Source organism: Pinus tabuliformis, chromosome 3_2 (assembly GCF_031772625.1).
Source record: "Pinus tabuliformis cultivar Carrire ecotype Pingquan chromosome 3_2, CPIR1, whole genome shotgun sequence".
NCBI classification, from domain to species: domain Eukaryota; kingdom Viridiplantae; phylum Streptophyta; class Pinopsida; order Pinales; family Pinaceae; genus Pinus; species Pinus tabuliformis.
Window position 1 is genome coordinate 688,598,411 of NC_142302.1, and position 288,358 is coordinate 688,886,768.

Below are 288,358 nucleotides of genomic sequence, written 5' to 3' on the forward strand. Positions count from 1 at the left end.
AGAAAAATTTACACAGAAATGATGTAAAACTTTTGTTTATTACTTCTCCAAAGGTTATAGACTCGACCTGCCCTACGCACTCAGCTACGGGGGTCCACGCACTCAGCTATGGACTAATAGGCCTCTGCGCACTCAACTGCAGAGCCTTCTACTACTCTACAACCCAAAGAATGGACTCTACACTTAGATAAGACTCAATTCTCCAACCTTCATCCTTGACTATCATTCAGTGATTTACAACATAGAGCCTCACTCTATTTATACAATCCCATGGTCCGCGAACCATGGGTATATTTCTAAATCCTACATTACCTTACAAAAATGAGGGTAGACAACCCTATGACTCATTTACAATCTTCGTGCTTTGTGCCGACAAAACGCGGATTCTTTACATTAGATTTAGACTTCAAAATCTAGGCTTTAAACCCCAAAACTTCCCTTGGGGGATACCACACCCAACAGGATGCCAACACAAACATCATGACTCGACGTCGAGTGATTCTGTCGGTGTGGAGATCTTTGCGTGGAGACCTCCCAACTCTATCCGAACTACTGCAAGATCAGAAACACATTGAGTAGCTGCCTATTGTATCTCATGCACATGCTGTTGAGAGACTGTTGTATCTAAACTACTTCCTTATATCTACTCTTGCATTCCTTTCCTCTATTTATAGTCCCACACCTCCTTTATGCTACATGGAGAGCTAAGACTATGCTTCGGTGGGCTAGTTAGATAGTTGAGCCACCCGTGTATGGCTTCAACCTGCCATTCACTCTTCCTGGGAAAGGTTCTCCATTTAACTTTACCAACTACATCATGCCTCCATCTATGAATTATTTAATAACATACAGTCCCAGCCAATGCATTCTGAATTTTCCCAGGAATTTATCCAACTTACTATCATACAGTAACACCAAATCGTTCATCTTGAAGGTGCACCACTTAATATGTCAATCGTGCCAAGCCTTTTCATACTTCTTTTGTACCTGTTGGTGAAAGTCAGTTAGAAATCATTCTTCCTTGAGTTCCCCCAACTACGCAAGTCTTTCCTCTAAGGCTCCACAGCCTGTCATACCTGTGAGAACTACTATGTGTAGACTAGGCACAATGTATTCTGTCGGCATTATGACTTCCACTCCATAGACCAACTGGAAAGGTGTTTGTCCTATTAGTTTCTTACATGTCATCCTATAAGCCCATAATACTGTAGGTATGCGCAGGTCCCAATCACTTCACTGCAAGTTGCATACCTTGTTCAGTGCTTTGCATGCCTCGTTAAATGCTTCCACATGGATAACCTTCTGCACACTCGTTCTTTCCACACTCTGTCATTCCAACTTGAGGAACCATTCACACAATTGCCCTAGCAACACATGCATATTGACCATATTTTCCAATGTGAAGCTCATGTGCCTGTACCCACCTGGATAGATGCACACACAGACCATCCTGTTCATTGTATGTATTTGCTAATCGCACTATAGGTTTCCTAAATCGTGTGCGTATCATCCTCCTACATGTGTGCCAGTCTTCGAAGCTTCCTTTGTGCATATGCCACCACCTTGCAGGCGTAGCGCACAATACCTAATTCAAGGCCTGGAAACATTGCTTTTTTGGCACCTCCCTTTGAAATTTGTCCAAAAAAGCATCTACCTCACCTAAGCCATCATACGTAGGAAAATCTCTCGCTTCTATCGATACACAACATAGTGACATTGTCATCATGTTACAATTAAGCGTGGTTACCTTGTGCAACCAGTTTTGCCATTGTTCTATCTCCTCACCCTAATCTGAAGTACAAGAGCTTTCGCACTCCCATGAGATCTATCCAGCCATGCTGGGATTACCCAATCTTCCTCTCACATGGTTATTTTGTAGATGCGGTCCAAGTCATTGTCACTTTCATAGTTGTGCACCGGCTTTGTATAGTGCGATCCTTCCACAGGGTCCAAGGGTATAACTACGCACAAAGAATTCTCCTCAAAAATCGTCTTGCACTTCTTCAGATTAATCACCTTATTCATGTGAGTGCCCAATCAATTCCTAAGAGCACAGGGTAGGGGTTTCTGTCATCAACAATCTCTATTACTTCAAATTCTGCTAGCGCGCTCGCTACCTCAATATCCACGGTGATTCCCTGCAATCTCCCCATAGGTATTATCTTTTGTTGGTTCGCCATTCATAGCTTGTTGGGCAGCAGATACCCCCATAGCTAGTTTTTGGGGCTTGTAGCCTGAACTTTGGTCAAATGTAGTGTATGACCCTGCAAAATGCGGGCACAAAGCGCGAGAGTCTAGGGTTGTCTACCCTAAAATATTGTAAACTAATATAGAATTTGTTAGCCTACCCATGGTCCGTGGACCATGGGAATGTATAAATAGTGCAAGGCTATAAGTGTAGAAGTCATTTTTTTAGTATTGATTTGAAGTAATATGGATTTTTAGATAAGGAATTTGCTGTGAGTCTATAAGTCCGAGTCTTGGGTTGTAGTAAGGAGAGGCTCTGCAGCTGTGTGCGCAGAGGCCTGGTAGAGTCTACAACTATTTGCGCAGACCCCTACAGCTGAGTGTGTAGGGTGGAGTTGGGATTGTAACTGAACAGAGGTTTAATAAAATTTAATTAGATTTTGAAACATTTTGCATCTACTCGTAGATTTGTGTGTTTATGCTCTTGTTATATATTTGCATCTCTTTACAGTTTATGGTTGCGTGCACTGATTATGAATGTTGAATGATTGATGAGAATATTGGGACCACATAACGAAGTTAAGATCTATAATAATAACAAATTAAGGGTAAAGGATCTAGACAGTGCCTCTTCGCACTCTTTACGGAGCTACACGAATGTCGGACAGCTGCGTGGAACAGCACAAGTGCACAGGATTGGTTCACGAAGTTCCTAGACCTGATCAAGACATTCCTACGGTGCGGAAACCTAGTTCTAGCACCCTCCCATACTACCTAAGTTGAGACCTCAATCCGCGCTCCACGAACTGTTGCTGAAAGGGCTGGTAGTTTCGGGATTTGTTTGGCTAAATCACTTTGAACCCGGGTTAGGCCCCAACAAGCCAACAAACGGTTCCATTGTGGAGACTGGGATTTGTCTAAGGGATGTCTAATGTTGGAGCACTAGAATCCCATGAAGAACGAAATTGAAGGTTGGTTCGATCAGAAGTTTCACGAGTTCGTGACACAGGAAAATAGAACTCCACAGATATCTGAGAAGAGGTGGTTGGATCGCTACATATATACAGAAATCCACTAGGTTTTCTTCGTGTCTTTCTCCTCTGAACTATATGAGTGGATTGAGAGGTTAGACAATAGCAAGGGAAGGTACATGCTTGATCAACTGATAGTGTGGAATCTGGAGTTAGTGCATAGACTAGAGGCATGAGAAGATAAGATCGCATGAGCGGTGGACCATTGGCTCAACCTGATAATAGGGGAATTTATCAATGAGTTTGTGGTAGACACAAAAGTGAGCTATAGTGAAGCAGAACAATGTTTTCTCAAGGGACTATGAGGTAGGTACATAAAATCCCTAAATACCTGGATTAAGATGCTCTTAAGTGAAAAGCGGGTTATGCGAATACATTAATGTTTGGAATGACACATAGTGGAAAGATCTACAAAGTTATCGAAGGATTATGAAATTGTCCCTTAATTTTGCCTTCGCAAGAGAGTGAGGAAGAGCGCAGTTGGGTTTCTCTAAGAAGTGAGGTCAGCTTGATCAGGAAGGGTATTCCGCAGTTATCACGTCCACTTATGCCATCACCTGCTTCACCTAATTCACCTCCATCTTCACCCACCCCACCTCCACCAAACCCACAGTTCAGCATGGAAAGCATGATTAAGCTACCCGTATTCAGAGGAGTAGGGAATGAGGATCCAGACCAATTCTGGATCATGGTAAGAGTAGTATGGGAAGCACAAGGGGTTACGAATGACAACATTAAGAAGGCCACATTGGTGAGCGTGTTATAGAATCACGCATTGACATCGTATACCAAGCACTCTAATAATCACCTAAATGCAAGAATAATGGAGATCCAGAATGCGCTGAACAAAGAATTTTGCTGGCCAAAATAAGAGACACAGTCAATCATCAAATTTAAAGAAATCGCATTGCTTCCTGGTGAGACCCCCAGGTATCTAGATCAGAGGTTGAAGAGTATGATCCGCGAGGCTAATATGATGCTAACGGATGTGCAGCACCGCACATTGTTTGTGGCATCTTTGACACCACACCTAAGGATGGCGCTATCACAACAAAAGCTTTCAACCCAAGCCGAAGCGTTGGAAATGGCGATGAGATTGCATGAAACACTGGTATAGGATTTGGAATTGGGAGTCCAACAAATACATGCACAACCACAGAATCTATGTTTGGATATGCAGAGTTTGAATCAGGAGAGGGCACCACGACCAGAGGCACACGAAGAAATGTGGTGCGTAAAATGAAAAGGCCAGGGCCATGACAAATATCACTATCCAATATTCGCTAACTACTTGGTAGGAGGGGGGCCAATGCCATTGAGACTAGAGGCACAGGAAGGGCCAAGCGCCGCATCTACGCTATGGTGCGTGATCTATTTGATAGGAGGAAAGAGCATGATGGATAACTATCACTTGTTGCAGAAGTATATGCAGACTACCCAACAGCTATTTTGTAATTATTGTAGATCAGTGGGCCATGATGAGCGTACTTGTCGCAGCTACAAGTTAATGATGGAGGGGACCCCAACATATAGAATACAGACAGAAACATGAGGGCTCAACCCAGCCGCGGGGTTGGCACGCACTGGATTTTAGGGCCAAGGTCGAGGATGAGGAGGAATGGGACAATAAAGGGGCTGTGAACAATTAATTTGTTACAATTACAGACAACCAGGGCACTACGCTCACAATTGTACCAACCCAATAAGAATATCTTGTTCATACTATGATTAGTTTGATCATGAAATGCTAGATTGTCCTACGCTGATCGCACAGATGCCCGAGAAAGGGGTACTCCATCCCACCCAAACTCAAAATATTCAAATGATGTGATCTGAACCACGTGAGGAGGATGCAAATGTGAATATAATGCTTAGAAGTGGCATGACCACAGGGGAAGATAAGGGGAAGCAACCCGAGGAAGATACATGGGTTCACAACGTTCCTACAAAGGAACCTAAGTTTGACTTGGAACGTGCAAAGGGGACGTTTATGGAAGCTAAGAAGAGCTTCGAGGAGGCCTCTACTTTAGGTAGTAAGGATCAACCAGAGACAGGGATGGATTCTTCTATGCTAACTACCTTTTTAGAGACATGCATGAAATTGCTGTGTGACAATAAGGCTGTAAAAGGACTACAGGAATTGATAACGAAGTGCACAAGGCTAGGGGAACGGCCCATAGCCGGAAACTAGGAAAGCATGCATTGTGCACTGGGAGGGAGATGAGATTGATGACACAGATTACGAGTATGAAATGGATCAGGTAATACTAGACCTGGGTTTGGATGTGACTGTGTTACCAATGTAGACATGGGAATGCCTGGACAGGCCCACATTGTAGTGGTCCCCTACTCAGTTATCAATGGCGAACCAACAGAATATTTTGCCCATATGGAGATTGCAAGGAGTAACAGTGGATATCAAAGGCGCAAGCACACAGACAAACTTTGAAGTGATAGAGATTGTTGATGACAGAAATCCTTATCCTATATTGCTAGGAATAGACTGAGCCACTGATATGAATGGAGTCATCAAACTGAAAAAGCGGAAGATGATATTCGAGAAAATGTCCCTATGCTTAGTAGTTCCACTAGACCTAGCCGAAGGAGCACACTACACTGAACCCGTGCATGACAATGGAAGTGACGATGAGCTGGACTCTATATACAAGGTAACTGCACGAGATCAGGATTGGGTGAATCTGACTGCAAATGGAAGGATCTCGTGGAAAAGCACAGGTTCCTGCACCTTGGATTTAGACGAAGAAGATGATCACTGGCACAATCGGTTGAATGAAGTGATAATGCTGAATTGCAACATGATGACTAGATCACTGCATTGCATAACAACCCAGGTTCAATATCTACCAAAATATGATGGATTGACAGCGGTGGAGGAATTCTTGAGAAAGTTTGAGAGTGTAGTATCGGAACAACAATGGTTCGATGCATTGAAGTGGGTGTTGCGTGCGACACCTGCGCATTGGTGGGGAACACATCAAGGAAATTTTCAAAACTACTGTGGATGCAAGAGGATGATGCGGCTATGATTTGGGAAACCAGAACTATGGCTAGCAGATAAATACGATGAACGCGATGACTTGCACGTGCACCTCGCAAAATGGACCAAGGTCTATGGAGAAGAAACTCAGCCTGAATGCGTACACTTATTCTATCATACCCTGGATGTCATACCCATGAATTGGTATACTGAGACGGAACTCTGACATGGTACGGGCGAATGGGATATCTTACATGAGGGATTTTTGTTAACATTCACATTTGAAGACCGATGGTCGGATACTGTTGACCACACGCTACAAGCTATAAAAGTCGCTATCTCCAAAATACCATAGGAACCACGTGAAGTAGTTCAACCAACATGGGCAACCAATTCAACAGTGCACTAGAATGTTATAATGTACAAGCAGAGAAGGATGATGACGACCCTTGAAATATTAATGTTCTAGAATTTTAAGGGTGTCGTGGAGTTTGAAGACCATCAATTGAGGACCCTGACATAACTGCGCTATTAAAAAAAAAGTAGGTAAACATTGCTACAGACGCGGAGATGAAGTACATGACGCTTGGGGACTAATGGGACGATGCTATGATAGATAAGGTCGTCGAGTTACTCCACGAATATCAAGATTTGTTCCCGACCAAAATCACAGACTTAAAGGGGATCATCAGCATTTTAGGGATGATGAAGATCACTCTGAAACCGGATGCAAAGCTAGTTAAGCAGTGACTTCACCATTTGAATCTAAAGTATAAAGAAAAGGTCTACGAAGAATTAGACAAAATGCTTGTAGCCAGAATTATTGAACCAATGAAAGAATCGGATTAGGTGAGTCCTATGGTAGTACAGGAGAAAAAACAGAAGGGTGAAATTAGAATATGCATGGACCTCAGGAAGCTTAACAACACCTGTGTTCACGATCCATTCTGGACATCGTTTACAGATGAAGTATTGGAGAATGTTGGCAGATAGGAAGCTTACTCAGTCACAGATGGCTTCTCAGGGTACCATTAGATCAAGATTGCGCCAGAAGATAGGAGTAAGACAACCTTCACAACTGAATGGGGTTGTTTTCAATACACCGTTATGCCCTTTGGACTCAAGAACACACCAAAGATATTTTCATGCGTAGTAGTGGCCACATTCAAGGAATACATCCACAAGTTCTTAGAGGTCTATCTAGATGATTGGACTGTATTTGGGTTAGTTAGACACCATATAGTGAGCTTACAGTTGATTTTGGATACTTGCCATCGACACTAGATTGCACTAAATCTTAAGAAGTGCACCTTCCTTGTTCCCTTTGGAAACTTTCTTGGCCATGTGGTCTGCAAACAAGGCTTGATGGTGGACCCTACGAAGATTGTCATTATTCTCAATCTGGAAGTACTGCGAAGTTTCAAACAACTACGCGCCATGTTGGGGCACACTGGTTACTATAGAAAGTTTATTAAGATCTATGCACAAATCACAACACCAATCGAACAGTTGCTGAAAAAGGATGCTACATATTGTTGGAATGATGATTGTAAGAAAAGTTTGGATGTTCTCAAGGAAAAAATGGCATCCACTCCCATCTTGGTCTTCCCAAAATGGGACACCGAATCTCATGTACCTGTTGATGCGTCGTGTATCGTGATGGGCACTGTAATTATGCAAGAAGACATGGAAGGCGTGAATCACCCGATTGCGTTCACGAGTCAGCGGTTGTCCAAAGCTGAAAATAAATATTCTACTACTAAGCACAAAGGATTGGCAATGGTATACGCGTTCCAAGAATACCACCATTATTTACTTGGGGGGAACTTCAAGATGTATACCAATCATTCCGCGTTGAAATAATTGGTGAACAAGCCTGTGTTGGGGGGGCACATATGCAGAAGGCTGTTACTATTTCAAGAATATGACTTCAAGGTCATCATAAAGCTGGGATGCCTAAATCCAGGACCAGATCACCTATCACGAATTGAGACCGGCGAGGAGCCAACGAATTTGGAGGAAGGACTACCTGATGCACAACTCTATGTAGTGTGTGTCGCAGATGGCCACTTTGAAGACATAATCCATTTCTTAACCACAAGGACTACGGCGCAGGAATATTCATTCCAGGAGAAGAAGGAATTGGTGGTACGTGCAACGAACTTTTCTGTCATCACGAGGAACCTCTACAAAATGGGAAATGGTGAGATATTATGAAGATATGTACTTGAATTTCAACAAGGACATATCCTCACGGAAGCACATGGTGGGGTTGCAGGAGGACACTATGCAGGATGGGCGATGACACAGAAGCTTCTTCGCGCTGGGCTATGGTGGCCAAACCTACATCAAGATTTGAAGGCATACTGTCGGGCTTGCGACGTATGTCAATAGACTAGGAAACCATCACGAAGGGATGAGGTTCCACTCAATCCACAGATGATGCTACAGCCATTCAAAAAATGGTCAATAGACTTTGTGGGGCCAATCAAACCTTAGGGGAAGATGGGTGCACACTACATCATCACCACGATACAGTACGTAACCCGATGGGTAGAAGCACAACAATTTAAGGACTGCATGACCACCATAGCTGTGAAATTTTTGTTCGACAACGTGGTTACACAGTTTGGATGCCCGAAAATTTTAATGAGTGACCGCAAAACGCACTTCCTCAATGAAACTATTAGCGCACCCACTGAGGAGTTATAGGTGTATCATCAGGAAAGCACATACCATCCACAAGCTAATGGGACAATAGAAGCGTTCAACAAGATTATGGATATTGCGTTGACCAAAGTATGTAACGTGTAGTGAAATCACTGGGATTTCCACATACCTGCTACATTATGGGCATGCAAAACAACATGCAAGAAATTGATGGGTCAAACACCTTTTAGGTTAGTCTATGTCACGGAAGCAGTCATGCCAATGGAATACATCATACCCAATTTGCAGATATCAGCGATGACAGGCATGTCAGACCGTGAAGCCTTGGAAGAGAGGCTCGCACAACTAGAATAACTTGAGGAAGAACAATTTCTAGCAGGATTCCATCAGTAGGTACGGAAACTGTGCGAGAAAGCTTGGCACGATCACCATATTAAGTTGCGCATATTCAAGGTAAATGATTTAGTGTTGTTGTATGACAGCAAGTTCAAAAAATTTCTTGGAAAACTCAGAATGCAATAGCAGGGACCATATGTGGTAAAAGAGGTCACAAACGGAGGTGCGGTCCAACTAGTCAAACTTAATGGAGAGCCCTTCCTAGGAAGAGTAAATGACAGTCACCTAAAGCCCTACATGGGTGGGCTGGCTATCTGGCTAATCGACCGAAGCACATTCTTCATGACCTGACAAGCTGGACAGAGGTGCGGGACTATAAACACAGGTACTAGAAGCTAGCATCGAAGTAGAGAATCAAGTCAGATGAAGATGAGTCTGAAGCAGAAAGGAAGCTGATGCAGACAATGACAGCATGGGGAGTTGCAGACCTTCATGACATAGGAAAAGTTGGATGGACTTCGTGCAAGGATCTCCACACCAGCTGAGTGACTCGAGACGAGTCACGTGATGGTGTTGGGGGCCTGTTGGGTAGCGGATCCCCCCATAGCGGGTTTTTGGGGCTTGTAGCCCAAACTTTGGTCAAACGTAATGTAATACCACACGAAATGTGAGCACGGAGCATGAGAGTCGAGGGTTTTCGCCCTAAAATATTGTAATTTAATATAGAATGTGTTGGCCTACAGACCATGGGAATGTATAAATAGAGCAAGACTCTAAGTGTAGAAGTCAGTTTCTTAGTCTTGATCTAAAGTAATGTGGGTTTTTGAATAAGGAATTCACTCTGAGTCTGTAAGTCTGAGTCTTGGGTAGTAGTAGTAAGGAGAGGCTCTACAGTTGTGTGCCCAGAGGCCCAGTAGAGTCCGTAGCTATGTACGCAAACCCCTGTAGCTGAGTGCATAAGGAGGAGTTAGGATTGTAACTAAACATAGGCTTAATAAAAGCTAAGTGAATTTTGAAACATTGTGCATCTGCTCGTAGATCTGTGTGTTTATGCTTCTGTTATATCTTTGCATCTATTTATAGTTTATGATTGCGTGCACTAGTTATGAATGTTGAATGATTGATGAGAATATTGGGCCCACATAATTAAGTTAAGATCTATAATAATAACACAGTAAGGGTAAAGGATCTAGACAACACCTCTTTGCACTCTTTACAGAGCTATGCGGAGGTCGAATGGCTATGTGAAATAGCACAAGCGCACAAGATTGGTTCACGAACTTCCTAGACCTCATCAAGACATCCCTAAGGTGCCAAAACTTGGTTCTAGCACGCTCCCATACTACCTAGGGTGAGACCTCAGTCTGCGCTTCACGGACTGTTGCCGAAAGGGCCGATAGTTTCGGGATTTGTTGGCTAAATCACATCTGAACCTGGGTCAGGCCCCAACAAGCCAACACAACTAAATAGGAGACCATTGTAGCGTAGGCCTCTGTGTGCACTCCCATGTCTTCTTCGGCAGAACATTCGTGTTTGATCCTCAATCTAGAATTACTTGCTCCATCTCATATTCTCCAATCTGCACGATTAGCCTCATTTCTCTCCCTATCTTAGTCTTGTGTTTTCCAATCTTCCAGACTATGTGCGGTTCTCTTGGCACGATCCCAGCGCATTTGTTAATGAGTTCCTGCAATCCTTTTACAGCCTTATTGTCACGTAGTAGCTTCATGCATGTTTCCAAGAATCTCATAAGCATAGATGGGTCCATTTCTAGTTCCGTTCTATCTTTGCTTTGTGAAGTGAGGCATTAACGAAGCCCTTCTCAACTTCCATCAAGGTTTCCTTAGTGTGCTCCAAAGCAAACTCTGCTTCTTTCGTCGAAGCCTTGCGAACCCAAGTACTATCTTCGGGTTGTTTGCCTTTATCATCTCCTATCTCGATTCCACTTCGGAGCATAATCTTCACATTTGGATCTTCCTCACACAACTCAAACCTCATCATCTGCAAGTTCTAAGTCAGGGGAGGCGGTAGCGCTCCCTTGTCATGTATCATAGCTATTAGCATAGGAAAATCTTCTATCACATGATCAAATAAGGTACAATACAGATATGATGGACGCATTGGGTTCATACAATCATGGGCATAATGTCCCGGCCCTCTACAATTGTGGCATATTAGCTGTTCGTGACATCATCTACGTCCTCTTCCACCTCAGCTTCGTTCGTGCCCCTAAAATCCTGTTTGTGCCACTCCTGTGTTCTAGTCTAGGGGCCGCATTTTGACCTGAACTCTATAGGTGGGAGTTCCATCCATCATTAGTTCATAGCTTCTACAAGTGCACTCATCGTGCCCAACTGATCTACAAAAATTACAAAACAATTGTTGTGAATTCTACATGTACTTCTGTAACAAATGGAAGTTTTCGATAGAATGCTTTCCTCCTATTTGACAGATCACGCACCATAAAGTAGGTGTCGCACTAGGTCCTGCTTGCACTTTTGGCCTTAACAACATTAGTCCTCCTCCCATGAGGTAATTCATGAATATAGGGAAGTGGTCCTTATCATGACCCTGACCCTTGCATTTTACACACCACACCTCTTCGCGCACTTCTGGTCTGGCTGTCCTGTACTATTTCAAACTCTACATCTCAAGGCATAAGTTCTTCCACTACACATGTATTTGCTGAACTCCCAATTTAGGATCCTGCATTGGGGTTTCATGCAGGCTCATCATGGTCTCCAAGGCCTCTGCCTAAGTCATTAACCTCTATTGTGATAGTGCGTTCCTCAAATGAGGTGTTAGCAATGCTACAAACCATTTTCGGTGTTGTCCATCCATCAAAGTCATATTAGCTTCATGAATCGTACAATTCAGTCTTTGATCCAGATCCCGAGGAGTCTCGCCTAGTAGCATTGTGATATCTTTGAATCCAATGATCAACTGTGCTTCTAACTTCGGCCTGCTAAATTCTCTGTTTAGTGCAATTTGGATATCCGCGATTCTTGCATTTAGATTATCATTAGAATGATTAAATACCAAGTCAACATGCAATCTCGCAGAGCACTGACTAGTGTTGCTTTCTTTATATTATCATCTATAACTCCCTGCACTTTCCATACAGCTCTTATCACGAACCAAAATAGTTTGGATCTTTATTTCCTACTCCGTTGAACATAGGCAACTTTATTGCACTTGCCATACTGAATCGCAGTGGTGGAGGAGGTGGTATGGGTGAAGATGGAAGTGATGGGGGTGAAATTGGTGGTGGTGTGGGTGGGGGTGGTATGCGCGGAATCCTCTGTCTTATCAAATTGATCATACTTCGCGACAAGACCTTCTCAAGCTCTTCCTCGTCCCCTCATTTCTGTAGGTGTTTCCACTTCGCATAACTATGAACATCAATGTAATTGCATAACCCTATTTTCACACAATATAATTTTAATTTAAGTATTCAGAGACTTTACGTACTTACCTCGTGGTCCTTTGAGAAACCATCGCTCTAGTTCACTATAGCTAGCTGAAGTATCTATCATGAAGTCAATAATGAATCCTCCTATAATTCAATCGAGCCAGTGATCAAAAACACATGCGATCTTATCCTCCGATGCTTCCAAATTGCACACCAACTTTGGGGTTCACACAATAGGATTGTTGAGCTTCCACCTTCCTTAGCTATCTCCTAGCTTTGCGATCCACTCATACAACTAAGTAGGGAAAGATGCAAAGAAGATTTTGTGGATCTCTATGTATACGTAGCAGTCTAACAACTCTTCTTTCGTCAGTTGTGGATTCTTGTTCTCCTGCGTCACGAACTTGTGAACTCTCCTGTCCAACCAACCTTCAATTTCCTTCTTAGTTGGATTCCAGTGATACGACATCAAACATCTCTATGCAGATTCTGGTCCCAGCAATGGAACCATTTGTTGGCTTGAGGGGGCCTGACCCAGGTTCGGAGTTAATTAGCCAACCAAATCCCTGTACTACTGGCCCTTTCAGTAACATCCTGCGAAGCGTGGACTGAGGTCTCACCTGAAGCAGTATGGGGGGTGCTGGAACCAAGTTTCTACACCCTTGATATGTCTGAGGGGTCATTTTAGTCCAACTGTGAATACCTTCATGTAGGCCACTTCGCGCACTATCCTGACCTGTGAGGCCTTCGCGATCTGTTATAATCACCTTCACACAGCCCTCACCAGGGGCTGTGATGAGTTCACGCTGCACTAGCAGCAATCTGTGCTACTTCCCCAAGTTACGTCGTGTAGCTTACTTATCTTCCTATAACAGTTAGTTATCTTCATGTAAACAGATACTTTATCTTATATTCACTTTATCAACACATTCATATAAGTTCGTGCATCATATAGACAATATAAATGCAATTTATATCTATTACATTAAGTGCAAAAAATAGTAAAAAGATACATAGAAATGATGTAAAATTTCTCTTTATTACCTCTCTAAAGGTTATAGACTCGACCCACCTTGCATACTCAATTGTAAGGGTCTGGACACTTAGCTACAGACTACTAGGCCTCTGCCCACTCAGCTGCAGAGCCTTCTCCTACTCTACGACCCAAAGACTTGACTCTACACTTAGATAAGACTCAATTCTCCATCCTTCATCCTTGAATATCATTCGATGATTTACAGCTTAAAGCCTCACTCTATTTATACAATCCCATGGTCCGCGGAACATGGGTAGATTTCTAAATTTGACATTACCTTACAAAAAGGAGGGTGGAAAACCTTATGACTCATTTAGAATCTTTTCATAATGGGCCCACAAACGCGGAGTCTTTACATTGAATTTGCTCAAAATCTGGGCTTCAAGCCCTAAAAATTCCCTTGGGGGATCCCACACCCAATAACTTTCATGGTGAGCGCCATATTTATACCCCAAATGTTAAACACGTGTCTATATAGCCGCATCAACTCACAAAAAACTGTAGGAAAACCTCCTGCAACCTCAGTAAGGGGTTCTAAACATACTTCACTAACCCGCATGCTAACAATTGCACTTGCGCCTGAGCGTTGGCTGCTACCACCACACTTAGAGTAGGAAAATCCCTACATTTCCAAGCAACCATCATGCCCAAAAAAGTAAAACAAAAACAATAAAAATCAACCCTAGTTCCCAAAAATATAACATCTGGTGGCTCATGCACCTATTTCCCAAACATGCACGTGGTTTTCATGAGAAGAAGTGTGTAGATACCACTCATTGGTTTCCCAAACATTCACACCATTCACACGACTATGTAACCTGTTCCTGTGACATCCTCATCTTTGAGTACTTATGGTTGTCTCCAACAGAGTCATGCATATCACACCATTATTTTTCTTACGGTCATGTGCATCATGTGATTATTCGACCTTTACGCACAACACCATTATCCTAGCATTTTGTGTATGTCTTCCCTATAGTTGTGCCACTCACATGAATATGATCCACCTAACTGCATGTCTGATGCATCTGTGAGGTACAAACATACACGACCTCACATGACTATCACATAGTCTCTCATGCAATTTTCTACCATTTTTCCTAAAATGGCTATTACTTGCCACCTTGTATGACCAACTTGTCCTAGACTATCGCATTCACAAAGGGGGGTTTAAGACCTCTAACCCATCTCTCCTCATCCACTACCTGCGTGCGTCAGCTAACTGCTACAACTAAAATAGCTCATGGGCTCCACTCTAGAGTCCACATCAACGAGTATAAATGAGGTGGAAATATGGGACCCATACCCTTATCTATTTCCCCTTCCATCATTCTTCTAGAGGCCTGTTCAGGGGCTCAGAACCTCCTTTCACAAAACCATTAGGGTTGTTGGGATCAAGACATCCTCACCTACATCGTGGTGTGCTCTATTTTATTTCATGAATGTACTCATTTTTGGACCCATTCCACATTTAAGAGTACCGATCAGGTGTTCCTTTCGATGTTTATTGCTACATCTTATTCAACACATTTTAGTTTTCATATTATTTCATCAAGATGCTTTCACTTGCGGTATTTTATTTTGACGTTGCAAGTTCTCAACAGCTTCACAACAAAATCATTTCCCTGGTGCCAATCGACAGTTAACGTATCATTCTTCACTCAACATGATAGTCTCTCTCAGAAACTTTTCATATCCTGGCATCATTTCGATGAAATAAACCATATGGTCCACCATCTCGACCATGTTTACCATCACCTTCCACCTCTACATGGTAAATGTCTCTGTCAGCCGATAGCACTTCCCTACATGGATTACCCAATTTCATAGTTCCCCTCACACTATTGGTATCCATGACCATTTCCCCAGGCCTAGGAGGCATTTCATATGCATGCCTAGAAGATCATCCTCATAATTCTCTTATTTTCTATTTTCTTACCAACCCCACTGTTGGGTTGTGTTATATTCTTTCCACGAATAACCTACATAGTGTACGAGTGGGTTAGAGGGGGGACAGAGCCCCCCCCCTTCGTTGCACCAATTATGCATTGGGGGTGTCACAAGGGGGTTTGGGGGTGGCAGGTAGGCCCCCTCTACGGGGTCTAGGGCAGTGCCCCCAAGAAAATTTTTTTGGACCCTATATTAGGTTGGGCGGACCTACCTATGGTTTTCAGTCAATTGTTTTGGATGCGATGGTTTTCGATCCATGGTATTGGATGCTTCGGAATGTATAAATGTGTATTGTAACATTGAAAGGAATATAATGGAAAATCAAGCTGGTAGTCCTAGTTTTAGGATCCAGGGGAAATCCCTATGTATATGTGTTTTATGTATTATGCTCTCGCATTGTTTATTTTCTGTGTTTTAGAATTTGTATGTAGGTAATTTCTGTATGGGCTTAAAACCAACATTTGGTATCAGAGTTGTTTTAGCTTCAATGGGACACCTTTGTTGCTGAGGGGTTTTGCTTGGGCCTGTGGTAGACCCTGTTCAGTGGGAGATCTACGGGATCGATTCTGGTGGTGAAAGAAGATGGAGAGCAATCAAAAGATGAAGATCGATAAATTTAATGGTCAGAGTTTTTAGTTATGGAAACTCAAGATGGAGGATCTGTTGGTGGATAAAGATTAGTGGATCATGGTAGATCCAGGTACTAAACCAACAGGAGTGTCCGATGAAGAATGGAAGAAGTTGGATTGGAAGGTAAAGAGCACAATAGGATTGTGCATCTCAGATTCAGTATTGTTGAATGTATTAGGGGAAGCTACGTTGAAGGCTTTGTGGGACAGGTTGTGGACTTTGTACCAATCTATGTCTTTGGTGAATAAACTGTTCCTACGAAAAAAGCTGAATAACTTGAGTATGAAAGATGGAGACTCGGTGACAAAGCATCTAAATGCACTTAATATTGTGGTAAGTTAGTTATTATCTGTTGATATTAAAATTTCAGGTGAAGATAAGTGCATATGTTTGTTGTGTTCTCTACTAGATTCGTGAGATAGTCTAGTTATTGCAATAGGTAGCAATGAAACTACCTTGCAGTTTGATGAAATAGTCTCATCCTTGCTGATGGAGGAGATGAGACAGAAAAATATGGAGAGCCAGAATGGTGATGCCTTGTCTGTACGAGGACGGTCCCAGAATAGAAACAAAAAAAAGTCATCGAGTGGGAGATTTAAATCTATAGGGAGATCTAAATCTCCAGGAAAACCTGTAAAGGTCGTGTGCTAGAAATGCGTAAAGGAAGGGCACTACAAAAGGGACTGTAAATCTAAAGCTCCTGACAAAGGAAAGGGATCCGATGATGCTTCTTCTGCAGAAGCGATAACCACCTTAGATGATGGTGGGGATGTGTACTTGGATTCTTCAAATACACATGTAGATCATGAGGCATGGTTGATTGACTCAGGTGCATCCTTTCACTTCACTCCCCATAGAGAGTGGTTCTGCGAGTATGATAAATATGATGGTGGTGATGTCTTCTTAGGGGATGATAGGAAGGCTCAAATCATTGTTTGCGGAAAAGTGAAGTTGAAGTTGCAAGGTGGAAGGGTTAGAAAACTTCCGGGTGTTCTGCATATTCCTACATTAGCCAAAAATCTAATTTTCGTAAGTAAGCTGGATGATGTAGGTGTAAAAATAGTGTTCGAGAAGGATACATGTAATATGGTTCGAGGAACACTGGTATTGATGCAGGGAGTTCAGACTATAACTCTGTACAAGCTGCAAGGTAACACTATTGCTGATGGGTGCAATAGTTTTATGGTTCCTGAAAGTGGAGCAAAAAATCTTGTGGTCTCTGGAGAGAAGACCATGTTGTGGCTTTAAAGGCTTGGAAATATTGGAGAGAAGGGCCTTCGAATACTTCATGGTAAAGGTATGGTAGAAGGTATGAGTAATATCTCTCTAGATTTTGATTTCTGTGATAATTATGTATATGGGAAGCAGAATCAGGTGAGTTTTCCCTCTGGTGGTAAGAGGGTGAAATTGATTTTAGAGCTTGTGCACAGTGATGTGTTTGGACCTATGAAGGTTCCATGACTGGGTAATTCTGTGCACTATGTATCATTTATAGATGACTTCTCAAGGAATACATGGATATATTTCCTTAATAAGAAATCTGAAGTCTTTGATAGGTTTAAACTGTTTAAGGCTCTGGTGGAAAACCAAAAGAGAAGAAGATAAAGTTGTTGAGGATAGATAACGAAGGAGAGTTTTGTAGTAAGGAATTTGAAGAATTCTGTAAGAAGTGTGGTATAGCACAACAAAAAACTACTCCATATACATCTTAGCAAAATGGAGTTGCAAAAAGAATGAACAAGATGTTGATGGAAAGGGCAAGAAGCATGCTTAGTGGTGTCAGGTTAGGACATGAATTCTGGGTAGAGGTGGTGGAGAGAGCATGTTACCTGGTCAATAGATCACCTTCATCAACATTGGAGGATAAGACTCAACAAGAGGTATGGACTAGTAAGAAATCCTCTCTTTCACATCTGAGGGTATTTGGATTTGATGCATATGTACATGTTCCAAAGTAGAAACGAACCAAGTTGGATAGTAAATATGAAAAGTGCATCTTTATTGGGTATAAGTATGGTTTAAAGGGTTATAAGCTTTGGAACCCAACAACAAGGAAGGTTGTGTATAGCCGAGAGGTGGTTTTCAGAGCAGTGAAAGATGTTATGAAACATGAAGTACAACCAAAGGAACCTGAGAAAATAGAGTTTGAACTAAAGGAGGAAGAATCAGGCTCTACAGCAGAGGAGGAATCAAAAGATGAAGAGCCACAAACTCGGGGTGTAAGAAAATCAATTCGAGAAAAAAGGTAGCCAGAAAGGTATATTCCATCTGCTTTTTGTTCAAATTTTGATTTATATATTACTGATGATGATCGCAGAACCATGAAGGAAGCAATAGATTCATAGGATGGAAGTCTCTGGAAAGAGGCCATGGTTGATGAAATGGCATCTTTGCACAAAAATGAGGCTTGGGATCTGGTGGAGTTGTTGGCTAGAAGGAAACCCATTGGCGACAAATGGGTGTTCAAGAAGAAGACAAATGCAAAAGGAAAGGTGGAGAAATATAAAGCTCGATTGGTTGCACAAGGTTATTCCCAGGTGCCAGGAATTGATTTTGGTGATATTTTTTCTCCTGTTGCCAAGGTAAATTCTATTAGGTTACTTTTATCTGTTGCTACTTCTTTTGATTTTGAGGTAGAACAGATGGATGTGAAAACATCATTTCTTCACGTGGATCTAGAAGAGGAGATCTACATGAAGCAACCTGAAGGATTTGCGGTGAAGGGTAAGAAAAAACTGGTATGCAAGTTAAAGAAGTCTTTGTATGGGTTAAAACAGTCACTAAGGATGTGGTATTAGAAATTTGATACATTTATACGAGGACCTAGCTTCACCTTAAGCAAAGCAGATCACTGTGTGTATTTTAAATTAATTGATGACCATGTTATTTATCAGGTCTTGTATGTGGATGATATGCTGCTAGTTGGAAATGACAAAGAAATTATCGAGGATTTGAAGACCCAATTGTCCTCCAAATTCGACATGAAAGATATTGGTGCTGCAAACTATATTTGGGGCATGGAAATTAAAGGATATCGGGCAAAGAGGAAGCTCTGGTTAAACCAAAGGAAGTATGTCGACATAATACTACAGAGGTTTAATATGGAAGATAATAAACCGGTGAAGGTTCCTATTCCTTTAGGTGTAAAGCTATCTGCTGAACAGTGTCCCAAGACACAAGAAGAGGAAGAGGATATGTCCTGTGTTCCATATGCAAGTGCAGTCGGTAGCCTGATGTATGCAATGGTATGTACTGGACCAGACATTGCACACACAGTGAGAGTATTGAGCAGGTTTATGAAAAAACCAGGGAAGGAGCATTGGACAGTAGTGAAGCGGGTTTTCAGGTATTTGCGTGGCACTAGTGATTATGGTTTGTGCTACCAAGGGACTAGGATTAGACAGAGTCTTGGATATCCATGGCTTTGTTGATGCATACTGGGCTGGAGATTTAGATCAGAGAAGATGTACAAGTGGGTATGTGTTTAACCTATTTGGAGGTGGAGTCAGTTGGATGAGTAAGAAATAATCTGTAGTGGCACTATCAACCACAGAGGCAGAATACATGGCAACCACTGATGCAAGAAAGGAAGCAGTTTGGTTGCAAAGATTATGTTCAAGTATGGGGTTAGTACAGGGAGCTATAAGGATAGACTGTGACAGCCAAAGTGCAATTTTCTTGGCAAAGAACCCTGCTTATCATTCAAAGACAAAGAAAATTGATGTTTAGTATCACTTTGTGAGGGATATGATAGAAGACAAAAAGGTGTTGATAGTAAAGGTGGACACTTTGAAGAATATTGCAGGTGCGTTGACAAAATCTATGAGCTCTGAGAAGTTCTCTTGCTGTAGAGAAACAATGGGCATTTCAAGGCTGGAAAAATGACTAAGATCTCCTGTGGCCCCCTATGGAAAGAAAACAACAAGTGGGAGAATTTTGGGTTGTGTTATATTCTTTCCACAAATAACCTACATAGTGTACCGAGGGGTTAGAGGTGGGGTGGCAACCCCTCCTGTCCGGGGGGTTTGAGGGGGATGAGTAGCCCCCCTCTACGGGGTCCGAGGTAGTGCCCAGGGAAATTTTAATCTGGACCCTATATTAGGTTGGGCGGACCTACCTATGGTTTTCGGTCCATGGTTTTGGACACGATGGTTTTCGGTCCATAGTATTGGATGCTTCGGCATGTATAAATATGTATTGTAACATTGAAAGGAATATAATGGAAAATCAAGCTTGTAGTCTCGGTTCTGGGATCTAGGGGAAAATCTCTGTGTATTTGTGTTTTATGTGTTATGCTCTCGCGTTGTTTATTTTGTGTGTTTTAGAATTCGTATGTAGGTAATTTTTGTACGGGGTTAAAACCTACACCCACTCCTAAGCCAATATTCTTACTCATTGTCAGATTGAACTGAATGGACACCCACATTCCACATTTGACCTAACACTCTTCCATATGGTAACAACCCATCTACATCACTTCATCTTCCTCATTAACCTCACACCAATACCAACCAATGGGGCCCCTACCTTCAACGAAAAATCCACCTGTATCATCACGTAGGACACCATTTAATTGGGGAACCTATCTCCATTTTTGTACATCTCAAGCCGCCTTTACATTCTTTTGATAAGTGTATAAAGAATTTTTAAGGAAAAGGATTCTCACCTATATTTTTGTGTCAGTTACCCAATGATAGTCCCTATTTTCCCTTGGTTGTAGCTTTCTTTTGCTTGCCACACCATTCCTCACCATTCACTCATTACCTACCATGTCAATCCAAACATACTCATACCCACCTTGGACATCCTACCGACTCCAAGGGTATTTACGCCAAAAAAATTGTTCTGACTATCGCCACTAGTATTACAACTCCAACCTTCAAAAATTTTCCATATCCACTCATATTGTGAGCTCTCACTATTATGTCTTTTCGACCCATCATATTACAACCATCTACTTCAAGTGCCACATAGATTCCCTAAACAAGTTTGTTGGGAGATTGATGTTATTTTCCTATCAACATCAACGCTCATCTTCCAAGATCAAAGAAATACATTCGTTTCTCCCCCCTTTAAGTGACAAACTTGGGTGGCACAATAGGAATCATTATCACCTATTGATGTCATTTGTCTCAATGACATTCGACACCAACATAACTTTTTCATGTCGTAATAGTATCTTACTTTGTGACCAATGCATTTCTCTCAGTTATTCAAAGACCCGTGCATCCCATAGCACCTCATTCAACAATGATTTACATTTGATGCATGGGAGCACCCAGTCCAGTCTATTTGTTAGAGACACCCATGAAGGAAAAATAAGTTATCTTCTTCAACAATCAGAATGCCAACCACGTCAACGTTGACTTTACATGACCATTTCCTGCATAATTTTAATACTTAGTCATAGTCATCATAATGAGCATGGGATATGCCCACCTCGGACAAACACTTTTTTATTATCATTTCTTCATAGCATGGTTTTGTTTGGTTCTCAATCAAGGATCATTCACTAATCATCTCCATAGAAAGTTTCTCTATCTCTCAAGAAGTTAGAAAGACTCTCAGTAAAATCAACAAAAATGTGATGTATTTTGGCTATATGATTGCTCCTAACCTCACACATCATGGGGTAACTATTATCATGATAAAATTGTGCATTCATATGTATGCGCCACAAGACACTCAAAGCCAGTGATAAACACATGCAAAGGTTACATTTTCAGCTGAAAGCAACATGAAGACCAAAAATTAAAAAGATTTCCTAAGGTTCAAGTAAAAAATTGACTCATGTAGGTGTACCATTGCTGAAAATTAATATCCGGATGACTTTTTCTTCGATAGCCATGTTGGTCATGAAAATCCCAGTCAACATCTCAGTCTGTGAACTTTCTTAAGAAACACTCCAACTCTTAACATGATGGGCTGACCAGTCAAGCCTTAAGCCCCAAGAAGTATTAATTTCAAGAAGATGGTAGATATTGTCTCATTTATGAGGTAAACAACCACATTGATGGGCCAAAGGAAGGAAGTAGTGCCCAAAAATTCTATAAATACAAGTTGATAGAGAGCCAAAAACAAGAAGAAGTAGTGCATTGTTATGCTACCAAAATTTCTCGCAAGAAATCTAGCATACCATTGTGAGGAGAATTCCATATTGTATAGAGTTTTCTATGCTTGTTTAAGAGAGGAAGAGCTCACAAAAGAGATTGAGAAAAAGAAATTATTGTTGAGATACTTTGAGCACCATTCATCATGCAACTCTCCTCAAGTGTCTTTGATACATCTATTATAACTCTTCCACCACTACCAACCAATAAGGAGGATCCTTTTCCTATACCTTTGTTCATTTTTTTTTCTTCACAAGCTTATTTGTGTGTTATTTAGTGTAGTTTTATTAGTTTTGTTCATGCATTGTTTCCATTACTTTAAATTCTTTTCTGGTTGTTGTTTAAGCACTAACATCATCTAATTGTTCGCATGCTCCTTGTAGGTAACAACCAAATAAAAGGAAGGTGTTTTTGGGACCCATAGTCAACAAACACACCAATACACCATTGGTTCCATTTGACTCCTAAAACTAAGTTACAGCTAGGAAAACCACTATCTAGGAATTCATAGTTAAAAATTTATTTATTTGAGGATATTCAGAGCCAGGGTTTTCTTCTATAAAGATCATTGCAAAATTTTGGACAAGGGATTGTATTTTCTAAAATTCTCACTCGAGTGATCCTAGTCAGTGTGCTCACATGGACCTTTTCAAACATAGTTTCCAAAGTGTACAAAATTCATTTTCACGACTCGGTATGGTTTGCATACCCATGGAAAAAATTCAAATATGTCCTTAATTAGCTCTTGCCAGTGAGATGAAACTGGACATCAAATACATATTTTCACTTGGATGGGAAAAATGTTGTTTGTGTTGGATTCTTCACACCAATTTATAGCTAGGAGTATGCCTCCCCTAGAATTTGATAGGCTAGAAAATCATTGAACAAGATCTTCAAAGTTATGATTTTGTTTAAAAACTAATGCAAATGTTAAACAAGGGGATGGATTTTACAAAACACTCACTCAAGTGATCATTAGTACTATGCTCACATGGGCCTTGGTGAAACATAATTTGAAATATTAGGAAGTTGGATTTTCTATTTCAATTGGTTTGTATACCCATGGAAAAAATTCACAATATGTCCCTGAATTGCTCGAGCATGTGAGATGAAAATGGCCATAAGATAGAGAATATGACTCAGATTGGTAAATTCCCAATTTTTTTTCACCCTTGGCATTGGGTTAAATCTATGGGAAACCCCCTTATAGGATTTCATAGGAGAAAAAATTATTTATTAAGGATCATTGGATTGACGGTTTTGTTTAATAAACACTAATGATATTTTTTCACAAGGGAGTGGGCTTTTCATAACACTTGGAGAGTATTATTTATACAAATTTATTGGTTTTATTTTTATAAAGATGGAGAAAAGGTGCCAAATATTAGACACGAATGGGAAACGATGACTAAGGAACCTACCTAGGTACTAGAAATCCCAATGAGGTCCCATATATAGGTTAAGGTGAAAGTGGCTCAAGGGATACATTCCATGACATTGCAATAGTAGTTGAATAGTATGGTATCATAATTAGAGCATTCATGCATGAATGTGACATACGAGTGGAATGTGGATGACACTTGCATGGGTAGGAATGTCTATGTACCCAAGATAAAATCTTATATGGTATAAATACCACTAATAAAAAGTGGGAAATTTGTTACACATATAAGATAACAACAACAATTTCCTTCTTTCAAATGCATAAAATCGTGTAATTTTTTGTAACTTCTTATCAAGTGATTTATGAATATACACTAATGATGATACTTGAGACATAATAAGAAGGGATTAACTATTAGAGAAGAGAAACGACAAATGTAACAATCCATATCTCCAACCCCAAGGGTTTCACTTAAAATGTATTTGGGAAGATATTGGAAATATAATGAGTGCAGGATAACATAATTTTACGTTGTAAACAAGAAATGCAATATGTGAAAAGGCAATCATATAGTAAAATAATTTAGCTTCTCAATACAATGGGGGGAATCTTAATGTGTTCAAGTGTGATTCTAAATCTATTAACCAAATGAAAAATAAAACCAGGGACATGTGACACATATCTAGAGGAGAATCATTTTACATGAGGACACTTCGATAGTAAACCATCGAATAGGAAGCATTTTAGTAGCATATTGTTAGAGATTGCACCATCTTAGAAGATGGGTGTTGATCCCAAGGAGGATTATACTTGGAGGGTGTTTCATCTCTATGGAATTATTTCCTTATTATGTTCTCTACCCTCACTTATTACATATATAAGGGAGGATGTAGTTTTTGTATATTTTGTTATCATTGTACTCTATTCATTTTATTGTCTAAGAGAAGTATTGTAGGGACAAAGATGTTAGGATCATGAGGAAAGCCTAGTAATATGAAATTAGGGTGCATGAGAAAACCGTAAAATAAGAAAAGGGTAGAGATAAATGTTTTGTATGTTTTTGTATGTTGTATGGTCTTGTTGTTTATGCTATGCATGTAGATCCTAGAGAAGACCATGGATTTGGTGTAATTTATGATGATGCCTATGATGTATATTGTTGTACTATTAGATTTTATAACCTAGAAGAAGAAATGGACAATGGATCTAAATACTTGAATTATTTTAAAACCTTGTTCTTATGGGAAGTGACACTAGGGAAAGATCACGTTGAGAAGAAACTAATGGGTATTGAGCATGGTGTGATGCATTTATTAGAAATCTAGTTGATTATTACATATTTCATGATATTCTAAGGAGTTGTTGTTTTTTATGTTGAATTAAAAGTGGAAAGACAATGATTTGAATACAAAAACAATAGGATGGATAAGTATATATGGGTACTAGGAATAGAGTTGTCTTTCCTTGCACTTGTGTGATGCAACATGGCTAGGATTGATATATCCAATGGAATAAAACAATGCTAGTGTCAAGAGCATATGTCTTAAAATCTTGTTGTGGCAAACGGATATTTTTTCAGTGTTGATGCTAGTTTGGTGTGCATCAATGATGGTGGCTAGGGTTTTCATGATTTTTCCTTTATAGACTTTAGGGAGATAGATATTTTATCAATTTTCTGATAATTTTTTTAATATGTATTTCATTTCATCTATATATGCACAAAGTATCTTGCTATCCAAAATTGTGTGATTTAAAAGTTGATTTTTCTTCTTGCATGGTCTTCAGGATTAAATAATTTCCAATATTGATCATTCATATGGGTTTTATATAACATTAGGTTGAATGTATTAAGTTATATAATATCGAAATGGAAATGAAAACATATTTATATTACATAAATTATTTAATAAAGTGATTTTCAAACTTGGTATATGGTTGGAGAAGTGTGCCCTAAGGGATAAAACTTGTTGCAATTTGTTTGCGATCATAGACTAAATGTATCACTATGAATATCCCTGAATGACATGTCCTTAAAAACCAAATCGAAACACCCTTAGCATACAACATGTCAGAGTGATCACTTCACCATAGGTGATATTGCATCATCACCACATAGATGGAAATCCAACATAGAAATCTAACAATTCAACATCAAATAAAACAAAGATTTGATTCATATATTATGTGTCATGAAATAAAGGCATATCTACACACACGCAAACACAGTCAAAATAATTTCAATTGTACATTTTTAAAAAAATTGCAGTCTTCCGAATATACAAAATGACACTTCATGTCTAAACAACGAAGTACCGAATATGGTTACCTATATAGAAAATGAAGCTAATATACAAATGAAATCTCATACCCAAATATCACCATATCACATGATGTTATAAATACAAAATGGGTCTCATTGGTCACTTATTGATCACTTCCATCCTCGCCACCATCATTTCCATCCCAAAAGTCGATCATTCTCCTCTTATTAGAAGAAGGAGATCAACTTTTCTTCTTTTGGTACGTGTTCCATCTCTCCGAGCACTACAAAAAGAAAGAATATCATTATTGTTTTTTCTACAACAAATAACATTGTTATAAAATAACAATTTATAATTTATTTCTAGAAAACTCATTGAAGATTATATAATTAGTCACAAGGGTGTCATTATCATCCATGCCCCCAACCTGTTTTTTATACCACCTTATAATAGTTACAAGAGTCAAAGCATGTAACTTAAGCAAATAATCCTAGAATCAATTCAACTTATCATAAAGAAAGGGATCATCAATGAATGGTATAACTAGGAATTCCTTACCCAATGATGGAGATTCACTAGTGGGTGGAGAGGTCAACTGCACAATCTTCTCCAAGAAACATTTAATATTTCGTTTACTAAATTTTCCTCATGGGTTGATAGTTGGGTGACTGCATGCGGGCTATTTCGAGGAACCATTAGGGCTGGAACAACAATATTTAAAATTTGGGGCATGTTATTAAATGGTCAATGGATGCAAATTCTATGGGTGGAAACGATGACGAAGGTAGTGAAAGCTGATGATAATCAACACCCATGGGTTGTGCTAGTGGTGTAAGTTTCCAAATTAAAGCAAGTTAGATACCAATAATTGGGGTATTGGGACAATAATTATCAACGATGGATTGGTGAACAATGGATGGTGCTGAATGACATGTGGGAGTAAGAGTGGAGAACTAAGTAATGAAGGAAATTGTATGCATAATTATAATACTCTAATTAGTAAAGAAAACTAAGATAATGAAATAAAATTTTAAACAAAATCTAATTTTACATATCATATATAGGAAGGGGAGCATATAATCTCCCCAGGTGGTCTTCATTCCTCACTTAGTGTCACTATAATCTGTAAATACATGAAGTGAATACTAAAATTATACTCAAACTCAAAGAACCTATTTTACAAACTAAAACATATGAAAATATTTGCAAATATGGATAGTTTTAATTCACAGTACCTAACTATGTGGTACAACAAATGACAAAACAACATTGATTGCAACATCAGAGACCAAAACTAGCATCACTATATATATAGGGATGGGGTGAGCATTATTAGGGTGTAGAACAACTGAAAAATACATATAATTAGATATACAAATGAAAGACACAATCTACATACATACATGTACACACGCGCGCACACACATACACACACACATAGATGGTGAAGATAATAACCTCCTCCATAATATTTTGTTGCTTCCTGCACTCCGTTTACCCATTAAATTTTTGTGTACAACTATGAGGCTCAAGTGAGTCACCATGTGGCCTCTACTTTTCCAGTTATAATGTAGTATCAAATCTTCCAACTCCCCCCCACAACATACATTTTTGGTTGATCCTTGTGTGAAGATGCTCCCAAGCTACAATGTTGCACTAAGGTGCAAGCTAATGTCATTATTTTAGTTTTGGTTTCCATAATTCTATCCATTACTATAGGATGATGGGTAGTGGGGTTAGGCCATTGCTTAATTCGACAAGGACCTAGTTCTTAGTTTTGCATATCAATTTGTGTATCTTACATTTTCCCAAAACCCATCATTGAAATTCACCCATGTCAAAGCAATTGACTTGGATTCATAGCTAAAACTTTGTCCATAACTTCCCTAAGAGATATAAAGGTACCTCCCTATTATTATTGGGGGATTTATCAAATATCATAAACTAGTTATCCATACAATTGCATCGAAATGGTTTATAAGTGCACTGGTCTAAAGAGATGTATTTTTGGTTAACTTGTATAGGTTGGTTGTTTCTTGGGTTAATAATAAAAGACAAAAAATATTTTTTAGTAATGTTGAGGTCTGTGATTCAATGTATATTAAGATTGGTCATATATTACTAATACAATCTAGCCTGATAATCGAAATATTTGTTACCTAACTCTGGGAATAGATGGAAGAAAAAATGAGTTTCATGAACTTGTATGAGACATTCCTCACTGCTCTCTAGGGTTTCAGAGATGATGTATTAATGACCTCAAAGTAGCCAAGGATGCATTAGTTTCATCATTTGAATTTCTTAGTTCTCCTTTTGTGTTTGCTTGTTCTAAATTTTGGTTTGGTGATGGTGGGTTTGGGTTCTGATTAGGCTCCATATAACCAATTTCCATATAATTCAATAAAGTTATTATGTTTAGGGTATTATTTTATGTTTTTCAAATTGTAAACCAAATTAAAAAGAAAAAAAAAACAAAAACAAAAAAAAAAACAAAATACTCAATAGAAAACCATTATAATACTTAACTTGGCTTTAAAGACAAGGTATGGTATTGATGTGGCACTTGACGTTGCTTGGGAATCAACAAATTTTCTTAATGAGTCCCAAAAGCATGTTATGTTGTACTAATATGGTAAAAAATGGGGTTGCGGGCACACAAAAGATATATCTCACTATGAAGGCACCTGTCCAACTAAGAGTGCATGCACATTCCTAAGAGTGTGCACATATCCCTGAGGCCTACTGGTCTAACAACATGATTGACATCCTAGATAGCACTTGGGCATTATAAATCCTAGATCCTTAGGAATGTGTGTTCTCTTGGGAACACACATGTGTTTCTATAGGCACGTGTTCCAGATGACCTTGTTTCCACTTTTTGGGCCATGATCCTCTCGCGAGTTCCCTACATCTTGCATTGGGATGAAGATTCTATATCTCAAGATTAGTGAGATGTATATTTGGCTTTTGATAGGTAGTTTATGTATAATTTATACACAAAGAACATGGAACTTTGTAAAAAAATATAGACAAGACATATTGTTTTCGCATTTCCATGGCCGCTTCTTAGAAAAAAACCTTCTAGCTCTATGATAATTTTTGTTCTACAAAGTCTTAAATATGTAATGGTGCATTGCTAGTGTAGTTTTAAATAAAAAAATTATGTATTTATGGTTTAGGAAAAAAAATCAAGTATGAAGGAGATTTGGAATCAATTATGTGGTTAAGATAGAGTTGACATGTAGTATTTTAAAGAAATATCAACAACAAAAATGATGTTTTACTCACAACCATAAATAAAATATTTCAATGCTCATATTAAGTAACATAATCTTATATCCACATTATATAGAAAGATAAAGTAATTGAAAGTTAAAAATAAATAAATAAAATATATATTCACTTTCTAATGTGAGATGCATCATTATTTGAATATTCATGTTAACTGGTATATTTCAATAATAAATTCATATATATTTTTAGAGACAGGATAAAACTATATCAATATATGAGTTTTTTTTTTGTGACCCGGAGGAACCTAGCAACCCTCCTGACAATAACTATCAGTAAACCTTTGGGGCGCAATGATATTTCCTCCTCCCCATTGGAAAAATCACAACATGGGTGATTCAAACCTAGGTCTTTCAACTTTCAACGATTTCATATTTCTCGGATTAACCAATTGAGGCCTTCCCCCAGGACATCAATATATGAGTTATAAAGAAAACAATTAATGTTACTTTTTAGAAACTTATTTTAATGTCAACTATGTACATATTATATTTAAACTTTGAAAATAAAAAAAATCTTATGGTTAAAACATGTGATTAGTGTGTTGCTCAAAATGAAGTAGATGTGTAATTCCCACATAATTCCTTATATATTAAGCATGGAGTTGATACATGGTTTGTCTATGTGTAGATGCATTTCATCCCCATGTCTATCAAGTGCATGAAAATGTTTCTTCAAGTTTTGCATTCGACAAGATGTTTTCACCTTGAGATATTTGATCATTGTTGATGATTGATAAATCCATGGTTAAGATGGGTCTATGTTGGTGTATGATAGAATAATAATAAAAAACTAATTTATAGGTCACAACTAAGTGATATAATCAAAGCAGACAACAACAAAAAATTACACACACATTAATGAAGCAAGTGATACCAAGAAATACTTCAATCCTTTTCAGGGAAAATTATATTAATTAAATAATTATCCTATATGTTACATTTATTCCACAATATCTCCATGATTCTCTCAAAAAATATTCATCCCTACTTTCATTCATAGTTTTCCATATCTCACTCCTACATAGACTTGTATAATTGGTCTACATTATTACATTATCATTTTATTCATTAAACATTACAAATAGGAATTGTTCCTGCATGTCCCGTCTTTAATGATAAATCTTCATTAAATTTTTCCATTCTTTATATTTTCATTTCTCATCCTTTGTCTTCATTTTTTATTTTCCCCAAACTTTGGTATTCCTTATTCTTCATCCGCGATCTTCTTTTGTATCTACAATTCATAGACATTTTTTAAGTCCATATAGAACAAGATCCCTCCACTAAAGTACATGGGTAACTAGTCATTGTATCTATAGGTTCTCTATGTACCTCCATCTCATGCATGCTTCATCACCCATTCATCCATCATAACTCTATATACATCTACTCATTTCTCCCCTTCCATCACATCCATCATCATCATCATCTTCATTCTCATAGGTTATTGGCTAAACCATAACCCTATTGTGAATTCTCCTCTATTGAACTCTTGAGGAACAAAAACTCTTCATGAACTATTATGCATGTGTCCTTTGTATCTCAAAAACTTGTCCCTGATAGTTTTCTCTACTCCATTAGGGACCATTCTTGTCCTACCCAAACTCCTTTTTCATGACTTTAAATATGACTGACCACCTCCTCAATAAGTTCATCAATTCTTCCAAATATGCCTATCTAAAATTGGTGTTTCTAGCCATATTTAGCTTCTATGAATTACCCTCCATCATCAAGTGGTTTATGCTTACCTCAAATAATAGAAGATGGCAAGTGGCTTTTGTTGGATTGCAAAACTTCATTGCGAAGTGGATATTAGATTACCATGAACTTTACATGGTTACACCTTCCCTCATCATACCTATATCACCATTTGACTCATGCACATATAATCTCAACTTTCATCTCGTTATACAAATACATTATAAGGACCCTTTTTTGTATTAATAAAAGTGTTATTAAGGGGACGAATAAAATTCTAGAGATGTTATGGTTCATGCATTTATTATATCTACATATCAAATATCGCATGATAGTTTTATTTATACATTTCCTAGGTTATCTATTCCTCCTTTATCATGCTTATATTTCTTATTTATTGTTGCTTTACTATGTTTTTCTTCTACCACTTCATTCTTTTTCTTTCTTCGCATTCTTGTCCTTATCTTTTTTTTTTTTCTCACCACTTAATCCTTTTATTAAAGCACAAGAGGCGATATTGTTTAAATATCCATGTCTTCGTCTTATCTCATGGGTTTTGTGTATTCTTTCATTTTGTTATAGCTTACTTCTAAGCCCTTTCCATAACTATCCATAGTCATGACTCAATTAGCTTTGTTCCTATATGGGCATCTCCATGTTCATTATGAATAGTGAATAGCCTCTGTAGTAATGAGACTTCCACCCTTGTTATCTCGCAGATTGTTCATCATGATAAAAAATAACCCTGAAGGAATCGAATCAGTATCTAGTGATCCTCCCGCTTCAGGTTGGAGATTGACCTTCTCAAATCACAGGGGCTATTCCTTCTTTTTGATGTTAGTTATAAAGAATGACAAATATTACAATAATAATATCCTTTAATTAATGATAGGCTAGAATAACTCCAAAATTTATAAAAGAAAGAAAATGTGGTGAGGTTTATATAATGAGCAGAATGTTGAATTGAAACTCATAAATAACTACTGTTATTTTCAACCGGCTTAAATATGAAACTGTTATAATGAGAAAAAATGCATAAAACATGTTAAATACTAAGTAATACCATGAATTTTGCTTAGTAGATTAATATGAGAAAGAACACAAAGAAACATTTAAATACTATATAATTGCGTATATTTTCCTTAATATTTAAAAGTATGAAAACACAATAAATAGGCAATAAAACAAAAATAAATGAAATACATTAACCTAAAATAATAATTTGTTTGATATTTCAAACATACTCATTTAACGAACTCAATAAACCACATAATATCATATATGAAAATATGATTGAAAATAAATACAATAAATGAATGTGTACCCAATTATTTTCTTGTAAATAACATGTATATAAGAATAATTCTATTGGGTATTAAAACAATGAAAATCTAAGTAGTTAATTGCATGAGCATTATGAAGAGTCCATCGATACAAAATTTCGCATAAATTAGAAAATGAATGAAACGTAAAAAAAATCATTACAAAAATACAGACGTGCAATAATTATAACACTACTAATGATGAAAAGGATGAAAAAGCTAGGATCATCGCATAATCTTTCTTTAAATTAAAAGATCATTCTTGAAAATAGAATTCCCTCGCAAAAAAACCCTCTTTTGATGGTTTTTACAGTCTTCTTATATTATTAGGAGGAGTTTGCTGTGATTAAGTTTTAATAACCTCCTATAAATAAAAAAAAAAAATCATGATTAATACTAAATTATATTAATATCATCTCCTTTAACAAAATTCATTATTCGTTTGTTGAATTAATTTGGCCCAAATCTTTAATCCATTTGCAATTTATTTCCGTGCATCACATAAATAATTATTATTCATTAATAAATCACATAATAACTTATAAACAAAATTACAGTAAACATATTTTTATCATATCATTTCATTAAGGTCTTCATAAAATTATTTAACATAAAATTATTCACGTACCTTATATTTCATGTATTTCATGCAAATCTTGATTTGATCCACTTTGGTAAACATTGGTAAAATTACCCAATTTATGGAAAAACCGGATATTATTTCATGCGAATGAGCTTTATTTTTCAAATAACAAAACAATTCACAACGAGAAATTAAAAGGCTCTTCAATAAATTCGTCACAGAGGTAAATAAATTTTCTCAGTTTTAAATGGAGGTTGATGACCTAAGGGTTCATGTTTACCTTGTTTAACGTATAGAATAGATATTTTGTTTAACCGTTTCCTTTGACCTAATGAGATTATATTACCCACATTCCCTTTGGCGTGGGGTTTCACTTGTACTTTTCAAAGAATATTTTATAAGGTCCATGAGCCGATTTTTTAAACTTTGTTTGGTTCACGATTTACAATGTACAAAACACTATGCATGTTAGAACATAGAGAGACCCAAAGGGATCCAAGAGACAAATGCTATTAGATTGGAGACATATGCGTGCCATAACCTCTTTCTCAAATCAAATGGGGTTCACTAAACTTCGATTTCTAGTTGGAGTTTAGGAAGTTGTCACTAAGGAGATAAACTCTAGTGCCTCTTTCCCTCTCCTATTGTGTCATATTTGTAAATCCTTCAATCCTATTCCAAGTTGTTCTTAAGGGGGGATGTTAGGATATTCCGACACATAGGAAATAGTTAAGTACAACTTGGTCTAGTGTAGAGTTAGGTATAGAGTTAGATAAAGTGTGTTTCTTTACCGTTGTACATTTTGTAACTTACAATCTGACGGTCACGATATGTAGTGATCCGACGGTTCATTCTCTCCTCGGTATCACCGACACTTGATCTGTGGCTTGACACCCGATTGATCCATGAATTCTATTTAAAGCGCATGGAGGGTCATTTGTAGGGTAATCCGTGCATGAGAGAAACATATGTAAATTTTCATTCTTTTATTAATAAATTGCCTGAAGTGGCCGCGTTGGCTCAGGCCGTGGACTGTTTCCCTCTTTGAGGGTTTTAATCACGTCAAAATACTAGTGTATTGATCTTTGATCTGGTTGTGAGCGGTGTCCTTTTGGTGTTCTGTCTGAGGAACTTACCCTGTAAATTCCTACAAAGTTAGGTTTTGTGTGTACTTAAATAATATTTTAAAAGTTTATTTTAAACTTTATTTGATTTACACGTATTGAAATAATATTTTATTAAACTTAATAAGGCTTTAAATTAATATTTTTTTTAATTTTATACTATATATTAATATTGTTATGTCGAGAAGTTTGAAGGTGAGGGTTGAATTATATATAATGCTCTTGATGAAATTGAAAGGTGAAAGATTATTGAGATTAATGGTAAGAAATCGTGTAGGTGATTTTAATCATTTATTTTTCTACATATGATTTAAATATTGGCGTACCTTGTATTAAGTTTAGTATGTGCATACATTTTGTTTATAAAAAATGACATGATTTTGATCCGTACCTACCTCGGTAAGATTATGTTATAAAGTGCATATATATATTATTTTATTTTAAAGAAACGTCAATATGTTTAGACAACGTGTTTACCATGACCATCTTTTCATTAGGTTTATAAGCAACGTTTGATTATATATTTCCCATTTTTATGGACATTTTCCCTCTTTTATGATCATCATTAGTTATTGATATTTATTATTATTATTAATGATTTTTTAGATATATGTTATGCATATACCTGTGTTAATATTAATATGTCATTAATAATATTTTTATATAATGAAATAATTATATAATAATATACATATAGATTTCTATTGATATGTGACATTATTCAATATAGTTAAAAGGCCTTTTATATTATTAATGTCTGTCATTATTCCCTAAAAATTATCTATCAAGTAACCTTTGAATTATTCAAATGTGGTTAGTTTTTTTTGTATCATTGTTGTATTCAAATGTTTCGAAATGGGTGTGATTTTAATTAGTAATTTTAAAAGGTTAAGGTAGAGATTAAATGTAGCGAGTAGTTTAGGATAGTGAAAATGAGTTTGAGAGATAGAACAAGGCTAGCGGTATTAGGATAAAGGTTCATGTGAGTTACAATTTAAAAATGTAGCCCAATTTTTAAATAGGGTCATATTGGGATACAACACCCCTACTACACAATACCTCATAGACTTCTCTTTTGAACCTAATATTTTTGTACTCTTTATTCTTTCAACTAGAACGTGATGAAATTCCTCTGGTCCTCTAGGCTTCTACATCAACTCTGTTCTTTTAAGAACTCTATGCATAGTCACAACTATGGAGTTATATCAAGAACCTCTACCTAACCATAGTTGTAAGGTTCTTTCCTTCTCTATTACAACTGTAAGGATTTTCCCACATTTTTTCTTAGAAATTGTCGTGAAGTTTGCATCATTTTTATCTATCATATGGAGTCAGCATATTATTTTGTTATATTCCATACAATGCCTACAAGAATTATTTCTTGTAGGATGGAATCCTTCATCCAACAAGTCATCTGCAATATTCTTGATACATTTGGATTTTCATAAAATATATTTCTTACTAGATTTTATCATAATTGAACAAGAAATGTATGACATTAGATGAGAAAATTTAACCGTTGTAGTAATGACATGATTTGGTATGACTGAAACTTTCACTTAATTATACATTTTATTTAGGGTTTCTTATCAGCAAACATGCACCATATATGACAAATTACATAATGGTGACTTCATGCCTATCAATTTTTATGTGACTCCAATTTCCATAAAGTATGGGTTTAACTCTTTTCGTCATCACACAAACTTTTGACATGTACTATTGCCTCCATTCACTCGATATGACTCATTACATATCCTTAGCATTGGACTCACATATTAGGTTAAGATAAACGTTTCTCACAATATGCACATCAACAAATTATTTAATATTTCACGACTCGAATTCAACATTACTCTAATTCAATGTCCCATTTATAGCTCCTAACATTAATCTACTTTGAATTTTGTCTCCTTATCATCAAATTTATGTTAACTTACAAGAGGATAATATCTCTAGACTGTTAATTTAATTTTTGGCTCATTAGGTTACTAAAAATACTTCTTTGAATTTTGTTGCTTGTAGAAAATATTTGAAATATTGCAAATGCAAATGAGAGCAAATTTATCTACAAAAGTTACAATATTTCTCTACCAAAATTTTGTGGAAAGAATAAAACAAATAGAAACACAGTCACACATAGAAGAAAAAATATATCTAGGGAACCAAATTGGGAAAAAACCCTCTTTCTTGTATTAACAACCTAGAAATATAATCTATTACAAATAATTTGCTTCAATCCTTAAGCCCTTGCAATGTTGATCAACTCTTCACAAAACTTGTCCAACACATAGGTAAATAAGGCCTCCTAGGAGCTCCTATTTCCTACTGTAATTCTATCCATAAAAATACGAAATTGTCTTATTTATTTCTGTAATGTCTAAGAGAAATTTCTCCTCTTGATCCTTAAGCCTCTTTCTCTGCTTGCTTCTAAAGGTCCCCACAAAAACCAATGTACAGTGAATGAATAGATTTGTGTCTTCATCTTGTCTCAATAAGAAATTCAAATTGCATCACATACTAGGGATAAATGTAGTGGCTGTAACTCGTTAATTGAGACTCAGTTAAGTTCACAAAAGTCAAACTACTCAACAAAACATAAGAAATCAATTATACCTCTATTATAGAACTAGAGATTAGTTAACTGGAAAACACTAGAGTTTAAATCTACTAGATAGCTATATTTTAGCTATCAACTAGTACACAACTCACTAAAAGGCATCTAAATCGAACTAACTAACAATAAACTAGTGATAGGCCACATCACACATGTTAACTGAAAACTAACTCAAGTATCGATGAGACTAAATTCGAATTACCATCTTTGACTAAGGCACAAACCAAAGAAGCCATTCCTTGCTTTAATTTCAAAACTCCCTCTTAGTGAGGATATGATTCTTTAAAGAACCTTGTCCACTTGGATCAGTCATCAACTTTGCCAAGTTTTCTTCTACAGTAACTACTCCCTCTAAAATAGAAAGAGCCATGTACCCTATGCATTTGGGTGTTTGAGTCTTGGTGCTGGGAGACTCAACTCTCTTCTGAGCTCCCTTAACAAAATCCTTCGCCCACTTGGCTCAAAATTTCCCTATATTGGAAGTCTCTAACTAAGTGGATTCCTTGATTCATCCTATTCTATGGTCCTCGTCATCACCATCTTCCTGGTCAACCTAACTACCAACTAGATTCGACTCAAACTAAGATACTCATTGAGGCTCCATCTTGATAGCTCTATCTTGCTCTCTCTCTCGACCACCACTTCTCAATTATGAGAAATATCGTCCTTATTTCTCAAGGAAAATGTTCCCACTAGTTTCTCTCTTGCTCGTCCAAGGTCAGTAGCTTCTATGGTGTTAAAAAAAGTGCCCAATACCATTGATATGGTTTCCCGATCATCACTACTCTTAGGAACTTCTGGAACTGGCCACTTATCAACCATATGGCTCCTTTCATTAGTTGAACTAGGGCTCCAATTTGAATATGCCTGCTAGCAAGCCATGCTTCCTTCCATGTAAATTTTACTTGAGGCCTTCAGTAAGGTTGGATCCTAAGTATATCTACCCACTTCATAATCACCGATTAAAAAAAATCACAACTTTGTTTGTGAATAGTAATTCGCTACCTAAAAAAACTTTAGCATTGCATTTTCTGTGTGCTGGTCTAGATTTTGTTCACTACTCTGATACCATGTAGAAAATCCTTGAAATCTTGCAGTTGCTAATGAGAGAAAAATGATCTGCAAAATACACAAGATTTATCTACCAAAATTATGTGGAAGGAAAACAACGAATAGAAACACAATCTCACATAGACCACAAAATTTATGTGGGGAACCCAACTGGGAAAAACCACTCTTGCTTAAATGATTAATAGAGTAACTTGATCTATTGCAAAGAATCTTCTTCAATCCTGAATCCCTTGCAATATTGATAAACTCTCCATAAGACTTGCCCAATACTAGGTAAATAAGGCCTCTTGGGAGCTCCTATTTTCTAGCAGAATTTTACCCTTAAAAAATTGGAATTTATCCTATTTCCTTTGGAAATTCCCAAGATAAATTTCTCTACATGATCGTCAAGCTTATTTCTCTACTTTCTTCTCAAGCTCCCCATAAAAAGTTGTGTACAATGAATAAATATATATGTGCCTTCATTAAGTTTCAATAGGCAATTCGAATTGCATGACCTCTTAGGGCTAAATATATTAGCTGCAACAAGTTAACTGAGAGTGAGTTGAGTTTAAAAAAGTCAAAATACTAAACCAAAATCAAGAAATCAAGTCGATCTCTATTCTATAACTACAGATGAGTTAACTGACATACAATAGAGTTTAACTCCACTAGGTAGTTTAATTTTAGTTACCAACTAGTACAAAGCTCACTAAATGTCATTTAGCTCAGATTAACTAATAATGAACTAGTGATAGGCCACATCACCACAGGGGCTTCCCTTAATGATCCTTTTACATATCACGTGCATTCGTGGCATACTAAACGCTACCCTTAATTTGACTACATATTGAAAAATCTCTCCAAAAATCACATTTTCGAACACCCCTACAAGACAAACCCAGTACACCTTCCCAATTTCAAAAGACCCCTACTTTCACTGGACATTGTACGTATCAATTTTTTTATTAACATTTTTTTATACCTCTTTATATTTTTCAATAACTTTGAGCTCCATTTTTTATACCATCCAATATAAAAACCCTTTAACTCTTATATATCCATGAATATATTATATCATTTTTTCCTCAATATATATCCCCCAATATCAATGCACGTGGTATGGTATTTCTCCCCTAGTGAAGCCCCCATGCACATCACATATGTTCACAGACAACTAACTTAAGTATCTATGAGATTGAATTCGAATTAAAGTCTTCAACTAAGGAACATGTCAAATAAACCATTCCTTGCTACACTTTAAACACTCACTCTTAGAGAGGAAGGGCTTCCTGGAAGAACCTCATCCACTTGGATTTTTCTTCATCTCTACCAAGTTATTTGTTGCTAAAGTTTCTCCCTCTGAACTAGCAAGTGCCATATACACTGTATAGTTGGGTGCCTACTTCTTAGTGTTTCTAGAATCAACTCTCTTATGAGATCCCTTAACCAAATCCTCTATTGACATTGCTCGAACTCTCTTTATACTGGAATTATTTAACTGGTCCTCATCATCATCCTATTGGTCATCTCAAATACCAATTAGCTTAGACTGAAGCTAAGATACTGGCTAAGGCTCCATCCTTAGAGATCTATCATGCTCTCGCTCAACCACCACATCTCTATTCTAAGAACTCTTTTCCTTGCTGATCGAGGATGCACATGCATCAACATCCAATTTTTAGAGGCTCTCAATCATGACACAAATATGCTCGACTTGACATGAAGAACAATGATTTAGGTAGGCCTACCCATTATTGAATGATACATCATACCTTTTTTCTTCAATCTTGTTCATAAAAGCAAGCTTTCTAACATCATTGTTTCTTTCAAACATGTCATTAAGGTCCTTCCACATTCAGAATGGTGTATCCCTTCCATAGATATTTGGAATCTAACTCCTTCAAAGATCATCCTCTTAGCTTCGGTAGTATCCTTCCTCGAATGAGTTAGTTGTTGTGCATCTAATGAAGGATGTTTAGTAATATCAATACTAATGTATTTCAAAACCCCATTATCATCTAGCACTTCCTCCATCATGTCCTTCCATGCACAAAAGTTTGAGGTCCCTTCTAGGGAATGCTCTGTCCTCAAACGATATGATGACATAATTCTTGCGCTTGTAGAGTTCTTGCGCCAACTGATATCCTCTTCAATGTACTTTGAATATGATCAAGGAACTCAATTTATATCTTGTTTTCCACTCTAATAGAATGTAGAAAATCCTTGAAATCTTGCAACTGCTAATGAGAGCAAACTGATATGCAAAAGACAAATTTTTTTTCTACCAAAATTCTATGGAAATAAAACAATGAATAGAAATGCAATGACACATAGAACAAAAAATTTATATAGGGAACCTAACTGGAAAAAAACCCTTTTGCATATATTATCAATAGAGAAATTTGATATATTACAAAGAATCTGCCTCAAGGCGAAAGTCGTTGCAACACTGACGAACTCCCCACAAGACTTTCCTAACACTTAGGAAAATAAGGCCTTCTAGAAGCTTTTATTTCGTAGCGCAATTCTGCCCATAAAAATTAGGAATTTCTCCTATATCTTCGCACAATTTCCAAGATAAATTACTCTACTTGATCCTGAAGCCTCTTTCTCTACTTTTTTCTAAAGCTCTCAATAAAAAGTTGTGTACAATGAATAAATATATTTGTGCCTTCATCGAGTCTCAATAGGAATATTGAATTGCATGACCTACTAGGGCTAAATTTACTAATGGAAACTAGTTAACTAAGAGTTAGTTGAGTTAACAAAAGTCAAAATGCTCAACTAAACTAAGAACTCAAGACTATCTCTATTCTATAACTAGAGATTAGTTAAGTGAGAGATACTAGAGTTTAACTCCACTAGATAGCTACACTTTTAGCTATCAACTAGTAGATAACTCACTGAAAGTCATCTAAATTGAATTAACTTACAATAAACTAGTGATAGGATACATCATACATGTTAATTGAAATTTAATTCAAGTATCTATGAATTTGAATTTGAATTGGCATCTTTGACTAAGGCAGAAGTCAAATAAGTCGTTTCTTTTTAGAATTTCAACATTTCTTACCTGAACCTTATCTTATTCATGTTTGTTTACACTTTGTTACTTGGAAAGCATATAAGAAAATTATGTCATTCTTGTAATATAGCTCTTTCAAATTAGCATCGATAAAATTGATAACATACCTTTTCCTCCTTTTAATCAAAGTTGCACTCTCTTCCAAATGAAAAATTCTACCGCCATTTATTTGAAACATTGTGTTCGATGGGAATAGAGCCTTCATGCTACACTTTTATCTTCTCCTTTTTCTATGATCTCTTTCTTCTTGTGGAGAGTAAACCAACTTTTTGTATTATATTATCTTCATACTATTTCGAATTGTATTGGTCTTATAGATGTCACTGTCACTAAATTATGTCCATGAAAGACTTCATGCGCATATGCTTGATAAAATGTCTAAACACATATCAAAAATATCCACTGAAATATTTAAGATATCAAGCAATATATAAATATAAAGGCTGTACGATGGGGGCCCACATTTAATGCAATCAACTGAAGAAATAGGTGTTTGCATGTCACTCCAATGAATGGGACTTTCGGAAGTCATTGTAGGTTTTACGAGATATATTGGAGCTCTTGATATGCACCACAATTTGATTTTCCAATCATGAAGAGAACAACAGCATTGAAGTAGATACAAAATGACTTTGAGTAGGTCTAAAATTGACTCTGGTCAATACCTTTATGTTCCCGTTTCTTTTGGTTTTTGTCATATTCGTTTTCTGCAATAGTCAGCTGGCCGAGCTCTGATTCACTTCTACCACCGAGCACCATGTCCAAGCACTTACCAAGATAGCGAAAATTTAGAATGCCAAAGTTTTAATAAATTGCATCTTTGATTTTGGCCCAATAAGATGGAGCACAATTGAGAGACATATCTCCATTACTCAACGCCGACGAAGAGAAAACAAGAAAGAATATCAAAATATCACACACAGAAAATTCTGGTATGCCTTTGTCGAGGTGTGATGTGTTATCACTGGACGAAAATATCTCTCTTACCTAGTGCATCAGATAAAAACACGCACACACTAAAGTACCAATGAATTGTAAAATGGCTTCTACTGTCAATTCCTCGTAGACGGACTGTCGATTGACATTAACCTTTTTTTTGTAAACTCCGATTCGGACTGTCGATTGACATTAACCTTTTTTGTAAACTCCGATTATTTGTTGGCACTAGAACACTGGATACTAGAAATTTTCACTTGCACACACCATATTTTTTCCTGGTATGGAAAACATTCAATGGCACCCCTTTATACTAGAATTCTTACGTGCGATGTAGGAACTTTTCTTTGGAACCTCATTGTCGGAAGGAAAGTATGGTATGGAACTTCTACACAAGCCTTGATACCAAGAGATTTGGACATGTCTTTGATCTATGATTAATCTATTATGGAGCCTAAGCCTTGATACCAAGAGATTTGGACATGTCTTTGATCTATGATTAATCTATTATGGAGCCTAACTTCAGAACTATTACTAGTTAATATATTCAAGATGTAAATTGCTCCAAGTATAAAAGGGACCTATTCTAGTTGGATAAAATTTGGTAGCCTTCCAGACTTCAGAACTATTACTAGTTAATATATTCAAGATGTAAATTGCTCCAAGTATAAAAGGGACCTATTCTAGTTGGATAAAATTTGGTAGCCTTCCAGTGTTACTCTCTTTAATCTCGCTTGAGTCTCTTTCGCTCTCTCACACCATTGCCCACCATCACATAATGAACCTTTGAATGATCAGAAGCTCTAACCACATCACCAACTACAACCTTCGATCAACTGAGCTCGTCAGCCATTTATGCTTGTGTTTCCTTATCCAATTCTTCATATTTTGTCATATTTCTTCACACAATTAAAAAGATAACAAACAGGACTTAGCCAAAAATGAAATCACGTGAGGGAATTTAAAATCAGAAACTAATTCCCTCATTTGCCCTCCATCTTCAAATAGGCGGCATCCCAATGAGAAGACCATATCATCTTAGATTTGTCAAACACAACCTCATAACTAAAAGAGATATATTCATGCTCCTTAATCATCTATTGTATTACTTTCTTGCATTGAGAAATTGGGGTTTTATCACACCTATTATTATTTGACATCCAAGAAGATCACATTTAACAATGCATAGAACGACCTTGAATCGAGCAACTTCAAAACCAAATTTTTGCACGCATTCTCCCCTCGTCATTTCTCTACTCACAGGTGATAAACATGACCTTTCCAAGGTATATCCTCTAGAAATATTTACTAGTCCCTATCCGGGAAACGTTTTCCTATAGTAGTTGGAATGCCTGTATCGAGAATAATTTAATCAGGTCGCAAGCATTGGGAAACAACAAAAAATGCTCCCAACAACAATGCTATTGATAACAAAATGATGTAATCAGAAAACGTAACAGGAAAAATACACACACATCACGGACTTTAAGAGCATACTTCATAAGAAATTATATTAATTAAATCATTCTCCAACATATTTAGTGTATAAAAGGTCTATTTATATGATTATAATAATGGCTAACAGCATACTTCTTAAAAAATTATATTTATTAATAATTCTCTCATATGTTATATTTAGTGTAAAAAAGTCTATTTACAAAGTTGTAGGTGACAACAATGACTAATTCATAGTTTTAGCTATTTCCTCAACAATCTCCTTTAATATAACCCTAACTATCCCTTATGCTCTCTCCACACTATCTCCATGATTCCCTCAATAAATATTCATCCTTATTTTCACTCATTTTTATCTATATCTCATCCTTTCTAGACTTCTAGAATGGCCTACATTATTACATCATTCATCATATTGTCCATCGAACTTTACAAATAGGAATTGTTACTTCACATTCCTTTCTAATCAGAAATTTTCATTAAATTAATCTCTTTTTTCATTTTTGTTTTTTTAATTCTTCATCCCTAATATTTGGCCTTGTTCATTCTTCATGCTCTATTTTCTTGTTGTACCTACAAATCATAGACATTGTTGAAGTCCATACAAAAGAGTATCCACTCACTTGAGTACATCACTAACCAACTATTGTATTTATTGCTTCTCTAGGAAACTCCTTCTCGTACATGGTTAATGAAGCATTCATCCATGGAAAATTTATATACATGTACCCATTACTCCCCTTCCATCATCTCCTTCAAGTCATCATCTTCATTCTCTCCCATTTTCAGGTTACCATAAAATGATTCTACTACACCACTAAACTAGATAACAACTTGGTGTATGCCAAAAGTGTGTATTAAGTTGATTAGTAAAAAATACTGCACAATTTTTTTTTGTTAATCTTTCAATATATATATAATGGTCCAACATTTTTTTGGCAGGTTTTATCATTTTTTATGTGACTTCCTAGCATAAATAATTGATGGAGAAGTTTATAAATAATTGACAAAGAAGTTTATTCTTCAACTCGGTATAAGAAAGATGTGTAATTCATTTAATTTTTAATATTAATAATTAAAAAATCAAATATATTCAATAAATTAAATAGTTCACAACGAAACACTAACTAATATTGACATGTATTTGAAAATATATTAATAATATAAAAGCAATTTTAAAATATGGACAATATTCATGAATAAAATATTTCAATGAATATATGAATATTAAGTAAAATCCTTTAATTTTAAAATATGAATATATGTATGTATTATATAACGTAACTGAAAGCCCACGGGGCTTTGGATTGACAGTGAATGGGTGCGCTGTTAAGGCACTCCTTGCGATAGGTCACCGGTTCAAATCCCCGTGGGTGCGTAGGTTAGTCTTAACAAGCAAAAAAAAAAAAAAAAAAAAAAAAAAAAAAAAAAAAAAAAAAAATATAACGTAACTGAAAAATATATATATATCTATATATATATATATATATATATATATATATATATATATATATATATAGATATTGGTGGCTAAAACATTTTAAAACATTTGAAGTACTCTTATTATTTTATAGTTTGGTCGTTTTTCATCTATCCTTTCTTTTCATTTTTGTTTAAAACCTAGCAAAGATTTGTTGGAATTACAAGTTTAACTTGTGCACTCTTACATGTAAAGATGACTTTCAAAGCAATATTTCGACTTACCTATTCAAAAATAAAATTTAAATAATGAAACATTACACATGGTATATATATTACCAATATAGATCCATTTTAATCATTGATTTATTAAGCACAAAGAGATTAAATATGTTGAGGTGCAAACCTTTTTCAAGCTTTGCACTCATATGATTTCACTTGAAGAGATTTGATCACTCTTCACCCTTGATAGATTAAGATGTTTTTCTACAGATGTCGTATTTAAAGATTCATTATTGATTACTAATTGTCGTAATGAGAATGGCTTTATACAATATAATATAAATGAGATCTATTAATTTTTTTATGTACTAAATATAACATTGATAGTTAACATTGAAAAAATCATTATAAAAAACATTTCAATATTAGGATAGCTCAATTGGAATGGACGAGAGTACTTTAGTTTAAAAAAAAAGAAAATTTGATTATAAATAATATAATTGAATTTTTATTTTGAAAATTTATTTTTATTTCAATTTTATTAGAGTATTATTGGGCAATCCTTCACACATCCTTTTAAAAAAAAGATATTTTCTAAATTACAAAAATAGTGTGGTAACCTTGTATAAAGGAGATGTGGTAAAATTATTTCCCTCTCATTCTCTACCATAAACAAAATATTTCAATGTACATGATAAGTGACTTAAATTTATATCAATTTTAGAGGAAAGATAAGTAATTAGAGTAATAAGATAAAAAGTTTATATTTTCACTTTTTGTTGTGAGGAAGTTGTTAACTGGTTTATTTCAATATCAAACTTAAATATATGTTGATATAGAAATGGTTTATCATATATATATATATATATATATATAACATGATTTAGTACTTATATGTATTAATTTTGTGTACGAATGACAAATACCCAAGGGAATTACATGACCAATCTCATCATAATTTGTTGATAAATCAAAACTGCTACTAACTACCCTACCTAAAATACATCACAGATGACGTCTACAAGGAGTACCCTTATTAAACTAGTAGTATATATCCGACAAAATTGGAACAAAATCCAAATAAAATTAAATCCTTTGATATCCAAACTACTCAGAAGGGTTTGTAGGTCGATAGAGATCGAAGTCCCACACTGGCTCCATTGTTGGACGGTATGGCTTTGCTATCTAGAGCCTAAGATTTTCCATTATGTTGTATAGGGTATCCACCTCATCTCCCAAACATGTAATTATTTGCTACTGAGATTCATTCAGGTTCACAGACACTCTCAGAAGCACATTGTTGATATGCCATGACATGCAAATCATAAATTTCTTTCATAACCATGTATGTTACTTCATGCATCGAGTACACACTGACGTGGAAGAGGAGTCACAATTAGATTAACTTGGCTCCATTTGAGGGACACTTAGAATTCAGCAACAGGAATAATACAGAGGGTCAATTGAAATATTTGATTTGAGTGGGAATTTTCCAAACTGTAGAGGGTGGTTTCCAGAGACCCTAAACCCCCATAGAGACACTTTTAACCTTGTTAATAAAATTAGGTCCCAAACACACTATCCATTGGCCTTTGTGTGTGAATCCCTATCATTTCCACTACAGAGAAATACACTTACAATTTGAACTAAACTGAGGAAAACACTCGAATCGAGAAAACTTGAAACTTTTACCTCCACGCCAAAAAGACAAAGGCACCAAGATATCCAACTGCATTGATCTTTTAGCCATGGATTCAACTCTGCACCAGAAGGGAAACAGACTACATGAAGCTAATCACTGAGCATCCAAGAATTTCTTCTACTCGACGCCACTCTTAGTCCAAAAAATCATCCAATAATTCCTCAGTGAGCGATTGAACCCAAGTTCTAGATGAACACAACCTATGAAGGCTTGAGTGAGTTCAACACTCAATTGAACTCCATAGACGACCAAATACCACACAAGGGCCTTTAATTGTCCATGATTTATTTTGGCATCCTAAGGTGCCATCATCATCTCTATAATAACTGAACTGACACCTACCGCATCATACATCAGCTCAATACCACTCTACAATTGAATTCCAGTGATGGCAAAATTCCACACAAGGGCCATCAGATGTTTTTTCAATATTTCACCATGTCGGGATACCATCGTCATCATTGATCCGTCTGAACATGCACCTATAACATATTTCATTTTCTCAAACTCGCATGCATGTATGATCCCTACACGTGCCATTAATGGAAGCATGCTAGAAGAGAGAGGTTCGAGGCTTGAAATGTGAAATTGCATATGGGGAAGGATGACGAAATCAAAAGAATGCATGGGAGGATCAACTACATGTAGACTGGGCTGATATGCTGCCATGATTGGAAGGCAAGTGAATTTCCACGATGTCATTGGTTTGAGGGAAGGGAGGTGGCATGACATCATGGTGCATGACGGAGCGAAGGGAAAATTGAGAAGGGGCGGGTAAGGGAGTGAACACAATAAATAGGGAATGGGAGGGATAGGAGTAGGACCATATAGATCATTAGGCACAAAAATATTAGGGGGGAAGCGAGGGCCAATATGGGGTTGCAAGAAAACCATGAACATCCTACGGAATATATGCAAAACAACCCATGGTATTTATTTTAGTTTTCCCTCCATCCAATAGACAAGCCTTGTTGGGAAGGAATTCCTCTTCCGAGTTTAGAGATCGAAGAATGTGGAAGGGAAAGAAGGATGAGAAGGTATGAAAAATACTGTTTATTTTGCAAAACAATAATTTTAGCACATTGTCTTTAGGAGGACAACACATTTTCAAATATCAGATAATGAAGGATTCTCCATCTATTCCTCCTCTTTAGAGAGCTATTATCAGAGCCATGAGAAAATCATACATTTAAACCTAGTTATTGGATTTTCCACCTAAAACCCACGAGAATTTATCCATAATTATTCGTTTGGGATTTTTAATGCATAATTGTTCCTTTGGGATTTACAAGAATCCCTCTCCCTCCTGCCACCCCTAAAATAATATATAATTTAATGTTAGCAATAATAAAACATTTTAATGCCCAAAGAGAAGAAGTAATTGGAAGTAAAATAATTCAATTAGCATGTAATAAGAATAATATAATGCATTTAATTATTAATATAAAACTAATGTGGCATTTAAAAATATTACTAAAAATCAATGTGAATTGTAAGTAACATATTTTAATATGTACAATTGAGTAATATTGAGGTGTTCTTTAAAATATATTAATAAAAAAATAATTAACATGACCCAAGTTTATAAATAAATTATTTCAATGCCCATATGTGTGTGTCCATCTTAATCATGAATCTATCAAAGATCAAATCTCTTGAAGTACAAATGTATCTTTTGTAATGCAAATGTTTCTTTAAGTTTCACACTTAAAAGAGGTTTACACATTAAGAAGTTTTATCCCTCCTTGTATTCTTCAAAATGGATACAATTTTTTAATACTCTAGATACAAAAAAATATTGATTACTAGTGGATGGCATATTTACTTTTCTCATAGAACTTCAAAAAATTTGATTTCAGTTATCAATAATTATTAAGTGGATGATATGGATTTAACATCCATGAAATATTGTAGAATATTATACACAAATCAAAGGTTGAGATTTATCTCCAAACTAGTGAGGCTATTTTTTCTCTTTTAATTAAATTTATTAATTAAAAAAATTTGTCCTATGAACAAGTATTATATGAATAAATTATGGTTTTTTGGGTGTTATTGATAACCATGGTATTGTCCCATGTTACTATAACAAAGCATATTTACACATTAAGACTCTTCATCGTAAAGGGATAAATGTCGAGGGATAAGAATCATATTCCATATTACGTTTAAATTATACATTAATTATTTTTATAATTATTAATAAGAATAATTATAATTATAATTTTCTCAATTTTAAGATGTTTCTAATATTAATAAAGTGAGATTTATTATGAATTAAATGTTTTGATCTTTATTAAGAATTGATACCTATGAATGTTTACCAATCATTTAGTCTATATGACTGCCTACTAAATAACATATTTCAATTTTTATTTAAAAAAAAAAAAATTATTAACTTTATTTATATAAAAATAATGAAAAAAGTAAAAAAATAAAAAAAAATCTTTATATATATTTTATTATGATGAAGATATTTTAATATTTACTATAAATAAGACATTAAAATCTATAATATTAAAATATAATTGATGTATATAAAATATTAAGGAAGAATAAAGCATAAAATATTTTAATAGTCCATGATTTTTATAATATAATGTAGATGTGTACATGTTTTACTAATCAACATCAAATTACTATATACCAGTGTGACCACTACACCAAAATTCCAGAGGCCGGAGTTGGTGATGAGACTTGCTTTCATATTGCTTATATCCTCTTACACTACTGGTGTCACACCCCTACACTGGCATTACTCTTCCAACCGCACTATAGGAGGTGCGGCACCACCGACCACTTTCTTTTTAACAATACTTGTGATCGTGGACTACGCCTACTTTCTATACTTAGATTATTTTTCAACTTTCCTAAGTATACTTTCATTAACACAGTGGAAACTTTCTTACATCATTCATCATTATTATCTTTTACACATATATGCATAATGAATAATAAACCGGGAGGGGAAACTCCCTAAAATATGAGTCTTCCCGATAATATCAGTACTTCACAAATATTCAATTTTACACTCTTTGCAGGAAACCCCAAGTTTCCTTGGTACAATATCTGCCAAATAATTCAAGTCATCCTGCACCATTCACAGTCCCCGAACCAACTTTCAAAGTGCCCAAGGATACCTCTGCCCATTGCACCTCATTCATCGTTGTATTGTTCAGCACGTCATTCACCCTCGGCTCATTCAACAAAACGCCCTCAACTCGTTCAGGCGGACGCCCTGGCACGCCCTCGCCTGTTCAGTCGTTCAGCCCAGTGCCCTCTCACACCCTCGATTGTTCACTCATTTGGCTCGATGCCCTCACACGCTCTCATCCATTCGCTTGTTCAACCTGGAACCCTCGCACGCACTCGCCCGTTCACTCGTTCAACCCGGCACCCTCGCACGCCCTCACCTGAATGCCTTCGAATGACTTTTCCCGAACGTCCTCGAACGACTTTTCCTAAACGTTCACTCATTTAGTTGTTCAGCCCGACGTCCTCACACGCCCTCATCCGAACGAATTTGCACGACCTTGCCCGGTCATTCAGACAAATGCCCTCAAACACCCTTGCCCAGTCGTTCGGCCTGACACCCTCGCGTGCGCTCGCACGAACTGCAGCTCTATTTTCTGCTTTTTCCCCGACTCATTGTTTCGACCCAAGACTCCGCCTACACCTTGCCAAATTTTAGTCCTCTCCAAGTTAGATCACCCTCCAACTCACATGAACACTTGGAAACTTCCTTGAATGATTTTGCCAGCATTCCAACGCTTTACATATATGGTGGTTGGCCCATCGTTTGGGGTGTCGACTTACCAAGCTGACCCATTGTTTCATCCAACTCCCCCCAACTTCACATCGACCCATGGTGTGGGCGCCATGTGCGGGACCTCCCCCAGATATAAACTTTCCACCACCCAACACTTAGTCATTTTCACAAGATGACCTTGCGTCACACATTTCCTTCATTCGGTAATCTCGTCACACCATTCGCACGCACCCTCAACTAGTCGTTGAATCGCCCAGCTCGTCGCTCGCTTGTCATGCGCTTGTGCCAACTCTCTTTGACCCATAGGTTAAACTCACCCACCCAACACGCCTGACTCGTGGGCTTAACATACTCCCCCACTCTAAATGGTTGTCGTCCTCGACAACACCATCATATGACATCGCGAAGTGTCACCAACTCCAAGATCCAAAAATTCCCATGCTGCCTGTGTCTGCTCTGCCATCACACAAACCATAAAGGCTTACGTCTCCATGAATCAGAAAGTATTCTCAATCCATGATCATCAACCACATCTATCACATTCCCCACATGCTGCTCCCACTATGGAAGGTTGGTCCCTCCAACTCAAGCTACATGCTCACCGCAACATATCGTGTCAACCTCATCATGTATCGCCATCATGTGAACTAATGCCATGATACTCCAACACAATGCTAACACATTTCTGTACACTTTCAGACCCCATGATTTGAACTAGTCGGATAGCTAGTCCAACTGTCACGCTCAAACAATGAGAGTGTGCATCCTCATGCCATCATCAGTCATTTCTTCTAGCCTCCTGTCACAACATCAACTCGATCAAGAATCCATCTCAATAAAAATAAGCCATGCTCAGGTCCATGAAGTAAACTTTATCTCATCTACAACATGTTGTCGATGATGTTTGGTATCAATGCGTTGCATGAAATCAGTCGCATTTATCCCAACATCATCAACCATATGTGTAAAATCCATCTCCTCAAAATGAAGAGATCCTTTCATCAAAGCCGACTCTCGATGTGCCACATCTAGGTCCATGAAGCAACCTCCATCATATCTGTAATATGCCATCCCTCAAGTCTGACAAGGAAACAAGTATACACTTGTCTCATCTCCCATGTGTTGCCCAAGATCATAGACCAATCAGCTCCCATGTATTAAAATTGGTTAAGTCTCAGCTCAACCCATGCCCAAGTGTTGCCACCAAGGCATCATCATCGCTGCAACTCCATCACTCCAAAGTGTCTCATATCGATGCTCCTCATCAAGTCACTCTCTCAAGCACACCCATACATGTACTCAAAAGTATGCATCCCTTACTGTATCAAAGTCCCTGACCTCAACTCCTCAATGAATCAGATCCTCCAAGTCCACCATAATATGAAGTCCCTAAAAGTCACAACCTCATGTCATCATGAGCTCCATGAGTCATCTCCAACCAACATCCTAGCAAGCATACATGTCTTGGCATAAAGGTCTCTGCAAGATGCCTCATCTCTCCATAAGTGATACCTCTACAAGTGCTCCTACATAATGTCCTTGCATAAGACTGCCATGCTCCATGTCTCCAGCTCGATGTCCATGACTCAAGTTGCCCATGTTGTCCAACTAAGTAGACCCATCACAAAAAAGGGTCTTCCTCATCCAAGTCTGCAATTCGGTCTGGTGATCTCGGTCACCCAAACAATATCATCATAACATGAGTCTCTTCCACCATGACTCCCCCACTGAAGGTTCCACCAAGACTTCCTCTTGGTCTCAGCCATGAGAATTCCACCCAAGTATCATCAAACCCAAGTGTGTTCCCTTCTCCAATCTGTCCATGAGTCATGCCAGGAACTTAGCCAATTTCTCCGTATGGCTAAAGCATGACCCATTCCTCCATAATGATCATCATGTTCCTCCCTTGTCACGGGCATTTGCACCTTCTTCTATAAGTTCACAAACATCCCCAACAAGCTCTGCAACAGTCAATGGTCCTTGCCCCTCCATACAAGCTCTCATCGTAGACATCCATGGTACGATCCCTCATTGCATTGGCAAACTGATTTTGCACTTCTTGCATATGCCCATCTATCAAAAGCTTTAATGAGACAAAAGTATCAGTAGTACTTACTTCATCTTGAGGCTCCTCCATGTGAGTATCCTCATCCACCAATGTCTCAAACTGTACAATCCTGGTCCAACTTGAATAATTTCAATCTCGTCTTCTATCGTTGTCATGCCTGCAACATCCTCAAACATCACAACTTCCTCTTCTTTGTCATCACAATCTGCAGTTGCAACCTGCTCCATTGCACAATGAATTCGAAGAAGTTCTTCTTCAGCATTCCTTTCCAAGACTTCAAGTTCGTCTCAAATCTATGGGTTCTCTTCGTTCATCCGCTTCAACATGTATAAGGTCAGCAAGAGCCTCCCTTCACATTCTTCCAAACCTTCCATGTCTTATCGTTCAGCTTGGCCCAAGCATGAAGCTTCACCCTTGCTAAACTTGTCACGAAGTATAACACTTCCTTCTACAAATCTGAATCACCAAAGCTTGCGGAATACGAAGCTCCAATACCAACTATCACGAAGTGCAGTGAGATCAACTTTTCTTCAAATACGATTCTATGAATCACCTCTAATACCAACTGTCATGCCCCTACACTGGCAGTACTCTTCCAACCGCACTATAGGAGGTGCAGCACCACCAACCACTTTCTTTTTAACAATACTTGTGATCATGGACTACACGTACTTTCTATACCTAGATTATTCTTTAACTTTCCTAAGTATACTTTCATTGACATAGAGGAAACTTTCTTAAATAATTCATGATTATTATCTTTTACACATATATGCACAACGGATAATAATCCGGGAGGGGCAACACCCTGAAATATGAGTCTGCCCAATAATATCAATACTTCACAAATATTCAGTTTTACAGTCTTTGCAGGAAACCCCAAGTTTCCTTGGTACAATATCTGCCAAATCATGCAAGTCGGCCTACACCGTTCGCACTCCCCGAACCACCGTTCAGAGTGCCCAAGGATACTTCCACCCTTCACACCTCTTTCACCGTCGCACTGTTTAGCACGTCGTTCACCCTCGACTCGTTCAGTCGAACACCCTCAACTCGTTCAAGTGGATGCCCTTGCACACCCTCGCCCATTTAGTCGTTCATCCCAACGCCCTCGCATGCCCTCACCCATTCACTCATTTGGACCGGCGCCCTCGCATGCCCTCGCCCGAACATCTTTGAACAACTTTCCCGAACATCCTCGAACGACTTCGCTCGAACGATCACTCATTCAGTCGTTCAACCCAGCGCCCTCGCACACCCTCGCCCGAATGCCTTCGCACGACCTGGCCCGGTTATTTAGACAAATACCCTCAGACGCTCTCGCTTGGTCGTTCGGCCTGACACCCTTGCACGACCTGCGGCTCCGTTCTCTACGTTTGCCCCAGCACAGTGTTTCGGCCCAAGACTCTGCCTACACCTTGCCAAATTTCAGTCCTCTCCAAGTTAGCTCGCCCTCCAGATCACATGAACACTTGGAAACTTCCTTGAATGATTTTGCCACAATTGCAATGCTTTACTTATAAGGCGGTTGTCCCATCGTTTGGGGTGTCAACTAACTAAGCCGACCCATCGTTTCGTCCAACTTGCCCCAACTTCGCGTTGGCCCATGTTGTGGGCACCCATGTGCAGAACCGCCCTCACAAATAAACTTTCCACCGCCCAACACTTAGTAATTTTCACAAGATGACTTTGTGTCGCACGTTTCCTTCGTTCGGTCACCTCGTCACACTATTCGCACGCCCCCTCAACTCGTCGTTCAACCACCCAGCTCGTCGCTCGCCCGTCGTGCACCCATGCCAACTCTCTTCGACTCGTCGGTTAAACGCGCCAACCCGGCATGCCTGACTCGTGGGCCTGACAATTGGGGTATGGGTGACGCCTCGAGAGATTTGAATATGGGTGGGACCACTAGAAATCGATTCGAAACACCAAAACTCCAGAGACCTTTATGTTATAATATATAAAATGAGAAGATTTTATGGAGAATTTTAATTTAAAACATAAAAATAAAAGTAAATAAATATAAAGTTAAATAAATTTATTAATGTTGGATTACAGAAATCTTTAACAATAAATTTACACCACCATAAATCTGTTAACTGCCTTGATAGCTGCTAGAACATACCTTCTTGCCAAGGGCATCATATTGAAGTCCACCATAAATGATAGCATTGAACTTTACCATAAGAGATAGCTATGTCCATAGGTGGGTTTTTTGGTCAAATTTCTCTAAAATCCGGTAGGAATTTATTGAAATCACATGTTTGATGGGTAATCCTGTGCAATGGAAGTGCCCTAGAGGTTTTCTAAGGTGTTGAATCCATATGTACAGTAAAAAAACTAGTTTAAATAACACAAATCAAGATTTTACCTCAAATATTTCCACTGGATTGAAAGTCCAAAAAGTTGCATTAAAGACAGCTCCTTATTGTAAGGAGTTGTCTTTAGTGTGATTTTTTGAAATCTTTTACAGTGGGTTTTCCGATCAAATTTCTCTAAAATTCTGTAGGAATTTATTGAAATCATAAATTTGATGGGTAATCCTGTGCAATGGAAGTGCCCTAGAGGTTTTCCAAATCCATATGTACAATAAAAAAACTAGTTTAATAACAGAAATCAAGATTTCGCCTTAAATATTTCCACTTGATTCCTGCATCGGAAAGTCCAAAAAATCGCATAAAAAATTGGAGTCGTTTGAGATTAATACCTTCCGGCGGCTTAACATTAGTATTAAACGTCTTGATACCATGAACGCGTGTTTTGAGGTTAATCCTTTCCAGCCGCTTAACATTACTATTAAACGTCTTGATACCATGAACCCTTAGGTTCACTTTTTCCACATAGAAAAGCGGACATACCTCGAGGGACCTTAGATTCTCTTTGACGGGAAAATATTTGATACCTCTCGTACGACTTGGCGTTAGATTCTCTCCGACGGGAAAATATTTGATACCTCTCGTACGACTTGGCTTTTCCAGGCAAGGTTGCTTTCGGCGATGGACAGCGATTAGATTTTGATTGTTCGTACGGAAGGCCAGGTTGTAACTCGAGATTTCAGCAGAGCAGCTTACATGCAATGAACAAATCCACCGTGGAGTTACAATAAAAAGATTCAAACTGACATACCAACTCATTCAACGCAGAAAGTAGTGGAAATGAGAAAGAAAAAGGTTTTTGATGAAACGCATTCAAAACCCTAGAAGCTGCAAACGCAAGAACCAATCGCTGAGGAATGCATTTGAGCTTTTTGTTCTCTGTGATGCTGAAGTCGTGGTTATCGTCTTCTCTCAAACCCGCGAGTTTCACGAATTTGCAAGCCACAACGAGTAAGTCGTTCGTCCCTTTCGATCACTTTCACTCATCGACTAGTCAGTATTTGCTTTCGATGAAACACTTGTTAGCAGACAAATTACACCGCCGAAAGCATATTAAAATGGTTAGATCTAGAGATCTGTTTTATCACCACAGTTGAGCATATCGGACCATGTCACAAAAAGTATGAGAAATGGGTAAATTCGTTACGGTTTGCTGATAAAGTTAAGGGTAGCTAGAGTTCAGATACTTTTAGCAATTTTGGTAAAAGAATAACCCTAAATTGAAGCGTAAATAAATTGGGCGATTTGTGTGCTGTTACTCTTAGTATTCAGCGTTTTAGATAGAATGAGTTGTGAATAACAAAATGGGATTCACAAATAAAATGGGAATATCTGCGAATTGACTTCCATAGGACACTACTCGTTCTATGTATCTAGCCTATGTGATAGAACCAGTTACAAATAGCAAAACATCGTGCAGAAGTGATTACTATCTCCATTTTATCTTCCATTTCATCTGAGAGCATAAAGAAGACAGCTCAATCCTAAACTACCATTTCCTTTGACATCATCGAATAGCTAATTAAACGTTAAGCCATCACATGGGAAAGCAAGGGCGATAAAATTTGTTCCTTTAAATGTTTGAAAACACCAGATATTGAATTATTACCAGAAATTCAGAAAAAACATCCATTAGGGTGCCATGGGTTGTGTGGAATGACAAAATTAGGTATTTTAACCCTTCCTCTGCAGGTTTTATAACATTGATTAGAAAAGGTCACCTGTGCATTCTGCACAAAAGTTGTAACCTTGCTATTAGAAGTTCTTGGCATTACTTCATAATATTTTTATAAAATCTTTCCTTTAACATAGTTGTCATATGAATTGCAGCATTGTTATAGTTATCATATGAACCTCAGCATTGTTATTATAGGTTCCTTTAATATAGTTGTAATAAGAATGGAAACATTGTTAAAATATTTTGTTCACGGTAACTGAGAATATTTGTATCTTTCATTCCCTTAACATGGTTGTCATTTTCTCTTGTGATATCTTAAATTAGTTATTTTTCCTTCAAAAATTTGCGACACGAGCTTGTTATTCCTTTGCAAACTTGTTATTATGCTTCGGAAGCTTTTTATTATCTCTTACAAAATATCATCAATTTTTTTTCAAACAAATTGACAATTTCATCTTTCTATCATTGATATTATAATGATATTATTTTAGTATTGGGAATCTGGGATGGGTGAATTTCTCGGAAGTCCTGGTCACTGGGTGCAAGCCTTGGAAGTGATAGCTGACGCTATTGTGATTCATTTCACTAGTTTCAATCCCACTTCTTCACCCGTGTTAAAATCACCCAATGCAATGAGTGCTAAGTGGACTATTAAAAAATCATGAGAAATTAGTTAGTTACGATACCCCTCATGGAAATAGTCATAGATGAATGAGTTACTTAATTCAGCTCAATCCCACAAAATGATATGTCATATTATTTTACTTTAAATAAGTCTTTTTGAAATTCATATATTTATTTTAATATATTTATATTTTAATTTATAAATTTAAATTAACTATTATTATTTTTTAAATAAGACCTGATTTTTTATGGACAAAAAGTGTAAATAATAATATTAGAGAAAAGTGTGGCGAATGGATTTGAACGTAATGTTAAAGTAACAATGGATTTTACATTATAATAATAAGAAATATGTTATAAATAATTATAAAAATTATAATTATAATTTTATTTTATATATATATATATATATAATATAATATATCACTAGATTAATTTATATAAGTTAATTATTCTATATTAATATTAGAATGAAAATAAGGATAATAGTTATTTTAATTTTTCAATTATATAATGATATTAATTTTATTAATTATTTATTATATTTAATTATAATTAAAAAACTTATCATAATTAACAATAAATAGAAAATAATATTAATTCTTAAATGAATTTATATTTATATGTTAATAAGTTGTTATATCTGAAAATAAAATGCAAATAAAACTAATTTTAAAAAGAAAAACTTGTTTAGTTAGAAATATTAATCTTGAACTCTAATTGTAATAGTTTCCTTAAACATATTTAATTATAAATTAAATTTATAGGTTATATTTTTAAAAATTTTGGGATTTTTGCGTGAGAATTAATCTTGTAAAATTAATTATAATAATTCAGTTGTTTGATAATTTAGTATAATTTATTTATGATAATTAGAATTGATAATCCAAATAGAAAACATAATTTTGAAAATTTAAATAATATTTATTAAATAAATGTTTGATTTTTTGTTGAATTTCTTTGATAAGAGCCACTAACCAAAAAAAAATAATGTACAATAACCCATTATAGTACCTTATTAGGTAAAAAAACAAACAATAACTCATTGTAATTCTATGATAAGTAGAGAAACACCTATTTGCAATCAAACTTCCATTAGAAAATTCAAAAAAGAAAATTCAAAAAATGAACTCTGACTATATTGCCTATTAAGAATTGTCAATTAAAAGCGAGATGGGAAAGGCACAGATAAATAAATGTGTTTCATTTAACGTATTTATTATTAAAATTGACAGATACCTTTTCACATTGCTTCATGAATTAAATAGCTATGAATTTATTTCAAATTATTATATAAATCCTTTCTATTTATAAAAAATATTTTGTAGAAATTATATAATTTTTGAAGAGGATTTTCTTTTTAGTGGTTGATATTAGATAGTTTAATATAATTTATTCATGATGATGATGGTGGTTAACGTCCCCTAAGACCAAACATTGGTCTATCAGACCTAAAAACAAATTATTTAATTTGATTTAATATTTTATTCCTATGCTTAAAAAGCTTGGAGAGAAGCCTTCCTAGCTCACTATAATTTTGACATTGTAAAAGGCTAGGAAGGTCAGTATTGTAACAAAGATTGTGAAACTGAGATCTAATGTGGTTGTAGGTGGGGCACTCTAAGAGGAAGTGCTTTTCATCCTTGATGTTCCTATTCTCACATATATGGCAGATCCTAGATACATAGTATTGATAAGTTAAATGAAAAACATAATTTTCGTTTTTATATTTTTCAAATAATTCAGTGGATAGGAGCTTCCATTTCAATATGGGAGAGATGTTGTCATGTGAAGTTAGAATTAAAAGAAATAAAAAAAATAGTTACTTACAAAAATAAAAAAAAATTGTCAAGAAGAAGAAAAATGAAATAAAATACATCAAAGTTCATTATAAATAACGTAATTTTATATAAAAAGATAAAAATTAATTAATAACATAGGAGAGATTTGTAATTTTTTCACTATTCAACATGGAGTTTACATAGACATCCAAAATACTACAACCTAGTATGAAAGAGATATAAAAATCATTCCATGCATATTTGGTATTTAGAAAATAAATATTAATAAGAAAAACTTCATTCAAACCCATCAATAAAATATCCCTATGCTCACCTTATTAGTATTTGGAGAGCTTTCATCACTTACAACACTTTCATTCTTTTAGGATATTTGTTTTTGTCAATGTCCATCAACACTTTTAGATACAATTTTATATATTTTAAAAAAATTATTAATTTTGGTCTTAAAAGATTTAGAGAGATATTCTTTGCACTTCCCAATATAATTGATACCTATATTTAAATATATAGTGTCGAAATTGAAAGGAATGTTATCGAATCTCGATATGCAACTGCTGGCATTGGATCTGATGGATATGAAACAACCCGGTAAACTACTGGGGTTCAATCTTGATCAACCGGCATAAAAAAAAAATATAAAAATTTAATAACAAAACAATATAAATCAAGGAATCTCAAAATTATTGATTTTGGTCTTTAAAATATGTAGAGATCATTTCTACTAATACTATATTAAAATATGTATTAATAAAAAAAATTAACAATAAAAAATATGTAGTGAAAATTATTTTTAAATAAGTGAATTGTTACTGAAGGGGACAAAAGCACATTGTCAAAAAACAACATATGATAGAACAACATATTCATTAAGGCTTGCATTATCTAAAAACAACATATGCATTAAGGCCTCAAGGGATACACTCTGAACCCCTTAAGGATCCCTTTATTTTTGGCCTATGTCATCAATTTGCTAATCTCTTCTCCTAGTAAAAGAAACATGAATGGGGAGATTGGTTAACCTAGTGTGAGTCGTTCAAAGGATTAGAAAAATGCAGATGGGGATCCATTGATCAATATAGAAAAACATGTAGTTCAAATACAATCTATGATACAATTTACAATTGGGATTCATATACCCATTTATGTTAAAACCAAACAAAGGAAGGCTTACCTAACCTTGTGATTTGCCTTCAGGAGGTCTATTTTTAATATAATGGAGGGTGACTTTTGAAGCCTTATTTTATGCATGACTTCATTAGCCATAGATGTAACATCATGGATTTTTCTCTTTAAAATAAAATAATTTTTATCTTCAAATATAAAAATCATTAAACATTGGCTTGAGTATAGTGGCAATGATATTGGAAATTATCTTGTAGATAATATTACAATAGGGGAAACACAAAATTATTTAAAGGAAGAAGTATCTAGCTTCTCAGGAATGAGAGTCGAATGTGTCAAGTTGAATTCTCTAAGGATCTCATTCAATTGTTTGGATTTAACAGGTACTCTAAAATGATCATCCTTAATGAGTTCATAAAATCATTAATAGAATTCCACTGTAATGCCATACTCCCTAGAAATTTGTCTTCCTACATTGAAAAGATAGTAGAGTGAATCTCTTCTTTTGAAACATCTTTTGATAGTTCCTCATTCATTTCTATAGAAAAAATATGGGAAAGATATTTAGAACTCAAAATATTTCCCAGATAGGATACCTAGGAGTATTTGAAGATAATTCACTGAAATAATCCTTACTAACCTCTACTTTATCAACAAAAAAGGAAACCTAAGATCCCTCCCAAATCTTATCTACCAAATAATATTAAGCTTTCATACCTCCCTAGTAGATTTGGAAAATAATTTATTGTTGTTATCTCATTTTGTGTTCCAAATTAACTTAGTTTATAAATTCCACGAAACTTTTATTTTTCTAGGAGACCCATTCTTTAATCTAAAAGGGAATTTAGTGAAACCTCATAAACATTCAAAGGGGTAACTAAAAAAATTCCCAAGGATATTCTTTAGCTTTTGCTTCATTTCTAGAAAGAGCATATATGACTTGATTTTAAATTAATGGGCCCATAGAGAAGAGATTGCTTTCATCCACTTTAAATTTGTTGCAAATTGTTTTATTTTGAAAACATTAGAAGAATGATTCAAGGTGACCTAGTTTGAAGAAACCAAATTATGATAGACCTCCTCCATGTTCTGTGTTTGAGAAAATTTAAAAAGAGATAGATGTCAAATTTCTATAGAAGCCAATTTCAAAATAATTACAAGATGATCTAAAATATTAGCTATTTCTACCCAAGATTTCTAAATTCAAGGCCCATAAGAAATTCCTTTTAAGATAAGGAATCGATATAATTTTTTTCCACACATGATTCGCCACTGCAACCATTCATTTAGGTGTGGTGAAAATTTCATGGGGAAATTTCCACAAGATGAAGTGATATTGTTATAGACATATTTGGGAACTGCAGCCCCAATCACATATGTCCATAAACCAAGGGCTTCTAAACCCATAAAAGTGTTGTTTCATACCCTAAAGGAACAATATCAGCTGATTACATCATTTCCCAGAAGTTCTCCCTGAAAAACTACTGATAACTAGTCAAAACTTGACCATACAGACTGCTCCATGCTAAGGGTGCGATGCATCTCACTTGCAGCACACAAAGGGTGTGATGCACACTGAAAAGCCCTTCTATAGGGTACGATGGGTAAGAGTAGACAAATGGCAAAGGCAGTTTGCTAAGTGGAAACCTAGGGAATCTTCTAGAAACTTCCCCTATGACACTTTCCTCTCTGAATTCGCCCAGGGATGAGTAAGAGATCATGAAATCTCCAAGTGGAACCAAGAACTATCAGTGAAATGACACTAATCAAAATCCCAGAAGCTGACTCACCCACCTGCAAATATCTATATATGGATCCCTCATCCTAGAGATCCAGAGGCTAGAATTTTGTATTTTGTAAGGAAGTGTTGTTGATTTCTCTGTGCAACATTATATTACTGGGTGATCTAGCTTTTCATGAGGTGAAGAGTGCTTTCATGCTAGGAGGATGGCGCTGGATCAAACATCTTGGTTGTAATCCTCTCTTCTACTACTTCTATCAATAAAGCTATTTGAGTTTTCCTCCATATACTTGTATTTCTCTGAATCTTGTATTTATGTATGCATTTGTATGGTTAATGTACATCTGATCCTATATTGTTTATGGTTATAGATCTCTATGCTTTGATGGTATTTTGCTGCTTTGACTCTACAGGTGTTCTTTGAAGCGAGACAAGTGAGGAAGAAGTAGCAGAAGCTCTATCAAGGGAGAAAGGAAACAAGCAAGGAGCCAAGTGAAAGACTGAGGTTGGTACTCTCTACTTCTCTCTCATCCATCTCTCATAAAGGAAAACACAAGTGACTTTAAGTTGTTTGTTTCTAAGATAGCTACCTGTCTTAGTGGGACTAGTAGCTCTGAATGGACACTAGTTTTCTTGATAACAAAATGGCGACTCCACTGGGAAGCGAATAATTTTTTTGTTTATTTCCATTTGTTTGCTTTATAAACTACAGATGGAGCCTGAACTTAAGCCAGCTAGCCTTCGAACCGCATTTGCTATGCAAGTGCAAAGTAGATCAACGTTGCTTCAATTAATATCCGAGTTTGTTTATGAACTGAACATTTGACTTGCAAACATCCTAGGTGCCCTGGTGGTAGCTCAAATAACCTCATTAGATCAGCCCCTATACTTTGTGTTTACTATCTATCATTAGCTCAGCCTAAATCCCCAAACTTAGCTACAAACTTTGAGTGAAAACCAAGCTCAGTCTCGTCACTTGACCATCGCATTGTCTCTCATTGGCAATCTAGATGCATCACACCTCTCGTGTGCTACAGGTGAGATGCATCCCTGTTTCCCTGTGTTACAGGTGCAATGATTGAGTGAGACTATTTCTGCTTCCAGATTTTGGTTTTTCCTTCATTGTTTTCAGCTCTATTCAGTAGTTTTGCTATCTGTGATCAATATATCACTGTTGAAACTCTCTTCCTTTGCATTATTCAACCTCCATTGATAAAGAATTGTGAATATTTTTTTATGTATTTTTCATCATTTACAATTCTCCTTTGCAAAAAGTAGCTTAATCAAACTATCGTCTTTTGATTTGAAAGTGTCACAAGTGTTGTTTTCAGTCAAAGAAAAGAGTGTCGTAAAGTCTTCCTCTCTTAGATAGTCGATTACACTTTTGCCCTTGTATTTTATTTGAATCAACAATTCTTTGAAGTGTCAAAAGTAGTTTTCAAGTCAAAATTGAAAGTGTCATCTTAGTATTCCTTTCTTTTTGAAAAGAAATGGCTAAAGTGTCGCTTTGAGGAAAGATAGTTCAGATGTGTACTTAGTTTCTTTTTGCCATTCACACATTAAGGAAACTGAAAAACAAATATATGCATGTGCATTTGCGTTTAGACTGCATGCGGAAATTGATTTAGGAAAAGTGCATTTAGTGTGTGTTCTCTACGCTATGTTGAAATAATTTTACTTCTCTTTCCTTAGTAGCTAGGATTTTCATTGCTAAAAGAAAGTAAACGATTGTTTATCATCTTAGATTGCATATTTAGGAATTGTATATCTACATCATGCAGTGAACCTTAAAGGAAAACTTCTTAAGAAATATCAACTGTAAAATAAATCTCAATGAACATAAAAATGCTTTGGAACCTAACACACAACATCTAGAAGTCTAGGCTAGAGACGTATTCTAGCATCATAAAGCTTGGTAACTATCATTTCCATCATAGGTTGGGTGATTCCTCCTCTTTGATACGACAAGTGCCAGTACGGACTTGTGCTCCCATATACCATCAAGTATATATTGGGAGACCACAATAGGCTATATCCTTTATCCTTAGGAAGTCGTCTCTACCGCCCTATCAATCGCAATGCACTGAACGCAACATTTAGGAAGATTGACTACCGTACGTAAAAAGTATTCTGTAGTTTTGTGATTGGTTTGGTAATCCCTCTGTCTAGATTTCCAGAGTAGTCACTTCTGTTCGTTTTCAAACTCCTTAAAAGAAAAGGTCCATCTGAGCAATTGTCACTTCAAGCTCATTAAAAATCGAAGGCGACTAGAGTCATCTTTAGCTTTTTCTCGATTATTAAAAATTGAAAAATCAAGTTGTGTCAAAGCGTCATAAAATTTATTTTAATCGGAATAACATCACTGTTCCCTCGTTGGTCTTAGCTTGACGAAATAGAGTCCACCAATCAAGGATTTCCCCTTGGGGGGAATCCTAGTCCTTTCTCTTCTTGGGGAGATGTTGGTGCTCCACACATGGCTACATTGTCCCTTCCAGGGCTCACAATTGGCCTGCTAGTATGGCTTTTCTCGACCTCTGTCGTTCAAGACACCGTAATTCCTGAGCAATCAAATCAGCAACCAGATGATATTAGAGCTACCCCCCAACCTTCTACTTCATTTGTTTCTCCCTCTCCTTCTTCCTCTTCGCTTCGTGAAGCTAGTAACACTAAAAAACAAGTAACTAAGAAGAAGAAGAAAGGCAAGGAGAAGAAGAAGAAGAAGCCAACAGTGAAAGGGGGAAACCATGCATCGTCTGGCGAAAATCCACACACTACACCATCCAAACCTAAATCTCCATGTGTCATTTTCAGGGGATACCACTATCATCGAGATTGTCCCTACATCCCACAGATTCTGAGGGACTAGTCTCCCCGCTTGCACAATCTGGTGTCTGCAACCGTTGACTATCATGTTGAGAGTAAAACATCAACAAGTGAAAATGAAGTCAATGGATAGAAAGGAAGATCTAAATTATATGTAGACTGTGTAAAGGCGATCATGCCCTCGACTGTTGTCCCTTCCTGGACGAAGCTAAAAGAGTCTTGGACAACCGTCTTGCTTCACCGCAGTGACTTCCTCCTGGATTCAAGAAACTCTTTACAAGTCCATCGCTAGTTGAAAATCCGACTAACACGCCTCCATTGTCGGTCGAAGCATCTATCATTGAAGATAAACCCTCTGAGTCCACACCAGACCAAATTCAACAGGTCGAGACAGTAGTCAACCCATTCTTGTCTTTAGAAGGTCCATCTTCAGATGATACAGTCACCAAAGAGAATGAGAAGGACACCGTTCAACTTCTTTTTGTTAACACGGAATCTGATGAACAAGGGGGCAATCTACCCGTTCCTTTACCGCAGGAAGGAAGTTCGTCAAAGATTCATCCGGCCGTCTATTTGGTCCCTCCTCCAAGCAATCTAGTCATTTCCTTTGATTGGAGTCTACTAGGGAGACCCTGCCTACCATCTAATGTACCATTCCGAATCATAGTACAAGCTTATAGAATGATCATGGCTGGTACTATCATAGATGAAGGGGCTTCTATGAGTATCCTTTCCTCAACTGCTTGGAAAGTGCTTGGTTCGCCATCGCTTCTGCCTGGGGTTCAAAATCTGTTAGGCTTGAACCAGTCGACCATTAGGGATCCTTCCAAATTTGCCTATAACTTTGAGAAGGAAAACCGTTTATTTGAACGTGATGGTAGTCCAAGGGCCATTAGATTACAATCTACTCCTTGGCTGTGACTACATTTATAGCATGGGAGCTATTGTTTCCTCACTCTTTCAAGTGATGTGTTTCCCGCATGAAGGCAGAATGGTCAAGCTCGTAGACCAGCTTTAATTCCCCGGTTCAAACATGACTGCTAGTCAAATGCCATCCCTAACTAGTTTTTTTGCATAAGGAATGTCTCATCAACCTCTAGTCAATCCACCTTATGAGCGTGAGTGATTAAGTGAATATGACTAAAACCAGGGGGCATGCGCCCTGGTTTGCTTTGGCAAGAAGACCCTAGATATAAAGTAGGTTTCCACATAGGGTATATGACTAGTTTGACACACTCGTTCATTTAGGAAAATGGGATTTGACTGAAAAAGGATTCCCTCGTCAAAGGTTATGTGATTGGAAGTGGATTCTGCCCCTTCACCTTTGTCTATTTCGTTGGGCAAAGGCAAGGAAGTGTTTTGTCTACAAATGCGGATAAAACAACCTTGCTTTAATGCAGGAACTTCCATATGGTAACCTGGAAACTATACCTTTCTTTATACCTGGGGGCATGCAAACCTTTTGCTTGCAAGTGAAAATCAACCTTTTATTTCCTTAGATTGTAGGCTCTCAACCTTTTAACCTTGTAGGTAGGACATTTCTAGCTTGCATACAAAAGAATCTGGAGCAAAGTTTTTCATGGGGCAAGCTCCCTAAAAAATTAACCTACTAATGAGAGACATCCTTATTATATGACTGGCACGAGTAGGTTTACGCAAAGTTTAAGCTCGTTAAAAAATAAACCTAGCTATGAGCATATGTTCCCCTAGAGTTTAAGCTCATTAAAAAATGAACCCATCTTTCGGTAAATAACCCTTGTGATTGCATCACTATCAGCTTTTGAGCCTTGGTCGTGTTCTTACCATCACCTCCACTTTTTAGCCTATCATATGCCTCCACTTGATTGTTTACCCCTTTTGAGGAACAGTTGCGACGAGTGATTCTGTTAGCCACCTTCTTTACACTGCCATGATTGAAAAGTTACAAACCTTACCTGGAACCAGCTGCTACCTAAAAATATCACTCGTTCCTCAAGGACGAGTCTCTTTTAAGCTCTTTTTAGACTCATAAAATATAAAAAAATTGTCGAGCAATTGGCCTCTCCAGCTCATTAAAGTGATTGGGAGTGCCATCCCTCCTCTAGATTTTAACCTTTTTGGACTTGAGGGATCATTACACAAAGAGATCGAGCGCTTGTCTTTTTCAGCTCGTTAAAATGATAGGAAAAGTCATCCCTTTCATGTTATTTTATACTTTTTTGGACTTAAGGGATTATACTATGAAAAAGGATTACTAGAGTTTCCTTTTCGTCTCTTTTCAGACTCTCTAAAACTGAAAAGGACCGAGTTATCTTTGTCATTAAACTCGTTAAAACAATAGAAAAACTTGTCCATTACAGACAAGAGCGAGCTTCACTGTCGTTAGGCTCGCTAAAACATAGCGACAGGTTTGCCCGAAGGGAAAATTATAGAACAAGCATATGTTATCCTCCTCAAGCTTGACAAAACTAAAGAGGTATTGGTCAACAATGACTGGGGAAAAAGGGAAGAAAACTTGAATAACTTCATTGGTAGTAGGTCGCTCTTGAACATGACACTTTCACTCCGTCACCATGATTGAGTCGGGTTGGGTTATTCCATTCACCGGTCATATCACCATTGGTCCTCCGTATCATCCATTTTCGGGGTTAACACCACCAATCCATTTCAGTGTCACCAATATGTTCAAGAGAAGTCGCTTAGAGAATTCACCAACACATCTAACATCTCATCCGTTGCAATACCTTCACGCTTCATTCCTTCATGACCGCCACCCTGAACGTTGTATCATTAGATCATTTTCACCTCCACAAAATCATTTGCTCTGTTTTGTGTTGTAGATGTGGGATTCATTAAGGCCCTCCTACGATTGGTCACTTCTTGTCGACATCAGCTCATTGTCCAAGAAGTTGACTTGGGAACAACCCTTTTGATACTTTGAAGCTTGCATGCCTCAATGGCAAGTTTCTCACTTCTGACGACAGGTTTACATCAATGGCCTTCAACCAAAAGATTTTGCGTGGTGTTCGACATCAACTCATGTATTCACACCACGTGAATTGTACTGCAGTACCTTGAGGTTCATTATCATTATCAGTGATTCCTCTCATGCCTATTAACAGCTTACATTATCGGCTGGTAATCAGGCGATGTCTTTCCATGTTTGACACCAGAACATCTTTTCACAAGGATTGACTTGTACTTCAGGCGAAGATTGAATGAGTTTGAAGACCTCGGATTTAGTTTCATCCATCCATGCTGTGATATATTCAGGAAAATAAAGACATCAAATGTACATCATAGCTGCATAGATAATCATCCAAGCCAAGGGATGATGGCTCTACTAAAATCATCAGTCTTCCACACAGACGATTGTTTGTCCTATGTACATGAAAATGAATTTATAACGCTGAGCATGGGAATTCTCGCCTCAGCTAGATTATGAAAATATTATGAAGATAATGTATTGTATTGTATCTTATTACAAGTCACCTTCCAGTTCAAAAAACCTAGGATCCTCATGATAAAGCATTTCACTCGACATCAGAAGATTTACAACCTCATGCTTTAGGGGGAAATTGTTATAGACATATTTGGATACTGCAACCCCAATCACATATGTCCATAAACCAAGGGCTTCTAAACCACTAAAAGTGTTGTTTCATACCCTAAAGGAACAAGTTCGGCTGATTACATCATTTCCCAGAAGTTCTCCCTGAAAAACTGCTCAGAATTGGTCAAAACTAGACCATACAGACTGCTCCATGCTAAGGGTGCGATGCATCTCACTTGCAGCACACAAAGGGTGCGATGCATACTGAAAGGCCCTTCTGTAGGGTGCGATGGGTGAGAGTAGACAAATGGAAGAGGTAGTTTGCTAAGTGGAAACCAAAGGAATCTTCTAGAAACTTCCCCTTTGACACTTGCCTCTCTGAATTCGCCTAGGGATGAGTAAGAGATCATGAAATCTCCAAGTGGAACCAAGAACTATCAGTGAAATGACATTAATCAAAATCCCAGAAGCTGACTCACCCACCTACAAATATCTATATCTGGATCCCTCATCCTATAGATCCAAAGGCTGGAATTTTGTATTTTGTAAGGAAGTGTTGTTGGTTTCTATGTGCAACATTGTATTACTGGGTGATCTAGCTTTTCATGAGGTGAAGAGGGCTTTCATGCTGGGAGGATGGCACTGGATCAAACAGCTTGGTTGTAATCCTCTTTTCTTCTACTTCTATCAATAAATCTATTTGAGCTTTCCTCCATATACTTGTATATCTCTGAATCTTGTATTTATGTATGCATTTGTATGGTTAATGTATATCTGATCCCATATTGTTTATGGTTATAGATCTCTATGCTTTGATGGTATTTTTCTGCTTTGACTCTACAGGTGTTCTTTGAAGCGAGGCAAGCGAGGAAGAAGTAGCGAAAGCTCTATCAAGGGAGAGAGGAAACAAGCAAGGAGCCAAGAGAAAGATTGAGGTCGGTACTCTCTGCTTCTCTCTCATCTATATCTCATAAAGGAAAACACAAGTGACCTTAAATTGTTTGTTTCTAAGATAGCTACTCGTCTTAGTGGGACTAGCAGCTCTGATTGGACACTAGTTTTCTCGATAACAGATATGAACAAATATTAAAAAAGGACATCAAGACGATATTTATGGGGATGAGATCCCAACATAAATTTAAGGGAAAGTTTAACATTGAGATCTCCCCAAAACACCACATTTGCAACTAAGAGGACACAAAATGGAGAAAATTCTCCCATAAATGATTTCACTCTTGATTCAAAGAATAAATTTTAATAAAATGAATAGTTTATCCCAATTCTTGATCTACCCAAGGCATGAAGATCTTGTGAGGGTGAAGAGAGACAAAAATGTTTGTGAGAGGGAGATTCCAAGAAATCACTAATTCTTGTAACATTCCTTCTGAATCTAAAGCCACAAAGTGTTGATATTTGAGTAAAAGGGAGATATTTTCCTCGAATTTTCTACTCGGACACATAGCTTTTGTGTTAAATTACATCAAAATAAATTGAATATACCAATCCTTTAGGTATGGGAGTTTTCTCAAGCTCCCCAACCCTTTGACATTTAGTGAAATACAAACCATTTAGGAACTTATGAAAATGAGCATTGCTTACTCTAACTGCCCAAGTTATTGTTAGTTTCTTAGACTATGAATCTCATGCTCCACCTTCAAAGTTTCCAAGGATAGGTGGTACTTACTACCCACTTGGTAACAATGGATATTTTCTAGTTCAAGACCCACCTCTAAGGAAAAACCATACAAACCGTTTTTTCTTGAACATAACATGAATTTAGAAATATTTTTTCCTTATTTAATTAAGAATGTGAGGAAACATTTTGAGAGAAAAAAACCATAACCTTAGGGCAGAAGAAATTCAAGGAAAAGGATTCATGGTGACTATTAGGATCAATAACTTTTAAGTGATTCAAGATGTTGAGAGAAAGGGTTGATGAGAAGGGGGGAGTTAAATTTGACCTAGGGACCTAGGGAATATCACATGGAATAGACAATAATGGAGCCATAATATTGTAGTATACCTAGGGGGGATATTATGGGGTACAGAGGGAGGTATGCAAGGGAATAATGCAATAATGTGAAGGGCCATAGTTAATAAATAAAGTGGTTAATCTGCATCATGTAAGGGACCACGAGTAGTTAAGAATAATGGTATAACCCATTATATTAGATATATGTTATTGGGAGACCCATGGTAATAACTCATGATATTGTATGTATGAAGCCTATATAGAGGCTGGAGACTCTCGATTTAGAGATGTCAAGTATTGGCTTTGTATTGGCAAGCGATGCCTTGTAGAGTGATCTCCTTCCTTAAGCAGTAATTGTATGGTGTTACCCCACCTCAAGGGTTTTATCAATAAAGAAGCATTTTCATTTCATATTATTGGATTGATACTGTTATTTCTGGGTATATTTTCTATTTAATCTATTTTCAGGTCAGATCTACTACAAGTGGTATCAGATCATTTTCTTGGGAAAAGAGGGGAGCTTTTTTTTTTGCAAGAATTATTTGGGGAAAAATGTTTGCAGATTAGATCTAAAAATTTTGGTAATAAATTTGCAAAAACAAATAGTAGATATGGATTATTTGTAGAAAATAATACAAATTCAAAAAAAAAAATCGGCCAAATCAAGGTCAGGATGAGGGAGATATCGTTGACTTAAAATCAGTTGTGTTGCAGAAAATTTTCTGACGGTAATTCATGGATGATGGATCTCTAGTAAATTTTTACATTTTTATGGGGAATTTTTGGAAAATAATTGCAGATATAAGATCCTCATGAAAAATCACCCAATTTCAAAAAAAAAATTGGTCGAATCAGAGTCTGAATGAGGTAGATATTGTTGATTTAAAATTAGATATTTTTCAAAAAATATTATGACGATGAAACAGTTGTAGTGTGAATCTTAAATTCTAGAATTTCCATATCAGGATTTCTATCACACAAAAAGATGCAGAAAAATCATTCCATTTTAAAAACAAGCTATAATAAGGATTTTGAGCCATATTTATTGAGTTGTGGCCATTCTACTTCATGGCTTCTACTGATATTATTTTTATAGGGCGTGATAATGGTCTTACTATTGAAGAATTTCTAAAAAGTCTTAAGTCAACATGGCCAACACTTTGGAAAGATATATCACAACTTTATTTTAAAGATGAGGCGGCCAAAAGGTGGGACTCACTTGACAACAAGAAGATGGTAAGCCTTCTTAATGAAGAATTTAAAAAGTCCTTTTAGACAAATGGTCTCATGCTAAAAAATAAGATACTGAGGAACATAAGGGGTTATTTTCTATTGGTATCTCCGTATTACACGTTGATGGATGTATTAAGAAGGAGAAGACCATTGTGTCTATAAATGCTAGTTGCAAACATAGTTTTATCAATGTTAATTTGGCAAAAGAATTGCAAGTTCCAACAAAACGCATTAAAAACACATAGGTTGATAATGAGGATATTCAATTTTATAAAGATTTGAGGATTTTTATGGACAAATATGTATTTCATTCTGATTTTTATGCTTCAGATATGGCTAATGAGGTGTTGTTTTGGGATACACTTGGATGGAATCTATTCTTACCATCAATATTAATGTGCAGAAGAAATTCTTGAAGCTATGGTATAAAAGGAAGAAAATTACATCACATGATATTTCCATCAATAAATTGGTAGAGTCCAAGGAGGCTAAAGCAGAAAATGTTGTAGGTACTGACACATCAAATGAGGAGTCTGTGGTTGAAGTAATGCTGGAAGATAAGCAAAAGCCCCAGGCGCCAAAACATGTACCAGATACCAATCAGGCTCCATTAGGTGGTGAATTAAAGAAAGATATACCATTGGTTAAAACTTCAGCATATCACCACCCACATCACCCAGTAAGAAAACAACCAACAAGATGGCAACAACTTAGAAACAAGGACAAAAACCCCTACACAACACATAGAGAGGTGCAACGAATCACCCACAACACATCAACACAGACGAACTGCTAGGATCAACTTCCATCTCAAGCGAGTGAGGCACCATCTAGATCGAGTAATCACCTATCTTTCTGATGGCTAGATGCATGTGCATGGTACCAGTGAACTACTCTTTTGAGTAGATCTTATTATTTGTGTTCTTCTCATGTTTTGGGGACGAAACATGTTTAAGGGGGTTGGAATGTAGTATACCTAGGGGGATATTATGGGGTACAGGGGAACGTACCCAAGGGTATAATGTAATAATGTGATAGGCCATAGTTAATAAATAAAGTGGTTGACCCGCATCATGTAAGGTACCACAAATAGTTCAGAATAATGTTATAAGGCCATTGTATTAGATATATGGTATTGAGAGACCCATGGTATTATATTTATGAAGCCTACATAGAGGCTGGAGACTCCCCATTGAGAGATGTCAAGTATTGGTTTTGTATTCGCAAGTGATGGCTTGTGGAGTGATCTCCATCCTTAAGGAGTAATTGTATAGTGTTACCCTACCTCAAGGGTTTTATTAGTAAAGAAGCATTTTCATTTCATATTATTGGATCGATATTGTTATTTCTTCGTATATTTTCTATTTTAATATATTTTTCAGGTCAGACCTACTAGAAACATCCTCCACATCACCAATTTATAACATAATTAGAGAGGATGTCATTGTAATCAAAATATGTGAGTATAAAGATGCATTCTTAGGCTAAGTTCTTCTACATTTTGTGCATTGTGGATCACTAATAGGAGGTGGACCTATAATTTGACTTGGAATTAACATCTCCTAAGAATACCACCCCCTTACTCTATCCATATTTAGCTTGAAATGACAAGACTTACGACCAGTGAGAAGTTTGTTTTGAAAATTTTGAAATGGCCTTGGGTGTGCCTCAGTATGTGACAAACAAATCACTTGAAAAGAAACCTTTAATAATTTATCCTTTGTACCCAAGAGGATTTTGCATAGGAAATTTCGATCTAGTTCATGAGCCCCTTAGATGTATCCAACTAAAACACTATCCACAACCACCTCTAGTCAATTTCGGCTTTCCAAAACTTTTCTACATTAATTAATTTCCTAAAATTATTTCCAATTCCTTCCGTAAACCCCTAGATATTGAACAAAAAGCAGAGGAATAGGAAAATAAACCAAACTTGCGAGATGTTAAGGGTTTATCTACATGAATCACAAGTAAACTCCCAATTATTAAGGAGGAAGGTTGAGGGGTCCTAAGACAAATTTTAACTAAGAATTCAAAATTTCTCCTCCTATCAAACAAACTAAAATAACATCCATCCGTCAAATAAAAAAAATTGACCTATAACTCATGATTGTTATCCAATTCTTCTCAATCTAGGAATGAGTCAATGGTACTACTATGGATTTTCCACAAAACATTCCCACTTCTACTTTTTCTAATATCTTTAGAATATTTATTAAATAAATATCCACACCTACCACCATTTTCACTTGGATGTCTTGCCTCCTAATGCGACTAGGCTTATAAGAAGGTGACAAGAAAGGCTTAACTAGATGGGCTTTTATTGAATCATTAGCCACCTTCTCACATAAACCATCTATAGGAGTATTAGAACAAAAAAAATAAGCATAATGAGAGGATTTATGGCCTTCCTTATTGCCATCTACTAAATAGGAGACAATCACATAAGCTTGAGCTTAGCATCATGAGGTATATTTCCCTTACTTCAACTAAGGAGGGACATCTAGTAACTTGGATGGGTACAAATCCCATTAGTACATGAATGGTCAGACTGACTATATAAATTCCTCATCCATTTAGAATATCACACTTAAGGGGAGAGGATACTCTCCAATATCCAACATATTATGAATCATGTTTGCAACGAATAATGTCCATTACCGCACATAAATGGAGGAGACAACTAACAAGGAGGGACATTGTGTGATCCTCGCACACCTAGAACAGATGTGGATGTTGATTAATCCATTCATTTGTGCTCACATAGCATGAAGTACAACTGTAGAAACCCTATGCAAACCAAAACACCTATAGAAACTCCTGTGAAAACCCATCATGTTACATCCTTGTCTTTTCGTAAAGGATTACTTCATTTACTATATATATATATATATATATATATATATATATATATATATATATATATATATATATATATATATATATATAAGTACAATAAATATTTAGTTTAAACACATTTTAAGTTATGTTCGTTATATATAATTCTATAAATATTGATTATATACAAATAAGTCTATGAAAGAGACTTTTGTTATTGATGTGAGTCATAAATAAAAATTCGAAGAGATATGAATCATAAATAAATATTATATTGTTATATTAATTAAACAAAGATATTCTAATAATGGAATTTCTAGTGCTAAGAAAAAATAGATATGACAATAGGCAATTATGTGAGTTTATGGTGAAGAATGGTTTGGCAGGAAAGTATCAATATTAATACTCTTTTTAAACAAAATATGGGTAGTGTACATGGTAAATTTGGGTCTAGGTAATCATATTTTAATAAGTAGAGAAAAAGACAAAACTTATGAGGAAATGCTTTTATTTTAAAGAGAGAAATATGTTAATTTCAAAAAAATCAATTAAGTTCAAATTATAGATTTCAAAATGATCCACTAGCTTGCAAGAAAAATAGCTTTATGGGTGCTAAAATCTCCAATCAAGAAAATGACCAAAATTTTGAAGTGGAGAACCAAGTAACCCCAATGAGCTCACTTGAACTATAAACTAAAATAGGTTTTGTTGTGGAGGAATGAGAAAAGAAAAAGTTGGTAACCACAACATTAATGCTTTAGAAAAATATATGTTGTTAACGAACAAAAACAAAACCTTCAAATAGAAGAAACTACCATCAACCATCAAACAAATATTGAGATCTACAGAAATTGAAAGATCCAACTAGGAAGTATGGAAAAATTTACAAGGACAACTAGGTATCTTTGAATTTCCAATGCCATCAAAGATTGATATAACTTATCTTAGAGGATGAAGGATGGTACAAAAACACTCTTGAAGAAGTATGAACACTATCAACACCAATGTTGATAAAAAACAAGTGATGAAATACTATCAAAATATTCATCCAATTCGTCAAAAAATTATAAAACCATTATCGAAAACACAATGGCAATTATCTAATAGGCTAGGAAACAAGGTGATATGATACATTTAATCATTGAACTACATAGAAAAAAAAAAGAAATGCTAGGCATTCTCTATCAATAAGGAAAATCTCTATAATCATTAAACATCTCCCCCCTACTAAACAAAACTAAAGTAGTAGTATGAAAACACTAGTCAAAGCCCCATGATAAACAACCTAGTCAAAAATTCCAATTGATGATTTCTTATTGACAATTTGTTGACCACTTCCAAGAAAATAAAAAAATAAGAAGAACATCATATTATTGTACACGCAATGATTCAAACTGATATGAATTCAATAAGCATCTATTAAGATTATTCACTGATCATTCAACAAGGAAAGAATAATCAATTTGATATTCAAGACTGATCCATGCTTATTTCTTTCACATTGTTCATGTAACAAGTTGAATGCATAGCTAAAAATATACCAAGAATTTTGATTTATAGGTAAATTTCCCTAATGCTTATGAGCGTGATGATATGGTATAGTTTTATAGTTGACATTCTTAAATCCTATGCACCGACATGCTTAGATATTGTGCAACAATAGGAGTACAACCCTATACCTCAACCACACTGTCATTTACAATGACATTATCAACCATCTCATTAATCTAGAAACATAGTCACTCAGGGGCTTCCCTTCAAGCAACTAAGTCTAGACTCCACCTAAAACAAAAAAAAACCTTCTAAAATCAACAAGATTGGACATTTGTAGTGAGGAAATGGCAGAAACATCATATCTAATACCTACCCTATATGTATATACCATTAATGTAATACTAATAAGGAACCAGTATCCACTCATTCCTCCTCTAATATATCCCATTTTGTTTAGTAGTCGATACCGAATAACAATAGTGCATTTTTCAAAGCTAGGAGAAATAATATCATTAGTTGCCACTAAAGCATGTGATGAACCATAAACATCAACATCAACCTCCTAAAAGACAATGAGGTAACAATCAAGATCCTGGAAGGTGGAATAGTTAATAGGTGAGCTTAGTAACACACCAACAATAGTCTTCTTCTCAACATTTTGCAATTAACTGAATCTAGCTCAAGGCTCAGTTTTTAGTCTTAGCAACACATAATGGTGTCATTCTTCTTAGTCAACAACAAAAACAAAGAGATCATAATATTTTCAAGGCATGATATCGATCAAACAATCTATTACTATCTCCCTAAAGAGGGGCAGTGTCATCACAAAACTCATCAACATAGGCTTATAAGTGGAAAACCTCATTAGTGAGATGGGGCATTACTCTCCTCCAACCTACGAATTTCCTCCTTCAAGGAAACATTTTCTGAATAGAGAGATCCTTAACTTCATCTTTCAAATCATCAACAAGGCTAGCCTTATTCTCAAATTCATCTATAAGGTTATGGAATAAGGTTTTCATGGTTCTCCCTAGGACATCAACCTTCCTAGTTTTCTTTGTCATAATAGTCCTAAATAAAATAGCCTTTGTCTTCAACTAATTCATATGTTCTTCATTCTATGTCTACAACAAAGAAACAAAATATTGAAAGGTAACAACCTCATTATAAATTCGATCAATTATCTTTTTTCATGAAACTTTTGCAATCTTTTACCTACATAATAAATTGTTCACAACACCAATTCTAATGTGCTATTCAAAACTATAGGGAAAATGAAATGACCCTCCTATCATCAAGAATAGATGCAACTTTGACATTACATCTATCACTATATTTGTGTCTACTAATTTTGCAATGATATAGAGCCACAATGACCACATTACACCCAATGATTAAGTTCAAAAGTGCTAGCTAGCGATATCGCATACCACCACTAAAAATGTATAACAAAGAGGAAGCATATGTGTCTACAAAGAAATCCTTGAGAGGATGGACTGCATTGACAATCAGCCAAAGTAATGATTATTTGTTATTTGTCGCTTCTGCGACAATGTCTATCGAAAAAAATGTTAAAAAAATATCATTGATTAGGCTCTCATACAATCAAATAGGAGAGAAACTTTCCATTCATATGCCATGAACTCACGAACTTAATTAGATCTTCAATAAATCTAATATTATCGTATTGAATACATATATAATAGGTTCTTCGTTTATTAACAATGGAATAAATCAAATCATAATAAAAGATGTTTATATAAAAAAATAAAAGGCTTAATTCGATTTTAGATAAATCTTATATTATTGTATTGAATATACAAAGATATCTTTCATATATAACAACAAATTAAACTAAATATTAACTTAATATAAGTATAATCACACAAACTACATAACCTTACATTTGATAACATCAAAATAACAACTCAAATATATTATTATGATTTATTAAATAATATTATATAATACTAAATTGTAATATAAAAAATATTTATCTCATAATTATTTATTAATTAATAATACATCATATAATTCCATATATATATATATATGAGAGTAAATTCCATTGCAAAAAATAGTTAAGGATGTTAGGCATTAAAAGGGAACCTTAACTTGAATTTTACATGGATTTTTTTTTTAATTAAATAGTAAAAGTAGTGTTTTCATTTAACTTTTTATAATTAAAATTAAAATAATATTTTTATTATTATTTTTCTAATTTTAAAGAAATCTACATTATCTAAAATGTAATTGAAAACATAGATGTGTTATTAATAAAATAAAAATTTAACTCATATTATTAAATTTTCATAATTATGATAAAGAATATTTATTATAAAGTTAGATCAGTAATGGCTTCACATCTTGCAAAGCACTCACTCAGTTTTTAAGATATCAATGTAATATGGAATGAAGGGAGCAACTGAACTAAAGTGTTCCATAAATATTACACCATTAATAGAATTAGATATCTAGAACATCCTGCGCCACTCATGTGGCCGAGAAAGATCTTAATCTGGTTTGTCTAGATACAATTTGTGATTTCAATAGCTATAAAAATCTTTGGTGGGATCTTCTATACATAAACCAATGATCAAAAATTCATTATACTTTATTAAATTTTGGTCTAGTTTTCGTTACCCAGTGCTTGATGAAACCAGATTGGTTAAAAATTTGGTGGAGTTGGTCCAAAGTTAACAAAAACTGCCATGGATCCTAAGTATTTCAAAAGAGACTTTTGACGAAATTGTCAAGTGTGTGCGGAGTCTTTTCACCAACCATGCAAAACCATATCAGATATGAAAAACTTTTCTGATGACCATATACTTGATTACTTCATGAGGGGACATCATCAATGGCTTGTTCTCACAAAGATAAAACACCAAATCATTCTTGGTAAACCAATGATTGTGAGAAGAATATATACTAAATCTTGGGATACCAACAACATATATCATCATGCAAATGGCAAATTTCCTCATACAAATCCATTAGGAACATAATAAAGGGTTTCGTTGGGCTCCAGACAAAAGCTTCCACAATGTATAAATGTTGTCTTGTCACATGACTTTGATAGTGACAGTTTTCCGTGGGATTCTCTATAAGATATCCACTATGTAAAAGCTTTTCCTTTTACTATACACCATTTTCTGGGACTCAGAGCACTTCTCTGACTTTTGCTGTGATTTGATCCATATCTCGGAATCTTTGTATGAAAAAGTATGTCTGTCTGATTGTCCAATGTTGTCCCCTTCTATTTCTATATAAAGAGAGAAGTAATGCTCATTTGGGCATTCGGAGTTGAGACTCTGAGGGTGAGGGTCTTCTAGTTTTGAGTCGGAGATAGTCTCGCTGCTTTGAATCTGTGAACGTCTATGTTCGATTTTCTTGCATCACGAAGAAACTCTCTTTCAGGGTTGACTTGGAAAAGCCTACATATCAGGGCCTAATAACCTTTGTAAGAACCTAAAGTGGCTGAACTCATTAGGTTTGAATCTATATTGTTTCAGAGAATTCAAAGGCAGAGTCTACAAAAGGCCAGGTAGCCTTTGGATTGCATCTTATTTTAAAGTGTAGCATCTAGTAAATTCCCAAGCAGTGTATCTCTAATTGAAGTTTCTCAAAGTCTTCGAGTATTGTAATCCATCATTCAAAATCAATAAAAGAGAGAAGTTTTTCAAATTGTTCCATATGAGTTTGTTTTATACCATTCTAAATATTCTGTGAGAGGAGAGGTTCATCTGAGGTTCTCCAAGGATCGAGAGACATTTTGCTCATGTTGAAAAGAGACCATTAAATAACATTGTTGCGTGAAAATCCAAAAATTCAAATTCGTATAAGAATTTGTGTATTCATCATAAAAGATATAGAATTTGCACAACAAACTTCATTTTCGCATTCAGAGAAAGCACACATCTATATTCCAAAAAGTTATACAATTTCTCACCATCATTCGTTCTACATACACCCATCCCAATAACAACTTTTTTGAAGGGCAACGGATTAACATTCATATGATAAAGATTAGCTACCATTACTCCACAATTTTAGAATTAAGGTCAACCCATTTCTTCGTATTTGTATATTTACGTTATTGACGAGAGATGTTTTACAAGCCAGATAATATATAGAACATGTAATTAAAGTAAATTTAAGACACACTAATTAATTGTTTTATGCTGATATAAATTTACTAAATATCAGGAAATATTATATTATTAAAATTATGTTTTTTTTCTAAATTTATATATATATATATATAATTAAAATTAAAATAAATATAAATTATTATATACATGAAATAAATTATAAAATTACACCATTTTACCAACAGAGGAAAATCAATCATTATGAATGGACACCATGATAATTTCGAAACGAGAAGGGGTGTCGCCATGAGTGTAGAAGGCAAGATGTCATAAATGTTCCATTCGAGCCGGTCAATTATACCATAAATGGAAGGAAATATGTCATAAATGTTCCATTCGATCCGGTGAATCATACTCTTTTAGAAAACTGGGCGCGTATAAATTGCTGAAAATAAATAATGACCTATGCTGTATATTCTTAGCATTGAATTTTGGTAAGTTAGTTATTTAAGGATGACCATATACTTAATTGAGCGGGAACTATATATTTTGGCAAACCAATAATTCAATGCAAATAAACGACACCAGGCTCATTTAAAGCACATATTTGTTGTGCAAATAAACGACAGCGATCCGGACAAAAAGATCCGATTAACGAAGCAACCTGAGCTTTAAGATTAAAATATAAATGTAGCCCTGGGGCTCTGACAAATACTGAAACTAGAGATACCTTCCTCTTATCTGGTGTGGAAGGCACCCACAATGGGAAAGAAGAAGGTGGAGGTGAAACTCATTGAAAACCCTACCAGTCGCCACTCAAGTTTCAACAAACGCAAGGGCGGTTTGCTTAAAAAAGCGTTTGAGCTTTCTGTTCTCTGTGATGTTGAAGTTGCCCTTATCATCTTCTCCGAAACCGGCAAGATTTACGAGTTTGCAAGCCATGACGAGTAAGTTGTTTTCTTCGCTTCATTTCGATTGCATTCTTTCTTCAATGCATTTTCTTGGTTGAATAAGGTTCCCATTTTATCAATACAATAAGCTTATTAAAAATGGCATCTACAGAGCTCTGTTTATCACAAATTTCATGATGGAATAGGTACTGCCCGTTGGGTCCAAATGGAGCAAAAATGTTTAAAAATTATGTGTAATTTGTGAGCACTTTACCTTCCGTAAAGGGCCTAAATTCAATCTGATGTAATGACAGAATTAGGGGTTTTTTCAGCTTTATGATAGATGAAAAAAATCGAATTTTTATAATAAACAGATAAATAAATCTATCATAAAAGTTAGTTAATATATGCAGACCAGTGTATGACGGGTAGTTGAGAGGGTCTAAGGCATCTCTGTTGCAGATGCTTGAAAGTTCGCTCTTGTGAGTCGCCGGTTTTGGAAACCGCCAAATGTTTGCTTCTCTGTCTTATTATTTTCCCCAGAGGCTATGCATCTTCCTCTGTTTTAACGTGATACAGGGATAACCCTCGTTTTCTTCTCTTGTCGGCTCCCTTACAGACGAAAATCCTATTTGAGATTGTTACAATAGAGCAGTTACTGCGTATTGCCAATAACTATTGGTATTTCATATTGGAAATGTCCAGTTTCCGGTCTCTCAGATTGCTATACCTGGAGGTTGCAGCTGATAATTTCTCGGCGACTTCAAAGTTAGAATTTCTAAAAATGAGTAGAATAAAAGAATATACATGGCGTTGTGTAGCTTACGGCTTAATGTGCAGTTTCCCTTTGTGATATTGGTAGTGTTTTAGTTGTTTTATGTCGTGCAGGATACGGAATAAAATGCTCTAATCGAATCTATTAAAGATTAGAGGTATTAAAGACATAAGCATGCTCCGACAAGTACTGTTATGAAAACAGCTAGTCCACATTTTTTTTGCGGCAATGGACCCGGGAAGACATTGGAGCGAGGGTGATTATATGTGATAATTAATATTTTCTAAACAACTAGACAATGACTAATCCTATTTATATGCAGTGAATAGAGTGAAGTAGATGAGTTGCTGAAGATGTTGACCCTGATATGTGTGAACAACTAAGTCTTGGGTTTTTCCCTTCATGGTTTAGGTTATGGTTTGCAGAAACACTCCTGTAAATCGCGATAAGCTTGGTTGAAGAACATATGTCTGCCTTAGATTTATGGTCCATGTTCAAACAGCTCTGGCCTTAAATATGGTGAATTATGATTTGCTATGATTTGCTGAACATGTCGCACTAGGGTTATCGATTAATTTGTTAAATAGGAGGGTATACAGATTAGTCTCAAGAAAATGCGTTTTCTCTATAATAATTTCAACCGCGGACATGATATAAGAAAACAGAACAAAATGGTAAAGTTGATAAAGGAGTTGTTATATATTCTCATTTTAAATTTAATTCTTAAGAATTATTATTTACGCATATTAATCGTCCTAATCATTTCTATGAAAGAGTACTTATTTGTTGTTAGCCGTTATTACTTATTAAAAAAATTATATTTAAATTTATTATAATTAATATAAATTAATTTAATTATATAAATTTTATATTAATTTATAATATTACTTACATGTATTATATGGTTACATCTAAGAATTTTGTGATCTATAATGTAGAAGAAAGTCTTTCGGATTAATCACATTTTTAGGATTTGGTCTACAGCGAAATCCTTAAAATGTGATTAATCCCAAATACTTTCTTCTATGTATTATACTCTTTTTTGTTAACTTTTTATTCGTTTTTCATATTGATTATGGTTCTTTTTATTAATGGCTAAGTAACATTCAGCCCAAACTAAATAACATTCTCCATTTTCTTGCACATTAAAAGCGGTACAAAATTAAGTTTATTGTTGTTTTTAATATATATTAAAAATATGCAATTTTCATAAAATATTATATATAATACAAAAGGTCTATTTTAAATTTTATTGGAAATGGTTTTTCTTTTTAAGATAGCGTAAAGCTAGAAAAAATAATGGAAAAATAAATATCTAAAATAAAGATAAATCATTTATAACATTTTGTACAAATATAAAGAATATGTATCTCATTTTCCAACTTAATGTGTTTAAATTCAAAATTTTAATTAAAAGGTTTATGTGACTATGTCCCATTGCACGTACTATGCCTTATTCAGGTGGTAGTGTAGGCTAGGTTTCAATGTTGGGTGTAGAATCTCCACAATACTTCTCTAGATGTTTTGGCCTTCAAAGCTTTGGTGGAGAATAGTTATCCTCGTTCTTGGCCTTCGCCTTCAAATCTTTGGTGGAGAATAGTTATCCTCGTTCTTTGCGTTGGCCTTCATAGCTTGGACATAGAACAATTATCCTCATTCATGACCTTGTGTAGCAAATTTGTGAAGAAAATAGTTGACATTATGTAGGTTAATGTTGATGCCAATCCATTGGGGGATATGGGCTAGTGTCCAGTGCTCAGTCATTCTTTTTACTTTGGCCCTCACTAACTAGGTTGAAAATAAATAGTGTCCCGAGACTAAAGGGATCATTTCTTCCTCATTGTGTGGTAACTAGGTCTTCGTCTTTTTTGTGTAGAGAGAAAGAAGATAGAGATTTTATTTATCATAATTTTACATATTTCATGGGAAATCAAGGCCCTTTATCTAAACAGGTGGAACCCTAATTTTTAACCCTGAGAATGAAATTCCTTTAATGGTTTCATTGTGGGTGAAGCTTCCATGTTTCCCTCTCCACTGCCAGAATGATAAGACCTTCAAAAGTATTAGAAAAAGAATCACCCTAGCAAAGTACATTGATTGGGCCAAGCCACATGAAGGAATGAAAGCCTATGCACGGATTTGTGTAGAAGTTAATTTGGAAAAATGACTTTTTGAACTAGTGGACTTAGACCTTGATAGTTGGTCCTTCCTGCAAAAGGTTGATTATGATGATCTTCTATTGAAATGTAAAATCTGCCATGAATGAGGACATCTTGCAAGATATTTCCCTCACATGTAGGCCCCTAGAAAACAAGAATAAGAGGGAGAAAAATGGCAATAGTGAAAGTGATGTAGAGGGATTAATAGGCAAACAATTGGTGGAAAGGCTCTCTTTAAATGCCATGAGGAATGACCCAAAGCAAATACTTCTTTTGTTCTGGAAAACCTAGAAGGAGGAGGAGAAAATAAAATAAAAAATAATGAGGGAGATCAAGTCCATACTAAAGAAGTACCAACTCCTATAGTTGTCCTCAATTGAATTCCTCTTCTAGATGAAACTCTATTTGAAGCAAAGGGGGAATCTACTAAGGATGAAAATTTTCTTTCCCCTTGAATCCTTATAAATTCTCAGGCCCCTTTCTTTGTTAATTTTATAGATGAAAGGTCTGAAAGAGATTGAGGTATGAAAAATTCCAATGAAAGTTGGTAGAAAAGTTAATAGGGAAATCTCTAGTACCAACATAAAAATGGACAAGGAGCTTTGAACACAACCCACCCTGGAAATATCCTTTAAGGGTTAGCCAAGGATGACAAGAAAAGGAAGTGGTTCCAATCTAGTTGAAGGGGGAACCGAAAAAAATACCAAAAAATTATGAAAATTGTCCATTTGAACTACAAAGGGTTAGTGCGCATTGAAAACTTATTAGAAGTTTGAAGTTTATTAATGCAAGAAAAGATCCTAATTATTCTCCTACAAGAGAAAAGGTTGGCGTAAATGAATCTCTCCAAAAGAGTAATAAAATATGGAGAACAAGTCATGCTTTGATGATATGATTTTATGGGGCAGTGAGAGGATTGTGTACTCTATGGTTAGCTGTAGTCTTCAAATTAATTTCATGGGAGTGGACACATATTCCCAATAATAGGTTGTGTTATTAATATTATAAATGTTTAAGGTCCTATATCTCATAGGAAAGGTCTCAATGTTGGAATTCCTTAATCAATAATTAGACCTCACAGTTTAGAAGTAAATGCATTAACAATGGGGATTTAAATGTCACCATTCATCCCTAAGAGATAAAAGTGTGGAGAATTGTTCGGGATTCATTTCTGAGAAGTTTGAAGATCTTTTGACTTCCCATGAACTAGTTTATTATCATTCGAAGCATGAAAAGTACACTTGTAATAGTTAGAGAATCGGGCCTAGTTACATTGTTGCTAGGATAGACATATTTTTTTAATCAACAACTACTTGACTAGACACTTTCCTTCTCTTTGGATATTTTGGTATTGGAGGGTTTCAAATTATAAGGTGATCCAACTCTTTCTCAATCCTCATTAAGGTTATGGACCCCTCCCCCTACATTTCATCCCCGAAGGAATGAGATCCTTGGGAGTATGTGATGTAGTCTCCTGGGGATGGAGAATATGGGTCTTCGGATTCCTTGTCTTCATTTAAGAACAAAAGATCAAATTTGTAAAAAATAGCATTAAAGGCTTACGTCAAGGAAAATAAAAAAGATAGAATTGTGAGAGTATGTCTCCATCAACAACATCTACAGATTCGTCACAAAAGATTGGAGAATGAACATATCGTAGATGACATCTTATTAGAAAAAACTTAAGGGTTTAGTTTGTTGCAAAAGGATCTATAGGATGAAAAACTATGATGATTAAAATATAGAGGCCTTTCAAGGGAGGATAGGTTGGCTTATATCTCTTTATTCTTTCAAAATAGTATAATGAGTTGTTGCATTTATAGGGGAATAGGTTTGTCAAGCAAATTGCTCGATGGAATTTGATAAGCCCTTTAATCAAGCAATTTCTTAGGAGGCTTTTATCATTTTTGTTGGCATATAATAAATTATATCTATTATATGTGGACTTTGTTTTTATGTATCAAGGGATGTTAGGTAGGATTAAGTCCTTCATTGTTCTTATTTCAAAAGAGTTCAATCTTTCTTTTTTCCAGACTTTTTTCTTCTGTGTTACGTTTCCTGTAAAATAATATTATTTCTAAAATCATTGCAGGTTTCCTCAAGTCCTTTCTCCCTAATCTCATCTTAGAAAACCAAAATTGTAGATAACATTAATTTAGTTCAAGAGATCTAAACAAGGAAAGGGAATTATTATAAAGTTGTACGTAGGCAATCCCTTTGAGGGAGTAAACAATCAATTCCTTTTCCATGTTACGAGGCACATTGGATTTCATGATTTTTCATAAGCTGGATTGTAGCTTGCATATCACGCCCATAGATTCTTCTTCTGGTTAATGGGAGGCCTGCTGGCTTTTTCTAAAGCATCTTTTCCCTTATATATTTATCTCAGTCCCATCTCAGTCCCAGAGATTGGAATATGAACGAGGAAATGGAGCTTGCTGAGGTATCCGATTCTCAGGGGGAGTAAGAAGCATTAGTAACTCTGACTCTGCTGGTGATACTTAGTGGGAGGTGATTTAAATAAAAAATGCTGTAAGTTAAAAACGTGGTGGACAAGTTTGTGAAAGCCTCCAATTGTATGATAAAAATGGGAGAAATTCAGTTATACACATCGAATGTAGGTAAATTAATTCAAGTCCATCTTCTCCGGGTTCATGGTCTCTATGTTTTGGAGGTTTGTTGATAATTTAAATATCTAGCTACGCCTATTTCTCTCAAACCCTTTCATCATTAGTCCTGGGAATCTTTTTTATTGAAGTTCCAGTTAAAATATCCTCAATGTGGAGCTCTCCGGCTAAACCCAGTATGGAGGGTAATCATCATCAACGACGTGCTCTCAGATTTCCCAGTTTTCAGCTTTTCTGGTCCCTATAAGGCTGATATCATAAATGGCTCAGGAGTTTCATAAATTCTTATGGCAAGGAGGCAAGTCGGGTACGAAAAAATTCCATGAAGCGAAGTTGGTAGTGGTAAAATCTGTTCGACTGTTTGTAACGGAAAATGTGTACTTGGACGAGCTGGATTTTCCATGGGAGGTCGCTTTGAGCGATTAAGGACGGCGATTTCATTTTTATTGTTGATCCGGACAAACAGTGTGTAACCCTAGGTTTTCAGTAGAGAAGCTGACATGAGATGAACGAAGCAACCGGACCGTTACGATTATAATATAAATCTAGCTCCGGGGCTACGACTAACACTGAAAATAGAGATACCTACCTCTTATCTTGTGTTGAAGGCAGCCAAAATGGGAAAGAAGATAGTGGAGCTGAAACGCATTCAGAACCCTACCAGCCGTCATTCTACTTTCTACAAACGCAAGGGTCTAGCTGTTTAAAATTTAATTTTAATTTGCGAGCACTTTACAGTCTGATGTATTTACAGAGCTAGGCAGTCTTAGGTTTTTCTGAGCTTAGGCAGTCATAGGAAAAAATCGAATATTTAGAATAAAGAGATAAAATAAATGTAGGTTAAAACTTAAAGTATATGGTGGAAAAATAAAATGTCGTGAAACCTTTCTGGCGACCTAAAAATTGAGGGTAACATTTGTTGCTGCTCACTGCAATCAGATGCTGAAATTTCTGCCAACGGCATGCTTGAATCTCTGTTGAAGATGCTTGAAAGTTCGCTGATTTTTCATTTTTATATGCAAATCACGTTACTCTTGAGAGTCATTAGTTTTGGAAACCGCCGACTGTTTGCTCCTCTGTCTTATCATTTCCCTTCTGTTTTCCGGTGATAAAGGGATAACACTCGTTTTCATCTCAGGGCTCCTCTCTTACAAAGCAACTTGTTAGACTATAACATTGATTGCGTACTGCCAATAACTGTTGGTATTACATATTGCCAATGTCCAGTTTCTCGTCTTTGATATCGGTATATCTGGAGGTTGCACGTCTTTGATATCGCTATACGTGGAGGTTGCAGCTGATAATCTCTCGTGAATATTAAAGTTAGAATTTGTAAGCAGGACTGGGTTAAGAGAATAAGTATGGCGTTGTATAGCTTAGGGATTAAGAGGTCGTTTCACTTTGTGATGTTGGTAGCGTTTTACTTGTTTTATTTCGTCCAGGATGAAGAATGTAATTCTCTAATGGAATCTGTAAAAGATGAGGTCTTAGTCCACAATTCTTTTATGGCAATGGATCGGGGAAGACATCAGAGCGATGGAGATCATATACCATAATTAATCCTTTCTGACCAACCAGAACAAAAGAGTGATCCTAGCTATCTGAACTGAATAGAGTGAAGTCGATGAGTTGCCCAAGTTTTTTACCCTGAAATTTTTGATGAAATATGTCTTTGAATTTTCCCTTCCTGATTTAGGTTATGGTTTGCAGAAATATTCTGAGAAATCGTGTTAAGCATGGTTGAACAACATACGCATGGCTAAGATTTATGGTGCAATAGGGTTAGATTATAATTGGTTGAATAAGAGGGTACAAATTCCGTGTCAAGAAATTGAATATTCTCTCTAACAAATTCAGCCACGGAAATGATACAAGGAAAACAGAACGTAAAGTTGGTCGAGTAGTTCTTGAATATTCTCTCTAACAAATTCAGGCACGGAAATGATACAAGGAAAACAGAACGGAAAGTTTGTCCAGTAGTTGTTATATATTAGCATTTTAAATTAATTGGTTCATAAGTGTATATATATGAATTTCAGAGGTTTGTTGATTTTTTGTTTAATCCAGGGTCTAGATTGATTTTTAAAGTAATGTGGTCATTACATGTTTTTTATTAATGTTTATCAATGGATGTAGTGTATTAAAGAGTTCGCTAGATTGCATTGACTTTTAATAAATTAAAAAAATTAGATCCTTCTACCAATTTCCTAGAGATTTGAGATTACTCTAATTTTAATAAGTTCCTCTATGTTGAGATTATTCCAATGGTAATAAGTTCCTCATTATTATTTATAACATTCATTTATATATAAGCAAATTTAATTTAGAAAAATGGTCATTACTTTTAATAAGTTTAAAAAATTAGATTCGTGCCAAGTGGCTCCCACCCACCAATTTCCTAGGGACTTGAAATTATTCCAATTCTATAAGTTCAATTCTAATAAGTTCTTCAATATTATTTATAACACTCATTTATAGATAAGAAAATTTTATTTAACAAAATGGTTCATTACTTTTAATAAATTTAAGAAATTAGATGCATGCCAAGTGGCTCCCCGCCCACCAATTTCCTAGGGATTTGACATTATTCCAATTCGAATAAGTTCCTCCATGTTGAGATTACTTCAATTCTAATAAGTTCCTCATTATTATTTATAACATGCATTTATATATAAGCAAAATTCATTTAGCAAAATTCTCAATTATTTTTAATAAATTAAAAAAAACATATTCGTGCCACATGGTTCCCCACCAACCAATTTATTAGGGATTTGAGACTATTCCAATTGTGATAAGTTCCTCATAATTATTTTATAACATTCATTTAAACATAACAAAATATATAAAAAGGTATTTTCCTACGTCTTCATCATGGTGCAAATAAATTCCATCCATTGTGGCTTTAAGATATCCCATTAGGGATTTGAGATTATTCCAATTGTAATAAGTTCCTACATGATAAGTTCCTCATTATTATTTATAACATTAATTTAAATACAAGAAAATATATAAAAAGGTATTTTCCTATGTCTTCCGTATGGTGCAAATAAATTTCATCCATTGTGGCGCTAAGATATCCCTCAACATGTTGGAAGATATTGCCTACTCTAATCTCTTTCTCTTGCTAGAAGAATGTGGTTTACAAGTTGTGAATGCTACGTCTTCTTTGATTAATATCAAATTTTTACATACCATATATAACAAGGTATTTTCCTATAATCATGGAAACAATTTACTTCCATGTATGCTTTACTAGTATTTGAACATACATATATTTGTACATTGCCACAAGTGCTTGATAGTGGAAAATTTAACGTTGAGAAGCTCTATTAGAAGTTTGGGCATTTGATATTGGATCATGAGGCTGACTTACGGGACCTTGACTCTCGAGAGGAATATGTATCGTCACACAAATGAGGAGTACAAGGTTTGACGAACTTATTCCATGAATCTCCAGAATATCAATTATGTATTTAGTATAAATTTAGTAACTGAGTGTGATTTATATCTTAATGATTTGAAGGAGTGTTCTATGAAAGATTGCTTTACTTTTCAAATACAAATGTATAAAAGTAGCACTATTATGGATGTGGTCAGACCTAGGTTTTTAATGTAGGTTTAGCGTAGAATTGGGTAAAGTAGTATGAATCATGACTTTGTGCTCTAAAATTAATTAGCAATAATTCAATAAGAAAATTTTAAATTGCAAGCTAATCTTATTAGTTTTTTTTTTAAATATCAATACTGATCTATTTTAATAAAAAATCTAATAAGTGTTTCAACTGATATAATTCTTCCTATCTATTTTTTTTTAAAATGAAAAATTTGAAAAAAAATGTTTGCATCCCAAAGATATAATTGAAAAAAAATATAGCCAATATATAAAATAATAACATTATTTGAAATGCTTAAAAACATTTTAACCATGAAATTGTATTTCTTTTCATTGTACATATTAGTTGTCATTGAAATATTTTACTTAATATGGTATTGAAATATTTTACTTATGAAGTACATTGTTTGTACTAATAGGATAAGTTCCTCCATGATTAATAAATTAAGAAATTTAGAAATTATGGTTGATGTTTCAAAATCTATTTTTATTTTTAAAATTTGAAATGCATTATATTGTGAATTGATTATAAGTAAAATAGATGAAGTAAAAATATAAATTTGGTTTTTTTGTTTGTTAATTTGATCAAATATATCATACATTAAAAAATTGTAAATTTATACATTTAGAATTCCATCAATAATGATTCAAATGATATATTTTTAAAAAATTTAATATATTCAAATGAGATTATAGTAATGAATTTATGAATTTACAAATTTTTGTTTCGTTTCATTTATTTTATATGAATTTATTTTTGAAAAAGTCATTATCTACTACTCTTTTGTTCTTAAGATTTTAAACTATATTTTGAATTTTTTCATTAAAAAATCCTATAAAATAAGACTTTATAGGGTTTATTAATCTAAGGCTTCATATTCCTAGTATATAATATTATTCATAGGGTTTATAATATTAATATTTAGGATTAATATAAATCCATTGGGTTTATAATCATGGTCAACCATGGTCCAATGTCATGTTGCGATAAAGATTTTCTTAATATAAAAATCAACCAATGTCGCATTATGACAAGCATTGTCTCAATATGAAAATCAACCATGGTCAACCATGTTCTAACAATGCTATGTGACAAAGGTTGTCTCAACCATGGTTAAACATGGTCAACCATGGTTAAACATGGCCAACCATGGTCAAACATCGTCAATCATGGTCAACCATGGTCAATAACCATTGTCACATTGTGACAAAGGCTGTATCTTGGTCCAATGGCACATTGTCACAACCATGGTTATCCATGGTCAACTATGGTCCAACCTCACATTGTCACACAGATTGTCTCGATATGGAGATCAACCATGGTCAACGATTATCAATGATTTTCCAACGTCGTATTTGGAAAAGCATTGTGTCAATATGAAAATCAATCATGGTCAACCATATTCCAATGTCACATTGTGACAAAGATTTATCTTAGGGTTTATATTCCTTGGGTTTATAATATTTATCCCTTGGGCTTATATTATTCCCTTAGGTTTATTATTGCCTTGGGTTTATAATATTTAAATTAGGGTTTATGTACATTGGGTTTATAATATTTATTTTATGGTTTATATACCTTGGGTTTATAATATTAATCCTTTAGGTTTAATATTATTCCCCTAGTTTTATGTTACCAATCCATTGGGTTTTTAATCCCTTGGGTTTTTGGTATTAATCCCTTGGGTTTATAATATCAATCCCTTGGGTTTAATATTATTCTCTTGGGTTTATAATACCTTTGGGTTCAATCATGGTCAAACATACTCAATAACCATGGTCAACAATGGTCACATTGTGACAAATATTATCTCTTGATCCAACGTCATATTGTCACAACCATAGTCCAAAGTCACATTGTGACAAACATTGTCTCAATATGTAGATCAAGCATAGTCAACGATGGTCAGACATTGTCCAACATCACATTTGACAAACATTGTCTCAAAAAGAAAATGGATCACAGTCAACCATATTCCAACATCAGATTGTGACAAATCACTTGGGTTTAATATTATTCCCTTGGGTTTATAACCCGTTGGGTTTATTGTTACCTTGGTTTTATAGTATTTATCTTAGGGTTTATATACCTTTGGTTTATAATATTAATACTTTAGGTTTAATATTATTCCATTGTGTTTATATTATCAATATATTAGGTTTTTAATCCCTTAGGTTTTTAGTATTAATCCCTTGGGTTTAATATTATTCCCTTGGGTTTATAATACATTTTGATTTTAGAATTAATCCCTTAGGTTTATTATTCCATTCAGTGTATAATACCAATCCCTTGGGTTTATTTTCTTCATATTCCTAGGGTATAATATTACTCGTAATATTTATAATATTAATCTTAAGGTTTAATATAAATCCTTTAGGTTTACAATCATGGTCATCTATGGTCAACAATGGTTCAATGTCACAACATGCCAAAGATTGTCTCAATATGAAAATCAACCATAATCAACCATGGTTAACTATGGTCCAACATCATATTTTGACAAACATTGTTAAGGTTTATAACATTAAACCCAATCACATTACATCATTAGGGTTTATAACATTTATCTTAGGATTTATATTCCTTGGGTTTATAACATTTATCCCTTGGGTTATCTAAATTGTTTTTCTAAATGTATTATCACCATTATAAGCCCGACATATTTTTCATTTTTCATTAATTCCACATACACACACACACATCTATATAATTTTCTATGTAAAAGCATGCTCAATTATAACTAGATTTTATGTGATTTTGATAAAACATTATATATAATAAAGAATGTCTATTTTAAATTTTAGTTTTTACCTTTTTTCACTATAGTATAAAATTGAAATAATTAATAGAAAATAAAATATTGAACATGAAAATAAATTATTTTTATTATTTTATACAAGTTTAATTGTAAAGAATATTTTTTAAATTAAAACCTTTAATAGACAGTGTTTATGCAACTCTATCACCTTGTTCTTAATCTCTTATATCCCATGCATTCATAATAACTTTTGTTCTTCCTAATTCAACTGGTAGTGCAAGCTCCTTTTGTCCTTGCTTGGAGTCAATATGGCTTCCATTGTGGGGTGGGAGATCTCTTCATGGCTTCACTAGATGCTTTGGCTCTCAAAGATTTGTTGGTGAATAGTCATCGTAGTCCATGGCGTTACCCCAACAAATTTGTGAAAGAACTAAATGACATTTTGTATTTTAATGTGAATGTCCACCCATTGGGGGATATGGGGTTGCTTATGTGAAATTGAGTTTATTGGTTCATTTTTTTTCCTTTGGCCCTCCCCCACTTAAGGACTACCCAGGTTGAATGTAACTAGTGTCCCAAGGCCAAAGAGAACATTTCTCCATCATTTTGTGGTAAGGGTTTATTTTCCTTTTGCTCTGAAGAGAAAGAATATAGAGATCTAATTTTTCGTATTGCTCCATATTTTATAGGAACTTAGGGGATTTATTTGAATAGATGGAACCTTGATGTTTGAACCTAAGAATGACATTCATTTTTTCATTTGAATGCGAGTGAAGCTTCCATATTTCCCTCTCCATCGGTAGAATGATGCAACCTCTAGAATTATTACAAACGCCCTAGAAAAGTAAATCAATTTGGACAAGGCACATGAGGGAATGCAAGACTATGCATAGATTTGTGGATATGTTGAGCTCGAAAAAGGATTTTTGGAACTAGTACAAATAAAACTTAACAATTGGTCCTTCTAGAAAAAAGGTTGCTTATGATCATGTTCTATTGAAATGAAAAATGTGCCATGAATGAGGACATTTTACAAGATATTTCCCTCATGTAAAGACCCAGAGAAGAAACAATAAGAGGGAGAAAAATAGTAGTAGCCAGAGCAACATAGATGGACTAATAAGAAATTAGTTGGTGGAAACTAATAAGTCACGAGTTACAGAGAAGTCTCTAGTTTCACCAAATGCCCTATTAAAATGTTAGGCATCTTCCTCCTCTAAATCCCACGATGAATGAACCTAAGTAAATAGTTTTTTTATGTTATAAAACCTAGAAGAGGAAGGAGAGAGAAAATGAGGAAGATGAAGTTATCACTGATGAAGTTCCAACTCCAAACAATACCATGGATGAAATGTCTCTTCTAGAGGACATTCCAATCGAAGTGGAAAGGGAATCTTAAAAGGAGGATGTTTTTATTTCCCCTTCAATCCTAAGAAAATCTGAAGGCCATTATGTTGTGGATTTTGTAGATGAAATTTCTAAAGGGAAAATTATGACAGATACTAAGGAAAGAAAAATTGCAACGAAAGTTGATAGAACCGTGACTAGAGAAATTTATAGTGCCAAAACTAAAAAGAAGAAGGAGCTTGAAACACAATCCACGACGAATGTCTATTTATAGGTTTGGTCAAGGTACAAGGAAGGGAAGTGGTTCTGGCCGAAGTGAAGGTGGAACTCAAAAAATTACTAGAAAATGATGAAATAATTTCTTGTAATGACGTGGGGTTAGAGCTCAAGAAGAAATTGTTAAAAGTTTAAATTCTATTAAAGGCATAAAAAACCCAAATTATTCTCCTCCAAGAGAAAAATTTATGGGTAAATGAATCCCTCCAAAAGAGTAATATAGTATGGAGAATAATTTAAGCTTTGATGATACAATTCCATGGGCATTGAGTGGATTGTGTACTCTTTAGTTAGGTGGAGTGTTCAAATTAATTTCAGAGATGTGGACACAACAATGGATGGTTACTTGCTCTAAGCCTAAAAAACATGAGTCCTAGGATTCATTGTGTTCATCTTGAGGCAAAAGATAAAATTTGAAAAAATAACATTAATGAGATGGATAAAGAAAACTCAAAAGGATATAAGTGAGGAGGTATATCTCCATCATCAACATCTAGAGTTTCTTCAAAAAATATTTGAGATTGAGCATATTGTAGATAACCTCCTATAAGAAGAAACTTATGAGTTTAGCTCGCTGCAAAAGGATCTATAAGATCAAGAAATATGGTGAGTAAAATATAGAGGCAAATGGTTGAAGGCAAGAGATCAAAATATTAAAAACTTCAACAATAGTCCAAGACGATGTAATGGATGAACAATATTAAGACCATTATATTATATAGGGTCATGGTGGAAACTTATGGAAAAATAAAAGTGGTGTGTCATGATTACATAACCAATTTTTATAAGGACCCTCAAATTAGAAACAATTGAAAATGGAGTATATGTTGGCTCATGTCCCTTTATTTCTTTCGAGAGAAGGTAATGAGCTCTTATTTTGATCAATGTTAGAGGAATAGGTTTGGGAAGTAGTCTTCTCAATATAATAAGTTAGATCCCTTGGCTCAAGCAGTTTCTCAGCAACATTTTCTCATTATTATAGGCATATAATAAAGTATGATCTCTATTTGATGGTGGAATATGTTTTAAAGTGTCACAAGATGAGAGTTGGGATCAACTCATCCTTCATTGGTATCATTCAAAAATAGTTCATTCCATCCTCCTTCTCAAGAATTTTTTCCATCTCTCTTTGTAATTCCTGCTATAAAATTATTCCTAAAATCATTGCATGTTTCCACAAGCCCCTTCTCTCTAACCTCATCAAATAAAAGGAAGGAGGTTTGGGTGAAAGTACCAAATTGTAGATAACATAATTTTAGTTCAGGAAATCTAAGCAAGAAAGGGGAATTATTAGAATGTTGTACATGGGTAATGCCTTGTTTGAGTCAAAGATCATTTTTTTTATTATGTTATGAAGAAATTTGGGTTTGATGGTTCTCTGATAGGTTCGATTGTAGCTTGCATATAAGGCCCATGGTTTTCTCCTCTACTTAATGGGAGGCCTTTTGGATCTTTTAAAGCATCAAGAGGCATAACATAGGGGGACCCTCTTTACACTTATATGTTTATCTTAGTCCTCGAGTGCTTAAGTGGGATATTGGAATGTGAATGAAGTATTGGAGATTTCCTAGGTATTTGATTCTCAAGGGGCATGAAAATCATTAGTAATCCCCAATTTCCTCATGATACCTTTCTACATGGAGCTACATAAGTAATAATCATTGCAAGGCTTAAAATGGTGATAGACAAGTTTGTGAAAGCCTAAAAAGGTCTACTGAAAATGGGAAAATTTCTAGTTATATGCTCATAATGTAAGTAAATTAATTCAAAGCCATCTTCTTTATGTTCATGGTATTTATGTTTTGGAGTCTTGGAAATCATATAAATATATAGCTATGGCTATTTTGATAAGACCCTTCCATAATTATTCATTGGAGATTTTTTTGTTGAAGTTTAACTTAAAATTTTCTAATGTGTAGTTATCTGACCTAACTCAATATATAGGTGTTGATGGTGCTGGACCTGCCAACATTTAGGGGATCTCCCTGGTATGAAGTCGCGACAAGGAATAATATCGTTTGGTGTAGGAGTCGCATCTGATATGATGACCTAGTTTCCATTATCTTAAATATTTCCCTTAGCTCTTCCTTTTCAACACATGAGAGTGGTTTACTTTGTCTTCGAACAACGAGGTTCACATGCGTAGTATGTGCTTAGTGTCTCTTGTGTCAAGTTTCTTTCACTACAGAGGGAGAGTGGTAGAATGAGTCTCAAGTCGAAAGGGAATAGTCCCAACTTTGTTAGAGACACACAACATAACAGGACATGCGTAGCTTTGGGCAAAGTAATCCATGTGGAAGGTACAACCAAAAAACATAAGGTGAACAAATAGCATGTACAAAACATAATAGAATAGTCCACAAGAGTGTGACAGTCATTATAACAAGTTTACGAGAATGACTATGTCGAGTGTCTGGCGGAATATTCCATATAGGCGAGACAGTGTTAAAAAATGATAGAACACATTTTCAATAACATATCTACTAGAACAACCGAAATAGTTCAACTTTCTTAATACAAGTTAAAGCAACATGCATTACAACCATCCAAAGAATAGTCTTACCAACAAATACAATACATGTGTGAAATCATCCTAGCCTGTTAATAGGCTTCTAAATTAAGCGAAAGTTCCAAGACACATCTGTATACCATTACATCACTAACCCCGATATTGGGGCGTTAAGGCCATTGCTCTCTCCTCAAAGAAAAGATTATAGACCCTTAAGGCTCTATGGGAGGAGCCAAGGTGAAAAGTCCTTTCCATGTACAAATGAGGGGTATATATAGCCAAGGGTGAAGCTGACCCTTGTGACTGCTCGATTTCTCTCATGACTGTTTGAAGTATATGACTCTTCAACTTTACATGTGGGTCTCTTGTACTTCCATGTTATGTTACATTGATTACAACATTATAGCCCATAGTAGTGATGTGATCGAGATGACTCATGACATGACTCGACACAATAGTGCTGGTATGTTCATACTGATGGTGGTGTCCATGTTGAGCTGCAATGTTGCTTAGTGATGAGTGTGCTCTTGGTGTATTATGGGTTCACCTTTGCATGGCATGGTGTGTGGAGTCTTTGATGGTCTTGGTATTTGCTTGATGTTGCATGTGCATGTATCCCCTTCGCTGGTACTTGGCTTGCTTCATGTGTTCATACATTTGCGAAAACGTCTTCAAAAATGTGCTCATTGTTCATCCTATTTGTCATCCTGCCATGTCTCATCCATGTACCTGTATCTACCATCACTCGTGATGAGATAACATCAAATCTATAAATCTCCTAGTTTACCATGATGCATCATCTTTCGTTTTCAGGTGTAGGTGATTGGGTGAGAGGACAAGGCTCTCAAATTGCGTAAAGCACATTTCAGGCTGGGATGCGGGCTCCATAGCACTATCTAGGAAAATTACGCAGAGGTCACTCCGAGGCTGGGATGAGTAGTCCAGAACATTAGTGACCTTCTGCGGGATATGGCTTAATCTGGGGGCAAGAACTACAAAATTTTTTCAGAGGCAGTGTGGGCAATAGGGAGGGCACTAGTAGTGAAAATTCTACAGATTCTCTGGGAGGCTCGTAGCGGGTTGCGGGAGCCTATTGGCCAAAATCGCACAGAGCTGGGAGGATGGTCTACAGGATATGTCTATGTAGTTTCTGGGTTGAGCGGAGTGTCAGGAAGCTAAAGGACAGTCCAAGAAAATTGCACAGTTTTGAGGAGGAGTAGCAGGTCGGCTGACAGGGGGATTGGCTAACAGAATTGTGGAAATTTTGGGGATAGTGCAGTGACAGGCACAGGGTGCCTATCCCTCATGTCTGCACAATTTATTCATTCAGTGGAGGTGAGCATGTTGAAAAATTCTACCCAATTTTTTTGGAGGAGTGAAGCCCAGGATCACTGCCCGGTGAAACTCTCTGGTTCACCAGCAGTAATATTGATAAATGGCTTATGGGCAACATCGATTGAGATGGCTTCTTAGGAAAATTCTACACTGTTCTGGGTGAAATTCAGCGAGGTCAATGCCAGAATTGCATAGTGCAGATTGCATGGGAGGCAGCCTCAATCTCTACACAATTCTGGGCAAGAGTACTTGGTCACTGAGGGTTGAGACTCCACAGTGTAGCCCAATGAAGGTCTGGCTGATGGAGGGTGGTCCAGTCAATAGGTCTTCAAAAAAATGACTAAGTGTGTGAGCGAGTGAACTCATGTATACCTGACCTTGTGAACACACGCACAACATGACCTAAAGACAAGACATCTCAAACCAACAAGACAACATATGCTCAGTGTGACTGACTGAGGGGCTGTCTAATGATGAAAGCGATAAGTGTGACCTTGGGATATACCTTTAAGTGACCATGAGGAAACTTGAATGGCATTGCTTACAACATTATGTGTGAGTGCGATAAATGTTTACATAGCGAACACAACTCATACGCAAGCCTTCAACATGATTAGAACAAGGTTGCAATCATTTCATAGAAATCAACATGCCGAAGACGTTAGTTGGTCAAATGATTAAAAAGGAAGCAAAACATGTAAAGAAAACACATGAAATGACTTTTTGTGTTTGCACACATGCATGTTACTTCGAAAGGTATTCTTTACTTACCATACTTACCTTCATGATGATCATGCATCTGACGGAGTTTGCATGCGGTCCTGATCCTTTCCCATCACTTGGTGTCTCGATACCTCTCCTAGACTCCTTGGGAGTGATCTTAGCATGTCACATCTTCCTATAGTCACTCATTGATGGATCAACGTAGTTTCAGTGGGAAGTGACTGCTGCTAGAGTGAAGCCTTGAGAGGCCCATCTGAACAGTATTTGTATGCAAGACAAACAAGACTACTTGGACAACACTGTGCAGTTTTGGGCCACAATACACTACCGCAGGATGGGGGTCCTAGGAGGACACCTCTGTGTAGTTTCTGAATGGAGGGCAGCTGGAATGCTCTACGCATTTCTCAAGAGAAGTGTTGGTTGGGGTCTCTGCATGCTGTGGGGTTTCACGAGGCAAGGAAGGAAGCTTGATGGTTGCAAAAGAAAACTGCAAAGCTCTGGGAAGTTCAATGAGGCTAGGTTGCCTGGGACATGTCTAAGTGTGAGATTAGTGACATAGATGTAAACAGTGATAGGACTCGACTATGATTGCACATGAACACTTAGTGACACAACATAAACCATCCAAAATGCATAATACATACTTTTCTTGATGCAACAACCTTCGTGAGAAGAGTGCATGAAGTGAGTGTGAAACATGTCTATGCAATGAAAACCATTCATATCCACACAATTCCCTGCAAGCAAAACAACACTCCCTTTGCATGACAAACAACAACCCCTATGCCCAAAGATGACGCATGGTGCATAAAGATGAGAACATGGACAATTATTAAGATGAAGGAGGGGAGCTTGAAATCATAAGCTTACTAAAAAGTGACCAAAGATGATTGATCGCAGGATCCAAGGTAGGCTCTGAAATTTGCATGTGAGCCAAAATTTTGGAGGGTGGTTGTAGCGGCTACAACATTGGTTACACTTTGTGAGAACTCCAACTCTTTGTATGGACCTTGTTACGTGAAAAGCGAGTCTAACCCTTCTATGAGTATTTTTCAATTCTTTGATCTTGATGGCTTTCACACTAGCTTGTGTGAAAGATGTAGTCCCTACCATTCTCTTGATTGGTCAGAACACATTCCAAGACAAATCAACTTAGTTGTTTTGATTAGGAATGAGGGGTATATTGATGCACAAGTAATATAACTGTCCAAGTTTAAGTTTCATCTCTAGTGTTGATTTGCTACGAGCAGGCCTGAACAATACCTTGAAGAGTCACACAGGAACACAAGCATCGCTCCACTGCCAGCGAGCCTGGTTAATTCCCCGATAGAGTATATTGCATCACCTCTCTGTGCAAGAAGCCTTATTTTGCCTTATTCATTTTTCATTTTTTCATTTTTTCAAATAATTGTGCATAAGCACTTATTTATTTCGGAGGTGAAAGAGGGATCTCAACTTATTGAGAGCAGAAGAGGTTGCTCCTTTAGAGAAGTATGTTATATATACCTTTGACATACTTGTTAAGTTTTTCCCCCTCGCCTTGCTCTACTTGACTGAGCTAACAAAGGTTAGTGCAAAAGAATTGATTATATTAGGCAATACTAGTTAACAGTGCAAGCATTGTGTTTTCACCAAGACTCACTCTGAACAAAACGTATTTTCCATTAAGGCATCATCGACTAAAGACAACAAGTTATTCATAAAGAGAGAGGACAAGAAATAACCAAATGTTTATAGCTATACAGGTCCTCCTAGATTTCCCTAGCTTGTCTCGAGAGCCGAACACGGTTTCACGAGAGGCTAACCTAGGGTACAAGCAAGAAAAGAGAGAAAAAACCAAAAAATAGAAGTAAAGAGAAAGAAAAACAAGTAATCCATGCAAGCAAGAAAGAAAACCAAACCAAGTTAGCAAGCAAACATACATGAAAACTAGAAAGCAAAGCAAAGCAAGAAATAAAATATTACTCCTACTCTTATGCTAAACAGTGTACGAGCCTACTCACATGAAGTGATATTTCCAATGCGGTCACTGGCACATTGGTTGGCACATGTTGGTAAAAGCATGAAAAATATGCAATTAAACCAATGAACCAAAAAGATTGATCAAAGAAGACCAATAAGCTTCGAGTTTGAAAACATCAACAAAAAAGAAAAGAGTGAATGCACAAGACAAACATTTTGTAGACTTAACATGGTGTTGTGACACACTGTGTGGAGATGATAAACATGTACACTCTGTCGACTGTGGTAGACAAGCAAACATGAGAAAGAGAGACAACTTACACCTTGCAAGTGTGCTTGTTGTGTATGATTCCTCCAGTGCATAAGCAATTAGATCATGTGATTCGAGTGGAGGAAGTGAAATCTACCCGTTTGAGTGATCTTCATTGTGAAGTAGAGAGTGATGAGGAGCCTTGGGTGTTTCAAAAATTTTCTGATCAGAAGTGGAACTACCCTCAGGACAGGGAGGGCCTTACATAGCCATCAGACCAGGCTAAAGTGCCTCGATGGCCTATGGGGTTTCCACTCCGTCAATGATAGATCATCAAAGACCAGTGACTTAGACATATTAACAATGAGTGAATCAACATCATGATCAAATGAAGAAGTATAGAGATCATGACAACCATGATCAGAAAACACGGGATGTTTGTCGACATCCTCAGGTTTTGATCAATCATGCACAGGGGTAGATGACAAACAAGGATGTTCACCCTCAGTTTTTTTAGAAATGACAGATGAAAGATGGGACAAATTTTCAAAGGAGGATGTGTCCTCTCGGTAATGCAATGACAAGCTAACATCTCGTGTGTTTGTGAATGATGGAAAGTAAAAACATTGGCAGTGGAGTTTTCACAAGAGAAATCCAAAGTCGCAGAATCACAAGGGATTTCAAGATAGAGCAGATGAGGCACGAAAGGAAGGGAGTCATCCTTCACCATGAGTTCCTCTTTAGATTCCTGCACATACTCATCATCAATGATAACACTGGTTGGTTGCACAACACCAACTGCATCAATAACTTGATCGTCATTAACAACAAGTGTCACGTCCTGAGTGGAAGAACACAAGATAGTACAATCTAGAGGATCAATGGAATGCAGGGACAAAAGTTGAGGGAACGAATTCATGTGATAGCCAGCAGGCTTACAAGCCAAATCTACGCAAATATTGAGAGCAGATGGGGTGAGAGGATGTGACAGTTCAACAGATGTGCATGCAGCCTCTCCTAACTCGCACTATGGAGTTAGAGTTATTTGATGAGAAGAGGACAGACAATCACATGTGGCAGTGACCTCATTTGTCTTAGATTTGGTAGCTCTAACACTGAGGTATGCTCAGAGGGGTTTGAATGATTCTGAGAATTGCAGATTTTTGGATGTGTAAAGAGGATAATTAAATCTTCCATCAAGAAATTCCCAATAAATTTCATCTTCACGAAATCAATATGCAATATTACAAAAGCGTGTGTTAAAATGCTCAATGGATTCATTGGGTGCTTCCCATAATTTCAGAATTTCTTTATTGGGTGAATGACAACAGGGTGGGCGCTCAATGAGGAAGCTTCAAATAATGATGAGATAGTAGTATAGGTAGTAGGAGTTTTCTCCTTCTAGACTCCTCAAAATTAATTTCTCTGAGTTAGATACATATGGGGTTTTCTTCTGAGAGGGATGAGCGAGTGTGAGGCCTTCTAAATGGTAGGATGATAAACAATAATGAGATTTGTGGAGTCGCCAAGGTGTTGGGGATGCAATCAGAATGTTTTTGCTCACATATACAAAGATTGCTTAGTTTGTCGTATCCCATGGGAATAATCCTTCAATTCGGTCCACGACCATGGCACCAAAAGATGTTTTCACTTCCAGAGATGGCTGCGGATTTCTTACAAGATCAGTTTCTCGAACATCTAGATTTTGTTTGTCTCATATGATTCTCAAGAAATTCGAGACAGCACATATATTTTTGTATATATACATTCATATAGATATATATATATATAATAATCAACACGGGTTGGTTCATTCATCTAAGGGCGTAAGCCATGTATTTCAAGTACTTCATCACATATAAAACTCATAGAAATATATCTATGAACTAGTGGAAGGTGAGTAGTTCAACGACCTACAACTTAATAAATTTTGGGAGAGAAATGAAAAAAGATAAAGAGATAGAATAACTCATCAAATAGAGCTTGAAGCTTCCAGAATTCTTCACTCATCGCATACAGTTTAAAGCCAATAGAATTCTACACTTATCGGAGTTAAAGGTAGACGTAATGTATGAAAGAGGAAGGGTGTGCTGATTCATGGAGCGCCATTTTAACGATATAATATCAAAGATCCATACAGGAACATGCATTAACGAGCTAGATCTTCGATGGGAGGTCGCTTTGATCGATTAAGGACGGCGATTGCATTTTTATTGTTGATCCGGACAAACAGTGTGTAATGCTAGGTTTTCAGTAGAGATGCTGACATGAGATGAACGAAGCAACCGGACCGTTACGATTATAATATAAATCTAGCTCCGGGGCTACGACTAACACTGAAAATAGAGATACCTACCTCTTATCTTGTGTTGAAGGCAGCCAAAATGGGAAAGAAGATAGTGGAGCTGAAACGCATTCAGAACCCTACCAGCCGTCATTCTACTTTCTACAAACGCAAGGGTCTAACTGTTTAAAATTTATTTTTAATTTGCGAGCACTTTAACATCCGGAAAGGGGCTAAATTCAGACTGATGTATTTACAGAGCTATAGGTTTTTCTCAGCTTTGGCAGTCATAGGAAAAACTCGAATATTTAGAATAAAGGGATAAAATAAATGTATGTTAAAACTGAGAAGTATATGCTGAAAAAATAAAATGTCGTGAAACATTTCTGCCGACCTAAAGATTGAGAGTAACATTTATTGCTGCTGACTGAAATCAGATGCTGAAATTTCTGCCAACGGCATGCTTGAATCTCTGTTGGAGATGCTTGAAAGTTCGCTGATTATTCGTTTTTATATGCAAATCGCGTTCCTCTTGAGAGTCATTAGTTTTGGAAACCGCCGAATGTTTGCTTCTCTGTCTTTTCATCTCAGGGCTCCTCTCTTACAAAGCAACTTGTTAGAATATAACATTTATTGCGTACTGCCAATAACTGTTGGTATTACATATTGCAAATGTCCAGTTTCTCGTCTTTGATACCGCTATATCTGGAGGTTGCAGGTGATAATCTCTCGTGAATTTTAAATTTAGAATTTGTAAGCAACACTGGATTAAGAGAATAAGCATGGCGTTGTATAGCTTAGGGATTAAGAGGTCGTTTCACTTTGTGATGTTCGTAGCGTTTTACTTGTTTTATTTCGTCCAGGATGAAGAATGTTTTTCTCTAATGGAATCTGTAAAAGATGAGGTATTAGTCCACAATTCTTTTATGGCAATGGATCGGGGAAGACATCAGAGCGATGGAGATCATATACCATAATTAATCCTTTCTGACCAACCAGAACAAAGGGTGATCCTAGCTATCTGAACTGAATAGAGTGAAGTCGATGAGTTGCCCATGTTTTTTACCCTGAAATTTGTGATGAACTATGTCTTTGAATTTTCCCTTCCTGATTTAGGTTATGGTTTAGAGAAATCGCGTTAAGCATTGTTGAACAACATACGCATGTCTAAGATTTATGGTGCAATAGGGTTATATTATAATTGGTTGAATAAGAGGGTATAAAGTTCCGTGTCAAGAAATTGAATATTCTCTCAAACAAATTCAGCCACGGAAATGATACAAGGAAAGCAGAACGTAAAGTTGGTCGAGTAGTTGTTATATATTAGCATTTTAAATTAATTGGTTCATAGGCGTATATATATGAATTTCACAGGTTTGTTTTGTTGAAATATTTTAATCTGGGTCTAGATTGATTTTCAAAGGAATGTGCTCATTATATGCTTTTTATTAATGGATGTAGTGTATTACAAGGTTTGTTACGTTGCATTGACTTTTAATAAATTAAAAAAATTAGATTCCTGCTACCAATTTTCTAGGGATTTGACATTATTCCAATTCTAATAAGTTCCTTATTATTATTTATAACATTCATTTATATATAAGCAAATTTCATTTAGAAAAATGGTCATTACTTTTAATAAGTTTAAAAAAATAGATTCGTGCCACGTGGCTCCCACCCACCAACTTTTTAGGAATTTGAAATTATTCTAATTCTATAAATTCAATTCTAAAAAGTTCATCAAGATTATTTATAACACTCATTTATACAGAAGAAAATTTTATTTAATAAAATGGTCCATTACTTATAATAATTTTAAGAAAGTAGATGCATGCCAAGTAGCTCCCCACCCACCAAATTCCTAGGGATTTGAGATTATTCCAATTCGAATAAGTTCCTCTATGTTGAGATTATTTCAATTCTAATAAGTTCCTCATTATTATTTATAATGTGCATTTATATATAAGAAAATTTTATTTAGCAAAATTGTCAATTATTTTTAATAAATTAAAAAAAAACATATTCGTGACACATGGTTCCCCACCCACCAATTACTTAGGGATTTGAGATTATTCCAATTGTAATAAGTTCCTCCATGATAAGTTCCTCATTATTATTTATAACATTCATTTAAATATAACAAAATATATAAAAATGTATTTTCCTATGTCTTCAATATGGTGCAAATAAATTCCATCCATTGTGGCTTTAAGATATCCCATTAGGGATTTGAGATTATTCAAATTTTAATAAGTTCCTCCATGATAAGTTCCTCATAATTATTTATAAAATTCATTTAAATACAAGAAAATGTATAAAAAGGTATTTTCCTAAGTCTTCCATATGGCGCAAATAAATTTCATTGATTGTGGCATTAAGATATCCCTCAACATGTTGGAAGATATTGCCTACTCCAATCTTTTGCTCTTGCTAGAAGAATGTGGTTTACAAGTTGTGAAAGCTACGTCTTCTTTGATTAATATCAAAATTTTCCATACCATATATAATAAGGTATTTTCCTTGTAATCATTGAGACAATTTACTTCCATGTATGCTTTACTAGTATTTGAACATACATATATTTGTACATTGCCACAAGTGTTTGATAGTGGAAAATTTAACGTTGACAACCTCTATTAGAAGTTTGGGCATTTGATATTGGATGATGAGGCCGAATTACGGGACCTTGACTCTTGAGAGGAATATGTATCGTCACACAAATGACGAATACAAGGTTTGACGAGCTTATGCCACGAATTTCCACGAGATCAAGTATGTATTTCGTATAAATATAGTAACTCAGTGTGGTTTAGATGCTAATTATTTGAGGGAGTGTTCTATGAAAGATTGCTTTACTTTTCAAACACAAAGGTATAAAAGTATCCCAACTATGAATTTGGTCGTCCTAGGTTTTCAATGTAGGTTTAGTGTAGAATTCGGTAAAGTAGTATAAATGAATCTGTGCTCTAAAATTAATTAGCAACATTCAATAACAAATTTTTAAATTGCAAGTTGATCTTATTTTTTTTTTTAATATCAATATTGATCTATTTTAATAAAAAATCTAATAAGTGTTCCAAGTGATATAATTTCTTCCTCTCTAATTTTTTTTAAAGTACAAAATTTGAAAAAAGAAGTTTGCATCTCAAAGATATAATTGAAAGAAAATATAGCCAAAATATAAAATAATAACATTATTTGAAATGCTTAAAAACATTTTAACCATGAAATTCTATTTCTTTTCATTGTTCATATTAGTTGCCATTGAAATATTTTACTTAATATGGTATTGAAATATTTTACTTACTAAGTACATTGTTTGTATTAATAGGATCAATTCCTCCATGATTAATAAATTAAGAAATTTAGAAATTATGGTTGATGTTTTGAAATGTATTTTTTTTTTTTTATAATTTGAAATGCATTATATTGTGAAATAATTATAAGTAAAATAGATGAAGTAAAAATATAAAATTGGTTTTTTGTTTTTTTTTGATTAAATATATCATACATTAAAAAACTATAAATTTATACATTTAAAATTCCATCAATAATGTTTCAAATGATATATTTAAAAAATTTAATAGATTAAAATGAGATTATAGTAATGAATTTATGAATTTACAAATTTCTATTATTGCCTTGGGTTTATAATATTTATTTTAGGGTTTATATAACTTGGGGTTATAATATTAATCCTTTAGGTTTAATATTATTCCCGTAGGTTAATATTACCAATCCGTTGGGCTTTTAATCCATTCGGTTTTTAGTATTAATCCCTTGGGTTTATAATATGAATCCCTTTAGGGTTTATATAGATTTCAAATTTATAATATCAATCCCTTGGGTTTAATATTATTCTCTTTGGTTTATAATACCTTTGGGTTCAATCATGGTCAACCATAGTCAATAACCATGGTCAACAATGGTCACATTGCGACAAATATTATCTCTTGGTCCAATGTCATATTGTCACAACCATGGTCCAATCTAACATTGTGACAAATATTGTTTCAATATGTAGATCAATCATAGTCAACGATGGTCAGACATTGTCCAACATCGCATTTGACAAACATTGTCTCAAAATGAAAATGGATCATGGTCAACCATATTCCAACATCACATTGTGACAAATCGTTGGGTTTAATATTATTCCCTTGGGTTAATAATCCCTTGGGTTTATTATTACGTTGGTTTTATAGTATTTATCTTAGGGTTTATATACCTTTGGTTTATAATATTAATACTTTGGGTTTAATATTATTCCATTGTGTTTATATTATCAATCTATTGGGTTTTTAATCCCTTAGGTTTTTAGTATTAATCCCTTGGGTTTAATATTATTACCTTGGGTTTTAGAATTAATACCTTTGGTGTATAATACCATTCCCTTGGGTTTATTTTCTTCATATTCCTAGGGTATAATATTACTCGTAAGGTTTATAATATTAATCTTAGGGTTTAATATAAATCCCTTAGGTTTACAATCATGGTCATCTATGCTCAACGATGGTTCAATGTCACAACATGCCAAAGATTGTCTCAATATGAAAATCAACCATAATCAACAATGGTTAACTATGGTCCAACATCATATTCTGACAAACATCATTAAGGTTTATAACATCAAATCCAATCACATTACATCATTAGGGCTTATAACATTTATCTTAGGATTTATATTCCTTGGGTTTATAATATTTATCCCTTAGGTTATCTAAATTGTTTTTATAACTGTATTATCACCATTATAAGCCCGACATATTTTTCATTTTCCATTAATTCCACACACGCACACACATAATTTTCTATGTAAAAGCATGCTCAATTATAACTAGATTTTACGTGCTTTGCATAAAACATTATATATAATAAAGAATGTCTACTTTAAATTTTAGGTTTTACATATTTTCACTATAGTATAAAGTTGAAATAATTAATAGAAAATAAAATATCAAACATGAAAATAAATTATTTTTATTATTTTATATAAGTTTAATTGTAAAGAATGTGTATATATTTTTTAGAGTTAATATGTTTAAATTCAAACCTTTAATAGACAGTGTTTATGCAACTCTATCACCTTGTTCTTAATCTCTTATATCCCATCCATTCATAATAACTTTTGTTCTGCCTACTTCAACTAGTTGTTCAAGCTCCTTTTGTCCTTGCTTGGAGTCAATATGGCTTCCATTAGGGGGTGGGAGATCTCTTCATGGCTTCACCAGATATTTTGGCTCTCAAATATTTGTTGGTGAATAGTCATTGTAGTCCTTGGGGTTGCCCCAACAAATTTGTGAAAAAACTAAATGACATTTTGTATTTTAATGTGAATGTCGATCCACTAGGGGATATGGGGTTGCTTATGTGAAATTGAGTTTATTGATTCATTTTTTTTCCTTTGGCCCTCCCCCACTTAATGACTACCTAGGTTGAATATAACTAGTTTCCCAAGGCTAAAGGCAACATTTCTCCATCATTTTTTGGTAAGGGTTTATTTTCCTTTTGCTTTTAAGAGAAAGGATATAGAGTTCTAATTTTTTGTATTGCTCCATATTTCATATGAAAATAGGAGATTTATTTGAATAGATGGAACCCTGATGTTTGATCCTAAAAATGACATTCCTTCTATCATTTTAATGTGGGTGAAGCTTCCATATTTCCCTCTCCATCGGTAGAATGATGCAACCTCTAGAATTATTATAAACACCATAGAAAAGTACATCGATTTGGACAAGGCACATGAGGGAATGCAATCCTATGCATAGATTTGTGGATATGTTGAGTTCGAGAAAGGATTTTTGGAACTAGTACAAATAAAACTTAACAATTGGTCCTTCTAGAAAAAAGGTTGGTTATGATCATCTTCTATTGAAATGAAAAATGTGCCATGAATGAGGACATTTTACAAGATATTTCCCTCATGTAAAGACCCAGAGAAGAAAGGATGAGAGGAAGAAAAATGTTAGTAGCCAAAGCAACATAGAGGTACTAATAAGAAATTAGTTGGTGGAAACTAATAAGTCACGAGTTACAGCAAAGTCTCTAGTTTCACCAAATGCCCTATTAAAATGTTAGGCATCTTACTCCTCTAAATACCATGATGAACGAACCTAAGTAAATATTTTTTTATGTTATAAAACCCAGAAGAGGAAGGAGAGAAAAAATGTGGAAGATGAAGTTATCAGTGATGAAGTTCCAACTCCCAACAATACCATGGATGAAATGTCTTTTCTAGAGGACATTCCAATCAAAGTGGAAAGGGAATCTAGAAAGGAGGATGTTTTTCTTTCTCCTTCCATCCTAAGAAAATAAGAAGGCCCTTAAGTTGTGGATTTTTTAGATGAAATTTCTAAAGGGGAAATTATGAAAGATGCTAAGGAAAGAAAAATTGCAATGAAAGTTGATAGAACCGTGAATATAGAAATTTATAGTGCCAAAACTAAATAGAAGAAGGATATCGAAACACAGTCCACAACGAATGTCTGTTTATAGGTTTTGTCAAGGTACAAGGAAGGGAAGTGGTTCTAGCCAAAGTAAAGGTGGAACCCAAAAAATTACTAGAAAATGATGAAATATTATCATGTAATGATGTGGGGTTAGAGATCAAGAAGAAATTGTTAAAAGTTTAAATTCTATTAAAGCCATAAAAAACCCAAATTAGTCTCCTCCAATAGAAAAATTTGGGGGTAAATGAATATGTTCAAAAGAGTAATATACTATGGAGAATAATTTAAGCTTTGATGATACAATTCTATGGGGCATCGAGAGGGTTGTGTACTCTTTAGTTAGGTGGAGTATTCAAATTAATTTAAGAGATGTGGACACAACAATGCATAGTTACTTGCTCTAAGCCTAGAAAACATGAGTCCTAGGATTCACTATCTTCATCTTGAAGCAAAAGATAAAATTTGAAAAAATAACATTAATGAGATGGATAAAGAAAACTCAAAAGGATAGAAGTGAGGAAGTATATCTCCATCATCAACATCTAGAGGTTCTTCACAAAATATTTGAGAATGAGCATATTGTAGATAACCTCCTATTAGAAGAAACTTATGAGTTTAGTTTGCTACAAAAGGATATACAAGATCAAGAAATATGGGGACTAAAATATAGAGGCAAATGGTTGAAGGCAAGAGATCAAAATATTAAAAAAATTCAACACTAGTCCAAGATGATCTAATGGATGAACAATATTAATACCATTATGTTAGATAGGGTAATGGTGCAAACTTTTGGAAAAATAAAAGGGGTTTCTCATGATTAAATCACCAATTTTTATAAGGACCCTCAAATTAGAAACAATTGAAAATGGAGTATATGTTGGCTCATATCCCTTTATTTATTTCGAGAGAAGGTAATGAGCTCTTACTTTATCCAATGTTAGAGGAAGAGGTTTGGGAAATAGTCTTCTCAATATAATAAGTTAGATCTCTTGGCTCAAGCAGTTTCTCAGCAAGATTTTCTCATTCTTATAGGCATATACTAAATTATGATCTGTATTAAATGGTGGAATATGTTTTAAAGTATCACAAGATGGGATTTTGGATTAACTCCTTATTCATTGGTCTGATTCGAAAATAGTTCATTCCATCCTCCTTCTCAAGAATTTTTTCCATCTCTCTTTGTAATTCCTGCTATAAAATTATTCCTAAAATCATTGCATGTTTCCACAAGCCCCTTCTCTCTAACCTCATCAAATAAAAGAAAGGAGGTTTTGGTGAAAGTACCAAATAGTAGATAACATAATTTTATTTTAGGAGATCTAATCAATAAAAGGGAATGATTAGAATGTTGTACATGGGTAATGCCTTGTTTGAGTCAAAGATCATTTTTTTTATGTTATCAAGAAATTTGGGTTTGATGGTTCTTTGACAAGTTTGATTGTAGCTTGCAGATAACGCCCATGGATTTGTCCTTTACTTAATGGGATGTCCTTTTGATCTTTTAAAGCATCCAGAGGGATAACATGGGGGACCCTCTTTACCCTTATATGTTTATCTTAGTCCTCGAGTCCTTAAATGGGAGATTGGAACATGAATGAAGTATTGGAGCTTTCCTAGGTATTTGATTATCAAGGGGCATGAAAATCATTAGTAATCCTCAATTTTCTCATGATACCTTTCTACTTGGACATACTTAAGTAATAATCATTGCAAGGATTAAAATGGTGATAGACAAGTTTGTGAAATCATAAAAAGGTCTACTAAAAATTTGAAAAATTCTAGTTATACGCTCGTAATGTAAGTAAATTAATTCAACACAATCTTCTTTATGTTCATGGTATTTATGTTTTGGAGTCTTGGAATTCATATAAATATCTAGCTATGCCTAGTTTGCTAAGACCCTTTCATAATTATTCATTGGAGTTTTTTTTGGTTGAAGTTTAACTTAAATTTTCTAATGTGGTGCTATCTGACCTAACTCAATGTATAGGTGTTGATGGTGTTGGACCCACCAACATTTAGGGGATCTTCCCGGTATGAAGTCCCAACAAGAAATAACATCATTTGGTGTAGGAGTCCCATCTCGTATGATGGCCTAGCTTCCATTATCTTAAATATTTCTCTTAGCTCTTGCTTGTCAACACATCAGAGTGGTTTACTTTGTCTTTGAAAAATGAGGTTCACATGTTTAGTGTGTGCTTAGTGTCACTTGTGTCAAGGTTCTTTCGCTACAGAGGGAGAGTGGTAGAATGAGTCTTAAGTCAAAAGGGAATAGTCCCAACTTTGTTAGAGACACACAACATAATAGGACATGCATAGCTTTAGGCGGAGTAGTCCACATGGATGCAGCAGTCACAAAACATAAGGTGAATAGATAGCATGTACACGACATAGTAGAATAGTCCACAAGAAAGTGACGGTCGTTATAACAAGTTTGCGAGAATGACTCTATCAAGTGTCCGGCGAAATAGTCCACATAGGTGAGAAAAAATTAACAAATGATAGAACACATTTCCAATAACATATGTACTAGAACAACCACAATAGTTCAACTGCCTTAATACGGTAAAATAAACATGCATTACAAGCATCCAAAGAATAGTCTTACAAATGAATACAATGCATGTGTGAAATCATGTTGGCCTGTTAACAGGCTTCTGAATTAAGAAAAAGTTCCAAGACACATCCATATACCATTACATCACTAACCTTGATAGTGGGGCATTACGGCCACTCCTCTCTCCTCAAAGAAAATATTATAGACTCTCAAGGCTCTATGGGAGGAGCCAAGGTAAAAAGTCCTTTCCATGTACAAATGAGGGGTATATATAGCCAACGGTGAATTTGACCCTTGTGACTGCTCGATTTCTCTCATGATTTTTTGATGTATATGACTCTTCAAATTTACATGTAGGTCTCTTGTACTTCCACGTTAAGTTACATGTATTACAATAGTATGGCCCATAGTAGTGATGTGGCCGCGATGACTCATGACATGACTTGACACGATAGTGTTGGTATGTTCATACTGATGGTAGCGTGCATGTTGAGCTACAATGTTTCTAAGTTATGAGTGTGCTCTAGGTGTATTATAGCTTCACCTTTGCATGGCATGGTGTGCAGAGTCTTTGATGGTCTTGGTGTTTTCTTGATGTTGCATGTGCATGTATCCCCTTTGCTAGTACTTGGCATGATTCATGTGTTCATACATTCGCGAAAACGTCTCCCAGAATGTGCTCATTGTTCATCCCATTTGTCGTCACACCATGTCTCATCCATGTGCCTGTATCTGCAGTCACTCATGATGAGATGATATCAGATCCATAAATATCCTAGTTTACCATGAAGAGTCATCTTTTATTTTCAGGTGTAGGTGATTAGGTGAGAGGACAAGGCTCTAAAACTGTGCAAATCACATTTTAGGTCGGGATGCAGGCTCCAGAGCACTATCTAGGAAAATTATGCAAAGGTCACTCCAAGGTTGGGATGAGTAGTCCAGAAAATTAGTGACCTACGGGATCTGGCTCAATTGGGAGAAAGAACTATGAAATTTTTTTAGAGAGGCAGTGTGGGCAATAGTGAGAGCACTAGTAGGGAAAATTGTGTAGATTCTATGGGGATGCTTGAAGCGGGTTGCTGGAGCTTACTAGCCAAAATCACACACAGCTGGGAGGTTGGTTTGCAGGATATGTCTATGCAGTTTCTGGGCTAAGTGGGGTGTCAGGCAGCTGGAGGAAGGTACAAGAAAACTGCACATTTTTTAGGAGGAGAAGCAAGTTGGCTGATATGGGGACTAGCTCACAGAATTGTGGAAATTTTGGGGATAGTGCAGTGATAGGCAATTGTGGAAATTTTGGGGATAGTGCAGTGACAGGCACTGGGTGCATGTCCCTCATTTCTACACAATTTATTCATTTAGTGAAGGTGGGCATGCTGACAAATTCTACACAATTTTTTGGAGAAGTTTCGGGGTCACTGCCTGGTCAAACTCTCCAGTTCACCAACAACAATATTGATATATGGCTTGTGGGAAGCATAGATTGAGATGGCTTATTGGGAAAATTCTACACTGTTTTGGGTGAAAGTCAGACAGGTCGATGCCATAATTGTGTAGTGTAGACTGCATGGGAGGCAGCATCAATCTTTGCGCAATTCTGGGCAGTAGTACTTGGTCACTGAGGGCTAAGACTGCATAGTGCATCTCAATGGAGGTACGGCTGATGGAGGGTGCTCCAGTCGACAGGTCTTCAACAAAATGACAAAGTGTGTGAGCGACTGAACTCATGTATACTAGACCTTGCGAACACACACTCAACATGACTTGACGACATGACATCTTGAGCCAACAAGATAAGATATCCTCTGTGTGACTAACTGTGGGGCTCTCTAATGATTAAAGTGATAAGTGTGACCTTTGGATATACCTTTGGGTGACCGTGATGAAACTTGCATGACATTGCTTACAACATTATGTGTGGGTGTGATAAATGTTTACATAGAGAACACAACTCATACACAGACCTTCAACATCACTAGAAAAGGTCACAATCATTACATAGAAATCAACATGTCTAAGACATCAATTGGTCAAACGATTGAAAGGGAAGCAAAACATGTAATGAAAACACATGAAATAACTTTTTGTGTTTGCACACATGCATGTTACTGAGGACAAGATGATATGACAATGACAAACATTCCTATAAACTCAACTAAGAGGTGTACCTCGAAAGTTACTCTTTACTTACCATACTTACCCTTGCGATGATCATGCGTCCGACAGAGTTTTCATGTGGTCCTGATCCTTTCCCATCACTTGGTGTCTCGGTACTTCTCCTGGACTCCTTGGGAGTGATATTAGCATGTCACATTTTCCTATAGTCATTGATTGATGGATCAATGTAGTTTCAGCGAGAAGTGATTACTGCCAGAGTGAGGCCATGAGAGGCCCATCTTCACAGTATCTGTATGCAAGACAAACAAGACTACTTGGAAAACACTGTGCAGTTTTGGGCCACAATACACTGCCCCAGGATGGGGGTTGTTATGAAACCAACTCAAGAAAAGATAGAAAAGATAGATCAACGCCTTAGAATTCAACCTCTTCGAGGGGGCAACCTCCTTTACATTACATAAATGAACAATTCTTTGATGATACAAATGACAAAACCTCCTTTCTATATATAGGAGTCTAAGGAGTCACAATATAATCCAGCCGACCTAACAATAATAATATAAAGCCACAAAAATAACAATAGAGGGATTCTATGGGGCACAAAAATAACAACATGGGGGTAATAGGGGCACAACAATATAAATAAGGGGTATAACTACAATAGTAATGGGGTAATCACTAGTATTAGAGGGACCCAACATGCCCCTCTCCTTTAAAAAAGTGTTGTCCTCAATGCTTGAGTAGTTCTGGATACTTCTGCATAAAATTCTCATCCTCCCATGTGGAATCTTCAGCCGATAAGTTCTTCCACTTGATAAGATACTCTGAAATTGCTCGATTTCGTAGCTGTCGAGTTCTTGTTTCTGTGACTGCTTCCGGTTCCAATATAATTTTTCCTTTCTCATCAAGTTCTGGCAATATTGTTTGCACTGGGAGCTTGTCGCCTATAACCTTCTTTAAACATGAAACATGGAAAACTGGGTGCAATCGAGAAGCTGCAGGAAGCTCCAATTTGTATGCCATAGTACCAATCTTTTGCAACACCTTGTACGGACCATAATACTTTGGTGATAATTTATTATCCTTCTTAGCCTGCTTTAGGGACATTTGCTTATATGGTTGTAGTCGTAGGAATACCCAATCACCTACATCAAAACTTCTTTCACTGCGATGTTGATATGCCTGTTGTTTCATTCTATTTTGTGCCAACACGAGGTTATCCTTTAAGAGTTGGAGGACTTGTTGTTGATGTTCGATGTGATGTTCCACTGCCTGAACCTTAGAATTTTCTCTTAAATATGATGTGATGGATGCTGGTTGATACCCATAAAGTGCCATAAATGGGGTCATTTTTGTTGCTGTATGGAAGGAAGTGTTATACCACCATTCAGCCAGAGGAAACCATTTAACCCATTATGTCTGTTTATCAGATACAAAGCAATGAAGATATCCTTCCAAACATTTGTTTACTATCTCAGTTTGCCCATCAAATTGAGGATGATAAGATGAGCTATGAGCTAACTGAGTACCAAGACAAGAAAATAATTCTGTCCAAAAATTTCCAGTGAAAATGGGATCTCTGTCACTTACAATAATCTTTGGGTTTCCATGTAGCTTTTGAATTGTTTCCATAAATGCAGTAGAAAATGTACTGGCTTTAAATGGATGTGATAATGCACAAAAATGTGCATACTTGGTAACTCTGTCCAATACCACCATGATGACACTCTTTCCCTCAGACTTGGGTAAACCTGTGATAAAATCCATTGAAACCTCCTCCCAACGTTGGCTTGGAATGGATAAAGGTTGTAATAGACCCGGTGTCTTAATTGTTTCAACTTTATTTTGTTGGCAAACCAAACATTCCACCACAAAATTTTGAATATCTGATTTAAGGCCATCCCAAAAAAATTCCTTCTTAACCCTGTGGTAAGTTTTTAAAAATCCCGAGTGCCCTCCTAAGGGAGAAGTGTGCAATTCCATAAGAATCTTTTGTTTTAGCTAGGAATTCTTACATAGGTATAAGCGATCTTTGTACCATAATGAATCATTTTGCCAGCTAAATGTATCAGACGTACTGGAATCTTGTTGTAGCTTTCGAATAAGTGCCCACACTTCTTCATCATTCTTCCATTCCTCCCTTGCTTCGTTTATCCAATCTGGTTGGATAATAGAAATGGCGCACAACAATGCTTCCACATCCTCATCCTTTCTTGAGAGTGCATCTGCCACCACATTTTGCTTCCCTTTTTTGTAGATGATTTCAAAGTCATAACCCAACATCTTTGTGACCCACTTTTGTTGCTCTTCAGAAGATAATCTTTGTTCTAAAAAGTATTTAAGGCTATCATGATCCGTTTTTACCTTGAAGTGTCTTCCCATTAGGTAGGGTCGCCATTTCTTAAGTGCATGGAGTATTGCCAACATTTCCTTCTCATAAATAGCTTTGCTTAAAAACTTTCCCTTGATTGGACGAATTTCAAAAGCAATGGGTCTTTCATCTTGCATTAGAACAACACCAATTCCATTTCCTGAAGCATCACATTCCATAATAAAGGTTTTTGTGAAGTCCGGTGTAGCTAAGACCGGTGCTTGGCACATTGCCTCTTTAAGATGTTCAAAGGCCTTTGTTGCTTCCGGAGTCCATGAAAATGCATCTTTCTTCAATAATGTTGTTAGAGGTGTTGCTATTCTCCCATAATTCTTAACAAACTTGCGATAATACCCTGTCAACCCAAGAAATCCTCGCAGATGCTTTATGGATGTGGGGATTTTCCATTCCTTAATGGCTTTAATTTTGCTAGGGTCTACCTTAACTCCTTCATGAGATACAATATGACCCAAATATTCCACCTCCTGGACTCCAAAGAAACATTTGGATCTTTTTGCATATAATTGTTTCTCCTCCAATAGTTGTAGCACCCTGTCAACATGTTCAACATGATCCTTCCAAGACTTGTTGTAGATTAGTATATCATCAAAAAATACTAACACAATTTTTCTAAGGAATGGTTTGAAAATTGAATTCATCAAACCTTGAAATGTTGAAGGTGCATTAGTAAGGCCAAAAGGCATGACCAAAAATTCATAATGACCCTCATGAGTTCTAAATGCCGTTTTCGGAATGTCTTCAATCTTCATTCTGATTTGATGATATCCCGAACGAAGATCCAACTTGCTGAAGTAAATTGATCCATGCAATTCATCGAGTAATTCATCAATGACAGGAATGGGGAACTTATCTTTAATAGTGAGCTTGTTGAGCTCCCTATAATCCGAACACATGCGCCATGATCCATCCTTCTTGTGCACCAATACTACTGGAGCAGAGAAAGAACATTAACTTGGTTGAATTATACCAGCCTCTAGAATTTCTGCAACCATACGTTCAATTTCACTTTTTTGGACATAGGGATATCTGTATGGCCTGATGTTTGGAGGAACACTTCCTGGAATCAGATGAATAGCATGATCATGATCACGCATAGGTGGGAGACCTTTGGGAGTCTCAAATACCTTGGAATGATTGTCCAGGACTTTTTGGAGATCTGGAGAAATAGATGATTCCGATGTGGAAACATCTAGCGAACATAATTGTGCAATTACACCTCTTTGCTCCTTTTTTAGAAGCTTTGTCATACCATTAGAGCTGATTATCTTTCCTAGTTTCCCTGCAATACCCCTTAATTCAACTTCCTTTCCTTCCGTAGAAAATTTGATGAAAAGTTCATGAAAATTAAAAGCTATTGTACCCAAGGATTGTAGCCATTGGACTCCTAGTACAACATCAGCACCTCCCATTGGAATGGAAAGCATTGGGCTAGTCAATATATATTCTCCCATGGATAGCTTGATATTATGGCACCTTCCAAAGTAATTTATTGTTCCTCCATTTGCAATCATCACTTGACACTCAGGTGCTGGATATAGGAAGCAGTTCAATTCTTTTGCTACCCTACAATGAATAAAATTATGGGTGCTTCCTGAATCAATCAACACTATTACCTTTATCTTCTTGATTTGTCCTTATATCTTGATGGTTTGAGGAGTGGTAATTCCCACCAATGCATTACAAGATATGGTCGGATTTACTTGTTCTTCATCTAGGCTTTGTTCCTGGAGTATATCTTCTTCTTTTGACCTTTCTTTCTCCTTTTATTCTTCCTCTTCACAATCTATGTAGAATAATTTCTTCTCAGCACACTTATGACCTTTAGTGTATTTGCTATCACAACTGTAACAAAGCCCTTTTGCTCTTTTTTCTTCCAATTGTTGTGGTGTCAACCTTATAGGTTGTGGAAGACTAGGGGCAACAACACTTTCGTCTTTATAATTGTGAGTGGTATGCTTCCTAGTTGCCATAATTTTGCTTTCCATTTTTCTTGCTAACCTGAATGCCTTCTCTAATGAATCAGGTTCCCAAACGCGAACATCATGTTGGATATTATCCTTTAAAGACCCTATGAACACATCAATCTTATGCTCCTCTGGAATATCTTTTACCCTTATGTTCAATTTTTGGAACTCCTCAATGTGCTCCATTACTGAACCCTTTTGTTTGAGACTTATCAATTGGCTAAAAAATGTGTTGCTTTTTGTATCTTCATAATGTGCTATCAATTCTTCCGTAAAAATTGCCCAAGTGATAAATTTCTTATGAGAGAAAAGCCATTGATACTATACAAACTGATTTGGTTCCAAATATACAGTTGCCATACGTACCTTTTGTGTGTTTTACACATTATTGAGATCGAAGAACTGCTCCATCTATAATATCCATGTGGCGGGATCCTTACCATCAAACTTCCTCATATCGATTTTTGGAATATGGTGGGTCTTCGATCCAACATTAGCGTCTATGGAATCATGATTAACATTACTTTTGTTCACATCATGAGTTTCCTTTACAACCTTTTCACCATTAGTAAGTATTTCTTGTAGAAAATTTGTCAAATCTGTCTTCAAATCTGCCATGTCTGTCTTCAAATCTGTCCTCAAATCTGTCTTCAAATCATCCATCTTAGCTTCCATGCCCTTTATCTTAGATTCCACGCCATTTATCTTAGATTCCACACCATTTATCTTAGATTCCACGCCACTTATCTTAGCTTCTGTTAGCTTTTGTGAGCGTGACATTTGTTGCTCTTGTTCTTGTACTTTTGATATATCATGTAGCATTTCTTCCTCTTCTTCATGAGTCATGCTCGAGCTTTCAGGTTCCTTACTAGGTGTTACATAGTAATTTGTCACCATTGGTCACCGTCCCTGTTACCCCTGTTTCCGTACATTGGAGGACACATTCCGGGACCTGTGAGCAGTGACATAACCTAAAAACACTTGCATTATGTTCCCCTGAGTATGTACTTCATGTTCCCTGAAGACACCTTCTGCAAAATATCCCTGAAAAGTGCCCTTTTCCCATTAGCGCGGGTCCACAATGTCTTACCCGCGCCAATCACTGAGATCCTCAAAAGGGGGTGCGACCATTGGCGCTCTGTCTTAGAACAACACTCGCGCCAACCAAGTTTGGTAATGATTTTTGACAAACGCGCACCCATATGTTTTTTCCCTTCAGATCACGAAGTCTTTTGAGGATAAAATCCATCTGATAGAGGTCGAGAGTCATCATCTATCCTTGACATCTATCCACTGCGGCATTTCGAAGATAATGCCAATCCACAATGGGTGTCCTGGTGCATTGTATCTTCCTCCCTTCTCCATCTATAAGAGTCTGTCCTCATGCATTTGACAAGCTAGTTTTTGAGTAATGCTAGTTGTGATTATGCTTGTCTTGAGTGATAGTAAGAGTCTTGAAGCATAGGGAGGTTATGCTGCCGGAAGTCTGAGAGAGAGAAGGTCTATTGCAAGACATACATAGCTGCTCGCCCAGCCAGAGGAGAGGTTCAACGTCAGAACCTTCGTTGTATCTTTCTCTGTTTATTATTCATTAATGAACGACTACTATTATGGTTCCGATATTATTGTTCATCATGATAATGTTTGATCTATTTCCTTTCTGACTGAAATATAGTTGTATTTTAGTGGATTTTATGCTTGTTCTCGTTTCGTTCTTTGCATGTGCAGGTATCCATATGTGGGGATCGCAAGGATTGTGACCTGCCAGAGCAAGGGAACGGGAGTATCAACTCTTCTTCGACATTAGCGATGGACTCCAGGTTGGTTCTCGTAATCCACTTTCTGTATGCAACTAGGAACTTGCATAGTAGCGTGATTTGATTGTTGCTAGACCCATTTTGGGCTAGTTGGATCGCCTCTGTCCGCAGAGGGGATTTACCTCTCCAACAATTTGGCGACTCCGCTGGGGAGGAGCTATTTGTTGTTTGATTTATAAACCTTGGATGGAGTCTGAAGCACGGCCAGGAAACCTTTGAAACGCTATTGCTTTGCATTAGCGGAGTAGATCAACGCCACTTTAGTCAATCTCCAGTTTGGTTTATGAAACGAACGGCTTGGAGTTTGTCTTGCATGTTAGTTTTTTCTTGCCGGCTTGCATAAATGAGCTTTCTGGGTCAGCTTTAAAGCTGTTTCTTGCTGTTAGATCTGTCTGAGTACTGTTGACCAGACCCTGGGCTGTTTTATTTATTTTTTGGGCCAGCAAACTGTGTTGGTGCGTTTTTCTCTCTGACAGTCGCGCCAGTTGGCGCATGTTGCACAATAGCAACTCGCGCCAATTCCTGAATAGCGCAAGTTGCAGGCTGACAGTCGTGCCAGCCCTGTGAATTTTGCCAGTGTGTTTGTTGGAAGCTCTTTAAACTCAGATTTTTTGTCTTTGTATATCTTTTGCAGCTTCTGGAAGTGTGTTGGACCTCTGTTTGAGTGGTTGTTACCTTTATCCTTCAGTTGTTTGCTTATTTCTATCGATTTTGTATCCCAACCCTAGAGCATCTAGTGGCTTTGCATGTCGAGCCTTCTGTGGGAAGTTTCAGTTCTTTGATTGTCCAGTCAACTTTTTGGTTGTTTTCCGCACCTGTCTAGTGGTTGTTAAAGCTTGTTATTCTGTGCCTCGAGCAATTCACCTCTAGCTTGTTTGGATTTTGCTTGACTTCATTTGAACTTAGATCACATGGTTCATTGAAGGTCTGTGCGCTTTTCCTTGTTTTGACAGTTCATCTTGGTGTTTCAGATTTGGTTCTCTTTGCATTGAGTGAATTTTGTTTGTTTATGCTTGTTAATATCTCTTGAGATTTGTTTAAATGCATTATGCCATTTTAAAAAGAGAAAAACAAAAGATCTTTTTTGCATTATATTAGTTAGCATTTATTGTTATTTGTTGCTTTTAAAAAGAAAAGAAAAGAAAAAGTTTCATTTCTTGTTATTAGCTGCATTAGGATCTTTGTTGTTTGTTTATTGTTCATTTTGTTTGTTTGAAAATCTCAACTCTCCTGTAGTTAGAATTCATTGAACGAAATGATATAATTTTGGCATGTAGTTTTCATTTAGGAAGTTTTGAGAGATCACATACGGTAGGACAAAAAACTGAAACTTAATTGAAGATCAACTGTAAAATAAACCGAATGAATCTAACAATGCATTGGAACCTAATGCACATATTCTAGACGTCTAGGCTAGAGACATGTTCCGGCGTCGTTAAACCTAGTCACTATTGTTTCACACTATGGTTGGGTGATTCCTCCTCTTGTGACTCGATAGTGGTCTAGCACGGACTGAGCTCCCACGTACCATCGCGTATATACGGGAGACCCCACTAGGTTATCATCCTTTATCCACAGGAAGCCGAGTCTGCCGCCTTACAAGCCGTAATGCACTGAACACAGCATTCGGGAAGATTGACTGCAATACGGGAAGTCCTTGGTTTTCATCTGATTCCCAAGGTGTATAAGCAGTTTTACGGATTGTTTGGTAAACCCTTTGCTTAGAGTCTCCAGAGTAGTCACTTTTGATCCTTTTCGGACTCCTTAAAAGAAAAGGTGCCTGTGAGCGTCTTGTCACTTCATGCTCATTAAACATTCGAAGGAGACTAGAGTCATCTTTTTGTCCTTTTCTCGACTCTTAAAACATGAAAAGGTCAAGTTGTGTCTTTGCGTCCTAAAATTTATTCGGCCACGATAACATTTACCCGGTTAGATTTTGTTTGCGTTAGTTTGAGTAGGGGTTTTTGTCTCGGTAGATTCCTTAGGTTTTGTGAAGTTTCATCCTGGCGGAATTACTAATTTCGTCTTCTTCCGAGATACCGGTTGTGAGTCTTCCTGTGGTTCCGAGTATACAACCACTTAGTTCTCGTGCCCCAGGCGACGAGACTTACCAGTTTCATTGGAACCCTACTTGGGAACCTTCTGACGACAGTGTCCCTTTTTGGGACTATACTTCTCCTCGTGTTTTAGTCCCGCCTTCTTCCTCTGATATGGAGGACTTGTCCCCTACAACGACTGACGAGTTCGTTGTGACGAGCGGTGAAATTCCCACTGCAACGGAACCTACACCTATCAGTAGCACTCCCACTACTGTGAACCTACCACCAGGCTATAAAGCATTAAGGGATACTATGCCCTCTGGAACTCCTTTCATGGGTTCTATTTGGTCACCACTCACTTTTCCTACCACAGAGCCTTTTACTCCGCAAAGTCGCAGTACATCTGTTACCTCAATCACAACCGCTCCAACGGTATGTGCAGCCTCTTCGACTCCTATTTTTAGTCGTCCTTCGGCTTCTTTATTCGGAGTCTTTGATCCTACGTCAAACGTCCCAACACAGGGACCATACGATCCATATTTTTCGTCTCAACCGTTTGTTGAGGTATCAGTTCCGTTGTCAATTGATTGGGGCTCCACCTCTTTTCATGGTGGTCAAGTATCATCTGCGCAATCTCCAAGACAACCTCCTCAAGACCAACAAGAGCAATCCTTTCATGGAAACCCTTTTGCCTCTGGTGGTCCATTTTTCTCTTCTTACGTTCAACCTTCTGGTAACTCAGGTCAGTCTTCTGTTCAACAAGCCCAACCTGGTATCCAGCAAGGTTATCCTACTGGACAAATTGGTCAATCATCTATTAACCCAAACCAACCCGATGTCCAGTATGGTCCAATATCTGGACAAGCTGTTCAACCACATGGTCAGCCTACCATCCAGTATAGTCAACCTTCTGGGCAAGTCGGTCAGCCTCAAATCCAATTAGGCCAACCAACTGCCCAGCCCACTCAGCCATCTGGTCCGGTAGGACAACCTTCAATTGTGCCACAACAACAACTCCCCTCCCAGCAGGTACAACCTTCTGGGCAGGGAGGTCAACCCCAATATCAACAAGGTTATCCTTCCGGCCAGATAGCCCAACCTACAGGACATCCTTCTGGCACTGCTCAACCTGGGTTTTTGCCTCAGGCTGGACCCCAGACCCCATCTGGTCTTCAAATGCAAGCTGGGGTTCAATCCCAGCCACTTTATCAACCTCCGCCAACTCCTCAAACTCAGTTTGGAGTCCAGCCACCCCATGGTTACCAGCAACCTTAAGGGCAACCTTTGTTTGCCCCGTATCAAAATTACCAACAACTGCAGACGAATCCTTATTATCCACAACCATATGGTGCTCCTGCAGGACCGATTGGTAATCCATGGAACGCTGGGGGGCAAAACCCAAATCCCTACGGACAAAACCCTATAGGGCCAAATCCGTCTGGACCAAGCCCTTGGGGGCAACCGCCAGTTGGTTGGAACCCTGGTGCTCCAACCCAACAGCAGCCCCAGATGTCCTTTAATCCTCAATTACCTTTCTTAGCAACTTTAGAATTACCGGATGTGTCTAAATTGACCAATGATCCTATTCTACATAATCCATATTGGCCTCCGGTTCCAACGAAAATTCCCGGTGACTGTCCAAAATTCGATGGTAAACCTAATGAGGATCCACAAGCTCATGTCATGACCTATCACCTATGGTGTTCATCCAATTCATGGCTTGATGATTCAATTCGACTTCGCCTTTTTCAAAGGACTCTCACCGGTTCTGCCGCTAAGTGGTATATTGAGCTCAATCGCGGATCCTTTCAGGATTTTAACTCCTTGGCTATGGCATTCCTCACTCATTTCCAGTTGCCCATTCGATATGAAATGGGTACACACCTCCTCACATCCTTAAGACAAACGACGGCTACGCATATCTCTGATCATATCCATGAATGGAGACGGCGTAGACGTATGATCAAATTTTGGATTCCCGACCAGCTTCTTACCGATTGGTTTACGACTTCGTTCGTTCCTCCAATAGCTCGGGACATTGCCATGGGGGCGTGTGTCACTGAAGAGCAAGCTATCGCACGAGCTCAGTACCTTGACTTGGTTTATTCTCAGTCAGGAACATTGTATGATTATCTGCCTGATGCCCCTAGACCAGGAACATCCAAAGCCCCGCCAACACCAACTGTTGACAGTATTATTGGTACTGTTAGTTCATCCTCAAAGAAAAATTCTGCGAACCCTGGGAAGCAAAAACCACCCGTTTCGAATGAACCCACTTCTCAGGTAATACCCACTTCGAATGTTACTTCCGAGGTCAATGTCGTCCAATCCACCACGGCAGACAAAGCCTCGAAAGCAAAGAAGAAAGGGAAAGCGAAGAATAAGCCAGATCAACCCAAGCAGGAAGCCCCTAAACCTCCGCCCGAGGACGGTGCCAAGCGCAAACCCAAGTATCCTTGTCTTATCTGTGATGAGGATCACTATACCAAGGACTGCCCGAGGCGGTCCGAAGTTAGCCGTTTGTTGAAAGGCGCTCCCGGGACTCCCACGGTGCTTAAAGAACCCTTTCCCTCACAACAAACTCAAAAAACTCAAATGGTGGCTGACCCGTCTCAGCCTCCCTCTTCCTTTGGTTCTCAAGTGTTTATGGCTGGAACGATACCTGTCAATATCAATACTCGAACAAAAGATTATCCGCCATCTGCCGGGAAGGAGCCTGAGATACCCTCTAGTGCTCCTCCGTTCAGTTCGGGTCCGCTCCACATTGAGAGACCTACTACTGAGACGCCTCTTCGACCCCCTCCAAAAGGAGTACTCCGGAAATCTTCTTACAACCCAAATGCTCGTGCTGCACAACACTACAATATCGTTGAGGACTTAGCGCAGACTCCGTCGGCTATGTCCGCTTTAGAAGTTCTCCAGAGCTGCCCTTCTCAGAGGAAGTCCTTGCTATCCGCTATTGGTGGCATAGACCCAGCCGACTCGGATTTAATTACTTTTGACTTAGAACGCCATACGTAGAGACTGCCTCCCCAAATCGCATTCCTTATACAGGTCATTATTGATTCCAAAACGATTCATCGTACAGTCATTGATGAAGGTGCTTCAACTTGCATCATGTCTGTCGCCTATTGGAAAGCTATTGGATCTCCTACGCTGAGTCAGTCTCCCACAACCTTGGAAGCTTTTGATGGAAGAGCCTCTCGTCCTTATGGTATACTCCAACATTTGCCCATCACTTTGGAAGGGAAGACGGTCGAAATGGAAGTTGAAGTCGTTGATGCTACTCTTACCTACAACCTCCTTCTCGGACGTAGCTGGATCTATGCGATGAAAGCTGTTGCTTCATCTCTGTTTCGTATCATCCGTTTCCCTCATCAGGGGAAGATTGTCACCGTAGACCAGCTATCTTTCTTCGCTTCCTCTTCTGAAGGCAACATCCCTTTTGTGGAGCATACCTCGAAGTTATCTGAGAGTCTGGGAGCCGGACTTTTCAAAGACCCCGCCCTTATGGGTGTTTTTCCGCTCCCACCTCCTAACGTTGCTTCTGTTAATATGATCACTACTTGTTCTGATCCATGGATCATTCCTCCCACCGACCAAGTAGATTCTTGGGGCGACAGGATGCCGTTGAGTCCTGCCGAACTCAACTATGTTGAAGTTATTGCTGCATCGGCTCCTTCTTCCGAACTTGCTCTTTCAAGCACGATTCTCCACTCCTTCGATCCATCCTCAGGGCTTGTAGATGAGACTTCTTCGGATCCTTTGCAAGAAACATTCTCTTCCGATGAAGCCATTATTGAGACTATGTCTCTCGAGGAACTTCCTTGGCATGATTCTCACCATCGTTCCTCGTTTCTCCCTGCCCCTCAGGATATTCTCACTTGCCTTGAGCGGTTTGCTCCTTGTCTCCCATTGCAAACACCTATTCAGATTTATCAGGTGTCTTCTGAAGGGAATATGGCAAACATTACGCAAACCCAGCCTATCGACATCTCTGTGAAACCAGGGATTGTCGAGCACCTTCATATTGGAGTCACTTGTACTCCGGAGGAGATTCAACTCTATTCTAATCTTTTTCGCGAATTTCGTGACGTTTTTGCATGGTCCTATGAAGAAATGCCTGGCATTGATCCTAGCATAGTGGTGCATGAGATAATCACGTACCCAGGTGCTAAGCCTGTTCGTCAACGTTTACGCCCTGTACACCCCCGAAAGGCTGCAGCTATTAAGGCCGAGGTAGAAAAGCTTCTTAAAGTCGGTTTTATTTATCCTATTCCGCTCACAGATTGGGTTTCAAATATCGTACCTGTGACTAAAAAACAGGGTACAATCCGTGTTTGTGTTGATTATCGTGATATAAATCGAGCCTGTCCTAAAGATAATTTTCCCACACCATTCATTGATCAAATTATTGACGAGTGTGCCGGAAGTGAAATGTATTCTTTTATGGACTGTTTTTCTGGCTATAACCAGATTAATATTGCTCCCGCTGATCAACACAAAACTGCCTTTATCTGTCCTTGGGGCACTTTTGCCTATAAGAAGCTCTCTTTCGGTCTTAAAAATGCCAGTGCTACCTTCCAGCGTGCAATGTCTTATGCGTTCCATGACATTCGACACATTGTACAGCCGTACCTGGATGATCTCCCTGCTCATTCAGCCAAACGTCAGGACCACCCAAAACACCTTCGCGAAATCTTTCTTCGCTGTCGATACTACCGAATCAGGCTTAATCCTCACAAATGTGTCTTCTGCGTTGAATCTAGCTGACTTCTCGGGTTTGTCGTTTCCCGAGAGGGCATCCGTTTGGATCCCCTTAAAGTCGAGGCTATTGTGAATCTTCCTCCCCCTGCTTCTTTACAGCAATTGCAAAGCTTGCAGGGTAAAGCCAATTTTTTACGTCGTTTCGTTCCAAACTATGCCGAGGTGGCCAAAGGTTTTACACGATTACTAAAGCGCGATGTCCCTTTTCATTGGGATACCATAGCTCAGGAATCTTTTGAGCGTCTCAAGGGCCTCCTTGTTTCTGCTCCATTGCTCCGTCCTCCGAATTATTATCGCGACTACACTCTGTATTTGGCCACCTCCGACACCACTATCGGCATGGTTCTTGTCCAAACTGACGATGATGACACTGAGCATGTTATCTATTATCTCAGCCGCAACCTTTTAGATACGGAAACTCGATATGCTTATGTCAAGAAGTTGGCATTGGCCGTTGTTTGTGCTGTCCAACGCTTCCGTCATTATATTCTGCTGCGTACTACTACTGTGATTTCTGACTACAACCCCATGACGTATATATTGTCACGCCAGTTGCTGGGGGGCAAGTACTCAAGGTGGATTGTTATCCTCCAAGAGTTTGACTTGGAATTTACCACTGCCAAGTCCAAGAAATCCCTTGTATTTGCTGAGTTAATTTGCTCTTTGCCATCTTCTTCCCCGACCTCTCACGTAGAGGATCAAATTCCAGATGAGACCTTATTCCTCATTAGCACCCTCGATCCATGGTACGGAGATATCATTATATATCTGCAAACCTCCTCCTTTCGCCCGGGCATGTCCAAAGACGCTCGGCGAAGGATTCGCCATCAATCTCAACCATATCGTATCATTGGGGATACATTATATCGTCTCGGCGCCGACTCTGTTCTCTACCGTTGTCTTACTCTCGAGGAGGCTGAGCGGGTCTTGAATGACTGCCACTCTGGTGCCTGTGGCGGTCACATGTCCGGATATGCTACTGCCCAAAAAATCCTTCGTGCTGGCTACTTTTGGCCCTCTATCTTCAAGGATTGCATCCTTGCGGTCCGCTCTTGTCATGAGTGCCAGATATACCAGCGAAAAATGCGAGCGCCTCCTGCTCCGTTGCACCCTGTTGTCACCGTCGGCCCTTTTTCCAAATGGGGCATTGATTATATGACCTATAACCCTCGCTCGGCTGGGGGGCATGGGTTTATTATCGTTGTCGTCGATTACTTTACTAAATGGGCCGAGGCGATGCCTACATTAACTGAAGACAGTCACACAGCGGCACAATTTTTATTTAATCATGTTATTTCGCGATTCGGCGTCCCTCAAGCCATCGTCACTGATCACGGGAAGCATTTCCGTAATCATATGATGTCGGAATTAACAACCCAGCTAGGCTTGCAGCATGATAGTTCAACCCCGTACTACCCTCAGTCCAATGGCCAAGTTGAAGCTATCAATAAGGTTTTGGTTACAATGCTTCAACGTACCGTTGGCATGCATAAGTCTAACTGGCATTTGATGTTGTTCCCTGCCTTGTGGGCCTACCGAACCTCTGTGAAGGATGCCACTGGTTTCACTCCATTTCAGCTAGTTTATGGACTAGAGGCTACCCTTCTGATTGAATGTGAAATCCCTTCATTAAAATTAGCTGTCGAGCTACTTCCCAACACCACTCCGTTAGAAGAACGCCCTCTTTACTTGGAACGGCTAGATGAGACTCGTCGCCTGGCCTCTTTGGCCATCGAAACACAAAAGAAGCGAGTCAAGACTCACTTCGATCAGACCGTACGTCCACGTTCTTTTGTTGAGGGAGACTTAGTCCTGCTCTATGATCAGGCAAAAGATAAGCTAGGAGCAGGAAAGCTCGAGTCTATGTGGCTAGGCCCTTATATTGTCAAGAAAGTTTTGCAGAAAGGGGCCTACGAGCTAATTGATTATGAAGGGAACCCTCTTGGGAAGCCCCGAAATGGGCTATATTTGAAAAAGTACTATGCGTGATGCTGGTACATTTTATTTTGTACATACATGTACTCTAGCTAGTGTGTTGTGTGTGTGTGTGTCAGTTTTAAAGGCGTAACTGCCACTTATTGTGTTTCTTGCTTCTTGTGCAGATGTCGGATACACCTTATGTTGGTTTCGCTGATGGTGCCTGCCGCAGTACTCGCAACTTGTCCTCTGCGGCGTGGGTGATCTACGATCCTCATGGCGAGCTGATAGATTTTCAGGGTGTGTGTTTGGGTCGTACTACTAACAATGTCGCCGAATACTGTGCTGTAATCGAGCTACTTGCTGAAGCAATTAATCTCGGCATTCGTGCATTGGTAGTGAACCTGGACTCTCAACTTGTCGTCCACCAGCTCAACGGGCAATATTCCGTCAGAGACCATCGCATTCTAAGGTTGTATTTACGTGTGAGATTGTTAGAAAGGAACTTTGATTTTATCACATATCAACATATTCCACGACAATTAAACACATTATCTGATGCATTGGCCAATCACGTATTAGATAGACATTTGCGTAATTTGTAACCAAAACATTATACAAGCAAGCACATGAAAACAAAATAATAAACCATAGGCATATGTATATATATATACGTGTGTGTCATAATGTTTGCGCCACGCGCATTACATAATCCAAAAAATAATACATGTCCGAATCTCATACAGCCGCTGACAACATGTCTCTCAAAAATGTGCAAAAATGAAACCTAGGCGTCTAATCACGGTGATGCTCATGATAGCATGTCACCGCTCGCACCAAACGTCTCAACAGACGATGGACGCGAGTAGATACTCCCACTGTGTGCCTCTGGTACGCTCTGGGCACGTCTGCCAATCTGGCATAATCTGGAATCCCTCGAGTAAGTGCCTCAAGGTTCTGTACTAGATCGTCACCCGCATCACCCTCTACCTGAGGGTCGGCTGCAGGTTGTGCCCTCCGTGCGTTGTGAGGCATGTCAGCCGGTCGCTCTGCACCAACATCTGCATACATATATATAGCTGTTGTCAGAGACAGGCATGTATTACAAAAAAACTTAAATACATAAAAACATCAAAAACACAAAGAGTTCTTACCTAGCTCCTCGTCCCAGTCTTCTCCCACAGGCAATGGGAGATCTGGATCTCCAGTAAAATCAGTGCCCGCATAGGGCCAGTCCTCTATGACGATCATCTGGTGACGGAGCCAAATGAAGAACTCGGGCCTCCAGGCCATCTGCTGGCCCCCTCCTCCTCTGGGCATGAGTTCTGCCCATCGAGTCAATCTCGGCTCCCGTGGCACTGGATCTGCCACTATACCTCCCTGTATCCGGAATATCGGCAGGCGCTCCAGGAAGAAAGATACCACGATAGATCCGTATCCGAACTGTTTGTTGCCATCGCGCTTACACTTGGTAAGCTGCCTCTTGATATTTGTCGTCACTGCCGTGGCCCAATCAAACAGTGTAGGTTTGAGACACTCAGTTGCCAACAACAAATGATTTTTGCTAGCCTCATGGGGCACCTGTACCCCAGCCGTCCGTGTGATAGTGAACAATATCACTCGTAGCACCAAGTCGGGAACCGTGATAATATCTACTTTGGCACTGTTTGATCCAAACTGTGCCCCAGGACAAACTCGTTCCATCACCTCCCCCATCTTCTCCCCGGAAGGCCTGCTACCAGTCAAGATGGGTCGTGCACCTCTCCGCGATAGTCCAGTGATAAAGTAGACATCGGAAACATCTAACTCCAATGTCTGGTCTTTCAGGCGAAATACCTGATCCTCCGTATCCCAAGCATCCACGATAAATCGCAGCAACTCAGGTTGTGCACGTAAATATGAGGTGAGGAAGAATTTCTTCAAGCCACAGTCTCTCAAAGCATCCATGCATGCATCATCCTCCATTGCCATGGCATCAATGGCATCATGCTCTCTTTCTCTCCATTCTATAGCCATTCTGACGAATCCCTGCAACCATAAAGTCGAATTTTTCATCATTAGATCATTGGTGAAACCAAAATTGAAAAAAATTTGCAAAAACAACGGCTAAATTCATGGCAAATTTAGGTCGCGCGGTTGGCGCGACTGTTTCTAAAATAGTCGCGCCAAGGTCGCGCCTCCTTTGGGCAAAAAATCCCATTGGCGCGATCCCGAGCGGGAAACTCGCGCCAATGGCGCAACCCTATGAATTTGCAAATCCTCTGGCAGGGGACTAATCTATGGATGAAAAACTGAAAAAATGGAATGAAAATGAAGCTAAGGATGAGGCCTCTTACCTGCTTTAGACGGCGGCTCGAATGCTCTCCTGGATTGATCGCAATCAGCAGTTGAAATTTGCACCCAAAACCCTCCAATGGTAAACTCACAAGGTAAAAAGTGAAAAGTAAATTTATTTTTTACCATTTCACTATTTATAGCATTTTTTTACCTAAAAATACATTAAAAATGATATTTTTTGAGTATTTTTGGAATATATTTATGTCGAAGTGGGTTTTACGCTGTTTTTTGTATGATGACAGGGGTTGGTGCAACTCAAAGCAATGAAACGAGCTCCTTTTCGACTTTTTCAAGCTCGGTAAAACATGAGAAAAGGTTACTTTAAGGTCCGCTTTTAGCTCTTTTCTGACTGTTTAAAGAAGAAAAGATTGCCGAGTTACTCCTCTTGACTCGTTAAACGTTAATAAGGGGCAGTCGTTTTAAGTTCTTTTTGTCGACCGTTAAAACATAAAAAGATTACCAGGATTTTGTCATTTCAAACTCGTTAATGGTTACGAAACGACGTGGTTTTGATCGCTTTTTTACTTTTTCAGGTCGAAATCACTATTTATGAAAAGTACTCCTCGATCGTAATGGTCGGGCGGTTCTTTCGAGCATTGTTTTATACTTTTTTGGGCTCGAGAGACACAACCTTACGAAAAAGGACACCCCTGGAGTTTCCTTTTCTGCTGTCTTTTCAAACTCTCTAAACATGAAAAGACGCCGAGTTCTTCCTTTGTCAGACTCGTTAAAACCTGATGACATCGGATTTTGTCGAAATGACGCACCACAAGCATATGCTATCCCCATCAAGCTTGCTAAAAATAATTGGGGTACTCGCCAGAAATGGCGGGGGAGAAAGGAACCTTAATTACCGTCGTGTCGGCAGTATGTCGCTCTTGAACATGGCACTTCTCTGCTTTCGTGTCTGGGTGGGGATATCTCATCTCATATTTTTCACTTGCCTCCGTGGACTTGGGTAATCCTGTTTGACCTCTCATCTGCTCATTGCCTCGTCATCATGACCTCTGATACATTGATGTCAAATACTGCCAATTCCACTGTCGTGCCGCCGATATGTTCAAGAGAAGTTGACCTCTGCAAAGAAACAACCTCCCTCTGATAGCTCGCACAATCTTGATTCACAACATTATCTCTCTGTCTCGTGACGATGATGTGGGAAACATTATGGCCCACCTTCGATTAAGGTCACTTCCTGTCGACTTCAGCTCATTATCCAGGAAGCTGATCTAGAGACTCCCTTCCGGTGCCTTGGAGCCTGCATGCCTCAATGGCAGGTTCTTCGTGTTCGACGTGAGGTTTTCATCATTGGCCTCCGATCGAATGATTCTACGGGTGTTTGACGTCAGATCACTAATTCGCACGCCGCAGATTGTACCTGTAGTACCTTGAGGGCCATTGTCATTATTAGTGGTACCTCTCGCGTCTGTTAATAGTTTTCAATATTGACTGGTAATCAGACGATGTTCATGCATGTTCGACTTCAGCTCATATATTCGCATGCTTGAACTTGTACTTTTGTTCGGGTCGAGATGGAGCGCAAGACCCTGGATTGTGTCTGTTGTAATCCAGGCGTGATTCTTGATACATGACTCATTCACTGGATGGCTGCGACCATACCTGAGTCAATTCATTGATCCTAATCAGATGGCTGCGTCCATACTATGGATCTAGATTATTATGTACTCTCTTATGGATGGTTGCGACCATACCACATACATCATGTACTTGAGCTATCAGTTGTATCTCTCAATGCAGATTCTCGGCGGCAGCTACATGTGTTCTTGTAAAGCATTTCACCCCTCTCTCTCTCTCGGGGCTCATGCTTTAGGTGGCATCTGTTACACAGTAATTTATCACCATTGGTCACCGTCCCTATTACCCCTGTTTCCGTACATTGGAGGACGCATTCCGGGACCTGTGAGCAGTGACATAACCTAAAAACACTGGCATTATGTTCCCCTGAGTATGTACTTCATGTTCCCTGAAGACACCTTCTGCAAAATATCCCTGAAAAGTGCCCTTTTCCCATTAGCGCGGGTCCACAATGTCTTACCCACACCAATCACTGAGATCCTCAAAAGGGGGTGCGACCATTGGCGCTCTGTCTTAGAACAACACTCGCACCAACCAAGTTTGGTAATGATTTTTGACAAATGCGCACCCATATGTTTTTTCCCTTCAGATCACGAAGTCTTTTGAGGATAAAATCCATCTGATAGAGGTCGAGAGTCATCATCTATCCTTGACATCTATCCACTGTGGCTTTTCGGAGATAATGCCAATCCACAATGGGTGTCCTGGTGCATTGTATCTTCCTCCCTTCTCCATCTATAAGAGTCTGTCCTCATGCATTTGACAAGCTAGTTTTTGAGTAATGCTAGTTGTGATTATGCTTGTCCTGAGTGATAGTAAGAGTCTTGAAGCATAGCGAGGTTATGCTGCCGGAAGTCTGAGAGAGAGAAGGTCTATTGCAAGACATACATAGCTGCTCGCCCAGCCAGAGGAGAGGTTCAACGTCAGAACCTTGGTTGTATCTTTCTCTGTTTATTATTCATTAATGAACGACTACTATTATGGTTCCGATCTTATTGTTCATCATGATAATGTTTGATCTATTTCCTTTCTGACTGAAATATAGTTGTATTTTAGTGGATTTTATGCTTGTTCTCGTTTCGTTCTTTGCATGTGCAGGTATCCATATGCGGGGATCGCAAGGATTGTGACCTGCCGGAGCAAGGGAATGGGAGTATCAACTCTTCTTCGACATTAGCATTGGACTCCAGGTTGGTTCTCGTAATCCACTTTCTGTATGCAACTAGGAACTTGCATAGTAGCGTGATTTGATTGTTGCTAGACCCATTTTGGGCTAGTGGGATCGCCTCTGTCCGCAGAGGGGATTCACATCTCCAACACTAGGTGTTTGCATTTTCTTTCCTCGGGGCATCAGTTACCAATAATAATGCTTTACTATGCCCTTTGAATTCCGTTAAACCAAGCTTACACAAAAATTTAAAAAAAAAACTACACACCTTTTTTCACTTTATAGAAGCCTGATACTGAATTTGATGTATATCTGTAATTTCGGATCATTCAGTTTTGAAATTGTGACCTATAGTAGCCTTTTCCGTCCTCTTTCCAATGCCACAAGTCTGACCCAAATTGGATTATCCAAGGAAGAGTTATGTGAAATCTCCCACAGTGACTTGCTTTTAGACTAGTTCAGTAGAGTGAACTTGTACGACATGCCACGAGTCACTGTTTCAACCTTTGAATCTGAAACACACATAAACGAAACTACAGTCCGTCCTCTTTCTGTACCTTCTTACGAAATTTCAATCCGATCCCCAGAGATAAAGTTATGACAATTTTCCCTAGGTCACATGTTTTGAATGTAATTCAGGAGTCTGCAAAAGACCAACTTCCTCAGATCATATCTCCGCAAATATCGTGCGAAAAGCTCTGAAATTTGGACCCAAGGTTCAGTGCAATTTCTTCTCAAATGGGTTTTTCTTGCGACTTCTGAAACATCATAGAAAAAAAGTTATAGCGAAAATTCCACGATGACCTATTTGGAGCAGCGAAACCCTAAAATCCAAAGCTCTGATACCAAATGTTATGAAACCAGCTCAAGAAAATATAGAAAAGATAGATCAACGCCTTATAATTCAGCCTCTTCGAGGGGGCAACCTCCTTTACATTACATAAATGAACAATTCTTTGATGATACAAATGACAAAACCTTCTTTCTATGTATAGGAGTCTAAGGAGTCACAATATAATCCAGCCGACCTAACAATAATAATATAAAGCCACAAAAATAACAATAGAGGGATTCTATGGGGCACAGAAATAACAACATGGGGGTAATAGGGGCACAAAAATATAAATAACGGGTATAACTACAATACTAATGGGGTAATCACTAGTATTAGAGGGACCCAACAGGGGTCTTGGGAGGACACCTCTCTGCAGTTTCTGAATGGTGGGTAGCTAGAATGCTCTACGCATTTCTTGAGAGTAGTGTTGGTTGGGGTCTCTACAAGCTATGGGGTTTCATGAGGGAAGGAAGGAAGCTTGATGGTTGCAAAAGAAAAGTGAAAAGTTCTGGGAAGCTTAATGAGGCTAGGTTGCTTGGGACATGGCTAAGTGTGAGATCAATGACACAGATGTAAACAATGATAGGACTCGACTATGATTGCACATGAACACTTAGTGACACAACGTAGACCATCCAAAATGCATAATACATATTTTTCTTGATGCAACAATTTTCGTGACAAGAGTGCATGAAGTGAGTGTGGAACATGTATATGTGATGATAACCATTCATATGCAAACAATTCCATACAAGAAAAACAACATTCCCTTTGCATGACAAACAACAAACCCTATGCCCAAAGATGACACATGGTGCTTAAAGATGAGAACATGAACAACTATTAAGATGAGGGAGGGGAGCTTGAAATCATCAACTTACTAACAAGTGACCAAAGATGATTGATCGCAGGATCCAAGGTAGGCTCTGAAATTTGAATGCGAGCCAAAATTTTGGAGAGTGGTTGTAGCTGCTACAATATTGGTTACACACTAGTAGGTGAAGAGTGATTCTAACCCTTCCATAAGTATTTTTCAATTCTTTGATCGTGATGGATTTCGCACTATCTTGTGTGAAAGATGTAGTCCCTACCATTCTCTTGATTGGTTAGTACACATTCCAAGACAAATCAAATTAGTTATTTTGATTATGGATGAGGGGTATATTGGTGCACAAGTAATATAACTTTCAGAGTTTAAGTTTCATATCTAGTGTTGCTCCATTGCCAACAGGCCTAGACAGTACCTCAAAGATTCACGCAAGAACACAAGCATCGCTCCATTGGCAGCGAGCCTGGTCAGTACCACGACGGAGTATCTTGCATCACCTCTCTGTGCGAGAAGCCTTATTTCACCTTATTCATTTTTCATTCTTTCATTTTTTCAAATAATTGTGCGTATGCACTTATTTATTTCAGAGGTGGAAGAGGGATCTCGACTTATTGACAGCAGAAGAGGTTGTTCCTTCAGAGAAGTATGTTATATATAACTTTGACATACTTGTTAAGGCTTCCCCCCTCGCCTTACTCTACTTGACTGAGTTCAGAAGGGTTAACTCAAAAGAACCGATTAGAGTTGGCAGTACTAGTTAACAATGCAAGCGTTGTGTTTTCACCAAGAATCACTCTGAAAAAAACATATTTTCCATTAAGGTATCATCGACTGATGACAACAAGTTTTTCATAAAGAGAGAGAACAACAAATAATTAGAATTTCCTAGCTTGTCTCGAAAGGCAAACACAGTTTCACAAGAGGCTAACCTAGGGTACAAGCAAGCAAAGAAAGAGAAAACCAAAAAGCAAAAGTAAAGAAAAAGAAAAACAAGTAATGAAAGCAAGAAAGCAAGAAAACCAAACCAAGTCAACAAGAAAACGTACATGAAAACCAGAAAGCAAAGCAAAGTAAGAAAAAAAAAGACTACTCCTACTATTACGCTAAATAGTGTGCAGACCTACTCACATGAAGTGATATTTCCAATGTAACGATTGGTGCATTAGCTTGGAACATTTTGGCAAAGGCATGAAAAATATGCATGTAAACCAATGAACCATAAAGATTGATCAATGGAGACCAACAGGCTCCGGGTTCTAAAACATCAACATAAAAGAAAAGAGCCAATGCACAAGACAAACATTTTGTAGACTTAACATGGTGTTGTGACACACTGTGTGAAGATTATAATCATGCATACTCTATCGACTATGATAGACAAGAAAACTTGAGAAAGAGAGACAACTTACGCCTTGCAAGTGTGCTTGTTGTGTATGATTCCTCCAATGCATAAGCGATTAGATCATGTGACTTGAGTGGGGGAAGTGAAATATATGTGTTTGATTGATCTTCAATGTGAAGCAGAGAGTGATGAGGAGCCTTGGGTGTTTCAATTCTTTTTATCAGAAGTGGAACTAACCTCAAGACAAGGAGAGCCTGACATAGCCATCAGACCAGACTAAAGTTCCTTGATGGCCTATGGGGTTTCCACTCCATCAATAGGTAGATCATCGAAGACTGTTGACATAGACAGATTAACAGCAAGTCAATCAACATCGTGATTAAATGAAGAAGTGTAGAGATCACGACAACCACAATTAGAAAACTCGGGATGTTCATCGACATCCTCAGGATTTGATGAATCGTGCACAGGGGTAGATGAAAAAAAGGATCTTCACCCTCTTTGTTTTCAGAAATGACAGATGGAAAATGGGATAAATTTTTAGAGGAATGTGTGTCCTCTTGGCAATGTAATGACAGGCTAACATCTCGTGTGTCCAGTGAATGATCGAAAGTAAAAACATTCGCAGTTGAGTTTTCACAGGAGAAATCAAAAGTGGCAGAATCACAAGGGATGTCATGATGGAAAGGATGAGGCATGGATGGAAGGGAGTCATCCTTCACCATGGGTTTCTCTTTAGATTCCCACACACACTGATCATGAATGATAACATAGGTTGGCTGCACAACACTAACTGCATCAACAACTTGATCCTCATTAATAACAAGTGTGAAGTCCAAAATGGAAGAACACAAGATAGTACAATCTAGAGGATAAATGGAATGCAGGGACAAAAGTTGAGGGAACTAATTCATGTGACAACCAGCATGCTTGTAAGCCAAATCTACACAAACATTGAGAGCAGGTGGGGTCAGAGGATGTGACAGTTCAACAGAAGTCCGTGCATCCTCTCCTAACTTGCACTATGGAGCTAGAGATGTTTGATGAGAAGAGGACGGGAAATCACATGTGGAAGTGACCTCGTTCATCTTATATTTGACATCTCTAACACTAAGGTATGCTCGGAGGGGTTTGAATGATTCTAAGAATTGTGAATTTTTGGATATGTAAAGAGGATACTTAAATCTTCCATCGAGAAATTCCCAATAAATTTCATCTTCTCGAAATAAATATGAAATATTATAAAAGCATGTGTGAAAATTCTGAACGAATTCATCAGGTGCTTTCCATAATTTCAAAATTTCTTTATTGAGTGAATGACAACAGGTTGGGAGCTCGATGAGGAAGCTTCAAATAATGATGAGACAATAGTATAGGTAGTAGGAGTTTTCTCCTTCCGGACACCTGAAAATTAATTTCTCTAGGTCGGATATAGATGGGGTTTTCTTCTAAGAGGGATGAGCGAGTGTGAGGCCTTCTAAATGCTAAGATGATAAATGATAATGAGATTTGTGGAGTTGCCAAGGTGATGGGGATGCAATCATAATGTCTTTTCTCACATATACAAAGATTTCTTAATTTGTCGTATCCTAGGGGAAAAATCCTTCAATTTGGTCCCCGACCATGGTACCAAAAGATGTTGTCGCTTCCAGAGACAGTCGTGTATCCCAAGGGAAAAATCCTTCAATTCGGTCCCTGAACATGGTACCAAAAGATGTTGTTGCTTCTAGAGACAACCGTGGATTTCTTACAACACCAGTGCCTGGAACATCTAGATTTTGCTTGTCTCATATGATTCTCATGAAATTCGAGACATCACATATATTTTTGTATATATACATTCATGTATATATAATAAACAACACAGTTTGGTTCATTCATATAAAGGTGTAAGCCATGTATTTTAGGTACTGTTTCACATATAAAACTCACATAAATATATGTATGAACTAGTGGAGGCTGAGTAGTTCAAGGACCTACAACTTAATAAACTTTGGGAGAGCAATGAGAGAAGATAAGGAGGTAGAATAACTCATCACATAGAGCTTGAAGCATTAAGAATTCTTCACTCATTGGATAGAGCTTAAAGCCTCTAGAATTCTACACTTATTGGAGTTAAAGGTAGACATAATGTATGAAAGAGGAAGGGTGTGATGATTCATGGAGCACGATTTTAAAGATATAATAGCAAAGATCCATATAGGAACATGCATTAACAAGTCAACACAAATGAATCTATAAGAACATATGAAACATTTCTAGGAGCTATGATTACATGAATTCAGAGAGGAAACATGAACATACTGGAATTTAATAGAGGGGTAACATACTGTAGTACTCAAAGTAGGAATCACCACCATTTTCTTAATATTATGAGAGATGCATATCATAAAGTCATACATTCTCAAAAATCGCATGTAGTTCTCTCTTTAGGATACTGAAACTTTGTGAAGTGTTGCTTCGCACTATTTATCAGGGGAGGGGAACATTGAATAGTAATTACAACAAAATATTTTCATCCGAGCCTCAACTATCATATCGATTAGATGTCTCAACTTGGGATAGATCTGTGGCCCAAAAATGTCTACAAAATATTAATTGATTCATTAAATGGTCGACACATTACATGATTACAAAACAGCTCAACAATTAGATGGAAACACCAACAAAATATATCCATGCCCATCCTTGTGATTGCCTTTGCTCAGGTTCTTGTTTGCCCATGCTCTGGCCTACTGTCCCACCTAGCTGATTCCTGTCGCTTCTACCTTTATTGCTTAAATCGTTCATTCTCAAGAACTAGGAGAATTCAACTATAATTTTAATGCCACAGTACAGAAGCAGAGGTCACCTGGGTGCTACTTCGTCTTCCCTCTACATGGAGCACCATGCTGGATCATCGAGTCCTCCCGAAGCTCCATGTTTTTATTTACTCTATCAATGTTGACCTTGGTTTCAGGTCACAAGGTGCCTTACTGGGTCAACCCATGTCAATTATGAAAGTTCCATCTCATTTCTTAAATGCCTCAGTTGCCAACCCACCACTCTTTTAAAGTTTTGCATTACTTTATCATAGAGTTATCACTTCGGTATTTCCCATCAAAGGTATTTGTAGAATGAGACATTCTAATCCACTTTAGTTGCTTTTGCTTCATGTGCCCAGGGGCTATGACTAGGCTTTTAGTCCTTGGGTGCTAGGACTGTTGTAGTCGCGTCTCTGAGGCTCATCCCTTTGTTAAAGAAAATCCCACATATCAAGGATTTCCGATGCTTACCTTCGGTGACACTTCCCCAATATTGCAATCTCCAATGTGTGATGCAATCTGATCCACTTTGAAAAAGTATGAGGGAGAGTTTGCGCCCTCTATTGCTTGCAATCACCAAACATCCATTGAGCCCACTTGGGATATCACATCAACCATTTCATAATATTACCTTTGTTTGCTCCCTTTGACACTTGAGATCCTTGATATGCGGGGTCCACTTCCATGCTTAGGCCCTCGTTCTTTTAGCTCTTTATGTGACCGTGTGCCAACCCCCTTATCCGAGCCCCTTTCTCAGAGTATTGCTATCAAGGTTTTAACCATGATGTAATAACACACCTTAACCTATAAACGATGATTTGCGATTTGCGACGTGACATCATCCTCTACCATGTGTCACCTTATGAGTAGTGACATGTGTCACTCGAATACGTCCCCATAGGACCCCTAAAAACACTGACTCAACATGCCACGTGTCCTCAATATTTCCATGTCATGATGACATGAGCCGCCCTGTGGGTTTATCTAGACCAATAGTATTTCGTGATGTGAACTGTTGGAGGAGAGAGAAAAGGCCCGTCCTTCTCTAGTTTTGCAACTGATTTCCTTTGTTAATCACAATCGGTCCTCCCCAATGCTTTAACACTAGAAGACTGGATCACGACGATTTTTAATTTTATCGAACTTCGGTGGTTTCATGACGTCGTATTTGGTTGTACCCTCCAGTGCTTGCGATCGTTGATATGCTGATTCACCCCGAATCTTCGATTTCTTACTCATCCATCACTGCCAAGACATCTAATCACCTATTTCCAATATTGGCAATCACTGATCGCAAGTTCGCTATGTTGTCTCCTATTGCTACTTTGTCAAAGCTTCGATTTTGATCTACAACATAACAATGACCTCTGATGTGCAAGCCCATCGATACAAAACCTATGATCATCGATAGACCGTGCCTTGAAACTCCAATTTGTGATTTGTGATATTGACGATCGTTAATCGTAGATTTCATTGCCTTCCCTAGCTACTACTTTAGTAAACTTTGATTGCGATTTGCAATGAGCCTTACCCTTCGTCCTTTTCTCATTGTTTTTTGGCATTCAAAGGGTAGCTTCAATTTGCTCTATTGTTTAATCCAGGAGTCCATTTTTGGACTTCCACATACCGTTGGAAAGCTTATTCTAAGAACTATCAAATGGAGATAGTCTAATTTAATTTTGAGATTTTATGTGGCATGGAATTTGGCTTTAAACTTCACTGCTATTTTTCACTTTAAACAAATAAAAACACATTTGGCAGTGAGTGACAATAGGTATGATCAATGATAGAGGTAGGTTGTCATTGTGGTATAGGGATGAGAAGATAGAGGATTAGAATTAGCATGTAATCGTGAATTCACTCATCATAATAAATAGAACACTAGCATGAAAATCTCATCAAAACAGAGCATAAAACTTGTGAATTATTCTTAAACACCTATGAGATGATCGCAAGAAAGCATAGATATGGTAGTAAGGAGAAATATATATTCAATTTTATAATAAAATATAGATAAAAAATGCCACATAGCATAGCACAAGAATCCGAAGATAATAAGTGAAATTTCCTGTTGTATTACTACAAAAAATGTACACTAGCTCCAAGATATGATTATTAAGCATCCAACCCTCTCTATGACTTAGATCAAGCTACATATAGACCAAAATCCACATTTCCCCTCTCAGGGGTCGCATCAACCATCATAAGTATTGTTTACAAGAATATCTCCAAACATACCTAAGATTAAGGAGGTTAGAAACCAACTCCCAATTTAGCCCAAACTGATTCACTTTAACTTTACAAGCATTAATCAGCATGAATATACACTACTTTGACATTTACAAGCTTAATTACAGCCAAATTCACTCATAAAATCCATAGAATAATTAATTACATCATTTAGAATTATATGAATACTAATTAAATCAAGAAAAATCAACTCTTGACCATGAAGACTTTGAAAATAGGTTTCTCCACAGAAGCGTAGTGTGCTCTTAGAAAAAGTGTAACGAATTTTGGAAAGATGTTTGGAGGCCTTCTTGGATGAGTTACCTTCTAAAACACGTATGGTTGTAAAGCCTTTGGTGTCTACTACGCAATAGAGTCATCAAGAACTGTAAGCACCTGCTCCAATCCCCTAAAAAACTTACTTGAATTGAAGTTGTCCATAGTGGATAAACTCTCCTTTAGGAATTGTGTTTTGGGAATTTCTCTCAAATCATAACACTTGCGAATAGGTTTTTGTTCTATGGTGTATTATTGACAAAAACCTCTATCTCTTTTGTGAAATTCATCGTCATTACTTCAGAAAATGATTTTGATGTAAGACGGCCCTTGTGTGCAACACATGACCTCAAAACCCTAAAAATCATGCCAATCACCTCTGCTGATACCAAGAAGTCCATTCCTGCTATGGTGGTATTTTGCCTCTTAAAATTGGTGTCAAATAGACTGGTCAACTTAGCATGGAAGCCTAATTCTTGAAATTTTTCAGAAAACCCTATGTAGCCAACATCTTCAAATGATCTTTTGATGAATGGTGAAGCATTGATCTCCTTCATATTGGATGGCTCAAATCTAGAGATGTTCCCTCCTTTTTTATACTTCCTCTCCTCACTTTCCATGGGGTTTGTTTTCATAATACAAACCCTCGCTTTTTTGGAGGGAAGGGAAGGTTAGGATAGGGAAAATAGGGAAAATGGGGTAGCTAGTTTAGGTAAGGGAATGGAGGGGATAGGGATTAGGGAAATTTATAGGAAAATTATAGGGGGTAGGCAAAGATGTTAGCGATACTTTGGAGGTGGAATCTCTTTAAATGTGTGGGGGGAAGTGGTGAAAAAGGCTAAAACATAGTCCTAACCCATAATTTGGAAAAAATGTAGCGTGAGCTAGGATTTTAGTGGAATGGACTCATTCAGTGAAAAATCCAACTGTAGGATCCAACACAGTAGAGAGAACATCCTCATGTAATCATCAACCATTTATCCAACAATAAAGTCACATAATATTGCATAATACACTATCATCATTATCTAAAATCCATCAAGAAACTTCATCCATAGTATCCAAGTGTTGTTCTCCTAGAACATCAAATCATCCACACAACCATCTTAAACAAATGCATCATATGCCCTAATTACTATAAAGACCTCCAAATGAGGTCCATATAAAAACTCCATTATCTCTTCCACATGCATTTCCATGAAGAGATCTAAAAATTATAATCCATAAATTACTCTTGTAGTCCTCTTATGATTTCTGTCACAAACATTTTTATATTTTTAATACTTAACTTGTGCATTGTCATTAGTAATAAAATGAACTGATTGCAGTTAACTTTCCTATTAAATCAATAATCCTTTATTACTTAATCTATATGTTATTTTCTTTTATTTTCTTATGACAAAATTTATAAAAGGATCAAGTGCTTTTCCCCATAATGAGCACAAAACTATGAAGTACTTTCCTTTTGTTTGATCACACCTGACTGATATATATATATGCTACTACTAATATCAATTATTCGTTATGACTATAAATAAGCTTCTTATAATTAGTTTATTTCATTTCCCTTGTCAACATACTCCATAACCTTGTTAGTATACTTCATGGTCTAAGGCTTTAGGCTATGGAAAGGTTGTGACTCATGTTAACTTAAAAATTCTCTTGGTGTGATGATGGTTGGAATATAGCATTTATAGAGTGAGTAATCCTCCAAAGTTTCGCACTTATACCTAACCATCTTGGTATTATTAGTCAGGAATGGTGATAGTGGGTTGTGTAATTTGAATACTCCATATGTTGGTTGATCCTTGCCATTGCACATAAACTCAAGCCTTTATGTGTGCCAATCGTATGGTATACACAACGATGCATCTGGGAAACTGATGACCAACCATTGTGATCCAACTCAACAAGTGCCATACGCCCATCACATGTGTTTGCAATCATTAATTCTCATGAATGACTAGGATGCAATGAGGTGATCCAATGGTCCACCGTGCAAATATCCAAACCATAAATCCCTAAACAATTTCTCTCTATGGATTTTTGTGTTATGCTCTGCTCTAAGCGATGCCAAGAGATTATTTATGAAGCCAACTACCTGTCCGGTAAGTCACGCTTCTATGTCACTATTAGTAGTGCTACAGGTGTGTGCACTGGTCAAATGGCATTCTTTGATGGCTCATATTTTTTCTATGAATACCCATCCCTTGATTATTATGCCATATGATATGGTGTGGTTTGGAACTGAACTCGCAACCTACAAATCCTATGGGCCTCAACAATTGACCCTTATGGAAAGATTTCACGCATGCACCTGAGGCCATCTTATTTTCTTTGTTCAATTATGTTTTCATTGTTTTAAATTTGTCCTATTCTTTTTCCATTAAGGTTCTCATGCTAAAATTGTGGTTTTGGTTTACACTGGCTATAGGGAAAGGGTGTATCAAAGGGTCTAGTATTCTGAGTTCTCTATTTTGCAATTTCTTCAGAGCTTAGACCACCAATTTCTCTATCAAGTAATAAACCTTGTTCCCACCTTATGTTGTATTCTTCTTTTGCTTGCATTGCGAAAAAATTCTTGGTTTTTGGTCGGTGGAGGCCAGTTTAAAAATTGATGTCCTTTTGTTAACCCATCCATAGATGGGAAAGGGGAAGACCTTGGAATTTACGCATGTAAAATGTAAATCTTTGGTTTCGATTAGTTCAATATATCCCCTATTGCTCTTCAGGCAACCTGTCTCATTGGTGTATAATAGATGTAATTCTCATTGTGGTCCCTTTCTATTGGGTCCCTATAATACTAGTGATTACCCCATTACTATTGTAGTTATACCCTTAGTAATATTGTTGTGCCCCTATTGCCCCCATATTGTTATTACTGTGCCCCATAGAATCCCTCTATTGTTATTTTTGTGGCTTTATATTATTATTGTTAGGTCGGCTGGATTATATTGTGACTCCTTAGACTCCTATATATAGAAAAGAGGTTTTGTCATTTGAATCATCTAAGAATTGTTCATTTATGTAGTGTAAAGGAGGTTTCCCCCTTGAAGAGGCTGAATTCTAAGGCGTTGATCTATCTTTTCTATCTTTTCTTGAGCTGGTTTCATAACATTTGGTATCAGAGCTTTGGATTCTAGCGTTTCGCTGCTCCAAACAGGTCATCATGGCATTTTCGCTATAACTTTTTTTCTGCGACGTTTCAAAAGTTGCAAAAAAAACCCATTTGAGAAGAAATCGCATTGAACCTTGGGTTTGAATTTTAGAGCTTTTCACGCCATATTTGCGGAGATATGATCTGAGGAAGTTGGTATTTTTGCAGAATCCTAAATTACATTCCAAACAGGTGACCTGGGAAAAATCGTCATAACTTTCTTTCTGAGCATCGGATTGAAATTTCGTAAGAAGGTCACTGCGGGAGATTGTGCATAACTCTTTCTTGGAGAATCCAATTTGGATCAGACTAGTGGCATTGGAAAGAGGAAACAGAAGGCTACTACAGGTCACAATTTCAGAATTGGATGAGTCAAAATTACAGAGATACATCAGATTCAATATCAGGCTTCTACAAAGTGAAAAAAGGTGTGTAGTTTTTTTTTTTTTTTTTTTTACGTAAGCTTGGTTTGAAGGAATTCAAAGGGCATAGTAAAGCATTATTATCAGTAATTGATGCCCTGAGGAAATAAAATGCAAACACCTAATAAGCAACCTGAAAGCTGTAGCATGACTTATGAAGAAGAGGAAGAAATGCAACATGATATAGCAAAATTACAAGACCAAGTGCAACAAGTGTCACTTGCACAAAAAGGAACAGAATCTAAGATGGATGGTTTAAAGAAAGATGTAGAAGCTAAAATGGATGGTTTAAAGAAAGGCGGAAAAGCTAAGATGGACGATTTGAGGATAGATTTGAAGACAGACATGGAAGAATTGAAGAAGTTGCTACAAGAAAGGGTCACTAATGGTGAAAGGGTAGTAAAGGAAACTCATGACGAGAACAAAAGAAATGTTAATCATGATTCCATAGACTCTAATGTTGGATCAAAGACCCACCATATTCCAAAAATTGATATGAGGAAGTTTGATGGCAAGGATCCCGCAACATGGATACTACAGATGGAGCAATTCTTTGATCTCAATAATGTGCAAAACACACAAAAGGTACGCATGGCAACTTTATATTTGGAACCAAATCAGTTTGTATGGTATCAATGGCTTTGCTCTCGTAAACAATTTATCACTTGGGCAATTTTTATGGAAGAATTGATAGCACATTATGAGGATACAAAAAGCAACACTTTTTTTAGCCAATTGATAAGTCTCAAACAAAAGGGTTCAATAATGGAGCACATTCAGGAGTTCCAAAAATTGAACATAAGGGTAAAAGATATTCCAGAGGAGCATAAGATTGATGGGTTCATAGGGTCTTTAAAGGATAATATCCAACATGATGTTCACCTTTGGGAACCTGATTCATTATAGAAGGCATTCAGATTAGCAAGAAAAATGGAAAGAAAAATTATGGCAACTAGGAAGCATACCACTCACAACTTTAAAGACAGAAGTGTTGTTGCCCCTAGTCTTCCACAACCTATAAGGTTGACACCACAACAATTGGAAGAAAAAAGAGCAAAAGGGCTTTGTTAGAGTTGTGATAGCAAATACACTAAAGGTCATAAGTGTGCTGAGAAGAAATTATTATACATAGATTGTGAAGAGGAAGAAGAAAAGGAGCAAGAAAGGTCAAAAGAAGAGGATATACTCCAGGAACAAAGCCTAGATGAAGAACAAATAAATCCGACCATATCTTGTAATGCATTGGTGGGAATTACCACTCCTCAAACCATCAAGATAGAAGGACAAATCAAGAAGAAAAATGTAATAGTGTTGATTGATTCAGGAAGCACCCACAATTTTATTCATTGTAAGGTAGCAAAAGAATTGAATTGCTTCCTATATCTAGCACCAGAGTGTCAAGTGATGATTGCAAATGGAGGAAAAATAAATTTCTCTGGAAAGTGCCATAATATCAAGCTATCCATGGGAGAATATGTATTTACTAGCCCAATGCTTTCCATTCCAATGGGAGGTGTTGATGTTGTACTAGGAGTCCAATGGCTACAATCCTTGGGTACAATAGCTTTTAGTTTTCAAGAACTTTTCACCAAATTTTCTACGGAAGGAAAGGATTTTGAATTAAGTGGTATTGCAGGGAAACCAGGAAAGATAATCAGCTCTCATGGTATGACAAAGCTTCTAAAAAAGGAGCAAAGAGGTGTAATTGCACAATTATGTTCGCTAGATGTTTCCACATCGGAATCATCTATTGCTCCAGATCTCCAAAAAGTCTTGGATAATCATTCCAAGGTATTTGAGACTCCCAAAGGTCTCCCACCTATGCATGATCATGATCATGCTATTCATCTGATTCCAGGAAGTGTTCCTCCAAACATCAGGCCGTACAGATATCCCTATGTCCAAAAGAGTGAAATTGAACGTATCGTTGCAGGAATGCTAGAGGCTGGTATAATTCAACCGAATCAAAGTTCTTTCTCTGCTCCAGTAGTATTGGTGCACAAGAAGGATGGATCATGGCGCATGTGTCAGGATTATAGGGAGCTCAACAATCTCACTATTAAAGATAAGTTCCCCATTCCTGTCATTGATGAATTACTGGATGAATTGCATGGATCAATTTACTTCACCAAGTTGGATCTTCGTTCAGGATATCATCAAATCAAAATGAAGACTGAAGACATTTCAAAAACAACATTTAGAACTCATGAGTGTCATTATGAATTTTTGGTCATGCCTTTTGGCCTTACCAATGCACCTTCAACACTTCAAGGTTTGATGAATTCAATTTTCAAACCATTCCTTAGAAAATTTGTGTTAGTATTTTTTTATGATATACTAATCTACAAGAAGTCTTGGAAGGATCATGTTGAACATGTTGACAGGGTGCTACAACTATTGGAGGAGAAAAAATTATATGCAAATAGATCCAAATGTTTCTTTGGAGTCTAGGAGGTGGAATATCTGGGTCATATTAGATCGCATGAAGGAGTTAAGGTAGACCCTAGCAAAATTAAAGCCAAAGAATGGAAAATCCCCACATCCATAAAGCATCTGCGATGATTTCTTGGGTTGACAGGGTATTATCGCAAGTTTGCTAAGAATTATGGGAGAATAGCAGCACCTCTAACAACATTATTGAAGAAAGATGCATTTTCATGGACTCCGGAAGCAACAAAGGCATTTGAACATCTTAAAGAGGCAATGTGCCAAGCACCAGTCTTAGCTACACCGGACTTCACAAAAACCTTTATTGTGGAATGTGATGCTTCAGGAAATGGAATTGGTGCTGTTCTAATGCAAGATGAAAGACCCATTACTTTTGAAAGTCATCCAATCAAGGGAAATTTTTTAAGCAAAGCTATTTATGAGAAGGAAATGTTGGCAATACTCCATGCACTTAAGAAATGGTGACCCTACCTAATGGGAAGACACTTCAAGGTAAAAACGGATCATGATAGCCTTAAATACTTTTTAGAACAAAGATTATCCTCTGAAGAGCAACAAAAGTGGGTCACAAAGATGTTGGGTTATAACTTTGAAATCATCTACAAAAAAGGGAAGCAAAATGTGGTGGCAGATGCACTCTCAAGAAAGGATGAGGACGTGGAAGCATTGTTGTTCGCCATTTCTATTATCCAACCAGATTGGATAAATGAAGCAAGGGAGGAATGGAAGAATGACGAAGAAGTGTGGGCACTTATTCGAAAGTTACAACAAGATTCCAGTACGTCTGATACATTTAGCTGGAAAAATGATTCGTTATGGTACAAAGACCACTTATACCTCTGTAAGAATTCCCAGCTAAAACAAAAGATTCTTACGGAATTGCACACTTCTCCCTTAGGAGGGCACTCAAGATTTCTAAAAACTTACCACAGGGTTAAGAAGGAATTTTTTTGGAATGGCCTTAAATCAGATATTCAAAAGTTTGTGGTAGAATGTTTGGTTTGCCAACAAAATAAAGTTGAAACAATTAAGACACCGGGTCTATTACAACCTTTATCCATTCCAAGCCAACGTTGGGAGGAGGTTTCAATGGATTTTATCACAGGTTTACCCAAGTTTGAGGGAAAGAGTGTCATCATGGTGGTAGTTGACAGACTTACCAAGTATGCACACTTCTGTGCATTATCACATCCATTTAAAGCCAGTACAGTTTCTACTGCATTTATGGAAACAATTCAAAAGCTACATGGAAACTCAAAGATTATTGTAAGTGATAGAGATCCCATTTTCAATGGAAATTTTGGACAAAATTATTTTCTTGTCTTGGTACTCAGTTAGCTCATAGATCATCTTATCATGCTCAATCTGATGGACAAACTGAGATAGTAAACAAATGTTTTGAAGGATATCTTTGTTTCTTTGTATCTAATAAACAGACACAATGGGTCAAATGGTTGCCTCTAGCTGAATGGTGGTGTAACACTTCCTTCCATACAACAACAAAAATGACACCATTTATGGCACTTTATGGGTATCAACCACCATCCATCACATCATATTTAATAGAAAATTCCAAGGTTTAGGCAGTGGAACATCAAATTGAACATCAAAAACAAGTCCTCCAACTCTTAAGGGATAACCTCGTGTTGGCATAGAATAGAATGAAACAACAGGCAGATCAACATCGCAGTAAAAGAAGTTTTGATGTAGGTGATTGGGTATTCATATGGAACAACCATATAAGAAAATTTCCCTCAAGCAAGATAAGAAGGATAATAAATTATCACCAAAGTATTATGGTCCATACAAGGTGTTGCAAAAGATTGGTACTATGGCATACAAATTGGAGCTTCCTGCAGCTTCTCAATTGCACCTAGTTTTCCATGTTTCATGTTTAAAGAAGGTTATAGGCGACAAGCTCCCAGTTCAAACAATATTGCCAGAACTTGACGAGGAAGGAAAAATTATATTGGAATCGGAAGTAGTCACCGAAACAAGAATTCGACAGCTACGAAATCGATCAATTTCAGAGTATCTTATCAAGTGGAAGAACTTATCTACTGAAGATTCCACACGGGAGGATGAAAATTTTATGCAGAAGTATCCAGAACTACTCAAGCATTGAGGACAAAACTTTTTTGAAGGAGAGGGGCATGTTGGGTCCCTATAATACTAGTGATTACCCCATTACTATTGTAGTTATACCCTTATTAATATTGTTGTGCCCCTATTGCCCCCATATTGTTATTACTGTGCCCCATAGAATCCCTCTATTGTTATTTTTGTGGCTTTATATTATTATTGTTAGGTCGGCTGGATTATATTGTGACTCCTTAGACTCCTATATGGAAAGGAGGTTTTGTCATTTGAATCATCCAAGAATTGTTCATTTATGTAATGTAAAGGAGGTTTCCCCCTCGAAGAGGCTGAATTCTAAGGCGTTGATCTATCTTTTCTATCTTTTCTTGAGTTGGTTTCATAACACTTTCACAGGTATGGAGGACATATTCATTCCTGACTTGTTCTTATTATCTTGCAGTTGACTGAGGTCCTTCGACTAACAATGCTCACATTTCTATAGGTTGGTTCAACGTGTCTACTCTAGTGAAGGGTTTATGTGAAATTTCCTAGATGGAAATTTTATTCTACTTGAACTTATATTCATATGGCTTAGAGTCATGCCTTGTGCCTACTTATCAAAATCTTTCCTAAAACTCCTGTTAAAGGAAAATTGTATTGTTTTATGATCTCGATTGATACCCTTGAGGGGTTTTGTTCTACTATCTTAAAATTTTATTTGAACAAGATTATTATTGTCTAACATACTTTGATCTATTTAATCTCTCATTTTGAATTTTCCACTCTAATGTTGGTTATTCTGGTTTATTAATTTTTTCCTTTTCTGGAAAATATTGTAGATCTAAGGAACAAAATCCTAATATGGCGTGAAGTCAATAAGCATAGTTATGTTATTACTAATCAATGCTTTTTCGTTTAATATGTATTCAGTACGAAGAGTGGTTTTACTTTATTTTCATTCACATAGGATATTCAATCCATGCATTACTAAAGGATGGTTAAACTTATTGTTAAATTTCAAGATCAACTTGCATCCATTGCTAAAGTTGAGAATAACTACAGATATTCCTAAGAATGTATTGACTAAACATTTCATTATCTGTGCGTTAATGCGTTTGATATTAAAGAAATTTGTTGAGTGCCAGAAAATTTATTCGTGTTCAGTTAGCATGCATCATTAAGTTTGTCTTATTCTTTGGCTGCAATTTAACCTTTTTCATTTAATGATAAAGATACAAATTCTACAGTTCTATCTATTTTCTAGGCATGTCTTTGACAAAGTCATCTATGTATGTATCTTAATTACCAAAATATGCATACGATATTAAATTATTGAATTAATTATTGTTTTCCAGATTTACTCAACTCCTGCAATAAAACTTGTTAGTTTTCTCTCTCGTTCATTAAATTGAAGTAGAGGAAATTCCTACCAATCATGTCTTCTAGTCTGCCCATCCTATTGGCTAGTCTGCATATTGTTCAGATATGGTTTCAATGTCAGTGATATTCCATTGACTATAATTATATCAATAGATTCTAGACTAACCATTTTCGATCTTTATGGAATGGAATAACTCAGTTACTGATTTCCCGCTAATTGTATACTGAGGTGTACCCTCAACAACCAATCTACATCATCGACAACCTCATGAGTCTACGATCAAAATATTTGCCTCTATCTGGAAAATATACCATGAAAGATTTCAACCACGGCGATTGAGAAGTTTGTGTCCAGATTTGGTTGAACTTAGAAATTAAGAAAAAATAGTCATGGGGATAAACATACTCTCTCCCCTGCCAAATTTGATTATGGCATTTACTCACATGAAAAATTAATTTATTTTAGTAGTTTACCCTTCCTATATATATTTTTTGGAGTATCATCATTTTCTACGACCTCTGCACTCATGATAATTTGAATGTAAGAAAATTGTTAATATAATTATCATAGGTGGATACTATAGATGCATTTCCAGATCGTGTGAGTTCCTTTCCCATAAAATGCAAAGACTTATGCGTAAAACACACCACATATATATATATATATATATATATATATATATATATATATATATATATACATACATATCCTATATAAAATTTGTTTAGGCTACTACTGGGCATCACTGTAACTATTTCCACAATTCAATATGCAATAGTGTTATCAGTTATAAATAGTAATAAAGCATACACCAACAATTTCAGTTGTAAACATAATTATAACGTGTGACAAAATATATGGTTATAAACATGAATGTAGCTTGCAACAAAATTTTTGGTTATGTACAAATAGAATAAATTTGGTATCAAAGAATGAATAAAATAAAAACAGTATTACAGATAAAACATCCATGAGAAACTGTAACAGTAAACAATTGGGTCAACTTGGGATGAAAAATTTTCCACCCAACCACTGGGTCAACTTGGGATGAAAATTTTTCCACCCAACCACGAACCTTCACCACAAGTTCTCCCCCTGAGTTGAGATCTTCTTACCCCAAAATAAACAAACTCTTGTGATTCTGAACAAGGTATTTTTATGTCTTACTTCCCTAGCAGACTTTCCTTAGCAGTGTCCCACTTTCTAGGGTCTTCCAACCCAATAGCCTAAGATTTTTTCCTATTTTTCAGAAAAATATCTTCCCTCTTCCATTAAATCTCGCTTTTTTCTCCCGTGACACTTTATTCACTCTTACTCAGTGTTCTTTCCACATTGAGTGATTTAATAGATTTTTCATTCCAATCATATTAAATCTCATGAAGAAACCTCTATGTCTTTTTAGGAGTAATTTGAGGGAAGTTTGTCATGATCTTATCCATCCACATTAGTTTCCGGATATGGGTAATGATATCACTAACTCAATTGTTTTGTCCCAAATAAATCTCCAGTTTTTTTTATTATTATTAAAATTTATTTAATACATCACCATAGTCAATTCCAAATTGAGTTCACTATGGCTTTATGGCCATCACAACTAAAAATAGCTTAATCTAAACAAACAATATTTACATAAGAATAGAGGGGTATTACATCTTCCCCCTCTTAAATATAGAACCTGTCCTTTCCAACATTCAAATCTCCTAGCAGTTTAAAATATCAAAATATGGTATGGGAGCAGATATTTCATTACTAGGTTAGGCATAATTGACTCATCAATTTTCAGTTTTGAAGTCCTAGTGAGAACCAGAGGGTGAGCAATGTAGCCCTAGATGCCGATTGATTGGACCAAGTTATGCATTTGGATATTGTCTCAAGTGAAAAATCATCTTGGAAGTTGTAGTTTCGCATACATCTCATCCTTTCAAATTGCTATTTCTTTCAAAAGGTCATAGTCCCGCCACAATTATCTTTTGGGAGCTGAACCATGTTTTGCCATTCGTCCTCTACCACCGTGAATCAAGCCAAAAAATTGGAGACAGTACAGTTATTTATTATTTTCTTGTACGCATGATCAAGATTAGTTTTTTCATAAGCCAACATCATTATGTATTGTCATGATCATGGAGAGCTATAGACATATCAAGGAAAATATTGTTGAGGCATATTCTTTGCAACCCTAAATTGAGCTTGCATGTGTAACTTGTGTGAGTTTACTATTGAAGTGCACAAACTATTATAGAGGAGTGATTCCTATATATGGTAAAAGGTGAGGACCTATGCATTGTATAGTGAACTAGTGAACTCTGTTGCCTGGAGCTTGCTAGATGAACTGTGTCTAGAAGAGTGAGTTTCTATCTAGTGTAATTTTGATATTTTTTTCATCACCTAGTATGGAGTATCGAAGAGTTGTGGAAGAGTTGTAACTTGTAACTCATTGCTTGGTGAACATTATAAATTATAAGGTGATTAAATAAATGGGAAAAGGCAAGAGGCTGAGACAGTCAAAACAACAACAAGACTTGTTTGAAGTCTATTTGTAAGAGTTGGAAGCCAAAAGGCAAAAGAATGTCTTAGCATTTGAATGCATAAAGGGATGTGTAGATTACAAAATTCTTCCCCTCATTGCAGATGTAAAGACAATAAAAGAGGCTTAGACATCCTTCAGATGACTTTTGGTGTAAAGGGGAGTAATCAAGTCAACTATAGTAGTGTTGTAAAACAAGTTGTAGGAATGCTTGATGATGAAAGGAAAGGTGGATCTGTAATAGTAAATTTACAAAAAGATGAAGAGTTTCATGAATCCCACTTGAATGTTGATGAAAATGTTGGTGTGTTAGTAGCAGGAATTGATTTTGGCATAGATAAAGATACGAGTGGGGAAAGAAGTTATTTGGTGGATCAAGCAATTGAAATTGCAGAGGGCAACTTTGATGAAGAACAATTAACTAATTATTAGTGGTTGCATATGATGCAATGCTAAGTTACCAGGAAATGGATACAGGAATGGATATGGGTACGGGGTTTGAAACGGATATGATAAAGTTTCAAAAAATATGGATATGATATGGCCGGAAACGACAAATCATATATATATATATATATATATATAGATATATATATATATATATATATATATATATATATATATATATATATATATATATATAAAATATTCATATTACCATTCATATTTCAGAATCTAGATTATCATCTATGATCTATCATGATTCATCATCATCAATTCAACATTGTCATCATCATTAATGATTATTATAACATTCATGATTCAAGTTTCAACATATCATCAAGTTTTTGTTTCAAATTTCAAACATGAAGCTATCAACATGACAAGTTACACGGACACCATCATTACCAAAATTAATAATGCATACTAATTACTACATTGTAGAAAGTACAAAATGAACTATGACTGGCAGTCTAATATCATTACTCATAATTCATATGGTTGTTCAAAATTTTAAATGTTAAAAGTTAAAACACCATCATAAATTACATTTACATATCATCAAATATGTCCTCATTCATGCCACTATAATGTTCCACTTCCACATCCTCTCTAGAAGTGGCACTAGGAACATTGCAGCCATGTCCGCTTGAAGATCCACCAATTGGTGACCTCAAATCAAACAAATTCATATGAGACATGGCATTCAATGTCATATCCAAGTCAGGAAACTCTGGTTCCACGTCCCATAATTTGGTGGGCCCAAATTTGTATTCATCTCTCTTGTGTGACAGAAGGCAAAGGTTTGAATGAACATACACTAGTTCCTCAACCTTCTTAGAGCCCAATCTATTTCGCCTCACTGAATGGATGAAGCCGTATGTACTCCAGTTCCTTTCTAATGAAGAAGAACTAGCAATCTGTGACAAGATCTTGATGGCCAATTTTTGGATATGTGGAAGTGCCCCACCATAGAAGTTCCACCACTCAATTGGACTTAATCTACTCTTGTCCCACATACACTCAATATCACAACCCCAACCCTCTAATCCCACAAACTGAGAAAACTATGCACGAATCTGAAGCCTAATTTCAGGATCTGCAAAAAGCTTTTTAAAAGCATTTTTAAATCCTTCTGCAACTTCTGGGTCTTTGTTTGGTGTGCTTCTTTCTGGATTACATAGCAACTCTGTGACATAATATTTTGGATTCACTGCATAGGCTAAATGGTGCAATGGGGTGGTCATCTTGTTCCACATTTTGGTCAATATATCTTTTACTTCTCTGTAAAAGATTTCATCTGGGTCATTCTCCTTGGCATTTATAACCAACCTTATCTTCTCTATCATGGAATCAATGCCCTCATACACCTCCCCCAGATTAGGCATATCTGTGTCAAACATACGGAGCAAATCCACAATTGGCTTAGTAAATGCCAAGAGGTACTCCACCCTATCCCACCATTCATCATCAACAACCAACTATTTCATTGCTTGTGCTCTATCATATTGGGATTGCCTCCATTGATAACAAAGAAAACTGTATACCATTTATTGTAATGTATCTTTCACTTGCATGAGCCTTGTGAAGACTATGATGTGAGAAGCAAATCGAGTCTCGCCAACCTGTAGGTGTCAAATTGCCAATGTTTAAAATTTTAATCAATTTGAAAAATCATAATCTGATTGAATAACCTATTATGATTCATGAATCATGACATCTGAGAATCCAATTTAGATATTTGAATTTAGAGTCAGAAATTAGAATTTATGAAATATTTAATAAACTTTAAACCTTAAAGTATAGGTACCTTAAGGAGCTCCAACATAGCAAATTCCCTGTAGATGCCTCGGGACATGTGGTTGTTTGTGATAAAGGCTTGAATTTATTTTGCCTCTTCAAAAATAACTCGAATCCACTCAATTTGCTTCCTCAACTTGCTCAACATGAGGTTCAATGAATGTACAGAACAAGGGGTCCAAAAAATGTGTTGATATTTGTCTTCAATAATTAGGCTTGCTGCTCTATACACCGTTGCATTGTCAATTATTACTTGGACAACATTTTCAGGCCCCACCAATTCAATTGCTTCAATAAAGATGTTAGCAATGAATTGAGAATCTTTCATCTGCCCCTCACAATCCACTGTCTTCAAAAACATTGCCCCATGTGGGTTATAAGCAATCACATTGATCAAAGGCCTATTTCTTTGATCTTTCCATCCATCAGAAATGATGGACACCCCTGAAATGAGCCATGAATCACGGATGGGGGGCTAATTTAGCCTCAAAATCTAACACTTGAGCACTCAACAATGTGTTGTGTATCTTCTCATATCCAGTGCTCTTGTACCCTCTTGGGGCTTCATTCAAATGTTTTACCATCTTTGCCCAGTAAGGAGATCGCACAAGGTTAAAGGGAAGGCCATTTGCATAAATGCATTGGGCTACATCTGCATATACTATCTCTCGAGCATCATTACTAAAACTCTTCTCAAGCGGTCCCAAATTTGACTGATTTGAACCAACAATTCCATGATAATGAAGTGGAGGCTTCGATTAAGATTCTCCCAACCTTTTTGGGTGTTTTAAATGGGAGGCGGGATTTGCCTCATTTGCTTTAGCATCTGCCTCATCTGCTTTAGCATCTGCCTCATCTTGTTCTCTCTCATATTTTGAAATTTTTACCTTACTTAAACCATTTTCATCTGTCCCATTCTCTTTAGGTGGGCCACTGCATATTCAAACCCCATTGTTTCTTAAAGCAAGAAAATGTGCTTTAACCTGTGTGTATGACCCCTTAAACTCCTTTTTACACTCACTGCAAACCCATGCCAATGATCCACCTCCTTGGATCTTCCCAACAGTAGTTACATATTTCCAAAGTGGTGACTTTGGATCAACTTTATGGGTTGATTCAATTTCATGTGCCACTTCCTCTGCCTCATGAATGGTTGAACTTGAAGTTTCCATGAATGATGATGTTGTAAATGAAAGTGAAAAAATAAAATTGACAAATATTAGATATGTATTTAAAAAAAATTATTTGGTCATTTCTGGATGTTAATAAAATTATCTCATCATTTATTTATATGCCTTTCTCTTTACTTTGTTCCATCGTTATTATTTATTATTCCAATAACTACAAAAATGAGTGAAATCTATGATAAATAGTTTGCTGTCATGGCCGGATTTAGACTCTAGAGTTTGATAAGGAAAGATCCCAATCACATTGGTGGCACTAACCAGGCTGAGAGAGCTCTTGAATACGTGAAGGTATGTAAGGATGCTTATCTGATAAGTTAGGACTTTTAAAACCTAAGGAGGTGAATCATGTTGAAACTTTGAACCAGGTGCTACTACATTACTCTTCCTAAACAGCACTATGTGTATAACTTTATATCTATTTAAACTCACACAATCAATTCAAAAATTATTGAAAATAACTTAAATAAGTTTGCATCTACTTAGTCTACAAGCATAATAAGTGGAAGTTATAATCCTAATCTTAATTTAAAAGCCTACTAGCTAGTTGATGATCTTAAAGTGATTTTGTGAGCTTAGTTTGCAGCTAAGATGTGAAAATAACTTAAATAAGTTTGCATCTACTTAGTCTACAAGCATAATAAGTGAAAGTTATAATCTTAATCTTAATTTGAAAGCCTACTAGCTAGTTGATGACTTTAAAGTGATTTTGTGAGCTTAGTTTGTAGCTAAGATGTGTGTGATTGTGTGTGTGTGACAAGTCACAACATTACATGGTCCTAAACTCTGCATTACTAATTCAAGACTGTTGGTTTCATATTTATGAAGGTGCTTAATGCATTATAAAATCTTTGTAAAATAAACAAGAGAAGGCAGGAGCAAGCAGGAGAAAATGGCATAATTCCACGTTTGATTCGTTTCATTATTACGGACTCTCCCTTGAAGTAGACTGCCTTGCCTTTGCTCTGTGATATGGCTCATGTTTGTCGATATACTAGGGAGCAACTAAGGGTGCACAATGGGCTGGATGTTTATTTGAGCTTACTGGATGATGTGGGCTGGTCAGTTACTGCTTTGGACTCTCTTGCAGTTTGCTTAGCACATGATAATGATCATCGAAAAGTTGAGCAGGTATTACTTAAGAAGGAAGTTGTGAAAAAGTTGGTCACTTTCTTTCACTGTGAAACTAAGGGTAATATTGCATATCCATCTCACTATCTTAAAGTAACAGCCTACAGGTTGCAGTTAGCACGAAAAAAGTTCAACAAAATGATAACATATATACCAGGACCAACGATGTCGACAGCTGACAACGTTCAATGGTTTAGGAATCAGAACACTGCACAGTGCAACTATGTCTCTCCGGTGTCTGTGGTGATATCACAAGTCTGGACAGTGGACAGTGAACCTCTCGAGTCTCAGCAAGTCAGTGGATAGTGCATGTAAGGTCCTTGGTTACGGACGCGTTCGGGCGCCGGGCGAAGTCACCGTGCACGGGCGGGCGCGTGCGCACAGGTAGGCGCGGGCGCACGGGCGGGCGTGGGTTGCACGACCGGCGGGCGGGTCTGCACGACAGGCAGGCGAGGCTGCAAGGCGGGCGGGCGAGGCTGCACGGCGGGCGGGTCTGCACGACAGGCGGGCGGGTCTGCACGACGGGCGAGTGAACACACACGGGCGCGCTGAATGGGCGACTTGCGACGATAGTGCAACGGACCTACGACAGAAATGCGACGATAGTGTGACAAAAGGCGAACACTTAGAATTCGACTAAGTGTTGGAACGCACACTTATACCACGACTTGGACAGCCTACAAGCCGACTTGTGAAAGAGCGTTGCGGGCGTATGTTCATGAATGTATGGGGTCGGCCATGGGGCTACACACCCCTTCATAAACCTACATTAGAGTGTGTATAAATAAATGAACTTGGAGCTCATTTGTGACAAGGATCTTCACTCACATAAGACCTTCACATAAGAGGACAAGGAAGTGCGTAGTTTTAGTAAAGGAATGCGCATATCTCATGCGCATTAGCCTTAAAAAGATTGTGCAGATTTGTCTTAGTTGATGGTTGGCAAGTGTGCCATGTGTTGAGTGGATTTTCGTACACGGGTTTATGCAGGACTTGGCTAAGGGATCTTGGGTGGCTCGGGTGAGCACCTCCCTTCGTGCAAGGGTGCAGAACATGTTGTAAAAGGCAGGTGGCCTGTCTTTTGTAAAAATTGGTTAAGTGTGAGACTTGGTTCGGCCAAGACACACCTGTTGTAAAATCTAATATTCTTGATATAATAAAATTGTCGGGCAGACTTTCTGGGAGTTGCCCCTCCCTTTGTACTTGCTTATTGTTGATGTTCTCGGTTTATTGTTCATGGTTAATAATTGAGAATGGTCTTCACTAAAGTATAAAGGATAATGCTTTATTTGGTCATAAAAACATAAACTAAGTATGTTCATGTTGAAGTAGGCGTAGTCCACGGGTGTTAGTATTGTTAAAAAGAAAGCGCTCGGTGGTGCCGCACCTCGCTACAAGCGGTTGGAAGATTACCGCAGGTGTAGGGGCGTGACAGTTGGTATCAGAGCTCGGTTGGAGCTGGTGAGCAAAGGTTGCTCGTGACAGTGACAAGGGTACTTGCAGGTGAAGGAGACCGTTTCACACGAAGTGAGACAAGGGCCGGTTCAGGTTGCAGGTGAAGATGTCTATCTTGCAGAAATTGGGTTATGCATCCTTCAAAGAATTCGAAGGGAGTCTACTTGAAGAGTCAGAAAGAGTAAAACAAGGATTTGTAGAATGGGGCAAAAGGTTTTTTGAAACAAAGGATGCTCTCCGTGCCTTGGTTAAGAAAGGGATTCCTGATAGAGGGGAAGCTCTTCGACTTGCAAAGGAAGTAGACTTGATTGAAGCAGAACTCAAGGAGCTCAAGATAAGAAAGGAATTGAACCAAAAGGAAGTGAGGCATCTCCTAGCCTTGAAGAGGAAGGTTGAAGCTGAGGAAGAACTTCTTCAACCTGGTTGGACAATAGAGCAAGATGAAGTTGCAGATTGCGCTAACAAGGAAGAGGAAGCCGTGGTAGATTAAGATGTTACAGACATGATTACGATGGAGGAAGAACTTGAGGCTGATCAAGTTGAACCAGGATCGTGCAGTTTGTCAACATGTATGGATGAGGTCACTCGCATGGAGGAACCTCATTGTGATGAAGTAAGTGATGATACTTGTGTTTCATTTGGGCATTTGGGAGATGGACCATGTGCAGGAAAGGGCAAAGCTAGTTTGCCAATGCTAGGGAGGATCTCACCATGGATGACTATGATGGAACCTTGTATGGAAGAGCAAGGATTGTCAGTTGTTGGAAAGCTTATTGGGGTTACTTGTGACCTTATGATGAAAGGTGCAAGGACTCGGGACAAGGGTGGAACTTGATGATCGTTGTGGAAGAATGAGTCATGCTTTAGCCACATGAATTGGCTAAGTGCCCGACATGACTCATGGACAGGTTGAGGAGGGCACACACTTGTGATGTTTTGGGTGGACTTGTCATGGCCGAGACCAAGAGCAAGTCTTGATGGACACTTTGGTGGAGGAGCTATGATGAAGGGACTCATGACATGATGATGAGATGGTTGGGTGACCGAGTTCACTAAACCGAAAGTTGAAGACTTGGATGGGATGGCCAGATGTTGTGATGTGTGTACTTGGTTGGACTACATGGGCAACTTAGTCATGGACATCAGGTTGGAGACTTGAAGATATGGAGCATGGCAGACCTATGCAAGGACATTGTGTGGAAGCACTTGTAGAGATGTCAAGGGACATCCAAAGAGGAGTGCTAGGGCAGGAATGTTATGCAGGAGGACTTGCTAGTATGACATGGGGACTTGAGGATGGCACATTGCAAATGATGAAGAGGACTTCATGGACCTGAATGGGGCACATCAAGAGTTGATAAGATTGGAGACTTGAGGATGGCACATTGCAGATGATGAAGAGGACTTCATGGACCTGAATGGGGCACATCGAGAGTTGATAAGATTGGAGACTTGAGGATGGCACATTGTAGATGATGAAGAGGCTTCATGGACCTGAATGGGGCACATCGAGAGTTGGTTTGAGGAGATGGTCTCTTCACATGGAGGAGACACACATATGGACAACATGTTGCAGATGAGATGGATGGAATTTCCATGGACCTGAGCATGGATTATTGAGATACATACTTTGGTATCGTGAGCTTGGTGGCAGTGGTCATTAGGTCGGAACATAGTGGAGAAAGAGTCTCTACATATGCTGCAGAGATGTTTGCCTTGTGTGGAAAGGTCGACATCGTGGATGATGATGATCTTGGTGGATGGTTACTGAGATGGTATGTTGTCGAGGACGACAACGATTTCAGGTGGAGGAGGATGTAAGGTCCTTGGATACGGACGCGTTCGGGTGCCGGGCGAAGTCACCGTGCATGGGCGCACGGGCGAGCGCGGGCGCACGGGGGAGCGCGGGCTGTACGACCGGCGGGCGGGTCTGCACGACAGGCGGGCGAAGCTGCACGGCGGGCAGGCGAGGCTGCACGGCGGGCGGGTCTGCATGACAGGCGGGCGGGTCTGCACGACGGGCGGGTGAACGCACACGGGCGCGCTGAACGGGCGACTTGCGACGATAGTGCGACGGACCTACAACAGAAATGTGACGATAGTGTGACAAAAGGCGAACACTTAGAATTCGACTAAGTGTTGGAACGCACACTTATACCACGACTTGGACAGCCTACAAGCCGACTTGTGAAAGAGCGTTGTGGGCGTATGTTCATGAATGTATGGGGTCGGCCATGGGGCTACACACCCCTTCATAAACCTACGTTAGAGTGTGTATAAATAAATGAACTTGGAGCTCATTTGTGACAAGGATCTTTGCTCACATAAGACCTTCGCATAAGAGGACAAGGAAGTGCGCAGTTTTAGTAAAGGAATGCGCATATCTCATGCGCATTAGCCTTAAAAAGATTGTGCAGATTTGTCTTAGTTGATGGTTGGCAAGTGTGCCATGTGTTGAGTGGATTTTCGTACACGGGTTTACGCAGGACTTGGCTAAGGGATCTTGGGTGGCTCGGGTGAGCACCTCCCTTCGTGCAAGGGTGCAGAACATGTTGTAAAAGGCAGGTGGCCTGTCTTTTGTAAAAATTGGTTAAGTGTGAGACCTGGTTCGGCCACGACACACTTGTTGTAAAATCTGATATTCTTGATATAATAAAATTGTCAGGCAGACTTTTTGGGAGTTGCCCCTCCCTTTGTACTTGCTTATTGTTGATGTTCTCGGTTTATTGTTCATGGTTAATAATTGAGAATGGTCTTCACTAAAGTATAAAGGATAATGCTTTATTCGGTCGTAAAAACATAAACTAAGTATGTTCATGTTGAAGTGGGCGTAGTCCACGGGTGTTAGTATTGTTAAAAAGAAAGCGCTTGGTGGTGCCGCACCTCGCTACAAGCGGTTGGAAGATCACCGCAGGTGTAGGGGCGTGATAGTGCACCTCTCAGCGGCGGCGGCAACACTCTTGTCGTTTAGGTTAGGGTGAAATGATAAATTGTAAACAGTAATTTTAACTTGTTAAAAACTTAAAATCTGAAGTGATGTGTTCACCGTTCCTGGCGAGCAAGGCGTGCAGCTAAAAAACGTTTTGAATTTTTCCAAAAACGTATGATGATTGTATGAAATGTATTTTTTTTTTTTAACGGGAGGGTTTTTCGTAAAAATGCCTGAGAAACGGCTTAAAATAACCGTAAGTTTCCGAATCCAAAAACAACACCCAATACATTTTTCCGGTCTTTTTTTCTGTTTTGACTGTGCATACGGATCCAAAATGGAAAACGACATTTTGGGTTTTCACGCAACCATTTCCGGCCACTTAGATGCAATGGAAATGTTTTATTGATATATTGTTATTTGGCAAGAGAAACCCACTTGTGCCTAGAAACCAAGTGGAAAGTGGAAAACAACTTGTTTGCATTAGAAGAGGTTAATAAAAACGTGGAAAATGAAGATTATAATGTATTGACAGAAAGGCACGACATAGGAAGAGAAGAAAGTGCAGGAGGAGAAAAGTCTCATTACAGAGCATAATGAATGGAATCAATAAGGTTTTGAAGATGTTTTTTTATATAAAATTAATATTAATTTTGAGTGTGCAGAGGTTTGCAACAACAATGAAGCAACAAATTTGAAAAAGAGTTAAAGTTCCTTAAAGCATGGCTTTCAACACCATGTGTTGATGAAGTCTGCATAGAAGTTGCAGCAATGAATGTTAAAACAACATGGACAATGTCGAAAATTAAAGTTGTCAATAAAATTTTGATGTACTGGAGTAGTGAAGAGATAAAATTTGACTACGGATTTATTTTGCAGCAAATTGATAATCAAAAAATTAATGATAAAAGTCAACCTATAGAAGATAGCTTATGGAAACAGTCCACATACAATGCAGATTTTTTTGAAGTAGAGGACATCCATGGATAGCCTTAAACACTTTTCTATGTTTTTATGATAAAAAATGATTTAACAATGGAATAGCTGCAACAACAGATGAAGAAACTGAAATTTGGAGCATAGAAAAGATAAAGCTATTGATAGGATACATGATTTGGAATAAAAGGAAAAAAATCCAACTCAAGTGTTGATGTCAATATTTTAAGTCATTGTAATCCTAGCTGATACTTGGAAGTTATGTTAAGTCATAGTTAAATTGTCAATCATAATTAAAAGAGTGTTGGAGATAATTACACCTCTCTGTCAAATAAATCAATCACTGAGACACCATCTCACCGTCACACACCACCTCACCGTGGCACACCGCCTCACCTTGATTAAATTCGAAAGAGAAACACCGCCATAACACAATTAACCGACATAGTTTTCTTGTATAAATGTAGGTGATTAAGGATAGAAGAGACGAACAACCAGTGTTGTAAGGCACCTGTAGCTGCATAGTGGTAATTGTCCTCGGGCTTTGGCATTTCAATCATTTATAAATTCATGTCTGGTTTTTGTTAGCACTGTAATTGCTTTGTCGTTGTGTCCTGTCATTCAGAAATCCACAAACCAACAGAAGTGTAACGAAACCTGCAGAACTGTAACGAAACCTGCGGACCTTTGAAGAAACAAAAGTTTATGTTATTCATGGTATCTTCCAACAGTATTGTCCTTTGCCTGTAATCCCTAAGAGGTACTAATTTTTCGTGTCAAAGTGTCAACAATAATGCCTTCTCTTACGGATAGTGTCTTACAAAGGGATTTCCCTTTTTTCTGTAACCTCTAAACAAGTACTAAGTTTTCTTGTGCATTGTCCAGAATAATTGGCCTTCTCCTGAAGTGTTCACGACACCTTGGACCATGTATTCGGTTTTCTTAATTTTATAACACAAAATTTATTACAGTATGAGAACGCTTCGTGTCCTTCTGGATTTTTATCATCTAGTATATCATCAAATTTAGATCTCATCAATTCTATCTTCATTATAACATCATGTGTCCAAGTTCACTTAAAAGTCTGACTTTGAATCCCATTACAGTGAATATTTGTTTTTATATTATTTCGAAAAGGAGAGGCTAACGTACCGTCCCTAATGTTTTGTTCCAATTAAATGGATTTTCAAAGTATAAATTGGAATATTTATTTTTTAGATATGGTTGAAGAGGAAATTTATATTTCGATGCTTTTTCATTTTACACTTACAAATTGCTTGGATGTAATTTTATTTTGTGAGAAGCGTCACCACAATTCTGGCAAAATACCGGGTACAAACGGGAACAACCACAAACTCGACGCCTTCCTCGCTTCAAAACACCGAGGTATGTGCTTCTGTTTACAATCATCGTAGAAAGCTGAAATCTCTGTTGTGTAGTATCAAGAAAGAAGCAGTTATAAGAATGATTACTTTTTATATGAAGATATTGCATTGCCGACAGATAATTAGCATATGGTATTGACGCTTATGCTATCCATATGCTTTTTCATGGATACTAATTCCAATCCGGATCTTACATATTTTACTGGGTTGCTTTTGTTGGTCTGTGTCGCTAATATGAAATAATAGATATTGAAGTTTGTTCATGTTGACAGCAAACATAGGACCAAATTTTGAATACAAATTAATTTAAAAAATAAATTAGCTTTTACATTGGAATTTGCCCAGTTGTGAGGTAAATGAGGACTTTGACCAACGTATTAAACATTTTAGTATTTAATGGACAACAATATTTGAAAATGGTCTTTTTGTTATACTTTTACTTTTCTTTAATGGCTGTACTTTCATTTTTATTTTGAATGTTTGTACTTTCATTGTTTTTATGAGATATGAATAGTAAAAAAATAAAAAAGCTAGAGGATAAAAGAAAATGATAATAATATTAGAAATCTAACTTATTTAGAATAACAAGATTATTATATTACTCGAGAGTGTAAATAGTGTATATAATGTGATAAGTTCGAGATTATTATGTGACTTGAGAGTATAAATAGTGTATATAATGTGATAAGTTCGCTTCAGAAATATATGAAATTTGATAATAAGAAAGATTAAGACATTAAAATTTGGAAAATATAATAAGGAGAATTACATATATGAATGATTGGAAAACACAAAAAAAAAAATATTTAAAAATAATTTAGGATTTGTTAAGAATGAATTTAATGTTAAATCTAATAATATTAAAATCAATCTACGAAGTATATGTATGTATAAAAATAGGAAGTGAATAAGTTACACATTTTGAAGATTTGGTCTGTCTATTTAATTCTTACCTTTCATTTATTTAGAGTTTTTGATCATTTAATGTAGTGTAGAATTGAGATTAGGGTTATGTTTTGGCAATTAATTTGTAAGTTTATTTAGACATCTATATTTAACACCATGAAATCCATCATCATAGATATTATTATAGTCTTTGAACATGAAATGTAATGTACCATGGACATTAGGGTTATGTTTTGGTAATCATTTTGCAAGCTTTTTTAAACATCTATATTTACCATCATGAAATTCATTTTTATCAATGTTGTTATAGAAAGCAAGTTCATTATATTCTGGTAACTGTAAAATTATAACTTAGGATGGACATCATCATAAATATTATTATAGTCTTTGAACATGAAATTTAGGGTTATGTTTTGGTAATCATTTCGCAAGTTTTTTTAAACATCTATATTTACCATCATGAAATTCATCTTTATCAATGTTGTTATAGAAAGCAAGTTCATTATATTTTGGTAACTGTAAAATTATAATTTAGGATGGACATTAGGGTTATGTTTTGGTAATCATTTTGCAAGCTTTTTTAAACATCTATATTTACCATCATGAAATTCATCTTTATCAATGTTGTTATAGAAAGCAAGTTCATTATATTTTGGTAACTGTAAAATTATAACTTATTTTAACTTATTCTTAAAATTTTGTTTAACAAGGAATTTGATTTCATTTATTTTTGGAAAAACCTAATTTCTATTAATTATATCATATTTTATATATATTAATATTATTATTTAGTTCGTTAGCAATCAATTTTAATTAATTATTATTTAAAAAAATATATATATATATATTTATTTAAATATAGGATAAAACTTATATCACAAACCAATTTTGTTATAATTAAAATACTACTTTAAATAAACCAATTTTGTTATAATTAAAATGCTACTTTACATAAAAATAACGCTTTTAAGTCAGTAATACCTTTTTCTTTTTTTGGTAATGACTAGTTTTTTCCGTTTATATTTTACACATCTTTGTAACATGGCAATAACCTCTTGCAAATCAAGAATAACTTCCTTAAAGTAAAATCGAGCTATGCGTAGAAGTGTACATAAAGTGAATTACAGCTCGCGTATTGTTACTTTGGGATGTTCCAAAAAATCACCAATTTTCATGAGCCCCGCATATTATTTCGTAGCACCAGAGACTTCTGAAACATTACAATAGTGTCCGTGATGTAGGTAGATTAACGATAAAACGGTTAAGTACATAACGTTGCAGTTTAATGTAACGAAAAAGCGAGAAATAAAGTCTGTACTCTCAAAATAGTAAATAGGCGGGAGGTTTTGACGCGGAATTATGTGAAGAATTCAATATGCTAAAAACGCTCAGCATAACTCTATAGTGTTGAGAAAGGGAATTGAAGAAAAAGCAAGTGGGGAGTTACCGAGGAAGAACTGTCTATCTGCAGTGTACAAGTGTGGTACAGGGGTTAAATTTGACGCCCGTATACTCGTATTTAGTTTTTTTCTCCACGTTATGTGTAATTTGCCAATAATTTGTATGGCAATAATTTTTTTTTAGCCCGTATACTCGTATTTAGTTTTTTTCTCCACGTTATGTGTAATTTGCCAATAATTTGTATGGCAATAATTTTTTTTATAACTTGCCAATAATTTGTAGAATCGCAATTTGCCAAGTGATTGCTATCCGGATTCCAGACTAAGTCCGGAATATCAATTTCTAATTTTCAACCCGTAAATGGTATCAAGTGATTGCTATCCAGATTCTGGTATCGCAATTTGCCAAGTGATTGCTATCCGGATTCCAGACTAAGTCCGGAATATCAATTTCTAATTTTCAACCCGTAAATGGTATCAAGTGATTGCTATCCGGATTCCAGACTAAGTCCGGAATATCAATTTCTAATTTTCAACGGTAAATGGTATCAGGTATGGTATTGTATGGTATTATTGGTAATTAATTCCCAGCGACCCACTGCGGAGTTATGTTACTAATTTATGGTGATTCGGAATAAGTTATAAATATCAATTTTTAATTTTCAATTCTTAATTCTCAACACTTAATTTTCAACAGGTAAATGGTATGATATTATTGGTAATTAATTCCCAACTAACACTGCCGAGTTATGTTACTAATTTACTTTCAAGTTCCAAGTCCCAATATTATTGGTAATTAATTCCCAACTAACACTGCCGAGTTATGTTACTAATTTACTTTCAAGTTCCAAGTCCCAATTCGTGTCAAATTCCAATGAAGTTATGTTACTAATTTATGGTGATTCGGAATAAGTCATAAATATCAATTCCTAATTTTCAATTCTTAATTCTCAACACTTAATTTTCAACAGGTAAATGGTATGATATTATTGGTAATTAATTCCCAACTAACACTGCCTAGTTATTTTACTAATTTACTTTCAAGTTCGAAGTCCCAATTGGTGTCAAATTCCAATGAACAGCAATTTGTGAGTTGAGTTATTCATTGTTGAATGTGGTGACTTTGGTGAGGAGCAAGGCATAAGAAAAACTCTGCAAACTCTGGAACTTCTGGGAATGCTACAAAACCAGAACTCAGTCGACCAAGTAACCAGTAAGTGATAGCCTATTAGGCATACATAGTGAGAGATGCTCTGCTCTATTCGTTTTTCTGTGCATGCTTGTTGGATATCTGTATTCGTTTTTCTATGTAGTTATTCGTTTTTAAATTTGTTCGCTGCCTTTTTCTATGCATGCTTGTTGGATATCTGTATTCGTTTTTCTATGTAGTTATTCGTTTTTAAATTTGTTCGATGCGTTTGGAATCTCCATTACCTGTAGAAAAACCAAGTTCAGTTTGTTGTTTTATCTAATGAAAAGCCAAGTTGAATTTGAATTTGCAGTTCGTTGTTTTATCTACAGAAAAACCAAGTTGAATTTGTTGTTTTATCTATAGAAAGTAAACAGTTTGGCAAGACTGTTATGAAAAACTTACCTCGTTTGGGTGCTTGTTTCCCTAGTCCACAGTTAGGGTGCTTGTTTCCCCAGTACACAGTTTGGCAAGACTGTTATGAAAAACTTACCTCGTTTGGGTGCTTGTTCCCCAGTCCACGGCAAACTGTATAGAGTCACATTTTTTATCGACTCTTATAGGCCAGTAATGGTGTTGGGGAACAAGCCCTCTGCTATAAAAGTCATAGTATTGTGGTGTTACCAAAAGAGTTGGTGAGTCACACGCCAATGACTACTATAAAATAAATTGGCTGGGTTGTAAAGTCCATGCCTGGAGACTATTACCCTATGTTGAATTGGTAAATGCATCGTTCTTCTTTGGAAGAGGTGCAAGCTTACAAATCTCGTGTGAAGTGAGGGTTTACAGGTCTGCAGAGATCAATTAAAAGCTTATTGATTAAAAAACTAAAAGTTTAATACAAAATCTCGTGTGAAGTTAGAGTTTACAGGTCCGCAGAGATCAATTAAAAGGTTATTGATTAAAAAACTAAAAGCTTGATACAGACCTTAAGAATCCTATTTTAATATACATTACCAAGAATTATTTGCAACTCTTACAGCACTTAATGTAAGTTACATATCGCCCAAAGCCACTTAATGTAAGTTACATATCGCCCACGGGGCTTTGGATTGACGGTGAATGGGTGCACTGTTAAGGCACTCCTTGCGATAGGTCACTGGTTCAATTCCCCGTGGGTACTTAGTTTAGTCTTAACCTAGAAAAAAAAAAAAAATGTAAGTTACATATCAAGGGCTGCTTGGCAGAGACCCTATATATTGTTATAAACAACCTTAGGACTTCGAAATAGATTAAATTATAGTTACATGCCAAAGCTTGAAACTTGAAAGTAGATCGCCAGATACTTCAAAAAAGCAGAGCGCACAGACATTAGTGAAATTGAATTAGCGCACAGACATTAGTGAAATTGAATTAGTGTTACATATCTTCAGAAAAAAATTCGATAGAAGCCTGTGTCAAATGGATAGTTACTCCGATAACATCTAGTTTAACAAGCAGCAAAAAATGGCTCCACCAGATTTCAGCTTTCAGATTGCACAAGTATAATACACTGGCCAAAGCAAATAGACAGAGAGGCAACAACGTGAAGGAGAATCTGAATAATTGTTACCAAAATTTTCAGGGATGGCTCTTGATCTAACTTAAATAAAAATACACATTAATACAGTACCTGTAAGCCACCCAAAATGAGGATCACAAAGAATACAAACATATTCTCCAGACAGTTCTGAGGTCCTCGCTGTGACCAAACAATCAATAATTGGTCAAACATAAAAATACACGGTTAATATTAGCATTATACAGCCCTAAGAATTATCTCATGTCCTCGGTTAAGAATTGTAACTTTTAATAGAGTATTTTTAGCCGGCTCTTTCTTCAAAGTTTGGGCATCAACAGGGCCGAATTTTCTGTCACTGGCTTTATGAATTCTGTTAATAGCCCTTTTACTTACCCCGGGAAACGATGCGTCCTGGGGTTTGGTCTTCAAGGGCCGTTTCTTCTCAGGATTTTAGCCCTAAGGAGAAATAGGCGTCCTGTCACTGCGTCCCGGCGATCTTACCATGAAAAACCTTGGAAAGGGTGAGGTGTCTCATCCCTTTTATAAAATTTAAAAAAACACGTAAAGCACTTGAAATATACCTGAAACTATACCCGAAACTACGTTTATGACAACTTTCCGTAACTGAGGACTGAGGAGATCATTCCTCAACAGTTTGTGCACTGAGCCTCCCATGAAAGTTCCAAACACAGGCAAAGAATCTAGTGGAGACACAGGAAATAAAATACAGAGGCGAACTGTTACAACAAGAAGAAATCTTTGTTCAATAGCGCTTCACAAATTCGACATGGAGTTTTACACAACGCGAAAAAGAGAAATTGCTTTTAGTTTCATTCATATACAGAAAATTGCTAGCCCAATACATTACACATGTGGCTTTGATATATAGCCAGATGGAGTCTTTATTTGAGCAGCGATTATAATCAATGACACATCCGAAAATCAATTGTCTTGTGTAAAAACTTATAGTTCATGGAATTTTCCACATGGCGGGGATACATAGCCAATGCCATATGGAGTGTTTATGTCTGACAGTGACAAATCAACATATGAGACTTTATGTTGGCAGATGGTACAGTTAGTGATGACATGTACGAAAGGCATTCACCTCGTGACAGGTGCATCATGCATGACATTTTCCACGGGTCTCGGATAGATAGGCTTCGCTCTCATATGTTTGCTCATGTAATGTAAAATAAGTAATAATGGGAGAATTTTGCAGCGATCAGTATGGTTGAGAATCGAAAAATACTAATAGTTTAATAAGTTCTAAGTGGTGGAGATATCTTTGATTTTTCTTGATATTTCTAATTTCTTCTCATTTTCAGGTCTCAAAAACAAAAACAAAGTGTAGCAATGAGATTTAAGCTGAATGGTACAACAGAGAATGGAAAATTTGCAACAATTATGAGTACAATTTAAAATTAGATGAAACTTGTACAAATAAATATTAAAAGTCATATGATGAGCAATTTAAAAATAAAAATGTCATAAAAAAATTCCTTGACAGATAGAGTCACCTGTCAAATTTAACCTCTGCCTGGGTAGTTTAAGGAAAGTAGCAGAATGGTCTGCTAGAACAAATGAGGCTATTCTGGTTGTTATGGCTATGTGTCCATGGAAGAGTAGTTGACTATGTTCGAGCGTCATATCAAAAAATAGTATCTGTAATGCTTTCTCCTCACGTGTAGATACCTTGAATTTGCATTTAGCTACGTATAAAATTATTTGTGAAAGATGTTAAAACTGTATATTAGAGTTACAAGGATGTCGTAACATATGCTAATTTAATTGTCTGTGAACAAAAATGAATTGTAGTTATCACTGCCATAGAATTTTTCGGTCCACATAGAGGATCCCACATCTCAGATCTTTTGTTCTACAAGCTGCGTGACTCATCAAAATGAAATATACATATTTTTCTTTTTGAAAATTGATGAATGAAAGAGTGAGTATTTACAACGCAACATATGAAAAGTCAAAATAATTAAGTTCATGAACATGCTCGCCATACCTTATTTGTAATCTTAGTCTTTTCATGTAATCTTAGTCTTTTCATAATATTATTACATGAGTGTATGTTTGAATACTATGCAAAATAGTTTTTAGCGATTCAAAGTTTTATAGTAGTAGAAGGTTAATCTTAGTCTTTGAATGTATGTTTGAATATTATGCAAAATATACATTATTTGTAATCTTAGTCTTTTCATAATATTATTACATGAGTGTATGTTTGAATACTATGCAAAATAGTTTTTAGCGATTCAAAGTTTTATAGTAGTAGAAGGTTAATCTTAGTCTTTGAATGTATGTTTGAATATTATGCAAAATAGTTTTTAGTTGTTTAAAGTTTTATAGTAGTAGAAGTTTTGAAGATAGGGAGGAGAAAATCATGAGCAAATTGTATCGGTGGGTGAAAACAAAATTTTATTTGTTATTATACTGTGTTACAATACAAAAACCAGAGAGCAGTCCAAGTGTGTGAAATATCCACTTTTCACTACAGTGAATAAGCCAAAGTCTAAGTTTTTAGCTTTGTTTCAAAAGTCAAAGTCTAAGTTTTTAGCTTTGTTGAAAATTGATGAATGAAAGAGTGAGTATTTACAACGCAACAAATGAAAAGTCAAAATAATTAAGTTCATGAACATGCTCGCCATACCTTATTTGTAATCTTTGTCTTTTCATATTATTATTACATGAGTGTATGTTTGAATACTATACAAAATAGTTTTTAGCTGTTCAAAGTTTTATAGTAGTAGAAGGTTAATCTTAGTCTTTTCATATTATTATTACATGAATGTATGTTTGAATATTATGCAAAATAGTTTTTAGTTGTTCAAAGTTTTATAGTAGTAGAAGGTTTGAAGATAGGGAGGAGAAAATCATGAGCAAATTGTATTGGTTGGTGAAAACAAAAGTTTATTGGTTATTATACTGTGTTACAATACAAAAACCAGAGAGCAGTTCAAGTGTGTGGAATATCCACTTTTCACTACAGTGAATAAGCCAAAGTTTAAGTTTTTAGCTTTGTAATTGTTTTTTCCAACTATGAAATATTAATACAAAGTATTTCAGTTGCATACTCAATGACAAGAGACATATTTCTAGTTTTACAGCACATTATTATGCTTGCTCTATTTTTATACATAAATTTCTGGATTTTACCTTCTGCCTCAAAATTAGACACATATTAGACTTGTAAGAAAGCCTAATACCATGGTTCAAAGGAGACCTCTGGTAGTGGAAACTAGTGGAAGAGATCGAACGATTGGTAACAATTAGGATGCAAACAACTCGGAGAAGAAATGAGGTGATTGTGAATGCTATGTCTATGTGACTAATGAAGAGTACTTGACCTTGTTTCTACACCATTTTAGAATATCATATATGTGATGCTTGCTTCCCAAGGGTAGGTATCATGAGATTGCATTTAGATTCATCTATTTTCATAAAATTGTGACTAGGGTAAAAATTGTACTTTTAAGTTACAGGTTTTTGTAACGTGTTAATTAAAATGAAGGCGCAGTGAACATAAATAAATTCTAGCTATGGTTGCCATAATTTTTTTAGGTCCGGGCAACATATCCCATATCCCAGATCCTTTGTTAAACAATTTGCACTACTGATCAAAATGAAAAAGAAGTGATTTCCTAAGAATCTTGCAACCTTGTAGATTTTGTTAGACCAGAGCATTCATAACACACAATGGATTTATACTCGGAGACTTAGACGACAATAGCAGAGAATAATTCACAGAGACAAACAAATGGAGAAAAAACAATATACTTAGTCAGAAATAGCAGAATAGATAAAACAATCACTGGAGAACAGAAATTACTTTGCATTACATAACAAGCTTGGTCCTTGGCTTGCTTTCCTTGGCCAGAGAAATTACAAATTTATAGAGGCAGAAGAAGGATCTAGAATCCTGTATGTGATTCAGATGGAGACATGGAATGATCTAGAAACTAATGGCAGTGTAGAAGAATCTAGAATCCTGCATGTGATTCATGAATTTGGCTTCGCACTTAACATTCTTCCACTTGAATCCAAACAAGAGTCATCAAGTCACACCGAGTCCTATCATGCCTCTACATAACTCATGTTTATTTCGTGGTAGAATCTTAGTGAGCATATCAGCACGGTTCCTATCTGTATGTATCTTTTCCACGGATAATTGTTCTTCCTCCAACACATGCCGAATCCAATGGTACCTTAAGTCAATGTGCTTGGTTTTTGAATGAAATGCTGGGTTTTTCACCAAGTGAATGGCACTCTGGCTATCATAATATAACACATACTTGTCCTGCTTTATTCCTATATCTCCTAGGAATTGTTGTATCCACAACATCTCTTTACAAGCTTCTGTTGTAGCTATGTACTTTGCTTCTGTTGTAGAGAGGGCTACTATTCTTTGTAGCCTTAACACCCAAGATACTGCTGCACCTGCTAATGTATACAAATAACCAGTAGTGGACTTTCTGGTATCCATATCTCCAGCCATATCCGCATTTGTAAATCCTTCAATCACAGTTTCATCATGACCAAAACATAAACGATAATGACTAGTACCCTTGAGATACCTCAAAATCCATTTTACTGCTTGATAATGTTGTTTGCCTGGATTGGCAAGGAACCTACTCACTACTCCCACTGAATATGCAACGTCTGGTTGTGTGGATACCATGGCATACATCAAACTACCAACTGTTGAAGCATAAGGAATCTTTCTCATCTCTTCTTTCTCCTTGTCATCACTAGGACATAATTCAATACTCAGCTTGAAGTGGGTTGCAAGGGGTGTACCAACTAGCTTGGCATCCTTCATATTAAACTTGTAAAGAACCTTGTTGATATATTTTTCTTGTGATAGCCACAACCTTTTTTTTTCTATCATGCATAATCCGCATGCCCAATATTTGTTGTGCTGGTCCCAAATCCTTCATTGCAAATTTGCTACCCAAATCTTTCTTCAATCTATTGATCTTATTCTTAACATGCCCAACAATCAACATGTCATCCACATATAACAATAATATGATATACTTTCCTTGATAATACCTCTTGATATAGACACAATGGTGAGCTTCCAACCTCTAAAACCCATGTTCCAACATGAATGAATCAAATTTCTTGTACCATTTTCGAGGTGCCTATTTCAACCCATAGAGACTCTTCTTCAACCTACAAACAAGGCCTTCTTTGCCTTTTTCTATGAAGCCTTCTTGCTGCTCCATATAAATTTCTTCCTCCAATTTACCATGAAGGAATGCAATTTTTACATCTAACTTTTCACATTCTAGGTCTAAAGCAGCAACTAGACCAAGAATGTCTCTAATGGATGAAATTTTAAAAATAGGTGAGAAAATCCAGTGAAGTCAATACCTTCTTTTTGGGCAAAACCTTTCACCACCAGCCTTGCTTTATACCTCTTCTTCTTTTCATCACCTTCATGCTTAATCATGTACACCCATTTGTTTTGTAGAGCCTTTCTACATTTTGGGAGGCTTACCAACTCCCAAGTTTTATTTTCCTGCAAAGAGTTCATTTCTTCTTCCATTTCTTTCTTCCATTCTTTATTGTGCTCGACTTTACAAGCTTCTTGAAAACAATTAGGTTCACCTTCATCAGTCAAAAAAATATAGTTTGAAGGAGGATACCTTTGTGAAGGCTTATGAGACCTAGAATATCTATGAACCAATTGTGGTGGTGCATTATCAAGTCGAATCTCCTTTAAAGGTTCCTACAAGATTCCTTCTTCTTGTTGTTCATCATTTTCCACTTGTTGTTCTTCATGCTCCTGAATTTGCTGTTCATTTTCTTGTATTGGTGGTATATTTTCCTGCTGCTCTTCAAACCTGTCAATAACCTTATTGACCTCCAACTCACCTACAGTCCTCTTGAACATTTTTGACTCATTAAATATAACATCCCTGCTTCTAATAACTTTATGTTTGATTGGATCCCATAGAAGATAACCAAAATATTCATCCGCATATCCCAAAAAAATGCATTTCATAGATTTATCATTTAGCTTAGTTTTATTTTCTTTGGGAATATGTACAAATGCTTCACATCCAAAGATTTTCAAGTGAGAATAATTCAAATTCTTACAAGTCCAAACTTCTTCAGGGATATCGCCATCCAAGGCTGTAGTTGGAGATCTATTTACGAGGTAGCAAGTGGTCATGGCTGCTTCAGCCCAAAAATTCTTCTCCAAACCAGAATTGGACAACATACTTCACACATTTTCCATAATGGTGTGATTCATCCTTTTTGTGACACCATTCTGTTGAGGAGTACCAGGCACAGTCTTCTCATGCTTTATGCCAAACCTATTACAATCTTCCTTAAATGCATTTGAGCAATATTCTCCACCATTATATGTTCTTAAACACTTCAGCAATTTGTTAGTCTCTCTTTCAACAACAACATGGAATTGTTGAAATATTCTATACACTTCACTTTTATTTTTAATAGGATATGCCCAAACCTTCCTGGATGCATCATTTATAAATGTTACAAAATATGATGCTCCTCCTAATGATTTGATGTTAAAAGACCCAAACACATCTGAGTGTACCAATTCTAACACATTTTTCTTTCTATCATGGCCACCTCTAAGGAATGAAACCCTTCTTTGTCTACCATATATACAATGCTCACAAAGATCAAGATTGTAGGATTTCAAACCTGGCAATAAATTTTATCAACAAAGATTTCTAAGCCCTTCTCGCTCATGTGACCCAAACGCTTATGCCATAGATCTGCTGAATTTCCTTCTTTTGTGACAGCAACCAAATCTGATTTTCTTGTCAGTGTCTTCAATGTGTATAATGTTCCTGTCTTGGGTCCTTTGGCCACGACCAATGCAGCATTGCTAATTTTCCAGCCTCCTTTTCCAAAGCTTGTCGAATAGCCTTCATCATATAGTTGTCCCATAGAGATTAAACTTATGTGCATTTCTCGTACATGCCTGACTTGTTTCAACAATATATCTTGTCCATCTTTCATCTTGATTTGTAAATCTCCCACTCCAACAATACTGCAAAAATGATTATTCCCCAAATGCACTCTACCATAATCACTAGGATTATATGAAACACAACTATCTTTGCATGGGGTTATATGGTGAGATGCCCCAGAGTCAAGGATCCAATCAAAGCTACTGCTAAATGTATATACACATGCATCCTCTACTAAAACAGTAAAAAACACATCACCATCTGTGGCTACAACAGTAGTCTCACCTTCACTTGTGCTGGATGACTTGTGATTTGTACTAGACGGTCTCTGATCGTTTTGTCCTTTCTTCAAGAATCAACATTCTTTCTTCACGTGCCTAGGTTTTCCACAATGAAAGCAGATGATTCTACCTCTCCTTGATTTTGATCGGCCTCCCAATGTTGATCGCCCTTGCCAGCCTCGATCCATTCTCATACCACAATCAGCTAGGGCTAGAGCCTCTCCTCTCTTGTTTTCCATAATTGACTTGTGTCGCAGCTCCTCATTCATTAAACTGCTATTGACATTATCAAACTTCAAGGTCCCTGTAGTTGTTGAAGTGCTCGTAGCTACAATTAATTTTTCCCATCTATCTGGCATAGAACACATCAGAAAAATAGTTCTAATTTCATCATCTAAAATGATTTTAACAGAGGGAAGATGATTAGTAATAATATTAAATTCATTCAAGTGCTCAGCAACTGTAGCACCCTCCTTCATTTTGAGATTATAAAGCTTCTTCATCAAGAACACTTTGTTTGATGCTGTGTTCTTCTCATATAGATCATGGAGCTTATTCCATAATCCTTCAGCTATCTTTTCTCTAGACACATTGAAATAAACATTCTTTGCTAAATATTGGTGGATTGTTTCAATTGCCTTTCTATCTAGCTTATTCCACTCTTCATTTGTCATAAATGAGGGTTTCAATGTTGTGCCCTCAATCGGAAAATACTGATCCTTTAAAAGTAGTATATCCTCCATCTATGATTTCCATAGGGAAAAATTAGCCCTGCTCAACCTCTCCATATCCATAACTATTGTCTCCATTTTCAATCAAATTCACGCCCCAAAACACAAAAACTCCCCTTAAAAATAAAACTTTAATTATTACTCTTTAAAATTTAGTAATAATGACCTTCCTCCTTTTAAAATACCCTTTTCAAAATTCTTGCTCCTTTTAAAATATATTTTTCAAAATTCTAGCATATAATTATATATTTTCATAATCAATATCAAAACATATATAATGTTTTAACTTTTTCACATTTCACACATATATATGTTGGTTTGAGAAAAAAACTTGACGTATACGTGTAATCTTGATGTAAAAAAAACTTACGAACACCACGTTTCAACTCCAAAATCCTCGGATCTCCACGTTTCAAACTCCAGCAACACGTTTCAACATAGATCCACGACCTTGTTTTTCTTGCAACAACAGCTTTTTTAGTTCCAGCATTCCTCATCTATTTCCTGGATAGATCCCTCAACAACTCCAGAGGTAATAGTCATCGTTTTAAAGAATGCTGCCAGAGTAAGGTGATGGCACCAAGCGGCTTGCACAGTGGATATTCGACCCTAGCTCCGACACCAGTTGTTAGACCAAAGCATTCATAACACACAATGGATTTATACTCAGAGACTCAAATGACAATAGCAGAGAATAATTCACAGAGACAAACAAATGGAGAAAAAACAAGATTACTCAGTCAAAAACAATAGAATAGATAAAACAAGCACTGGAGAATAGAAATCACTTTGCATTACATAACAGGCTTCGGCCTTGGCTTGCTTTCCTTCACCAGAGAAGTTACAAATTTATAAAGGCAGAAGAAGGATCTAGAATCCTGTATGTGATTCAGATGGAGATCTGGAATGATCTAGAAACTAATGGCAGTGTAGAAGAATCTATAATCTTGCATGTGATTCATGAATTTGGCTTCACACTTAACAGATTTAACATATGAATTTTAGAATCTCATATTAACCATTGTCACATTTTCATCATACTTTACTTTATGGAGTAAAATCCCATCAATAGGAAAAAACAAATCTTTGTTTTCTTTCCAACAAATTAGAAATATATCATCAAATTACTATAATGTAGAAAAGATATCGGTTTTCATGGCTATAAAACATGAATATCTCCTTCTTGAATGCACTAACATCCTCTAACGTTTGAAGGCTGCCATTTTCTCAATGATTATTCTTAGGCTATCACCAATAAATTTAGTTTTCCATATATCCATCAAGAAAGGTATTAGGGATAGGGAAAACTAAGAGCCTATTTTATCTTTATCCATGCATTAGTAAAATTATTAGGATGTCCATCATATTGGGAGCTAAGAGGTCATCTTAAATGCATAATTGCATTTTTTTTACATAAAGAATTTGGAAATGAAAGAGAAAGAGCTTACTCTACATACAATTAAATGTCCTCAAATTTGTAGATAAAACATAGGAATTTCCCAGGTATGAATAGAAGATTGTAAAAATTACAGATATTTTGAATTTTTTTGTTTTTCTATATTTTTTATTAATAATTAATTTGTTGGCATATTTTAACAATTGCCAACTTGACAACAATTGTATCTAATATTTTGTCCAATTTTTTTTATCACAATGCTAAATATTAATATAATTTGTAATACAACTTTTGTAACAGTGTTGTTTGCAATACAATTTTCATTAATGTGGACTTTCTAAAGATCAGTTCCATATTCATCAATGAGTTGTTTTACAAAATGGTACTTAATATCAATATGTTCAGTATTTTTATGATAAGTTGGATTTGTAGTCAAATGAAAAACACTTTGGCAGTAACATAATATATTTATATTGTTTTGTGCTCTTCCAATCATACCAAGAAGACCCTTCCACCAAATCATTTTTTTACAAGCATGTTACACAACAAAATATTCTATGAAAGTAGTGCATAGAGCAGTTTCTTCCTGAGGCTTCGACATCCAACTAATGGATCCTCTTGCAAGAGTAAAGAAATATCATGAAATAGAGCTTCTCTCGTCCAAATCACCAATAAATTCTAAATCAACGTAGTTGCATGTAGACTCACTTCTACCATTAAAGGTCATGTAGTAACTAGTTGTGCAACTTAGATATTGAAGCACCCATTTCATTATATTGCATTTTTTTTCCCTACATTTTCCATATATTTGCTAAAAACATCCATTGCATGTGAAATATCTTGTTTTGTGTATATCTTCAAATACATGAGACTTCCTAGTTCATTATCATAAAATACACAAGATATATAATATTTGTTTCCTTGATACTAGGACATAAAATTAAATAAAACTTTAAATGGGACGAGAAAGGAATATTTACAGGTTTCACATTATTCATTCTGAATTTTACATGTATCTTATCAACATATTTTTGTTGTGAAAAAATGAGCTTATTATTTCCATTGCTATGTGTATTTGAATGCCCAAGATTAATTTTTATGCCAATTGATCATTCATATCAAAGGTCCTAACAATACAAGTCATCAACTTGTTTATTGTCTACATGATTTTTCTTGCAACAACCATATGGTAAACATATAATACGGAGATAATGAATATACCATTCAAACATTTGAAATAAACACAATGGTCATTGTTAACTCTCGTGTGACTATACCTTGTCATGAAGGAGTCAAACATTGTGTACCATTGCCTAGTGATTTTTTCTGGGAATACAATGAATTCTTGAGCTTGAAAACTAATACTCTTCTATAATTTTTCACAAAACCATATGGTTGTTCCATTTATATATCATCATCTAAATATTGATGTAGAAATGTTGTTTTAACATATAATTTCCTTAAATTCAAGTCAAGCGAAAAAGCTAGTGCGAACAAAATACAAACAGATACAATTCTAATAACTGGAAAAAGTATTTTATGGAAATATATACCTTCCATTCGAGAGTAAAGGATTTCCTTGAAATATATACCTTGAGAGTCACCCTGTGTCACTAGTTCTATTTTATACCTTTCAATATTACTAACAATGCCTTTTTTCAATTTGTATATCCATTTACATCAAACAACATTTCTATATCTGCGAAGTTCTACTAGCTCCCAAGTTTTGTTTTTCTCTAAGGAATATTTTTTTTCATTTCATAACCAACTTACATTTAGAATTATTAATATCATTTATTTCTTTTTGATCATAAGAATATTCCCTACTGTTAGTAACCAAAGAAACTAATGAAGTAAAATCGACATACCTTTTAGGTGAATTTATCGTCTATGTAAATCTTCTTAGTGTTGGTTCTGTAATTCCCACATTTTTTAAAATTTGTTCATCATCTACAAGTTATTTCTCATCAAAGCCTCAAGTTTTGTTCCATTTTCTTTATCAATATGGATAAATGCTTCGCAATTAAAAATATTCAGAAATTATTCGCTTACCTTTTCACCTATCCACGCCTCCTCTAGGTTACCACCATCCAAGGAAGTTGAAGGCCCTCTATTTATTAAGTAAACAATAATATCTATAGTATCTAGTAAAAAATGGAAGGGAAATCATGCATGCAATCTTATACTCTTTGCATGCTCCATTATTATCATATTCATCATTTGTGACACACCATTTTCTTGCAGCGTTCTTGGAAAAAACTTCTATATGACTCCCATGATATCAACAATAACCCTAAAACTTCTTAATACAATATTCACGTATATTATCTCATACGACACACTTAAAAATAATTATTATCTCATTCTCAACCAAAGCCTTCCATTTCTTAAGAGCATCAAATGCATCATATTTATTTCTAAAGAAATAAAGTCATTTTTTCGTACTTGTATCATCAATAAAATAACATAATAGCAAGAGTCTCTAAAAGATGATATTTGTTTTAGCCCCCATACATTTTTCGTGCACAAGCTCTAAATTTTCAATCTTCTTTTCCTTTCAAAATCTAAAAAATATAAATCTTTTCACCCTTCCATAAAAAAGATGTTTGGAGATGTTTAAATTAACCTTCTACAAATTAGGCAATAGTTTCCCTGAGTGGAGAATCTACACCCACTTCTTATTCAAGTCCTCAAGTCTACCATGCCATAATTTTGTCTTTAATCTCATAGAAGCTAAAGCAATATAAAGTTTATCGTTAATAGTATGTGAATACAATGTATGCACCTTCTCTCATTTTTCCATTATTAAAGATCCTTTAGTGACCTTCCATGATTTTCCTGTAAATGTGACTATACAACCTTCACTTAACATCTACCCTGTTGAAATTAAACTTTTTCTTAAACCGTGAATGTTTCACAATCATTCCTTTCCATTAAATAATCCTATCCATACCTTACTCTTTCCCACAATTTTACATTTTTCATCCTAAGTAAAATAAACCATTCAACAACGACCTTGCGTGGTATGAAATTAAGCCTCTTTGTCTATCAACCAAAAATGACTAATTTGATGTACTAAAATGATTAAATAATTTCTTAACACATCACCTACTACATTTCTTCGTTATTATTCTCCCGTTGGTCATCCCCTTTTTTACTTTTAGAGACCAACAATGTTTCTTCTTGGGTCATTGATTCCCATAATGATAACCTTTCAACCTCCTCCTCTATTTGCATCTTCCCTTCATAGACTTTCCATGACTCACTAGGTTGTTTTCCCTCTCCCTTTGTCTTTCCCTTTTCTCTATAGTCAAAGTATTATGTGGCATCTCAACTATTTTTCTCCATTACATTTTTTTGAAAGGATAAACCAAAGAACATAATCAAACTTTAAATTGATTGAGCTATATACAAAACAACTCATAACCATGCCCAAACCATTACATCTTTTTGGTAATGAGGACAAAATAAAATGGCCCTTAAGCTTTTCATCATAGTTTACTCCTATAGAAATTAATTGACTGATGATTATGTTAAGCTCATTTATATGATCAGGAAAAGAAACACCTTCGAACATATTCATATAAATAAACACTTCATACGAGATTCCTTGTTGGAAGCTCGAGGTTTTTCATACAATTTATCCAATATCCTTGTCAAACCCTTTGTTGCCTTTTATTTTGAAATATTGGAAATCATCGATAGTGCCAAGCATAGCAATATTGTTCCCATTTTGTTTCATCAATAGTGCCAAGGATAGCAATATTGTTCGCAATTTGTTTCTACTAATTAGGTCCAATTCTTCAACTTTCATTATTTTTAGTGTCTTTCTTATTCCATCTAATACCATAATTTTTTTCCCTAGATATATAATTTTCCATTTCATCCTCCATAGTTGGTAGTTTGTTGCTATTAAACTTCTTGACCATAAAAGCTTCTTTCTCCATTTATCCCACTCAATCCAAGAAGCCTCCTTTCCTATGAGCTTTAGCAACCAAATAAATCTTTGTGTTTGGTATTAGTTAGGCATAAAATCACATAAGAAGAAAATATAAATGAATGAAGAAATAAAAAATAGAGCAAAGAAATACAAAAGAGACACTAGTTTATGTGCTTCACTCAATTAGGGCTACATTCATTGAGAAATTGTAAATAATTTGTTTTGTTCTATCCAAAAAGATGAAGGTATTACAGAGTACAACACATATGTTGTAACCTCCTGTTCTTTCTCTCCCATCGTATTTTATTTCTCAATTACAATGCTTTGTCATTAATATACAACTATAATTTAATTCCATCATAAAAATAGGATTTCCTTCGAGGGAGGAAGAAAAAACATAATGTAACATCTACTCCTATATATGATACCTAATAATAAACAATATAGAGTGACTATCCAATTACAATAACTTGTAAGATTATTTTTCCAAAAATTCCCTTTGGGGAAGTTACCCTCCAACCCTACCCATTGGGAGCTCCAAAGGATTTTTGTCACCCCACTAGATTTGCTAGTGACAATAGTAAGGGGGCAAGCCCCTGTACACCCCTTGTCAGGAACTAGAGACCAAACATGATTAAAAATATTACCTCTAAATGAAGAAGATAATCATCGTCCACAACTAACAAACTTCTAACAAGTGATTCAGGAATTTTATAAAAAAAAATCACAAAAGCATGCATAAATTCCTCCCATGAAGGGACAACTTCCTAACTTTTCTATAAAGTAAATTGAAATCAAATTATTATGAAATCCACATAATATGCAATTTTTTTACTCCTTTATGATGATGAAATCCAATTATAATGAAGAGCATAAAGCGTCATATTTCAAATAATTTTGAGATAATGGCTTTAGACAAAAATATTATGCTATATTGTCTTTTGGTTTATATTATTATATTTCAATGTAAATTAAATCTATTTTAAATAATAGGTAAAACCTCACTTTTTAATATATTGCATAAACTTGTTAGAGAGAAAAAAAACAGTAAATCATGGTTTATAAGGCAAATAGTTTTAAATAATTATGTAAATATAATCATTTACTTATATGTAAAATACCATTTCTTATTAAAATTCCTTTTATTTAATATAATATTTTTAAAAATATTTGAATGCTTTTTTCCTTCATTATCATTAAATAATTTTTTCCAAACTAGGAAAATTATACTCACAGATATACGAAATGTGAATTTGATGTGTTACAGCTGGAGAAGTTGCATGAGAGGATAAATATGTTGGAAAAGAGACAAAAAGTAAGACGATATATAGCGTTATACTCGTTTACTGTTTCAACATTTATACGAAAGGTTATTTAAAAATTTTAATTTATTTTCATATTTTTGTCTTCCCTTTTATGAGCAAGAACATGGTTGGTGAAAATTTGGAGTCATTAACGGTCAAAGAATTGGAACAACTTGAGAAGCAATTACGTAAAAGTATAAGAAAGATTTGTGCTACAAAGGTAAATAAATTTAAATATGATTTTGTATTTTTCATTCAATTATAATTAAAGATTAATTTAATAAGTTTTTGTTTATTGCAGATGAAAGTATTTTCTCAGAGTTCCAAATTATTACTGCACAAGGTACGTCCAATATCTCTTTATTTTTTAGTAATATAATTTAATTATTAACAGTCTATCTATAATTTTTAATTATTAATTTAAGTCAAAATAAAAACATTTCGAGTTGATTAAATATGCATGTTTCAAAGAAATTAAATTGAGTGGCATCAGCTTGACATTATGATAACCAAACTAAAGGGCGCTCTTACTCTGTAATTTAACTTGTTCATGGAATACATATATGTCAAATCCTCCAAAGTGAGTCAAATCATTTTCTTTAAATTCCTAAAATTAAGTACACATTAAATAATAAAACATCGGTTTTACGACACCTAAAAGTTTTTAAATTTGATGAGATAGGCATAAATCCTTGTTTGTAAGTGGCATTCGATAGGCATAGATATGGGAAAGACCTCAATATTAATAAAATTTAATAAAATAAAATCTATATTAGAAGCAAAAATTTAAACCTTAAAACAGGAAATAATTAAAAAAAAAAAAAAACAAAATTGTTATGTTATTAGATTTGTATTTCAGAGTAACAATTAATTAATTTTATGAAATTTAGCTATTTGGAAATTTCTAGAAAGCTCCAAGGTGGAAAATTTAATTAATGAGATATAGATATTTGGAAATTTCTAACCAGGTGTCAAAATTGAATCTTTGTACATATTTCCAAATCCAAGTATAAAATTAATATATTTCATGAGGAACATAGACACCATATAACGTGAAACCTCTAAAGTGTATGATATTTATAATTATTGTTGTCTCATGTGCATAATGATTTGTGCGATATTTCCAATTTCGGCTGAATCCTATGGGTAATGGTTTAGAAGGAAATTTTCGCCAGATTATAGTACTCATATTAGGTACGTGTAGTTTGTGTTTTTACTAGCATAAAATATGATACAAATTAAGAAATCGGTTAATAATTTATATAGTTTTTAATTTATATTTTTGAATTTTATCATCAAATTTTTATATTAAGGCTTTAGGGTATTTATGTTAATGGTTTAATAAATATTTACTATGAGTATATGTGTTAGGTTATTTAGTTCACTATAATTTTTTATTATAATTGTACCCTTTTATTTTTTATATATAAAATAAAGAGGCTAGTGTTATAAGGGGCATACCTTGTATTATGCATTGGATTCAATGTAAGCAAGGTTTCCCTCTTAAAATTGATAGATATTGATTGAGTTTTTATCATTCTCAATATATTTTATCATAACATTTTGTGAAACGGGTACATAATCTTAGCATTTTGTTGAGACAAACAAGCCATCTTAGCAATTTTTCTCTAACTTTCACTCTAAAAAGTTTTTGAATGTGACATTTTTAGGTGTTTGAGAAGAATTAGTATTATGCAAGTTGTCAAAATTTCATATCTTGATTCGTATATATGATGTGGAAGTTAGGGTTTCTACTAGTTTGTGATTAATTATGAAATTAATTTTAAATGTGTCTTCGATTTTTTGATATTATATATATATATATATTAGAGTTATAGAAAATATTTTTTTTTTAGAATATTGAGGAGATATAAAGAACTACTCATGGAATTTTTTTAAGAATTTGATGCACTATAATTTATAATATATAGCTTATGGATGTTTAAATTGTTTTATGAGATTTAGCGTAGGTTAAGAACCTCATATATATATATATATATATATATATATATATATATATATACATATACATATACATGTTCTGCCATATTCACATCAAATTATCATTCAATATGTGAAACTATGTTAGGGGAAGAAGGAAAATTAGAATTACACATGGTTTTACTATAACCTTTGTTGGTACCCCTTCATGTAGAATAAATTAAAAGTTACTTGCATACATAATCTCACTTTTATGTACCTTTACGTAAATAAAAAAATCCCTTAGTAATGCCTTAAACTTGATCTAGATAAGATCTTAGGTTTCCTTGTGGTTATATACAACATAGCAACACTGAACGAGACCACTCTCTAGAAATTAGATAGTAAGTTAGCATGGCTAAAGGCACAGTTGGGCCTCCTTAGTTATTGCACCAAGATATTAGGCTGATAACTACTAGTTGAACTTACATGTATATTGTAGAGATATAGTAGCTAATACTCCCTGTTCCTTAAGACCCAATAACTATTTCCATTGGATCCTAAGAAAGATCCAAAATTGATTGCACTAATTAAATTTTTAGAAAGATCATACATGACTCACCAAAAAGATGACGATATAAGAAATCAACTATCAAAATTAGATATTGAAACCTATGAATTAAATGATATGTCAGTGAAGATGGCTAATTTGATCAATTCTCAAACAAAAATAGAATGAAATATGGAAAATAATATGGATGAAAAAAAAATCATATGGAAGGAATGTTCAAGCAATTCGAAACCAATATTGATGAAAAATATGTTACAATTTGAGGGATCCCTAGAAAGGATTAGAGAATTTAAAGATGTGAGGCTCATGAAAAAAACAATAGTACTCATGTTGAACAATTTTCCAATAGTAAGGAAATTTCAAGGGAATTTAACTCCAAAAAATGCAGTTACTTATGGATGTTTTACAAAGGGAGTGGAATTTCCGAAGGTTGAATTAAATAAGTTGGATGGAGTAGAGAGCTTTACCTAAGTAAACTAAATAGAGCAATAATTTGAATTGGAAAATTTTTTGTTACATTAAGAGAAATAGCCTATGTATTAGATCAATTAAGGAAAGTGAATTGACCCTATTAAGAGTATTAATTAATAATAAATAGTAGATAGAATTCATACAATAATCTGAGTGAGAAAATAATGTGAAAGCATGATTTCTCTATAACCAATTTTTAAAAAGATATAAAGTATAAGAAATCATATGAAGTAGGAAGAAACATACAATATGTAAACATACATACAAACTATATGTTCAAAGTGACAACACTAAACAATAAGTAATAAATTTCTTTAAGAGAACCAAAAGTCGAAACCCCATAAGGGCAATTCAGAATTAAAAAGGAGATAGAGGGGATTTCAAGCCTAAAGGTTGTGACCATGGCTAAATCCAATGCTAGTATAATGTGACAAAACCTTAAGGTTAACGGGGAAAAACCGTAGTTCATAATGTGATTAAGACCCTATAGTGAAAATAAGGAAAAAATGTTGAGATTCAAGAGTGATAAGTATGCTTACGAAAAACCCAAGGAATCCATTGAAAAGTAATGGTGTATTGAAACCATGATCAATTCGAATTCCAATATAATGTTAGAAGGATTGTTTAATAAAAGTACCCCTAAGGACATGTATGCAAATAAACTAATGAATTGAGAATAATAAATATCGGTACCACTAGAGAGATGTGCATGAAGGAACACAAACCATGTTGCAATGCCATTAAGGAAGTATCTACCTTGTGCCAAGTTAAATCCCATTTATTTCCTACAAATTTCCATTGGAAACAATGAATAAATTAGCAGAACAATTGCAAGAGTAAAGGGAGTTTGAATATAAAGTAATGAAGTCCGAATTCCAAAACATTTGCCTTTCATCCACAAGTACGTAGGTGTTTCTCCTCTACGTAGACATGTCAACACTAGAAGAAATAAGCAAAACAACTATAAGAATGAGCGGTATTGTGGCAAGAAAATCCACCGGAACACATAACAGAGTTGATATCTTTCAAAATATCCATCGTTAGATTTCCAAACCAAATCCAAGCCATCGAAATATGAGGTAGGCATGGCAGGTAATGCCATGTGAAGGAAGTTGGGACGTTTAAATTCATGGCCTATCAAATTGCAACCCATGTGTGATGGATGGTCTCCTCAATCCAAGTCATGTAGCATGTCAGGTAAGGTTATATGGGTTTAACCCATATATGTGGACACCTTTGAAATATCTAAATTTCAAGGAGATAAAATTCTTTAGTTTTAACTTATACATCAAAACTAATGGGAATTAGTAGAAGTACTAAAATATTAATCCCAACATAATGTATCTGTTGGGTCCCTATAATACTAGTGATTACCCCATTACTATTGTAGTTATACCCCTTGTTTATATTGTTGTGCCCCTATTACTCCCATATCGTTATTTCTGTGCCCCATAGAATCCCTCTATTGTTATTTTGTGGCTTTATATTATTATTGTTAGGTCGGTTGGATTATATTGTGACTCCTTAGACTCCTATATATAGAAAGGAGGTTTTGTCATTTGTATCATCGAAGAATTGTTCATTTATGTAATGTAAAGGAGGTTTCCCCCTCGAAGAGGCTGAATTCTAAGGCGTGGATCTCTCTTTTCTATCTTTTTGTGAGCTGGTTTCATAACATTTGGTATCAGAGCTTTGGATTCTAGGGTTTCGCTGCTCCAAACAGGTCATCGTGGCATTTTCGCTATAACTTTTTTTTTGTGATGTTTCAGAAGTCGCAAAAAAAACCCATTTGAGAAGAATTGGCGCGGAACCTTGGGTCCGAATTTCAGAGCTTTTTACACGATATTTTTGGAGATATGATCTGAGGAAGTTGGCCTTTTTGCAGACTCCTGAATTACATTCAAAACAGGTGACCTGGGGAAAATCGTCATAACTCTCTCTCTGAGGATCGGATTGAAATTTCGTAAAAAGGTACAGAAAGAGGATAGACTGTAGTTTTTTGTGTGTGTGTTTCAGATTCAAAGGTTGAAACAGTGACTCGTGGCACGTCATACAAGTTCGCTCTACTGAACCAGTCTAAAAGCAAGTCACTGTGGGAGATTTCACATAACTCTTCCTTGGAGAATCCAATTTGGCTCAGACTTGTGGCATTGGAAAGAGGACGCAGAAGGCTACTACAGGTAGAAATTTCAGAACTGGATGATCCGAAATTACAGAGATACATCAGATTCAATATCAGGCTTCTATAAAGTGAAAAAAGGTGTGTAGTTTTTTTTTAAATTTTTGTGTAAGCTTGGTTTAACGGAATTCAAAGGGCATAGTAAAGCATTATTATCGGTAACTGATGCCCCGAGGAAAGAAAATGCAAACACCTAGTAAGGAACCTGAAAGCTCTAGCATGACTCATGAAGAAGAAGAAGAAATGCTACATGATATATCAAAATTACAAGAACAAGTGCAACAAATGTCACGCTCACAAAAGCTAACAGAAGCTAAGATAAGTGGCGTGGAATCTAAGATAAAGGGCATGGAAGCTAAGATGGATGATTCAAAGATAGATTTGAAGAGAGACATGGCAGATTTGAAGACAGATTTGAAGACAGACATGGCAGATTTGAAGACAGATTTGACAAATTTTCTACAAGAAATACTTACTAATGGTGAAAAGGTTGTAAAGGAAACTCATGATGTGAACAAAAGTAATGTTAATCATGATTCCATAGATGCTAATGTTGGATCGAAGACCCACCATATTCCAAAAATCGATATGAGGAAGTTTGATGGCAAGGATCCCGCCACATGGATATTACAGATGGAGCAATTCTTCGATCTCAATAATGTGCAAAACACACAAAAGGTACGTATGGCAACTGTATATTTGGAACCAAATCAGTTTGTATGGTATCAATGGCTTTGCTCTCGTAAAAAATTTATCACTTGGGCAATTTTTACGGAAGAATTGATAGCACATTATGAAGATACAAAAAGCAACACTTTTTTTAGCCAATTGATAAGTCTCAAACAAAAGGGTTCAATAATGGAGCACATTGAGGAGTTCCAAAAATTGAACATAAGGGTAAAAGATATTCCAGAGGAGCATAGGATTGATGTGTTCATAGGGTCTTTAAAGGATAATATCCAACATGATGTTCGCCTTTGGGAACCTGATTCATTAGAGAAGGCATTCAGGTTAGCAAGAAAAATGGAAAGCAAAATTATGGCAACTAGGAAGCATACCATTCACAACTATAAAGACGGAAGTGTTGTTGCCCATAGTCTTCCACAACCTACAAGGTTGACACCACAACAATTGGAAGAAAAAAGAGCAAAAGGGCTTTGTTACAATTGTGATAGCAAATACACAAAAGGTCATAAGTGTGCTGAGAAGAAATTATTCTACATAGATTGTGAAGAGGAAGAAGAAAAGGAGCAAGAAAGGTCAAAAGAAGAGGATATACTCCAGGAACAAAGCCTAGATGAAGAACAAATAAATCCGACCATATCTTGTAATGCATTGGCGGGAATTACCACTCCTCAAACCATCAAGATAGAAGGACAAATCAAGAAGAAAAAGGTAATAGTGTTGATTGATTCAGGAAGCACCCACAATTTTATTCATTGTAGGGTAGCAAAAGAATTGAATTGCTTCCTATATCCAGCACCAGAGTGTCAAGTGATGATTGCAAATGGAGGAACAATAAATTGCTCTGGAAAGTGCCATAATATCAAGCTATCCATGGGAGAATATGTATTGACTAGCCCAATGCTTTCCATTCCAATGGGAGGTGCTGATGTTGTACTAGGAGTCCAATGGCTACAATCCTTGGGTACAATAGCTTTTAATTTTCAAGAACTTTTCATGAAATTTTCTGTGGAAGGAAAGGAAGTTGAATTAAGGGGTATTGCAGGGAAACCAGGAAAGATAATCAGCTCTAATGGCATGACAAAGCTTCTAAAAAAGGAGCAAAGAGGTGTAATTGCACAATTATGTTCGCTAGATGTTTCCACATTGGAATCATCTATTTCTCCAGATCTCCAAAAAGTCTTGGACAATCATTCCAAGGTATTTGAGACTCCCAAAGGTCTCCCACCTATGCGTGATCATGATCATGCTATTCATCTGATTCCAGGAAGTGTTCCTCCAAACATCAGGCCGTACAGATATCCCTATGTCCAAAAAAGTGAAATTGAACGTATGGTTGCAGAAATGCTAGAGGCTGGTATAATTCAACCGAGTCAAAGTTCTTTCTCAGCTCCAGTAGTATTGGTGCACAAGAAGGATGGATCATGGCGCATGTGTCCAGATTATAGGGAGCTCAACAAGCTCACTATTAAAGATAAGTTCCCCATTCCTGTCATTGATGAATTACTGGATGAATTGCATGGATCAATTTACTTCACCAAGTTGGATCTTCGTTCGGGATATCATCAAATCAGAATGAAGATTGAAGACATTCCGAAAACGGCATTTAGAACTCATGAGGGTCATTATGAATTTTTGGTCATGCCTTTTGGCCTTACCAATGCACCTTCAACATTTCAAGGTTTGATGAATTCAATTTTCAAACCATTCCTTAGAAAATTTGTGTTAGTATTTTTTGATGATATACTAATCTACAACAAGTCTTGGAAGGATCATGTTGAACATGTTGACAGGGTGCTACAACTATTGGAGGAGAAACAATTATATGCAAAAAGATCCAAATGTTTCTTTGGAGTCCAGGAGGTGGAATATTTGGGTCATATTGTATCTCATGAAGGAGTTAAGGTAGACCCTAGCAAAATTAAAGCCATTAAGGAATGGAAAATCCCCACATCCATAAAGCATCTGCGAGGATTTCTTGGGTTGACAGGGTATTATCGCAAGTTTGTTAAGAATTATGGGAGAATAGCAGCACCTCTAACAACATTATTGAAGAAAGATTCATTTTCATGGACTCCGGAAGCAACAAAGGCCTTTGAACATCTTAAAGAGGCAATGTGCCAAGCACCGGTCTTAGCTACACCGGACTTCACAAAAACCTTTATTGTGGAATGTGATGCTTCAGGAAATGGAATTGGTGCTGTTCTAATGCAAGATGAAAGACCCATTGCTTTTGAAAGTCGTCCAATCAAGGGAAAGTTTTTAAGCAAAGCTATTTATGAGAAGGAAATGTTGGCAATACTCCATGCACTTAAGAAATGGCGACCCTACCTAATGGGAAGACACTTCAAGGTAAAAACGGATCATGATAGCCTTAAATACTTTTTAGAACAAAGATTATCCTCTGAAGAGCAACAAAAGTGGGTCACAAAGATGTTGGGTTATGACTTTGAAATCATCTACAAAAAAGGGAAGCAAAATGTGGTGGCAGATGCACTCTCAAGAAAGGATGAGGATGTGGAAGCATTGTTGTGTGCCATTTCTATTATCCAACCAGATTGGATAAACGAAGCAAGGGAGGAATGGAAGAATGACGAAGAAGTGTGGGCACTTATTCGAAAGCTACAACAAGATTCCAGTACTTCTGATACATTTAGCTGGCAAAATGATTCGTTATGGTACAAAGATCGCTTATACCTCTGTAAGAATTCCCAGCTAAAACAAAAGATTCTTATGGAATTGCACACTTCTCCCTTAGGAGGGCACTCAGGATTTTTAAAAACTTACCACAGGGTTAAGAAGGAATTTTTTTGGGATGGCCTTAAATCAGATATTCAAAAGTTTGTGGCGGAATGTTTGGTTTGCCAACAAAATAAAGTTGAAACAATTAAGACACCGGGTCTATTACAACCTTTATCCATTCCAAGCCAACGTTGGGAGGAGGTTTCAATGGATTTTATCACAGGTTTACCCAAGTCTGAGGGAAAGAGTGTCATCATGGTGGTAGTTGACAGACTTACCAAGTATGCACACTTTTGTGCATTATCACATCCATTTAAAGCCAGTACAGTTTCTACTGCATTTATGGAAACAGTTCAAAAGCTACATGGAAACCCAAAGATTATTGTAAGTGACAGAGATCCCATTTTCACTGGAAATTTTTGGACAGAATTATTTTCTTGTCTTGGTACTCAGTTAGCTCATAGCTCATCTTATCATCCTCAATCTGATGGGCAAACTGAGATAGTAAACAAATGTTTGGAAGGATATCTTCGTTGCTTTGTATCTGATAAACAGACACAATGGGTCAAATGGTTGCCTCTGGCTGAATGGTGGTATAACACTTCCTTCCATACAACAACAAAAATGACCCCATTTATGGCACTTTATGGGTATCAACCACCATCCATCACATCATATTTAAGAGAAAATTCTAAGGTTCAGGCAGTGGAACATCACATCGAACATCAACAACAAGTCCTCCAACTCTTAAAGGATAACCTCGTGTTGGCACAAAATAGAATGAAACAACAGGCAGATCAACATCGCAGTGAAAGAAGTTTTGATGTAGGTGATTGGGTATTCCTACGGCTACAACCATATAAGCAAATGTCCCTAAAGCAAGCTAAGAAGGATAATAAATTATCACCAAAGTATTATGGTCCGTACAAGGTGTTGCAAAAGATTGGTACTATGGCATACAAATTGGAGCTTCCTGCAGCTTCTCGATTGCACCCAGTTTTCCATGTTTCATGTTTAAAGAAGGTTATAGGCGACAAGCTCCCAGTTCAAACAATATTGCCAGAACTTGACGAGGAAGGAAAAATTATATTGGAACCGGAAGCAGTCACAGAAACAAGAACTCGACAGCTACGAAATCGATCAATTTCAGAGTATCTTATCAAGTGGAAGAACTTATCCGCTGAAGATTCCACATGGGAGGATGAGAATTTTATGCAGAAGTATCCAGAACTACTCAAGCGTTGAGGACAACACTTTTTTGAAGGAGAGGGGCATGTTGGGTCCCTATAATACTAGTGATTACCCCATTACTATTGTAGTTATACCCCTTATTTATATTGTTGTGCCCCTATTACCCCATATTGTTATTTCTGTGCCCCATAGAATCCCTCTATTGTTATTTTTGTGGCTTTATATTATTATTGTTAGGTCGGCTGGATTATATTGTGACTCCTTAGACTCCTATATATAGAAAGGAGGTTTTTTCATTTGTATCATCCAAGAATTGTTCATTTATGTAATGTAAAGGAGGTTGCCCCCTCGAAGAGGCTGAATTCTAAGGCATGGATCTCTCTTTTCTATCTTTTTGTGAGCTGGTTTCATAACAGTATCCGTTGTAACATGAGATAATGGTGATACAAGGGAGTTATTTTCAATTAAAAATATTCATAGGTAGTATTGAAACAAATACTACTTAAGTGGATAATAGAGATCATCAAAATCCCATAGTGGAGTTAATTAAGAGTTAGGGGGCTAAGTCCCCAACCCAATTTTATATAAGTCTAGTGTTTCAAACATAGGCTCTACAACTTTAGAATGAGTCATGCTATTTGACTCCTGAATGAGTTATATTTTAGCACTTTTGAAATATCTAAGACGGAATTATATATATATATATATATATATATATATATATATATATATATATATAATTCCCGTGTTTTAACTTATACATCAAAACTAATGGGAATTATTGGAAGTACTACAATATTAATCCCAACATAGTGTTTCTATTGTAACATGAGATAAGAGTGATACAAGGGAGTTATTTTCAATTAAAAATGTCCATATGTAGGATAATGGAATAGGACAAACTCACATATTGAAGAAAACACTCCTTCAAGTGGAAAATAGAGCTCATCAGCAACAAGTTTTGATTTTTGGATAGCAACAACACATTCCACAAGTTCAACTTCAAGTGACACATCAAATCCAACTTTGGCAACCTTGAGAAGATAAATATTCATAATTTTGAGTGATATTTATGAGAAAAAAAGAAGGTGAAAGTAGTGAGGGTTTGAATTCTCTTTTCGATTTATTTTAACATGTATATCATCCAATTAATTTTGATGATCCCATTAAAGAATAAATATGGGTAGCAACAATGGATGAAGAAATAGATAAATAGATTCTATAGAAAGGAATGATTCATAGGAATTAGTTAATCTTCCATAACGAAAAGAAGTCATAGGCATGGCATGGTTATATCAGACCAAAAGCAATGTGGAAGGAAGGATATAAAATCATAAAGAAAGGTAGGTCATTAAGGGATATAAACAACAACTTGGAAGAGATTATGTTGAAACATTTATCTTAGTCGCAACAATGAAAACCATGAGAATAGTTTTAGCAATGTAGTGTAACATAAATGGAAAGTATTTCAAATGGACGTGAAGTCCAACTTCTTCAATGGGGTATTGAAATAGGAAGTGTATGTAGGCAAGAAGAAAAAGTGGATAGACTAAACACAACACTTTATTTATTGAATAAAGCATTGTGCACATAGTATGGAATAATAGATTCATATTTGTCGGACAATGGCCTTAGTAAAAGTGATCGTGAACCTACTTTTTCTATTAAATAAAGTGATGGTAAGTTCTTAATTGTGGTTTTAAATTTAGATGATTTAATTTTCACAGACAATGCAGATCTTCCTATTGATTATTTGAAAGAAGTCATTAAAAATGTGTTTGAAATGTAATATTTTGGGTTGTTAAGGTACCTTCTAGGAAAAGAAGTGAAACAAATGGAAGACAAATTTTTTTTTTTTTTTTAAAAAAGCGATGCAACATACATATTAAACATATTCAAAATGCAAAACAACAAGCATGCACCAACACTAACAATGATGGGTTTAAAATTGAGTAAGGAAGATTATAGCAACAATGTAAATCTACCTCTATATAGAAGAATGGTTGGACACTTGATGTAGTCAACAACAACTAAACCTAATTTAATGTATGTAGTGATTTTAGCTTCTAGATTCATGGAGAATCCAAAGGAGACACATTGGTTAACAACTAAAAGAATTATAAGGTATGTTAATGGAACCAATGGATATGACATTTTGTGTACGACATCAAATGAATTTAGGGTAGTTGGATATACTCATAGCGGTTGGGAAGAAAGTTTAGATAATATTAAAAGAACATCAATCTATGTTTTCCATTTAGGTTTGGGAGTCATTTCATGGGTTTCCAAGAACATCAATCTATAGCGGTTGGGAAGAAAGTTTAGATAATATTAAAAGAACATCAATCTATGTTTTCCATTTAGGTTTGGGAGTCATTTCATGGGTTTCCAAAAAACAACCAATTGTTTCTCTTTCCACAACTGATGTTGAATATGTAGTAGCAACATGGGAAACTTGTCAAGAAATTTGGATAAAGACAATGTTGAAAGATTTAAGACGAACAAAAAAAAATAATGATTTATTGTGACAATAAATCTACATCTTATTTATCCAAAATTTTCATTTTCATAAAAGAAATAAACACGGTGATAGAAGGTATCATTTTATTAGGGAGCTTATCGATAATGCAGAAATTGTTTTGGAACATTATGGATCTCAAGCCCAATATATGGACATCTTCACTAAACCATTGGAAAATAAAAGTTGTGTTCATCTAAAAGATAATTTAGGCATTGTGAATATTAGTAGTTGTAATTAATGTGGAGAATTAGAAATAATCCCAACTACCCCATTTAATGAATATGATCACTCTATTCGTAGAATAGATAAAAAATAACATCTCTTCCCCATTCTTGGAGTAGAAAGCAAATCATGTCTTAGATTTTTTACTTAGAGTTGAAGTTATACGTAACTAGCTTTTGACGAGATACCACTTTTCATCTCTAGAAGTGACGGGTAACAAGCAGTCAACATTTGTAAAGTAAAACTGTGAAAATATTAATGCACAGTTGGTATGGTCTTTTAATGTATGGGTTAAGTAAGCAATGCATACTTAAATTACATGCAAGTAATATGCATATTGCTCAACGTTATGATTTACTAATAGTTAATTTGTGTATTTTCATGGTTTTATGTTTTATTATATAATTTTTTAGCTCCATGTAAAAGGTGAAATGTGTGTTTTAATATAAGTTAAGTCATAATGTTTTTTCCTATTTGAGATTTTTCATTCGTGTGTGCCTAAAATAGTTTAATTGTGTAAAAAAGCAGTTGTGATAATTCTCTATAGATTTTTTTTTTTTTTAAGTCGGTGAATGGAGCTGAAGCCCCCATATTTTTAATAAAATGTATTTTGTCTCATGAAATTAGAATTCAGAAAATATATATTGTTGCATGCTTCATTATGATAGTTAATCTTTCTTTGGTATGCATGTTACTCTATTTTACACTATTTTTTGTATCCCCTACCTTTTCTTTCATGCTATTGGAGTTATAAATAAAATATTTTACACTTTTGGAGTTATAAATAAAATATTTGGATGTATTTTATGTTGGACATTGGATAAACCACCTCTCCTCATATGTTTTTCCACATGTGCTTATCCATGTCTTGTGGACTTGTTAACTCTAGTGATGCATCTGTTTACTAACACCCACAGTTTTTGGTGTAACAAAAATTGTGATTCAAATAAGTGTTATCAGAGCCATGGGGTATTTAATCAATGAACCTATGGCATAACACATGTGTTCATGACATACTAAATAATGCCCTTAATTTCACTACATATTGGATAATACCTCTAAAAGCCACTTTATTAAACCCCCTACCAATACGAACCCAATACACCTTCCCAATTCAAAATTCCCCTATACACCTTCCCAATTTAAAAGGACCCTACTTTCACCAGATATTGTAGGTACCCAATTTTTCATTAAAATATTTTATACCACTTGATATTTATATCCCTTTATTTTCGTTAACAATGGTAAGAAAATTTTGCAGCTAGATGGAATAACCTAAATACTAGGTAGCTAAAGAGTTTATTGTTTCAATAAAAAAGAGGAAGGTATAAGTTAACTGATTTACAAATACATACTGTGGAAAATTTGAATGGAAAATACATAGATTTGAACTCTCAATTGCATCTATATTCTATTGAATACTGAAAAATATACACTACAATAGTCCAAAATGAAACATCAATAACCAACACAATGACACACATTTCATTTCACTTATAGAATAGGAAGAGGAGGGAAAGTACAATAAATATCGACACATGCAAAAACTTGTCTGTTTGGACATTGTCAAATCCTAGCCATAACCTGATCGCCTAGTGCACCATATTTGCATGGTAAGATTGCCAATTAAGTGTGTCTTTATCAAAATATGAATTGAAGCGTGCAAGCATGCCTCCCTTCCTTGAGATTTGTTTCGTCTACTTAACATGGAAATTTCTTATGCATAAGTATTCTAATTGGCTAAGGATCTACACTCTCTTAGCAAGAATAGATCATGCATGCTAAAAATGACAAAATAAAAGATTTAATAATAGAAAATATTGATCTAAAACTGAAATTGCTAAATTGAAATAACATCTAAACTAGAATTAACTAAAGGTGTGACTTGTGTGTCCTTAGCATGCATGGACTCTCTTCTATTGAAGATTTTATTTCACTATCTCTTGTGGCGTGCATGTGCCCTCTACCAAGTAATAGTCAGTATCACTGTCTCCTTCACTTTCAATGAGCATGTCCATCATAGATGTAAGGAAAGGGTGAAGGTGTCATATATGTTCTCTTCTCTACTACCCCATAATTGGGAGGATAAATAGTAGAGCAACAGGTAAAAAATCTTAACTCACCCACATTAGACATAGATAATAGGGGTATTACTAATGTGATGCATGTATGTTCTAGAGCAAGGCTTCTTGGGAGTAGGAGCAGAAGTAGGAAGTGGGAGTGAGAGTGGAAGCAAGAGTGCAAGTGGGAGCAAGGAGTGAAATTTTGAGAAGCTCCCAGGTTGAGAGTATTTTTGCGAGTGAATGTTATATAATATATATTTCTATACATTTTGATGCATATATGTGAACAAAAGCTCGAAGAATGATGCATTTTTGATTAAAAAACATAAAAACATGGATTACATCATATAACATCATTCATCTAGAAGTTATAATCTTTATCAACTAGAGGTTCACAAACTACAAGTTCTCATTTATATAGCATGTAAGCGTGCACATAACAAAAATAAAATTGAGTGCAATCCATCTCTAAACTAAAAATACACCAACAAATAGGTTTTAGATAACTTGTAGCATAAAAAAATTTATGCTACAACTAATACCTACATATCACCAAAATCATTGGCTATCGTAGGATATTTGTCATTAATATCACCCTCCAAGCAATAACACAAGATAGAAAAAATGTAGCATGTCAAGTCAAGATTCAGATTGAGTGATAGGTGCATTTGTAGTAGGGTCATGATAGAGGAGTTCGAAAACCAATGTCACCAACATCAAGGTACCTAGAGGGCTTGGTTCTCTTGATTAATTATGAGTTCCATACCTTAGTACATGACAAATTCCAATGGAAACATTGCAATCCCCCTAATCTGGAAATTTTGAAAAACTAATAAGTCTGTTGGATTTATACTTTCACCATATGAAATGTAATAAGGTCGGAATACTCTCAAATATACTAATTCATTTCATGGTAATATTAAAAATTTAAGTAAAATGATGAAAACAAAATATAAAGGAGAATGTCCCTTTACTTAAACATTGCCATGAATTGCATATCAATACTAGGGTGATAGGTTTGAATATTAGGCTATTATGGACCTAATATTATCATAGTGTTTTCTTTCTCCCTCCTACCCTAGATACTCCCATAATACTCCTAAACCTCTATTTCTCCATCCCAACTTTTTTTGTCTCCACGTCCCAATGTATTGTATAAACAATATCTTATAGTACACATATTTATATACAACATATAAAAACCCTTTACCCCCCTATTCTATGCTTAATATATTATTTCATATTTTCCTCATTTTTAATAGCTAAATATGAATGCACGTGATATAATATTGCTTTGTTATTGAAGCCCGCATGATCAAAGCCAAAGGTCCCGAGTTCTAATCACACCTGGCTGATGCTGGGGGGAGATTGTTGGACATTGGATAAACGAACGCTCCTCATGTGTTTTGCGACATCTGGTTAAATGCCTCTTGTGGATCTGTTAACTTTGGCGATGCATATATTTACCAACAACTGTGGGTTTTGATGTAACGGAAATTGTGATTCCAACATTTATATGAAAATTATAGAAATAAAATCATTATAAGCTAAAATAAATATTTCATTTCTCTTATAGGTACTTCAATATAGAGCATAAATAAAATGTTTGAATATTCATATATATAAATATATGGGCCCATATATGAAGTTAAAGTATGTGTTGGTGTATGTTAACGTTGACACTAGGAAGACGAAATTAAAAGTAAACTATTTTAGCTACTTTTTAATAAGAGGGAAATGTGTAATTTATTCATTTTTTAAACAATTCAAACAATCACACAATGAAATATGAAATATAGAAAAATATTGAAAAATACAATTTAAACAATAAAAAATTGCACACACATGTCCATCATAACAACAGATTTATCCATTTTGGGTGCGAACATGGATTTAAATTGGTAATTAACAAATTATTCAATGCATAACAAAATTATTAAAAAATGATTGGCTTTGAATACAGGTTATTTCAATTTTACAATTATTACTTATAAATAATCTTAAATAATTAAAATATATTACAATATTTTTTTTTTAATTATATATGAAAATTAAATATAAACCATTATCAATTTGAATAAAATTTATTTCAATATTTAAAATTCTAAAAAAAATTAAAATTACAGAGATTTATTCCAAAGATTTATATATATATATATGAATAATTCCATTTTTATATAAATATATTTTTGTTGTTAGTAATACAATATATAATATTTGTTTATTATATATATATAGATAGATATACACTTTAATATATATAATGTTTTTATAATGTCTATTAAATAGACTTCTAGTCGCACATAAATCAAAACAATAAACATTATATTTAAGCAAACTTGTTTATTTAAAGAAACTTCTTTATATAACCGCTAATTATTTTAGTATTATTTGTTTGTTGTTATTATTATAGTAATCTTTTGAGTTTTTATTTAGTTGTGAGAATGTGGTCTAATAATTAAGTGGAGAATTTGGTCTTTACAATTCCATGGTACAATCTCTAACAAAATTATGTAGTTCTAAAAGCTATCTCAACTCCTATATGGTATTATAAAAAATTAAAACAAAAAAATATATTTCAAAACATAAAAAGTAAATAAATTACAACATATGAAAAAATAAAAATTAAATAAACTACAACATATGAAAAAAATAAAATTTTGTTGGTGATAATAATATAATCCACCCTAATCATTTTTGTGCTTTGTCATTGGGGTTATAGGTACGCTGTTTGGAGGAGAAAACTGAACTTCTTACAAAGGTGCTCTTTTATTGAAACTCGAAATTATGTTAAGATGCATATCTTTTCTGCTTATGATCTCGATAGGCTGATCTACATAACGTGATGGTTGTGTCGCAGTTGGGTACTAGAGGACATTCCTCCACTTCAGCAGTAGAGTTGTTTATCGATGCAACCCTACCCAAATCTCACTCACTACAGGCCATTCCTCCACTTCAGGAGCAGAGTTGTCCAGCGATGTGGTATGCTAATCACCGCCTGTCTATCTTTCTATCAATCTTTATCCTATTTCAGTATTGATTAGGGAGCTGTATTGGCAGATTTCCTCATGATAGCTTGTTTAGTGGTCGCTGTGACGAGATCAGAGATGGCCACTCCTCCAGCGAGCTGTCATAATCCGATAGTACTGCTCTATATTAGTAACTAAATCTATCTTTCCTCCAGCGATATCAGAATTAAAATAGATCAGTAACGAATAAAAATTGAATGCATCATGACGATCATATATTTATTTTTACTTTTGAAACACATCATCGGCAGTTCAGCCTCTTATTGACTTGTTGCTGCGAGACCACTTCCAAACCTTTCTGAATGTATATTAATTTGTGCAGAAATGGCATGCTACGATTGCAACACCCAGTTGCCTTTTGTATTTTGTACGTGAATATAATTAAGAATGACATGGATGATTGCAACAACGAGTTGCCTTTTATGCGTGAATATAATTAATTTATTTCTGATGCTCAGTTTTGTTTGTTGCACTGTTTGAAATTATACTTCGATATTAAAATTTTAACAGCAAAATTTTTGGTTACTTAAAATGTAAGCTGATTAGATTTTAAAAGTCATAATTTATAAAAATATAAACATATGTAATATTACAATTAAATTATATGATTTTAAATTTTAATTTATATATATATATATATATATATATATATATATTTTGTAAGCTACGGCAGGATCTTTTCTATTATATACATCTAAAATAAAATATGTACAGTCGCTAGTGACCTCAACCCGCCCCGAAGGGAAACCGGGTCTGTTGGTCACCAAAGTCTGAGAATGTCAACTTATAATCTATGCGAATGCAAAAGCATGTTTAAACCATAAGCATCACCCTATCAACAAACTAATTCTATATACCTATCAGCTATTACAGGTCAAAAAACTCGCCCCCAAAACTGATTCTCTAAGGCCTAGCTGGGTATTCATTTGAAAACAGAGCAAAACAAATCAATCTACCATGAGTTCCTGTTTGATCTCCTCCTCATGCTGCGCGGTGGTTATCTCTTTCAACATAATTCAGATTTCCTCTAGTCTGCTGTCCTGCTTCAGGAGCGTGATCTGCAGGTTATTCATTTCCTTTTTTAGGTTCGGGAATCCTTGAGCTATCTTCGTCATCTCCTCGGCGACATGTTCCGTGGCTTTTGCTAGTAGGCGCTTCACAACCCAATAAACATGCAATGCCTGCTTATACAACGATAAGCGACCCCTTGTGTTCCCAGGGTCCAGAATTAGAAAGCTCCATTCCTCCATTTCTCGATCAGAGGCCTCCTCCAGGACTTTATTTTCCAAGTCATCAATAATCCTTCTTATTTCCGCGTTGGTCCCTTCGTAGTACGCTCATTCTGCTTCCTGAGCTATCGGTTCCATGGTTCGACGCCCTCTTTTCCGTTGATTTGGAGGCGGTGTCTGAGTTTCGTAGCGCTCAGCTTGCCAAATTCTCCCACGACCCCTGCGCCTTCTGCCCTTACCTCTTCTGGATGGTCTTCCTCTGGTGTTACCCCAACTTCCTTGACCAACCTCGAAAGTCCCCTTCATCATGCATTCTTCCTTCCCGGTCTCCAGTTCTCCTTCCCTGCGATTTCCTTCTTCTTCTGTCCACGTCTGCTCCATCCTCTTATTCCTAACCTCTCCTTCCTTGGACAGCTGATGTTTTTTAATCTTCTGCAAACTTTCTTTCTCCTCATTCTGCTGCTCAGCATTCTTTCTCGCATTCCGGACTTCCTGCTTGTTCTTCCCCTGCTCCATCCATCTGCCATCTTCTCCAATGTTTCCACTTTCCTTCCTTCCTCCCTCCGCCATAGCCTCCTGCCCTCTTTTGAGACGACAACCAGGGTTTCTTTGCCAAATAACTTCAACCTTCGCCACCTTTCTAATCTTCAGTTTATCATTTGTCTTACCTTCTCTTGCTCTTGTTGATTTATCGCCACCTATCCTGCCATCCACCGACTGAGCGCCGCCGTTCTTCTCCCCTGCCTTCTCCATTATTCTCTCGGTTCCTTGTCTCGGGTTTCGGCCTTTCCTGCATGCCATCGCTGCATCCCTTGATATGATTACCCTGAGATGTGGCTTGTGCTGCCGCGCACTGCCCACCATCATTTCTCTGTGCAGTTCCCTATTCCCCACCTCGATCGGGGTAAATATATATATAATTTTCATTGTAAACGATTTTTGAATCATGTTCAAATAATATTAGATTTTTGAATTATATTGAATTAATATATAATATTATTTATTAAAAATATTTTTGAAAAATAAGATGCAATATTATAAAATTTAAGATAAGTCCCACTAGTACCATTGGTTGTGAATGAGTTTTCTTAGCAAGGCGTTGTGCGTTTGCTAGGGGTGGAGACATGCTAAAAATTCTAGTTAGCTAAAAGAAATATTGTTATAAAAGAATGTAAGTGATGCTGAATCTATCAATGTTAATTAACCACATTGTACTAATAAGACTATATCCAAATAAAAAATACTACTTAGTACATAAATAATAACATAATGTTCACTCCAAGTGTCAAACAGTTCACAAAATATACATAGATACTCAAAACACATTTGTCTAGTATCATAAACCTCCTTGACCCAATATTAACAACCACCTACTATGCTCCAATCACTATCATTTTACTTCGATTAAATTTATATTCAATAGTCATCATATGCATAAGTATTCAATCATCTTATAAAAAACATGCAATTATACTTGTATGCTTAGAGTTTCGAAAATGTAAAGAGTAGAGAGCCAACATACAGAACATCCCATGCAATTGAATCGAACCAGAGTAATTAAAAGAATGTCGCTTGGAAAATCAAGCACCACCACCTAACCTAGAATTGAATTTCTTCAGTTCACCCCCGAGCCAAGAGTCCTTGCCATGGATCAACTACTTCTTATTGATCTCTTCAATGGGTATTTAATGCCCTCTTTCATGATATGGTTTCCTTTAGCAGCATCCTACTTTTAGGAGATTTTTCTATACACTTTCCTAGGCCTTTCTTAGAAAAATGCATGTTTCTCTCCCGCGAGGTTTTTCCCATAAAAGCTTGTATTTCTCTCCCACAAGGCTTTTATGTTTTTCTTAAATGTAGCATATTTCTCCAGCTAAGAAAGTTAATGGATATTTATCTCCCATTCCATTAAACTTATCTAGAATTTGATTTAGAAGTCTTATCATGAAATAATTATCCATTCCCATTCACCAATGAGATTTTATTTGGCAAGAATCTCATCTCTTGGTGTCTCGTTTTCCAAGTGATTAAATTATCTTTATTTATTTAATAAAAAAATTATTTACTTTCATTTTTACGCCTTAGACCTAGCTTTTCTGTTACAATTTAGTCTTAGTGTAGGTCCAACATGATAGCATTAATATATTACATACAATGGAAGGGTGTTACATACTCCCCCCCCTTAAATTCACACCATCCTTAGTGTGTTTATGCATCTTACAATTTATTTCATCATTCCCAGGTAGTTGTTTCTAAAATTACACGTTCCCATGGCCTTGCCACTTGAATCAGATATTTCGATATATAGGTTACAAAGGATTTCTACCAGAATGTCTCCTTCATTTGCTACCTGTAACATTTGTTTCAATCAATTTTGTGAGAGATTTCAAATGCCATAAAAGCTCAATTTGTTTACTACAGTTAATATCATAACTTAATATAACAGTACCACTATTTGAGCAATTATTGGTTAATTTTGCCTGCCATTTAACTATGATTCCTCATTTTCATTGTATTTAGACAATATAAAGAAATGCATGTTCTTCCAATGCATTTCTGTTATGATGAAGACTTGCTTCCTGCAGTCTCTTTGCATTAGTCACAACAAGTCAAACTAGCACATTTGACCAATTCACATGTATAAAAATATCACATCAGGTTAGCTCAAAACATAACCATCAAAATCATAAATCTCATGTAACCATCATAACCCAATCATAGATCACATGTAATCATCATAGACCAGAATCATAAATCACATGCATACTAAAACTAAAATAAAATACGAATACTTATCCTTTAATCAATCCTTAGCTTCCACTTATGTCTTTATTCTGCACACACTCTGGATCGGTTTCCACACCAGACAACCACCCAGTGCCTTCTCCTCAACCATGTGCACATACACATAGTGTGCATCACACACATACAACTATAAACGTCAACCAACATCATGCAATACCTGCATCCACACTAGTACCATATGTACCACATGTACATAGTACCACTTGTACAATGTGTACACCATATCAAATGTCCATAGCATCACATGCACGACATGTACCTTATCCACATGTTTTCAAACCATGTTAGTATAATTAACATAACATCAAGTTAATGCCAAAAATTCCTTTATTTATTCACACTACCTTTAGGCAAGTCCAATCAAACCATGCTCAGTTTGTCGATTGGGGAATAAGGAATCCATGGACATGTTCCACTTCTGCAACCAGAGCATAACTAAATAATTTTATGTCAAAGTATTCAAGTGCTTTTATTTAGCTAATCCTTTTCATGTATCTTGTGGTTGTAGGAAAATTTTAGCAAAATGATAACATATAGGTAATCATGCATAATACAACTTTACAATACCAAATTCTTTGAGTTTTGTAATTGAATCTATCACTAGACAAGGTCTTAATAACAATGGAATATGGCCTACGCCAAATCATAAAGAAAGATTTTGATAGATAATCTAACATGGCTTTGAATATTATTTGAATTTTAATAACAACCTTAACCTTGTTTTTAGCCAAGAAAATAATTGTTTGGTACTCAAAAGTACACTACACATAATCTAGTTATGTCATATGATTTCATGTTTGTTCTTTTTACCAATACTCTCAACACCTTGTTGGCCATGAATAATTCAGTGTATATCCAAAACCAATCAAATAATCCATATGTAAGTACATACACCTCCTATACATGAGTCTTAAATGAAGATTAAAATGTTCTCACACTCCTCAATCTCTTAATTTCTAGGGTATTATGTGCACGAGGGTCTGAACCTAGGTCATTAACATGTTGATACCCCACCTTAACACTAGCTCATGCCCTAGTAGAATATGATTCATTTCTTGTAAACAAAATCAATTATCAAATTATGTAAAATAAATTCCTGAGTAGTTTATCCAATAATTGTTATGTTTTCATGTTCAAAACCAGACAACAGTATCAATGCAATCTGATAGGTAGATTTCTCCCATATTGCTTGATAGAAAATAGTGGTACAAAATATGCATCTCAGATTGTACGATTGTCCATTAAGTTGAATATATTGTTAGATAGCATTATCTTTGTACACAAGAATCTCGATTACTAGTATCCCTCAACCCTCCAATATGGTTGAATCATCCTATTGATTTAAAGAGTGTTGCATGGTTTGTTATATTCTCTCTACATTGCCTAGAACATTTTATATGTCACACCTTACTTGATGCATGCATTATTTTATTACTAGCATAATATCCTTAGACCATCATAAGTTGTATTAATGTGAAGCCTTTTGTTTTACCAAATTTTTAAAATTAATTAGAACAAGTCATGTTCATAATCTATTGTCCAATTCTTATTAGTCAGTAGGCTTCACTAAATTGCTCTATTTCTATTTCAAATGCATCAAGCACCACAATATCTAATATGTTTGTCATTTTTGTTCTCATAAAGCATGTATACTTTGTTTATATATAGTAGAAGCAGACAAATCATTTGTAACGTACCTCTTGAGCCTACCGGGGAAATTAGCCTCTAACACCATAAATTTTGCAATTTTTTTGTCTTAGCTACAGTTTAATATTTCACAATCATCACGTGTACAGTGAACTAAGGATCTTAACTACTGTGAAATATAAAGGTAGAGAATCATATACCCTGGGCATAATATCACATGCTCTCTTGACATGCAACCCTTAGAACTTATTTAATGTCTTCATGCAATACTCCATGAAAAATTAATAGAACATTATCTTACATCTATTTCCGCTAGCATGGGCATGAATCATACTTCAAGCATAATAAAAGCTATTACTGTCTTGACTATTATGCACAGGCAAGAATAGCTACATTGTCCCCCAATTGATACCAGGATGTGGGCATTTAGATCTAATTGTTAGCTTTTATAATTCAAATCAACCATTTACAGTTTGGAGGAAAAGGACTAATCATAGCATACAACCTTTACACTCTTTGACAACCCCCTCACCAACATTAATAGGATATTGCTTTGAGTCTATTGCATCTAACATATCTATGAACCAAGATGATAGTTCTATAGGTATAAAAGTCTAATGATATAGCTCATGCATGGCATAGATAATACTACATCATTATACAACTAACAACATTACTCCATAATTGTTCGCATGCACCAAAGTCTTATGTATAAATAATATCACATAAGTTAGAGGCATACTATTTTCCTTCATCACATATAATAAGGATCAAGTTTAGATTCAACAACCATTTCATCATATGACTAATTCATAAACTCAGTTAATACCAACAATTCTACTATTGCACAATGATCATGAGCAAAGTCAATCAGGAGTAAGCTAACTACCTATTATGATTCCACCACTAACTGGGGTGCAATAAAAGTTACATGCATAATAATACAATGATTTTCATAGATACTGATAACGTAACTTCTATACTTTCGAGTTGAATGATTTTACCATTTCAAAAGTAGGAAATAAATATAGAGATAAGAAACCAACATACAATACATTCCACGCATACGCAACCAACTAAAACATCACTTGGAGAGCAAAGTACCACAACCCAACCATGAATCACGTCTGATTCCCCGCAAGCCAAGGTTCTTTCCATGGATCAATTTCCCTCAATTAATCTATGTTCAAAACCCTATTTCACGATATAGTTTCCATTAGTGGCGTCCTGCTTTTATGAATTTTTCAATTTTCCTAGGTCTTTTTCAGAAAAGCTCGCCTTTATCTCGTGTGAGGCTTTTCCTCATAAAAGCTTTCCTTTATCTCCCGTAAAGCTTTTATGTTTATTTCCTTGATGGATGTTTATCTCCAATCCATCCAAACTTATTTAGAATCTCATCGAGAAGCTTATCATGAAAGATTTATCCCTATTCCATTCCTCAATGGGATTTGCCAAGAATCCCATCTCTTGGTGTCTCGCTTTTACAAGTGATTTATTTATTAATTTATTTAATAACATATTTGTTTTCCAATATTACATATTACACCTAGCTTCTCCCAGCTTAGATTACAATAGACTAACAGACAAGCGAAGGGTGTTACATACTCCCCCCTTAAATTTTACATTGTCCTTAGTGTATCACTGGATCATGTCCTCATTCAGAGGTAGTTGGTTTTCGAATCCATAGCTCTCATGGCGTTGCCATCTGATGCAAGTCCTCTGATGTATATTGGTTACAAGGAGTTCCCCAAGCATATCTTCAACCATGACTACCTTTAACATTGTTTCTAAACAATTTGAGAGAAATTATAGATGCAAAAATTTAACTATGATCAATATCATGATTTGTTACTCAATACTACTAAAGCAACTATTGCTCATTATTCATTTTATCTGAAGAATGCATGTTCTCTCCTTGCATTCTTCCAAGCCTTTGTTCTCTTGTCGAACACTTGCTTTCTACAGCTCCTCTGCATACAACAAATCAACTGGCATATTTGCATAACATATCGTAATCATGTTAGTTTATATATAATCATAATCATATGTATGCCATACTGCAATTAACCATGGTTACTTATCCTTGAACCACTTCTTAATTTCCTTCTTCTATGCAACCTCTAGGTCAGTTTCCCTACCAGACATCTACCCAATGTCTTCATGCATACCTGCACACAACGTGTATTATACACACCGATATACATATCATATTTCAATCTTGTAACACATGTAGTCATACAGGTACCATATGTACTATTGATACGTAGTACCATCTGTGATACAACCCATCATACCATCCTCATGGCATCACCTGCATGACATAAGCTTTATCCACATGTTCTCCATTATGCTAGTATCATGCCTAACATTCCTTTATTTATTTATGGTAAATAGAATAATTGTGCTTAGTTTATAAGGAGTTTTCAAGAGCATTGTTCATTTCTGTAACCAAAGAAAATTTTATATCAGGTGCAAATAATTTTATGATTTCAGGTGGTTGTAACACAATATCAATAGTATAGTATTGTATTCATGAATATTTTCATCTTAATCATACCTTGTACTTAATGTTCTAAAGCAAACTATTAAATCATAGATTTTTGAAGTTTAATAATCACCATATCAATACTTCATTCTTAAATAATTCATCTCTGTGATCTACTATTGCCCCTTTTATGCCTCAACAACTTGTTGGCCATGCATAATTTAGTGTACATATAATCTCATATCCCCTTCATGAGTTATACATGAATGTCTTACTACTTTCAATCCTACACCCTCTTAGTTGTAGGTACCTATGATCTCAGGGTACTTACATGTTAACACCTTCAATTTATGAATTCCTACATGGTTTATGTAACATTTCTTATGTTGTCTTATTCAACCCAGATACATTATCAATGCAATATAACAAGAGAGTCTCCCAAAATTCCTTGGTACAAAATATGCATTTCCATTGGTATGATATTAGTCTATACCATTTAATTGAGCCATTGGTTCATAACATACAATTTGTGCTTCTTATTAATTACCATGGTTTTGATATTGTTGTACTCAAGGATACTTATAGGTCCGACTATGCACATCCAATGAAAGTTTCATATCTCATGGTATATAATAAACTGTTAAATTGAGGTTCCACTTAATCACACTTTCTTCCAACTGAAGAAAAAATCACATTCCAAATGCATTGTATATAGATGCATTAATCAAAGGATTAAATTGATAAACAATTTGTACAATGACATAGTCTTATACTATAACATGTTCTCACAATCATAACACTATTTCATGGAAACCTTTACCATGGTATAATACTTAGGATGGAACCAGCTTATTTAACCCCCAACCTCTCATGAGGTATATAATCTTCCTTTGGATTTTTTTTTACTTATGAACCAGTTACCTTACTGAGGTTTAATATTTCCTTCCTTTTATATAATCGTCACCTCAAGTATTAGGTGAGATTTTTATTTAGCCATGTCATTTCATAGCAACCATACCATTTATAATTTGTTTGTATAACATTACGACCATAGTTTAACCTTTGACTAGAATCAACTACCACATATTCTCTAATAAGCATGGTAAATTTCCTTTTTGGTTTTATCATAGTCTAGTTTTATGAGAATTGTGATTCTTTTACTCCTGAAGGAAACATATGTAAGTGTGCAACTCAGGTAATCATATCTTCCTCGTATATGAATTACTTGTTATCAATCTTAAACATTTTGTTAATCTGATGATCATGCTTTCCTTTGGTTATCTATTATTTATCTACCCTACTCTACGTATTTGCAAGCATAATTTTGTTTTCAAGGCTTAATTTTTGACAACTTATAACGATTTAAGTTCCTCATCTAGGAGGAAACATAACAATGAAAATCATGGTAACCCTCTACTTAGCATTATTGTATGCAACATAGTTGTTGGGGAAAAGTGATTTCCTGTCATTTACTTTGTCAACCTGGGGGTTTCGTAAACTTGTGAAGCATGCGTGCACTGTATGTGCTAGAAATTGTCTTTTAGTTTAGTTCAATATAACTACAAAATAATGAAAACAAATTCATCTAATCTATGAAATCAAATAATGAAAGTGAAATTCAACTAACCTATGAAATAAAAAACAACTAATGTATACGTAGTTACTCTAGCATTTAATTATGAAGTGTTACCTTCTTGAGATGATGTGTAAACAACTATTTATATTTTAACTTCTAATGTTCTACGAAAGCAAGTAAGGTGTGCAGAAAATAACTTAGTAATTGCATCTATTAAATATTCAACCATTCAATTTTGAAATATGATTAAATCAATTTCTTAGAATGAACTTTAGGAATACCAGTTAATGCAATTAAATGAGAATCTTAAAAGCAAATATAAAAGCACGAAAAAGTAAAACTCAATGATTGCATAGGTTGAACATTCAATCACCCAATTTGAAGTCACCTTCTTGGCCTGATCTAGGTTGATCTCAAGACACTAGGGGCATGAAAAATGATCCAAATTCAAAGTGGCAGAAAGGCAATTATCTTGACATCACATCGAAGTGCTCATCGCCTTGATTCCGATGGTGTGAACAACACTCCAATCCAAGTCCAAATGGAGGAGATAGAAGCAGTCAAATTTCTAGGTTGACTTGCAGGAAACAAAGCAAAATGAAAGTCTAACAATGCCCCTAGAAATAGTGTCGTTTTGTAGATATTTTCATTTTGAATCTACTGTAACTTGAATGGGCTAAAATGGACTTCAGATGATGAAGTTATCGCAAAAAGAAGTTTTCCCCTTATCCTTGAAAAAGGAGGCATTTCTTCTAAAAATGGCATAAAAAGCCTTATAAAGGAAAATCACAATCAGATGGATTCAAAGGGCAGACTTAAGGCCAGGTGGAAGGAACCCCTCATTAGCGATATTCGACTTATAGCAATCGGGGGCAGGTTGTATGCGATATCAGGGCTTAAGACCAGGCAAAATGCGACTGGGCGATATGTGATAGGCGATGGAGGGATTACCGATATCGACGTCAGTGATTGGCATCGGCATATGCCAAGGTATAAGGGAAGAATCCCCGGGCCGTAGCGATTGCGATATTCCAACCGCGATATTGTGATGGGGCCGATAACGATACGCCGATCGGTGATCCCTACGACAAGGGCCGTTGCGATTTCAGATAAGCGCGGACCTGACAGGAGAATAAGGGAGATTGGATATAATTTGAGTTCTAGCTTTTAAGCTTTGCTTTCGGATTTTCTTGTGTTTCCATGTATTGTTTGTTTGAACGAAAAAGGGCTATTTTCAGGTTTTTGTTGCGAATAAAGGTCAGAAAATCGGATTAATCACGCCAGCCGATCCTTTCATTTGAATAGCTTTTATTATTAAACAAACAACTTCCCTGCTTTAAGTAGCCTTGTAACAAAATATTTTATAAAGAACGATGAACGAACAAAAGTGAAGGAAGAGAGGACGGTGCATGCGTTCGAGGCAGGAGCTTGCAAGAGGGGCGAAAGCTCATTTTGTCAAAACTTGACAAATTTTATATGGTTTCAACCCTTCTCGATGCCACAAACACAATGGAGCTATCTGTTTCTCCATCTAAGTTCTGCATTTTTTGGCCATTTTCTAGAATGGAGGTATAAGACTCTTTTTTTGTAACTGATGATTGTATTCTTCTTTTTCATTCCATTTAGTGAATGAAGGCCTCCCCATTGATCGAGCAGGGGTCAAAGATGTAGTCCAAGTTGGAAAAACTCTGTTATCAAGCTTCTTGTCTTCTTTCATGCTCTATGTGTTTACTCTTCTTCTCTCATGTGCACATTAGATTTCTATGGTTAAGCTACAATTTCTACATGTGATTCTTTAGTACATCTATAAGCAAAAGATCTTGGATCAAGTGGTATCAGAGTAGGCATTTTTAGATGTGAATTGCATTTTTGTATGCTAACAAGAAACAGGCTCCGAAGAGGCAAAGAAAAACTAGAGCCTTTCGATCCCGAAGTGGGACGTGCACATCGAAAGAGAAACATGGCACATGAAGAGGCTCATCATGAAGAGGAGTGCAATTTCTGCAAAACCTTCTATTCGGTGGCAGAGAATGTCGGTCAGTTACTTTCAAGGTTGGAGAAAACAGAAGGGAGAAGTCCAGAAGAACAATGTTTAGTACATGGAAATGGTGGAGAAGAACCCCCTCCTTCTCCTTCCACGAGTGAAATTTCTTCTTCCTCTCACCACCATAATCATAGAAATTCAAGTGATGCATATAAGAAACCTTTCTTTAAATTATATGTCAAATTTTATCTCTCCATGTTTAATGGTGAATGTAATGCTTAATAATTGGATTAGGTAGATTGAGATCTACTGTAGGATTCAGTAGATCATGGAGGATGAGGCAAAGATTCAGCTGGCCTCTCTTTGGCTGAGCAACACCGCTCTCATTTGGTGGGAGAGCAAATTGCAAAACATTAAGAATGTGGTTAACCTTTTTTCCTCATGGCCTAATTCATTTCTACATTAAAGGAACAATTTTATCCCTTGCGTTACAAGAAAAAAACATTAATGAATTGGCATTATTTAAGGCAAGGCAAAGGCCATGATGTTCAAAGTTTTATAGAGGAGTTTAGAAAGAAAGCCTTTAATTTGGGTATTGCACTTGATTCACCTGAAATAGTAACTAAGTATATTGGATCATTACATAGTTACATTAGGCATTCATTATTATTGTTTGAACCAACTACTATTGACTCCACCAGTTTGAAGGCAATTCATCTTAAGAACAGGGGCAAAAATGAAAGAGATGATCATTCCAAGAAACCACCTTTGAAGCCTCCCAGTGGCAAACCTAAAGAAAAATGGAAAGGAAAGGAGAATAAGATGGCGTCAACCAAGAAAGATGAAGGAGAAAGACCTTATTTCACCCATTGCAAAAAGAAAGGTCATGATGACAATCACTATTGGAAAATACATCTAGAAATGAGACCAAAGAAGTATGGAGGAAAAGGCAAGAAGAAGACAGTGACAACTGTGCAACAAGATCTTGGATCCAATTCGGGGGATGAAGTATTAATCACAGCCGTAGGAACAAAAGGCACTCTTACACCTCATGTTAATTTTGAATCATAGGAAGGCACTAGTTCAATAGATGAGTCTCTTCCTAATGAACGAAAAAGAATTGAGCTACTTCATATTAAAGTTGTCATAAATCATTCAAAAGTGGAAACTCTATTTGATACTGGATCCCAAGCAAACTTAATTTCAGAGTCCTTGGTAAAGAAGCTAGGCTTGGAAACTACACCACATCCAAAACCTTACCCACTTGGATCGATACATGATAAAGCAAAACTGAATGTAACTAATCAGTGTAAGGTTAAATTTTTGATTGCTTCTAAGTTAGTGAATGAGGTAAAAATTGATGTGATATCATTGGATATTTGTGGCATCGCGTTAGGGAGTCCATATCTATGTGATAGAAAGGTAACTTTCCTCCGTCATGAAAACAAATACCAAATCACAAAATATGGGGTAGAATATATTGTAAGGGCTCATCAAACTAAAATCAATGCCGATCTTGTAAGTGCAGTACAAATGAAAAGGTTGATGAATTCCAGTAAGGGTTGCATGCTTATGGTAGTAAGGGGAAAAGAGGTAGAATTAGCCGACGCCTTTTAGGGTTGTGATCAGGAACATAAAAGGGAATTATGTGAATTAATTTCTAACTATGATGAGATGTTTCAGGAACCAAAGGGATTACCTCCGAAGAGGGAAATCCAACATGATATCCATTTGTAGCATTACACTCCTTTACCAAATATTGGCATGTACAGGATGTCGACCATTGAGATGGAGGAAATTAAAAATCAATTGCAGGAATTGCTGGACCAAGGGGTCATCAGGCCAAACACTTCTCCATGTGGCTCACCGATTATCTTAGTGCCAAAGAAACATGGCACATGGAGGATGTGTGTGGATTACCATGCACTAAACAAAATCACGGTGAAAAATAGTTACCCTCTTCCACGAATTAATGACTTATTAGATCAGTTAAATAATGCTATCTATTTAACCAAGTTGTATTTGCGTAGTGGTTATTACCAGGTCCGAATTATAGAGCAGGATGTGTGGAAAACCACCTTCAAGACCAAACAGGGGTTGTTTGAATGGATGGTGATGCCATTCGGACTTTGTAACGCTCTAGCCACTTTCATGAGGGTCATGAATGATCTCTTTAGGCCTTTCATTGATAAATTTGTTCTTGTGCATCTAGATGATATCCTTGTCTTTAGTAAAAGTTGGAATGAACATGTATGTCATGTGAAGAAAGTGCTTGATGTATTGGAAAAAGAAAAACTCTATGTAAAATTGTAAAAGTGTGAGTTCGGGAAAACCTCTTGGGTTTACCTATGTCATATTATTGGTCATGGTCAGTTAAAAATTGATCCTTCTAAAGTTGAAGCAATTGTAAATTGGTCTAAGCCTACTAGTGTAACCGAGGTCTGCAACATTTTAGGTGCAGTCCAGTATTGAAGGAGATTTATTGCCAATTTCTTTGTTATTGTAGCACCTCTGCAGACATTGACAAGTGTGAAATAGGTCTTTCAATGGGGAGGGAAACAACAGAAGTCCTTTGAAACATTGAAGGAAAAGATCAGGACCACACTAGTCTTAGCCTTACTAGATCTCCAACAGCATTCGGGATCAAAACAGATGCTAGTGGATATGCCATGGGAGCTATACTCATGCAAAAAAAGAAGCCAATATGTTACCATTAAGAGAAGTTCTCTCAGGCTGTGATAAACTATCCCACTTATGACAAGGAGCTTTTTTCCTTGGTTCAAAGTGTGAAAAAGTGGAAACTCTACCTAATCGGCAAGGAGACCATCATCCATATAGATCATCTACCCTTACAATACCTTCAGTCACAAACCAACTTCCAACAATCTCGTCATTTCAGGTGGATGGGTTTTCTTCAATAGTTTCATCTAGTAATAAAGTATAAGAAGGGCACTAGCAACAAGGTGGCTGATATGCTATCTCACCCTCCTATTTCTGCTTCTATTATTTTGCATAATGCTTCATTGTATTTTTAGAGTTATGCTAAACAATATGATAACGATGATGAATTTAAGGAGATCTATGCAAAACTAACCCATGGTTCACAGGTGGACAACTATCACTTGCAGGGGAAACTGTTGTATCACCTTGGCAAATTGTGCATTCCCAGAAGGGAACGAGTACATGTAATTCGAGAGGCCCACACCTCTCTTGTGTGTGGTCACTTTAGTGTCAAAAAGACTTTATGTCATGTACAAAAATTTAGCTTTTGGCCTCATATGAAGAACATTGTGAATCACTATGTAAAGGGTTGTGTGCTGTGTTCTGTTTCAAAGCCGTCTAATTGAAAACTCGAGCTCTACACACCACTCCCTATTTCGAGTCGTCCATGGGAAAGTGTGTCGATGGACTTTGTAGGAGGCTTGCCTTTGTCTAGAAAGAGTCATGACTATTTGTATGTCGTCGTTGAACATTTTAGTAAGATGTGTAGTTTAATGCCTTGTAAAAGGTAGATCACTGCAGAGTAGACTACTTATCTTTTATATTAACATGTTTGGGTCCACTTTGGGCTGCCCACATCGATTGTGTCAGATCGGGACTCTCACTTTCTTGGATAGTTTTTGACCAGCTTGTGGAATATGATGGATAACAAGTTGAAAAGAAGAACGACATTTCATCCATAGACTAACGGATAGATAGACATTGTCAATCGCACCGTGGTACATTTGTTGCAAGGCTATTGTGGGAAACATCCTAAGTTGTGGGATGAGCATCTCCCACCTTTGCAACATTCCTACAACAAAGTAGTGCACTCATCTACACATCGTTCACCAGTTGAGACATGTTTTGGCTACCTACCAAAGGACCCTTTTGATATGTTCTTTGGAAGGGAAGATGACTCCAGTGGACATAATGACAGGGACAAAGTGCAGCAGTTCATCCAGCGGATCCAATTGATTCACCAAGGAGTACAGGAGCAGCTGAAGAAAAGTGAAGCCCATTACAAGGCTTGACATGACAAACACCGATTTGACCATTAATTTCAAGTCGGCAAAAAAGTGTGGTTCCATATCAGTAAGGACAGGATGAAGGGAGAAGGGAAGAAGTTGCAACCAATCCGGTATGGTCCATTCACCAGTTTGGAGAAGATTCGAAACAATGCCTTTCATCTTGATTTGCCGATATATATGGAGATGTACGCTGTATTGAATGTGGATAAAATAAAGCTATATGAGCCACCATTGATTATGGACACCGAGGAGGTGGGCACAGTTCCTACAATTGATGATTTTGCACCAGAGTATCTTGATAAGTTACCTGAAGACATCATTCTTGACAGAAGAACCATGACTTCACGATGAGGAGATGTGGAATACCTTCGAGTTGGTTTCAAGGGGATGCACCCTAGCAAGGTAAAATGGCTGGAGAAGGAAAGAGTGAGGGAACAATTCCCTCACTTGCCAATTGACTGATAAAGCTTTTGGTGGTCCAAAATCTCCTCAATGTGGAGGATTGATCTAGGTGGATCTCAAGACACTAGGGGCATGAAAAAGGATCAAAATTCAAAGTTTTAGAAAGGAAATTATCTTGACATCAGATTGAAGTGCTCGTCACCCTGGTTCCAACGGTGTGAACGATGCTCTAATCTGAGTCCGAATGAAGGAGATAGAAGCAGTCAGAGTTCTTGGTTGACTTGAAGGAAACAAAGGAAAATGAAAGTCCAAGGATGCTCCTAGAAATAGTCCCATTGTATAGATCTTTTCATTCTAAATCTACTGCAACTTGAATGGGCTAAAATGGACTTGGATGATGAAGTTATCACAGAAAGAAGTTTTCCCCTTATCCTTGAAAAAGTAGGCATTTATTCTAAAATGGCATAAAAAGCCTTATAAACTAAAATCGCAATTGGAGGGGTTCAAAGGGTGGACTTAAGGCCAAGAAGAAGGAACCCTCGATCAACGATCTTCGACTTATCGTAATCGGGTGCAGGCAGTATGTGATATCAGGGCTTAAGACCAGGTGACATTCGACTGGGAGATATGCAATAGGCGATGGAGCAATCTATCGCATATCACTAATATTGGTGTCAGAGATCGGAGTTGGCGTATGCCAAGGTATAAGGGAAGAACCCCTAGGTCGTAGCGATTGTGATATGCTAACAGTGATATTGCGATGGGGTCGATAGCGATATGTCGATATCGGTGATATCGATGATCGGTGATCCCCGTGACAAGGGCCATTGTGATTTACAATAAGTGTGGAATCGACAGGAGAATAGGGGAGATTAGATATAATTTGAGTTTCTTCTTTTAAGCTTTGCAGTCTTGTGTTTTCGTGTATTATTTGTTTAAACAAAAAAAGGGCTATTTTTGGGGTTTTGTTGCGAAGAAAGGTCAGACGGTCGGATTAATCGCACCCACCGATCCTTTTGTTTGAACAACTTTTATTATTAAACAAACAGCTTCCTTTCTTTAAGCGGCCTTGTAACAAATTTTTTTATAAAGCACGACGAATGAAGAAAAGTGCAGGAAGAGAGTACAGTGCACATAGTTCAAGGCAAGAGCTTACAGGATGGGCAAAATCTCATTTTTTCAAAACTTGACAAATTTTATAAGGTTTCAGCCCTTCTTGATGCCACGAATGCAATGGCACTATCTGTTTCTCCATTTGAGTTCTGCATTTTTTGGCCATTTTCTAGAATGGAGGTATAAGACTCCTTTTTTTGTAACTGATGATTGTGTTATCACTTAGGTTGTCCCCAGGTTGGAGTAAGGGATACAACCGAGGTAACCACAAACCAACTTTGGATTGTAGGTTCTAGCCCACCTGCAATCAGAGAGGGCTCTCTCTTTGGGATTTAGCTTTGTTAAAAATTATCTTAGGCTAGCTATTGAGTTCAGGGGTTTTTTGTTCTGATTTTGGTGGGATAATTGATGTTTCAGGTAGAGAGGTAGAGCATAGTCTGAAAATTTCAAACCATTGGGCGTGGAGTCGAGGAGGAGGACTGCTGGTGCGTTTTCTTGGTCACCATAGGGAAAATGGAGCAAGATGGCTGTGCATGAAACAATGTTTCAGGTTTAAATGATGGAAAGAATGCTAAGTAACGAGAGGCTATTAAGAATCTCTCAATCAGCTTAACAGATGGAGGTAACAGAGCTCTACCCAGGGGCAGTGAAGAATCCCTAGATAATTGGCAAAACACAGGTGAGTCGGGGTAAATATGAGCTAGAAGGAATTCATATTCATGACCAATTCATTCAGAGGAAAACATAAAGAAACAACAAAAATTGAGCATAGAGTGTATTTAAACAAATTCTAAGCTATTCTTTCTTTCTGCTATTTAGATAGTGGTGAGAAATGATAGGGAGTTATATACTAGAGTTAGTAGTTAATGTGGAGATGGTAAGCAGGCGCTAAGGTAAGGGACCTTAGGCTGTTTTTTGGGGAAAGTGACTCATAAATGAGAAACAAAGAATCCTTGAGTGAAGCAGATCTTCACCAAGACAAATGACATGGAGAATGATGAAACTAAGAGGAATCAAGCAGATTTTGACCTCTTTGGGGAAATTAGTAAGTGACTTGGGGAATTAGAAGAAGGGGGAGTTAGTGATATCCAGCTTGAGATCCTCCAGATGAAAACTACCTGATAACTGTGATCTGAAAAGAATAAACACTTTGTAACACAAAATTGATCATAAATTATCATTCTGCAACCTCACAGCTACCTACCCGTCCTACTCACCTAACATTTTTTCTTCTTTTGATTTGGGTGCATTTAGACTTGCAGACCCAGCTTTACAATTTTTCTTTTGAATGTTTCCTATCTAAATCTACACTTATTTCTGCTAGGGCCCAGATTAAGCAGTTGGGTCCCTTTGATTCTCTACCTATCTACAAATCTGCCAAGATTAAACATTTTGGACAGATACATTCTCTATATTCTAAAACAGGAAATTGAAACCTAGGGAGACCAAGATTAGACTGTTTGGCCTTCCCTTAACTGAATGATCTCTTCAAAATGGAATGACTCATCAAAATTGGAATACAGCAGTGGCATTTGGACTAGCACACTTCATGGCTTTTTTCTTTGGTCTCTTCTGGAAATATGGAACACTGCAGCTTGCAAAGTATGACATATTTGGCCTGTAAAAATGTCAATCATGAAAAATGAACACCTGTTGCAACAGGAGGCTAACAGTGGCTCCACTTGGGGATGGCTTTTCCTTGTGAAAAGCCAAGAACAACAGGTCAGACTGCCTTGATCTTTTATGGTTGCTGTAGACTGGAAACATTTGTTCTGGCTGCTAAAAAATGTAAAACTTTGAACTATGAACAATCTCCTTCTCAACTGAATTACTATGAACTGTATAGCATCGCCTGCTTTCTTCTGCGTGCTTGATAATTATGTACAATGCTGCTGGAGCACTGCCTTTTAAATCATGGGTCTAAACTGATGTATTTGCCTTGTTTTTTGCTTTGGGCAAGTATGCTGATATGAACTGAAAATACTCCTCTGTTTCGATACTTTTGACTGCACACAGTTCTTTTCTACCATGAATTGCTTGTAGTGTGATATTTCTCTTCTTCCTGTTTTGCTGAAATTGGTGTGGAGACAGAGTTTTTAGAACTGGACTACTTGCATCGGCTGTATCTTTACAATTTACTGCTGCTCCTTAAACAATTGGCCTGTTTATAAATAAAAAACAGAGTGCTGATATATACAAATAAGACTGTACAAAGATATATACAGGGCTGCATTGTTTTCTTTAAAAGGGATCATGGTAATGTTTCAGCATACGGCCATTGACAGGGCCTTCTTCAGCAGAACTATCCTCTACAGATTTGAGAAAGTATGTGTTATTTCCTTGAACAGCAGAAACAACAAATGGACCTCTCCATAAAAAATCAAACTTTGCATGTTTTCCCTTGTCTTCTCTTCTTGAGTCCCATCTTAGAACTTTGTCACCAACATTGAAATCCTCAGCCTTAGCTCTCTTGTCAAACATCTTTTTGAGCTTTTCTTGCAAAATTTGAGCTATGTCATAAACTTGTTCTCTGGTTTGTTAAAGATGAAGGGTTTGATTGATTCTTCTTTGAATGTCATTTGGTTCAGCCTGAATCTCTTGTAACAGCTTGATAGTAGGAATGCCCAGGGATGAAGGAAATCTGGCCTCCATGCCATATACTAGCTCATAAGGACTCATCCCAATGGATCTCTTGCTCGAGAGTCTGTCTGCCCATAGGGCGTTCACCAGCTTTTTGTGCCAGTTCTTCTTGTTTTCTTCCAGCACTTTCTTTATGATGTTGATGAGGCTTTTGTTAGATGATTCGGCCAAGCCATTGCCTTGAGGGTAATAGGCTGTAGAGTGGCCCAAGGTAATATGAAATCTGTGGCAGAAATTGATCATTTTTTTGGACTTAAAGGCAGTGGCATTGTCAGTGATGATTTTCTCAGGGCAGCCAAATCTAGAAAGGATATTGCACTCAAGGAATTGGATAATGATGGTGTCATTGGCTTGTCTGCAGGGAATGGCTTCAACCCACTTGGTGAAATAGTCAGTGGCTATTAGGATCCATTTGTGCTGGCCTGAGGAAGAGGGGTGGATTTCTCCAATGAAGTCAAGACCCCATTGTTGGAAAGGTTGTTCGGTTGAGATGGGTTTCAAGGGTAGAGGTAACAGCTTTCTCTTGCCCTCAAAAATTTGGCATTTGTGACATGACATGGCAAACTTCTTTACGTCTACAAAAAGAGAGGGCCAATAGAAACCAGCCCTTAAAATTTTATCAGCGGTGGACTTCCAGTATAGATGTCCTCCACAGTCACCTGCATGGAATTCTTTCATGACATTATTAGTTTCATTCATGGTTAAACAATTAAGGAATATACCTTCATGATTTCTCCAAAATAATGCACCATCTATAACACAAAACTTTAAAGCCTTCATTTTCAAAAATCTTTTCTTGGTCCTGGACAATCCTGGGGGAGCACACATGTTTAACAATACAAAGCAAATATCAGTGTACCAAGGGCATTGCAAAAATATTTCACTGATCTGTGGAGTCGCCAGCTCCGATTCCTTGTCCAGTTGTTTAATGTCTAAGGCTTGAAAATTTGTTTCGGACATCAGTTTGGCTAAACCTTATCCCTTTATCAGCTTGGTTGGTTTTATTTCTATGTCATACTCAAGGATGCTTGCAATCCACTTGCCTCTTTTGCCTTCTAATCCTTATTGTGTCAATATGTCTTTTACAGCAGCGTGTGGGACATAGGCAATCACATGTGAATATAAAATGTACACTCTAAAATCCTTGATGGCCTTAACAAGTGCGTAGGCCTGCTTTTCCATGATTGGGTACTTCAAAGGGGTGTCTCTTAAGGCTCGGTTGAAAAAAGGGATTGGCTTTTCAGCTCCTTGTTCATCCTTTTGCAAAAGGACAGTGACTATTGTGTGATCAGATGCAAACGAAAATATGATAAAATCTTTCTCAAACTGCGGGCTGGTGAGTATAGGGGTTTGGGTTAATGCAGCTTTGATACTTTCAAATGCTTGCTTGGTTTCCAGGGACCATCTTACCTTGGCATCCTTCTTTAACATGTTGCTTAACAATCTTACCAGTTCAGCTAGATTTGGAATAAATCTTCTTAAGAAGTTAATCTTTCCAAGGAATGCTTGCAGCTCTTTTATGTTTCTTGGATATGGGATTTGGAGGATGGCTTGGATTCTTTCAGGGTCAATTCTGATCCCATCTTTTGATATGATGTGGCCAAGTAACTTGCCTTCTTCAAGGCCAAAGAGAGACTTTTTGGGGTTCAAGGAAATGCCATATTTCCTACATGTCATGAATATTTGCCTGAGGTGCTTGAGGTGTTCTTCATCAGATTTTGAGAATGGGGTTAAGTCATCAAGGTAAACAACTAGGAAATCGTGTATTTCTTTAGCGAATGCAATATCCATTGCTCATTGAAAAGTTGCACCAGCGTTTTTAAGACCGAATGGCATCTTTACATACTTGAATGTTCCCCAGGGTGTGGTAAAAGCTATTTTGTCTTGGTCATCCGGGTGAACAAGTATTTGGTTGAAACCTAAAAAACCATCTAGCAAAGAGATTCTAGATGACCCCACTACTCTCTGCAAGATGTGGTCCATTTTAGGCAAAGGGTAATGGTCTTTTAGGGAGACTTGGTTTAAATTTCTGAGATCTACACAAAGTCTGATTTCACCTGTCTTTTTTCTTGTAGGAACAAGATTGGATACCCATTCAGAAAATCTGATGGGTGCTATGATGCCTGCTTCAAACATCCTCTTTACTTCCTTCTCAATTGGTGGAAGAAGCATAGGGTTAATTCTTCTAAGTTTCTGTTTGAAGGGTTTCTGGTTTGGTTTTAAGGGGATTGTGTGTTGGATCACCGAGGTGTCATAGGATTTCAAATCCTCATAGCTCCAAGCAAATACATCTTGGAACTCTTTGAACAAGTCAATGTATTTGGGCTTTTGATCGGGTGGCAAATTTTTGGATAGTTTGATCATTTTTGGATTTTCTGCCGTCCCAATGTTGTGTTCTTCTATATCAGTGTTAATGGGTTGCAATTTTGGCTTTCTAGGAACGTCATTGGCATCAAACATGTCTTCTAATGGGGTTAGGCTAGCAGGCAGAAAGTTATCCTTTAAGTCAATGATCTCTGCCTCTGCTTTGGCAATGTCTTCCAAATGCATTTATTTCAGTTGTTCTATGTTTTCTTTGTCAAAAACAGTCGGGTTCAGGATTTGCTTGGCCATTGCAGCTGTTATAGCTTGCTGATCTTCATTTGTTTGTTGTTCCGGATCTGTCATAGTATCCAAGTCAATGTTGATATTGGAAAACTCATGCTCAAGAGCGACGAAATTATTAATCTAGGTATCATTTTTGAACACTTGCCAATCCTTAACGTTATTTGGGACAGCGGGCCTATGTTTTATCTCAGTTGTGAAGTGATGGTTTGGGTCAAAAGGAAGCTTGCATGTACTAGCAAAGGTGGCTAGGCTGTGTGCATGAATGTTATGTTCTCTTGAAATTTTGGCCAGCTTGAATTCAGTGAATGCATTGAGTATATTAGTGGCAGCAGTCCTATAGGCTCTCATTCTATTGTCATTGGTTACAAAATTACCTTTCATCTATTGTATGATTAAATCAGAGTCTCCTAAAATAGACACTTTTGCAGCTCCTAGAGCTTTGAGCAGTTTAAGGCCTAGCAGCAGAGCCTCATATTCTGCCATGTTATTTGTGCATTTAAAATTCAGTCTGTAGGCATGACCTTCTGCATGGTTGTTATATGTATTGTGAATCCAGACACCTGCCCCTGCTCCTAACTTGTTAACAGAGCCATCAAACTCTAAATACCATGTGATTTCTTGCTCAAGGTTGGCACTAAGAGTTTGAGTCATTATAGGATTGGGCAGATTTAAAGTTTCTGTTTGGGGAAGTTTTTCTAACATGCTGGTTGTGTTAACTGTTGTGACAGTTTCACTAGTGTGTGCAACTGATTCTTCATTGATGTGTGCTTGTTGTTCTAGAACCAACCGCTCATTCTTGGTTGGAGAATTTGTGTTGTCATTGAACAAAATAAAGGAATCCATATCAGAATGGATTGAGTAAATGGGAAAATTTTCTGGCTTGCTCTCACTACTTACCACATATTTCATGAGCGTTTCTCTATACAGTCTCTTTGGTTGCCCAAAGACTGAAATGGTGGCATAGGAAAGGTCTAATTGAAGGGATCCTTGAAGCTTTGCTCCCCATGATCTTGATAGGAGCATACCATATTTTGGTGGAATGTCGGCAACCACTACATCCATGAGGATGGTCTTATTTGGATATTGAACTAAGGAGACACACAAGTCTTTGATGAGGCCTAGACATTTCACTTGGCTTGATTCAAATGAGTACAAGTCTTTGTAAGGTCTTGTAATGTCAAGGTTTAGTTTTTCCATAACTGCTTTGGGCATTAGATTGTGCGATGCCCCTGAGTCAAACATAGCATTGTGCAAAACTTTGTCATGTATATGCAAACTGAAATAAAAGGGTGGGATAGGTCTGTGTGTTGACTTTCCATTGACTTCTGGGCCAAACAGTAGTTCAGGGGAATCATCCAAAACATTTACATCGTCCTTGTTTTCTGGAATTTGAAGTGACCTTTGAACTTGTTGCCTATATACATCGTGTTTGGCAAGTTCTGAGAGGGGAATGGATATTTTCAACTTAGCTATTTTTGCCTCTAAATTAAATGGCTTTTCCAATGGAGTCTTGTTGTTGATAAAGGCAGTTTTTTCCTTTTCATTTAAATTATCTGCGATTTTCTCTTGTTTATCAGCATTGTGAGGACTGATAGCTTGCGGTTTTTTAGTTTCAGGAAAGTGTTTTGGAACATTGTTCGAGTTTTCTTTCGAGGGAGAAGGTGACAAAGGCTGATCTTTGGAAGGCTGTATTTCTGTTATGTCTTCTACAGTCACTTGATGCGGGTTTGGAACATTTGTATCAGCTAGTTCTGTTATGACAGCCTTGCCTTTGGTCTTGTTGGGCTGTTTGCCCTCCTTTGTTTTACTAGGTTCTGAAATGTCAATGGTCCTAGTTCTCAGCTTATATTGTTTGTGTACTTCATACACAGCAGTATCGTAACCTTGTTTAAAATCAAAAGACTCGCCAGACTTAGTTTGAAACTGATTGTAATCGAGTTCATTTTGGTCTTCCTGGGACAGGACAATTTGGTGCTCACCCTTTAGATCCATCAGGTTCATGTGAGTGTCCTCTATGGGTTCACTAGAAGTAGATCCTTCAACATAGTTATCTTGAAAAGGGGGTCTTATGTCATGGTCTTGGTTAGACCTACCAGTATTTGTGTTCTGCGTTTTCCTAAAATTTGGATTCCTTATGTTATTGGACTATTGTCCTTCCCATGATGCTTTTCTCTCAACATTTTCTACTCTTTCTCCTAGCCTTTGTAGGCCATTGATAATAGCATCAAGCTTTTGATCAAAGGCTGAGGGTTCTTCCTTAAAGGTGGTTCTTCTTTCCATTCTAGCTCTATTTCTCTTGGCAATTAAGTTAGCTTCTACGGTCACAGCAACATTTTGTGCGTCTGCAAGGGTCTGAGGAGCTCTTTCTTTTAACTTGTATGCCATATCAGGGTCAAAACCATCCGAAAATTTGTACAAGGCCAGATCAGGGGGAGGCCTTAGGTTCTGAGGTATTGCGTTATATAGATTATTGAATCTTGCACAGTACTCCAAAACAGTCTCTTGAGGACCTCTTTTAATTGTATCATATTCTGCTAGTATGTGCAAGGGATCTTTCTTTTTCTCCCATCTGTTGGTAAAGGATTGGTACATCTCATCTGGGGTGGTTATGGAGTTAACAACAAGTGATCTGAACCAAGTTCCTACATCACCTGTTAAGCTCTGAACAAAAATTCTCATTCTCACGCTATCATCATCTATTTCGTAGTTTTCAAAATAGTCTTGCATCTTTCTAGTATGCTGAATGCCAGTAAAAGGGATAGTACTATCAAAATATGTAATTTTAGATTGGTACTCTTGAGGTAAAGCCCCAGCATTAGCAGGTAATTGCAGGGGTGCATATCTATTAGCCATATTGGCAGGGATAAGTGGAACAACGGGGATAAATGGAACAACTGGAGTAACGGGGATCACAGGAGTAACTGGAATGCTGGAAACAACAGTAGTGGTAGTATGTGCAGTGAATGAAGGTGTGGAAGGAGGAGTTTGAGGTGTAGATGATGAACTAGGGGAAATAGGGGCCGAGCGAAACAAAACCTTGACAGGAGTCGGAATACAGCTAGGGTAAGCTATTTCAGGAGTTTTATCAGCGAAATTTTCCTGTCTTTCTTGCTTCCTAAGGATTTTCGAGATTATGTTAGGGTTTTCAAAAATAGCTGGAGGGTCGGGATCTGGATTTGACCTTGTATATCGTGGATTCTTCTTGGGAGCCAGCTTCCGAATTGTTTTTTGGGTATTTTTATGGGAATATTTTTGTAATTAACAAGGGACAGATCAGATTTTGGAATGGCTGTGTATATCTTAAAACTAGCATGAAGATTGACTGAAGCAGCTTTTATTTACTTCTGCTAATGTAAAACAGAAATAGTTTCAAAGGCTTCCTGGCTGACCTTCAGGCTTCATCTGTAGTTTTAAGAAATATACAGAAATTAGAAAATCGACCTTTTTACAGGGGATCTTTCCAACCTTCTTTGTGAAATTAACTGAGGATGGTCCCCAGTGGAGTCGCCATTATGTTATCACTCAGGTTGTCCCCAGGTTGGAGTAAGGGATACGGCCGAGGTAACCACAAACCAACTTTGGATTGCAGGTTCTAACCCACCTGCAATCAAAGAGGGCTCTCTCTTCAGGATTTAGCTTTGTTAAAAATGATCTTAGGCTAGCTATTGAGTTCAGGGGTTTTTTGTTCTGATTTTGGTGGGAGAATTGATGTTTCAGGTAGAGAGGTAGAGCATAGTCTGAAAATTTCAAACCATTGGGCGTGGAGTCGAGGAGGAGGACTGTTGGTGAGTTTTCTTGGTCACCATAGGGAAGATGGAGCAAATAGCTACGCATGAAACAATGTTTTAGGTTTAAATGATGGAAAGAATGCTAAGTAACGAGAGGCAGTTAAGAATCTCTCAATCAGCTTAACAGGTGGAGGTAACAAAGCTCTACCTAGGGGCAGTGAAGAATCCCTAGATAATTGGAAAAACACAGGTGAATCGGGGTAAATATGAGCTAGAAGGAATTCATATTCATGACCAATTCATTCAGAGGAAAACATAAAGAAATAGCAGAAATTGTGCATAGAGTGTATTTAAACAAATTCTAAGCTATTCTTTCTTTTTGCTATTTAGATAGTGGTGAACAACAAAACAGAGGTAAGATGCACTTATTGTTTCAGGCTGCAGCACAAGAATTCCATCTTCATATCTTCAAAACATTCATTTACAACAGGCAGTTTGCTCTCCAAGCTTTCAACAATATTTGGTTATAGAAAAAACTCAGGTATACAATGCGAGTCTCTAGTGAAAATTCTCAATTGACCAACCCTTGAAATAATGTAGAGAGCGGTATATATAGGGAAAAACTCTCTACAACTGCTTTTATTACAAATTCTCCTAATCAGGTCCTAAAGAATAATTAATTTGACCTAATCTTATCAGAAATAAATGCGTGAAAATATCTCGGGCTGCGTTGAGGGCTGCCGTATCAAAACTGATTAAATGATGTTGTCCTCGGTGGCTTGGTGCAGTGTTTTATGAAATAAATGTGTATGGGTTTCTGCTTCTTTGGTGTTTGCCTGCATTTAAAGCTTTAACTGTGATTTGAGGGCAAGGATGGGCTTACGCCTCTTGATTTGACTTTCTGGGGGCTCATCAATGTTCAGGTGCTTCGAGCCCCTAAAAAATCTTGGCTGATACTCTTTGGCTCTTCTTCTCCATCTGATACTCTTTGACAAATGAATGGGGTCACTTTTCTCCTTTGCTGTGGGTCTAATCACAAATTAATGGCCGCTGTTCGGCCTCTGTTGCCTTTAGAACTGTCTTCTGCTCCTTTCGGTAAGCTTCACGAAGAAAAATGGGTCATTTGGCGCCTTTCGGGCTTGCTGGGGGCTGCGTAATGAAAAGATTCCCTAAATATTCCCCATTCAGGCCTAATTTATCCAGCGATGTGCGATTTGGCGCAAATCGCGCATCAAAAACTGCCTCAGAAACTGATTCCGGGGCTCCGGAGTGCGATTTTCGCCCTTTGCGCTGAAATTGCTGATGACGTCAGCATGATGACGTGGCGGGATGACGTCAACATGATGATGTCATCACATACAGAGGTGACGTGGCAGTACGGCAAGGGACATGGTGGTAGGAGACGTGGCAGGGTGACTTGGCGGTATAGTGGCAGGAGGCCACGCAGGCAGAGGATGCGGCAGGTGACGTGGGGCTTACGTCACAGGGGGAGGGCGGTAAGTGGTTTCTGGGCACACTGCCTTTGGACAGAGGTGGTTTTGGGGAAGGGGGCTCTGCCACAACCCAGGAGGTGACGCGTGGCGGGAGTACGGTGGCAATACCGCCCATCTCCCAGACGCTAACCTTCGGGCGCGTTGGGGGACAGGAAGGCCTGCCCACCGTAGATCTGTGGGGCGAGCGATCTAACAGTTGACGGTGAAAGTGAGGTGGCGGAGGGATAAGGGGCGGGGATTCCGCAGAATATTCGGATTTAAATAAAGCGCGGCGGGGGTTTAGACTTAGGTTTTGTGGGTTTGGGGGGTTAATAACGGGCGGGTTAATATATTTACGTTCGGGACTTTAGCATAAGGGGTAAAACATGGGTTTTTGAGGGTTTATGAGTGGGGTATTAACGATTTACACACAAAAGCTTAGGATAAGGGTGGAAATGTGGGTTTTTGAGGGTTTTAGGGCTAGGGGAGAGGTTGTTAGCATGACCAGGTGTCATCTAACTCCTGCTATGACACGGATGGGTTAAAAACAGCCCCAGATGGACCATTTTTTCCCTGACTTTAGAAGAAATATGGCTATATTGCCAGGGAGGGGATATTTACATGGGGGAGTTTTATATACATAGTTTTAGTAAGGGAAAGGGAAAAATGATAGGGAGTTATATACTAGAGTTAGTAGTTAATGTGGAGATGGTAAGCAGGCGCTAAGGTAAGGGACCTTAGGCTGTTTTTTGGGGAAAGTGACTCATAAATGAGAAACAAAGAATCCTTGAGTGAAGCAGATCTTCACCAAGACAAATGACATGGAGAATGATGAAACTAATAGGAATCAAGCAGATCTTGACCTCTTTGGGGAAATTAGTAAGTGACTTGTGGAATTAGAAGAAGGGGGAGTTAGTGATATCGAACTTGAGATCCTCCAGATGAAAACTGCCTGATAACTGTGATCTAAAAAGAATAAATACTTTGTAACACGAAATTGATCATAAATCATCATTCTGCAACCTCACAGCTACCTACCCAGCCTACTCACCTAACATTTTTTCTTCTTTTGATTTGGGTGCACTTAGACTTGCAGACCCAGCTTTACAATTTTTCTTTTGAATGTTTCCTATCTAAATCTACACTTATTTCTGCCAGGGCCCAGATTAAGCAGTTGGGTCCCTTTGATTCTCTACCTATCTACAAATCTACCAAGATTAAACTGTTTGGACATATACATTCTCTATATTCTAAAACAGGAAATTGAAACCTAGGGAGACCAAGATTAGACTGTTTGGCCTTCCCTTAACTGAATGAGCTCTTCAAAATGGAATGACTCATCAAAATTGGAATACAGCAGTGGCATTTGGACTAGCACACTTCATGGCTTTTTTCTTTGGTCTCTTCTGGAAATATGGAACACTGCAGCTTGCAAAGTATGACATATTTGGCCTGTAAAAATGTCAATCATGAAAAATGAACACCTGTTGCAACAGGAGGCTAACACATTGTATTCTTCTTTTTCATTCCATTTAATGAATGAAGGCCTCCTCATTGATTGAGCAGGGCGCGGAGACATAGTCCATGTTGGACGAACTCCGTTATCAAGCTTCTTCTCTTCTTTCATTCTTTATGTGTTTCTTCTTCTTTTCTCATGTGCACATTAAAATTCTATGGTTAAGCTGCAATTTTTACATGTGATTCTTTAATACATCTATAAGCAAAAGATCTTGGATCAAGTGGTATCAGAATAGGTCTTTTTAGATGTGATTTGTGTGTTTGTATGCTAACAAGAAACATGCTTCGAAGAGGCGAAGGGAAACTAAAGCCTTTCGATCCTGATGTCCACCACACTTCGGGATCAAAAGGCTCTAGTTTCCCTTCACCTCTTTGGAGCCTATTTCTTGTTAGCATAGAAACATGCAATTCACATTTAAAAAGACCTGCTCTGATACCACTTGATCCAAGATCTTTTGCTTATAGATGTATTAAACAATCACATGTACCAATTGCAGCTTAACAATAGAAATTGCAGCTTAACATCGATGATCGACGTTAGTGTATGCCAAGGTATAAGGGAAGAACCCCTGGGCCATAGTGATTGCGATATGTCGATAGTGATATTGCGATGGGGCTGATAGCGATATGCCTATATCAGTGATCGACGATCGGCGATATCAGTGATTGGGATCGGCGATAGCAGTGATCAGGATCGACGATCAATGATCCTCGCGACAAGGGTCATTGCGATTTGGTATAATAGGGGAGATTGGATATCATTTAAGTTCTAGCTTTTAAGCTTTATGGTCAGATTTTCTTATGTTTCCGTGTATTTTTTGTTTGAACAAAAAAAGCGCAATTTTCAAGGTTTTGTTGCGAAGAAAGGTCTAACGGCCGGATTAATTACGCCCACTGATCCTTTCGTTTGAACAAATTTTATTATTAAACAAACAACTTCCCCACTTTAAGTGGCCTTGTAACAAAAAATGTTATAAAGCACGATGAATGAAGAAAAGTTTAGGAAGAGAGGACAATGCATGCAGTTCGAGGCATGAGCTTGCAGTAGGGGCAAAAGCTCATTTTGTCAAAACTTGACAAATTTTATATGGTTTCTACCCTTCTCGACACGACAAATGCAATGGTGCTATCCGTTTCTCCATCTAATTTCTGCAATTTTCAGCCATTTTCCAGAATGGAGGTATAAGACTTCTTTCTTGTAACTAATGATTGTATTGTTCTTTTTCATGCCATTTAATGAATGAAGGCCTCCCCATTGATAGAGTAGGGCCCGGAGACGTAGTCCAAGTTGGACGAACTCCATTATCAAGCTTCTTGTCTTCTTTTATGCTTTATGTGTTTCTTCTTCTTCTATCATGTGCACATTAAATTTCTATGGTTAAGCTACAATTTCTACATGTGATTCTTTAATACATCTATAAGAAAAAGATCTTGGATCATGGCCTGACCTTTTATTCAATTATAGAATGAATTGATAGTTTGATCTAATAATGTAAATAATAGAACATAAAGGGAAACTAAATAACTATGAGCTCTTGCCTCAAACTAAATCCAATTTGAAATACATAAATCTTTCATATTGAGATGTTTTTAGAAAAGCAAAGATTACACAGTTAGTCTAAAAATAATACTAAGAAACCAAACAAAATTTAATCTATAAAAGAAATTAAATCTCACACATTTTAGGTCGTTGATCTAAAAGTGTGAGAGATGGTAAATCAAGATGCTCCATTTGTAAGCAAAAACAAGCCAAAATGAAGGAACATTCATGAATAAGGTGCCACAATCTAATTTTGTATTCAAATCTTGAGCATAACTCCAATTTTACACATGAAAATGATAGGAGAAAAAATCCCCTATTTATACAAACACATGAGAAGCTACCTCGCTAATGTGAGTCGTGAATCTCTCACCATATCTCTAGAGTTACAATCAAAACAAGAAATGATAAGACACATGTATTTTTAGTGTTTTAATACAAATAGGAAATGAGACATATATCCTCATGATCCCATGATCTTCTCCACTCAAATTCGAATTTGGTGTTGGGAGGCCACATAAGGGTCTTTTAGAAGCTTCCCTTTTTCCTACACATGTCAACATTCTCATCCCGCTTGTTAGGAATAAGAATATGCACATTATTTTCTAATTTTTAACCATAAGTTCACTTGAAAATGCTAAGAATTAATAATTTTTGGAAAAACATATATGTGACCCAATAATGATAATGGTAAGGTAAATGTAATGAAATAGAGGTGGAGTGAAGATGACAATATGGAAATATAAGTTAAAATGTAATGGAAGTGAATGACAATTTCAAGGCCCAACATACCCCCCAACTGAAGCTATTGCATGTCCTCATGCAATCTATTACATTAACTCTTTTTTATCCTTGAGCTTTGGCTTAATTTTGCATGATATCATTTGATAACTTCATAATTCTTGCAAAATCTTTTAGTTTAATTGCAACATGGTTGGTTCTTCTGTTACAACCATTTTTTGTTGTTGCATTCATTTTTGATATTTGAACTTTGCATAATGATAATTTGATTATTGTTGCAAAGTATATCTTTATTGGATTGCATTATAGTTGGTTCTTGTGTGACAACCATGATTGTGTTTGTATCCAACGATATTTTTAGTACTTTTGACAAGCCTTTGTATGCTAATAACAAGAATGTAATAATTAATATATTTTGAAAGTGTATCAGCTTTTGAATGTCATATGAATATGCAAAAATATAAATATGAATGTATTCCCCCCCCAACTGATAATACTGACAATTTTATGAGATGAGGAAGAAATGTTTTTTTTCCAAAAATTATCATTCTAGCTTTTCAAGGAATTTTATGGTAAAAAGTTAGAAAATTACATAACTTAACATACCGTTTAGAAATGGATGAACTGCATGTGTGGTGGTTGCAAAATTCTGATCATAATCTTCTTCAAGTGGTTGGATAAGTCATGGAGAAAAGAGTCAAGAAGACTTTTTATTTTCTTTTATTAAAACTTGTTGAATCTGCTGTGGAATAGTGTTAATTCTACTGCCACCATTTGATTCCACAATTGTTATTTGATTCTACAACTGTCATCTGACTCTACAGCTGTTGTCTAATTCTGCATCTACTATCTGGTTCTGCAGCTGTTATCTGATTCCGCAACTTCCATCTGGTTATGTAGCTACATATCTTCTACATTTGCTCCAAAATGTTGAAAATTATAGCCTTCATGTATTGAAAACTCATTGACACAATTCTTGCTATGTGAATAAATGTTCTGAGGTCAAACATAGCAGGAAATTGTTGACATAGTGGCCATTAATGGATGCCACTAGTCAACACAAGAACTCTCACCATTGATGAAAATGAGATTCAAGATGCCCAAACACATCTTACTATGTACGAATAATTTTGTTGTTGTTGAGTACCTAGAAGATCCGATGAACAAGGGACATTGATGTATTTCCATTGCTCATTAGCACGAGGACTTTCCATTAAGTCATGCAAGCCTCAAGGTGTTTTTGCAAGGATTTTATACTGAAAGAACTATGGACTCAATAATTTGCATTGAAGCAGGGTTTATTTGCGAAATGAAAAAAGATAGGAAAGGAAAAATGAAAATGGAAGATGACAATGGAAAATAATAATGACAATGGGAAATGAGAATGTAAGTGAGCTTCTTGTTTTTATATGTGGGTCAGGTGGAAGTGTATGTGAATAAAGGAAAATGAATAGCTAACTCTTGCTAAGAAAAATGATTGTGGCTTGCTTTGAATTACTTGGTTGGATTTATAATTCAAAAGGGAGGAAAGGTAATGGTTTTGGTGGATATGGACATGGACTTGTTCTTCTGTTTCTCATGGAATCAGTCCTTTGAAGACCAATTGTGTGGACAATTAGTTTTCTTCAATGATCATTCGATCATTCGAAACTTGCAAAAAAAACTTGACATAAAGAACATAAGTGTGTTAAAAAAGAAATTGCCAAATTACTTTCGGATTCTTATGAAAAATGTAAATGTCAAATAAAACAGATTAAGGAAAATCAAAAGTGTTATATTGAGTCAAATTTATGACGATGATAACAATCCATTTTTAAGAAATAACCATGAAAATTAAATTAACTCCCTGTTGTTGGATGACTTCATGCACTGTGCTCAGTAAAACAATTGGCATCACAAAGATTTGTTGTGCTTTGCAAGTTAAAACTTCATAGAAAAATACACGGCAACAATATTAATATCAAATGTTCATAAATTATCTAAATAATTTCCCAATTGTTTTGAAAACCATTAATAAATCATCATTTGTGCTACAAAAATAACATGTTGTTAAAAATATTTGAAGCGACAAAAATATGAAAAAGTACTTGTACAAAAAAATTATTTCAATCAAAATTTGCAAGTATTTTTCATTTTTTAAAATTGCTTCAAAAAAGTTGGTTGCACCATTGCAAAATAAAAAATAAAAAATTATTTATTTATTTTTATTTTTTATCTTTTTAATTATTTATTTTTAATTTTCTTTATCAAAAAGAAATTATAATAAAGAAAATGATTTTTTTTTTTTTTTTTAATCATGAGACACATATGTGTCTAAAATCAAATTTATTAAATCAGATTGGACTCTTAGACCTCATGCCATGTGGAGCAGAGTTTGTTATTCACTTGGATTCTTTTAAAATAAAATTTAGTAAATCAAATTGGACTCTTAGACAACATTCCATATGGAGCAGAGCTTGTTATTCACTTGGATTTTTCTACTTTCAACTTGCCATGTTAAAACAGTTCAAAACAAATCGTTTTTCCCTCACGCAATCTACAAAACAGATCTCTGAAGAACCCTTAATTTCTCCCAAATGATTAGATATGCAAGGAAACTGTTTCTGGGTTATTAAATTCATCTCATTCCTGAAAGCACCCATGTCCTAGTTTTTTTTAAATTCGCCCTGTTTTGCTTAGAAAATTCGTTTTAAAATCGGGTGTCAAGACAATTTACGCTTTCTAGAAATTACGTTTTCTACCAAAAATCAATTTCGGATTTCTCCTAAATGCTTGCAAAATCCAGGAAATCATTCACAGGTTACCTAATTTTCCCCGTTCTAGAGTTGCTCAGAACTTGTGTTTTAAAATCGTGTGTTTATGCTGCTGCATTTTCTAGAAATGTTCTGGTGATTTTTGATTTGTAGGTTTTGAAGGTTGGTCTTGTGGTTGCGTGGATACCTTCTAGCAAAGGAAAAGGAAAGATCTAACTATATCAATCATCCTATAGACAATTCTAGGGGACTCAAAATCTAGAATGAGATAAAAGATGCGACAATGCTTTGAAGAAATCTAACTGCATCATTTTTGTAATCCTACAAAAAACTCTTGCATTACAGATGTAAGGATTTTTGCACATGAATTTTCAAGTCTTATAGTAGCTAAATAATTTTTATGATATACTAATAAAACAATTTCTTTTTCTGATATTCTAGGTCACAAGAAGTGCAGAAGGAGAGCATACTTGAGAGATTTATTTTGTTAGCATAGTCAAGATTTTATCAATCGATTCCTATATAAATTTTGCAAAAATAAAATGAAAAGGCTTGATCTCATACCTTAAATTATCATTTGTGATCTTTGCTTGCGCTCTTTGTTCTCAACCATTTGTTTTATTGGAAATACCAAGTGTTAGTATATGGGTGGTTCTTACTGCACCATAAAACATCAAATTTATATCGAAAAGCTATAAAAAATGATTTTTATTTTTCCTTTCTATCCATTTTTTTTTTTTTTTTTTTTTTTTTAGTATGTTCATGCTTCTAGTGAAGCCATTTATGGATTAGAATTTTTTAAATGCTCATATCCCAACTTGAAAAATGTACCTGATTGTTTGTAAGAATATGCGAAATCGACTTGACCTTTTGATTTGCCACAATGATCTCTTGAAGAATTGATGAATATTGTAGCGTAACCACTTCTTGATACCATTCCTCAATGTAGTCTTTGGGCTGAATTCTAGATCCTTTGTCCATAAATGGTTAGTAAAAACAAAAACAAACAAAATACACTCTAAACTGAAAGCTATTTCCTATGCACACCTCCCCGAAAATGGCGCCAAAATGTTGGGGCAAAGTGATTGCCTGTATGTAACGTGCATTGTATGTGCTAGAAATTGTCTTTCAGTTTAGATCAATCTAACTAAAAAGTAATGAAAACCAATTCATCTAATCTATGAAATCAAATAATGAAAAAGAAATTCAACTAATCTGTGAAATAAAAAACAACTAATGTATACTTAGTTACTCCAACAATCAATTATGAAGTGTTACCTTATTGAAATGATGTGTAAGCAACTATTTATATTTTAACTTCTAATGTCCTAGAAAAACAAGTAAAGTGTGCAGAAAATAACTTAGTAATTACATGTATTAAATATTCAACCATTTAGTCTTGAAACATGATTAAATCAATTTCTTAGAATGATCTTTAGGAATATTAGTTAATGCAATTAAATGAGGATCTTAAACGAAAATATAAAAGCACGAAAAAGTAAAGCTTAATGATTGCATACGTTGAACATTCAATCACCCAATTTGAAGTCACCTTCTTGGCCCAATCTTTTATTCAATTATACAATGAATTGATAGTTTGATCTAAGAAAGTAAATAACAAAACATGAAAGGAAACTAAATAACTATGAGCTCTTGCCTCAGACTTAATCCAATTGGAAAGTACATAAATCTTTCCTATTGAAATGTTTTTAGAAAAGGAAAGATTACACATTCATTCTTAAACTAATACTAAGAAAGCAAATGAACTTTAATCTATAAAAGCAATTAAATCTCACACATTTTAGGTAGCTGATCTAAAAGTGTGAGAGATGGTAACTCGAGATGCTCCAATTGTAAGCAAAACCAAGTTAAAATAAAGAAACATTCATGAGTAGGATGCCACAATCTAATTATGTATTCAAAGCTTGAGCATAACTCCAATTTTACACATGAAAATGATAGGAGAAAACATTCCCTATTTATACAAAAAGATGAGAAGCTATCTCATTAATTAGAGTCCATGAATCTCTCCCCATATCTCTAGAGTTACAATCAAAATAGGAAATGATAAGACACATGTCTTCTTAGAGTTTCAATAAAAATAGAAAATGATACATATATCCTCATGATCCCATGATCTTCTCCACTCAAATTCGAATTTGGTTTTGGGAGGCCACATAAGGGTCTTTTAGAAGCTTCCTTTTTTCCTACACATGTCAACATTCTCATCCCGCTTGTTAGGTATAAGCATATGCACATTATTTTTTAATTTTTAACCATAAATTTACTAAAAAATGCTAAGAATTAATAAAGTTTGGAAAAACATAAATGTGACCCAATAATGATAATGGTAAGGTAAATGTAATGAAACAGAGGTAAATGTAATGAAATAGAGGCGGAGTGAAGATGACAATATGGAAATATAAGTGAAAATGTAATGGAAGTTAGTAACAATTTCAAGGCCCAACAATAGCATATCATCAAACTCCATGCAATATTTATATACCATAACCATGCTTATTTAAACAAAATCTATCATCATCATTTTTAAGTCACTTGCTCATTATGGCATATAGTTTAAGCATGTAATAATGACTTAGTTGTAAGATTTTCCACATGACAGTAAGGATTTTCCTTATCCAACCTGACTCTTAAACATAATCATAAGTTATTCATGCATACTTTGCCTATTTATCATTGGCACATAACATCCCATGCATGTATGCTAAAAAATATAACCTCAAATATAGTTCAAGCAACTCAAATCCCATACATGGATGAAAAAGTCAAATTTCTACATGCTATGCATATTTGTAAGAATCACTTTTCAAAACTTAATTTACTTTTGATAACCTATATAATAATAAAAAATTTAAATTCCTCATTTATGAGAAACTTCCATAAAAATACTTATTAGCATGTTAACTCACATTCCACTACTACTGCCACCTGTGCAGTACAACACCCATCTCATGGAGTACAAGTCTCTGCTTAACTTATTCATAGAAATTTGTGCAAAAAAGGTTATTAACACAAAGCATGGTAAGAGAACCATCACATCAAGTTAAACAACATTAGTTTATACCAAATTATCCTACTCAATTCAACCAATCTGTAATTAAATAAAAGCACCTCTTTAGATGGTGCCTTTGTACTTATTCCATGGTTATCAAGGTTTGTATCTGTATGAACTACACCACAATTACCCATTGTTTTAATGCAACAATATATTTATTATAATGTGATGCTTTTAGTTTTCTCAAATGTTCTATTGTTTTTAGAGGGGGATTTCCACCATTGAAAAATTTTCAATATGGTTTTCTACCAGTCAAAGAGAGTAATACACTTCCTTTGAGAATTCAGGGATCCACGTAAATAACAAAAATTAACCAACTTTATTATACCCATTTATCCCCATTTCAGTCCACATCACTTACTATCAGTCACAAGAGGGGAGACAGTTCAGTGAAGGCATTGTAGCAGCCCAAGAGGTTTGAATCGCCAGATAAATGGTTGGAACTTTTCTGTAAGAGGAGCATTGTATTGGGTCTTAACTGAGCCATCATGTCCACTACATGAATCTAGGTGGATGCCCTAGAGTGGAAGCAGTGCCCCATCTCTTGATAGATGGTGGATTCTGGTTGTGGATGCTACAAAAGGTTGGGTAGGCATCTAGCATTGTAAATAGTGTGCCCACATCTTGATAAATGACAGATGCTAGTCACTGTATTGTAATAAGGAGAGATTATCTGAAGAATAATTTAACAATAAAAGAAAACACCCCTACAATCTGTCTGTGTGTATGGTGTTCCCCGGTCAAGACATGATCAATTCTGTGTGTCGAATAGACTGACATCCATGTGACCCTGTAACAAGCTAAAATAGTAAACTCGAGGTCTAAGCTCATACTGTGCAGGATGTTGCCAATTTGGGGGTGACTGAGTCCTCTGTACATGAGAGAAACCATTGTTCATATTTAGAAATGAAGCCTCACTAAAAGGTTACAATCCATACATACTCTCCTTTCATTTTTACAAGCATGGTTGTAGCACACATTTTTTTTATACGTACTAATCAATTAAAAATTACAGTGAATTCTTTAATATATTTTCATGTTTTATAACTGTGATATTTCAAAGGCAGAATATGAGAATTTACATTAAAATTTTCAAGCACCACAGTCAACACACTTTTAAATTCTATAACTTAACCATGAACAGCTATACTAAAATATTGTTCTGGTATTATTTATAATAGCAACTGATGTGATCCCATATTTACAGGTCTAAGGGTCCAATCCGTCAAGTTCTCCTACCATACTATTACCAATTATTCAAAGGTATATATCTACCTCGTCAAGGATGATTCCACTTAGTGAATCCTCTGAATTTCATAGCATTAAAAACGAAAAACTTTCTGGAAATCACAAAATTCATTTATGAGTCACTTGACTTACTTGTACAGTGATAATTTTGCTTTGGAATTGGTGTCCCAAAACCACCAATGCGCCAACACTTATTAATTTCAAACCACTGATGCATGTGAGGGTGACGAGTAGAAATCTTGATGGTTTGATTGGAGGAGCTCGATATGCAGCCCATCATTGCATGATGCATAAAACATTATAAAATAGGAACACCAACTTCAATTCTACTTTTCATCAAAATTTCACAATATTTGCATGTATTTATTTAAACATCATGGTTTTTTATCTCTAGAACCTATACTACAGTTAGCTCTTTCCATGGCAAACATAGATGTATACATGAATCTCGAGAACGCAGAGTTATGGAGGGAAAACACTGGTGCCTCTCCTCTATTGTATCCATAGATAATGACTTCTTAATGAGAGTGGTTTCTTCGAAGGAAAACAATTGATGAAAATTTGGAAACAATTATCTATGCTTTTTTCGAGCACTTCTACGAAACGAGCTTTTTAAGGGTGTGCAACTTTCAGAAACAACGTTGCTTTTATAGAAGCCTTTTGATAATTTAATAGATTGCTATGAGTAGGAAATTATGGCTTTTCATAAAAAAATCCCCGCCCTCACGTCGGTAATGATTACACACCACTGACAGTTAGAACTGATTTAGAAATAATCCCCTTAATTTACCACTCATTTCATTCACCAACATGCTACTCATTATCCTTTGAGTGTTTTAGGGTACCTCCACTGGTAGTTTAGCAAACAAAAACTGTCTGAGAGAGTGGCGTTGGGAGATAACTGATAAGTCTACTCGGATTTTTGTGTTTTTAACTATTTATGACAATGTTACCAGATAACTCCCTGCTTTTGTAGATAATCATTATCCACCTATGCGTCTCTGGCTCACTAGACCAATGCTCGATTACCTTTGCATCTATGAAAAGTAGCAAAAAAACCACCATTACCCACATGATTTTCTCCTCTTAACTTTGGAAAGGGTTGTTTCCTTACTCTTCGGTGCATTCCATTCTTCAAAGCCGCAGGGAATATGTTAGCGATAAGAGTTTGCTTCACTCTCTACATTGTACTCAGATATTCACTCACAGCCTTTAGAATATGACATGTTGTGTTGTGATAAAATTAAAGAAAAAACTTAACACTTGCTCGCGGATCCTATCACCATTTTGTGGAGGGTTTGTTTTAGCAAACCTGCATCAATCATAGTTAATTTACTCAGCAAGTGTCTACAGAATCATGGTGCTGCGAGGTTGTAGCTATGTGCTTTGAATATCATAAACTTAGACCTTTCACTGCTTTATAGATAAGATTGTTCCACCTGTTATGTATCTATGTACAACAAAGCAAGAGGCCACGAAACAATGCCCCTATAACCTCAGTAGATAAATCTCTTCTCACGACTTAACATTCGGATGGCTCGGTGAATATTTTTATGATATAAGAATGGAAAAATTCAATACAGGATTAACACTTAAGAGAGAGCAATGAGGGTTTTGCAGACCCAATAATTTTTCTGCAAAGGTATACAACCGATAATCCCAACGTAGCTCGACAAGTCATAGGAAATCAAAACTCTTTGTCAAAGAAGAAATATAATAGATTTACACAGCAAGCTAACACCCTTTAGATTATCCTAGCTGCAAGAAAAGATTTCTCTTTGTTCCAATGGCCCTAAAATGATTCCAAGGAGAGACAAATCACTTGCTAGAGAGAATTGCTCACAACTAGCTCATTACCGACTTACTAACAACTAAGATGTTGCATGCATGAGAAAGGTTTCAACATAACGGATTAGGGTTTCGCTCATCCTTTTATGGTTGACTAATGGTAACTATCCCAGGTCTCGAAACCCTCCCTGGATAAGGACTGCTTTACTCATAGAACCCACTAGTATTTATGTTATTTAATATCATCATCATATTTTATATGAAGTGGTTTTAGCATATACGAATTTCAGTGTTTCTATATTTCCTTAATTTTAACTCAAACCTCATTTCTCATCCTGCACAATTATGCCATAATTTAATCAATTTAAATCCTTATTTATAATGATAGTATACATAAAACCCCCATTGGACATATAACATGTTATATAAGTTATTGATCCTTCAATAACCATGGTTATGCTTGGATTCTTCTTCGAAGAATTTTAATTTCCCTTGGTGGCAAGAAATCATTATGAATTTCATATGCTTAAATTTCCCAGATAAATTTTGGGGTTATTGTTCTTATAGGAATTTTATAATCAAACCCGTCAATGAAACTTTACGGAGGTGGATGAGTCCATAGGCCACAAGGTTTGAACTTGGGCTCTGATACCATTTGTAACGTACCTCCTAAGCCTACCTGGGAAATTAGCCTCTAGGCCCCATAAATTTTACAAATTTTTGTCTTAGTTACAGTTTAATATTTCACATTCATCACGAGTACAACGAACTAAGGATCTTAACTACTGTGAAATATCAAGGTAGAGAATCATATACCCTGGGTGTAATATGACACACTTTCTTGACATGCAACCCTTAGAACTTCTTTTATGTCGTCATGCAACACTCCATGCAATGTTAATATAAAAATATCCTACATTGATTTCCGCTATCATGGGCATGAATCATACATTAGGCATAATCAAAGCTATTACTTTCTTGACTATTATGCACAGGCAAGAATAGCTACACTATCCCCCAACTGGTACCAGGATGTGGGTGTTTAGATCCAATTGTCAGAGTTTATAATTCAAATCAACCATTTACAGTTTGGAGGAAAAGGACTAATCATAGCATACAACCTTTACACTCTTTGACAACCCTCTCACCACCCTTAATAGGGTATTTCTTTGAGTCTATCGAATCTAACATATATATGAACCATGATGATAGCTCTATAGGTATAAAAGGCTAATGATATAGCTCATCCATGACATCGATAATACTACATCATTATACGACTAACAACATTACTCCATAATTGTTCCCATGCGCCAAAGTCTTATGTATAAATAACGTCACATAAGTTAGAGGCCTACTATTTTCCTTCATCACATATAATGAGGATCAAGTTTAGATTCAACAACCATTTCATAATATGACTAATTCATAAACTTAGTTAATACCAGCAATTCTACTATTGCACAATGATCATGAGAAAAGTCGATCAGGAGTAAGCTAACTACCTATTATGATTCCACCACTAACTAGGGTGCAATAAAAGTTACATGCGTAATAATACAATCATTTTCATAGATACTGATAACACAACTTCTATACTTTCGAGTTGAATGATTTAACCATTTCAACAATAGGAAATAAATATAGAGATAAGAAACCAACATACAGTACATTCCACACATATGCAACCAACTAAAACATCACTTGGAGAGTAGAGCACCACCACACAACCATGAAGTACCTCTGATTCCCCCCCGAGCTAAGGTTCTTGCCATGGATCAACTGCCCCTAATTGATCTACGCAATGGGTATTTAATACCCTCTTTCATGATATAGTTTCCATTAGCAACGTTGTGCTTTTATGGATTTTTCCATTTTCCTAGGTCTTTTTCAGAAAATCTTGCCTTTATCTCCTGAAAAGCTTTGATGTTTTTTTTCCTGGATGGATGTTTATCTCCAATCCATCCAATGGATATTTATCTCCAATCCATCCAAGCTTATTTAGAATCAAATCTAGAATCTTATCATGATTTATCCCTATCCCATTCCTCAATGGGATTTGGCATGAATCTCATCTCTTGGTGTCTTGCTTTTCCAAATGATTTAATTATTAGTTTATTTAATAACATATTTGTTTTCAAATATTACATATTTGACCTAGCTTTTCCTATCTTAGGTTACAATATACTAACACATAAGGGAGGGGTGTTACACCATTTTAATCTTATCAATTTTCTCAAGAAGTACATTTGTAAGATCTATAATCATTCTACTGGAAGCATATTTTTCTTGATGTAGATTTTGAAAGGTCCCTATTTGTGAGAAACCCATCTATATTTGGATTGATATGCACCTCCAGGTTGTGGAGTTTGAGGTTGCATACTTTGAGTTGCAATAATTGACACATTAGAATTTGAGTGAACTTGAGAATGTGCCCTTGAGCTTGTATTTAATATTGTCTTACTGCTATTAATCGAGAAGCACTAGGAGTTGCTTTTACACTCCCATCATGTATTTACTCTAGATGTACTTTCGGGAGCCAGTCCCATTGACCTGGTTATGGAGGTCCTAAAATTATTAGTGTATGATGTATTCTCCAACAGTGAGTTGTATTGCATGTGTGCACACACTTCGCAAATTTGACCCCAATTCAGTCTATATTGGAAATATAATTTGTGCCTCTTGCATATCTTACATTTATTGGGATATGTCATAACCTATAGGTTCCGACTATGCATATATGATTAACTATGCATGTTTCTATTGAATATATGAATAATGACCTGGTAAGATTTAGTTCCCTTCAATAGTGTATATTTGGAGGATTTTCTTAGTAAGGGTGAATTAAACGGTTCAACCAGTGGCCAAACCACATCCAAAATGGATTGCATCATTACATTTAGATGCACTAATCAATACAAAAATATGAAATTGAAAGAAAAGTATAAATAATCAAAATACATAGTCTAATATCACATACAGAGTGTTGTCTTTCATGAGCTTAATGATATTTCATGGGAAAACTCCATGAGTAGATACAATTAAGGAAAAACCTTTAGAATCTGTTTTAGGATCAAAATAAATTAGTTAACCATCAATTTCTGCTACTATTGATAGAATGCCATAAATTTGTTTCCTATGATTTATATATATTCCATATATATACTTCTATTTTGATATTTCCTCACATTGGCCATGATCCATGCAAATATTCCTTGTCATTTTTTTTTATTTTTTTTGCCATCTACCTCATAAGAGTTCAACCTTTCTTCCCTTCATTTTTCATCCTTTCTTAATATCTCTATAAATTTCATTCCATTAAGCTATTTCCTTGGATTGACTATGCATAAAAATCATAAAACTCATAATTTAATTTTAATATGAGCAAAGTAATATGATGACAATATGGAAGAAGAGACGAATTGGCACATAGTTAAACATAGGATTCAAACTTTCCTTATCCACCATTACTCCTTTCAACACTTGCATTCATTTTTATGGGTCGTGATGACCATATGACTAAAATACATCATCCAAATTTTTAATACAATAATCATACTTTAAAATATTACAATTTTGTTCATTCATCAAGCTCGACTATAAGCATATAAAATTAATCAAATTTTAAATCATGGTAAATAGTAAAAAACTGAAGCTATCCATCCATGTAAACACACAAATGTAGCTCATCGAAAGCACATAAAAAGCCATACATGCATGTACGTGCACAAATGAGGCATTCATGTATGTAAGCACATTAATAATGCATGCAAGCACACAATTGAGTTTTAATATTATCCTCATTCATCCACAACACTCATCGTATACAAAATGAGAAAGGATGAACTTACAACCTTCATAGCATAATATAATTAGGCAACTTTGAGGAAAAAATAAGAGAAGGTATGCATATTCTTATGGGACGTGTTATGCATTAAAACAAATAGATCATAATTTAATTACTGCACCCTTAACCTTACCGATTTTGTGCAATTGAAGGTTGCCATGGACCTTGCCCATCCTCCAATCTCATTTTGGAGTGATTGAATAGAAATAAGAGAACCTGCTCCACTTCTGTTAGCCTACGATAGAGGCATTGAGATTCGAAACAGGGACTTGGAAGACTTGGCCGTTAATGTAGAAGTCGACGCCATCTGTTTAAAAACCTATAACGCAGCACCCAAAATCACGTCAAAGGAAGGAATGCACAATCAATGTTGTGTTTTAATAATTCTGACCCAAACTTATTCTAGTTCTGAGTACTTTACATGCATTCATTCTGCCGTTATATTTATTTATTTTTAGAGGGGAAATGCGTCTGCGTGGATTGGGATGTGCTACTTCGTGTTTGAGTGGAAACTCAACTTAGGGTTCTGAGAAGCCACTACCAAATCAGGTTTCATTTTCTACTCAGCGACCGTGGCTGTCGGATTCAATGTGTGTCCTAACACGGGGCTACCCTGCATCTCCAAAAAAATTTTCCCTACCCAAACATGCTTGATATTCCCCTTAATCATCCAATGAACTCTACAAGTGTAAATAATTTTCCCAATGAGAATAAAATTTAACGAGATTCAAGGTATCAAATAACTTCCAAAATACATACGAGAATCAACAACTGAGTCACAACTCCCATTTGATTCTGAAAACTCCCAAATTCTCACTACTGTGAAGGCATGCACAATTTTCATTCTTTCTATGATCATAAATAAAATATAACCCTCATCGAAATGGGACAAGAGAAAAACATCTCGTCTTTACCCGGAGGCTAGGGTACATTCATTCCAGATTGGCTGAAATTTCAAGAAGAAGTGGCAAAGAGAACAAAGGTTGAGGGAAATAACCCTCAGATCCATCTCTTTCCCCAATAAAACGCCCTCACCTTCTCGAGGAAAATAATTCACATGTTTCCGCACAACAAAGGGTAAACTTAGTGTCAATAACTTAGATTGAATGGATATGGGAAGTCTTTAAAATGATATGGCCTATCCCAATTATGCTTAGCCTCAGTGTTCCAAATATGCAACACATAGGAAAGATATAGCTAAGCCTACGTTGTCAATGTGAATATTGGAATAAACATTATCAGCACTGACTCCTTTTATGGGTGTGCTAATAAGGATAACCCTTATCCAACTAATTGTGTTTATGGAGGGACAACAAGGATAACGGTTATCCAATGAATACTTTATGGTGTGACAACAAGGATAACCATTATACACTGAATGATTTTATGGGGTATACTTATTCCGGAACAATTTAGGGTATGCTCATTATTTGTACAGGTGCACAACTCGAAACATCTCCAGATTAGTCGATAAGGTAAGCAGAAAATGTGATATTGTAGATTGAAAATGAAAACAACAACATGATTTTCTCTGTCGATCCAGTTGGGAAGGTATTATTTTGTTTTACATCTACCAATAATACATGATTTTTAAAGCTGCCATAACCTAGCATGCCACAAAGCTCAATGGTGTTGGGTTTGTAAAGATCTAGAGTTTAGCACCAGTGTATGATAAAGACGATTCTAACGAAATGATATTTCTTTCTCCATACAAAAGATTTATTAATCCCATCCTAATCTCAACACCTTCAAGGATATGCATGATAGTATACATGCCTGTGTTTCTGCCCTCAAAAGGCTTAGTGGATTCCCTCCCTCTGTTATAGAATGGATGCGAATCATTTTTTTTTTGTAAATAAGAAAAGGAGCGTTAAATTTGTCCTCCATGTCCCCCGCTCTTATCTTATTATTATTATTATTTTGAATCCTCAATGTACACATCATGATTAAACCCTTGATTACATTGAAGCTTGGAAATAACTAGTTATCGATTTATTCATAAGGCATATCTATCGAAAATAACACCATATGGTCTCTCTAGCACTAGCCTGGATTTATACCTAGTTTATTAGGTTTGTTAATAATGAATTACTGTCAGTGATACTATCTTCATTATTGAAATTAGCCATAAGTCTTCTGGTTGTTGCAATAATGGACGCACATGGAAACTTTCACTCTCTTGTTTAATCCCCTGACGTTCCCATAAGATGAGAAGGTTTAAATGAAATTAAAGGAATAATTTGTTGGAAATGTGTGAGAAACATTTGCTCTTCCTTGCAAGTAGTAAGGTGCATGCATTGATGGCCTATGCCGTGGACTTCAAAATATTAGATTCACGTGAAGTCTAAGGTAATAGAGACTACATTGACCTACAACCAAGAATTAATTGGGTGTTATAAAACACAATTTATAAATCATTCCATATCATAGCTAACACATAAAGATCTTATTTATGACAACAATTTTTCGTCCACATGCATAGTTCCACTTCCTCATCAGCCATGGTTTCTGAGTCTCTCTTCGTTGGTGAAATTTTCTAATAATCTCGAGAGATATCTAAAACATCTAACACTGTAGCTTAAAGTGCAAACACATTTCTGATTATATGTAAATGTGGCCATTATAATTTGAGATAAATGATAGATAATCCATACCTCAGGCTCTTAAGTGTTGATTTCTTCATACATACTTCACAATTTCAACATATTTCATTAGTGATATTATGTAATTAAATAGTTGGATCGTCTATGCAGAGCTTTAATACTTACAACTGTAGAAAAGAAATCCACAATCTTTTATCATTGTTCATTCTATACAACTACATAATCATTAGCAATTACAAGAATAAAATTTTCATTGGAATATATAAATATTTCTTCAAAAAAACCTAGTATAGGCATGTAATCTCTGAAACTGATTCTACCCTTCTTTCTTCAATATTTAGTGATTCGAATCAGGGTTTTGACCTACTTTTGTTTTCAAATGATCCTTTTGTTCAATTGGAAACACAAATAGTTACATTATTGTCAAGCCATATAGGGGATTTCACTCTTGTTATTAAAAAAATCAAACTTTAGCTATTTCAAAGTCCATAAATTAAGCAAGCTCACTTCAAAATTACCTTCAGTTTCAAATACCTCCTCCAATAAATCATTTTAAGATTTACTTTTAAACCTTATGGGTTCTAATGCCTTAGGGAACTACTCTATAACTCATTAGAATATTTTTCTTATAGCAATTTTATGACCGAACCCTTCAGTGAAACCTCTTATTTGTTTAGGACCTAGTTTAGGACCTACAACTCATTCATATCTTATAGATGTGGGTTAGCCCATATGATGCAATATTTGAACTTAGAGCTTTGATACAATTTGTCACATACCTTCTTGACCTAATATTAACAACCACCTTCTATGCTCCAATCACTATCATTTTACTTTGATTAAATTTATCTTCAGTAGTTGTCACATGCATAAGTATTCAATCATCTTATAAACAAGGATAACACATGCAATTATACTCATATGCTTAGATATTTGACAACATAAAGAGTAAGGAGCCAACATACATAACATCCCATGCAATTGAATCAAACCAGAGTAGCTAAAAGAATGTCACTTGGAAAATTGAGCACCGCCACCCAACCTAGAACTAACTTCCTCCAGTTCACCCTCGAGCTGAGATTTCTTGCCATGGATCAACTGCTTCTTGTTGATCTCTTCAACGGGTATTTAATTCCCTCTTTCATGATATGGTTTCCTTTAGCAGTGTCCTGCTTTTGCGGGATCTTTTATCCACTTTCGTAGGCTTTTCTAAGAAAAGCTCACCTTGCTCTCCCGCGAGGGCTTACCCATAAAAATTTTTCTTTCTCTCCTGTAAGCTTTTATGTTTTTCTTAAACTTAGCATCCTTCTCCAGCTAAGAAACTTAATGGATATTTTTCTCCCATTCCATTACGGTTATTTATAATTTGATATAGAATTCTCATCATGAAATAATTATCCATTTCGATTCACGAATGTGATTTCATTTAGTAAGAATCTCATCTCTTGGTGTCTTGTTTTCCAAGCGATTAAATTATCTTTATTTAATTAATAATAAAGTGTTTACTTTCACTGTTACGCCTCAGACCAAGCTTTTTTTCTTACAATTCAGTCTTAGCTTAGGTCCAACATGATAACAACAAAGTGTTACATACAATGGAGGGGTGTTACATCTAGTCTATACCCAAATCCAAAGTACTTAGTGATAATATCAATTAGTTAGTTAACATTGAAATGTCTTAAAATTTAAAGTTGGGAAGCTCTTTGGAGTTTAATGATCATGTTTTAATCACCATTTGCTAATTCATAATTATTAAATTATTTTATATAACTTAAAATTTATTTAATAGATTTAAGATTAAAATTTAAAGTTGAAAATCTTAAAAAATTATTTAATAAGGAAATATAATTAAAAGTATAATTTGTTAAATGTTAAATATTAGAAACTAAGTTATATAAAATTTTACGTAGATAAATGTGTTTATTTTGAAATAAGGTTTATTAATTAAATAAGAATTCAATGTGAATGAAAAAACTCATAAATATGATATATTCTTTCTATTATCACACATCAATGAATTATATTAAACTCTAAACTTAATCTTCATAATTAATCCATCTTTAATTTATCATTTTATTTTAATGATATAAATGATACGCTTGTTCATCATTATTGTAAAACAATAATATTAAAGAACATAAAATTAAAAAGTAGCATCGTATTTTAAGAAATAAGATCTCATTCTAGCTTGTAAGTAAAGAAAAATATATTAATGACTTAGAAAGCCAGATTTCCTCTCATATTGAGCACATTTACATGTTTGTAAATGTAAAAAAATAAGGTGTCGAATAAGCTAATAACAAATGCATTCATCAAAAATATGAAAAATTAGACTAAAGCAAATGCCAAATAAGAGAAAAAGTTTCATATGAATTTTTTGTATGGGGAGATTTTGTTATTCATCGAAAATATGCAGTACGTGGATGCTTAGGTGATCATCTGAGTAACTGGAAAGAATCATATTAAACAAAATTAACCTTGTTTAAGTTTTTTTTTTGGGGGACCATTATTATTAACATGATCAACAATGTTATGAAATCAATATACATTGATGTTAATGCTATATTTTTTTCTTAGTTTAAAGTAAAATAATATATTTTCAGTTTCTTAATTAATATGTATATAGAAAATAAGTTCAAATAAATGTTATCAAATCATGAAAAAAATGTAATACAGTTAACCATTAATAACTTGAAATTATTTAGTTTTATTATAAAATATGGTAACTTTTAATGAGAAAAGTTGATGGCACTGCAATTCATGGAAATAGAATGATTAAATGTCAATCTACTACTTTATAATATTTGAACTTTATTTTTTATTGGAAAATAAATGTGCCATATGTCCTCTCATATTCAACAAATTTATACGTTTATAAATGTAAGAGAGTCTCTAATAAGCTAATAACAAATGCATTAATGAAAACTATGAAAAATTAGAATAAAGCAAATGCCAAATAAGAGAAAAAGTTTCATATGTTTTTTTTTGGTATGGAGAGATTTTGTTATTCATTGAAAACATGAAGTAAGTGGATGCTTATGTGATCAACTGAGTAATCAACTAGGTAACTGGAAAGAATCATATTAAACAAAACTAACTTTCTTCAAGTCTTTTTTGTGTGACCATTACTATTAACATAACTAACTTTCTTTAATTTTTGTTTTGTGTGATCATTATTATTAACATGATCAACTATGTTAATAAATTAATATACATTGATGTTGATGGTATATTCTTTTAGTTTAAAGTAAAATGATATATTTTCAATTTCTTAGTTAATATGTATACAGAAAATATGTTTAAATAATTATTATCCAATTGTGATAAAAATGTAAAATAATATATTTTCAGTTTCTTAGTTAATATGTATATAGAAAATATGTTTAAATAAATATTATCAAATTGTGATAAAAATGTAACGAAATAGACAATTATTAACTTTTGTAGGAATTATTTAGTTTTATTATAAAGTAGGGAAGAATTTCATTGAAAGGGGTTGACGCTACTGCAATTCATAGAAATGAAATGATTAAATGTCAATCTACTGCTTTATAATATTTGAACTTTATTTTTCATTTGAAAGTAAATGCCTTTATAGAACAAAGGATTCAAAGGTTTACAAAAAACATTTTGAAATTTTATCAGTAATTAGTAAATAACATTTTGAAATTTTATCAGTAATTAGTAAATAACATTTTGAAATTTTATCAGTAATTAGTAAAGAGTTTTCATTCATCATAGTTTTATTTTTTATATGATTAGATATAGATCTAGAAACTTAGAAACTTACAAAGAACATTTTGAAATTTTATCAGTAATTAGTAAATAACATTTTAAAATTTTATTAGTAATTAGTAAATAGTTTTCATTCATGATAGATTTATTTTTTATATGATTAGATATAGATCTAGAAACTTAGAAACTTAATTTTAAGTGTGGAAAAAAATAATTATACACCTCAAAAGTTTTCACAAAATATTGTTAGTTTATTAGCAACGTGTTATGTTAATATATTATTTAAGCATTCCATAAAAAACCATATATTTCAATATTTAACAATAGCTTCATATTGCAATTAATTCTTTTATATAAATTTTATTTTTACCCCATTGATTTTAAATGAACTTATAATTTACTTATAAAAATAAGAATTAATGGTTAATAAGAAATATTCTAATAAAGGTATAAAGAACTAAAAATAAGACTTAATGGTTTACGAGAAACATTCTAATAATAATAGAATATTGGATCATGTTAGTAAAATTTAGTTCATATTCCATTAAGAATAAACTATTTATGTTAAACAAAATATGTTTTGTTATGAATGTTAATTTTAATTTCATCTAATTGTCCCATGATAATTGGTAGGTGCATTATAACATAGAATGCATTTTTGACTAGAATCTATTAGTTATTTTTTAGGTTAACAAAAAATATAGATTTTTTTGGGTAGTGTTAAAGTTTTTAATGTGGTGTTCATTTAGGACATTTTTATAATATTCATACATCTTAGCGAGGTAATAAAAAATATGAGTTAATAGGCTTTAGCTATTAGAGATGGTTGATACAACTAGATTTTGTGAACCTCCTAGAGATTATTTTGAGGGTTCTTTGGTGTTTTGGAGATTATGTATAGTGCCCTGAAAGTAGTTAAGAATGTATCAATTTTGGAATTGGGATTTATTTTTTGTATGTTGGGTTTGGAAATAGTGGGTCTAGGTTCTTGTTATGCTCCTATTAATCAAGTCTCCTACTATTTAATAAGATGTTTTTGTTTATTACATCATTGCGGATTTTTCTAATTTGAATCTAAATTTTCATAATAGGAAAGAAAAACAAAAAAAAGTAAATTTTGATTAAAATTATTATCTAGAGTCCAAATAAGATCGAATTTGTTAACTTGACACTCAAACTAAACCATGGAGGTGATCTATCGAATCTATGGAATTCCAAAAATATGTGACAATAAAAAATGCGGAAAAAAAGAGTTGCAAGCATTTGAAAAATATGATGCACCAAGAATGCATACACATTCCTAAGAACATATGAGCAATATTAAGCCATGTCTACCTAGCATCGTAACTAGAATTTTAATTGGTGGTTTGGGGCTTGCCTAGTATTAATGGCCAAGAACACATGCATGTTCCAAGGAACTTGAATATGTTACTGATAGCCACATTGCTATTTTTGGGGCCATCATTATCATGGAAAACCCTCGATTTCACAAGTGTGTCTCATGAAGTTTAAAAGGTTTTTGTGAGTATGGTATTCGTTTTGAAACTTAGAAATCTAGTGAATTCGATTTAAAAATTAAGAAGTATTACTTTCATTCTTGTTTTTTTAATTCAAATTGTTTAAAAGATGCTTTTATTATCATGATAAATTTAAAAGAATAAATATCCCTTAGAAGTGAAGCCTCCTTATAGATATGTTGTAACATCCCTCTAAAAACAACCAAAAATTAACTATTAGTTATAAGTGATTGGGGGCTTCCACAATTATTCATATTGTTGTTGGAGATTTTTGGAAGAAAACTATGTATTTGATTTAGTGCATCCAACATTTCATATGGTTACTCCATCCATCATCATGGAAAAAAGATCTTGTGAGTAGTGTTGAAGAGGATTTTTATAGGTGATAGAGTTGAAGTATATGTTAGAGAATAAACATAGCCAGGGCCAAAATGGTAACAAATTATTAAAAATAATTAATAAGAAAAATGATTTTTGACTTAATAGATATATAAGTGATTAGAGAAAACAAATACAAAATGATAGCTTAAGTTTGAATATGACGAAATTTCCAAATGAGAAGTAAATAATTTTAAAATTATAAAACAGGAATTAATTAAAAATATTAATTAATAATAATTAAGGAATATAATTTTTATTAATTAAATGCTTTAATATTGAATTAAGTGATCCATATTGGATCATTATATTGTTTGTCATCTATATCGATGCATTCAGAATGGAAAAAGTGGTGGAATTAGCTCATGAGATCATTTTTACCAGCAAGACACAGTTTGGCAAAATGGGGTCGGAAACATTTAAGAATATTTTTGAGGCATCAAACAATGTTTTTGGAAGATAAAATTTTGTTACTTTTTCTTCTCACAATTTCATTTTGTTATACACATAGATATTTACAACGATGTAAGAAGTTTTCAATCGGAGTCCGTATGCAAAAGTTATTACATTTATAAGTTGACCTTCCTATTTTCACACCTATAATTCGGGAGGATGTTGGGTCAACCTCCAGTGTTCATCAAAAAGGAGCTAGCCACATGTTTATGATGTAAAATATTCTAGAGGATTCTATATTGTAATTCTAGTTAAGTGTTGATGTAGTCTATTGAGTTGTGTTATAACCAGGCCACTAGGACGAAGAGGAATTTCATTCTTTCAACAACATTTTCTTCCATAGCTGAGAAAAGATAGCCAAGAGAGATAGGAGGTAGATCACATAGAGATGATATATGCATTATAGCAGCCCACAAGACACAAACAATACTTCGTTGTACCTGCAGGCTTATTTTTCTAGACAGAAAAGTGTAACAACCCTTGTGAAAATTCTATGTAATAAAGTAAATAAAGGAAAAAATAAGACCACATGTAAGAGACATGTATTCCAAGCTGAATGTTGGGAAAAGATATCCTAGTGGGCATCACTAGATGTGTGTGTTGGCTGAGGAAAACTGGCAAAGGCTAAGGCAAACGCATTAAAAGGAAAAATGATATTTTTGGCACATTTATTTATGAATACAAAGGAAATTAGGAGAAAAGTAAGGTGAAACATCGTAGGTTGCATGTGAGGAGGAAAATAATAGAAAATAAAGAAATTAAAGGCCTCATTCAAAAAAACACTTTTGAAGGTCAATTAGGAGGCTCTTGGCTTAGAGTTAGGCTTTCTAAGTGTTAAGATCATGGTTAAGTTCAAGTTTGGAGCTCTCTCGTTATTCTCTCTCACTCTCTTGGTCATTTAGAGTTTTCTTGGAGAACTCTAGTTTTGGAGGAGAGGAAGGAAATAAAGAATGGGAAAGGAAAAAAAGAATGGATCATGGAAGGAGAGAAGGATCAAGCAGCTTCATCAAGAATACTTGTAGGAAACATTTTGCATGTGTGATTTCCTAGTTGGTTTGGACATGCATGGATTTTCATGTTGGTGTATGGTTCTCTTCCTGTTAGTGGCATGGTTTTGACGGGTTATGACAAAGCTTTTTAGCCTAGCCTTGCCTTTTTCTGGATGCCATGCTATGTTGGGATGTTTATTTTGGTTTTGGAACTTTGGAATTGCCAAATGGATTTTGGAATTTGGGGTGGAGGTGGTCTCAAGGTTCATTCCCAAAGGCCTAGGAATCCATTGACCGATTCTTGCGGGATACATGGTAAAGCCTAAGGGAGAAGTATCAGTTTAGGGCCTAGCGATATAGGTTTGGATTGTGGTAAAGCTTGAGAGACAAGGAGATGGAAAATTCCTCAAGGATAATGATGGATTTTGGATGGCATTACAAGTTCTGTTTGGTTGTGATCAAAGTACTTATTTTGGTATGATCACAGTTTGGTTAGGGTGGAGATGTTTTAACCTCTAGATTCCGTTGGTTGTTCTTGGATTGGTTGTTCTACGAGATCCCACATTCATGCTTGGAATATGGCATGGGGATGATTTGATAAAAGAGTGATTTGGTTCAACCATTTCTATTGTCGGGTGGTACGTGGAAGTCTCGAATGTGGTCAGATTTGCCTATGACTAATAAAAGATAATTTCTCCTACTTTTGTGTTGATTTGTATGTGGATTTAATTATTGTTATATATTTGATATTTATATGGTTTTATGTGGGCTATAAGCATGGTTGAATGACTAGTTTATGTCATGGTTATTTCATATATTTAACTATAACTGTTAAATGGATGGATGCAAGACCTAATTGATGATGTAGTAGTTTAATGGAGAAGGATGTGATCCTTCTGGTTATGCTTCATAAGTTTATTTCAATAATTTATGCTTTGTCTTGTATCTTAGACTTGTAGGTTGCATTGATGCCAAGCATTTGATAGAATGTCAGTCCCGGTTTGGGGTGTTTAGGCCTAGTCTTGAGGGTGATTTTTGATTTATTAGCACGGTTATCATGTTTTAAATGATTTTTGAAAGTTACAACAAGTTTTTGGCAGAGGCCAGGATTCTGGGCTAGAAAATTGGCTCAAATATCGAGGTCATTGGCAAAGAACTGGTAATTTTGGACCACAATCACTAGCAGGCAGGCCTGTGAGAGAAACTCTAGGTTGTTGGTGACTCCCTTGCCCATAGAATGAGAGCGACTAAGGCCTAAGAGATGCATAATAGCAGTGGGACCTAGGGACATGTTGTCTGAGTGGCCGACTTGTTCCATGAGGGGTTTGTTGATGATGTTGGATGATTGTATGTGATGTTCTGTCAATTCCACTTCCTTAAGGTGGCATAGGAGGTCGAATTTGATCATAGTAGCCTCTCTTCTCATGTTTAGCCCAGTTGGCATGGTTACTTTGGGTAGACCTGGGAGGGGGTGTTACAAATTGGTATAAGAGTGTGGTTGCGCTCTCGTTAGGTGAATGTGTTACTCATGCATTCATGTTAGTTTCATATGTGTCTCTTACAGTTGAATTCCATGGGCTTGTTGCATTGCATAATGATTGATCATGGTTGTGGTAAGGTTTTCATGAGGAGCTTGATGTTGATTTTATGGAATGCATTGTCAGGAGTATATGATTGTTTATATGATTATATGGAACTTGATTACATCCTTTTGTATTGGGTTTAATTCTTGATTATTTGATTATAGGTATCAGTCTTCTAGGATGGTTATAAGAATTGATCGCATATGCTCTACTACATGTGGTTATGCATATGTGTAGTTGATTTAGCATTGCTTATGTAGGTTGATAGTTGCATGGGGAAATGTGTACAATGGAGTAATGGTGGTGGTCATGCATGTATGGTATTGGTTATAGTTATGCATGGATAGTAATTCAAACATGTCTTGTGAAGTCATGGTATGCAATTTAGGTCATCATGGTGCTATTGGTTGCTATGATGCGAATGTGTTCACTGAAATAGAGTAGGAGATGCAGAGCATCACAATGAGGTTGCAGCCTTGGACTTTGGGGTAAGAGAAAATCGTCATACATGTATTGTATGTTTGGCATGCATCTATGTAATTCAATGATTTTTATATGCATTAGGTTTATATATATTAGGGTTATGTACATGTATTTTGATGTTATGGTTACATTAATGATATGTGTTAATTGATTAGTGTAGTTATATGCACATGTGTTGGATAGTGAAGAATGATAGTAACCTATAGTTGTATGCATTGCTATTGTTGTTTTATATTGGATAACTCGATGATTATGTTATATGTTGTTGATGAGTATGTTATAGGTTAACTTGTTGTTATATGACAATTAGCTTGACGTTAGGTTATATGTTGTTGATGACAAAGATAGTTAGCTTGATGACTAGAGTTATAGCATTTATACCTTGATGTTATATGTATCATGCTAAATTGAATTGGCCTATGCAGATGGTTATGGTTACGACATTCATGTATGAGTTGAAATATTTGTGATATGGTGTTGTCTAATTTGGATTGACTTTTCATATGTGTGAATGATAATTGTGTATGAGTTACGTTGTAAACATGTTAGCTAGTGACTATTATGGATATCATGACCTTATTTATGTTTGATTTGATATTTTGTGAAGTTATATCGTGCTAACTAGATTGATTATGTATACAAGATAACCTCCCCTTAGACATAGTAAGGTACGAGTTTGATTATGTTGTATATTTGGTGCTTGATTCTTTGATTATGTTGTCCAGTTGATTTATTTAACATGGTATGTTGCAAGTTTCTTGAATGTTTGATGAATTGCATAATATTGGTATATTTTGAAATGACCCTGTTTTAAGACGATTGTGATAATACATATGAGTTGAGATAGTTCGCATGTGCTTGAGTATGAGAGGTGATAGTTGTAGCATTCTGTATTATGATTGATGACTATGAGCTGCCTATGGATTATGACATGATTGTTAGTCCTTGTAAAGCTTGATTTTGAATTGATAGATATGATTGTCTTGATATGTGGAACATTTGGTTGACAGGTGTGAGAAGTTGCAGGAAGCATGCTTGGTATTAACATGACAGGGTAATAACCGATGTGTTTATATAACTAATATTTGGGTGGTGCAAGACCACATAGTAAGACTTGATTGCAACAAGGAAATAGGTAAAACAAAGGAATTGGGAAAGAATTCCTTTGGTTAGGTTTGGAAACAATTCCAAAAAAATGAGTTCTTTGCATATTGGGAGTCTTATTAACCTTGATTTTGTTGACATTATGTGGATATATGTTAGATTCATGAACATGTACTTGACAAGTTGATTAGCTAGTCTCTAGTTATAGGTGGATCTGTCAAGATAATTGGAGTCCCTTGAGAGATGGCGTGCATGTGCTCAGTTGTAAGGAAGCAAGCTTGGCATGACAACGTAAGGTAACTAATGTATTGTTATGTTCATTCATGCACTAACATTGTGTGTGTATGGCAGTATAATGCAGGGAGTTGCATGGCAGGAGAGATTTCTATGAATATTGAAGAAGGATCAGGTTGAGCTTCCATTTGGAAGCACTAGGAACCATGGGGATTGACTGATGGTGTTTGTTGCTACTCTTTTTCTTTTTCTCTTTTGTAATTTTTGCACTTGATTTGTGATTTTGCGTGTGTCTGGTGCATAACTATGCCACTTTTCTACAATGTCATATTGATGTTATAGGTTTTCATGATCTTCTTCTTGTTTGTTTCTTGGATTGCCTTTTATGTGTTGAGTCTTGGCACATGGTTGGGAAAGAGGAAAGTTAGTGGAGCTCGGGGAGAGTCGTATGGTACCCAACATGTAAGGTAAGATTCAGATGTAGCTCTGTGCATGAGTAAGTGCAGTAGAAGATGAGACTATGACAGTCACTTGGACTGGTTGGTCCATTGCAGTAAATGGGCGATGGTAATATAGAGATCAAAAAGGTAATAAGAGAAGGTAAAGTAAAGGTATCTAAGGTTTCAAATGCCCTAACTAATTGGGAAACATTGGTTCTCAATGTTTTGCATGCTACACATAGATAAGGAAGTTCTCTTAACCTAGAACTTAATTTATCTGGTAATTATGTCATGATCATGATTATGCTGATGTTTATATATATATGCATGTATGTGCGTATGTCATTGTCTGAGAGGATGTTGATTGTTTTATGCTAATTATTATATATGTATGTATATATGTATCTATGTTACTATCTTGAAGGGTTAAATGGATCATTCTTGTGGAGGAATGATTTCTTATATAGGTGAATGGGATGATGGGGTTCTTGGTCCTATGAGGAATCAAGTTAGAAGAGTAGTCACGACAAATATACAAGGCCAGTATCATGTCGTTATGAATTGATATTATATGCTTGTATTATGCCTATGTTATGTTATGACAAGTAACATTTAGAGATGCACCAACGAAATGAAGTAGTGTGGTTTGCGGCGTGTTGGGACAAGCATGGATAAGACAATGGAAGCAAGGCTTCTTGGTAGGGACAATGTGCCTTCGAATGTGAGGTACTATTATTGTGCCTATGTTGTCTATGTTGTACATGTTGCATCTATAATATTGTGCACATGCGGTGATGGTACATATAGTGTTTTGTGAGTATTGCATATGTAGTTCGAGGTATAGATGGTGCTATGTTCATGATGTATATGTGGTTTTGTGCGCATATCGTGCGGTGTGAATGTTGGATATGTAGTGATGTGTACAGATGATGCTATGTAAATGTTGGATACATAGTCCTATGTACATATGGTGTTCTATGCATGTTGTACATATGGTGTTGTGTGCATGTGGTGATGTGTACACGTCATGCATGTGATTCTATGTACATGTGGTGGCATGTACGTGTCGTGCATGTGATGTTGTGTACATGTAGTATTGTGTACACATTGTACAATGGTGAATTGTACATGTGGCATTGTGTACATGTTGTGCATGTGGTGCCATCTACATGTGATGATGTGCACACATTGTGCAAGTGATTGTAGTGTACAAGTGGTACTATGTACATGTGATACATATGGTACTAGTGTAGATGAATGTCTTGCATGGTGTTGTATGATGTGTGTAGCTCTATGTGTGTGATGCACACTACGTGTATGTGCACATGGTTGAGGAGAACACAATGGGTGCTTGTCTGATGTGGCAGCTAATCGAGAGTGCATAAAGAATAAAGACAAAGGTAGAAGCTAACGGTTAATTAAAGGATAAGTATCAATATTTTATTTTTAGTTTTATTATGCATGTGATTTATGATTATGGTCTATGATCATTACATGTTATCTATGATTCTGGTTTATGATGGTTATAGGTGATTTATGATTTTGATATGTGACGATTGTGTTTTGAGCTAACAAGATGTGATACTTTTATACATGATGTTTTGATCAAACAATTATTTTGACTTATTGTGATAGGAAGCGAATAATATCACAAGTGTACATTATTAACAAACTACCAATGAGGCATGATTTGAGGTTATTTCGATTTATTTGAATCTAATGGAAAATATGTGCTTGGAATAGAAATGCATGGACATCCCCAATTGAGTGATTGAAATTGTCTACGAGAATCATCAACAATAGTGATAGAAATTGGAACATACAATAGTATGTTGGTAAAGCACTTCAGGAAGAGGGCGACTGTGGGACTATTAGGTCCCTATACTACTAGTGCAACCCCTTATTGTTATCAGAGCAACTCCCTTATTGTATTATTGTGCCCATATAGTCCCCATGTTGTTATTCTTATGCCCTATAGAAGCCCACTATTGTTATTGTTGTGCCCCTAATATATTATTGTTATGTAGGCTCTAATTGTATTGGGACCCCTTATACTCCTATATATAGAAAGGAGGTCTTATCATTTGGATCATCCAAGAATTGTTAATTTGTGTAATGTAAATGAGGTTTCCCCCTTGAAGAGGCCGATTTGTAAGTTGTTGATGTATCTTTTCTATCTTTTTGTGAGCTCGCTTCATAACATTTGGTACTAGAGCCCTGGATTCTAGGGTTTTGCTACTCAAAACACGGCATCATGGGATTTTCGAAATACATTTTTTTCTACAAAATTTCAGAAGCTAAAAAACAAACTAATTTGAGCCGAAATCATTCTAAACCTTGGGTCCGAATTTTAGATCTTGTATCGCTATATTTTCAGAGATATGATCTGAAGAGGTTAGGGTTTTTGGCAAGCTCCATAATTTCATCTGAAGCAGGGCATCATGGCATTTTCGCTATAAGATTTTTTATACAAAGGTTCAGACTCTAAAATTAAAACCCATTTGAGCCTAAATCGTGGTGAAGATTAGGCGTGAATTTCAGATCTTGTTTCCTATATTTGAGGAGATACAATCCAAGACATTTAGGGTTTCCGCAGGCTCCTGAATTACATCCCAAATAGGTGACCTGGGGGAGATCATCATAATATTCTCTCTAGGAATTAGATTGAATTTTTGTAAGAAGCTATAGAAATAGGATAGAATGTACCTTTATTTGTGTTGTCTTCAGGTCTAAAGGTAGAAACAGTAACACGTGGAACTTCGTACAATTTATCTCTACTGAAAAAGTATATAAGCAGGTCATCTTGGGAACTTGGGCATAACTCCTTCTTGGTGAATCCAATTTTGATAAGACTAGTAGCATTGGAAAGAGGACATGGAGGGCGACTGCAGGTTGTAACTTTAGAATTGGGAGATTTGATAGTACAAAGTTACATTCATTTCAAGATTGAGCTCCTAAAAGAAAGGAAAAGAGATATGAGGAAGTTTGATGGTAAGGAGCCGATAAGATGGATACTACAGATGGAGCAATGTTTTGATCTACATGATGTGCAACTATTACAAAAGGTATGCATTTCATCTTTATATTTAGAACCAAATCAGTTTGTATGGTATAGAGGGTTTTGTTCTCCTAAGCACTTGTCACCTGGTCAATTTTCACAGAGGAAATGATAGCACATTATGACGAGACAAATAGCAACACCTTCCTGAGCCAATTGATAAATCTCAAACAAAAGGGTTCAATGGCAGAGGACATTGAGGAATTCGAAAAATTAAATATAAGCGTAAATGATATTGTAGAGAAGCATAGGATTGATGTCTTCACTGGGACTTTAAAAGATAACATCCAACATGAGGTTTCCCTTTGGGAACCTGATTTATTAGATAAGGCATACAAGCTGGCAAGAAAAGTGGAAAGAAAAATTATGGCAACAAGGAAGTATACCACTCACAACTATAAAGATGGAAGTGTTATTTCTCCTAGCCTTCCAAAACCTACAAGGTTGACACCACAACAATTTGAAGAAAAAAGAGCAAAAGGGTTTTGTTACAATTGTGACAGAAAATACATTCAAGGTCATAAGTGTGTCGAGAAGAAATTATTTTACATAGATTATGAAGAGGAGGAAGAAAAGGACCAAGAAACATCAAAATAAGAGGATATACACTGGTAGACAACCCTAGAGAAATAAGAAATGAATCTGACCATATCTTGTACTACATTGGAAGGAATTACCAATCCTCAAACTCTCAAGATAGAAAAACATATAAAGAAAATTCCACGATGGCCTGGTACGCAATAATGTCCATTGATTTCCATGAGCATGATATGAAAAATATGATGGTTTTGAGGTAGGTATATGCCTTGGTTTTGTATCTTCTGATGAGAGGAAGACATGACAAGGGATGGATTTCTCGAGATAGGGGATTCCTGGGAATTTGGAAGGTGAGTGACTGCACGGAAGGGGGTGACCAGATTTCCTGAGTGACTATGTAGGGGAGAAGGGAAGGTCATAGACATATTGGTTTTGGTCATGAGCATTTCCAGATGGAATAAGATGCACAATGGGATTGAAATGTGGAAAAATAAGTTGGTAACTATTCACTGAGGGGATAAGTGGTGTAGGATTGTAGCATTGGACATTGGATACAACTTTGATAGTGACAATGGTCCTAAACTTCCAGGGAAGGAGGTGAATTGTGGTATTACTTTGAGGGTGGAGGTGTGATCCTCTAGACTCCTTTGTTGATTGATACAGGAACCATATCCTTTTATTTTTTGGTTTAGAAAATATGCATATGTATATATGTGGTTATTGTAAATACCATAATGAGCTGTGTTATAATGCTCTAGTATGTTGTATGTTGTCATGTTGTCATGATGTTTTTATTTTGAGCAAGTCTTTCATTGTAAATACTGCAATGGATCTAATTTATAAATCTCCATGGGCGGTATATTTTATTTTCAGTGGTCTTGCTGAGGTCATGGTGTGGTTTAACACTGAGGATGGTGTTCCCCAAGGGGGAGGGTTCTGTAATATCCTTGGTGAAAATTCTATGTAATAATGTAAATAAAGGAAAAAGTAAGACCACGGGTAAGGGACACATATTCCAAGCTGAATGTTGGGAAAATATATCCTTGTGGGCATCACTAGATGCGTGTTTTGGCAAAGCAAAATTGCCAAAGGCTAAGACAAAGGCATTAAAATGAAAAAGGACATTTTTAGCACATTTATTTATGAAAATAAAGGAAATGAGGAGAAAATAAAAGAGAAACGTCACAAGTTGCATGTGAGGAATAAAATGAAGCATAATAATGGAAAATGAAGAAATTAGAGGACTCATTCATAAAAAGGCTTCTGAGAATCAGTTGGAAGGCTCTTGGCTCAGTGTTAAGCTCTTGGTCATGTTCAAGTTTGGATCTCTCTCTCTCTCTCATTCTCTTCGTTACTTAGAGTTTTCTGGTAGCACTCTAGTTTTGGAGAAAAGGAAGGAAAATCAAGCAAGGGAAAGGAAAGCAAGCAAGGATCAAGGAAGGAATGTAGGATCAAGTAGCTTCAGCAAGAATACTTGTACGTAACCTTCTACATGTGTGATTTCCTTGCTGGTTTGGACATGCATGGCTTTGCATGTTGGTATATGGTTCGCTTGCTGTCAGTGGCATGGTTTTGTCGGGTTATGACAATTGTTTTTAACCTAGACTTGCCTTCTTTGAGATGCCATGGTATCTTGGGATGTTTATTTTGGTTTTGGAACTTTGGACTTGTTGGATGGATTTCAAAATCTAGAGCATAGGTCGTCTCAAAGTTCATTCACAAAGGCCTAGGAATCCCTTTACCGGTTTTGGTGGAATACATGGTAAAGCCTAAGGGATCAGTCTTAGTGTAGTGCTTAGGGATCTGGTTTTGGATTACGGTAAAGCTTGAGATATGAGGATATGAAGAAATCCTCAAGGATAGTGATGGATTCTGGATGACGTTCCAAGTTCTATTCAATTGTGATTGAAACACCAGTTTTGGTGTGATCACAGTTTGATGAGGGTGGAGATGGTTTAAACTTTAGATTTTCTTGGTTGTTCTTGGATTGGTTGTTCTATGAGATCCCACATTCATGCTTAGAATATGGCACGGGGGTGACTGGTTGAAAGACATATTTGGTTCATCCATGTCTATTGTTGGGTGGTACATGGAAGTCCCGAACCTGGTCGGATTTGGCTATGATTAATAGAATTTAAGTTCTCTTACTTTTGCACTGATTTATATCTTAATTTAAAGGCTATGATATCTCTAATATTGATATGGTTTTATGTTATTTATAAGCATGGTTGAATGACGGGTTTAGGTCATGGTTATTTCATATAGTTACTTGTAACTGTTAAATGGATGGATGCAAGAATTAAGTAATGATGTAGTAGTTCAATGCAGAAGGAGGTGATCCTTCTATTTATGTTTCATAAGTTGTTTCAGCCATTTATGCTCTATCTTCTATCCTAGACCTGTAGGTTGTATTGATGCCAAGTGTTTGACAAAATGTTAGTCTCAGTTGGGGATGCTCAGGCATAGTCCTCAGGGTGATTTTTGATTAATTAGCATGGTTTTCATGTTTTTTGAAAGTTACATCATGTCCTCGGTAGAGGGAAGGATTTTGGGCTAGAAAATTAGCTCAAATCCCAGGGTTGATGGCACAAAACTGGCAATTTTTTACCACAATTGCTGGCAGGCAGTCTTGTGAGAGTGAATTTAGGTTGTTGGTCGCTCCCTTGATCATAACATGAGCGAGACTGAGGCCTAAGAGCTGAAGAATAGTAGTGGGACCTAGGGACATGTTGTCTGGGTGGCTGACTTGTCTCCTTAGGGGTTTGTTGATGATGTTGGATGACTTTATGTGATGTTCTGTCGATTCCACTTCCTTAAGGTGACATAGGAGGCCAAATTGGATTGTAGTAGCCTCTCTTATCATGTTTATTTCAGTTTTCATGGTTATTTTGGGTAGACTTGGGAGGGGTTACAGAAAGAGAGTGAAGGGACCTCACCTTCCAGCTCGGTTTTCTCCTGAGAGAGTTTCCTAGAGCATATTTTTTGTCTTATGTGCGCACGTGATATTATTTTTTCGTTCTCTATTCTTATACATAATTTCTATTTACATGCATGCAATAATCATAGTTAAATCTACAGATCTCCAAGTTTAAATAAACTATAATAGTGTAGAATTTTTAGATTTCCAATATAATATTATCACACTATTGTGATGCACTATCCAGTGGAATATCCATGACACTTTATGGATCATTGATAATAAATAATATAATAATAATATTAAATCAGAATTGAAAATGATTCATACAAAAATAATATAAAAAGAATTGAGAAATTAAGTTAAAATTAAAATTTTAATAAATAAAAATAATAAAATAAGAACAAATCAAATTGACTAAATTCCTAAATGGGAATACAAATTAAATTAAGACTAGATTAAACAATAGAAATTAGTAATTTCACACAATATAGGTAAGAATTAAAATTTGTAAGGTAAAATTAAAGAAATTTGATACACATTCCAATAAGGGATGATTGAAAATTGGAGTAATCTAGGAAATGATTAGACTATTAATATTAATTAAAATTATGGATTAAATTTGAAAAATGATATTAGGAAGTATTTAAATTTTAAATAAAATGGCAAGAACCAAGAGAATAATTTCCAATAGGTAACTAAAGAAGGAACTAAAGATAATGAATGCTCAGACGAATCTAAAGAAGAAATTTAATAAATAGAGATTAAGAGAAGAAAGAAAGTAGCAATAAAAAACCATATTAAGGAAAGGAAGAGGATGTGATGAAAAAAACCATTTTAGGGAATGAAAGGGGAGGAGGAGGATAAAGGGTGGTGTTGGGAATATGTTGAAATTGATGGAAACATGGTATTAACAGACGCAAACAAGTGCCACATGTGTGAAATAAGGACTAAGGAGATCGAGTTCCAAACACAAGAAGAAGAATCAAGGAGCGACATTGTTGACAATGGTGCATAGACTTTAGAGCATGTCCTAGAGCAACAAGTCATATCAAATACAAATGTGACCCACCAAAATGCAAAGATCCTAGAAAACAATTTCCATTGATATGCAAAAGTTTAAAAATGGCCTCCTGGTTTGAGAGACAGAGCCAGTCAATGTTCTATGACCCCAAGTCAAATTTTAGCATAAATGAAAGGTTTAGAGACCCTTTTGGAGTGAATCCAAGTTTGGCAGAGAAGCCAAACCCAACGGCATAGATGGAGGAGCCATAATTAAGAGCATCGGGCATGCATGGCATGAGTATATAAGAAGAGAGAAGCAATGTGATTGGAAACTAGTGGAGACCCTAATTACAATGCATCTCGACAGAGTTTCCCTGGTGGGTGTACATTGACAAAGTTATAAGGATTTCTTAAAGTGTCAGAATAGGATGACACTGACAGATGACACCATCCCGATAGAGGAAACCCAGTGGGTGCACCCCAGAGGTTTACAAATTGTGAAAAAAGGTAAGTGCCAGGATGTAATTGAGGGCAATAATGAAAGATTGAGTTAAATTACAAGCAACTCCAACAATGATTGATGTGACATGTGCCACTAACAATTTATTGAAAGGAATTTGCGAGTTTGAATGTTTTGGGTGCTAACAAGTAAGGGGGGTTGTGTAATAAGTTGTTTTGACCAAACAGTTGATCAAAGATCAACAATGGAGGTCGACTGTGCACCCCTCCTAAACCCAAAATCCATATTGAGGGGGGTGAACAAATAAAGAATTGTATTATGACCATGGAGAGATGTTGGGAAACATGGCGTCAACAACACAACGTAGAAAATTGTTGGGGCCCTTGGAAATTTTTATAGGAAAAATCGCATATAGCCAAAACTTGGGACACCTTCTCTCTCCTCTTTGACAAAAGGATATGTGGCATTATATTATTTGTTACAGGTGATTTCAAAACCAAAAAAACTAGAGGTGGACATGAGGATGAGATATTTAGTGTTTTTGGGCACTCGAAGGGCCCATTTTTGAGTGACACATGGACCAATCATTGGTTGACATGTGATGCATGTGATGTCAGTGTGACATCATCCTGGTGGTAAAATATTGGAAGAATGAAAGAGCAGTAGACAAGGGAAGCATTAGGCAAGAGGAATCGGGTTGAAGAGGCGGTGTCAAAGCTGACTCAACTTGGAAGAAATTTCTATTGGATCTTGAGGTGCTAAGAGGACCCAACAAAATAACTAAGCCTGCAAGGGCCAACCTGGAAATTTATAAAGGGTCACAAGTTCAAAAGTGTTGGGATAGAAGGGCTATGGGCTAAACATGTAGAGGTTATATGTTGCAATGGAAACTAAAGGTGAGACGTTTATAAGGATAAATAAGTCCATAAAGACTTTAGAAGCAATTAAGTGCCTAAGAGGTTAGTCGATAGTCATAGGCAGCAATTATATGGGGAAAAATAGGTAAAGGTGCCAAGAAAAGTGAGCTTCAATGAAATTTGGCATAAATGTCAGTTTTGGCAGCACATTTAGTAGCTAAGCCAAAGTTAGCAGTAGATAAAAAGTAGCAAACCTCTGATAAAACCTGTTAAAATGCTAGAATTTTTGAAAATAAGAAAATGTTTATTTTAACTTGCAAAAGCGCATGGTTGAAATCTAAGAACTTGGTGGACATGTCCAAAAGATAGAAATAAATAGGACAAGGGAAAAAATAAGGATTCATGCAACAATCAAAGAAAATAAAAGACGCCAAAAATGTCAAGCCAAAATTCTTTATAAGTAGGCTTCAACAAGTAGGTTGAAGACTAGAGTTTTTGCTGAGAATTATGTGTGAGGTGAGCCTCCTGGTGTTCTCAGTAATTAGAGATTGCTGAAGGTATTGGTCATTAAGGAGGAAATTGTTTTATTTTAAAGGTAGAAGTGGCATTCATAGTTATAGGATGAAAATTGATGAAAGATGAACCGGTGAGTTTCAAAAAAGTTTTAGATTGGAAATGAGGGTTCATGCTTATTCCAATGGGTGTTGGTAAATACTTGGGGTTGTAGCTACCTTCAGTTGCAACTGATAAATAAAGGAGTTGTAGCTTCCTCCTATTTGTAACGAGAGAATTGTAAGAAGACGTTGTAGATTCCATTGTAAATGATTTGAAGATTTGTTTTGAAGAATTTGTTTACTCCTTGTGTGTTCCATTTTGATTGATGATATTTTTTATTACCATGTTTATTTAAATTATTTTTTGAATTACTTAATGGTGTCCTAGTGTTCTTTTACAAGTGAAAGTTTTTTTTTTAATTGGTAAAATTCCTACAATATTGGTTCACACCCCCTCTCAATATTGTCCTTGTTTTCACCAATTTGTATCAGAGCCAGGTTACTTGAGATCAGTTTAATAGTTCAAAGAAATATCAAGGACCATTGAAAACCAAGAAGTAGGGTTTACCAAGGTATCTATGTTCAATGGAACAAATTATGTGTTTTCGAAACTAAGGATGAAGACGTAGTTTCAATCACTCGGAGTTGATGTGTGGAATGTTGTGGAGGAAGAATATAAAAAGCCTCCAACAGTGGTTACCAAAGATTAAAATATGAAATTCACATGGAATTATAAAGCAATGAATGCCCTACTTGTTGGCCTACCTACATTAGAGCTCGTCAAAGTAATGGACTGCATATCTGCCAAATATATTTTTGATTAGATGAGCAGCTGCTATGAAGAAGAGAAAAAAGTAAAGAAAGTGAAATTTCAAGGTTATTGGATGAAATTTTTGTCTTTAAGCATGCATGATGATGAAGATATTGCAAAGTATTTTTTAAGGGTTGATGAAGTTGTGAACACCATAAGAGGGCTTGATGAGAAGCTATAGGAAGTCGAGGTTGTTAAACAAGTGTTAATATTTCTTTTGAAGAGGTTTAATGCCAAGGTTTCATCCATTGGAGAAATGACCAATCTGAACACTCTCACTCTATATCAACTCCTTGGTATACTCAATGCCTATGAGATGAGGATTTATAAAGGTAAGTTTGTAGTCAAATAATTTGCCTTCAAAGTAGAAAAGAAATGAAAAGAAGAGTGTTGGTGCACATATTTTCCTGGTAATTGAGGAAAACCTACCACCACATCATTGAGGATCCTAGATCCTCCACTTTATCTGACAAGGGATGACCTCCCTTTCACCATATAGGGTATTCTATGATAATAATGTAAATTAAATATATTTTCTATTTAAACAAATAGATAGACAATTTTATTAAATAAAGAGTATTTTTAAATAAATAAGGCCTTTTAGGAAAAGAGTTGTGTTTAGTGCGACTTTTTGGAAGCTTTTCAGGTGGGTTTTTCCGGTCTAATTTCTCCAAAATCTAGCAAGAATTTATTGAAATCACAAGTTTGATGGGTAATCCCTACACAATCGAAGTTTCCTAAGGGTTTCCAGGGCATTGAATCCATATATATAGTAAAAAAGGTAGTTCAAATAACACAAATCAAGATTTCACCTCAAAGGTTTTGAACAGATTTCAGCACCAGAAAGTTCAAAAGTCGCACTAAAGATAAATCCTTTAAGAAATAGAGGTAGTAGGCATATAACATGTGAAAAGTTCTTAAAAATAAAATATCATTATAACTAAATGAGGTTTAAATTAATATATCATATTTCTCAATAAACATAAGAGTTAGTAAAAATTGAAAATAAAAATAAAATGAAAAGACACAAGGTAGGAAAAACTAGTTTAGATGCATTTAATAGATTGAAATAATATGGCATCAAGTGCTATTATTATTCATCCTGTAACAAAATAATTAAATCATTTGATTTCGTTTTTCTAAATAGTAAATATTCGAAAAAATAAACCAATTTTACTGTGTGGGTGATTAACCAATCTGATCATGTCAAAGCATTGTTAATCACCACATATTATGGGTAAAATAAAGAAACAAAAAATAAAAAATAAATTTATAATAAAAATAAAATATCAGGACTGGTTTTATGGTAATTAAATTTATGTGCAAATAAGACCATAAATAACTTATATTGTTAGAGTTTCGTTCTACAACCAATAAATTCAAATATAATTTAAACAAATTTAAATAATAAGTATTCAAGTATTTAAATCACTATTTCATGCAATATTATTGGATAATCATGTTATATCAATAACTTGCACAATGAACTAGTAAATAAAACCTCTCATGAAAACAATGCACAAATCCTAAGTGAAGTCATATTTCTAGTGTAACCATCGAAGTTTCTCCAATCCTAAAATGACAAAGATATCCCCAATTAGTAAAAGAAATTGGAGATTTATGAAATTAAAAATAAACAAAACCATGCTTACTGATGATGCTCATCAATAGTTACATTATAAGGGTCATAAAGCCATCCTCCAGCTTTAGAACTATCTCTTTCTCACATATATTTACATTTTTGTTATACTATGCTTAGTGAGAGGGGTAAAAGATATTTTTCTATGTCATGTGGCCTAATATGGTTTAACTGTAGGAAATGGAGAAGTTTTGAGATAATTTATATGTAGGGGATCTAACTAGTCAATAGGGAGAGATTCTAGGAGGTTGTCCATGTCCTTAACTCCTTCAATCAACCCAAGATCCCCACACTCTCTCTCATCAACTCAAGGTCACTGGCAACCAAGTAAGATGAGGTCATTGGCCACCAAGAAAGTGCAGTTAACGAATCTCAAGATCCACCAATCTCGAGTTATTGGAGATAAACATTCATATTTTTTAAGGAGCTTCTAGTATCTACCCTCTTGTGTAAATAAGGATGTAAAATAACTCATTAGGATCCAATTTTTGTTTTCAGCTAGGTAGCTATTGAGCTCAAGTACTTGGCATTGGTATTTTTTATTTTTATATGATGTATTAGACATGATACAATGATAATGAAAAGTTTCTTATTGATTCATCACTGAGTTAGTTAGAGAGGGCTGAGGCTCTTGGGTTTGGGCCCAACCCTAGTCGCTTAAGTCCCTCTTGTGTATTTGTATCTTCTTCTGGTTCAAAGTTGTTATTAGTTTCTCGAATTCCATTAGAAAATAACCCATCAAAATCCTATCATTACAACCTATACCTCATCTCTCCCATGGGAGCATGAATAGAAGGATCTACAATCACAATAAAAAAAATACTATGTTATAATTTCCTGACAGAATATTTATGTTAGTCATCTTGTTATTCATGTGCTTACTGTTCAGCGATGGAAAAGGTATGCATTTGCCATTTATTTCTTTATCTTTTCCTTTGGATCATAACTCCTTTACATTCTAAAATGGTAATATGTTAAAGAATTCTGATAGAATTAAGGAGATTCGTGATTAATACAAAATAACTAATTATTGTCTTTTTCTATACAAAAAGCGAAGGGAATAAAAAATCACTATTCGGAAGGTAAAAAGAAAAGCAGGGCAACTATTGTTCCTCCGTTAGGAAACCGTGTCCAGATAAGAAGAACAAGACTAGAGTGCGCAGCTCGGGAAAAGACGGAGAAAATAGAGTGGCTGCGCAAGAGGACAAGAAGACAATTGAAGATGGAAGATTAGGTGAAGCCCTCAGGATCTTTTGATCATGAGGGATCGCTACTTTAAAAATTATATATAACCTTGATGTATCTGCCTGCCCATTATAAATGGGGCAGCGATTGGAAGACAAAAAGAGGATTGATTTTTCAGAATTACTGTTGTAATCTCAACCTTGATCATCGACTCTCTTAGAGGAACGATAGTTCTAACTCTACCATATATGATTAATATATAACTCAGTTGTTGTTCCATTATCTAATCCTGGAGCAAACGCGGCAGTGCTTCCCTGGTGGCTAAGGGCCCGGCCCTGGTGAATCCACTTGCTTCTTCTATCACTATTTTACAATTATAGTCATGTGTGGTTTGATTTCCTTTGCATTTCCTTAACTTTCTTTATTCGGTAATCTTCTGTTTCTAAACATCTCGATGAATTACTCTGTTACATCAAGATCATAATTAGACTACGTTGATAACACGATTGTTACTCGTAACTCAATGTTGTGTTGTTCCTTTTGAAACAATACTGTGCTGTCTAGTCTAGATTCTGTTGTTCACTCACAACTGCAACTGTTGTTCATTTAATTGATGTTCAATTATAATCACAATTTCCATTCCTTTATACCTGTGATTAATGTTCACTCTGCCAGAATAAGATTATTGATTCCATTAATTTATAGTCGCTTTGTGTTTACACATAATGAGATTTGTTGTTCCTTTATTATCTGAAGATTGCTGTTCAGTTCATTTTAGTTAAAGATTGTTGTTTAATTCATTTCGGTAAAGAGTGTTGTTCGATTCGTTTCTATAGATTAAGCTTTGCTGTTCAATCTTTTCAACAGACTTAGTTGTTGTTCCTTTTCTGAAAGGATCTGCTTTCACCTTTTAGTTTATACTGCAGCAAGTGTGTTTTAATAAGAATTTCCACTCAAATTGTTATTATTGGCTTTAGTGTGGATTGAAAGATCTACAACTGTAAAGAACAAAGACTATCATTGTCTAAGTTCTCAGATTGGAGGTTTTCTTGATGACATATTTCATTTATATCAGTTGACAGAGGAAAGATTTATCACTATTGCATCCTTGACTGAGAAATTGCTATAGTTTTCTGAATGAATGATTTAAGTTTCAGAGCATTAAGGTTTCTTTTAATTACAAGTGGATTCTATTTCCAGCATCTACTTACTCTTGTATTTAGCACTATACTACAAACTAGAAAACATTACTCTTGAATCAAGTGATTGCCTCAGATTGAGTACACTCTTGAGATAAAAAAACGTACCTGGATTGATAATTAATGTAGGGTAAATAGGGGTTAAAAAGACACCTTTTATCACTCAACATTTTGGTGCCGTTGCTGGGGAGAGTGTAGCCATTTGTTTTAAGAAGAGTACTGTGGATTTGATAAGTACCTGCTAGGAGAGAATTGGGTATTAAAAACGAAAGGTAAGAACCTGTGTATGGAGCATGTAAGAGCCATGCTCCCCTACTTGCCTTCCTACAGATATTTTGATTACATTGGGTAGAAATAAGTATTTGAGTTGTGTGCATGACTAAGCAGAAAAAGCCTGAAAAGAATCTAAAACCACTACCCAAACCTGACAAAGCTAAGGGACCGGTGACCCTTGGTCGATCGACATTTATAGATGATATCATTAAAAAAATAGAATCTCAGCCATCAGTAGGTCCTAGAAAAGTTGCTTCTAAACAACCTACTAACTCCCTTCGAGCCACAGAATCACCATCTGTAGCCTTTGCTAAGGTGCACAGCTAAACAAAAGAGCAATATTTTCAAGAAATTAAGAATTCTAGCTCAAAATCTTTACAAGAAGGGAATCTTAGTAATCTCTGCAAAGGAGGAGGAGAAACAAGGGAAACAAAAGAACCAAGATCTCCTCTTGGAATAGTTCAGCCACTACGCAGCCCAGATAAGGGAAGTGCTATCAAAATCATCCAGAACAAAGCTGAAGAACCTGAAGAGCCAAGATCCCTCCAGATATTAGTTCAACAAGGAACTCTCATCATCCCAAACCAAGGAAGTGTTTTTAAGACCATTCCTACTCCTTCTAGTCAGCCTAGGAGTAACTCCCTAGAAATCCCATAAGGATATTGGCACATATTTGATCAAATGGCCCAGAATCAACAAACACCTCAGACCTCCACACTGCAATATCCCATTGTGGACACTGCAATAAATGCACCTATGAAATCCATACCACTGCAACATATCCCTACATTCCATGGCCTAACATTAGAACACCCAGATACATTTTTGTTTGAATTCGATGTATTATGCTGAAGGTATGACTATACCACCAATCCCCAAAAGCTAAAACTATTTCCCTCCACATTAAAAGGAGAAGCTTTATGATGGTTTATGGGATTAGGTGGAGGTGTTATAAACGACTGGGATCAGATGAAAGGTGCTTTTCTAAAGAAATATCAGGATTATTGTAGGTCTAGAGAAATAAAGGATGAAATATTTCAGATGGTAGCCAGACCTAATGAGGCACTAGAAGAGTATGTTGAATGTTTTCAATATAATCTTTAGAGATCTCCTTATGCATCGTTACCCTTACCTAACAATGTGTTAAAGCCTACATTAATTAAAGTAATGAAGGAAAAATGGGTTGAAACACTAAATTCTATGGGAAAAGTTGAAATCTATCAAGAAAATTTTGCTGACAATATTTTGTGTATTAGGAGTTGAAGAGGTAGTACAAGGCTAAAACCGGTGGAACGTGACACGCTCACAAGGGACAACAAGATCTCTGGTGGAGGAGTAACCCGCGCAGAAATCTTAAATTTACTAGAGGATTTCAAAACTAATATATTGGGGACTCTGACAACGTAGTTCGATATTATGCAAGCTAAACAGAAACAAGCAGAAGTAGAGCAAAACCTGGCAACATTCTGCCCTAGATGCAGAAAGAAACACAGCCATAGAGACTGCCCATTGGATGTAGTTCAAGTCTGCGCTATTTGTACAAAATATCACTCCATAGAGAACTACCACTCACACCTGGGTTTGAAAGCATTGTACAAAGAAACAAAAGAAGAATTAGAACTAGTGTGCCTACTCAATCAGCGCCGTCAATGGCAGCCACGACAACTAGGTATGCCCTCTGATCCATCTTCTTCTTTCCAACCTCCACAATATCATGCTTAGCAATATAATACAGTGTGGCAAAATTAGCCACCCTTCCCAAGCTGGTCACAACAACCACTTCCTTCATCACCATGGCCAAATCAAACAAGACAAACTAATTGGAAAAACATTCCCTACTCTCCACCATGTTGGCAAAACAATGCATATCCAACGCAATGGTCCCCTTCCACTTCATAGAGTCAAGCCTAGCAGTCAAACTGGCAAAGACCGATGAATCAGCCCGCTGGAACCATCCCCCTCCCTCAACCCACACTGCCAGTGCCATATACTCTACAACAAAATCCCCAATCCAACTTAAGACTCCAACTCCCAGCCGAACCCAACCCGAACCCTAATAATAGACCAGTTCAATCTGTTCAAATAATCAAAACACCAGAACTTGCAACTGTGGTAAGGGAGTGCAATGACCTTCAATTAAGGTCTGGGCGCATAATAGAAACCGAGGGAGATAAAAATTCTCAAGTTGAAAATCCATTACCTATAGAACAACTACTACAAGAAGAGGATGTGGTCAGACAACAAACTCACAACCAGGCAACCACGTCTTCTCCCCCATTCCCAGAATGAATAATCATACTGTGCCCAGTAGAACATCCCGACTTTGATCTTCTGGGAGAACTAAGAAATTTGTGTATAAAGATTCCACTCCTCTAGGCTATCCAAGATATCCCGATGTATGCAAAAACCATCAAAGAGCTATGTATAAAAAATCCAAAGAGGAGAATAACAACTAATCTAGCTATCCAAGTAGTCGGCACCCCATCTGATCTACTATTAGGAAGAGAAGCACCTATCAAATATGAAGACCCAGGGAATCCTATAGTGACGGTGCAAATCAATGGACAAACCTTTTCAAATGCCCTAGTTGATATAGGGTGTTGCAATTAATATTTTAACAACCACCACTTATCAAAAACTTTGCATTACATCATTAGAACCAACTACCACCCTATTAGAACTGCCTGACCAATCGGTAGTCACGCCAGAAGGTACACTACACGATGTCATGGTATCTGTAGATTCCTGAGAATACCCTGCTGACTTTCTGATAATAAACCCCAAAAATCGACTTGATGGACACCCTTTAATCTTACGTAGACCTTGGCTAGTGACTGTTGATGCTTACATTGGCTGCCGAGAAGGCAGTATGACTATAACTAAAGGGAGTAATATCAAGAATCTAGCTCTATACCCTCCAGCCTAGCCAAGTTTAACAATAATGAAAACTAACAAACAACCTGTATCATATCTTACAGAAAACATTAGGTCCCCATTAACCATAGAAGATGCCCTCGATTTTAAAGACCAAACAAAGGATGACATTATTAATAACTTCATTAACCAATCTGAATCTAGATCCCATGTACAATGTCACATGATAGAGGTAGCATTTGACAATGAACTAGAAGAAGATCCCCTCAAAGACACTTATGATCAATCAATACCCACTACCTCTGTTTCAGACAACAAAACTATAGAGATTGAGCCAAGAAAACCTTGAACATTAATAAAAACCTGACTCCTGAACAAGAAGAAAATCTGGTCCAACTATTGAGAAAATACAAGGAATCTTTCGCCTAGGATTATCCAGACATGAAGGGAATTGATCCTCAGCTCTGTACGTACGACATTTATACCGAAAAGGATGATAGACCCGTTCGCCAACCCCAACAAAGACTCAACCCTCACCTGAAAGATATTGTGAAAGTTGAGTTACAAAAACTTTTAGATGTAAACTTTATTTATCCAATCTCCGATAGCAAGTGGGTCTCTCCACTAGTAGTGGTGCCAAAGAAGAATGGAAAATGGAGGATTTGTGTAGACTACAGAGAATTGAACAAAGAAACTCAAAAAGATCACTTTCCCCTTCCATTCATTGATTAGGTATTAGATTCATTAGCAAGAAAAAAATTATTTTCTTTCCTAGATGGCTTCAGTGGGTACAATCAGATTCAGATTGCCCCTGAAGACCAGGATAAAACTACTTTTACCTATCCTTGGGGAACATTTGCCTACAGAGTCCTACCCTTTGGCCTATGCAATGTGCCTACCACATTTCAGAGGGCCATCCTCAGCATCTTTTCAGATTTAATAAATGAAGGGTTTGAAGTATATATGGATGATTTCACACTATATGGAGATGATTTTGAGTCAGCACTAGAAACATTGGAAAAGGTGCTACAATGATGTATTGCCACTGAGGGACTCATCCTAGGTCATTATATCTCAGCAGATGGAATATAGGTAGATCGGGCCAAAATTCAAATAATTTTGTTAATACCTACTCCTACCACACAGACAAAGGTACACAATTTTCTACGATTTTTTGGTTATTATAGGAGATTCATAGAGCATTTTTTTCAAATAGCTGCACCTCTATATGCACTGATAGGGAATGTTGATTTTATTTGAATAGATAAATGCGACCGTGCTTTTGAGGATCTGAAAAGCTTGTCTCAACAACCTCAGTGCTCAGAGGCCCAAATTGGGATCTTCCATTTCAAATTTCATCTGATGCTTCAGAGACAACCATTGGAGTAGTCCTTGGATAGGAAGAAAATAAAAAGACATATACAATTTATTATATTAGCAAGAATTTATCTCCTGCTGAACTAAACTATACCATAACTGAAAAAGAGTTTTTAGCTGTAATACATGTTGTAAATAAATTTAGCCATTAAATCACTAGATATCCTGTTGTTTTATATATAGACCACTCTGCCATAAAATACTTAGGAAATAAACCTATTACAAACTGAAGAGTAACAAGATGGTTGATTTTATTGCAGGAATTTGACATCACAGTAAAAGATTGACATGCAAAAGAGAATCGTGTAGTTGATTTTCTCTCACGAATGCCGAAGCCAGTGGACGCAACAACAGTCGAAGATTAATTCCCTGATAAACATTTGTTTGCTATTACTGTCAAGACACCATGGTATGTTGATGTTGCAAATTATTTAGCGGTAGGTAAATTACCAAAGCATCTAACCCCCGATGAACGAAAACAAATTGTGCAACGAAGTACCCAATTTTCTTGGATTTGGGGCTACCTATTTCATACAGGGGCAGATATGCACATCAGAAGATGCATCTGAGAAGATGAAATATTTGAAATTCTGAAAGCTTGTCATGACAAACCATGTGGCTGACATTTCGAAGATCGTAGGACTGGTCACAAGGTTTTGCAAATAAGCTATTATTGGCCCACAATTTTTAAAGACGTTAAGAAATTTGTTCAAGCCTGTGACAGTTGCCAAAGAGCAGGATCCCCTAGACAGTCCGACGAAATGCCTTTAAACCCACAATTAGTAATCAAACCATTTGAGCGTTGGGCGCTCGATTTTGTTGGTTCAATCGACCCATCATCAAATCAGAAAATATATATTCTAGTAGCAACAGAGTACGTTACCAAATGGGTTGAAGCAGGGGCACTTCCAAGAGCTACAGAGGATTCTGTAATATATTTCTTTTTCCAAATATTTGTGCAATATGACCTCCCGAGGGACATAATCACGGACGTAGGACCGCAGTTTGTAGGTAATAAAATCACTGCAACATTAAAAAATTATCACATTCAACACAAAATTACCACTCCATATCACCCACAGGCAAATGGCCAAGTAGAGAGCACGAATAAGGTGATAGAGGCAATACTTACAAAAATAGTTGCATCACACAGATGCGACTGGGCTTCAAGATTGCCTGAAGCCTTGTGGGCATACCGAACAATGTGGAGAAATACCACTGGCCATTCACCATATCAGCTAGTATTTGGAAAAGAACCCATCTTTCCAATAGAGCTCAAAATACAAACTTTAATAACATCACAGGAGATCAGTTTGAATTTAAATGAGGCCCAGACTGACAGATTACAACAAATTAACGAGCTAGATGAAATCAGGCTCTTGGCTCTTCAACACACTGCATTAATTCAACAACATAGACCAAAATGGCACAACGCCTTGATCAAAACAAAAATCTTCCACGAAGGAGATTGGGCACTCCTATATGATTCTAGGTTTCAGGATTTTCCAGGAAAGCTATAGACTCGATGGCTTGGACCATATGAAATACAGAAAGTCCATGACAATGGCACCATTAATTTAACTACTATTGACAGATCTAGACATGCCTTTAAAGAAAATGGTCATCGAGTGCGACTGTACCATAAACTGCTTACTCAGGAATCCTTTTACCGGCAGCTATGGGAGGATTCTGATATTCAAATTCTTGCTGAGGAAAATAATCCTTCCTTAGCATTGGTTCACTAAATAATCCCATTGTTCTCAAACTTTGTATATACGTTTTTCTTTTCTGCTTGTATAAACTACTTTCTGTATAGACTTTTACGTTTCTACATTTTCTGTTTTTTGTTGTTCCTTTCTGAAGGAATAACATTTCTGCATGTTTGTTGTTCCTGTTTGAAGGAACAACACTTTTGCATTTTTGTTGTTCCTTTCCAAAGGACCAGCACTTTTGCATTTTTGTTCTTCCTTTTTGAAGGAACAACACTTTCACATTTTTGTTTTTCCTTTCCGAAGGAACAACACTTTCACATTTTTGTTGTTCCTTTATGAAGGAACATCACTTTCGCATTTTTGCTGTTACTTTTCGAAGGAACAACACTTTCGTATTTTTGTTGTTCCTTTCCAAAGGAACATCACTTTTGCATTTTTGTTTTTCCTTTTAGAAGGAACAATGCTTTCGTATTTTTGTTGTTCCTTTTCGAAGGAACAACACTTTCACTTTTTTGTTGTTCCTTTTCGAAGGAACAACATTTCTGCATTTCTGTTGTTCCTTTTTGAAGGAACAACACTCCCGCATTTCTACTATTCCTTTCCAAAGGAACACCACTTCTGCAGGAATAGCATTTCTGCATTTTTGTTGTTCCTTTATGAAGGAACAACACTTTCACATTTTTTCTATTTCTTTCTGAAGGGACAACACTTTTGCATTTTGCTGTTCCTTTTCAAAGAAACAACATTTCCGCTAGATTCCATTTTTGTTGTTCCTCTTAAAGGAACAACACTTCCACCCTATTGCTTTTTCTATTCCTCTTAAATAAGCCGCACTTCTTCCAGATTGTTTTTTTGTTCCTTTTAAAGGAACAACCCTCCTTCGAATTTTTCTTTCTACCATTCTTTCTGAAGGAACAACAGTTTCGATTTCAGATGATCTGTATTTTCGAAGGGTCCATATTTTGTTTCGCGCTTGATTTATTTTCTATTCTGTGTAAGGAACAACTATTGTCCCTCTTAAGGAACAACAGTTTCGAGTGTATTTTTTTCTTTCCTTTGTTGTTCCTCTTAAAGGAACCACAGTTTTGCGTGCAAATATTCTTTTTGTTATCCCACTTAAGGAATAGTAGGTGTTCCATCTAAGGAACAACACTTTTTGAGTGCATTTTTTTGTGTGTGTGTTTCTTAAAGAACATCATTTAGAGGATTTTTGTGAATGATGGTTCACTGTTCATGATCCCTTTAAGGCACAGGCATACATTCATGCAAGAACATAAAAACTAGTGGATACTAAAATCAGCAAACCAAAGAAAAATAGTTATCTTTAGAGAAATTGCTTTGTATCGTTAAGAAAAAAGAGGAAAGGGCACAACTATTTATACCACTTTGCTGTCTTCATTTTCACTAAAACTATTTTGATTGATTATTTTTATCATGTTGGTTCTTCCTTAATCTTCATAATTCTCTTTGATCATTATTATTGAATAAGAATAAGGGCATATTTTTCTTCTATTGAGATGTTCAGACTTCTTCCACCATCCCCACTCTTAAGGAGTGTTGAGCCATCCTCTGTATATAAATAGGAAAGTGTTATATAAAGGAAAAGAAAAAAATTAGAAAAATATATATTTATATGATTACTAACATGATTTGTTAGATGAAGGATAGGGGGTATCATAAAGAGCTAGCCTACCATGATCATAAGGAAGCAGTGAAGTGGCATTCCCACTATGGCTACCACACCAGGGATATGATCCAAGAAGCATATCAGAAAAATAAAAAATGTCCTTGTAATAGGAGGTCTCACCATGAGCCAACCTGCCCACCTTTCACTCCTTCCTGGTGAATGGCATTGTGATTTATCTGGTTACCAAGCCAGCACAATGGCCTCCATTTTGACATCACACAACACTTTCCTAGGCATACATAAAGGATTATGGTTCCAAGGGTGAAACAAGCAACTTTGTTAAGGTTATGAACACCTGTGGGCAATAGAGCTCTACTGATGGTATTGAAGTCATAATTTTCATACACCAATAGTCATTATAAACCCTTTTCTTATATCTTTATCTTGATTTCAAATGAGATTATGTTATATAACCCTTTCGAACCTCTTACACATGAAATATCGGTTATAAATCAATCATAATGGTTAAAGTGGAAAATGACTACATAAGCAGTTTTACTTATGTCAGCTATTCTCTTCCCTATTTTTCGCATCATTTCATAGCATTTCTATATCTATTTGTGATTTTCATCATAAGCCTCAATTTTAGTAATTCACTACTTTTGCAATCATGCCATGAATATATACGTTGTTCCTTTTTTCTGTACCATTGTCGTCTAGTACGCCGCTCCTCCATTTGCTGGTCGAGGATGACCTATAACATTTCAGGGGGGCGTGGGTGATCTCCAAAATACACTGACAGATGTGTCAATTCCTTATTTGGAGGTACTACGAATCCATCAGATCTTGGAAATAACAAGTTTAACAATATTGACATTTTCCAATATGCACAACTTGTTGTTCCATTGTCGTTTATGTGTTTGTTTTTGCTCTGTAAAAATTAACAGTGTGCCAAGCTTGAACAAAATGGGAGGCAGAGCAATATGTAGTGAACCACAAGTGCTGATAATTTCCGACGCTGCACGAGAAATTTTGGAAAGAGCAAGATGGATCAATTAGCTTACATGGCTACAATAGTCCCATGAAACTGTGGCCATTGAATTTCTGCAGAATTTGTAGGAAGATTATTCCATGGTGAGGGGAAGGCGAATAACGGTAACTTAGGCGGTAATTGCCGAAATATCTAGAGTACTAACAGTCGGACCAGCATGGACAAAGAAAAATGTAAGACTTCGAGATGCCATAACCATCTTCCAGGATGAAGGAAAGAACCTTACCATCAAAGGAAAAGGAGTCCTGCCTTCAACTCTGGGAGAACCATGCGCAGAATTAGCCAGAATAGTGCAAAGCTACATCACATGCGATGGGAGAAAGGATGTGGTAAGACCACACCATCTCAAATTATTAGCAATATTAAGACATAAATGTGCTGTAAATTTGCTTGCATATTTAATTTCTTTATTGCATGACGCCGCTCGGAGTATAAGGAAATCATGTCATACAAAATGGTAGTAAGTCATCATGGTTTAATTCGATTAATAGTCAATCACAGTCTTACTTCGTAGCAGTCTAGTTGGGAAGAATTGATATTTTCAATAGACGGGGGCTTTGCCTTACTAGCCGTGAAAAGAAAAAGAACCACCAGCACATCAACTAGACCACAGAAACGCAGACAGTCCCTTAGATCGAGGAAAAGTAGGGGAATGTTGGGAAATCTCTAAGATAATAGTAGCCAACCCTTAGAAATACTGGACTCCGAGGATGACAAACCCCCACAACTTGAAGGAGGGGAAAATGTTGAAGAAGAATGGGAAGAAGAATTGGAAGAAGAATTGGAGGAAGAAATGGAGCGCTCTGGTGCAAGTCCACTACAAAGTCCATTGCAGGAAGATGAATTGGCCGAAATTTTGGCCAATATGGGTGGGTTAGTATATTCAACCAAAGATCCGGCTCAACCTCAATATTGAGGCAGCACAATCATAGGAACACTCTGCTCATAAGAGTGCATCTGAGGAGATGAATGATGAGGGAGAAGAAGAAGGGAAATCATCGGAACACTTTCCTCGCAGCAAGAGTGCATCTGAGGAGATGAATAACGAAGAAGATGTAGAAGCAGAAGCCACCCACGAAATAGTAGATCAAACTAGGGTTACCTCCCTTGAGAATCCTAATTAGGAGGATGAGAACACTGAAGAAGTGTTCCAAACAGAAAATATAGAAATAAGCCAGGGCGAGCGTACAATCCTTGAAGAACAAATCCCAGGTCCAAGAAAAGAAACAGTTGTTCCTTCAAAGAAGAAGATGAATGAAATCAAGAGGCTGCAAAAGGAACAACAAAGGCTACTGAATGTAATAAAACAACTCAGATAACAAATAAGGGCCTTAAAAATGGGGAAAATCTCAAGAAGAACCACAAGAATAAGAAATGCAGCCACTGAAACGGAGCCCATATCCATTCAGGACAGCAAGGAACAACATGCAGCTATTACAGACGCAGCGGCCCAAATAGAAGATACACCAGTGTGTAATAAGGATGTCCAAACAGAGGCACTATCCTTTAGTGTCACGACTAACCAAACAAAAGGGACACAGACTGTAGGAACCAGATGTCACAATAAGAAGATCCAAGTAGATATTTAGCCCAAAATTGTTTTGATGGACAATGATCCTAGGATAGTGAAACTCCAAGAGGATCTAGCACAGGCTCAGCAGATGATAGGAAAACTCACAGAAGAGACCGTTCCTCTGGAGAAATACCAAAAGTTACAACAACAATTTAAGAACATCAATGCATCAGAGAGTGAGGCCTTTGATAAATGTTGGAAGGTACAGGAAACATTTGAAAAGGTAACAAATAAGCTAAAGTCAGTCATAAGCCAAATGGATACCCTCTGTTCTCTATATACTGATGTTCTAGACTATAGGGCATCTACGAAAAATTATGCTTTGTTTTTGTTAGAAAGGTATTTACAGTTAAAAATTAATGGTGTCAAGGTAGGGGTACCTATAGAGTTAAAAACTATTGCTAATTTTATAAACCGTTGTAAACGTTATGGAGTGAAATTCCAACGATTACTATGTGAATTTGATTTGCATAATTTTGTGTCAAAGGAGGAAATGGAAAAGAATCCCAGTCCTTTTGTGGGTGATATCCAGTTTCAAGCATTCATTTTGTTTGTTGTTAACCAGTTAAAATGGCTCAAGGCCCATAATACCTTTCAGAGACAAGAAAACGGGTTAGACCTTTGGGTAAGGGATGAACCAGAAAACCCATTATAGTTGTGGGATAAGCATTAATGAGAAAGAAGAGTGTGATCCGGAAATTGGGACCCATTCATAAAGCAGTTGTCCAGCAAGGGGTAGAATACTTCCTATCCATCAAAGACCCTGCCATAGCAACAACTAAACTCCAATGGAATACTTCCAATTGAAATATCCAGGACAAAGAACCCTTCAATTATAAAAATTTTAAATTAGCTTCTGATTGCCCGGTTACCTCTAGTAACCTCATCTTGAGAGAAGGTCCACATTGGCTATGTTGTAGATTTCAAAGCCCCATTATATGGTATCCTGCAGCAGGATATAAGGCTATATACAAATTTCCTGAGGTACAGACAGGAGCCATTTTTGAAGTTTTAGCTGCAAATCATGGTTTTAGATCACTTCATAAAAATCACTTTCCAGCCTATTCCCTAACTACCTTGCATGTAAATCACATGGTTTTCATGAGGACATGAAAAAGGGTAAGAAAGGGGGTGTGTTGAGCGATGGAAAAGGTATGCATTTGCCATTTATTTCTTTATCTTTTCCTTTGGATAATAACTCCTTTACATTCTAAAATGGTAATATGTTAAAGAATTATGATAGAATTAAGGAGATTTTTGATTAATACAAAATAAATAATTATTGTCTTTTTCTATACAGAGAGCGAAGGGAGTATAAAATCACTATTCGGAAGGTAAAGACAAAAGCAAGGCAACTGTTATTCCTCTGTTAGGAAACCATGTTCAGACATGAAGAACAAGACTGGAGCATGTAGCTCAGGAAAAGACGGAGAAAACGGAGTGGTTGCGCAAGAGGACAAGAAGACAACTAAATATGGAAGATTAAAAGTTATATATAACCTTGATGTATCCACCTACCCATTATAAATGGGGTAGCGATTGGAAGATAAAAAGAGGATTGATTTTTTAGAATTATTGTTGTAATCTCAACTTTGATCATCGACTCTCTTTGAGGAGCGATAGCTGTAACTCTGCCATATATGATTAATATATAACTCAGTTGCTATTCCATTATCTGATCCTGGAGTAAATGTAGCAGTGCTTCCCTAGTGGCTAAGAGCGTGACGCTAGTAGATCCACTTGCTTCTTATATCACTATTTTACAATTACAGTCGTGTGTGGTTTGATTTCCTTTGCGTTTCCTTAATTTGCTTTATTCGGTAATCTTTTGTTTTTGAACATCTCATTGAATTACTTTGTTACGTCAATATCATAATTAGACTGTGTTGATAAGACAATTATTATTCATAACTCAATGTCGTGTTGTTCCTTTTGAAACAATACTACGCTATCTAGTCTAGATTCTGTTGTTCACTCACAATTGCAACTACTATTCATTTAATTTTTGTTCAATTATAATCACGATTATCGTTCCTTTATACCTGTGATTAATGTTCACTCTACCAAAATAATATTACTGATTCTATTACTTTATAGTCGTTGTGTGTTTACACTTAATGAGATTTGTTGTTCCTTTATTATCTGAATATTGTTGTTCAGTTCATTTTAGTTAAAGATTGTTGTTCAGTTCATTTCAGTAAAGAGTGTTGTTCGATTCATTTCTGTAGATTAAGCTTTGTTGTTCAATCTTTTCAATAGAATTAGTTGTTGTTCCTTTTCTGCAAGGATTTGCTTTCACCTTTTAATTGATAGTGCAGCAAGTGTGTTTTACTAAGCACTTCCAATTGAATTGTTATTATTTTCTTTAGTGTGAATTGAAAGATCTACAGTTGTAAAGAACATTGACTATCGTTGTTTAAGTTCTCAGATTGGAGGTCCTGTTTATGACTGATTTCATTCATATCAGTTGACAGAGGAAAGAGTTATCACTATTGCATCCTTGACTGATAAATTGCTATAGTTTTCTGAATGAATGATTTAAGTTTCAGAGCATTAAGGTTTCTTTTAATTACAAGTGGATTCTATTTCTAGCATCCACTGACTCTTCTATTTAGCACTATACTGCAAACTAGAAAATGTTACTCTTGAATCAAGTCACCACCTCAGACTGAGTACACTCTTGAGATAAAAATCGTACCTGGATTGATAATTAATGTAGGGTAAATAGGTGTTAAAAAGAAACCTTTTATCACTCAACACTTATTGTAGGTTAGGAGTTGATTTATTGACTAGATCCAAGTTTTCGGCATAGATCAGAT

The 288,358-nt window shown here is 36.0% G+C and overlaps 1 protein-coding gene across 1 annotated transcript; it reads left to right on the forward strand.

The window, feature by feature from the left end:
- The first annotated feature begins 80,275 nt into the window (after positions 1–80,275).
- Positions 80,276–203,559, forward strand: LOC149182511 (protein VERNALIZATION 1-like). The gene is made up of 8 exons (XM_089418554.1): positions 80,276–80,623; positions 165,816–165,897; positions 185,473–185,520; positions 185,631–185,729; positions 185,811–185,852; positions 202,796–202,834; positions 202,934–203,055; positions 203,134–203,559. Coding segments are annotated over exons 1-8 (618 nt in total). The 5' UTR covers positions 80,276–80,438; the 3' UTR covers positions 203,135–203,559.
- Positions 203,560–288,358: the final 84,799 nt, after the last annotated feature.

Coding starts and splice junctions, on each gene's coding strand:
- LOC149182511 (XM_089418554.1), top strand. CDS start 80,439: ATGGGAAAGAAGAAGGTGGAGGTGAAACTCATTGAAAACCCTACCAGT. Junction 185,521..185,630: donor TGTTGGAAAAGAGACAAAAA/GTAAGACGATAT, acceptor TTTATGAGCAAG/AACATGGTTGGTGAAAATTT. Junction 202,835..202,933: donor AAACTGAACTTCTTACAAAG/GTGCTCTTTTAT, acceptor GTTGTGTCGCAG/TTGGGTACTAGAGGACATTC.